This window comes from Lissotriton vulgaris, chromosome 8 (genome assembly GCF_964263255.1).
Source record: "Lissotriton vulgaris chromosome 8, aLisVul1.2, whole genome shotgun sequence".
Taxonomy (NCBI): domain Eukaryota; kingdom Metazoa; phylum Chordata; class Amphibia; order Caudata; family Salamandridae; genus Lissotriton; species Lissotriton vulgaris.
Window position 1 is genome coordinate 35,109,466 of NC_141696.1, and position 263,274 is coordinate 35,372,739.

The 263,274-nt window shown below is 44.2% G+C and overlaps 1 protein-coding gene across 1 annotated transcript; it reads left to right on the plus strand.

The window, feature by feature from the left end:
* The first annotated feature begins 46,018 nt into the window (after positions 1–46,018).
* LOC147693325 (TRPM8 channel-associated factor homolog) lies at positions 46,019–208,144 on the plus strand. Its single transcript, XM_086933671.1, has 8 exons — positions 46,019–46,302; positions 112,866–113,501; positions 139,476–140,416; positions 149,284–149,378; positions 150,678–150,891; positions 151,261–151,497; positions 157,090–157,427; positions 206,279–208,144. Exons 2-6 carry the CDS (start codon positions 112,885–112,887, stop codon positions 151,377–151,379), a joined length of 1,986 nt encoding a protein of 661 aa, XP_086789797.1. The 5' UTR covers positions 46,019–46,302; positions 112,866–112,884; the 3' UTR covers positions 151,380–151,497; positions 157,090–157,427; positions 206,279–208,144.
* Positions 208,145–263,274: the final 55,130 nt, after the last annotated feature.

Consider the following 263,274-nt stretch of genomic DNA (forward strand, 5'->3'; position numbering starts at 1 on the left):
AGATCTGGGACATATTATGCAACTTAGCCAATAACGTAGCCACTGAATTACATTTTACTTTTAAAACCAATGGACCTTACGTCTTATTTGGTTCTCCCAGGAGCTAAATAGTACATTGTGTTAAACAAATAATATCATCATATGGTAAATTAATCCTGTACAATACACATTTATATAAAAAATGATCAAAGGAAAAGGACATTCAAGTGACATTACCAGTCTCATTGTCCACACTGGGTGAAGCTGACACCCTGTCATGGGTGGAAAGAAGCTTGAAGGCAGGCAACTACATCTCTGAGATCATCATGTGGAGCCCTACTGATCTGAGCAGCACACAAGCATGACCACCCTGCGTGGTGAAACTGCGGTGTCCCAGCAGAAATGTAAGCTGACTGTGCAGGCTCCATGCTCCAGGTCAATCAGAGGCAGCAACAGCTTGTCTGATGACTTACAGGCAAGCACGGACAGCAGAGCAGGGGTGCAATTTTATATTACCAAGCTGAAAGAGCTTGGAAATGCTCCTCCCCTCTAGAGCCCAAAACCAACACATGACATGCCCTGGCAGACCTGATCAAGTACAGGCCATTCAAGCCCACGGCGGACCCGACAGACCTGAAAAACTACCGGCCCATCTCTCCCCTCCCTTTCGCTGGCAAAATCACTGAGATGTAATGTAATGTAGTCTTGTAAAGCGCACTGCTGCCCTGAGGCGTCGTGGCGCTGTAGACCACTGGGGAACCCGTACTGGCTATCCCTGTGAGATGGTCCCTACTGGGTATCTCCCAGGTGAAACCAGGCATCCCCGGCAAATGTGGGGGGCCGTTGTAGAGATGAGGCAAGCTAATGCCCAGAGTTGCCGAGTGTGATCTCTGGTTAGAGTAGGCGCCGAGGCGAGAATTATCGAGTCCGCTGACCCTGGTCCACAACCCTGCCGCGTCGGGAATTGAACCCTGGTCCCGGGCCGTTCTCTGCTTCCGGGTCTGCCGCCTCTAACGGTATACAACGTTCAGCACGCATTTTTTACCACGCACTACCATTACAACGCAGGCATTACCACGCATACCATTACAACGCATTGCGCTGGGGGGCGCTCTAGGATAGGGAATACGTTTAATTTTATATCCAACACCTTCCCTAGTGTCCACGGGGACTGGAGTTGGAATATAAAATTATACTTACCACTATCCAGCACCTCAAATCGCTATGCGTTGTAACGGTATTCGTTGTAAATACCGCGTTGTAAAGGTATGCGTGGTAATAGTATGCGTGCTAACGTCATACATCCGCCTCTAACCAGTGAGCCACACCACTCGTAAACACCCAGCTGACCACCTTCATCAAATAAAACTCCATCCTAGATGCCTGCCAGTCCGGGTTCCGCAGCAACCACAGCACTGAAACGGCCCTCCTCGCTGCCACTGATGACCTTTGCATGCTACTAGACCAGGGGCACACTACAGCCCTCATCCTACTTGACCTCTCAGCATCCTTCAACACCATCTCACATCGCACCCTCACAGCCAGACTACAGGATGCAGGGATACAAGGAACCGCCTTCACCAGGATCAGATCCTTTCTCCCCGGCAGGACCCAGAGGATTAGACTCACTCCTTTCCTCACCGCACCCACTCAGATTAACTGCGGAGGTCCCCAAAGATCATCGCTCAGTCCCATGCTCTTCATAATCTACATGGCCCCCCTCGCCGTCATCGTCAAGACAACATGGGCTCAGCATAGTATCTTATGCCGATGGCATCCAGCTCATTCTCTCCCTCATGAAGAACCCAGAAGGCACCAGACTCCATGTAGCCGCCTGGATGAAAAGCAGCTGCCTGAAGCTCAACTCGGATAAGACCGAGCTCCTCATCCTCAGACCCTCCACCTCCGCCTGGGATGACACTTGGGGGTCTCCGCATTCAGAGTCTGCCCACCCCTACAGACCACGCAGGGAACCTCAGCATCATACTCGACTCCTCCCTCACAATCACCCGCCAGATCAACATCATCACCTCCACCAGCTTCAACTGCCTTCAGATCCTCCGTAGGACCTTCAAATGGATACCCCCAGAATGCAGAAAAACCGTCACCCACGCACTCACAACCAACAGATTGGACTACGGCAACGCCCTCTGCACCTGAATCAACAGAACCCTCCTACACAGGCTACAGACTATCCAGGACGCCACAGCCAGACTCTTCCTCGAAACCCCACTGCACAAACACATGACCGAACACCTACACACCCTCCACTGGCTCCCCGTCGAGAAGAGAGTGACCTTCAAACTGCTCACTCATGCCTACAAAACCCTTTCCAAACATCTGACCCAAATACCTCAACGAGAGATTCTCCTTTGACGTACCCAAGAGAGACCTTCGCTCTGCAGACCTCGCCCTTGCAGAGACCCCCCACATCCACAGAACCAGAGCAGGAGGAAGAGCTTTCTCCTACGTCGCAGCTACAGTCTGGAACAAGCTCTCCCAGCGAACATCAGACGCTCCCCCACTCTCCACACCTTCAGTAGGAGCCTCAAGACCTGGCTCTTCGACTGAACAAGAGGCCCCCCCCCAGTGCCTTGAGACCCTCACGGGTGAGTAGTGCGCCATATATAAACCCCTGATTGATTGATTGATTGATTGATTGATTGATTGATTGATTGATTGATTTCCATTATCCCTGACTCTTTAATGGAAGTTTTGACAAGAAGGCAATGCTTATTCCAGGAGGTGGTGAAGGGTTTCTAATTTCAGGTAAAAATAAAGTTTGTTTGGAAGTTGGCAGTGGTCCATGGGATGCCTCCCAACCTTCAAACAATATTTCCAAAGAAAATAGTGGGTTTTTTTCTTAACCCCTTCGATGCTGGTGACGGAACCATTCCGTCATCAGTCACGGTTGGGCTGTGCTGATGACGGAATGGTTCCGTCACGACTACACCCATTATCATTGGGGCCCAGCACAGGAGGAAAATATCATCCGCAGTTAAGGTGTTAAATGCTGACCCATTTACTTTCAGAAAAACGGGATGCATTTAAAAAAAGCTACTTTATTTGAATGCACCTACTTCAGCAAGCCACCATCCCAGTGATGGCATTTAATTGGAGTACGTTGGAAATATCAACCTGTCTCATGAATAGTGACAAGGTAAGTTCACTTTTGACCAGGGCCGGACTGAGAACCAAAACCGGCCCTGGCAAAGTGCTCGGCCGGCCCCCTGGGGGTGCGACGAGCTCTTTGCCGGGGGGCGGTTTTCGGCCGTTTTTGTTACAGGGCCGAATTTGCAGCTATGCTGCAAAAACGGCCCTGTAACAAAAACGGCCCCCAGGGCCCAAAACCGGCGCCCACCCTTGCGGCGCACCGGGGGATTGCTCGGTGCCCGCAACAGCCAGTCCGGACCTGATTATAACCCACTCTGAATACCGATTTGGTGGACGAGTATAATAGGACATAGGTTGGTTTGGGAAATCAAAATAGATTTGCAAAACGTTGGTACACAAATGGTCACCACTTTCTGTGAATCTATTCTTTGTGCAGCTACCCTTGTATCCCAGGGAGAAGAAGATGTTGGTGCCCAGGAAGGACAGAACACTCAAAGTGAGAAGGTTTTCAGAAACCTGATCTATGTGGGTATGAGGTGAGCGGCGGTCACTAGGCAATTGGGTTTGAGAACGATGGGGCATATTTAAAACAAAGTGGCAGAGCGTGGCATTAGCCTCCTTGGCTTAACGTCACCCTCCACCACTCATGAAACGAAGGGCTGCACCATATTTACAACAAAATGATGCAGCCTTGCAGTTCCCCCTACGCTGGTGCTAATGTGTCTGCATTGAGAGAATATTGTTTATGTGCAGGAAGGTGTCCCTTCCTGCCTATAAACAATATTGAAATGTTTTTTTTTCACTTCTATTCATGCTGTCTAATGCAGCACACATAGAAGTTACAAAATGTAATTTTTTTAAAAGATTGTTAATGTTTCGGGGGAGTCACCTTCCTGCACATAAACAATCAATGGCCCTTTGCTGTTTCTATGTGGCTGCACAATGGTCTTAAATGTGGCGCTGCCTCCTGTTTACCCTGCCCTTGTAAAAATCAATGGGTGTTGTGGTGGAACACCCACTGCAACACCCTTTGCCCTCCCCTTTCATGCTAAGTACAGCGTGAAAGGGTGCCTTATTTACAAGGCAACGTTAAGCCATGTTAAGTGGCTTAATTCTGCCTTGCAAATAAGGCAAAGCACATATCGTCACATGAATGCCACTAAAGGATTGTTCCTGTGGTGATAGGGGCTTGTAAATATTCCCCGAAATGTTCATGTTAAAGTCTGTCAGGCTTGTTTAGTGTGAATACAAATGTTGTGGAAAAGCCAATTGGCTTCATCTGTAGATGCTGAAATCAAATGTTCTATATGTTTGGTAAACTCATGTGCATTTTGTTTTAAATAATTGAAATAATTCCCAAAGGCTCTAGGCATATTGTGGTGATTGTAAAATACCTGACAAAGCCAGTAGGCATGCCTTTTTTACTAGTGAAGATCTTTCATATTTCTATTAAGTGCACATACAGCAATGTTACTGTTACAGATTGCCACTATATACTTTTCAGTTCACTGGAACAGACTAGCTAGAAGAGGTTAGTTGCTCACTGTTTCCTTTTGGTAAATGATTTGCAATCTGGTTATTCTGCAAGGGCTCTTAAGGATGGGCTCCAATAGATTTTTCCACCTGCTGGCTTGTAAATATTTGCAATTATGTGCATAGTATTTAATTGTGTGTGTACTAAATTCCTTCTGTTTAAAGAAAAAGCACTGAATGCAGAATAATTTATTAGAGTTTTTTGTGAATTCTGTTCACCCTTGGACCTCAGAACTAAATTACGCACACATAACATGTCACTCTCCTTAAAAGTATTCCATTCGCTTAGCAATTTGCTTAGCAATGAGGAACAAAAGAAGTCATCCGTTTTTATTGTGAGAAGTTAGCCTGGCATATGATGTCCACTAGTTCTAGAGGGCACCTTGCACCACTCTAATTGACCCTTATTGATGATACTTGTAAAGTCAACCTTATAGAAAGCTATCCTAGTGGTAGCAGTGGAGAGCAGCCTTCAGGCTAAGCAAGTTGTTTTACCATTTAAAATCTCTTAAGTAAAGCACACCACACAAGGTATATATCAAATATATATGTATTTATTCTAAACACAAACCCTCTGGACTCTTTATGAGGTCAGAGGTAAAAGTACAATACAAGGAACTTAATTAGCATACGATAAGTTGCATAGTATACAATTTGCCCTGAGGGGGCCTCACAAACCATATACTAAAATAGCAGTATAGGAACCACGTGAGGAATAGAAAGCAGGCCTGGGGCCTGTGGAATCGCTGGGGCTGTCTAGAACCACTAAAGGATAGGGTGCAGGAGGCCAACAAGAGACGCATGCAGTGACTGAACACAGCCGCGGGTTACCATTGACTTTCTATGGTAAATGAACAAGTAACAATTTGAAAGATTAAGGGCACAAAGAGGTGAACTACGATGGAGCCTTTTTAGACTAGGACACTTGGAGAGTCTATACCCACGGGAGCACCGGAGTACTCGAGTTACCTCACCCATGGAAGCCGGGTGCATAGGTGTCTTTTCATGTCGGGTTTCATTGTCGATTCCAATGGAGAGCTGCGAAGAATGCTGCAGGCGACCAGATGAAAAGTGTCTGGGTGGATCCAAGGGTGGATCGGAGATCTGAAGAACCTGAAAGCAGAGGAGACAGAGTCTGGGCCACTTGCCAGTGACCAGGGCAACGATAGGAAGATGCCACCAGATGTCGGGTGATTTCAGGTGAAAAGGTGAAGCTTGTCTCTTCAGCTACGGGGACCAGGAGGTGTTGACGATGACCAGGAGCTAGATTCGAGCTGTCCCACAAAGGATCTAGTTGACTGCGGTGTTGGTATCTGGATTGGACCCAACAAGCCATGGCAAATGCAATCTACGCAAGATGTTGAGATTGGCTTCGGTGCAGACCAGCAAGGTCTGAGGAACTTCTCCTTTCTAGGGAAGTTGGAGCAAGCCTGGAGCAACTAGGAAAGCAAGTTAAATTCAAAGGAATGTCTTCAGGGGGCTCACTAGCCAATGGACTAGGTACCAGGAAGACGCGTCAAGCTGAAATGCAAAAGCGGGTTCCACGGGACACTGGTGGAGTGTGGGCCTCTGAGCTTCTGTGCAAATGGTGCTCGGGGCTGGGGCTTCAAACACCCCAATGCACAACTTCAGGATACCTCGAAAAGTAGGTGCAGTATGCACAATGCAGGATGTCCAGGAGTTCTGGCCCCACGTCTCTCATGTCCGCCACAGGTCTCAGCTTTGCTGAGAACGTAGAGCAGCGTCAGAAATGTCTGGAAGTCCATGTCCTGTGTCGCAAAATCTTCGGGATCCGGCGGGAGCCTCGACAATGCAGACCAGCTAAGATGCAGTAGGTGCCTGTTTCAACAGGGTGGTCACTCCTTAATCACAAGGGAGAGATCTTCCATCTTCCAGTCGATATGGAATGTTGACGGTCCAGGATATATGTTGCAGAATTTCGTCCAGGGTAAACTAAAATCCTAGGGACTGGGGTTCTGTCTTTATAGTAAAAATAGGGGATGGACTAACTCTAAGTCCCCACTTATGGGAGGGCCAGTGGTGGGGGTGGTTACCACCCTTCCCCTGTGTCCAGTCGTGAGCCAGAGCTGAGGCTGAGTGCCCCAGCAACTGGTTTGAACTGGGAAATGCATGGAGCACCTTGTGTGCCCTAGGCAGTGTCTGAAAAGCATTGACTGAATGCAACCCACCCTGCCCCAAAACACTAAAGCCTGTCTGGGGAGGTGCTGGAACCTCCCTGGACAGGAAACCTATTGTCCAGGCCTCCCCTACCAGAGTTTCGTCCAGCAGCAGGAGGGCAGACTCGTGTCTGTGGCAGCAGCATCCATTTTTTGATGCTGAGGCTCTGTTTAACTTTAACCGGGTTTACCAGTAACTACATGCCTTCTCCCTCCAAAAGGGTGAAATGCTACCCCCGACCCCAGCCACCACCAGAACTGGTGGCGGGGGTAGTATTCCAAAGTGGTTGACACCTTACATGACATGTTTTGATAAAGCCAAACCAAAGTTAGCATTAACTGTGGGAGTTATAGTGCACTTAAGAGTATATGGTATGGCTATATCATAGAACAGCTATAAGGAGATGGTTCCAAAAGCTGCAGAGGGGCTCAGCTCATGCTAGGGCACCCTCTCACATAAAGCCAAGCACTCTGCCTCCAGGATTGTTAAGGCCTGCCATAGGAGTGACTTATAGGTGCATATGTGTCCATAAATTTATATATAAACTAGCAACCCGTCCCGACGTTGTCCGGGTATGAATTGCTGCCGGTCAGTAGTATAATGTTTTGTAGGATTGCATTTTGATAGCATTTCTTATCTGTGACAGGCCTGTGAAACGCTCCGATTCACAGTGCACTGCTGATGCACTTAAGAGTGCGCGTTCAGTAGTGTGTGAACTCGAGTTTCCCTACTGTATTTTTCCTTGCAATATTATATAGCGCGAACTCGACAACATGGCATGAGCACAATTTACATTACAGAAGAACACATTAATTTGTGGTAGGCACGGGGAGACCAAGCGATTGGGAATCACAGGATGTTGAGCTGATGCCGAGATTCAAACGTAGCTCCCCAGCTCTAAAGTTTTCAATTCTAGAACTTGTAGCAGGAGGTGCGTCTAAAAGTGTATGTCGGTCCTGGCTATCAATGAGAGAGACCTGTGCATTTTCAAATCGGTGAGAAAAAATATGAATATGTTGCTGGAGATGTGGGCCGCCGTGCCACCAATGTACTTACCGGGGGAGGGTAAACACCCATTATACCGCAACTTTCTCTCCGCATACCATGACTCCGCATACTTTCATTATGAAAGTACCATGACTCCGCAATGCCATTATAACGCATGGCATTACATTTTATATGCTTTTACCACACATACATTTACAACGAAATTCGTTGTAAATGCATGAATGGTAAAAGCATGTATGTTTTTTAATGTTTGGATAAGGTAAGTATGGGTACAGGGGTATATGTTTTGGGGTACTGAGGTATATGTTTTGGGGTGCTTCGGTATTTTAAGGGTTCAGATATAGTTTTAGATTATAGGGTACAGGGGTAGTTTTAGGGTTTAGGGATAGGTATGGATTTTGGGGTACAGGGGTATTTTTAGGGTTCAGGGCTAGGTTTGGGTTTTGGGGTATAGGGTTTGTTTTAGGGTTCAGGGGTGGGTTTGGGTTTTGGGGTACAAGGGTATTTGAAGGGTTCTGGGATAGGTTTGGGTTTTGGGGTACAGGGGTATTTTAGGGTTCAGTGCTAGGTTTGGGTGTTGGGGTACAGCGGTATTTTAGGGCTCAGGGGCAGGTTTGGGTTTTGGTTTACAGGGTTATTTTTATGGTTCAGGGCTAGGTTTGGGTTTTGGGGTGCAGGGGTATTTTTAGGGTTCAGGGGTAGGTTTGGGTTTTGAGGTACAGGGGTATTTTAAGGGTTCAGGGCTAGGTTTGCGTTTTGGGGTACAGGGGTATTTTAGGGTTCAGGGGTAGGTTTGGGTGTTGGGGTACAGGGGTATTTTTAGGGTTCAGGGGTAGGTTTGGGTTTTGAGGTACAGGGGTATTTATAGGGTTCAGGGCTAGGTTTGGGTTTTGGGGTACAGGGGTATTTTAGGGTTCAGTGCTAGGTTTGGGTGTTGGGGTACAGCGGTATTTTAGGGCTCAGGGGCAGGTTTGGGTTTTGGTTTACAGGGTTATTTTTATGGTTCAGGGCTAGGTTTGGGTTTTGGGGTGCAGGGGTATTTTTAGGGTTCAGGGGTAGGTTTGGGTTTTGAGGTACAGGGGTATTTTAAGGGTTCAGGGCTAGGTTTGCGTTTTGGGGTACAGGGGTATTTTTAGGGTTCAGGGCTAGGTTTGGGTGTTGGGGTACAGGGGTATTTTTAGGGTTCAGGGGTAGGTTTGGGTTTTGAGGTACAGGGGTATTTATAGGGTTCAGGGCTAGGTTTGGGTTTTGGGGTACAGGGGTGTTTTTAGGGTTTAGGGATAGGTTTGGGTTTTGGGTTACAGGGTATATTTATAGGGTTAAGATTGGTTAGTGTTTAATGGTGTTGGGGTATTTTAAGGAGTACGGGTGGGTTATGATTATGTGGTGCAGGGGTATTTAAAGGGAGCAGGGTGGACACCCGAGCTGGAATGTACAAACCAGGGAAGAAAAAACAATGAAAGATTGGGCACAACGCTCGTTTTTTTCCGTAATCCCGCGCCCCGCACACGCCCACGCCCCCAGCACACTCCCACAGCACACGATATGAGACATGGCATGAAGGGCGGAACGTACCACACGCCCCCAGCGTTTGTCATGCCCCCAGCACACACCCATAGCACAACGCAAACACGCCCACAAGGGACTACTTTGCTGGCACGGTTCTTTTACCTTTTAAATTTATATGGTGAGCGTCTGCTGCATAGCCTATGTTCTTCGGCTGCAACTGCCCTTTCCAATGCTGTATTGGGTGTTGTGATTGGTGCTGTGGTTACTGAGATTACCCACCTCAAAGGGTTGGGCTCTCTCTTTATTATATTATATAGATAGATAGAGGTATACTATATCTAAATAAGGGGTGATTACACCACCTTACGCAGGCTGCAATTGCAGACCTGGGGTGTCAGTCCGGAGGTCCAACCAGGTGTGGCACAATACATACTGCAGCCCCTGGTAGGCCTTGGGTGCACCTATGCCCTAGGTACCTATGGTACAATATACAGGGACTCACAAGGGTGACCCAGTACCCAATCTGTTATGTACCTAAAGTACATGGTATCAATTTAGAGAGAGAACAGCTAGGCTGTGTGCCTGATTTGCAGGACCATAGTCATACTAAAGACGAAAAACCAGTGAAACACAGCAAAAAGTGGGGGTAACCATAGGAAGCTGACCCTACTCTCCTGCAGCTATCAATTAAGTTACTCATGTAATTCAGATTGTATTTCTCCACTTGTTCAAATTTTTATAAATCTTTGCAGCACTTCCATTCTTCATAGCCACATAGAGATGGACTACCCGGTGATGGAGAGAATATAAGTCCTTTGATGGGGAGATTGAGGGAACCTACTCAATATGTGTAGGTTTTCATTCTTTGTGAGTGGAGAAGTGTGGCTCACTAGTTAGAGGAGGCAGACCTGGAAGCAGAGATCAGCCCGGGACCAGGGTTCAAGTCCCGGCTCCGTGGGGTCTTGAGTCCTAAAATGTCCATGGACTTGACAATTCTCACTCCGGTGCCTTCTCGATTCACGGGTTCACACTCTGGGTAAATGCTTGCTTAATCTCCACAATGGCCCCTCGCGGCGGGATGCCTGGCTTTCACCTTGCGGATACCCTGCTGGGGTTATCTCACAGGGGAATACCAGGACGGGTTCCCTAAGCAAGCGCTTAGAAACCGCTTGGTGATTTGCGCTATATAAATTCCAGTACATTTACATTTGTGAGACAGGGGTTTGGCCATGTTCTGAAAACTCTCAAATCTGGTAAAGATTAATAGGTTTCAGAAAATTGACTACAATGCTGAAGTAGTTACCAGGTTTAGAACAGTCGGGGTAGGAGTCTGTGTGGGTAGACCAGCATTTTGTTCATGAATCGATAAGCCGTTTCGGGAAAGCGGTGAAAATTATGCTTAAATATGACAAGAACAATATTGGCACCTAAACAGAGATACAAGGGTAACCGTGACATATCAACATTTGGATGTGAATTCCAGTTGTTATGAGTAGCTGCCAGGGGCAACATAGCTAGCCAGAATTGCAAAATGCATGCAGCACTTGTGCAAGCAGACCATTATCTTCTGGTTTGCGGCATAAGTGATGAATTTATGAATTGAAAAAGCCATGTTGAAAGGTTGTGAGGTGGTTCATTCTGTAACTCACGGACCAAGAGAAGGACCTACTCATATGGCCTGTGCATAAGACACAGTGGCAACATTCTTGCATACTGAACACAATTGTTGTGATGCATCATGCTACTCCATAGCATGCTGCAAGAAGTAGGTCGTTGGGCACTTTCTGTGTCATGCAGCCAATGAGAAAATGGCAGACCTAAACATGCCTGCGTTCAATGTCGTGGTGTGTCTAATCCTAGAGGATGAATGCAATGCTGCAGTGGCATTGCATTTGTGTTGTGAGGGAAGGGGTCTTCTGCTTGACTTTGTTAGTCAAATCCCCCTTCATGTTGTAGTAGTGGGAGGCAGGCGCAACAACTATTGCTCCACTTTGTATTGCAATAAATAGGACAATCTGGGGTTCGGATGGGCTGGCGCAAATACCAGTGCCATGCGGCCATGATAGGTTGACTTTCCTGGCTTCAGCAAGATGGTGTATCTCACCCTCAATGCTGATTTAGATGTTGCAATGGTTGTTGTAGTCATGTTGTTTGGGGAAAGGGGCTCCTGGTAAACCCCTCACCCACCTCAATCAGTGATCCCTCAATGTTGGTTCATGAACCAGTATTTATATGACATAGCATGAACAGTCATTCTGACTCTGTGAGATAGGATTCAATATAAATATGATTTTCTTCAAGTATATGTTGACACAGTACTTCACTTTTGCCAGAACATCCATTCATCATTGCTCTCCACCCTCATTGATAAGCATCTATTTCCATCCTTCCTCCGCACAGTGCCTGGACCCAACTTTCAGAACTCAGCCCTGGCACAACTCATGGGGCACTTTAACTGGCCTTGGCTGGGTATGATCATCTCTGAATCTGAAACAGGCTTCAAGGGAGGACAGGACATGAAGATAAAGATTGAAGAGAATGGAGACTGGGTAACCTTTATGGAGATGATTCAGTCAGTCAAAATATCTTTATTCGGTTCAAAGAACCATAAAATAAACAGAGCATAAAATATTCAAGCAAATCCAGAATAAAATGCAATCATAATTATGAATTGCAAGTTTGTGCAAGATTACATTAGTACGTAAATACAGTGCAGGTTTAACTATCAATCCATACAGTTCGTAAGGGAGCGCGTTCTCAAAAAGACCATTGCAATATTATACTAGATCATAGGGAAAATCATTTGTGCAAATATGCAAACTCCGGACTAAAGCGCAAGTGCCATCTAATTACAAGAAATACAGTTCAAGAAGTAAAATGCAGTTACTTTAGTTACAATATTTTCCACAAGGATTTAAAATTACTAAAAAAGAGTTATATATAAAAATGTAAATACTGTGAACCTTAAAAAAAGTACAATTTAAAAGGTGCGATCTTAGGGCCACATGCATCATTGTAAGCTTTTGCGATTCCTTATTTGCGATTTTTAGGGAATCGCAAATAAGGAATCGCAAAATGGGATGCATGATTTTATTCGCATAATATTAGCGATTCGGTAAAAATCGCAATTTTTACCGAATCGCAAATATTATGCGAATTCCTAATTGCGATTTCGCAAATCCCATTGATTCCTATGGGCCAAAAGGCCCATAGGAGTCAATGGAAAGGCATTTACAAATTGCGAATTTGAAAATGCGATTCGCAATTTGTTAATGCATTCCAAGGGTGCAGAGGGGGGTCCTAAGGACCCCCCCGCTGCACCCCTGAAATGTATTTTAAAGTGCATGTTTCACACACACATGTCCTAAGGACATGTGTGTCTGTAACATGAAAGTTTAAAAAATGCATTTTTGAGCATTTTCATAACTTTTTGCAAATTACCACGAGGTTCAACCTCGTGGTAATTTGCTCCCCCTAATTGCTAATTCGCAGTTTGAAAAACAATCATGCATTGCTTTTAAGGAATCGCAAATTTGCGATTCCTTAAAAGCAATCGCATTTTTGGAAATCGCTAAAAATAGCGAATTTCACAAAAATGTATGATGCATCCCAAAAACTTATTTAGGAATCACAAACGGCCGAATTTACAGATTCGCACCGTTTGCACTTCCTAAATAGGTTGATGCATGTGGCCACAAATGTTTTCAGATGTCTTAAGACAAAGATCCTAGTTAAAATTTCAAACCATTTTTCATTTTAATGTTGTTGGCAGCCAATAGGAATCTCGAGACTCCAAACACGACAAGCTGGTTATTATCGGTTTTCAGAATATGCAACATTTCCATATACCTTCTTACACCTAGCTTTCTTCCCAACGGAGCAATCCATTTCTGTCTAGCTTTCATGTAAATAGGACAGAATAAAAGGACATGGGCTATACTTTTGCTTGTTGACAGCTGGCACATTATGCACTTGTTATCTTCCTCTTCATTGCTGGCAAGTCCCCATCTGGCCGTAAAAGATCTAACTAAAAGTGTCCCGCACCTTAGTTTTAAATACAATATTTTTGCCAGTTGAGGTTCTATTTGGTCAAGTAAAACCTTAAAACAGGGAATGGGTTTAACCCTCAGGTAGGCATTAGTTAATGTGCCAGCGCTACTGTTCGATGCAATTTTTAGGACAGCATGGTTCCAAAAGATCCTCTTAAGTTCTTTTTTTGAGCTAAGGGTCAAGTTCTCAGGGTGGAACCAAAACTCGCTGAGCCCTAGATCTGTTAGCCACCTACGCACATTAGCCAACCAAGGGAAGGATATATGTGTATCTAGTGCGATTAGTTCTTTCAGTCCCATTCTATAAATAAAAAGGTCTTCAGTGGCCCATAACCTGATCCAGTATAGTAAGGACATCAAAACTGCTCTGTCCTCTATACGTTTTAATCCTAGATCATATGTGAAAGGAATCATCAGGGTGTTTTGGGGCAGGGGGATCAGTGCTTGTAGGATCCTGTTTTCTCCCGTGACGAGTGTAATTATTTGCTCTCCACCCCACAATTCGGACCCATAAAGGATGGCAGTCTGAGCCTTTGATGTATATACCTCCAATGCCGGAGTAGTAGATTTAGAATAAGTGGCATGGAGTTTTTTCAATTTCGGCGCCGAGTTCTGCGTTAAGACAGTTCCTGATTTCTTAATATGAGGACGCCATGAAAGCTTAGAGTCTAGGGTCACACCTAGGTAGACAAAGTTGTGGACCCGCTCTATTTCTGCACCGTTGAGTGTGATATTGCTTTTAAAACTTTTGTGGGGCCTGATGCACATGTACTTAGTTTTTAAAGGATTTATTTCCAGACCCTTTTCTGTGCAGTACATATCCAACTTATTGAGGAGATTCTGGAGACCCCTAGGAGTCTGCGAAAGCAAGATAGTATCATCAACAAAGGTGAGGGCGCACACATGGGAGTCACCTGGTTTAGGCGAATCATGTTTTGAATTCAATAAGGCGTCTAGCATGCCATTAATATAAAGGAGGAAGAGGGTTGACGCCAGGACACATCCCTGGCGCACACCTCTCCTCACCGGGATCTCCTCAGTTAGTTCTCCACCTGCACCCCATCGAACTTTTACGTAATTATTTTCGTGGAGTCTTATCAATTCCACCAGGATATTATTGGGGCACCTTGTTTTAACAAATTTTCCCAAAGCAAATCTCTTGGAACGAGGTCAAATGCGGCCTTGAAATCGATGAAGGCCACATACAAGCTACCCGATCTTATTTTGGTATATTTCCATGCAATGGTTAACAATCTGAAGACCTGGTCTATAGTACTAATTCTTTTTCTGAACCCGGCCTGGTGAGGGGACAGTATATCACTCTCTGTTAACCAATCATTTAACCTTTCCAGGAGGTGCTTGGCATATATTTTCTGGGTGATATCTAACAGGCTAATCGGCCTGTAATTGGCGGGATTGTCTCTACACCCCTTCCTGTGTATAGGGACAATCATGAAACAGGGATGGGTTGACCACTACTTATCGCATTACACAGTAGATTCATATACGGTACCCATACTTCTAGATCATGTTTAAAAAGGTCCCCCGGAACATTGTCGGGCCCTGGGGCTTTCGATGCCTTAATTGATTCTATTGCCTGCCTGGTTTCTGAGATGGAAAAGGATATTGGAGCAATGTCATTAGACTTTATCAGTTCTCTAATTGAACTTGTGTTCTGGCTGGATGTCAGTTCCTCTGGTGCATATAGCTGTGCAAAATGAATAAACCAAGTAGAGAGAGCCAGGTGATAGTCCTGGGCAGGCTTGCTAAATTTAGTACCATTTGCGATAATCCGGAAAAATAATGAATGGTCTCTCGCCCTTGCTGCATCTAGCAAATCTTCCCATCCTGCATCCTCCCAGCGTTTACGCTGTATCTTTAAAGTCTGGTTATAGCTGTTCCTTGCTTTCCGAATTAAAACTGGTTCTTTGGAGCGCAGAGTTCTAATTAAAGCTTTTTTAGCAGTTCTACACGCTTCATTAAACCAGGGGTTAACTATTTTAAACTTGTTCTTGGGGCAAGGTTTCCCTGTTGCTGCTCTAATAAGCAATGGTTCCATTTTTACCACTAACATGGAGTGGATTTGAGTAATTAAAATAGGATTTGTAGCCTCTTGAGAAAAAAAAGGATAAAAGATCACTAAAAAATTTATAAATGGCAGTCAACGGTTCGATTTTCCCTAGGATTGTTGGCCATCTTAGGGCCCTCTTATTATTACACAGCATAGGCTGTGGAACCTGCACTCCTGCAGAATCCTGAAGTTGGAAATATTTAGCTTGTAACGTTAAACAAAGGGGGAAGTGATCACTTTCACTCCTTTCCTCCACTCTAAAATCAATTACTTATCCCCAGTATATAGCACTTATCATAATATATTCTATTGGTAAGGACGCTTGGCCCCTTGTGAAGGTATTTACTCGCTCAATATCAGATGAGCACCTGCCATTGCATGCCCGCAGACCTTTTTCTATAGTAAAATTATAAATCTGAAGAGCTGAAGCGGTGCACCTTGCAAGTTTGTCAATATTTAACTGTGGTATCCCTAGTGCTTGGTCTTCTTCCTCAGTAACGGATGGCATACCCCGCAGGGGTTTGTAGCAACAATTAAAGTCTTCTCCAATGAGGATAGGACCATTATTAATAATAGAGTCCATGATCCCAACTAGCTGAATGATTAGCGGAGTTTCCTTCACAGGATCACGTGGTCTTATATATATATTGAGGAGTAAAAAAGTAGATTTATTTGCGAATCTTAAGAGTAATCCCTGGATGTCATCTGAACCTGTCCGTACTTCCTCTATCTCAGCATCTAGTTGGTCCCTAATCCAAATTGAAAGACCACCAGAGGGTCTACCTTTGTTGCGATGTGTTGCTGCAATGCTAAATGTTTGATACCCCACTTTGAATACCGGTTCCAAGGCCCACGTCTCCTGAAAGAGGCATATATCAAATGTATCCGTGTAAAGTTGCCAATCTGGTTCCACTCATTTTTTAGCTAGGCCAGCTATATTCCAAGACGGAATATTAGGGTTGCTTGTTATAGGGGCACTATCACTTACTGGAATCTGCTCACTTTCCATAGTAGCGTTAAGGTTAACAGGAGGAACGGGAATCCCTCCTCCTGTAGGATCCTCGCTGCTGCGCACTGAGAGGTCGCTCCCCTAGTCTCTCCTGAGAGACCTGGTATCGTTTGCTGCCTGCATTGGAAATTGCTTTCTTCGTGTGTTGCCTGCACTGTTATTGTTTATACTGTAGCGCTTCGCCTCGCGCCCACGTGTTGATTTGAAATTGCTTTCTTCGTGTGTTGCCTGCACTGTTATTGTTTATACTGTAGCGCTTCGCCTCGCGCCCACGTGTTGCCTGCCTCTATTACTGCTAGCGCTTTGCATCGCCTCCACTTCCTTGACTTGTTATTAATACTCAGAGCGAGTTTACCCCCGGCGCTGTGCTCTGCCCTCCCCTCCGCTGCCATTTTGTTTATGTTGTTGTCCTCGTCAGCCCGCCCCGCCTCCCAGCTGAGACGCCCTCGCCCCTCCCCCTCCACTATCCATATATGACAGTAGCTCCCGCGCGCAGCGTCCACGCGCAGCGTTCGCGCCCAATTCGCGCCGAAGGTGCGCCAAAGGTAAGCCCGTCTACGCCCGTCCGTGCCTGGACCGCGCCCAGCGCCCGACCCCCTGGCCCCCGTCCCTCCCAGCCCCCCCGCATTACCTACGATGCCACCACCCTCCTAGCCCTTAACCCCAGTCGAGCCCCCAACTGCGTCCAAGCCGCCCCTGGACACACCCATGGACCTTTCTCCTGCTTCTCCTGCAACTTCAGCGGCACCGACAACATCTCCGCTACGACCACACCACAGATTCCCGACCCCAACCACCTACAATGCATCCTTCTCAACACCCGATCGGTCCACAGGCACGCCATTGACCTTTGGAATCTACTAGACACCATCTCTCCAGACGTCGCCTTCCTAACAGAAACATGGATGAATGCTTCCTCCGCATCAGACATCACCATTGCCATCCCTGAAGACTATAAGATCACTCGCAAAGACCGTACCAGTCACACAGGAGGAGGAATCGCTATCGTCCATAAGAAATCTATCCGCATCTCAACCAGCTCTGACGCCAACCTCGCTAACTCCGAACACCTTCACTTCCAGATCCACATCGACCCCAAAACCACACTCAGAGGCACCCTCCTCTACAGACCACCAGGGCCCCGCGCAAAATTCAGTGAAGACATCACGGACTTCATCACCCCACACGCGCTCCCCTCCAAAGACTACATCCTTCTGGGAGACCTCAACTTTCACCTTGAAAAGATCAACGACCGCAACACCGCCACCCTCGTGGACAACCTCGCCAACCTCGGACTTAAACAACTAGTCACTTCCCCCACCCACATCGCAGGCCACACACTCGACCCCATCTTCACATCCAGCAATCATGTCTCCTTCAGCCACACCACGGACCTCCTCTGGACTGACCACAGCTGCGTTCACTTCACCTACAACAAACCAAAACCCAGCATCCACCTCCAACCTACCCTGCAAAGAAACTGGAACAAAATCACCACGGACCAAATCTCCGCATCGCTCCTTCGAAACACCCCAGCCCCCTCTTCTAACGCTAACGAAGCCGCCGCCAACCTCACCCTATGGTTATCCAACACCGCCGACACCTTAGCACCACTGAAAAAACGCCAAAGCAAACCTGGCAGCAAGAAGGCCTCATGGTTCAACGATGATCTCAAGAAGTCCAAGAAACTCTGCCGCTCCCTTGAAAAGGCCTGGAAAAAAGACCCAACCACTAGCACCAAGGACGCCTTCAAAAACGCCACCCGCACTCACCACCAACTAATCCGAAAAGCCAAGAAAACAGCATTCAAGGATCGACTTGACAACAACGCCCACAACAGCAAGGAACTTTTCAACATCGTCAAGGAATTTTCCAACCCCTCGGCCAACTCCAACGACATCACCCCCTCTCAAACCCTCTGCGACTCCCTAGCCTCATTTTTCCACAACAAGATTGCTGACATCCACAACAGCTTTGACAACCAACCCGGAAACCAACCCACCATACCATTTGCTGATCATCTTCCCCCCGTGAACACCCTTAACGACTGGAACCCAATCTCCACTGAGGACACCATTCGCCTGATGAACTCCATTCACTCAGGATCCCCCACAGACCCATGTCCTCACCACATCTTCAACAAAGCAGACTCCGTCATAGCACCGCACCTCCGAGACGTCATCAACTACTCCTTCAACTCCGCCACCTTCCCGGAAAACTGGAAACACGCTGAACTCACCGCCCTTCTGAAAAAACCCACAGCGGACCCCACCGAACTCAAAAATTACCGCCCCATCTCGCTTCTTCCATTCCCGGCCAAAGTCATCGAGAAAGCTGTCAACAACCAGCTCGCCGCCTTCCTCGAAGCCAACAAATCCCTTGACCCCTCACAATCTGGCTTCCGAGCAAAACACAGCACTGAGACCGCCCTCATCGCAGCAACAGACGACATTCGAACTCTACTGGACAATGGGGACACAGTCGCCCTCATCCTCCTCGACCTCTCTGCAGCATTCGACACAGTCTGCCACAGCACCCTTTTACAACGCCTCAATAACATCGGAATCCAAGGCAAAGCACTTGAATGGATCACCTCGTTCCTCACCGGAAGAACCCAGAGAGTCCGCCTTCCACCATTCAAGTCCGAGGCCTCTGAAGTCATCTGCGGCGTACCACAAGGATCCTCACTCAGTCCCACCCTCTTCAACGTATACATGAGCCCCCTCGCGGCCATCGCACGCCAACACAACCTCAACATCATCTCTTACGCGGATGACACTCAACTGATCCTTTCTCTCACCAATGACCCCAGCACCGCCAAAACCAACCTACACGAAGGAATGAAAGAAGTTGCCGAACGGATGAAACAAAGCCGTCTGAAACTGAACTCAGACAAAACAGAAGTCCTCATCTTAGGTACATCCCCCTCTGCATGGGACGACTCCTGGTGGCCGGAAGCCCTCGGAAAAGCACCCATCCCGACAGACCACGCACGGAACCTAGGCGTCATCCTGGATTCTTCACTCTCAATGAACAGACAGGTCAGCGCCGTATCCTCTTCCTGCTTCAACATTCTTCGCATGCTCAGAAAAACATTTCGCTGGATCCCCTCCGAAACAAGGAAAACAGTCACCCATGCTCTGGTCACGAGCCGACTGGACTACGGAAACACCCTCTACGCAGGTGCTACCGCAAAACTCCAGAAGAAACTCCAACGAATCCAAAACGCCTCAGCCAGGCTTATATTAGACATCCCACGCAACGAACACATCTCTGGTCACCTTAAAGACCTCCACTGGCTACCCGTCAATAAGAGGATCACTTTCCGACTGCTTACCCACGCACACAAATCACTCTACGACATCGGACCAGAATGCCTCAACTCACGACTGTCCTTCTACACCCCCTCCCGCCAACTACGTTCCTCCAGCCAAGCCCTCGCCACTGTACCTCGCATCAACAAGACCACCATGGGAGGCAAATCCTTTTCTTACCTAGCTGCTAGAACATGGAACTCACTCCCCGCTTACCTTCGCCTTACCCAGAACCACCTAGCATTCAGAAAGCAACTTAAAACATGGATATTTGACAAGTAACCCTCCTCCCCTTCCTAAGCGCCTTGAAACCCTCTGGGTATGTAGTGCGCTATATAAATTCTATGACTTGACTTGACTAGAAGATTTCCCCAGCGGGTGTTATTCCCGCTAAGGACCTCGAGTGATCGCACTGCTACCAGTAGTTTAGCAATGCTGGACTAGGAGGCTCACTTAGTCAATCCACTAGTCCAAGATCACTTTTGGAGAGGATTCACTTGCTTCATCCCAAGGAAAAGGTCCTCCATTTGGTCCAGATGACCAAGAATCATTCAGCTCCAGTGATTATTGTTCAGAGTGAAGACGAGAACGTCAATCTCTTTCGAGAAACTCTTCATCAGTTGATTGTTACCAGCAAAATTTGGGTTTTCTCTGCTAGCTTTTTGATTGCTTCAAGGCTCTTTGGAAAGCAGGTCTGGAGAATCCTGAATGAAACGCTAAGGCTTGCACCTTACGCTGGCAGCATGCCAAGGTTTGAAGAGTGTCTGCGCCCCCTACATCCATCTACCTCTGAAGATGATATATTCTTTAAAGCCTTTGGAGTCAGGCCTTCCGCTGCAGATAGTCACTGACAAATAACACCAAAACAATGTCTACAGAGGCACTGGGAGAAGATGCTGTGCTGTGCTCTGGTGAAGAGGCACTGGATAAGCAGACAGTATCTCTATTTGAACTTAATGATCTCAGTTTTACATACCATGCTTATGCGGCAGTTAATGTTTTAGCTCATGCTTCATATTATCTGTTCTCTTGTACGCATGGGCAAGGACCCTTTGTGAACAGGAAATGTGCTGACATCAATTACATTCTACCCTGGCAGGTAAGAAGAAGCAATATTACATAAATGTTTTAAGAAAGGATGACACATGCTACATTGACATGTATTATCATTATTGCCTCAGACTGAAAATGAGATTAAAGGAAAAAAAATTGATACACTTAGTGAAAGAATTGTTTGATGATAATATAAAGCATTCTGACTTTTTGAGGTCTATTTGGACCTTTACAGAAGAAGACAGGGAAGTCTATCCAACACTGTTTTACCACCGACTTCCCATCCATCAATGACAAAACCTGAGTGGAGGCAGAGGTGCAACAAATGTGATACACAAAATTACCAATACCCTGCATGTTACAATCTAGTGACAGTACTTGAAATCTCAGTCTAAAAACTTGATAGAAGTCCCAAGATCTGTCACTCTGAAAGGCTCAGGCTTCCTCCACCACATGAAAAGGGCACTCAATGGCCAATGGAAGGGTAAAAGTGTTCACATCACTCCCATTCTGGAGCACTCCAGAACATGACGAGCTGAAAAATAAAATGTACAAAGCTCCTGTGGAAGAGAGTCATTACCTTGAGATTTGGGGAAAGACATTTTCCCATGCTTGTTTCAGCTATTTATGGTGATTTGGCGTAGGGCAGCGAAACACGTCACCTTGGAGGGAGAGGTGTGGCAAAGCGGCTAGAGCATCTGACTCCGGAGCACGGGGCTCACATTTTGATCGCCCGCAACAGCTCATCTCAGAACCATGTGACTCTGGGCAATAGCTCACTTAATCTCCCTAACAGCCTCCAGCACCTTGAAACCTTGATATGTTTGTGTTTTACAGATTTGGGTTATTATTATTGGCTTGCTGCACTGCCCTCCGCTAAAGTAAAATGGCAGTAATGCACAGTATTTATTCAATATTGTGCATTCCTGTCCTTTCCCCCTGCTATGGCATTGTTTCGGCAGCCTAGCACCAATGCAGGCACCCTTGCACCATTCTAATAAGGGTGACTGTGTAGGCAGCAAGATTGTGTTTGTGCAGGAAGGAGATGATTCCTGCACAAAAACACTCCAGAAGGGCATTTTACTCTTTTTATGTGTGCTGCAAAATGCAAAAAGAGGAAAAAACGAATAAAAATATAGATATTTCTCCTCATTACGTCTCAACTCAGATGATGTGAATGTGTATGTGTCGTGTAAAGTGCACTGCTGCCCTGAGGCGTCGTGGCGCTGTAGACCGCTGGGAACCCGTTCTGGCTATCCCTGTGAGATGGTCCCTACTGGGTATCTCCAAGGTGAAACAAGGCATCCCCGGCGAATGTGGGGGGCCGTTGTAGAGATGAGGCAAGCTAATGCCCAGAGTTGCCGAGTGTGATCCCTGGTTAGAGTAGGCACCGAGGCGAGAATTATCAGGTTCGCTGACCCTGGTCCACGACCCTGCCACGTCAGGAATTGAACTCTGGTCGCGGGCCGTTCTCTGCTTCCGGGTCTGCCGCCTCTAACCAGTGAGCCACACCACTCCACACCAGTGAGCCACACCACTCTACTATGATGTAAGATTTTGATGCATTCCCAGGTTTACAAGTCCCTTTAAATCTGAGAATGTGTCAAAAACTATGGGAGTTGCTTGGGAACACCCACCCAACGACCATGGAAAGCCTCCCTTGTGCAGAGTGAGACAACTCCGTGATTTGCGCTGCTTTGACTTATTTGAGATTTATGAGGCCACGCAAAGCCATGCAGGGTGGCTTTGTGTGGCTTCATAAATCTGACTCAGAGCCTTGCATCATGCATGTACCACTTTGTGTGGTGCAAACATGTCGATGGGCTCTCATAAATTTGCCTCCTAGTTTCTGCCATGCCTTGCAAGGTAGACACATGCAGGGAAATTGAGTGTTGGTAACAGCAACCTTGGTAGGGTGGGGAAACCATCACTGTAATCCAGCAGTCATTTGGCAGATGTGCCAATAAGTCAGTGGGTGCCAACAAGCTGCCCTGGCTTATGGGGACCATCCTAGGATGCTTGTTTTCAGTCCAGGGACAATCTGGCCTGGCAGTTCGGTCTGAAATGTCCCCATTAGGCACAGGCTCAAGACTGATTTGCATATGGCTGGTTCCAAACTGGGGTGGCGTAGTGGGCAAAAGAATGAAGGATTTAACCCAGATATTCCGTCCATCATTTGTTTGCTGTAACTCTTTTTGGCCTAAGTGGATGGGTATGCCCAGACGTGGGCCCCTTGCTCATTGTGCCACTGGATGCAAGCTAGCCTGGCTGAAGAAGGGTGACATACCCTGAAACCGCTCCCAGTATGCTTGTTTCCGGTCCAGGGAGGACCTGGCCTAGCAGATCGGTCTGGACTGTTCCCATGCTGCAGTGAGGGAAACGGCTTCAGCTCCTCATCGCTTGTTTTGCCATCCAGCGCCGTGAGGGAAACAGCTGTAGTCCCGGTCCACGGACTACACTACCCAGCAGCCCCGGGGAGGTCGTAGTCCTGTGACGCTCCCAACACGCCCGGAGGCGCCATAAGACTTCTGAGTGTCGAGCGCTCCTGGGGGTCACTTACCGGAGCTTGCAGAGCGACGTTAGGGAAACGGCTTCAGCTACTCATCGCTTATTTTGCCTTCCAGTGCCGTGAGGGAAACGGCTGTAGTCCCGGTCCACAGACTACACTACCCAGCAGCCCCGGGGAGGTCGCAGTACTGTGACGCTCCCAACGCGCCCGGAGGCGCCATAAGACTTCTGAACGCCTTCTGTCCCGCGGGACGCGCGCGGGCGGCGCCGTGCTAAGCCCAGGCAAAGGGCGGGCCGTATGTGGTCGTCCGGGGCAGGACGAGGCTGGGCTGGGCCACATCCCTTGTCTGCTACATTGTTAAGCCAGTAAGCTAAGTGACATTGCCATTTATTTTATCCGATGATATTTTAAACATTTAAACTTGGCCTTCCCGCATTGATTAATCCATTAATTTACGTGAAAGTAGTGCGTATCCTATGAGTTGAGATTGAGGGTCGAGGGTCAGCTACCAGCATTTATAATATTTATTATGTCCAAACAAACATCTACAATGGATAACTACCTTGTCAAAGTAGTAAATTAAATCAACAATGAACGGAGAAAATCGTTGGGTCGGGGGGGACCACCGGATTTACCCCTCACATCGCCCATTGCTAATATTATACTGCCCCCGAACATTAATTGCGACCTTGAAGATGTGCTGGTGGAAGCTCAAGAAACATCTGTAGTCATCCAGGATCCTCTGGATGTACTTCACGATACACCAGTACAGCCTACCCCGGCTAAGAGCAGTGAGGGCGTGCAGGAAAGCGCAACCCAAGCGTGGGGGAAATCATAACAAAAAACGAACTGAACATACGCCGAGGAATACTGTCAGTAACTCGGAGACCCTGACCCAGGCTGAGACTAGTGCTGTTACTCTGAATACCGAGCAATTTGATTTATTAGTTAATATCATTAATGTTAAGCTTGAATCTATTGTTAAACCCTTAGTGGATAAAATCGATGTAATGGCAGCAGAAGTATCTAGGCTAGGTAGTCTCTTGGATGCCAACACTGCCCACATTGTTAAGGTTAGTGAGGTCATAAGTCATAAGCCTAAAGAGAGGGGTGTACCAGTTAGTAACGCTGTACCAAAGTTGCACGTTGGAAAGACGGTCCCAAATCAAGTAGTTTTACCTGACCCCCAGCTACAGGCCAGTCAGGAAAAACCGGTAACTGCGGCACACGAAAGTATGAAAGGAGTGTTAGCACCAATGAAAAGCAGTTCTATCAATCTTCCACCTGACTGTGCCCCTTATGTAGTTGTCCTTTCTAATGTACCGCCTGTGGATTCTAATCTGTCCCAATCGTATCAGGAAACACACAACTCACTCAAAAATAAAACCGTCTCATGGCTGCACAGACAATGCGGGTTTCCTACCAATTACTCTGACCAAATATTAACTACACGTAGAGTAAATTGGATAGGTAACTCAAGAAAATCTTGCAGGGGCGATTGTGTTATTGTCAACTTCAAACAAACCCAGCATGTTGCAACTGTCTTGCTTAGAGCAGCTTCTTTAACCCCAGACGAAAAAATTGTGCGTGTACATTCCCTGGGCTATTTTTATAACCATCTTATTAAGGCGCCCCAGTTTTCTGATAGAGGTCGACCTTTTAATCCCTTAATCTCCAACCATTACCCGACCTTTGAGGTCCCAACACAGAATAGATACCAACCCTTGTGTTCTCTGGACATGAACGATTGACATCCAAAGGTCAGCAGGCAGAATAAGAGTTTTACTCGGCAAGTTAGAGGTAACAAACTGAATGGGTCTGGTGTAGATCCAGAGCCAATCCTGAATGGTGTTCCAGTAATGACCAATGATAAAAGCCCTGAACTTGCTTCTGTTGTTGAGAGGATGGTTGAGATCAGTTACCCACATGTATTGAGTATGAAAATGTTGGACTAGCTGGGGGGGGGGTCGCAAAAGTTCTGAACTCGTTCATGTTGTTGAGAGAACGGCAGAAGATCAGCCATCCACATGTATTGGGAGTATAAATGTTGGTGAAGTTGAGGAGGGTCCTCATATGGCGGCTGTCACCTGTATTAATGCCCAAGGCCAATCCAAAAGTAGTCTAGCAGGGGGAATTTCTATTGTTTCCTGGAATATAGCTGGTTGGGCATCTAAAGGAAAGATTTTGGGATGGGAGGATCTGATTAGGTCATACGACATTTTATGTTTCCAGGAAACATGGTGCACCACTAAACCTAGCCTCAATGGTTTTGTTTGCTATAGCCTAGAAGCTTCAGAGTCTAGACATGGTAGAGCAAAAGGTAGTTTGCTTTTTTTGTTATCTGTGGATTTATTGCTGACAGTTGTTAAATATATAACAGTAGGAACCCATTCACAAATTCTTTGGGTACAACAAAAGGAAGGCCCGGAGGTGCTTTTAATAAACTTTTATAATAACATCTTTGACAACACACGGCACATTGTTATCAAGGAATTAGAAAGTGCGCTTGTGAAGTTTGTAACAGAAGCAAAATGTATTTTAAACTACATATGGTTAGGTGATTTTAATTCCCCGATTTGCCCATTGTCGCTTTCTAGGGCTTGTGGGGTGCAAATCAATAGCAATTACTACACATTACATTTCCCTGACAATGCCTATGGCGAGGCAATAAACAATATTATGTCCACTTACGACTTAGAAGTACTGCAGCCTGCTAAAGGTGTTGGTGGCCAAACTATCCCTACCTATATTGGGAGGCAAACTAATTCTTATATTGACCATGTTATGGTTTCATCAAACACTGTATCAAGTTGACTTCTGTAATCGAGGATTCGACTCTCAGTGATCATAATCGTATTGTAATAAGAACCGAGATCTGGAATTGTGTTAGGCAGCGGGTGCCCAGAACCTTATGTAATGTTGAGCCTTGTAGGCCAAACAGGATCAGGTTAAGGTGGAGGGGGGAAAAATAGGCAACAGTAATGACAACCATCATATCAAAATCCTTGGCGGATATTGATGGCTTATTGACATTAGGCGGCGCCTCGGTTTCCATTGTTAACAACTTTATTAATATTAATAAAATAAGCGATGACTTATTTACCGGAAAAAGGAAAGGCAAGGCTGCCTGCGAAAAGGGTTGGTTTGACCATGCCTGTACAGCCCTTCTTTCGCAACTGAAACAGTCTCTAGTACTTAGACCTAGGGATAAGAACCAAGTAAAAAACCTGAGATATGAATACAAAATGGCACAATCTAGAAGGAAGCGGGAGCTTCAGCAAGAAGCATGGGGATAACCTGTCGCAGGCGGCTGAGACCTCTGATAGCCGCTTGTTTTGGTCCACGGTCAACTCCCCATTCCTTAAGGATGACAAAGTTCCTCAACTTGCATCGAATGTTAGTAGTGAGGCCTGGGTTTCTCACTTTTCAGCTATATTCCAAGCTACAGGCCCCACTGATGAGGAACATATATGCTGGCCTATAATCCCTTTAGACATTTCTTTGGGTGAGGTCGAGCATAGTATCAAGAATAGTAAGGGGGGTAAGGCCCAAGGACCTGACGGAGTACCCATTGATGTATATAAGACCGTCCCACTGCTGTGGGGACCTATACTTACCCTGGTATTAAATGCTGCAGTCACAACCCTGATTCCACCTACATGGGGGGATTCCATCATTGTCCCTATCTATAAGAAGGGTGACAAGTCAGCAGCATGTAATTACTATCCTATTAGCCTGCTCGACTCGTCGATGAAAATCATGAGTAGAGTGTTGCTGTATAGGCTGGAAGAGTGGGCGGATGAATGTGAGATTCTTGCAAGCTCTCAATATGGCTTCAGGAAAGGCCGAGGAACACTGGATCAATGCCTGAATTTAGAACTACTTATCGGCAAGTATACCAAGGCTAAGCCTGGTATTTTATATCTTTGCTTTGCCGATTTAAGCAGCGCATTTGATCTGGTAGACCACTTGATACTATGGCCAGTCCTGCTGGAACTAGGCGCACCAGAGGCTATTATTTTTTTCTTAGCCAGACTTTATGATAAGATGCAAACATGTGTGCGCTTCGGGGCAAGTGGGGAATGGACCCCAAATTTCAGCGTTAAGCGCGGAATAAGACAGGGTTGTGTCCTTGCCCCTCTGTTGTTTACCCTTTTTATTAATGCTGTTGATTCAGTTTTAAAAACAGTCAAAGCCGATGCACCACAGGTTGATGGGTCAGGTCTGCCAGTTCTGCTTTATGCAGATGATGCTGTGCTCTTGTCCCGGACCCCCATAGGACTTCAGCGCCTGATGAATCGGTTTTCTGACTTTATTAAAGAAAGGAGGCTGGTAATCAACAAGAGTAAAACTCACACCATGATCTGTGGTGGTAGTAGTAAAAAAAGCCATGCTTTTTTTATTGATGGGGTAAAAGTACAGCACGTGGAAAAATGTTGTTATCTGGGTGTTACTTTTAAGCATGATGGTAGTTGGTCTCAGGACCTAGTAAATGTTAGGTCCAAGATGGTAAAAAGTGCCTTTGGTATATTTAAATTCGCCTCTAAGATCGGCAACAGACGAATCAGGGACATGATGCAAATCTATAAGGCAAGGAGTGTCTCTATTGCATTATATGGGGCGGGGCTGTGGGGCTACACTAATGTAGGCTCCATGCAGAGGGAAGAAAATACCTTCATCAAAAAACTGCTATGCCTACCTACATCAGCCTCAACTGATTTGATCCATAGGGAAGTGGGGAGTGCCCACTTAAGTGACCTCATTTTACTAAGGCCTTTAATGATCTGGCGAGCAATTTGGCACAAGGAAGAGACAGCCTTTAACCAGTGTGTTATCAGGGATTGTGTCGACCTGGATAATTATACCAAGATACCCTGGCTTAAATATATTGTCGACAGTTTCCAGGTTATCTATGGACTTAATATATTGGTCGACCCATGTTCCGCCGGAAACTTTTCCAAGCAGGACATGAAAAATATCTTTATGACGTACAGAGCCCAAAAACGTCTAGTTGTTAATGGTCGCCTTACTTCAGTTAATCTTTACAATAAATACATCAAAAGTGAAGGCTTCCAGCTGTATCTGAGCCTTGTAACAAGACCAGCCCATAGGTTTGTTTTAACTAGACTTAGATTTGGAATGGCTCACTGTAAAGTATGACTCTTCCAAGTAAAGTGAAGTAAGGGTTTAATAAAGAAACACAGGAGCAAGGTAAGACGCAGCCTACACAGGACTTAATTCCCAGCAACTGTCCTGCTGGCTCTGTAAAGGAATACAATCTACAATAGAATCCTATTGAATAAAAACATTCTACTATCTGACAAGAAATAGATTTAAAGAAACATGACACATCTTCCTCTGTAAAAAAACAAAAAACAAAATAAGAATTAACACACAAAATCATTTAACCATTTAGGTTTGACAGAAATACGTTTCTTAAGAATATCTACATTGCTATTTACAACATTACTATTTATAAAATCATAATTAGTCAGCTTATCATTGCAAACAGAAGTGGCATCACAAACAGGATCATGCAAAACGTCATTGTCAGAAGAACCAGACCCAAAGGTAGCCTCTCTAGAAGATTGAACAGAATCCGTAGAAGATTGAACAGAATCTGCAAACTCAGGAGACTGAACCACTTCTGAAACACCACTAGATGAGCCAGTGGCACATTCTGAAACAATAATGCCACCATGATCCTCTTTTTGAAGAGTATGGAACTCATCAGAACCAGAAGGCAACAAAGAGGAAGACACAACAGGAACATTTCTATCCTCATTCTTGCCCCTGAAAATGGCTATTCTACGGAGATTCCATACCTTACCATCACTTAAAAGGACTGCATTGCGTAAAACTTTCTTAACTAACAAGGGTTTAGAAAATTGTGATTCACCTTTTCTTACTTTCCAGGGTTTTTTGACTTTAACCCACATACCAACTTTGACATCAACTAAACCATCACCAAATTTTTTATCAAAATGACATTTGTATTGAAGATGTTTCTCCAGAATTTTATTTTTAACATCATTCATATTGATGTCAACACAAGATTGCTTATGTAACCAATCAGGATTGCACTTAGTTCTAGCAATACGGCCTCTCATAATCTCAAAAGGAGACATTTGTAACGCATCATGAATATTAATTCTGTAAGACCAAACTGCCTTAAACACATGTGCTTCCCAATCTTCACCTTGGACACCAGCAATTTGGATGGCATTTTTTAGTACTTAGTTAAATCTTTCACAAAGTCCGTTTCCACTGGGATTGTACAAGGAAGTGGTTCTATGAATTATGCCAGTTCTATCAAAATAAGATTTTGCTACTTTAGACATAAATTGTACGCCATTGTCACTAATGATTTGAACTGGAAGACCTTCCTCAATGAAAACCTTATCCAAAAATTCCAAAACACTAACAGAGTGAACCTTATCCACAATGGTAATGTTAGGCCATCTTGAAAAAACATCAATGATAGAGATTATATATTTATGAAAATCACCCAAAGGCCCCATGATGTCGATCGCAACAGTATGCCACGGACCATCAGGAATGATAGGCTCACACATGTCAGGTCTCAGAGTATTAAGTACCTTATCAGAATTGGCAAAGGTGATACAATCACGAACAATTTTTTCAGCAGCTAAATCAGCACCAGGCCACCAGTACCATCTTTTAACATTCTGTTTGGTTTTAACTATACCACAATGGTCCTTATGACATAATTGAAGAATGGAATTTCTCAAAAAAGTAGGAGGAACAGCCCTATCACCACGAAAAATAGTGCCCTCCACAACAGTTAACTCATTCCTGACTTCCCGAAAATGTTTAATTTCCGAAGTTAAACTGTTTTTATTTGGCCAACCATGACAAAGATAGGAAATGATCGAAAGCAGCATATTTTCCTTTAAATATTCCTCACACCATTTCTCTTTATCTATGCAAAAATGATTTTCATCATGAACTAACGCCACTTGCAAAAAATCCCACTCATTTACATCATACTCTTGTAAATCAGACGGCATACGTGATAAAAAATCCGCAAGAACATTGCTTTTACCAGGAACATATTCAATTTTACCTAAAAAGTCTTGAAGGCGCATAGACATCCTTGTTATCCTGGCAGTAGCATTGTAAAGACCATCAGTGGAAAGAAGCTTGGTCAATGGTTTATGATCTGACCTGACAATACATTCCTTACCCCAAATGAAACTGCGAAAATGTTCTAAAACCCACACCACAGCTAATGTTTCTTTTTCAATTACAGAAAACTTACTCTCAGGAGTAGAAAGAGCTCTAGAAGCGAATGCCACAATGTTCTCTTTTCCCTCGATATTGATTTGAGAGAGAACTCCCCCCAAACCTTTGTTACTAGCATCAACTGTAACTACAGACTTCAATTCTGGATCAAAAGGGCTTAAAACAGGAGCATGCATAATCTCTAATTTGATGTTGTTGAACTCCTCTTCACATATTGCCGACCACACAAATTTCACATTGCTTTTGAGTAATTGCCTGATATTAAAAACTTTACTTGAAAAACCTTTAATGAACTTGGCATAGAACTCTACCATGCCTAAGAATGATCGAATTTCATCTTTATTCGTAGGAGGAGGAGCGTCTTTTATGGCATCTACCAGTTTGGGTTTAGTGGAAACACCATCCGAACATAATACATGGCCTAAATATGTAACTGATTTGACACCAAACTTACATTTGGAATGTTCAATGGTTAAACCTTTATTCTCAAGAATATTTAAAACCTCTTCCAAAACAGTATTATGCTCAATTTTGTCCTTTCCAAATATAAGGATATCATCCTGGAAAAATCTAACGTTGGAATGCTTGCCAAATAATTGATGCATAATACGTTGAAAGATGGCAGCGGCCAAAGCCAACCCAAATGGCATCCTCCTAAACTGATAACACCCCATAGGTGTGATAAAGGCGGTGAACTGTTTACTATCCTCATTTAACAAAATTTGGTGGTAAGCTGAGGATAAGTCAACAGTTGAAAATATAGTTGCACCTTTCACCGAAAACAACATTTCTGAAATTTTCGGTAAAGGGAATTTGTCAACAACTATATTGTCATTTTAATGACGAAGGTCAATGCAAAGACGCATTTTTCCATTGGCACGTCTGGCAATGACGAAAGGCGAAATCCATTCTGAGGATTCAATAGGTTCAATTATGTCGTTGTTCACAAGCTTGTCTAATTCTTTTCCAACTTCCTCACGAATTAAAATTGGAGTATTCCTAGCTCTAAATGTTTTAGGAATGGCATCGTTTTTTAACACAATGCGATTTGAAAAACCCTTAAAGGAACAAATTTTACCACTGAATACATTAGGAAATTTAGTTAGCATATGATTATCAATTTACACACCTTCATTAACAATGAGAACAGGTTCAGGACTGTTAGGATTCAACGTAATGTCTAAATCCCCTTGGTCGTGCCAGCCTAGAACAGAAGGTCCACGCTTGGCTATGTATAGTTTACCAAGAGACTCTCTTCCTTTAAATCTAAACTTCAAAGGTCTAAACCCTAACACGTCAATTTTACCACCTGAAAATCCTTCAGGAGAAATATCGGATTGGTAAAGGGTGTTTCCTAAATACCGCACAAAATCTGTGTTTCATACCTTCTCATTAATAATGGTATATGAAGAACCAGAATCTGCGTAAATGTTGATAGGAACTCCACCAATCAACATGTTACAAATAGATTTTTTCCTAATTTGTTTATTGAAAGAGTCATTGATGTTAAAAATAAATACTTTTTCTAACGGTTTAGGTTCACATTTCTCTTCCATAGAGCAGTGCATAACTTTCTTTACAATACACTCTTCATCCTCAGAAGAGGAATCGCAAATAACTTTCACTTTTTTGTTCTTAGATCTATTACAAGCTCTAGAATAATGACCTATTAAACCACAATTGGAATATTTTTCTTTTAAAGCAGGACATGACTTGTTGTTGGCTAAATGCGAGTCACTGCCACAGCGAAAACACCTAAGTTGCTCATTCTTCTTGGTATCTTGAGATTTGATCTTATTTTGAAATTTCTGTTTAAAATTGGGTTTATTCTGCACCTTAGAAATAGTTTGGTCTGTAATATTTTTTTCAGAAACAGTTTTGTCATTAACTTTAATAGCCCTAGCACTTTCACCAGATAACTCAGCTTTCCTGACAATCGCTAGAACATCTTTAAGGTCAGAATCCCCATTAATCCATAACCTATCTTGAATAGCAGGATCAGAAGCATGCATAACAACCTGATCCCTAATGAACTGTTCTTGAAGGTGATCAACCTTGCAATCTTTAGCCATTTTTTTGAGTTCAGAAACATAAACATCAATTGTTTCACCAGAAAGTTGTTTTCTGCGAAAAAACTTATACCTGGTAATACCAATGCAAACCTTTGGGGAGAAAGGATTGTCAAAATCTTTCAAAATATCAGTGAATACATTAGAATCACCACCCCCAACACTCTTACTCATTTCATCATAAATCTTAAGTCCACAAGCACCTACAGAATGAAGAAATCATTTATTTTTCCTCTCAGGTTTCATTTTTTCATCTTCGTCGATAGTTTCAATAAAGTTAAGAAAATAAGCTTTCCATTGTAACCACTTCATACATGGATCTGAACCTGTAGGCCAAAAAGCTTGAGGAGATTGAATGGTAAAATTCTATGAAGACATGGTCAATTATTTAGTAAATAACAATAAAAGAAAATCTTACTAAAACACTTGAGTCAGAGTCTTCTTTTCCAAAGTAGAAATATTAAAGAAAATAGCCTTTTCTCTTTTTAAAAAAAAAAATATTTGAATTATCCTTCACCAAGATAAATAAAACGCTGTTGAATTATATAAATGAAAATGTAAAATGTGAAGCCAAACTATGAAGTTGCTAGTAGCCAGCGCGAAGCAACGGAGAATAAGCTTTCCGTGTTGTTTTCCGTTGTTATGGAAACTTAAAATGGCTGCAGACGTCCAACGTCATCACGAAGTATCACATGACTAGGTTGAATGCAGCGTCAGCATCACAGATACGTGGAAGAAAAACAGTGTTCAGGCGGAGGAGTAGAATCTTGCGCAGAGATGTCACTAAATGAATGTCTTCACAGCCTTGTCAGCACAGAATCCCTCGCGCAAGCTTTTCAACAGGTGACTAAAGATTTAAAAGATGCGCGGCAATATATGAAGTACAAGTTTCTGTGCAGTATGATGAAAATAGATAGGCATCAAAATTACTCAGAAGGCATTCAAACGATAGTTTAAAAATCAGCGAAGGCTATAATAAATCAAGAACGAAAACGGAGTTGAATTACTAAAATATATAGTCACAGCTCAGTACGATTCCAGGAAATAAGAATAGCCTTTTCTAAGTCAAAATTCTAAGTGAAGTACTCACGAAAGACTTCAATAAGTCAGAAAAGTAGGAATCTTGAAGTCTTGAATCCACTGAAGGAAATGTGAAGAAGTAAATCCAATTAAAATTGAAAGAAGTAAATTCAGTTCAAAAATCAGTTCAGGGATTCCTAGTGTTTCTTCTCCAAACGCGTCGCCATTGTAAAGTATGACTCTTCCAAGTAAAGTGAAGTAAGGGTTTAATAAAGAAACACAGGAGCAAGGTAGGACGCAGCCTACACAGGACTTAATTCCCAGCAACTGTCCTGCTGGCTCTGTAAAGGAATACAATCTACAATAGAATCCTATTGAATAAAAACATTCTACTATCTGACAAGAAATAGATTTAAAGAAACATGACACTCACGTTTTGGTGGCTTTCCCTCAACCAAAGAAGCAGCCAGCTGGACCCTGCCAATGTGATGGTCTTGCGAAACAAAGCACACTGCACTTTATGTTAATATGCAACCTTTATCTGAATGTTAGGGTTGCTTATTTGAAACCAATGTTTATAAAGTACGGTATTTATATTGTGGACGATGCCATGAAGTTCATTTTTTACATGAATTCTCCGGACATATGTTTTTTATACCGCTACATTTTTATGTAATTCAATTCAGCTTAGGAAAAGCATGATATTTTAAACTTTCATCTGTTTTATACCTGTATTTATAACTGTATTACATTTTGCTGTGCTTTTATGGTCATTATGTATTATGTACCGAATAAAGCTTCATGAAATGAAAATGAAATGACTTGCTTATGAATATCATTTATAACATGAAAATGTTATACTCATGTCATTTGTAAACGTTTGATCAAAATTGCATGATTATTGTGCTATGAGTTTGTTTTAAATAATCTTGATCACACACAAAAGTTGTTAGAAACCTAGGGGTCTTGAAGTAGTGCGCTTTGCGAACAGTGTGCATGTGGTTGCACACAGGGTTTTGTAATTTAGACTTTGGAAAATTACCATTCCACAACAATGTTGTACATGATAGTTGCTGGAATATCATTGTCATTAAGTGAAAGTAAATTCCATACTTGCGTTATGTGTGTCTGTAAAGCGCACTATCACCCGCAAAAGTACCCTGCCATTGAGCTGGGGTGCGTGCCAGCCCTGCCTACGGTAGGTTGGTGAATTGAAAAGCCAGGTCTGAGTGATTCTGAGAGAAACGCCTTAATGGTTTAAACTGCAATTAAGGTCCCAAACCATTATTCAAAAATGAAACTTAAAAAATGGTGGAATATGATTCACAAAGGATAAGGCTAATCCATGGGAAATCTACCTCTTTAGGAACCGTTTTGGGGCCTGCCTGCAGTGTTCCATTGGCCTACTTTATACTCTCCCCAATGTCTTCCCAAATTGGAAAAAAAAATGTAAGCAGTAGTGGTCTCTCTAATGCACTCATGCAGCTTTTAAAAAACGTGTATCCTGTTTGGAAATGCACATACAGGAATATAGATTTGCTGTCCCGTGCAGGTATCCATCCCCAGATAGGCAGCGGGTCATAAGGAGTCGCAAACAGTAGCACATCTCATTAATAGTCATTAGGGAGCTCATTTTGCAAACTCTTGCAAATAGACAATTTGTGATGTGTCCTATTAATGGGACACCTTCAGGCCCCAAACCTGAGGCACAGCATTTTTGTTCAAATTGCGTTTGCAGCAAGTGTTCTTGGGAGAGGTTCGGATGGCCCCGCACTAACATGTGCTACCCCATATATATGTTGTCTAATAATGCATAGGTCCCATTAGGAATTGCATTCCCATTTGCAAATCATCAAGCCTTAAGTTTGGATCTTTATGGTATTCCAGTGATGCCAAAAATGGCAGTATGATTTAAAAATCACATAGGGGATTATTTATGAGAGCCCTGCATCACTTTTGCACCATGTAAAGTGGCACATGCACGATGCAGGGTTCTCAATCCGAGTTATAAAGCCACGCAAAGTCACCCTGCGTGGCTTTGAGCAGCCTCATAGATCTTGAGTAAGGAAACATAGAACAAATCAGTGCATCGCCTTACTCTGCACCCGGGAGTTGTTTCATTGGCATTGCAGTGGGTTTCCCATTCAACACCCATGGATTGCGATACTGTCCTCCAATTACAAAATCATGTACACCGGGGGAAGCGCCAAATCTGTACGCCTGTCGAAATGAGACGCAACGAGGATAAATGCTTCTTAGTATTGTTTTTATGGAGGAAGGTGTCCCTTCCAGCACAAAAACAATTCTGCATGCAACGGAGGCCATGGTACAAGAGTGCCTATGTTGGCATTAGGATGCCGAAACCATGTCAGCGCAGGGAGAATGGACAGAAATGCACCATATTGCATAAATGCATTGAATTCCTGCCCGTTCTCTTTTGCGTGGGGCAGCGCAGGGTGCCTTGCTGCGCTGTCCTACACCAAAGTCCCATAAATGAAGGCCATAGTTTTGAGGGAGATGGAAAGATCCCCGACTAGAGGCAATAGAACCAGGACTGATATTGAATGGTTGTTGCTATCTTGCTAACACGTTTGCATTCAAGCAAAGGTTTACCAAAAAAGCTGATTGTCTTTTTATGCAGACTTATTCATGTATCCTTTTGACATTTTCAATTTAAAGGATTCTAATAATCCAGTCTTGGTCAAAATGTGTTGGTTGTCCAAAATTACAAGAAATTCTCCTGACTTGAGAATAATACCATGTAACTATATATGCGGCAATGTACTGACGTCCAGCAGTGACTCCTGTGTTGGAGAGACGAAGTCGCCCATTATGAGTTGCTTGTAATTTTTTAGGTGGTATTATCACACTCATATCCTACTGCACAGGAGATCGAAGTTAATCCCCTAAAGGTCCATTTGGATGTGGGAATTACACAGAGATATCAGTGTTACCACACCAATTTCAACATGTGAACCTGCAATGCTGGGCCTTGTGTCCTGGGACAGATTCCTCTGGGCTTGACCAGGAGATCAACCAACCTGAAATCTTGACCTGAAATCAATTACTTGAAATCAGTGACCTGAAATCAATGACCGGAAGTCAAGGACCTGAAATCAAAGAGCTGAAATCAATGCAGAGTTGCTGCACACAACACTGTACCAGAGTCTTAGTACAGTTTTCAGTGAAAACCCATGCGCTCCTTTTTTTCCTGTATATTAACGTTGTGCTGCATTCTGTTTCATTAAAGATAATGTTATCTTCTTGCCTATGATCTAAGGATTGTGTCTTCTGCCTGAGTTGAGGTTTGCAGCAAGGATTTGACTTTTATCTATGCATATGCCTTTTCCAACTCCTGATTGATTATACGGAAAAAAAATCATCATTGTAACTTTGGGCCTCATTACGATGTTGGTCGGAAAGCCTCTGACTGAAAGTCGGCTTCCCCTAAACATTGTTGAAACCCATCCGTCTGACTCGGTCAGAAGCGATTCTGACTGACCGAATAATGCTTGCAGTAGGAAGCGGGACCGTCCGGTCATTCAGAATCGGTTACGACCGGCATTTGGAGAATTTGAGTTGGTCGTACAGCTCAACGGGCAGCGTTTCCGATCGACCGATTACAATGTTGGATTCTGACAGCCTTTCCAAGTCGGACTGTCCGGCACAATAATGCTGTCAGAAACTGACTTTGGGGCCCCCTGGCAGGTCCCCCTTCATCCTGAGGTCTCCGGTTGGGGTCCGTGGGGGTTCCCAAGGAACCCACCAGTAAAACCATGGACAGTGTGGCAGACATACTGGGGTGCCCGCGACAGGGTGCACGTTTTCTGCAGGCAGCCGTTTCACCTTAGGAGCCTGTGTTGTCGGTCAGAACACAGGCTCCAATTGAAGACAATGGGAGTCCTTCCGAACCGTGTTCGGAAGCATCATAATGGGTCGGGCGGAAACGCCGACCGTGAGTCGGTCGGTACCGATTCCAAGTCAGTTTTGGGAGGAGGATCCTCGGGCCGACATCGTAATGAGACCCTTTTTCGTAATCCATGTATGAAGAGGTGTCACTTTACTAAGAAACTTTGGATGTCATGGGAACAAAGCGCATTTGTGTCAGGAGTACTCTGTCTCTTATTACTTTGAGACACCTTTGACCCTGATGACATCTCAGGAGTTACCTCATTAAAATGAGTGCAATATTATGAGGGCTGATGGTATTTTTTTAACATTTCCATCTATATTAATCTATCTTATTGGTATTTATCCATATTTACTTTGTGTTTTGAGAATAAATGTAGTTGTAAAATGGTACATTTACACATTTATTTAACCAATGAACATGCATTCCTTATATGATGGCTGTCACGCTTTAGCAAATCAAGCACCCAAATATATCAAAACATTACATCCACAGGCAATGTTCCCTCTAATTTTTTTCTTCTGTGTGCGGCAGTATAAGGTCTCTGTGCGCTGCAGCCTAGGCTATGTGCGCAGAGAACCCAACCGCATGTGTGGGTGCAGCGACAAATATCAGTGGACACATCACTCAAACATTTGCTTAATAATGTGAAAAACCAGTGTATTTCTACACATACAGCACCAGATGAAGGGTCTTAAGGCAGGTTTGCAACATACAACAAACATAAAAAGAATACAGTATTCAAAAGCATATTCTCCATTAAAAGTCTTTTAATGTAACAATGTGTCCCTTACTATCACTTTTGTCAAATGTGAATGCTGCATCCCTGAGAGGTCTGTGTCATTCAAGATTGCACCACAATGGAATCTGTGAAAACGCATTGTTGTGTCCTATCCTTTGCCAAGCACAGAACATTCCTTAAATGTGTTTTATCTACTGCTGCATTTCTTGCGTGCCTTTCGCAGACCTGCCAAGTACCACGCCTCAGGCTTAGACTAGCGCATTTTAGTGTGGTGGTCTGCATAACCACACTAAAATGCATTAATCACACATTTGTCGCGCCTTGACAACACCTGCATAATGTGAGGGAGAAGCTGGAACGGCAGCTGCAAAGTGCACGTCATGTGCACTATTGAAGTAGATAATGGTGCTTTATTCAAGCTGCCAGTTTGTGGTCTCATTATGCAATATACTTTTGATCATCGCGGACATTCTTCTGCTCCCAACACTTCTAGACCAGTATGCATAATCGAGAACAATGAAACAAATGGTAGCCATATCTAACCACCACCATACTTCTGTCTTTTTTCTACATCGCACGGAAAACATACTGACTGTTGGATTGCAGAAAATGCCGCTTAAATTAGGCGCTGGGGTGACATTTACAAACAAAGGAAGTGTTGCCTTAGAGAAGTAAGATGGTTGCTATGTGGCAGCGAGGTTGAGACCTTTATCTCTTTCTGCTCTGGATGTGTGGGCAGCCGGGCCTGGCTGCGGGCCCAGAGGACACCGGCATCTGTCTGAAAGGGTCGTTAGTGCCCTGGTAGTGATGCATCACTGTAAGCATCATGCAGCTGATGAAGAGAGTTTTAGAAATGCTATGCGTTTTCACTCGTGAAATTAAACTTCCATAATGAATTAATTATAATAATGAGTTTTTGCATGTTTTGTATTAATTCAACCTAGTTTAAAAATGCATTCATAAACATGAGGGACTAACATTATGTGCTCTTTGTTGCTTTTGCGTGTACATTGAAAAATAATAAATTAATTTTGTCTCTGTTTTGTCAGTATTAATTGCGGCTGTTTAAATAATGGCATGTGCTTATTTTTAAATGTGCTTACGTCTATGTTGTGTCTTGTGGCTTGTGTGTAAGGTCTTTATGTTTGTTGTTTACTCTGTGCTGAAAGCTAGGTAACATAAACTAATGGGTTAACATTAGTAAAGATGGTGGGTAACAGAAATACTTTCATTACTCAAATTAAATAATGTTTTGTGTTTCCTTGCATACTAGTCTTCGAAAAAGGGGCCTGGGGCCTAGCTTTAAGATGGATGGTTTGGAAGTCCTGTCATGATGAGCTGAGCACAGCAAAGAATAAAAAGTTTGTCGTTCATTATCTTCAGTAAACAAATATGAGGAACTGTGCAGGATGTGCTCCACGCTGTATTATTTCCAAGGACAGGACATGGCGGAAAAGCCAAAGCTGAGGAAGCAACGAACTGTTATTCAATAAATTGTTGTGATGACCTCGGAAGCTGATGTCGCTTGTAGTCAAAGAACAAAGACATTATAGAAGAGCATGATTTTGGAATGTAGAGGCAATGACTTCATGTAGACTGACGGCTGTCGGCCAATTGGATTGCAGAATGACACTTTGGAAGTATTCTTTTAGCTAGTTTTAGATAGAGAAAAGGTATAAAAACGTGGCCCTTGGGAGGAGCTTGCTGGCTCGTTCCTGGATCCTGAGAGCGAGAGATGCTGTCAGACTTTTGACTCACGTAAGTAAGAATGAACTTATGCTTTTCCTTTTAGGTTCCTAATAAGTTTAGACAGGGAAATAGGGTTTAGGGAATGAGATTTCTTAGCTTTAATACTACATATGCTGATTTGATTTGAACTGACAGACTAATGTGCCTTTACTTAATAAAATAATGCTTAATAAATGCTAATAAAGATTTGATTTCTGAAAAGCTCTTTTCTTGATAAAGTTAATAAAATAGATTTTGAAATGACCAGCTGGTCTTGGTTATTTTGAGTCTGGTTACCAATAGTTAATCTATTGCCTAGGTGACTTAATTAAAAGTGCATTTCGATAAAATGAAATTGATAAACTGCAGTTGTATATAAATGTAAATTGTTTTATGAATAGATTCGATTAATTAGGTCACATGACTCAGTTGGCCAATTCATGTCTCAGTCGTTTATGGGCCTTTTAAAGAGTTTATGTTTAATGGTGAGTATCAATGGTGTAGGGTTGAGTTTATGATACAGAATTTCTTTAGGCCCGCTGGATCAATTCCCTGGTAGCAGAGTTTGGCTACTATGGTAACTGACATGTTACATGGTAATTACATAGGATACATGTTTAACACATGTTAAGTTTGTTTAGTTGTTATATGTAGTTGAAAGGTTTTTTCCAGCAGTGTGAAAATTCCTACTTAAGTTGCCAGCAGAGTAATGTGGCAGGTTTTTCCAAAAAATTTTCATGTGGACAGAAATGGAGAAGGTTCATTCGAAATTGGCAAACACCTGAACAGATACAAGAGAGAAAGTTTCTCTGAGATCATGGGTGACATTTTTGGTGCAATAATTCCTATGGTGGGAATAACCCTAAATGCAATCAAAATTAGATAGGTCTCCACAATTGTTGACAGATTGTCCACAGATACAGCAAGTGGTTTTCAATAAGTTAATACTCAACTTGTCGCCCTGAGAAGCACGGTTATGCAGAACCGCCTAGCATTAGACATTTTGCTAGCAAAAGAAGGAGGAGTCTGTGGGATTTTACATGTCCAGCATTGCTGTACTTATATCCCAGATAAGAGCCAGAATATAGAGATGCTTATTAGAAATATCACTGAATTTCACTCAGAAATAGAACCTATGGAAAGCGAAATAATTTTTTCAGAACGTTTGAGCAAAAGATTTACAGCAATTGGAAAATGGTTTGAAGAAATTGGCAATTCAATCACTGGCAAAGTGCTTTATCCTGTAATAATCATAGTTATAGTGACACTTTTGTTAAAAATCAGTTGCATGATTTACAAGAGAAAGAAGCATGTGAGGGAAAAGAGAAGGATTTATAAACTTAGAAAGGCACAGGAGAAGGAGATTGAAATGGAAGAGTTTCGTAGAGCTCAATATGAGAGTTGTAGACAGACTGCTGAGACAGGGGTTTAGATTTACTAACACAGAGAGTGTTCAAAATGTGATGTCTACAAAGTTAAATTTTGGTAAAATTTTTGGGTATTGTTTGGTGATTTTGAAATCACCAGATCAGGGAGTTGATGAAGCGAGTTTTAGAAATACTATGCGTTTTCACTCGTGGAATTAAACTTCCATAATGAATTAATTATATTATTAAGTTTTTGCATGTTTTGTATTAATTCAACCTAGTTTAAAAATGCATTCATAAACACGAGGGACTAACATTATGTGCTCTTTGTTGCTTTTGCGTGTACGTTGAAAAATAATAATTAATTTTGTCTCTGTTTTGACAGTATTAATTGCGGCTGTTTAAATAATGGCATATGCTTATTTTTAAATGTGCTTACGTCTATGACGTGTCTTGTGGCTTGTGTGTAAGGTCTTTATGTTTGCTGTTTACTCTGTGCTAAAAGCTAGGTAACATAAACTAATGGGTTAACATTAGTAAAGGGGGTGGGTAACAGAAAGACTTTCATTACTCGAAATAATTAATGTTTTGTGTTTCCTTGCATACAAGTGCTTTGAAAAAGAGGCTTGAGGCCTAGCTTTAAGATGGATATTTTGGAAGTCCTGTCATGATGAGCCGAGCACAGCAAAGAATAAAACGTTTGTCGTTCATTATCGTCAGTAAACAAATATGAGGAACTGTGCAGGATGTGCTCCACGCTGTATTATTTCCAAGGACAGGACATGGCGGAAAAGCCAAAGCTGAGGAAGCAACGAACTGTTATTCAATAAATTGTTGCGATGACCTCGGAAGCTGATGTCGCTTGTAGTCAAAGAACAAAGACATTATAGAAGAGCACGATTTTGGAATGTAGAGGCAATGACTTCATGTGGACTGACGGCTGTCAGCCAATTGGATTGCAGAATGACACTTTGGAAGTATTCTTTTAGCTAGTTTTAGATGGAGAAAAGGTATAAAAATTTGGCCCTTGGGAGGAGCTCGCTGGCTCGTTCCTGGATCCTGAGAGCGAGAGATGCTGTTGGACTTTTGACTCACGTAAGAAAGAATGAACTTATGCTTTTCCTTTTAGGTTCCTAATAAGTTTAGACAGGGAAATAGGGTTTAGGGATTTCTTAGCTTTAATACTACATATGCTGATTTGATTTGAACTGACAGACTAATGTGCCTTTACCTAATAAAATAATGCTTAATAAATGCTAATAAAGATTTAATTTCTGAAAAGCTCTTTTCTTGATAAAGTTAATAAAATAGATTTTGAAATGACCAGCTGGTCTTGGTTATTTTGAGTCTGGTTGCCAATAGTTAATCCATTGCCTAGGTGACTTAATTAAAAGTGCATTTCGATAAAATGACATTGATAAACTGCAGTTGTATATAAATGTAAATAGTTTTATGAATAGATTCGATTAATTAGGTCACATGATTCAGTTGGCCAATTCATGTCTCAGTCGTTTATGGGCCTTTTAAAGAGTTTATGTTTAATGGTGAGTATCAATGGTGTAGGGTTGAGTTTATGATACAGAATTTCTTTAGGCCCGCTGGATCACAGCGAATACATGACAGGTAGCAGTGCAGTACAGGGAGACCCCTCTGCTGTGGGGGACATGGTGGCTTGTCGCCTGCGTGTGCTCAGTGAGTGAAGCGGACCGGGTCCACTGGGGCCTCCCCCGACCCAGCACTTGGTGTGAGTTAGAACGGAAGGACCCATCAAGCATTCCACTCACCTCCTGGGTGCAGTACCCCAAAACCACTTAGCTGTCTGCTCATTTCCAGCACCGCTGTTGCAGGCAATACTGCGCTGCGGAGCTCCACTTTGTTTGGGGACAGCCTGTGTTGCCCATTGTCTGGACCACCTGGGGAACTGACCGTCTTTGGAATGAGTGAGTAACTGATAGCCTCTTAGTGAGAGAGCAATAAGGAGTGTGGAGCTATTTCCCCACAGGAGGAAGAAGGGCACACAAGGAAGAAAGCAAGAAGGTAAGCACGGTGGAGGAAGAGTTTAAAGATAGGTGAAGCACAGGAGTGAGAAAGCAGCATGGAGCAGTTGGGATTGCAGAGAAAAGCATAAGAGGGGCAGAGAGCGCCATGGAGAGCAGGAGTGTTTTACAGAAAGCAAAAAGGAGCAGGAAAGCATGTGAGGGAAAGAGCGACACGGAGCGCAGGAGGTAATGCCTCAGCGACTCTGCTTCAAAATGGGCTTTTAAATTTTATTATAGATCTAGCACACCGCAGTAGTGCCGGTCCGGCTACCTCATACCTTGATTTTGCTCGCAACAAAGTGTCAGTCATAGTCATTGAAATGGCACTCATAAGACATTAAAATTAAGACAATGTTACACGTAGCAATCTGAACCCTTGGTAGCTACCCTACCATGTACCACGCATCAGGCGTTAGACTAATGCATTTCAGTGTAGTGGTCCGCATCACGGCACTGAAATGCATAGTCACACATTTATAAATCCTCCTCCGATGTCAAGCCCAGTGCCAGCTAGTACTGGCAGCGCGTGCTCAGCCCTGCTTGCACAGACTTGGGGGATGGCTCACCTAGCTTTGGGCTGGCTTTTAGGGCTACAATGTAACAACTTCATCCGTAGTGGGCTGGCATCGCATTCAGCTTGACTGACCTCACGTGACACAGCTACGGTGTACTGGCACCAGGGTCACCATCATGGCAGGGTGACAGCGAGCTGAGACTTAGAGCTACCCAGTGCAGTTTACGCTGGGACTCGGACTCAGTGCAGCCCCTAGGACACACAGGCAGCAGCCCCTCTCTGCTGACACAGACCAAAAGATGCATGCAATACCCATAATGAAGCACAATACCATCTGAGGTCAGCCCTGAAAGGCCAGGCCTGGCCTCTCTCCTGCAATAATCACCAAAGCAACACCAGTGACCCCTAGTCCCATCTCAATCCGGCCCGAATCCTGCTTGGCACAGGTGAGCTGAACACTGAACATGTGAATGTGGTTAAGATGGACTGTGAAGGAGCAGGTTGGTTCTGGTGGACATGAATGGAGTTCGTTCTAGTGGCTCTCTGGTCTTTGAATGCGCTGTGTGGGGCAGGTTTGTTCATATTGGGAATGGGGTTCTAGTGTACTCGGTAGAATCAGGCTGATTTTGCTCTCAAGATAGTGTCACTCAAAGCATTTGAAATGTCACTCATAATTGCACTCAGGGCACGAGTCAGGGGTACACGTGGGTGGATGGCGTCCACCCACTTTTTTCACAGGGTGAACACCGTCCACCCTGCCAAGAATTTGGCCCCCACTGAATAATGTGCTGAACTTGTCCTGGTGTAATTTCAAACACGGGGACACTTTCAGCAACACCTGCGACTTGTCTGCTTTCCATCTGCAACAAGCAACAGCGTGCAGGCGGGGCGGGGCTCTCTTATTTTGGACTCCTGCTGGGCCCATGACAAAGGCGTAATTTAAGGGGTCATCGGGCCTCCTTTTGTTGGAGTCTCTTGGCTGTGAGCAGGCAGGAGCCTCACACCTGATGCAAATGAAGCAGAGGGGAAACAAAGGCGCACACCTTGCGTGCTCTGCACACTTACTTAAGGGAGGCCGCTTTTCACTGCCATCAGTCCCTGGTTAGGAGGAATGCATGCACTGGAAGAATGCCAGATGTGTTGGTCTTTCCCAGTATTTGCACAGAGCAAATTGCATTTATATAGAGCTTACTTCCCCTGGGGCGGCGTTGAAATAATTTAAGTTCCACTATTCGTTCATGTATAGTCCTACTCAATCCACTGGCGAGGGTCGAGGTGCCTTACATCAAACCACAGGCACACACACTGCTGCGCAGGCAGCAAGCCCAACAGCACCACGCGTGCTTTCACATTATCGAATACATACCAGTGATTGTGAAAGCACACGTCGTGCTGTTAGGGTGACTGCGTGCCTTTTGTTAATAGAGTGCCGCAGTTTGTGTGCCTTTTTTAAAGTGTCCATGCCCATTGCAGCCCCCACTTGCTTACAGAGGGGGCTGCATTGAACATGAAAACGTTCAAAAAGGCACACAAACTGCCGCGCTCCATTAAGAAAAGGCAGGCAGAAGCCCAGCATGTCCAATTTGCAAATTGGGGGAGTTTTAAACATGTAAAGACACGCATTACAAGGGTTTTTATCATGTGCACGACTGCATACATGCGGCCTTCTGCAGTCAATGTTTCTTTAATTTCAGGGGAATCAACGGTAAATAAACATGGGCAATGTTTATTTACCGTTGATTCCCCTGAAATTAAAGACCATAAAACTGTCCCTCATACAGACAACAACAACAAAAACCGGACACGAGGGGGAGAGAGGGGGCTGGTTGTTGTCGTGAGCGCCCCCACATGCGGGTTCCTCGTCACTGGAATGTACATTTATATGTAAGAAGAGGCCGCGCAGGGGTCAGGGGCTGTCAAACAAGTTATTCTATTCTTTCGCCCAGTCTAACTTCCTCATTCTCCTTTCCTAGGAAAATATTTTCAGCCCAATTTAGGCGGACCGTGATGAAGCATGCAGCCCCCACCCCCATCCGCAGATAACATCTCGGTCTCCTCCTGTTAAAGCCTGCCTGCTCCACCCTGTCCACCACTGCACTCCCAGCAGCTGCCAGCCTGCACCCCGCACTGTTAACTCTGTAGCGCCTCTCCGCGCCGCGCAGCACTATCCGCAGCGCGCCCTCTTCACACTGCCAGCACTGCGCCCCTGTCCCTTCACTCTCCACACCCAAGAGCTGAGGCCGAGGAGGCGCAGACCGAGGGGCCCAGAGGAGGCCTGAAGCCCTGCCCGCCGCACCAGGCGCTGCTTCTGCACACGCACTGTGAGTGAACCTATGTCTAACCAGAAGGGACGCTTATTTCAGATCTGCAGAGCCTATTCCTGGCCTGTAAAAAGGGGGGGGGGGGGGGCGGGGGCTGAGTGACCTCCACGCTCCAGACTGTTCTGTGTGACCTGAGGCACGCGGGACAGGGGTGGGCCCCCTGCCAGGTGCATGGCACTGGTTCTGGCTTCTGTACACAACGTGACCTACAGTCTGTGCCAGGCGTGTGCACCCCTCCCAGTCTGTGCACTCTCCGCCCTGCAGGCACAAGGGGGGGTTCTGTGCCAGGACAGGTGCAGATATGGAAGGTGTGTGTGTGTGCCAACTGTGTGCTTCCCCAGTGTGCGCAGACACAAAGGGAAGGTGTGTGTGTGTGCCAGGTGCGTGACCCCCCCCCCCCAGTGAGTGCGGACACAGGGGAGGTATGTGTGTGCCAACTGTGTGCTTCCCCAGTGTGCGCAGACACAAAGGGAAGGTTTATGTGTGTGTGCCAGGCGCGTGACCCCCCCCCCCCAGTGAGTGCAGACATAGGGAAGGTGTGTGTGTGTGCCATGTGTATGCCACCAAGTATGTGCAGACACTGGGAAGGTGGATGTGGGCGTGCCAGGTGTGTGACCACCCCCAGTATGTGCAGACACAGGGAAGGCGTGTGTGTGCCAAGTGTGTGCCCCCAGTGTGTGCAGACACAGGGAAGGTGTGTGTGTGCCAAGTGTGTGCCCCCAGTGTGTGCAGACACAGGGAAGGTGTGTGTGAGTGCCAAGTGTGTGCTCCCCAGTGTGTGCAGACACAGGGAAGGTGTGTGTGTGTGTGCCAACTGTGTGCTCCCCCAGTGTGTGCAGACACAAAGGGAAGGTGTGTGTGTGCCATATGTGTGTGTGCCAGGTGTGTGACTCCCTTCCCAGTGTGTGCAGACAAAGGGAAGGTGTGTGTGTGTGCCAAGTGTGTGCTCCCCCAGTGTGTGCAGTCATAGGGAAGGTGTGTGTGTGTGCCAAGTGTATGCTCCCCCAGTATGTTCAGACACATAGGGAAGGTGTGTGTGTGTGCCATGTGTGTGCCACCAAGTGTGTGCAGACACTGGGATGGTGTGTGTGTGCGTGCCAGGTGTGTGACCCCCCCCCAGTGTGTACAGACACAGGGAAGGTGTGTGTGTGCCCCCAGTGTGTGCAGACACACGGAAGGTGTGTGTGAGTGCCACGTGTGTGCTCCCCCAGTGTATGCAGACACAGGGAAGGTGTGTATGTGCCAAGTGTGTGCTCCCCCAGTGTGTGCAGACACAGGGAAGGTGTGTGTGTGTGCCAACTGGGTGCTCCCCCAGTGTGTGCAGACACAATGGGAAGGTTTGTGTGTGCCAGGTGTGTGATCCCCCAGTGTGTGCAGACACAGGGAAGGTGTGTATGTGCCAAGTGTGTCACCCCAGTGTGTGCAGACACGAGGAAGGTGTGTATGTGCCAAGTGTGTGCTCCCCAGTGTGTGCAGACACAGGGAAGGTGTGTGTGTGTGTGCCAAGTGTGTGCTCCCCCAGTGTGTGCAGACACAGGGAAGGTGTGTGTGTGTGTGCTCCCCCAGTGTGTGCAGACACATAGGAGAGTTGTGTGTGTGCCATATGGGTGCCACTAAGTGTGTGCATACACTGGGAAGGTGTGTGTGTGTGCCAGGTGTGTGACCCCCCCCCAGTGTGTGCAGACACGGGGAAGGTGTGTGTGTTCCAAGGGTGTGCTCCACCACGGTGTGCAGACACAAAGGGAAGGTATGTGTGTGCCACCATGTGTGTGCAGACACTGGGAAGGTGTGTGTGTGTGTTTGTGTGTGCCAGGTGTGTGACCCCCCAGTGTGTGCAGACACAGGGAAGGTGTGGGTGTGCCAAGTGTGTGCCCACAATGTGTGCAGACACAGGGATGGTGTGTATGTGCCAAGTGTGTGCTCCCCCAGTGTGTGAAGACACAGGGAAGGTGTGTGTGTGCATGTGTTTGTGTGTGTGCGTGTGTGTGTGTGTGCCAAGTGTGTGCTACCCCAGTGTGTGCAGTCCCTGCGAAGGAGTGTATGTGTGCCAAGTGTGTGCCCCCAGTATGTGCAGACATCGGAAAATGTGTATGTGTGGCAGGAGTGTGCCCCCCAGTGTGTGCAGACATAGGGAACGTGTATGTGTGCCAGGTGTGTGCCCCCTCCTACTGCATGCAGACACAGGGAATGTGTGCCAGGTGTCTGACCCCCCCAGATTGTGCAGACACTGTGTGTGTGCCAGGTGTGTGACCCCCAATGTGTGCAGACATAGGGAAAGTATGTGTGTGCCAGGTGTGTGACCCCCCTCCCCCAGTGTGTACAGACATAGGGAGGGGATTTATGTGCCAGGTGTGTTCCCTTTCCTCTAGTGTGGTCAGACACAGAGAGGGGAGTTCTGTGCCAGGTATGTGCCTCCCCTCCCAATGTGTGCAGACATAGGGAACATGAGTGTGTTTCAGCTGTGTGAACCTCCAGTATGTGCAGATGCAGGGAGAGGATTTCTGTGCCAACCATTTTGGTAACCCCCCCTTATGCCTACAGACACGGGGGGTTATCTGTGCCACATGTGTGACCTCCCAATGTATGGAGGCATAGAGAGGGAATTTGTGTGCTAGGTGCCACCCTGCTCCTACTGTATGGAGACTCAGGAATGGCATTTGTGTGCCAGGAGAGTGGCCCTGTGTGTGGAGACACGCAGTGTTTATGCCAGATGGGTGACCATCCAGGTGTGTGCAGGTACAGAGAGAGTATGTGTGTGTGTGTGAAGTATGTGACCCCACTCAGTGCGTCCAGGCACAGGGAGGGGGTTTCTGTGTCAGTTGTTTGACCACCCTGTGTGTGAAGACACAGAGAGCTGTGTGTGGCAAATTGTATGGTAATTGCATTTATATAGTGTTTACTAGCCCTGATGAGGCATTAAAGTGCTTTTTCTGTGAAACCAAAAAAGGATTAGTGGTAAATTAATCTAGGGAAATAATAAATTATTTGAGCGGTGGATATGTTAGTCTGTTATTTGGATTGCAAAGGATAGTGGAGGGATGGAAGAAGGAAGGGATTACATTTATATAGCACTTGCTACCCCTGATGAGGTTTTTGGGCACTTTTGGGCGGGTAGCACGCTACTCTGGAACCCAAAAAAGATTAGTGTTGAATTAGTTTAGGGAGATATGAAATTAATTTGATTTCAGCGGTGGACATGTTAGTCTGTTATTTGGATTGAAAAGGAATAATAGAGTGATAAAAGAGGGAAGGGTCTATTTTTTGGGGGAGTTCACAGCAGTAAGAGTGGGTTTGGATTGAGTAAAGGGAAGGTGGAGGGAAAAAGTAAGAGGGAAGGGTTTAGAAAGGCTTGTTTTGTAGATCTGAATAGTAAAAGAGGTATGAGATGATGCAAGGGGGCTAATGGAGGGAAGAGTCTAGAAAGGGGTTGTTAGACCTGACATCTTTTGGCGTGATTACCCTTATCTTTTTGCCTCGGCCTCCTGTATTTTTGATGCTGTGCTGGATTCGTTTTTGCTGGTTTAGATGCTTTGGACACTCTGCCACTGCTGATCAGTGCCAGAGTGTAAGTGCTCCCTATGTAAATTGTTATCATGATTGGATATCCATGTTTGGCATATTTGTATCACCACGAAGTCCCTAGTAAAGTGCACAGGGTGTGCCAGGGCCGGTGATGACGAATGCTACTAGTGGGCCTGCAGCACTGATTGTGCCACCCACAGGAGTAGCCCTAAAATGGTGTCTCGGGCCTGCCACTGCAGCGCCTACGGGCAGTTTAGAACTGCCATGTCCTCCTGGTCGGCGTCCCCGCTGACCAGGCCGAACCCTTCCCTTTTCGTGCACATCAGTCACCCCTATGGAAGGCCCAAGGTACCCCCCTGGGCAGGGTGCCGTGTATGTGAAAGGTAGAGCATGTACTAGTGCAGGTGACATGCTCTGGTAGTGAATTACAGCCATTTTCGTTTTTCACTATTGTAAGGCTATCTTGCTCCATAGGTTAACATGGGGGATGCCGGCTACAGTGGTTACGGCATTTCTTCCCATAGGAGCAAGATGGGACATAAGTATTTAGTATCCCTGAACTCAGAATTTAATAACGCATCTTTTAGGAAAGGTGGTTTTTAGATCCTGTGTTTGAGGACAGCACTTTTAGAAAGTTGCTGTTCTCTTGTCTGACCCTTCTGCGTGCCTGGAAAGGTTTGTGTATTGACTGTCTGGTTTGTGAGTGACAGGGGCTGGGGAATACCCCCAGAGGCTGGATGAGTCAGCACTAGGCTGAGTGGAGCGATTGCTACCTGAGTGGTGGGAGGAGTTAGCACCTGGGCTGAATAGGGCTGTGCCTGCCTGCCACAATGCTGGCTCCACCTCCTGCTGGGCGGCGGAGGACTCTGCCCCTCACTCTGAAAGGAAAGATGCAGCCAGCACGTCAAGGTGCTCAGGATCCACCCAGAACTGGTTCAGACCGGGCTCAGGGCCCACATGCACTGAGAGAACAAAGACTTTAGGGGTATAAGTACAGGACCCCTGACAACAGAAAATTAGATCATCCTGGAAATCAAGAAGGAACCTCTGCCAAGGAGAAAGCTGTCGTGAAGAAGGAAGACTGTCCTGCTGTTGCTCTGCTGGACTGACCTGCTGTTGCTTTGCTGCCAAGGAGAGGGGAAGGACTTTGCTGTGAGCTGTGTCCCCTGTCTTGTAAGGAATCTCCAAGGGCCTGAGAAGAGCTGGCTCCCTGTTTCCGAAGTCCCAGGAACAAAAGGACTTCACCCCCCAGTCTCCCCGAACTCTGCTGAGAGAGTTCTGTCCTTCGTAGAGTGCTTGATCCAGTTGTGGGGCCTCTAGAAGTGGAACCTGAGCTGGGAAGCTTGAGACTAAGCTGAGAAACTTGTGAAGCTGAAAAGTGTCGCATCGCTCGCTGGTGGAGCGCAACCCCGACAGTGCGAGAAGTCCCCGCCGCTACGAGGGTCGAGATCGGCGCAGCACCTGACATCGCTGCCGAGACCGTCGCACCCTTCGTTTGCGAGACGCACCAGGCCGGTGCAGGGGAATCGAACATCGCTGCGAGTGTCGTCGCAGAGCCTGTCGCTGGGTGAGATCACCGCACCGCTTGCTTGCGGACCGCATCACGTCGCTGCGAACATCGTCGCAGAAAACATCACATCGAGGAGCTGCGAGAGAGAGGGTCACCGCTGGACTGCGCATCGTCGCCCCGGAGATCATCGCAGCCCCTACGAGATCAGCGCATCGTGCCTTTGTGAGAACAGACTTCCCACGGAACCTACGCACCGGAATCTACGCAAGCTGCCTTCCTCCCCTTACAGACCGGATTCGTCGCCGCACGCCCGCTGCTGCAGCGGGGCTGTCGCATCGCCTCCCCAGGGTCTCAGGAGTAACGCATCGCTTGTTTCCACCGCACCAGCTTCCTGCTTGTGGAACTTTGTTGCATCTAAAAGGTACTGTGAGTCAACGTGGCGCAACTGTGAACTTTTCACGCATCTGTGGAACTTTGATTACAACCTGAAGAACTCATTTGAAACCGTAACCTTGCATTGTGTATGTTGGATTTCTGCCGTTTTGGTCTTGTGTAGTTTAGAATAAATATCTTTATTTTCCTAAACTGTTGTAGAATCAGTTTGTGGTGTTTTCACTGTGTTACTGTGAGTGTTGGTACAAATACTTAACGCATTGCCTCTGGTTAGCCTAGACTGCTCCGGCCAAGCTACCTTGAGGGCGAGCAGGGGTTATCTGAGAGGGTTATCTCCTTGTCCTGACTAGAAGCAAGGGTCCCTATTTGGACAGTGGTACCTACCTCTGCCAAATAGAGACCCCCAGTTCTAACAGGGGTATTTTGGGGATCATAGTAGTGGTATGAGGTTTGGGATGAATGAGATAATGGAGGTAGAGGATATATTGAGAGATGTATAGGGTGAGGAATAGGGAAGTGCATTGGAAAGAGTAGTCGAATGAGGTTTGAGATGAGTCAGAGAGTGGATGTAGAGGATTTATTGCAAGTGATATAGGGTGGTGCATCTGATATGCTGAATTAGAAGCAATGTAATAAATATAAGGATTACATAAGTACATGGGCCGTATAGAGATATAGAAATGGTAATATATGTAGATTAAAGTTGCATTTAATAAATCCGGATTTTCCAGTGTTTCTGTACTTAAAATGATTTTTTATTTTTATTTTTTGTAATTTAACAGTAAAAGAATTGTAGATAGTTATGATAAAAGATTTACTTATTTATGCAGTTACTTATAAACATGATGAACATGATACAGTGTTACTAATGTAATATCAACATTTGTTCAGCAGAACTAACAAATATCTACATCTTTAAAGGCATAATTATTATAGACGTTTATTCAAAGCAGTACACATATGTAGGTACACATCTATAGTCCAAATAAATGCTTATGTACGGAGGGATATTCTGTATATTTATGTTTGAGTGTAGTGGTTATGTGGGGAAGAGCCAACTCATAAGTAGTCTTCTGAAGATAAGGTGGTCTTCTGTTGTTCTTATATTTGGGGGTAAAGAGTTTCGTCGTTTGGCTGCTTGAACAGAGAAGGATATGCCACCCATGTTTTTGTTTTTATATGGTTGGATTTTGAGGCGAGGTGCCACTTAAGAGCGAAGGTTCCGTTGTTAAGTATATTTTTTGAAACTGTTTGATCAGTGCTGATAATGACTTCATGTAGATTTTGAAAAGCATGGGTGAGATGATAGAGCCTTGAGTGACCCCTGCTTTTGTGAAGTACGGTTTAGAAGAGAAATGGGGGATCAGGATGATATTAGTTCTGTTGTGAAGGTAGGATGTGATCCAGTCTAGAGCAGTCCTCTCTATGCTGACTTTATAGAGTCTATGTGTCAAGAGTGTCATGGTCCAAGAGAAGTAGTACAGCATCCCTGTTGCGTAAAAATGTGTATTTCAGGTCATTCCAGATGGCATCAAGGGCAGATTCTGTGCCTCTTCCTGGACGGAATCCCATTTGGAAATCTGGAAGTATGGCATTATCTTCAAGGAATTATGACATCTGGGCAAATGCTGCTTGTTCTATCAGTTTGCCCAGGAAAGGTCCATTTTTAGTGGAACTGTAGTTGCCGGGGTTCAGGGGGTCCAGGTTTGTTTGCTTTAGTAAACGGCATATGTATGCCTTTGTTAGTTCGTCTGGAAATATTCTCATAGTTAAGGAATTGTTGATGAGGCAGCGGAGGTTATTAGAAGAATTTTCTTGAAGGTTTGCGGGGGACACGGGCCAGAAGGGCTGCCGACAGGCGTGATTGCTTTGACCAGGTCCATAAATTCATTTTGTGAAATATTTTGGAAGGAATGAAAAGGCTGAGTTCGAATATTCGTGGATTGTTGTTTTGGAAAAAGGTTGGTGCTGGTGGTTTGTCTTTCTTTTAAATATTAGTCCAATGTGTCTGCCTTGGCTGTGTAATGATTTGTCAGTTTGTCTGTGAACTCCTGAGTAATGGGGGTGAGCTTCTTCTAGGCAAATTAGTTTACAAAATTCAGTGAGAATTCTTTATTTGCACATTTAGCATTTTGAATTCTGTCTGACATAGTATCTTTTAAAATCTCTTTTGATACATGACTTGTATAATCTGTTAGGTTACTGTCGGTGAAGTTTGTCTTGATTGGTGTTTGTTTTGAGCCAGGCACGTTGCAGCTTTCAAATGTGTTGTTTTATCCCTTTTAGCTCTATATTTCTCCAAGGTACCCGTTTTCTTTTATTATTAAGTGGTTGGGTGCCAGGCGTGAGGTTTGAAGGCGTGGTAGGACTCGTAAGCATGAGGTGTTGGGTAGAGTGTAAAAATATGTGCACATGCTTACTACCTGCTATCAAAGAGTGACATCTGTCTAACTGGGTGGATCCTCTAAGGCTGTGTCTTCAAACATTTTAATGCCGTACCCCTTTAGTGGAAAAAAATAATATTCGGGGCTTCCCAAAGTGTCATATAGATATTCCAGATCTAGAGGTTCATCCCCTCTGGTAATAGGATAATTTTATGTCATGCTGGCAGTTTACGGACTCTGGGTCTCAGCGCTACAACAAAATCATTGCCCCGACACACAAGAAACACTGAAGGGGCCTCAGTGATTCCTGTAGCATTGTGCCAGCCCAGGTACCCTCCGGTAACCATGTCACAAATGGAGAGTGGTTGTACACATCTGTACACATCTTTATTCCGCTGCTTGTAAGTCAGAACTCAACATTCCAAGCAAGCTTCAACTCATCTCGCCAACGCATACATCACAGGCCTACGGTGTACCGTGGGAACCAAAAGAGTTCCAGCCTTCCTATTTTAAAAAAAAATACAGTACCCACTCCACAATCCCTGTAGAAGTATCTCATGACTGTTGTCTAAGCAACAGAGGTACAATATAGACTTCTGGTGGAATTTTGGTGGTAAGTGTTAGCTTCATATGAATGGATGAGTGGATGAAAGGTTGATCTGATGGATGGATGGAGACTGGGCGGATGTCTTGATGGGTGCTCCAATGGATGGACAGATGGATGAGACAGACAATGAGATGCAGCAAGCAATCTAAGATGCTGTACAAAAATATAGCATGGGAAAGTACTACTGAAAAGGTAGGAAGATTCAGATATATTTGTCAGAGAGAGAAATACAGACAGACGGATCAGAGAAAAAACTGAAGGGGTTAGAGATATCCAGATAGAGATAAGGAGGAGAAGGAGAGGAAATAAGAGCCCAACAGAGAGGTAAACAAAGAGGGGACAATGTTAACTTGGAAGAGAGAAAGAGCAGATAAGAGACAGGGAAGAGAGTGAGGAATAGAGGCACACTGCACAGCAGGGACACAAGGTCTCCCAGCCCCCGCTGTGCATCGGGGGAGGAAGGTGGAGTTTGGTGATTCCCATCCTTTGGGGCCTCTCAATCATTTCTGCCTTTTTAAAGCTAATGTGAAAAAGATTAAAGACGGCTGCCGATGGTAAGTACTCCATGATCAGAAAGCAACTGCGCTGGAACCATTTCTATTGTGCAGTGACAAAAAAAATGTGTTACTTTCGTTTTTTAAGAAACATAGGTTATATTTTTGGGGAAAACATATTTTTATTGTATTTCTGAACTTTTAGAGGTTGCTGATTGTCCTTGTTCTGTTTTGTGAAGTGTTACAAGAAGCACCCAATGAGACATCTTCAATCTCAGTAGATCTATGTCTGCACAATGCACCACTGGTGTACAGTGGACGGGGCGTGGCAGGCAGCTTACTCTCCTGAGATGAGGCTGGATTGGCCCAGAACTAGGGGCGGGCAGTAAACTCCACTATGTTGACGAAGTTTGTGGAGTTTTGCCGTAAACTGCAGCGTGACAGAGTTTTTCTCATGCGTAGCTTGCCAATATTAAGTTGCGAATGCGAGCAAGAAAAACAAGCACTAGACCTTCTCCCAGCAAGATTTCTCAACGTGGGCCATTGTAGGAGAGTAGGGTCTGCTATCCTATGGTCACCCCAATTTTTGCTTTTTGCTTCACTGGTTTTCGACTTACTGAGGCTGTGGGCCTGCTAATCAGACCCCCAGCCTGCTGTTCTCTCTCTAAATTTATAATACATGTGCTATAGGTACATACCACAATTGGAAATGGACTCCTTGTCAGCCCCTGTACCATGCACTATAGGTGCTCAGGGCATAGGTGCCACCAAGGCCTACCAGGGGCTGAAGCATAGCTTTTGCCACCCCTGGCTGGTTCTTAAATTGACACAACTGGCTGATCACTCAGCTGGGGCAAGTAGGTGTAATCACCCCTTGCTTAGATATAGTATACCTATATCTAAACCTATATCTGGACACATATATAGCCTGTGAGCCACTCCTATGGAAGGCCTCATCAATCCTGGAGGCAGAGTGCGTGGTTTTATGTGAGATGGAGCTCTGGCATGAGCTGAGCCTGTCTGCAGCTGTCGGGAACAACTCCCTAAGCTGATCCGGGATAATGCCATACCATATACTCTTAAGCGCCTTATAATCCTCGCGGTTATATAGCAACTTTGGTTTGGCTTTATCAAAACATGTCGTGTAAGGTGTCATACGAATTGGAATACTACCCCCTCGCCAGTTCTGGCGACGGGGGTAGCATTCCACCCTTCTAGAGGGATAAGACATGTTACTTTACTGAAACGCGGTTGATTTAAAATGAGCCTCAGATCCACAAAATGGATGCCCCTGCCACAGACACGGGTCTGGCCTCCTGCTGCTGACCGAAACTCAGCATATGGTGGCCTGGACAAAGGGTTTCCTGTCGCAGGGCGGTGTCAAACCACCCCAGACAGGAGATAGTGGATTGTAGTAGGGAGGTTTCAAAGAAACCAGACACTGCCTGGGGAGCACAAGGCTGCCCCTTGCATAATCCGGCCAAACCGGTTCTGGGGCCTCCCAGCCCCTGTCCCAGCACGGCCAGGATCAAAGGAGAGGGGTGTAACCACCCCCTTCCTGGGTCCCACCCATAGGAGGGGACCTAGCAGGATGTCCAACCCCCCAGATTCGAATAAGAGGGGGAGCAGTGCCAATGCAACTCAGATCATCCTGAAGAAACATAAGAAACGAATTCTGGACCCTTCGACTTTCTACACGACGTGAGAAGACTGAAGAATCTCCCTTGTGGTCAAGGAGTGACCACCCTGTGCAAACAGGTACCATCCAGCCCTCGACCCTTGCTTTGTTGCAGTCCCCGCCGGGACTCAAGCGACAAAGATCGACGAGATCAAGCTTGCCTGCCTTCTCCCTGCCCGATCCACAGTCCCTGCAGAGCTGAGACCCGTGGAGGCGACCGGAAGCGTGGGGCACGCCATCTTGAAAAGGCCACGAGACGCTGACCGTGCAGTCCACGAGTGATCCTCGAAGCTGTACACCGGGGTTTGAGAAGCCCCAGCCCCGAGCTCCACTTGCACCAAAGCTCACCCCTCCACACTCGACGAGTGCTGCGTGGGGCCCTTCTGCTTGTGTTGGCTCGACGCGTTGGCCCGGCCACTTGCCAGCTGGCTTGTGGCCCCTGTGCCGATGAAAACTGAAATACGACTTGCTTTTCTGGTTGCTCCAGATCTGCACCAGCTCCTGTGAAAAGGAGCCCCCACTCTGACCTTCCTGGTTCGAGTGATAAGCAATCTCCCGGTTCCGCGTGGATTGCTTTTGCCAAGTGCTGTTTGCTGCAATCTTGAAGCCGATGGTGCTGACGGCGAGAGCCTACGTGGGACAGATCGTGACCTGCTCCTGGACGTCGCAGATGCCCCAGAGCCCACGTGACAGCGGAGAGAAGCCTATCAACAACCACCTGATTGCCCCCGACATTGCCTGGTTCCGTCCTGGTTCCACCCTGGTCACTGCTGAGTGACCCAGACTCTGTCCCCTCTGCTTTCAGGTACTTTTCTACTTCGATCCACCCTTGGATCGCACCGGACACTTCTGCTTCACATCGCCTGCAGCTGCAACAGCTTCAAGCATCAAGAGCCTGCGTGTCAGAACCCGACGCCACTTCGACCCTGTGCACCCACGGCCTGTGGGTGAGGTAACATTGCAACGCCGGTGTTCCCACACTGGTACACACCTCTAGGGTCTGTGTCTAAAGTTTTGTTCCTCTAGGTTCAGCGGAAGTATCTTTTAATTCACTTTATCTAACTTTTACGCACCATTGACTTTGCATTGGTGCGAGCTGCACTTTCCGTGCTGCACCCGTCTCCTGTGGGCTACTCCCGACTTCAGCATTGCTAGTCCTGACTGCTCCCAGCGAATCTCTAGGCCCTAGGCCTAACCATTGTTCGATAAGTGTTCCTTATACCACTTTTTTAGTATATGGTCTGAGTGGCCACCCGCCCTCATCCATAATTGTGCAACTTTATATGTTTTACTGTGCTTTTGATTTAACGCTTGTGCCCCTTTCCTCATAAAGAGTACTGGGGAGTAATTTAGAAATAAATACATATATTTTTACAATATATACTTGTGTGGTGTCCTTTCATTTGATTACAGGATTGTATGTGGTAAAACAGCTCGCTTAACACGACCTCTTAAGTTAAGCCTTTAAGGCTGCTTAGTCCATGCTACCACTAGGATAGCTTGTCTAACAAGGTTGACTTACAACCTGACATCTTTGGGGTTTGTTTGGACTGATACCCAGTGGTTCTAGAATTGGAAACACTACATATCAGGCCAACTTCTCACAGCCATCGAGGCAGGTCGCAACTGCTCACGCTGAGAAAGTTGTTGCTCACCTTGCAAAAACTGCCACTCAAGTATAAAAGGAACTCGGTTGGTAGAAAGAAGCAGCGCCCTATGGCACTCTGCCTTTCCCACTGATTTTTCAGTGTGGAACAAGCTCCTGATGCTAAAAATCAGAGCAAACAGCACAACAGACCAGAATTTCACAGCTCATTGAACTCCAAGAAACTTGCAGAGTTTTTAGGCAATTCCGCACAATTCCACAGAGTAAAGCTCTATGAATTCCGCTAACCCCTACCCAGGACATCTTATAAAACTCCTAAACTGTTGGCATAGGAGCAGGGGATACAGTGGCCTGAAAACTTAGCATGAGAGCAGGGCACACTGTTGCCTGGGCTCCTTCTTTCATGCAGCCTCAAACTGCCTGAAAGTGAGAACAGAAGACACTCAAATTCAACCCCTCCAAAGCATGTCTATCAAGCCTAGGCATGGAAAGTAAGTTCTTGTGCTTAGCAGTATCCCTAGTTCAATAATGTGGGCAAGGAAGGTGCATGGTGGCTGGAAGAGAACTTTCCAATACATGCTGGTAAACTAGGAGAGGCAACAAGGACATGGGGGCCTGTGACAATAACAGCTGATTGGCAGTGGAGTCATCACTCTAATGCGCATGCATCAGTGTTAATGATGAGGCAACAGGCAAACTCAAACAGTGTTCCCTGGGAGGAAGTGGTATCCAGAGAGATCCTCACCCCATACCTGTATGCCAGGAACCACAGGTGCACTCACTGCCATAATGCATGCATGTCCCTCTCAAATGGAAGGGGAAGAGCAAGGGGCCATCAAAGTGCAAAAGGGGCTCCATACAAATGAACACAAGTGCGTGCCGGGCAGGCCCCAGGGGAAAAGTGTGAAGGGCCTCAGGGACCCCACATGCAAATGGGAACATATTGGGCAAGAGCCCAAGGACCCCAAGGAACGTTTTGTTGACACCAGAGTCCAGGATTGAGGAACACAGTGTAGAATATAAAAAGCATAACTAGACTAGTGGAGCTTTTGAACATCCGTCTGTAGTAGGAGGCCATCTGGAGAAGGTAGCTGGGCCATGTAGGGATAGGGAGACATGGCATGTTAGTACGGCGCGGGGGAGGGCAGGCACCTTAAGTAGGGAGTGCACCCAATTTAGGTCTGGGATAACAATGAGGAGGGACAGGCCTAATAGAGTGTTTCTTCCAGTGAGTTAGAAACAGCTGAACAGCACAGTCCAGCAGATACTGCAGGTGCAGACAGAACTTCAGGTGCAGCCGATATTGTAAGTGCAGCTGATACTGTAGGTACTGCAGGTGCAGCCGATCCTGCCGTTGGAGCTAAACCAGCAGGTGCAGCTGATACTGCAAGTGCAGCAGATACTGCAGGTGCAACCAATAGAGAAGGTGCAGCCAATAGAGCAGGTGCAGCCAATAGAGCAGGTGTACCTGATACAGCAGGTACAGCTGATGTTGCAGTTGCAGAGGATGGAGCAGGTGGGCCAATATTGCAAGTACGGCAGATACTGCAAGTGTAGCAGATACTGCAGGTACAGTTGATGCAGCTAATACAGTAGGTAAAGCTGATACAGACTAACTTGTCCACTTCTCAAATTTCATATTTCATTATACTAATTTACTACTAATCCTTTATAGGTTCCAGAGTAGAGTGCTACTCCATGAAAAACGGTACAAAAGGGGGTGGTAATGGACGGAGCATCTGAACCAATCAAACACTCACACCAAGTGAAAAGACCTGGGTTTATTCCATCACCCTTCTTTAGCCCACTCTGCGCCCTCCGTCCATCACCACCCCCTTTTGTACCGCTTTTGGCCGCCATAAGTGTGGCAGGGTATGCTCAGACGTGAGTCCCTTGCTCACTTTGCCTCTGGATTCAAGCAAGCCGGGCTGAAGACGGCTGGAATGCCAGAAACCGGTTCTCAGAAGCTTGTTTCCAGTCCAGGGAAGACATGGCTTGGCAGTTCGGGCTGGACTGATCCCATGAGTCACAGGGTCAGACTGATTTGCATATAGCCATGTCTGAACTGGGGTGGCAGAGTGGGCTAAAGAACGGTGATGGATCAAACCCAGATCTTTTGACTGGGTATGAGTGTTTGATTGGTTCAGATGCTCCGTCCATCACCACCCCCTTTTGTACCGCTTTTGGCCGCCATAAGTGTGGCAGGGTATGCTCAGCTGTGAGTCCCTTGCTCACTTTGCCACTGGATTCAAGCAAGCTGGGCTGAAGACGGCTGGAATGCCAGAAACCGGTCCTCGGAAGCTTGTTTCCGGTCCAGGGAAGACATGGCTTGGCAGTTCGGGCTGGACTGTTCCCATGAGGCACAGGGTCAGACTGATTTGCATATAGCAATGTCTGAACTGGGGTGGCAGAGTGGGCTAAAGAACGGTGATGGATTAAACCCAGATCTTTTGACTGGGTGTGAGTGTTTGATTGATTCAGATGCTCCGTCCATCACCACCCCCTTTTGAACCGCTTTTGGCCGCCAAAAGTGTGGCTGGGTATGCTCAGACGTGAGTCCCTTGCTCACTTTGCCACTGGATTCAAGCAAGCCGGGCTGAATACGGCTGGAATGCCAGAAACCGGTCCTCGGAAGCTTGTTTCCGGTCCAGGGAAGACATGGCTTGGCAGTTCGGGTTGGACTGTTCCCATGAGGCACAGGGTCAGACTGATTTGCATATAGCCATGTCTGAACTGGGGTGGTAGAGTGGCTAAAGAACTGTGATGGATTAAACCCAGATCTTTTGACTGGGTGTGAGTGTTTGATTGATTCAGATGCTCCGTCCATCACCACCCCCTTTTGTACCACTCCATGAAAAAAGCACTTCAACACCTCATCAGGGGTAGCAAGCACTATACAAATGCAAACCTTTTTTCCCTCTTCTATCCCTCCGCTATCCTTCTCAATCCAAATAACTGACTAATATCCACCACTCAAATTACTTTCACATTTCACTATATTAATTCACCACTAATCCTTTATGGCTTCCGGTGTAGCGTGCTACTAGCCAAAAAATCACTTCAACACCCCATCAGGGGTAACAAGCCCTATATAAATGCAAATCTTTTTCCCTCTTCTACCCCTCTGCTACCCTTTTCAATCCAAATAACTGACTAATATCCACCACTCAAATTACTTTCATATTTCACTATACTAATTCACCATTAATCCTTTATGGGCTCCGGAGTAGCGTGCTACTCGCCGAAAAAAGCGCTTCAACACTCTATCAGGGGTAACTAGCGCTCTATAAATGCAAACCTTTTCCCTCTTCTTTCCCTCCGCTGTTGTGAAGTTCCTATATACCCTACAGAGGATCTGGTGTTTGGATAACATATTTATTTTTATTTATTTATTTATAGAGCGTGACATTCATCCATTAGGATATCTCGGCGCTGGATAGCGGAACTCGTGGTAGAGGTGGTATACGGGTATTGTTTGGCTGTCCATTATTAAGCCTCGGGGAACAGATGAGTTTTGAGTTTTTTTCTGAATGATATGTAGTCGTCTGTGAGACGAAGCTCTTGTGGCAATTCGTTCCAATGCTTAACGACCAGATATGAGAAGGTACGACCTCCTGCCTTTACTTTCTTTATATGTTTTGTCCTGGCCTGCGCTTGATGGCGAGACCTTAAGCACCTTGTTGGAGCATAAAATTCAATTTTGTTCCGTAGGATTAAAGGCCCACTATGGTGGAGGGCCTTGTGTGCACCGCTGAGCAGCTTAAATCTTGCTCTTTGGGGCATAGGTAACCAATGGAGCTGTTTCATGCACGCAGACTCTGAGCTGAGCCTGCTTTTGTTGCACACCAGCTTGGCAGCAGCATTTTGTACCACCTGCAAGCGGATGAAGAGATAATCTGCCATACCTACAAACAAAACATAAACTATGGGATTGGTGGCAGACTAGTTGCGTGCACCCCCACCGGATATGTAAGCCTGTCTGTATAAGCTAGCTGACAGTGCCACTATAATCTCCTCTCACCAAGGAGAGAATAGATTTTGGCAACCTCCGAACATGACAACCCTGATCCCTCAGAATTGTGGAAACAATATAATATCTTTCGCTCAGTCACTCGTGCTCACTTAGTTAGTCTCAGATATACACAGAATAAAAATACTGGGCGTTTGTGAAATAAGAATTTATTGAACAGCTGTTATTCTAGTGTAGAATAGATGAGCTGTACAACCATTAGACAGTAGCAGAGATATATAATTTGCAGTACTACGAAAGTAAAGGGATGGTACAGTTCTACTACCATTTTACAGTAATCATCAATATATACAAGTACATGAAATACATGATAACTAGTGCATACTCCTACGATGTCTCCCTAACTAGATGTACCTAAATGTACCTAGCATCTGTGTAGGTGTTGTGCCAAGAGTCCCTCTAGGATCTAGTCAACCACATTACCTGAGAATGAGAGAATATGGGACCCCGTCCAGGTCTCAAGTTTCACACTCGGCGAGGAATGTTAGACCACTGCGAGCTCAATCAATCAATCAATCAATCAACGACACTTCTAAAGCGCGCTACATACCCGTAGGGTCTCAAGGCGCTGGGGAGGGGGGGTGCCGCTACTGCTCGAACAGCCAGGTCTTCAGCTTCTTCCTGAAGGAGAGGTGGTCTTGGGTCAGGCGTAGGTCGGACGGGAGGGAGTTCCAGGTCTTGGCGGCCAGGTAGGAGAAGGACCTTCCTCCTGTAGTCGCTCTTCGGATGCGGGGGACGGCGGCGAGGGCGTGGTTGGCTGATCGGAGGTGGCGTTTGGGAGCGTAGAAGTTGACTCGGCTGTTGAGGTAGCTCGGGCCTTGGTCGTGTAGCGCTTTGTGTGCGTGGGTGAGGAGGCGGAAGGTGATTCTCTTGTTGATGGGGAGCCAGTGAAGGTCTCTCAGATGCCCGGAGATGTGGCTGGATCGTGGGATGTCGAGGATGAGTCTGGCTGAGGCGTTTTGGATCCGCTGGAGTCTCTTCTGGAGCTTGGCGGTGGTCCCGGCGTAGAGGGCGTTGCCGTAGTCCAGTCGGCTGGTGACGAGGGCCTGGGTGACGGTCTTCCTGGTCTCTGTGGGGATCCACCAGAAGATCTTCCGTAGCATGCGTAGGATGTTGAAGCACGCCGAGGAGACGCTGTTGACTTGCCTGGTCATGGAGAGGGAGGAGTCCAGGATGAAGCCCAGGTTTCGTGCATGGTCTGTCGGTTTGGGTGCGGTGCCCAGGGTGGGAGGCCACCAGGAGTCGTCCCAGGCGGAGGGTGAAGAGCCCAGGATGAGGACCTCCGTCTTGTCCGAGTTCAGTTTCAGGCGGCTGGTCGTCATCCACTCGGCTACCTCTTTCATCCCTTCGTGCAGGTTGGCTCTGGCGGCGGCGGGGTTGTTGGTCAGGGAGAGGATCAGCTGGGTGTCGTCGGCGTAGGAGATGATGCTGAGGTGGTGTTTGCGTACGATGGCCGCGAGAGGTCTGCATGCAGGAACCTCAGCGTCAGTGTGTCAGCTTGGAAGTCTTGGTCTCTGTTTTTTTCAGCAAGATGTGATGTATATATACCCATAGGTCTCCCCAGGGGTCCTACCTTGCTGTGTTTCTGTGTCGGCCTAAAGTGTGACGTTGGGCCTGAACTTTGATAGATAGTATACAGAAGATGTCAGTCCTGCTGTGCTTCCATGAAACCTCATGCATAATGTATGAGATTCAAACTAAGGAAAAACCCGCATTCTGAATGCGGTGTTGTATTTAGGTAATAGGTCAGTCCCTAAGAAATGTTATGTATGTAATGTAGGGAAGAATATTGGTGAAAGATTACAATGTTACCTGCGCTCATATAGGGTACCCAAATGGAATATAACACCGCTATCCTTCTGAATCCAAATAACTGACTAACCTATCCACGACTCAAATTACTTTCACATTTCACTATGCTAATTCCACACTATCCCTTTATGGGTTGCTACTCGACGAAAAATAACTTTAACGCCTCTTCAGGGGTAGTAAGCGCTATATAAATGCAATTACAATACAGTTCTATAGAGTGGACACAGGCAGATTTCCAGAGTAGGGTCACAAATTTAGGGCAAGAACCAGAGGTTTGGCAGGAATGAGCAAACCGAATGACAGCCAAGGGACACAATGGAGTAGGGGACTGAAGATATACAAGAACTGAATTAGTCGCATCTGAAGTGAGTTAGAGGACAAAGAGGAGTTGGCATTTTCAAGGAACACAGGCAAGAGAGACACAAGGAATGTGTTGTCTGCCATGTTGGTGCCTCAGAGGGCAAAGGAGAGTAGTGTTGTAGCGAGGGCCAAGGGTCAAAATGGCAGTGAGTAAGGTTTAGTTAAATAAGTGTGTAGGAGACTGGCTTAGTATTTGGTGCACACTTATTTAAGTGATGCACCTTGCACTAATCCAGGCAACCCTTATAGTGATTTAAGTGGTCATTGATAACCATAGAAAGCTCTCAGAGCGGTAGCTGTAGAGAGCAGCCATCAGGCTTATCTTGAAGGAGTGCTAAGCAGCTTGTTTTACCAGTTTAATCTGCAGTGTAAGTTAAATGAAAGAGAACCACACAGTGTTTATATAAAAATACTTATATTTATTCCATAACACTCACTAACACAGTAGTATATCTCCTACCCGGAGATATCAACAAAATACACAATACACAAGAATACTTCAAATGCAATCAGGTAAGTAGCACAAAATACAGTGGTCTACAGGGGGAGGCCAAATCATATACTAAAGACATGAAATGCAAACTGCAAAGGAGAATGTGACTTGAACCAGAAGACCCAGAGGTTCTGGGAGCACAAGGAACCACCTAAGGTAAGTACCCAGGAGCCCCATGGAGCATGTGTGCAGAGTGGGGACACAGCCATGTGCCCAATGGAAGGCAATGGAGAAATTGTGTTGCAGTTTAGAAGAAGAAGGACCTTTCCCAGAATACCCCTCAGAATTGCCTTGGAGGATAGAAGGTGGGAGAGCCACCCAACACGTCGATACCCATGGAACCAGGTTACCTCCACCAGGGAAGCCAGGTGCATATGAGGGGTAGGGAAGAGACATTGGAAACCACCTTAGACAACAATAGAAGACTTCGAAGAAACTGCCTCTGGAGAAGTTCAGGAAGGAGTCAGGTGGGATATGACGGTGGACTATGGAAGTGAAGAGCCTGCAAGCAGAGGGAACAGAGTCTCTGCCACTCGGAGGCAACCAGGAGGCTTGAAGACAAAATGCCCACCGATGTCGGGAAGTTCTGGGTCGATGTGACTTTGTTGCTTCCCCTGTGAGGAATAGGCAATGCTAAGGAGGACCAGGAGAGGTGCACAAGCTGTCCCTAATTGGAAGTCATTGACTATGTGGGCTGTGTCAGGCGGGAGCACTAACAAGCCTTGGTAGCCGCAACTGCTGTGGAAGACGAAGAGGGAGCAATATTGCGACAAGCTATGTCCAAGGGACACACTAACAACAGGAGAGTCGGAGCAGGCCCGAGCAAACAGGGGAGCCTGCTGAAGCAGTAGAAAACCCTCAGGAGGACCCACAGGCCAAAGGCACAGGAGTCGCAGGAGAACCTCGAGCAGCTCACCAAAGATCAAGGCCCACGGTGCAGAGGATGCAGTTAGAATGCTGATCTTGGCAGAAAACATTATGGAGGCAGGAGCTTCTAGAAGCCCAAAGATCTCTGGAGTGCACAGCCAAAAATCCTTGGCAACGGCAAGTCAATGCAGTGCACAGGGGTTCGGTCCTAGCGGTTTCGACTTGGGATACTAGCCTCAAAATTGCAGACAGGAGAGGTCTGGCGTCGAGGAGTTGCAGAACCACCACCTGTGTTGCTGTGCCTTGGGTAGTTTGTAGGATGACAGTAGCAGCAGACTGGTCAGCTTCATTGCAGTCACTGCAGATGTAGGAGAGTGACACCTTCACTCCAAGGGAGATTTCTTTGGGTGTCCTTGATTCCCACATGTCTGTTGAAAGACCTGGTAGAAGCACAGACACAGATGACAAAGGGGACTTGAAGAACAGCGAGACCAGGAGTAGCAGGAGTCTTCTTTGGTGCAGTCTCGGTTCCAGTCGAAGTCCAACAAAGTCCGAGTGTGCAGACGGTTGAAGAGCAACGTAGTTACAGGGTTAAGTCTTGCCTACTACAAAATCTCAGTACTTACCCAAAGGGAATCCCTTCAGTACCCTTAGAACAGGGTTGGAACAACTCAGGGGTCACTCCCAGAGGAGGGGCTGGACAGAGGGGAGGATACTCCCATATCCTTTGTCAAATTTCACACTAGAGCGGGAGCCAAGAGCTCTCTGAACTAGCTCAAACCGGAGTATGCAAGGAGGGCACCAAATGTGCCCTTCGAAGCAGTCTAGTGTTGCTGGCAAGCATCCCCACCCCAATACACTAAGTCCTGTCTGGGAGGTGGTCACACCTCCCTGTGACAGGAAACCTATTGTTCTTCCTTCCCTCTTTAAGCTTGGCTCAGCAGCTGGAGGTCAGAATTTTGTCTGTGGTCGGCGGCAGCATTAGCTTGCTGGCAGAACCTGAAAGGCTGTCACTGGGAGTACAAGAGGTCCCCTAAGGCGGCCCCAGTACATGGAATCGTACTTCCAACACTGGAATCTGTGCTGGGGTATGATTCCAACATGTTTGATACCAAACATGAGCGTGTTTGTTGCAACCACTATATAGTTAGACATCTCATACTGATATCCACTATATATATTAAAATGGCTGAGTACACTTACAAAGCCTGGAGAATTGACTTTGGAGTTTGTAGGGGTGTCCTGCTCATGCTGGGGCACCCTCACACCTATACCCAATCTCCACGCCCTCAGGACTGAAGATTCTGCCATAGGGGTGACATCATTTTTAAGTGCAAGGAAACTTATATCTGTTGTGAGAGGTGCAAGCAATTTAAGTGGACTCCCATGGGTGGCATAATACACACTGCAGCCCATGGGAGACCCCTGGTGTACCTATGCCCTGGGTACCTTAGTACCATATGCGTGGGGCTTATAAAGGTACACCAGTAGCCAATTGTAGAGGTATCTAAATCTTTACCATGGTCGATTTCGGGGAGAAAACACAGTAGCTGGACTCCTGACTAGCAGGATCCTAGCAGAACTGGGCGTAACGATGTACTTTGAAAATAAACAGAAATCTGGCTATTTTTAAAGTTTTCCTGCAAAAATAAAATCTGCCATGTTGGTGCCTCAGAGAGAACTTACTCCACAGGTGAATATCACATTTAACATTAGGCATTCCTGTTTTTTTGCCACGAGTAATGCTAAAAGAAATTGGGTGGCAAATTGCTTCCTCCATTACAGTCTTCAGCCTCTAGGAACACAAATGCTAATGAAAGTGTGGCAAGGGATTGGGGGATTGGGGGTGGGCAGAATGAGGGCCACTTGTACAAACCAACTGAATAGAGATTACCAAATTGCAAATGGTCGTGAATCGCAATTTGGGAATCGCCAGTAGGTATGTATGAAAGTACATGCTCAATATTTAACAACTTGCTATTTATTCTGTTTGGTATTCAGGAAGTTGCATTTTGTGATTCCCTAAATTGGGAATGAGCTTGCAAATAGGGTTCCTCGCTTTTGGCATTGAGTGATGACATCAAAACCAGGAAGCAGTGCTCTGCTTAAAATTGGAGAGAACTGGCGTGGAGTGGTGCGGTTCCACCAGGCAACAACTTAACTTTACACTCCCATCACTCGAAATTTGAGTTGGGCTGATGGCCAAGGTGTATTATTGGACCATTTGCATGATGGGAGATATTAAAGAACAGAGACTGAATGTGCTAATGAATTTCAGTTAAGGCCACATGATTTTTATAGAACTACACAACTGTGACATTGGTCACGTCTTTTGGAAGTGAGTTTGGGAGAAAGCAGAGAACTGACCAAGATAGAAGATACTTTTCAGCAAGGAGAGAGGGCGTGGGCCATCACAAGATTGTACAGAGTCTTTAAACAAACCTATCCTCCCATAGGTGCAGAAGTGGTCAGAGAATATGGATTTAGAAATTCCTGAGAGCTCTTGGCAGAGAAGGGTTGCTATATTCTCTGTTTGTCTCATATATTAAAAAAACACATACAAGAATGCTTAGATAGTGCTTGACACCGACCTGCTTGAGTGCTATGTATGGTGTTTCAAACACTAGTCGGCGGGGGTGCGATGGGATGGATACATAAATCTATATGTGGTGGATGTGCAATAGTGTGCAAGGCTTTTACGTCTAATTATTGCAGATGGTGAAAGAGCTACCATGGACTCTGGTGGTTTTATTGGGGGAGGTAGATGACGAGGTGTTCTAACAGCTGTTGATAGCAAAAGGGAAGCTGATAGCTCTGTTATTGTTAGTGGCTAGATTGACAGTGGCCCACGAGTGGAAAGCCCCAACTTTCCAGTATTGGACCAGTGGTGAAATAGACCTGGACTTTTTACGCCATGGAAGGGTGACAGCCGACTTGCGTAACAGGGTGGACCCATGAGAACAGACTTGGAAACCTTTCCACAGACATAACAACCAGGCCCCTGGGCCCAGGAGATGCCCTCCCCAGCACTTGGCAGGGTTAGCCAATCCCAGTTAAGGGGCTTGCTTCACCTTGCCTGGACAAAACAAGATATTAGTAAATCTTGTAATAACATGACGAACACATGTTTGAAAAACCCAACTGCATCAATCATTTTGCCAGAGAGTGATTGAGAAGGAAACTCAGGCCCAGTTTCTCAGCGGTTTAGCGTCAGATTATCGTTACTTTTTAACGCAAACCCAATGCTAAACCTGCTTTGGCATTCACAAAACAACACAAATTTGTATTTGTGATGCTTTGTATGTAAAAGTATGTAAAAGTCAATGCAAAGCGTTGTGTTACATTGTTTGTACATGGGCATTCCCATGCAACCATCCATGCGTTTGACGCAAAACCGTATTTACTAACATCAGTAGATAGGGTTTAGCATCAAAAACTAAGGCAGGCGTAAAATGGAGAAATTTGACTTTGCATGCCTGCTGCACTATCAAGCACACATATAAAGAAGGAAAAGGTGTTTCACTTGTCTAGCCATAGCATTAGGAAAAGGGTATGAGGGAGCCACAGCTGTGTGAATATGGCACTCTCCTGCTCTCTTCCTGTGGCGCAACGCAGTGCCGCCTCTTTGGGGTCTGCGCTGCGTTGCCTGTCAGCTTTCAGAATCTGGGCCTCAGAGTTTTTAAGAGGCTCGCCTAGTACCATTATCAAAAAAGCATGACGTTTTCAATGTCCTCTCTGACCCCAACTGAAGCAGGAAGACTTACCCAGGGGAGCAAACTCCACCCTCCTCGTCCTGGGCCCCTCCCTTTCCTTCCATCTCCCTGTCCATGTTGCACTCGTCTATCCCTACCTCAGACAGGGTCGGATTGGTAATTTGGGCACTTGGGAAATGGCCGAAGGGTCGGTAGCCGAGTTCCAGCTGTGGGCTTCTTTTTTTGGGCAGCCTGGGGGCTGTCTGTGCTGTTAGGATGCCGTCAGCGGCCCAGTGGGTGCCTGAGTGGCTTTTCGAGAGGCAGATGGCTGGAGGTATCACTCCCTTTCTCTCGCTGGGCAGGCCCCTTGATGTATGCTGATTGAGAGGAAGCAGGGGGCCTGAGAAGAAGTGGTCTCACTTGCATTTTATTTATTTTATTTTATTTTAAAGGTTTTCTATAGCGCTGGCTGGACCCAAGTGAATCAGCGCGCTTTACATGGGTTAAATGAGTAGGTAATACAATATAGCTAAAGTACAATGAGGTAGATGAACAATGAGGTAGAATTCAAAACCAATTAAAACAGTATATAACATCTCAGTTTACATGATCTAATTACACAAATTGCGATAGGCAACAGCAAATCACGAGAGGAGAGGCTAGCGTGAAAAAGGGGATGAAAGAGAGGAGGGAGGTAGGATGTAAGAATGATGTGAGGCTGTGGGGGGAGTGGGTAAGGAAGAACCCAGAGAGACATGCAGGGCATATAAGGGGTGCCCCTGAACAGTAGGCAACCGGGTTGGGATGAGAGCCTGGAGAAGGGGTTAAGGACCTCAATATTTGTCGAGAAGGTGGAGTTTGAGATCTTTTTGAAGCTGAAGTAGGAGGGGTTGCAACAAAGTTCTTTAGGGAGTGCAATCCAGATGGTTGGCGCATTTCCGTAGAAGGAGCGTGATTGTGTGGATTTCTTGTTAAACAGAGGAGGGACCAGAACGAGAGTGTTAGAGCTCCTCGGTGCTCGCGAGCAGCTTGCTTGGTGGAGTTTATCAGAGAGGTACAGCGGGAGAGTTGATGTAGGGTTTTGTGCGTAATGCGAGCGGTCTTGTAGGTAGATCTGTCTTCAATGGGAAGCCAATTGAGGGCTTTAAGGGCAGGGGAGATGTGATCGAAGCATTTGAGGTCAGTAATGAGTCTGGCAGCAAGGTTAAGAAGAGATTTGAGTGGGGCTAAGTGGATTTTCGGTGTTCCCCGAGAGAATAGCGTTACCATAGTCGATTTTTGACAGGACCAGGGATTGGACAACTGATTTAAAGTCATCAGCAGGGATGAAGGGTTATATTTTCTTGAGGTGGGGGAGAGTGAAGAAAGCGCTTTTGGATGAATTTTTTTGTGTGGGAGTAAGGAGTAAGGTTCTTGTCAATGTTAATTTCGAGAGATTTAACTGAACTGGATATGGTGAGAGAGCAGTTGAGAGCTGTAAGGTCCGAGATCCAGGCTTGGATGGCATTCATGTGTGGCTCAGCAGTGTGAACTAATCTGCGCATTTTTTATTTATTTAGGTGAAATTAGTAAAACATTCCCCACCCCCTTTCTTTTCATAGAACTTTGCTGAAGCAGTGGTTTGTGGAAAGGCAATACGCAAATGCGGGCCACTTTTTTTTGGTGTGCCCGGGCCTATTTTTGATCCCAATCCAACCCTGACCTTAGACCACTGGCTGAAACAATTGCATTTGCAATGACTTAGTTTAGATTCAATAGATTTTTTTCTTTCATTTTTGAACAGCTGCAGCGTGATTCATTACAGAATCCATTGGAGGCAAGGTTTTGTTTACCCAACCCACAAATATTATACTTAACTGTTCCTGCACCTCATGGCAAACCCTGCAAGAAAACAGCAGTCACATTAGTAACACATGACGCTGTTGGGACCTGGTCTTCTGTGCGCGGTCACAGAGGCCGCATCATGGCCCCTTCAGTCCCCCAAAGTCACTCTCCACCCACTGACATAAAACAAGAACAGTTACTATCCAGTCACCCCCCCCCCCCTCCCAAACAATAAACTAACATATAAAAGCCAAACTAACAGTGAAAACAAATCAAGAGCACATCTGTTGCTAAAGGAGGAAGCGAGCCAGACATGGTCGGCCATGACACTCCCTGTGACCTCGAGCCGCGTGACGTCACCGCCGCCTCCTCTCACGCGCTCTCTCGCGCTGGCCGTGCCCTGCTGACGCCGCAGAAGTGCTTCATAGCAGATACAAGACATTTAAATATGATCAAAGTTGTCCTGCGTATATTCAAACCTCGATTGCATGGGTCTTTTTGCGGAACTCGATTTTAAGAAGCACCATCGTGCCTCAGTTGTGCTCTACTTCAGTCATTGTTTATTACTCCGAGATTTCCAATAGTAATTATTGCCAGGCCTTCATGTTCTACTAACGAACATACATAGAGCCACAGGGGCAGGTTATTTGGGACCCAGAGCAGTGTGCACCCAGTGACGTATAAATAGGCCCGCCCTGCCTGAACACCACCGAGGCACAGACACGAGCCCTTATCACCGGAGCAGGGGCCGCAATCTGCAGAGAGCAGGGGCTCTGGGGGGCTGCGGTCCAACCGCGCCCTCATACACAGACACGGCATCTAAAAACAAGCACTGCCAAAGGCAACCGTGGCGGCGCTTCACAGCGATAAAAACATGCACGTGGAGGTGAGCAGTGTGCACAATCACAGACATGCCAACCCTCCCGATTCAGGTGTGAGACTACCGATTTCAGGGCTAGTCTCCCGCCTCCCGATTCCTGCAAGCAAAAACTCGATTCCTCGGGGGTTTCAGCTGACAGGGCTTGGTATTGTGTAAGGTGGTAATTCTTCCAGCAATATTCTGAGTGGCCATGCAGGGGCTCTAGAAGGGGTGAAAAACCATCAAAGCGTCATTAACAAGGCAATGGTCTTTTAAAGACCTGTGAAGTACTCAGGGCGACGGTGTGTGTGCCCTGTTGCAGGAGGGGGGGGAAGTGGGGGGGGGGGGGGGGTGGGGGGGGGGGGAATGCACTGCCAGCAACGTGCCAGGCCAGGCAGTGTTCAACACTTGCATCACCCTTTCTCTGCCTGCTATTGCGCTCCATGGTTCGGAAAGGTAAGAAAAAGAACATGCATTTGCTTTTGCAATGTCCGATCCTGCAGCAGCCACTTCCAAAGCCCACACATGACAATAACCCGATTCAAGGCCCCATTCACCCGATTTTTAAAAAAAAATCTCCCACTTTGCTCTTCTGAAATGTTGGCATGTATGCAATCATAAAGTAAATATTGGAATGAGAAGTCAAAAAAAGTAAACACAAGGCAGGGATGGTCACTCATGACATGGAAAACAAGGGCTGAGAAAATACCAAAGGAGAGGATGAGACTGAGTGGGTCTGCGCTTTGGGCTGCCTGCTGCAGGTTGTACAAACCATGCCAAACACTGGGGCATATTACCAAGGGCCATTATAATTTCATCGCCCTATTATCAAGCTGTCGCTAACACCAGTTAGCGACGACTTGTAGGTGATAGCCGGCATTTAGGGGCCCACTTTGCATGTCTGCGATAATTATCGCTAATGACATGCAAAGTGGGCGTGCCAAGATGTTAGCGACTGAAAACAATCGCTAACATCGCTAACATCGCTATCTCCGATTACCAACTTTTGGAAATATTCGCGCTAAGCGCGAATATCTCCAAAAGTTAACGCTTGCCCTGGGCAGTTCTTAGCCATGTTATCCAATGAGAGGTGGATAACATGGCTAAGAGCATTAGCTCAGTAATGCATGAATATCGCTGACTTTACAGCGATATTCACGCATTTTGGCCCGTTTTTATCGCTTAGGAGATAAACCTTGATAATAGCAAGGCTCCTAAGCGATAAAAATCGGCGAAGCACGGCGAAAATATTATTGCCGCTAACCAAGCATAGCGATAATTATCGCTTATGCTTGGTAATATGCCCCACTGTTTCTGCCAGCCACCAGCAGATCCCAACCAATCACACCCCACTATTGGATCCTACTCACATTTTAGATGCAACACACATGTAGTTGTATCTTCTGCATACATTTGAAAAGCGCTCTAATGTCAGATTATTTCTTCTAAGGACAAACTCACAGGTTACACAATGGGAATAGAGAACAGGTCCATCTTTATCCCGTTCCCAAAGCACTGTTGCCCACCCTAATAAATCGTGCACGGCCTGTTAGTTGGGACGACATCTGAGTCAAGAGGCACTTTTTGAGTATCAGGCACGTAAAATGTGTGGGTAATCAATCCGCTCTAAAGCAAAAATACTTCTCTAGTAGTAAACAGAAGTTCATGAAAGTTGACTGACATATCAACATGTAATATATATTAGTAGCTGCAGAGAAAACGGCAAAAGTGAAGCGGCCATCACAGCCTACCAGATGTAATGTGTTAAATAACGCCACGTGAGGAAAATCAGCCCAAACTACTACCGATGCCCGGGCTGCTGGCGCAAGGCGCCTCTTAGTTCCCATCTTGAATAGTTACCAAACAAAGAGACGGGCGCTGGAAACAGGGACACAAGAACAGAGGGGCATATTATCAAGGGGGTTTATCTCCGCTTTTTTGGCTTTAAAAGCCAAGAAAGCGGAGATAAAATTATCTCCCTATTACCTAGCTGCCGCTAACACCAGTTAGCGACAGCTAGTAGGAGATAGCGACCATCTTGGGCCCCACTTTGCATGTCAGTGATATTTATCACTAATGAGATGCAAAGTGGGCGTGCCAAGATGTTAGAGACTGAAAACAGTCGCTAACATCGCTATCTCCTATTACCAACTTTTGGAGACATTCGCGCTAAGCGGGAATATCTCCAAAAGCTAACACCTGCCCTGAGCAGTTCTTAGCCATGTTATCCAATGGGAGGTGGATAACATGGCTAAGAGTATTAGCTCGCTAATGCATGAATATCGCTGACTTTTCAGCGATATTCATGCTTTGCGGCAATTTTTACCGCATTTGCGTTAAACCTTGGTAATACCAAGGTTTATTTGCGGTAAAAATCGCCGCAGCGCTGCGGTAAATTTTTGTCTCTAACCAAGCAATAGCGATAATTATCGCTATTGCTTGGTAATATGCCCCAGAGTTTTATTACTCATGAGGAGAGCCTGTCATTTCAGACATGAAACACGGTGTCTTCGGGAGGTGCTCTAACAAGTTCTCTGAGACTGCGTCTTTTATACACAAGTTGATGATGCATAAACATTCCTTATTACAATAAAGACATTGTGAAGCAAGGAAAAGACATCCCCAGTCCCCCCCCCCCGTTCCGGTTTATTCCAACACGTGGCTACAGTAGGGGTCCTCATCCGCCATACAATAGGAGGGGACTTCAATGCAGCAGAGTGTTCCGCTGATTCCTTTGGAATGTGTGCGCCTGGACGGATCTCAGGGGGTGGGGAGGTCATGATCAATAGTAGCTCCTTTGAAGAGTGGCGAGTGCATACAGTAGCGGGCAATAAACTGTATCCTCAGGCTAAGGGATGACCAGCGGTCCGTGCAGACAGTCGGGCTCAGTGGAAGGGGTCATCAAAGGAGGGGTATTCAAGAAAGGAAGGGAGGTGTTGGTCAGGCGCGGGGTGTGATTCCCAGGGGCAGTGGCGCACAGAAGGAGAAGTCTTATGACCCGTGCAGGAGAGAGCGGGGGGGGCAGCCAGAGTGCGCGGAGGAGGGGTGCCGGGAGTTTAACAAATGGGCAGAGAGGCCATGGTGTCTAAAATGGTTGTTTGTGTTTGTGCGTGCATGGGTCTATGCTGGCGAGATGATGTGGTCAAGGCTTCACGATATTCATTCTGCTTACAGTGAGGGTATGATGGAAGCAAATGAACGCCGCTTATGTGCATTAACATTGTCATTTTCCACACACGTACACAGTGACTGGCCCAGGGCACGTGCGCCCGGCTCCTTTTATTAACCGGGTCACCTGACTGGTGACGCCTGTGATGGGTGGGTGAATAGTGTAGGTTACAAGCAGGTGGAACACTAGAACTTGTCCAGCCGGACACTACACCAGCGGCCTAGTTATGCATTTGCTCCAAGACCCAGGGATTTAAGGGGCCCACGGCACCCTAAGTGAGGCTGCCTGCCCCTACTCAAGGAGGGTTGTATGACGAACTATCGAGCGCAATCGCATCGCGGCACTTTAAATCGCGGCCACGACATCGCATCGGCCGTTACACCGGCCATTATGTCGTTGCAAGCATTTGCACCGCAAATACGGCAATTTCATTGGATCGCGTGTCACATCAGCGATTTAACATCGCGCGACATGACAACGCGATGTGTGAGCCTCCAGTTCAAAAAAAGTTTCGGACAATGGGTTTGTGGGGGGGAGTTTCATACATAATAATCGGTTAACCATTGTCTCTCCAAAATTAGTACAATAATTTCAGAATCCTTTGATAAATCGGACGGTGAGCTAATAAGTAACTGGTTTGTCATAGCTTCATTTTGTAATGCCTCTTGAAATGTGCGATATAGCCTTTGTAGAATTCTTATTGACTCTACTTTGTTGCACAAAAAACAAAACCCTGCAATATATGTAAACCACTACCGATGTGTGCCAGCTATGGAGTTATAAGCTGGCCATGTGGAAACATCGAGGCCTGAAGCTTGGAGAACAATTTCCATAAGCATATTTTAGGAGAACCTAGTTCTATGCTTGATATGCTTGAAAGTTTCTTCTTCGACCGAAGTTGTGGGCTAAACGTTGGTAAGAATGTTAGCACAAATGCGGTCTTGCATTGAATTATGTTGCTGAACCTCAAAGGAAGTATTCACGAAGATTGGTGACTTGGATTGCTTTCTGACAGAGGTGTAGTGTATGAATTGTTGGAGCTCGGTCTGCATGAACTATGGTTGAATACCAGTACTTATTCTTGTACATAAAAAATGGCATCGGAAACAGTGCCATTCGGTTAAATAGGTACACCAATATATGCATTTGAAAACGGAGTGAAAGTGCCCAGATTTGCTTAACTGCTTGTAAATTTTAAACTTTTGCACTCTTCTACGAAGGCCCCGTGAGTAAGTCGGAAGTGCTACACATAAATGTGATGCTCGAACTTTCACAGACCATTCTTTTTTCATTTATTTGACCGTCGCCTACATGAAATCTGGAAATAGTATCAATTCAATGTTAATGTGATTGTAGCTGCCAAAAAGATAAATGGATTAGTCACATCCATGCACCCATCCATCCATGCATCCATCCATACACCCATCCATGCATCCATCCATCCACCCATACACCCATCCATGCACCCATCCATACACCCATCCATGCACCCACCCATCCATGCACATCCATGCATCGATCCATCCATGCATCCATCCATCTATGGATCCATCCATACACCCATACACCCATCCGTGCATCCATCCATGCATCCATTATTACACATCCATCCGCCATGCATTCACCCTGTGTCTTATTAATATTTACATCTGCGCCATTATAACATATCTTGTAATATCACTGTAAGTACATAAAAAGTAAATAAAGCACTGGCGACTTGATAGGAGGCTCTAACCCTGGTTAACAGCACTAAAGTCGGCATAGCTAGCAGTCAGCCCGCACGGCCTGCTTCCGTTAACACACCTGTTTCTTCTTAATATTGTCCTTCACGACTATTCACTTCCTTCTAAACACATTAAATGATCATTTATTGTGTGCATTACTTGCAACACAAAAATTCAATGTCATGTAAATGTGACTAATCCATTTATCTTTTTGGCAGCTATTACAATCCTACATTGAGCGCAGACCCCTCGCCTCCAGCCCCCCTGAAGGTCAGCGCTGCTCGTGGCGACCCTGCAGGAGACAAGAACCAAATACAGGCAAAAACAAATGTCTTTCATGCCACGAGCCTTACTATATGTTAGTGAGAGGTCTCCGAGGGTTCACAGCACCGATGCTATGTATGCAATGAGGCGGCACGGGCACTTCTGATCGGGCCAGGTGTATTTAATGGCAGCGCCAGCACTTCTTATACGGGTGCCTGCACTTGTAATGAGATTGCACTGTTACTACCAAGTACTTCCAATGGAGAGCACCGACGCCTCTCATAAATAATGCAGCACTTTAAAAGAGCAGTGTCAGTATTTCTCATCTGTGTTCCTGCACTTCTAATGAGATTGCACTGTTACTACCAAGTACTTCCAATGGACAGCACCGACGCCTCTCATAAATAATGCAGCACTTTAAAAGAGCAGTGTCAGTATTTCTCATCTGTGTTCCTGCACTTCTAATGAGATTGCACTGTTACTACCAAGCACTTCCAATGGACAGCACTGACCCCTTTCATAAATAATGCAGCACTTTAAAAGAGCAGTGTCAGTATTTCTCATCTGTGTTCCTGCACTTCTAATGAGATTGCACTGTTACTACCAAGTACTTCCAATGGACAGCACTGACGCCTTTCATAAATAATGCAGCACTTTAAAAGAGCAGTGTCAGTATTTCTCATCTGTGTTCCTGCACTTGTAATGAGATTGCACTGTTACTACCAAGTACTTCCAATGGACAGCACTGACGCCTTTCATAAATAATGCAGCACTTTAAAAGAGCAGTGTCAGTATTTCTCATCTGTGTTCCTGCACTTGTAATGAGATTGCACTGTTACTACCAAGTACTTCCAATGGACAGCACTGACGCCTTTCATAAATAATGCAGCACTTTAAAAGAGCAGTGTCAGTATTTCTCATCTGTGTTCCTGCACTTGTAATGAGATTGCACTGTTACTACCAAGTACTTCCAATGGACAGCACTGACGCCTTTCATAAATAATGCAGCACTTTAAAAGAGCAGTGTCAGTATTTCTCATCTGTGTGCCTGTACTTGTAATGAGATTGCACTGTTACTACCAAGTACTTCCAATGGAGAGCACCGACGCCTCTCATAAATAATGCAGCACTTTAAAAGAGCAGTGTCAGTATTTCTCATCTGTGTTCCTGCACTTCTAATGAGATTGCACTTTTACTACCAAGTACTTCCAATGGACAGCACCGACGCCTCTCATAAATAATGCAGCACTTTAAAAGAGCAGTGTCAGTATTTCTCATCTGTGTTCCTGCACTTGTAATGAGATTGCACTGTTACTACCAAGTACTTCCAATGGACAGCACTGACGCCTTTCATAAATAATGCAGCACTTTAAAAGAGCAGTGTCAGTATTTCTCATCTGTGTGCCTGTACTTGTAATGAGATTGCACTGTTACTACCAAGTACTTCCAATGGAGAGCACCGACGCCTCTCATAAATAATGCAGCACTGTAAAAGAGCAGTGTCAGTATTTCTCATCTGTGTTCCTGCACTTCTAATGAGATTGCACTGTTACTACCAAGTACTTCCAATGGACAGCACCGACGCCTCTCATAAATAATGCAGCACTTTAAAAGAGCAGTGTCAGTATTTCTCATCTGTGTTCCTGCACTTGTAATGAGATTGCACTGTTACTACCAAGCACTTCCAATGGACAGCACTGACCCCTTTCATAAATAATGCAGCACTTTAAAAGAGCAGTGTCAGTATTTCTCATCTGTGTTCCTGCACTTGTAATGAGATTGCACTGTTACTACCAAGTACTTCCAATGGACAGCACTGACGCCTTTCATAAATAATGCAGCACTTTCAAAGAGCAGTGTCAGTATTTCTCATCTGTGTTCCTGCACTTGTAATGAGATTGCACTGTTACTACCAAGCACTTCCAATGGACAGCACTGACGCCTTTCATAAATAATGCAGCACTTTAAAAGAGCAGTGTCAGTATTTCTCATCTGTGTTCCTGCACTTGTAATGAGATTGCACTGTTACTACCAAGCACTTCCAATGGACAGCACTGACGCCTTTCATAAATAATGCAGCACTTTAAAAGAGCAGTGTCAGTATTTCTCATCTGTGTGCCTGTACTTGTAATGAGATTGCACTGTTACTACCAAGTACTTCCAATGGAGAGCACCGACGCCTCTCATAAATAATGCAGCACTTTAAAAGAGCAGTGTCAGTATTTCTCATCTGTGTTCCTGCACTTCTAATGAGATTGCACTGTTACTACCACGCACTTCCAATGGACAGCACGGACCCCTTTCATAAATAATGCAGCACTTTAAAAGAGCAGTGTCAGTATTTCTCATCTGTGTTCCTGCACTTCTAATGAGATTGCACTGTTACTACCAAGCACTTCCAATGGACAGCACTGACCCCTTTCATAAATAATGCAGCACTTTAAAAGAGCAGTGTCAGTATTTCTCATCTGTGTTCCTGCACTTCTAATGAGATTGCACTGTTACTACCAAGTACTTCCAATGGACAGCACTGACGCCTTTCATAAATAATGCAGCACTTTAAAAGAGCAGTGTCAGTATTTCTCATCTGTGTTCCTGCACTTCTAATGAGATTGCACTGTTACTACCAAGCACTTCCAATGGACAGCACTGACCCCTTTCATAAATAATGCAGCACTTTAAAAGAGCAGTGTCAGTATTTCTCATCTGTGTTCCTGCACTTGTAATGAGATTGCACTGTTACTACCAAGCACTTCCAATGGACAGCACTGACCCCTTTCATAAATAATGCAGCACTTTAAAAGAGCAGTGTCAGTATTTCTCATCTGTGTTCCTGCACTTGTAATGAGATTGCACTGTTACTACCAAGTACTTCCAATGGACAGCACTGACGCCTTTCATAAATAATGCAGCACTTTAAAAGAGCAGTGTCAGTATTTCTCATCTGTGTTCCTGCACTTCTAATGAGATTGCACTGTTACTACCAAGTACTTCCAATGGACAGCACTGACGCCTTTCATAAATAATGCAGCACTTTAAAAGAGCAGTGTCAGTATTTCTCATCTGTGTTCCTGCACTTGTAATGAGATTGCACTGTTACTACCAAGCACTTCCAATGGACAGCACTGACCCCTTTCATAAATAATGCAGCACTTTAAAAGAGCAGTGTCAGTATTTCTCATCTGTGTTCCTGCACTTGTAATGAGATTGCACTGTTACTACCAAGTACTTCCAATGGACAGCACTGACGCCTTTCATAAATAAGGCAGCACTTTAAAAGAGCAGTGTCAGTATTTCTCATCTGTGTTCCTGCACTTGTAATGAGATTGCACTGTTACTACCAAGCACTTCCAATGGACAGCACTGACGCCTTTCATAAATAATGCAGCACTTTAAAAGAGCAGTGTCAGTATTTCTCATCTGTGTGCCTGTACTTGTAATGAGATTGCACTGTTACTACCAAGTACTTCCAATGGACAGCACCGACGCCTCTCATAAATAATGCAGCACTTTAAAAGAGCAGTGTCAGTATTTCTCATCTGTGTTCCTGCACTTCTAATGAGATTGCACTGTTACTACCAAGCACTTCCAATGGACAGCACTGACCCCTTTCATAAATAATGCAGCACTTTAAAAGAGCAGTGTCAGTATTTCTCATCTGTGTTCCTGCACTTCTAATGAGATTGCACTGTTACTACCAAGTACTTCCAATGGACAGCACTGACGCCTTTCATAAATAATGCAGCACTTTAAAAGAGCAGTGTCAGTATTTCTCATCTGTGTTCCTGCACTTCTAATGAGATTGCACTGTTACTACCAAGCACTTCCAATGGACAGCACTGACCCCTTTCATAAATAATGCAGCACTTTAAAAGAGCAGTGTCAGTATTTCTCATCTGTGTTCCTGCACTTCTAATGAGATTGCACTGTTACTACCAAGCACTTCCAATGGACAGCACTGACGCCTTTCATAAATAATGCAGCACTTTAAAAGAGCAGTGTCAGAATTTCTCATCTTTGTTCCTGCACTTCTAATGAGATTGCACTGTTACTACCAAGCACTTCCAATGGACAGCACTGACCCCTTTCATAAATAATGCAGCACTTTAAAAGAGCAGTGTCAGTATTTCTCATCTGTGTTCCTGCACTTCTAATGAGATTGCACTGTTACTACCAAGTACTTCCAATGGAGAGCACCGACGCCTCTCATAACTAATGTAGCACTTCCATTGAGCAGCGCCAGCACTTCCCATATGGGTTTCCATACGTCTAATGAGACAGCACTGTTACTACCCAGTACCTTTAAAGGACAGCACAGACGCCTTTCAGAACTAATGTAGCACCCATGTACCCACCCTTACACCCATCCATGCATCCATCCACCCACCCATACACCCATACACCAATCCATGTATCCACCCATCCATCCACCCATACACACCCATCCATGTATCCATCCACCCATCCATCCACCCATACACCAATCCATGTATCCACCCATCCATGCATCCTTCCATACACCCATCCATCCATGCATCCATCCATACACACCCATCCATGCATCCATCCACCCATCCATCCACCCATACACCAATCCATGTATCCACCCATCCATGCATCCTTCCATACACCCATACACCCATGCATCCATCCACCCACCATACACCAATCCATGTATCTGCCCATCCATGCATCCTTCCATACACCCATCCATGCATCCACCCAGTAATACAGCCCTGCATCGCAGCCATCCCTAATACAAATTCCTGCATCCATCCCAAATACATTACTAAAAATGTAATTGAATAAAAATTTAATTTAAAACTGCCCATTTAATGCATCCCTAATAAAAATTACCGCATCCATCCCAAATACATTATTAAAAATGTAATGTAATAAGAATGTAATTTAATTTCTCGGAGTATAGAACCATTGTTGACCACACCTAAGTCGGCACACGAACCCGCTAGGCCACATTCTCTCACTGTCATCGATGCGGCCATTCTAAGCAAAATGATCTTTTATTTCGTCCGCAGTTTTCCAAAGATCTTTTTTATAAAGTTCATTTCATTTTCCGTTGTTCATTTAAGCTATATTTGTTATTCCTGATGGTCATTTCATTTCCGATTAATTCAGTTTTTAGCTCATTAATCAAATCCATTATTCAAATCCATTATTACTACTCCGTTTTAGTAAATTTTTCGTGTCTGCGCAGTACGCAGTAATGGCATTTTAACATCGCATGCGTTGTAATTGCATGCGATGTTAATGCCTTCGGTCCGTTGTAGCATGCGCAGTAAAATGCTGCGATGCCAACGACAATGCGATGTAAACGTCGCGGTGCAATAGCACCGCGATGTATTCCCATCGATGTCATTGGTGTTTCCCCTCAAGGAGTGCTGGATTCCTTGCTTGTATTGGGGTTCATAGCTCCATTGCCGCCAAGGGCATGTTGTGTTTTAGGAAAGAATCCTCCACGTCATCCAGCCTTTAATTCCCTTGCTGAGGGGGAGAAGGAGAGAGAGCAGAAGGCCTCAGAGTGCTTTCTGTAATGAAGGAAGTGGCGCGGTGCGTCCATTGGGGCGTAGGGGCGTAGCCCCACTAAGCCCCATGGACCCACCGCGTCGCCACTAAACCACAAACACATTTTTTAAAAAATTGCGCTACCTGCCGGCCGGGAGCCGGGAGACACCCGACTTTCCCGGAGTGCGCAGGGGGGGCCTGATGGGCCTGCTAAAGCTGTGCATGTCGACTTTTGGGCACAAACTTGCCCGCGCATGCAGCAGATTGTTTCCCCCCTGATTTTCCCTTTAGAGAGAGGACATGGGGGCGGGCGGCAGCCCCCGGGGTTGTACAGGGCGACTGGGCGAGCAGTTATGGTGCCCCCCCAGCCAATCCTGGGTGGGGGGGCACCATACAACGCCATGATTGGCTGGTCAATACCTAGCCCAGGTACATACAGTCAAGTCCCGAAGGAACCGCTCGGCCAGGGAGACCCGGCGTTCACACCAGCTCCGGTATGATCAGAGTGCTTTCTGTCATGAAGGAACATTGTTTACTAAACAGGTTCACTGTAGTTGTGTAGTGTACACGGAAAGTGAAATCCGACCTTGAGAAATATTGATGCCAAGTGATTTTTATTTATTAAATTATGCCGCAGTAGCAATCGCCAGTTAGGCAGCACAGGTTTGCTCATGAAATGTGGTGAAAGAAAAGTAAATACCTGATTAACTCATTAAAGAAACACTATAGGAAGTAACGTCGTTATGCACGCGCTTGGAATGGCGGTTTTTGGCGCGCTGCTACAAATGAGTGTAGCTTTGTTGGCAATCTAACTGCTAATGACTCGTTTTGCTGCCCTTATTTAGACTCGTTTTGCAGGCCCTTCTGCCCACATTTACACTCGTTTTGCTGCACTTCTGCAATATTTGTGTTTGTCAGTGTTACATGCAATGTTTATTCCCCACGATCCCCACCCCTTTATGAATGATGGATGCAAGATGGATGCAGGATGGATGAGTGGATGGATGGGTGGATGCATGAATGAATGATGGATGCAGGATGGATGGGTGGATGGATGGATGGGTGGATGCATGAATGAATGAATGATGGATGGATGCAGGATGGATGGGTGGATGGGTGAATGCATGAATGAATGATGTATGCAGGATGGATGGGTGGGTGGATGCAAGAATGAAAGATGGATGCAGGATGGATGGATGGGTAGGTGGATGCATGAATGAATGATGAATGCAGGATGGATGCAGGATGGATGGGTGGGTGGATGGATGGGTGGATGCATGAATGAATGATGGATGCAGGATGGATGGATGGGTGGATGCATGAATGGATGCAGGATGGATGGGTGGATGCATGAATTAATGATGGATGCAGGATGGATGGGTGGGTGGATGCATGAATGAATGATGGATGCAGGATGGATGGGTGGATGCATGAATGAATGATGTATGGATGCAGGATGGGTGAGTGGATGCATGAATGATGTATGGATGGATGCAAGGTAGTTCCGGCTCGCTTGCTGCGCTCGCTCGCTGCGGTGCAATATGCAAATTAGTTTACGCCTCACCACTTTCAAATGTCACTAGCCGCCCCTGTTAGACATTTCGGAGGTGGAGAGAAAACAAGGGCACATCTACCATTAATTCAGACGCAGATCAGGTGACACCCAAAGTTGGATCAATAAAATAAAACAAGGTGCCAATAGCTCACCATCGGACCAGGCCCGGGTCAGTTGCACCGATATGAGGAGGGCAGAAAGAAGTCCGGAGTTGCTAAAGTTTCCTTGGAGGAGCAGCTCAGTGGGCTGGTTCCTTGCAGCTAGGGCGACCAACTGGCATGGGTGCAAATTCAGGACGGTGAGTGTAAAAATCCAGGACAAAACTTCAGGACAGGAGGTCAAAATTCAAGACAGAACTTCGGGACAAAGGTAAGTTTTACAGACACATCAGAGGACGTTGCGCAATGGTAAATAATTAAGCCCATCCATATCCAAACATATTCAACCATTTGCAAACCTATCCATCAAGTATACTTCCATCCATCATTTCACTCATCCATCCCTCCATCCACCCTTTCACTCATCGATCCATTATCCATCTATCCACCCATTCATCCTATCCATCGGTACACTCATCAATCCACTCTTCCACCCACCCATCCATTCACTCATCCATCCAGCCTTTTAGCCTTTCACCCATCTTTTCACTTACTCATGCATCCACCCAGTCACTCATCCTCCCACCCATTCACCCTTACAGTCATCCATGTAGCCTCCCTGTCTCTCTCCATCGACCCTTTCACTTAGCCATCCTTCCTTTCAGCCATCTATCTACTAATCTATTGACCCTATCACTCATCTATCCTTTCTCTCATCCAGCCACCATTTCACTCCTTTACTCATCTATCCATCCTTTTGTACTTTTACCCTCCCTTTCACTCACTCATCCATCCATCCACCCTTTCACTTATCAACTCATCCATCATTTCACTCATCCATCCACTCATTCTCTCGCCCATCATCCACCCTTTCACTCATCCATCCATCCTTTCACTCATTCATCCAACCTTTTACCCATCTATCTATCCTTCCGCCCATACATCCATCTATTTACATTTTCTCTTATCCATCCATCCTTCCACTCACTCACTTATCCATCCATCCTATCTCTCATTATCCATACCTTCACCCTTTCATTCATCCATTCACCCTTTCACTAATCTATCCACCCATCCCTGCACTTACTCACTCACCCACCTTTTCATATTAATTATGAGCTGCGCCTTTGTCTGCAGAGTTGCAGACAGAAGAGGCCCATCAAGAATTTCCCCTTTGCTGTAGTTCCTAAAGCAAGGGTTGGGGTCGGGGTAGGGTTCACTCTGCCCCTGTACATAGGCAATCTGAAAAAGTGAAAGTCATGTGTCATACATGATGCACTGTGCCAGGCCATGAGGTGACTGTCACATGGTGTTGTTTCCAGAACTTTAAGCAGGGTGAAAAAACTAGGGGTTCTCTCCAAAAGGGCGTTCAATGTAATTAAGGGGCGTGGCTTGAAACACCTAAGCTAAAAATCTGTGCTTAGTATAGTGTGCCGCCTGACTGGTATTTTTCCTCTGCAGCCGGCTCTGCAGTGTTCGTGTCACGACACCGCTCCTCGCCTGGAAACCAGACCGGAACCGACAACAGTACTGTCAGTGACCAATGAAGTGCAAGTACAGGTGGAGGGGGCTCGGAGGTCTGGGGGCATCTGCCCTGGAGAATGAAGTCTATCATCATGCAAGATAACGAGGGCAGATATTCTGAAAATGAGGAAATAAAACTAACAAGTGACTACCAACACCGCCAATGATCTGGAAAGTAACACCTGTGTTCCTAGATGCAATAACAGGCAGACAGTGAGGAAGTGGCTGAGCCCAAGAAGGTATGGAGGGCGGGGCCAGCGGGAATATGGAAAAAATAACAAGCATTTGTAATGCAATAGGTCTTGCATTTACGAGAGTTTCGTAAATTCGAAACCTATTGCATTACAAAAGCTTGTTTATAAAAAAAAGCCCATGTGGCGCTTTAACGGCGGCCATGCTCCTTTTCTTAGACGAGCTATGTCTAAAAAAGGGGCACAGCCGCCATTAAAGTGAAAGCGTTGTATGGGGCTCGTTTACAAAAAAAGCACATGTTTGTCAAATTGAGGAACAAATGTGGTTTTTGGTTAAAGCACCCCATGTCGTGCTTTCCCTTTAGTGGCGGCTGCGCCTCTTTTCTTAGATTCGGGCCATTTAAGGAAAGGGGCACAGCCACCATTAAAGTGTAAGTGCAGTATTTAAGATGGCAGTCTCTGTGCTGCATCCTTTTCTGAAGCCTGATTTCCTAAAACACATACCAGCAGGCACATATGAAAGGTTGGGTAAAGAATACATCAAGACATCCTGTGAATTAAGTAAACACATAGATGTTGGAGTTGGTGACGTGAAGTGTTTCTCAGCGGGAAAAACTGTGAAAACTCACTAAGCGGTTCTCTACTTTATCAGGGTATTAATTTAAATGGGGCCTGCGATGGTTCCTCTAACAATTTATCCTGCCACCTGCAAGATTCACCAGCTGCGGTGATTAATCCAATTTTTGGACAACTTTCAAATGAAAGTTACCTCATCACAGCTGGTGTGGCATGTTGCCAGTATACCATATCTAGTAACTGTGCCAGCCAGGGTCACTTGCTGTATGCAAGTATTGTTTCCTAAAACCAAGACAGACAGGGAGTCGCCTTTATGGCCTTCACTGAACATCTCTTCTATACGAATTGATACTTGATACTTTAAGCAGAATGAAAGCTATTCTTATGCAAAAACTGTGCTACTGACCTCGACCAAAGAGACCTATGATCTGTGAGTCGCAAGGACTTCTGCCGAGGTACATCATGCCCTCTTAACTACAAATTGCCCTATACATTTCGCAGAAATGTTAAGTCGTATCTTAAACATGTCTGATACGAGTGGTATTATACATGTATTTAAGACCTTATTTTCTGGACTGTTAGCACCTTTTGAAGCAGTCCTAAGCATATTTCCAAACTTCGTGCACTCTGTGTTTGGCAGGGTGTTCCTTGGACTCGCTGTAGGGATACTATTTTTGCTCCTACTGCTGCGATATGGCAAGCCAATTCACTAGCGACGCTCAGTTCTCCATGGAGACAACTCTAGTGGCGATGAAGTGTCGTGAGCGCATCGTCCACATTTTGGGACTACCTCGTCTACGAGAATTAAATACCACATGGTTTCTGTCATTCAGACCAATTTGGCAAGATTGCATTTTACCTGTTCTACGCTGCCTGCTATGCGGAGAAGAATGCGTGTTAGACACATGTCTCACACTCCCATCAGTCATGCCAATGGATGTTGATACTTTGCTTGAACCAGTAACGGCCCATGCACGGTGTTGTCCCCAGTGGCTACCAATACTGATGACGGCATTCATTGAGATCTCACAGACGCAAAATGCTGATGCTGAGGTACGAGATGAAACAGGCGCGCAGGTACCATCCAGTATGAACAGTACAAACATTGCTAATGCGACCAATGCTGACGGCGATGCTTCACATCTATATGCAGTCAATCTTCTAAACAAGGTAATCCAACTTTCACCTACAATGGTAGCCGATTTATTTTCAACAGACATAGAAGATTTCATTTTTTCTCCAAGCCCTAACACTAACTTTTGATTTTGTCACACAGTGTGCTGAGAGACTTTGAATCTGACCTTCATTTTTTCAAAACAAGTGACTAACTTTAGAACTATTCGTATAATTAAATTTTTTTTCCCCAAATTTTTATTTTTCATTTTTGGCACAAGTAATCTGCTTAAAGTAGAACTATTCATAAAGAGCAAGAATTCTTTGAATACTCTCAGAGACAATATTTGACTCTTGTCCACAAACAGTTTTATGTAAATCTGACATGAAATGGCATCAGCCTTTTTTTCTTCTGTATTTACAAGCCATTTCATAAATGTATATTTTCATGATTTATTCAGTTAGCATTCAAATGTCAACATATATGCTGAGAATGAAACATTGCTTTGAATGCGTACAGCACCAGTGCTTTTTGTGTACAACCAGTACCAATTCATTATTATGTATTTTGGGTGGGTTTTTAAACACTTGTTGTGTAGATATATTTTAGATACCTTTCAACATGTTTAGGACTTAGTATTCAGTAAAAGTCGTACATAAGAAAGTGGAGTGAGTGTTGTGTGCGCTATTAGATTCTGATTCAATTTCCCATTCATGCCCTTATATAGGTACCATTTGCATTGCCCTTATATAGGCAAAGAAATCCAGCCCTTATTTAGGCATAGCCCATGCTACCCAAATACAGGCATGGCTACTTCCATCCGTTTGTCTACGTCACAACGATTTCTTGGAAAACCAGACTCTTAAGCCGTTAGGGACTTCCCCTTGCTTGAATATTGATTTCTCCAAGAACTCAGTTATTTTACATGAACAACTATTCCTTAGGGGTTCATTCATGACGTTCATATGCCCGACTGTACGTCAAAGCTGGCATTCCTAAACACCTTCAAGGTATAAATATACCTTCACTTGCTTTGGCAAAGCACAGTGTAGTTCGGTGCAGTTCGATCACCTACTTGCCCGACGCAGCACGCTACAGCACGTGCCGAAGGAAGCCAACTCTCCAGCTGACACACTGACAAGAAGCTGTCCTGCTCTGCCGAGAATCCAGCTTCAGTGTTTCTGACTCCCCTTGCGGGGTGTTGGGAAATCGAGTCCGTGAAAGAGATACCAACCTCTCTCATTCTAAGGTATGGAACTGGTTAGAACCTAGAGAAACTTTTGGCAATTCTTGGCAAAACTAAACATATGCTAAAAGATAATACTTACTTCTTCCCTCTTACTAGATCTAGGTTAGGTACATTGGGGTAGGCGTATTTTAGAAGCACCAATTGAGTATTCTAGCCTGTGTTATTTATGTATGTATTGTTATATGTCAGAGCAACCAGACAATGCTATTACAGTATTATTTTATATTACTGTTTACACTGCCCGCATTATACTTTGAATTCTGTGTAACGATTGTAGCAGTTCACCTTTCTTGCATGAGAAAGAAGACTGTTCACTAAACCCTTTTTATTGAAACGCCCATCTCTCTATTTCTGTGCAAAACTCTGTAGAAACAAAGCATGCACGATTGACTAAGTGAAATAGTTATCTATTGTTTCCACGACTCGGAAGATATTTGTTCCAGACCTAGGGAAACTAAGTTGTCATGTTTATGCGGTTGTCAGAAATGAATCCCTTCTTGTTTATTCGAGAAAGTTTCTAGTGACCACTGAGTTAGTCGGCACACTTAATTAAGTTTAATGTACTCGATAGAGACATACTGACCTGAGTCCTATGTAAAATCTATAGTGTATATTATTCCAATGCGCAGAGCCTATTGGGACTATAGAAACTACACTACAATAGTTGGAGCTTCACAGTCCAGAATTATCTGGCTTTTGGGTTGTAAGGTTTGCACTTGGCCTCCACCTGCAAGGTAGCCCAAGTATACAGCCTTTCCCTTCCCTTTCTGGCACTTAGATGCCTTGATAGTTAGGCCTCCAGATTTCAGCACAAGTGTCGGTCCTCAGCTACCACGGTTTGTGTGCCGGCGGCCACCGGAGACTTGAGCCTCTTGCCCAAAGGGAGGTTCTTGGCAATTTGGTGACAGCTGAAAGGTGTTCATGAGTTCTTGGAGGCCATGCAGGATCTCTGGAAGGACAGCAGGTCCAGTTGTTGAATCGGTTGCAAGTGGCGGGGTTCTTGCCGAGTTGTGTCTGTAGCGGTTCCGTTCCTGGTCTGGCAGCGGTCTTCTTCTGTCTTTGGTCTGAAGTACAAGATTCAGGAGAGCCCTTAGTTACAACATTCAAGGGTGTTACTGAGGCCGGGGTTGTAGCTAATAACTACTGTCCCCTAGGTGTTGTGTGTCGATTTAGATTCCATATGAATTTCCCGATACATGCCCTTATATAAGTAAAATTCACATTGCCCTTATTTCGCCATAGAAATGCAGCCCTTATTTAGACATTGCTCATGCTAACTAAATACAGGCATGGCTACTTACATCCGTTCATCTACGTCACAACGATTTCTTGGAAACCCAGACTCTTAAGCCTGTAGGACTTCCCCTTGCTTGAATGTTGATTTCTCCAAGAACTCATTTCTAATTCATGAACATCTATTCCTTAGGGGTTCATTCATTACGTCTTATGCCCAAATTTTACGTCAATGCTGGCATTCCTAAACACCTTCAAGGTATAAATATACCTTCACTTGCTATGGCAAACCACAGTGTGGTTCGGCTACCTATTTACAAGACACGGCTCGCCACAGCAAGTCCCGAAGGAAGTCAAGTCCCCAACAGACGCACTGACCAGACGCTGTCATCCTCCTCGCCGAGAATCCAGCTCCAGTGTTTCTGACTCCCCTTGCGAGGTGTTAGAGATCGAGTCCTGGAAAGGGATACCAACCTCTCTCATTCTAAGGTATGGAGCTGATTAGAACCTAGAGAAACTTTTGGCAAACTCTTGGCATAACTAAACCAGACTAAGACAGCACCTGCTTTTTCCCTCGTACTACACTTAGGTTAGGTACACTGTTGTAGTATTATTTCAGAAGCACCAGATGAGTATTTTAGCCTGTGTTATGTATGTATGTATTTTAATTAATATATGTCATACCTACAAGACATGCTATTACGGTATTATTTAATCTTACAGCTAACGCTGTACATTTTATACTTCACATTCTGTCTTTTGATTGTAGCAGGTCATGTCTCTTGCCTGAGAAATAAGACTTTTCAATAAACCCTTTTATTGAATCGCCCGTCCCACTATTTCTATGCAACTCTGTAGAAACGAAGCATGCACGATTGACTGAGTGAAACGGTTATCTATTGTTTCCAGGACTCTGAAGATATTGTTCCGAATATAAAGGGAAACAAAGTTGTCATGTTTATGCGGTTGTCAGAAACTAATCCCTTCTTGTTTATTCAAGAAAGTTTCTAGTTACAACTGAGTTAGCTGGCACACACACAATTCAGTTTAATGTACTCGATAGAGACATACTGACCTCAATCCTATGTCAAATCTATAGTGTATAGTATTCCAATGCGCAGAGTCTATCAGGGATATAGGAACTCCACTACATAGGGTGACTACACCCTTTGGGTGCCCCCTCCCTTTGTGGAGGGGCACAATCCTGATCCTATTGGGCCTAGTTCTCCAATTTAAGATGGGGAATATCTAAGTGAGTGGTTCACCTCAGCTCCTTGCAAACCTAGGGGTGTGCCAGGCTGAGGTGGACACTCTTACTCTGCATACTAATTTTCCCAACTGTCCTGTCACCAAAAGTGCAGCCCTACAGGGGAGTGGGCATCTCCACTAGTTGGAGCTGCCCAAATCAGCACATCACAAGGATAAAGCCTGTGAGGCTTACTGCCGAGTTTTGTTGTTCCTGCCAGGGGAAGGTATGAAACACCTCCACCCAGAGCAGACTGCTCCAGACCCCGAGAGAACAAAGGCTCTCACCCATGAGGTCAGAAATCTGTCTGATGGTGGCTGGGTGGCGGGGACCATTCAGCCAATACACTAAAAGTTGATTGTTTTTTCATGGGGCATCTCTAAGATGCCCTCTGAGTATATTTTATAATACATCCAACACTGGCATCAGTGAGGGTTTATTATGCTGAGGAGTTTGGTACCACACTTCCCAATCTTCAGTAAAGCCATCATGGAGCTGTGGAGTTTCTAATGACAAGCCCCCCAGCCCTTGTACTCAAAATGGTTTCACTGCTCTCAGAATGTCTGTGAATAGCACAGACACTGTGAGGGCATATTGGTCATGCAGCTATGCCCTCACTTGTGGAATGGTACACCCTGCCTAAGGGCTGTCAGACATGCTATAGGGGTAACTTACCCATCTCACAGGCAGTGTTGGAGGGCAAAACTCTGACACTATTGTAATCAAACCCGCTGATAAAGGAGGAGGGGTAGTCGTGCAAGACAGATCAGCTTACCACACTGAATGTCTCAGACTGCTTGCGGACCATAAGAATTATCGGAGACTACCAGATGACCCAACAGAAGACCTAAAAAGCGAGATTAAATCACTTGTGGAGTACAGAGAAGCTAAAGGATACATATCGAAACAGGAGGCGGATTTCTTATGTAAAAGTGAGGGGAGGGTACCCTACTTTTACACACTCCCGAAAATGCACAAAAACAAAATACCCCCTCCCGGTAGACCTATAGTGTCCGGTTTGGGTTCCCTACTAGAACCTTTTTCACGTTTCTGTGACGTGTTCTTTAAGGCTCTGGTACAAAAAACCAGCACTTACCTACAGGACACTAAAAGCCTGTTGCAACTCTTGGACCAACTCACCGTGGATAATGACACCATCCTGGTGAGTTTTGATATCGAGAGCTTGTACACCAGTATCCCCCAGGATGCCACACTGGAGGTACTTAGGAAGGCCCTTGATAAGGAGGAATGGACATCGAGAACTCCCAGACAATTTATTCTGGAGTGTGCCAGATTGGCTCTCAAAAGAAACTACTTTGAGTATGAGGATAAGATATTCCTGCAAACCGGGGGTACTTCCATGGGCAGTACATTTGCCCTGAGTGTGGCGGGCCTGTATGTCCATGACTTTGAGGAGAAGTACATCCTCAGCAATACCAACCCCTACGGCTCTAACATTTTGTTATGGAGAAGGTACATCGACGATGTGCTGACCATATGGAAGGGTACAGAAGAGACCTTAGCATCCTTCTTCAACTGGATTAATACATGTGACGACCACCTGAAGTTCACTTATGAGAAGGATCTGAACACTTTGGTCTTCCTAGATCTGACAATAACAAAAGAGAACGGGAAGCTGTCAACGGTTACTCACTACAAACCCACCGCTAAAAACAACTTACTCCGGTTTGAAAGTTTTCACCCAAGACCACTGCGTGAAAACCTGCCCTACGGACAATATCTACGTATCCACAGAAACTGTAGCGAACTTGACGACTACAAGAAACAGGCCCACGATCTCACCCAGAAATTGCGGAATCGGGGATATCCTGAGAAAATTCTGTACAAAAGTAAAAAACGAGCACAAAACCAGCCCAGAGCAGCTCTACTGGAGAACCCAACCAAAACAATGGATGAGACCCCCTTGACCTGTGTCACCACGTACAACACCATTTCCAATGAGGTAACCAGAATAATAGGGAAACATTGGACCATACTTAATACAGGGAACCTGAAATGGGATTAACCCTTGTTTTCGTACAGAAGGGCATGGAGCATCAGAGACGCAGTAGTCAACACCAGACCAAGGAATGAGACGCCTGAGAAAGAAACGATACTCAACATATGGGGTTTACCGAAAGTAACAGGCCAATATAAATGTGGTAATTGCAGTGTGTGCCCCTTCACCTACAATACCAAGACTCTACAGTTGGAACCTAACAAAACATGGACAATTAGAGGGCAAACCAACTGTAACAGCGAGAACGTTGTTTACAGACAAACGTGTCCCTGTAACCTACATTATGTAGGAATGACTAGCAGAAAGGTCAAAATATGCATTGGAGAGCACAGGAGCACCATTAGGTGCAAAAAAGCCAACACAAGGCTCACCGAACATTATTTGTCGGTTGGGCATACACCTGATGATTTACAATGGACCGTTATCGAGCAGGTCAAACCAGGAACCAATTTGAATCAACGCCTGTTCGAGAAGGAACAAAGGTGGGTGCACAGGATTTCTACTCACAAGACTGGTTTGAACGACAATATCCCGTGGAACACAGTGATGGGGTAAATACTTTTTCCTGTACACTTTATATCTAAGCAGAGTGCGCTCTTCTAACCTGCTGGCCCATCTGCGCTATACCAACCAAGGAGATGGCCTATACCTGATATATCCAGCTGAGTTGGGGTGATTTCAGGTCTGATTACTAACGATTGACGTCCCTTGTAAATACCTGATATTCCTTATCCCGTTCTGTCAACCGACCCCTATACCCGATTTGTTTTCATTCAGAGGAGGGGGCCCTTGCACCAACATGCAAGGCTTTTTCTAAACAAATGTTTCCTCCGAACATTGGAGCGTGGTTGTCATGGTAACTATACCGCTCCGCGTCACGCTCCAGTCACCACGTGATCAGGAGAGAAAGTTGTTTCCTCCCCTTTAGCGCACCCCGATTGGTTCATCGACGGTCACGAGTCGCGCCACGCCCAACCAGGAAATACCGATCGGTTTACTTTACTGGCACACGAATACAGCCGGTCACTCCACGGGGCATCTCGAGCAGTAACCAAGTAGGTTTACCGCGAGACAAACAGAAGCCGCAAGTAAGTGTAAAAACGCTGACCTTCGTACAATGGCGGCATTCCCCGCACTGTACTCCCGCATTATTTCCATTTCTGTCTCACACGGGCAGAACTCTGCTCATTATTTGCCCTTGTCTCTGAACATATCTAGGTGACGGACACTTGCCGTCTTGGAAGTTCAGATGCCCATGAAGCGGTAGTTACCGCCTCAAGTGTAAGCATTATATATTTTTGACGCTATTTCTTAAACCACGAGGACATTGCTAGTCCTACATGCTAACCTACTTGCGGTTTGAATGTTTAGCCGCCCACCTGGGGTATCAATGATTACTATACCATAGCGCTCCACCACGCAGGACGATAGCGATCACTCTCCCTCACACTTGTTTCCCCTTGCAACAAACCCAGTCGCCCTGCCAGACCGACACCTCACCACGGCGCTGGGGTTTTATTTACCCAAGCACGTTCCGGTAATTAACACTGGAGCACTGTTTGATCGGATTAGATGGACCCTACCACTAGTACCATATATGAGCATGGGTATTCCATAGAAGTGACCTTTCACAGGTGACTACGACCAGCACATTATATGTTAAGTGTACATCCTTGTTTTGTCCACCCTAGTACGTGATCCCAACCCTGTTCCCCATTTTTCTTACAGGTTTTTCTCCTGAATGAGGAAAAGACACACCCTTTTACACTTGACCACAATTTTTCGGTGTTCCAATTGAACGAGGGCAGGTCGCACCTTAGCGTGGGCAGACCACCCAGTTCAATCACCACGGTCCTGACGAAAACCAAAGAATCTTTTCAATGGTTGAAACATGTAGACCTTATTATTTTTCCTTGTAACACTCACATAGCACACTACGCTATTTTTAACGCATTACACGTTTTGAGACACCAAAGCCTAAGTAATTAGGCACGGGTGCCACACTGTTTTTATAGGGGTCCAAGCACTCAAGAATAAAGTCTTGAAGTGAGTAGTTTTGGCCCTTTTTAACACACTTGTCACTGTAATCTTTATGCACATATAAAAGAAAAAGAAACCCGCTCCACTGTAATCAGGTGTCACAGCACACCCCCTGGGCACTCGGCCTATAGGGTGGGACCCCGATGATGAAGCATGTCACCAACTAGGTTGGTGAGTGAGAGGTCTTCTAGTAGGACATGCACTGTCCGGTAACAGGTTGGGGCATACTGTGCTGTCCTGAGCTTTAAGCTCTAGAAGCAGAGAATTTTCTCTCTTCTTTTTTTCCCAGGGGGTACTCCTCCATTGTTGTTACACAGGAATGTTTGCCATGTTGACTCTCCAACTTGGTCTTCACCAAAACATGCACCCTGTGGTGATAGTGTATGGGTGTTAAGATAAGGAAGTCTCTGATGGTGGCACAATACATGCTGCAGCCTTCAGAGACCTTCTCTGGTCACAAGACCCTTGGTACCAGAGTTACCTTTTGCAAGAGACTTACATGTGGCCCAGAGGTATGCCAAGTGTGAAGAAAAACGTACACTTCTAGTAAAGAACATTGGCCCTGGGTGCCTGATTTGCAGAGAAACAGGGTACGCTCACTCAAGTTGGCATCGGGTATCAGGCAATACTTTAGGGGATAGCCATGGAAAAAGGGGCACTTTCCTACACAACCTTCCCCAAACGAAAAAGGATGAGACTAACCTTTCCAAGGAGAGTGTTCATTGTCTAAGTGGAAGAACCTGGAATGTCCATTTGAATTGGCATGGACAACCCCATGTGTGTTCCACTGTAAAGTCCATTCCTTGTCACGAGTAGGCCATCCTTAATGAATTTACGTTTTTTACCTTTCATTTACATTAGCCATCTGGGAGCTCTGTGGGTGGTCAGTTTGGATTAGGAAGTGAGTCCCAAACAGGTAGGGTCTCAGCTTCTTCAGGGACCAAACCACAGTAATGGCCTCCCTCTCAATGGCACTCCAATGCTGCTCCCTGGGGAGTGCCGCCTGCTTTTGAAAGCAACAGGTTGGTCTTGGACATCATCATTGGTCTGGGATATGAGGTAATATAAATTTTATGGTCATGTTGTGTTCCCTAGCGAGTACCCCACCGGCTCCATGTACGAGTTAAAAGTGCATGTAACTTCCCTCCTGTACCAGCTATGAAGACGCAAATACATTTGCGTCCAACGTTAACTTGTCCTCTTTCAGACCCACCATGAATGGGTTTGATGGTCCGTTCCTAAGTATGCTATGCCAACGTCTTTTTGAAGTGTACTCCTACGTTTTTCAGCCTGGCTGAAAGTAGGCCCTGAATCTCTGCCACCGAGCCTCTTTTCTGGCTTCTGACTGCGAGGGCCTCTGCCCAAGCAGCCCCCGTACCCGTGAACTCTGACTTACTTCTAGCGCGGCCCTCCGTGCTCAGCTCAGCCTGCTGCCTGCCAAGATTGACTATAACCTTCGAGTTATCTGTTTTCCTCCCCGAAGATACATTCCAGCCTACTAGCTTCAGTAAACATCCTTCCTCAGCTACAGGGCTAAAGGGCCGACCTGTCTTTATGCAAGTAATTCATAGCCTCTGTTGCCATGCTTCCATGGAAGGCCCCATGCCCCCACGCTTCTCATACAGACACTCAGGCGCTTATACACGCACTCACAGCAAGTATAGAATAGCTTCTGCTCTAGAGACCTTTCTGCCCAGATAGCTTAGTTCCTAAACATCAGATATCAGATATGATAGAAGCACAAGTTGATCTGACATGCCAGACTTCTGTCTCTTTCCGTCAGTGTAAATGTCAAGTCCCCTGCACCCCGTCTATCACACGTCATGCAGCTGCGCGCGCATCCAAGCTTCCGGTTTCCGCTGACATTGCAACATTCTGTTAGCACCACCCCTTGGTGCCACCCACTTGCGTCACCTATCAGTGACGTTTTCTAGCACACACCCTAGTTCACGCCTAGTTTACGCCTCTTGATGATGTACTAGCACCACGTGTATACTGTTATCTTGTCTTCTCTCAGCTGTTACGCCTCTTGCATTGAACATTATGATGTAAATCAAGTATATAAGCTATGTATTGTCAATAAACGACGGCGCGCTCATCTATCCCTTCTGACATCCTGTGTGGTGGTCAGAACATGATATCCTGATTCCTTTATGAGGAATAAAACCCTTAGAAACTCTTACACCACGGACTCTGTTTTCCTTCTTTCCGATTGAGTTATTATTGATTAAGTACTTACCTGCATAGAAATTAAGAGAGTAAATTAATTATTTACATCAGATATGACCACCCCTATACTTAGCTAAGAGGCATGAGCCTGTACAATGATCTGCCTGGAGTAGTACGGAGCCTTGAGAATAGGGGCTGAGCATATTACCTCTTTCAGAGTGTCAAAATCCCTTTGACAGCTAACTGCCCAGTTCACTTTCTTTGGCATCTTCTTGGAGGTACTTTCTGTGAGGGGGTCACAATGGACCAATATCCCTTCACAAACCTCCAGTAATACCCAGTAAAGCCAAGGAATGCCCTGACTTGAGTCTGGGTTGTTGGAGCTTCCCAGTCCAGAATTATCTGTCTTTTGGGTTGGAAGGGTTGCACTTGGCCTCCACCTACCAAGGTAGCCCAAGTATGCAACCGTTCCATGCCCTATCTGGCATTTGGATGCCATGATAGTTAGGCCTCCAGATTTCAGGGCCTGTAAAACCTTCCTCAGGTAGAGCAGGCGATCCTGCGAGTAGGAGCTAAAGACAACAATATCATATAGATATGCTGCACTAAAGGTCTCTAACCCAGCAAGGACTTGATTCACCAACCCTTGGAAGGTGGCATGGGCATTCTTTAAACAAAATGGCATAACAGTAAACTGATAATGCCAATCAGATTTGGTGAATGCTGTTTTTTCTTTGGTTCCTGGGGTCATGCCAATCTGCTAGTACCCTGCAGTGAAGTCAAAGGTGCTGAGAAATTGGGCTACTTCTAGATTGCCTATCAGCTCATCAGCTCTAAGTATGGGGTGAGCATCTGTCTTAGTGGCAGCATTGAGTCCACTATGGTCCAAACAAAACCTCATCTCTCTTTTTCTACCCTAGGGGTAAGGTTTGGGGACTAAGACGCCAGGCTGGCCCAGGGACTTTCAAAGGGATCAATAACGACTAACTCCAGCATCTTGCTTACTTCAGTTTTGATGCTCTCCTTAATTTGGTCACACTGCCAATAGATCTTTGTTTTGGCAGGCAAGCTATCCGCAGTGTCCACATCATGGGTACACCAGTGTATCTGTCCGGGGGTTACGTAGAAGAGCCCAGCAAACTGTAGTAAATGCCTACAATCAGCCTGTTGTTTGAGAGTGAGGATGCTTGAGTACATAACTCCATCAACTGTCCAATCTTTTGGACTGTAAGAGAGGGGGTCAAGGAGAGGTTCAATCTCTGTCTTCTGATACTCATCAGTGACCAACTGCATGGACACCTCAGCCTTGTCACAATAAAGTTTTAGGCGGTTTACATGATTCACCCTATTGAGGTGCCTGCTAGTGCCCAGATCTACCAAGTAGGTGCCCTCACTTTTCTGTCCAAAGATATGGTAAGGACCACTCCATCTATCCTAGAGAGCCCTTGGTGCCACAGACTTCAAAACCCACACCTTTTGCCCTGGTTGGAATTTCACCAGCGCAGCTTTTTGGTCATACCACAGCTTCTGGAACTGTTGACTGGCGTCAAGATTTTTGGATGCTTTTTCCATGTACTCCGCCATCGTGGAGCAGAGGCCTAACACATAGTCTGCTACATTTTGCTTAGGTACGTGGAGAGGCTTCTCCCCACCTTCTTTTACTAGAGCATGTGGTCCCGTCAAAGGATGCCCAAACAGAAGTTCAAAGGCGATAACCCTACTCTCTTCTGTGGCACTTTTCGGTAAGTGAGAGGACAACTCATCTCCGTTTGCATTTTTCAGGGAGCCTCATGATCATGCCTTTCAATGGCTTATTGAATCTCTCAACAAGGTCACTGGTTTGTGTGTGGTAAGGAGTAGTGAATTTGTAGTGCAATCCACACTCTTCTAACATTTGTTTCAGGTATGCAGACATGAAGTTGTTACCTATGTCTGGCACCACCTCCTTAGGGTACCCTACCCTGGTAAATACACTAAGGAGGGCTTTGGCTACTGCAGGGGTGGTAGTAGACCTAAGGGGAATTGCCTAAGGATACCTGTTAGCATGATACTATCAGTATGTATTGATTTCATGATGCTGTGGGAGGTTCTAGTGGACCCACTATGTCCACACCAACCCTTTCAAAGGGAACCTCAAGTACTGGTAGTGGAATTAAAGGGGCAGGTGGGTGGCCACCTGTTTTGCCACTGGCCTGAGAGGTGACACAGGAATTGACCAACTCCTTTACTTTCTGGGACGTTTGAGGCCAATAGAAATGGCTGACAATCCTTTCCCACGTCTTGTTCTGGCCCAGATATCCGGCTAGGGGGATGTCATTGACCAATGCGAGTAGAAACTTTCTGTACAGCTGAGGCACTACCACTCTCCTAGTGGTACCAGGTTTAGGGTCTCTGGCCTCCAGTTGGTCCGGTGGGAGTCACCGACATCTCCCTTTTCCTTGGCAGCAGCTTGCTGTCGCAGGCCTTGAAGAGTTGGACAGACCTGCTGTCCAAGGCACAGTTGCTCCCCAGAGGGTCCCCTTAGGCGCAGGAGTTCAACCTGGAAAAGCCCAAGTCACATGGGCTCAGTTACCTCTTCTGGCGACAAGTCATCTCCCAGACCAGAGGGGTCCTGAGCTTTTTCTGGTTAAAAGCTGGTGCCCCAGTCATCCTGCCTTTCCTCTTGGAAGGTTGGGGCATCCTTTCAGGTCCCAACACTTCTTTATTACCCTGTGCTCAGGTTTGTGCTCTTGTCTTCACACACACTATCTCAGTTATTTGCAGCATGGCTGCATGGTTTTTTCACTCTACCCACTCAGCCCATGATGAGATCTCCAGGTCATTTCCAAGCAGGCAGGCAGCGAGAAGCTTTGGAGAGACCACTACCTGCTGCAGGCCAGAACCCCCCCCCCTCCAGTCTAATGTCACCATAGCCATGGAATGGGCTGTAGTGACTGTCAGCGTTGGTGACTGGATAGGTTTTTCCAGTCATATATTGTCCTTGCAAAACCAGTGTATTCCTCTCCTTAGTGACACTGGCAGCTGTATCCCTCAGGGCTTCTATCCTAGTCCCATTCAGCAAGGGGTACTGCAAGTACTTTTTCAAGTTATGGTCAGACAGCTAATATGGCTAACTCTCCCTCCCCTTCAGAAACTATAACAGCTTCAGTATGGACCCTGATTTGCTCTGGGCACACTGCTGATCCCAGCTGGAGATTTGCCACACAAGTGCTAACTGGCGGTGGACTAGGGGCATCCTTGTTGGGACAGACAGAATCTCCAGTTTTGTGTCCAACCGTCTTACAGGTTCAACACCAGGCCTTCAAAGGATCAATATCTTTACCCTTATTCCCACCAGTGGGCTGGGAAGACTTCTGGGACCCACTCTCCTGAACAAGTTTTTTGGGGCCCTTAGAAGACTTGTTTTTACCTTGGGGGGATCACCCCCTTTATCTTGTAGAGATTTTATAACCCCTTTCTTTTGGTCACCCCAGTGGATGTTTTGGTCATCCTAGTCTTGACCCAGTGGTCTGCCTTCTTTCCCAGTACTTGGGGAAACATTGTACCTAGGGCCCCAAGATTCTGATGCAAAATGTTATTTGTGCAATTACTTAAAATATGTTCTTTCATCAACAGATTATAAAGCTCAACATAGTCACGCATCTCACTTCCAGTTAACAAACTAGCTAGTGTTTTTACTGAGCAGTCTATGAAGTCAACCCAGGACTGGCTCTGGGTTTTGTGAGCCCCCCGGAATCTAATCTGCTACTCATCAGTTGTGAGTTCAAAGCCCTTAATCAGGTTACTCTTTATGATGTCATAGGACTCAACATCTGCAACATGAAGGGTCAGAGAACAGTCCCAAAATAAGGCTCTCAAGTGAAGCTTCCTCACCTGCCTCATCCCAAAGGCCCTCTCAAAGGCTGTGAACCCTTTGCTGATGACATCACCTCCCTCATATTTGGGGACAATACCTTTTAGGGTTATAAGGACTTTCCTTTTTCCTAGGTTTTAAGGTGCTGCCACCATTGATGGGAGCTATCCCCAACTCTGCCCGTTCTTTTGTCTAGAGCCAGGTGTCTGGACTCTAGGTCTTGTCTTTTGGTCCACCTTGATAGAAGGATATCCTCTTCATTGGGGCTGTCCTCATCACTACCTGACCCACCTGTATAGTGTCTATGTGCTGGGAGTACTACCCATGGAGCCAGGGGCTCAGGGACCTTGCTCTCCCTATTTAGTGAGCAGGTTGGGGTTGTCCTGCCTATCACTAATATCCTTTTCTGAGTGGGGATCTCCCCTCTCAGAAGGGTGGTCCCTTGCATATTCCACCAAGAACTCCTGGTGCTTGACCTTGGAGACACGGGACCCTTTGTAAATATTTTCAAGTCTACACAGGGACCTTAGCTCACTCATCTTATGCTGGAGATAGGGGGTAAGGTCGAGCTCCTCAACCCTGTCTGGTGTATCAGTCATTATTTCACAAATAGCGGAGAGCTTTTTATAAGAGGTTTAAAAACATCTAAAGTATGTTTTCCCCTCACTAGAGTAAGATGTTATTTAATAGAAATGCTAAAGGGGCTTAGCTAAGGTCCTAACAGACTTTTAAAAATTGAAAATTAATTGTCAATTCAAAGATCAGAATCTAAACACAATTGTAGGAGTTTTGTTGTGTGATCAGGTGTTGGCTGAGTAGTCCAACAAATGCAAAGCGGTAAACCCCCCGCTGATCCCCGCTGATCCACCAATGTAAGATGTCGGCTCTGTATACACTATACCTATAGCATGTACAGAGTCCAGCGCGAGTCCAAAGGTATGGCAGAGGTTGATGTAGATAATACCTTACTCTCAATTTAATGGTAGCTGGCCTGAGCAGTTAGGCTTATCAGAGGGTAGTGTGAATGCATTTGGTGTATATACTCATACAAGGCAGAAACACACACTCAATGACTAACACCAGTCTAATGGTTGTAAAAAAATATTACCTTAGTTTACTTTTATTTCTATGAACCATGTTGAACTCAGTTGCCAGTAAGTACTATTCATTTGGAATACTCTCAGATTAGTGACAATGGGTTTGTAAAGTATCAATCAATAATTTACATGTGCAAGAAACGCTTTATAGCCTTGTATATAATTTCGGGCTCGTCAATCAGAAACAGTAACACTGGGTATTTGAAACAGGTAGTCAGTTAGAAGGCAATGCAATCCTAAGGAAGGAAGAGCATTCTTATGCATCAGCAGATAAGTACCCAACTTACTTTTCCAGTCGCCAGGGTTTTAGACTGGCCATGGGCAAGGGTCAGTTTAGCCTCTTCGAGGCTCATGAAGAGCTGAGCTCGTCATGAGCCACGGCGCTCCGGTGCTCAATGACGAGCTCAGCTCGTCATGAGCCGTGGAACACTTGCATGTGGGGACAATTCCCCTGCTGTGCTGAGCGTTCCACGGGAACGGGTGTGGCCGTGACGAGCTGAGCTCGTCATGAGCACAGGAGCGCCATGCCTCATGACGACCTCAGCTCGTCATGAGCATGGGGCGCTGTGCGCGCCCCTCTCCCCCCAGCAAAGCGGGGGATTAACCCCTGCAGCGAAGGGGTTAAGGGAGGGTCTGCACCACCAGCGGCACAGTGCAGGGTTGGCGAGTTCAGGTCTAGTCAATGGAGACTGGGGGCACCTGAAGAGGTATGGGGTTCATTATCTACGCCAAGCGGTCAATACTGGCAATGATGGTTGCTCTCGGTGGTCAATGTTGCGATTTAAAATCAAAGATGTCTCCATCAGGAAAGGTTATGTTTTTATCACTCTTGTTTCAATGAAACCCAATTCTCTATAAAACCTGCACATGCATCTACCATAGTCGTGGTACATAATCTGGTTTGTTGTCTCTTGAGGTTGGGCCTTATTCTGTTCTAATTCTTCAGCTCCCACTTTAATTAAGAATCTCACTCTCATATCCAAGGAAAATGTTCAGGTAGTCTTCAACCACGCATGTGCGCACATACAGAATTATTCAAACACCATTTGTTTTACTTTTGATTGACCAATCTAATATGGCAGGCACCACTTACATTAGTCAATAAAATAAAATTCATGTATGCTAAATCTCTTTCATGGAGGTCTGGCAGAACTTTGTTGTCTGGCCCTCCCCCCCAAAAACATTACTTTTTATAAAAGTACCACAGGGTGGGGGTCTATTAGAGAAGCGGGTGGAGGTGAGGGAGCCACGGAGAGCAGGTGGGGGGATACATTAAAATGAAGCCAGTTCAGGAAAAGAAATGTGTGGGAGACAGCAAAACAGAGCACTGGGGTGAGTGAGGAAAGAAGCATATGGGGGAGCAAACACGAAGCTCATGGGGAAGCAAGAAAAAGAGAGAGCTGGAAACACCCATGCACTCTCGTGAACGGCTTAACCGAAAAAAAGTTGTTTTTCAAAAGCGAGCAGTGGAAGGCATGTGAACAGTATGGTAAAGAGGTCATACTTCAGTGGGGAGACCAACACAAGACGGACAAAAAAACACAATGAATAAGCAGCAAGGAAATTCGAGTTAAAATAAAGCCAGCCGATGGTAAGCAGTGGGTGGGCTCTAAGTCTCAGTAAGTTCTTCGTAAGCTCACAACAGGTCTTTTGTAAGCAGACGGTGTGCACTGTATGGTCGACCTAAAAGCTTACATTCAGTCACTCACATGGGGGGTCATGAGTGGTCCTTTTGTCTACAGTCTGTTTCCCACCCCCTACGGCCATAAAGTAAAAGATGTCCGTGGTGGCATCAATTCAATTCAATTCAATTCAATTCAATACATTTATATAGCACGCTACATACCCAGAGGGTCTCAAGGCGCTTGGAGAAGGGTGGGGGATTACTTGTTGAATATCCAGGTTTTAAGTTGCTTTCTGAATGCTAGGTGGTTCTGAGTGAGGCAAAGGTGAATGGGAAGTGAGTTCCAAGTTTTAGCCGCCAGGTAGGAGAAGGATCTTCCTCCCATGGTGGTTTTGTTGATACGAGGTACAGCAGCAAGGGCTTGTTCGGAGGAGCGTAGCTGGCGGGGGGGGGGAGGGGTGTAGAAGGAAAGTCGTGTGTTGAGGCATTCGGGTCCAAGTTCGTAAAGTGCTTTGTGTGCGTGGGTTAGGAGGCGGAATGTTATCCTCTTATTGACGGGGAGCCAGTGGAGGTTTTTCAGGTGATCAGAAATGTGGTCGTTACGCGGGATGTCTAGTATGAGTCTGGCTGATGCATTCTGGATGCGTTGGAGTTTTTTCTGAAGTTTTGCGGTGGTACCGGCGTATAGGGTGTTTCCGTAGTCCAGGCGGCTTGTAACCAGTGCGTGGGTGACCGTTTTTCTAGTTTCAGTGGGGATCCAGCGAAATGTTTTTTTGAGCATGCGAAGAATGTTGAAGCAAGATGAAGAAATGGCGTTGACTTGTCTGGTCATCGAGAGTGAGGAGTCCAGAATGACGCCCAGGTTCCGTGCGTGGTCTGTCGGGATGGGTGCTTTTCCAAGGGACTCTGGCCACCAAGAGTCGTCCCAGGCAGAGGGGGAGGTACCTAAGATAAGGACTTCTGTTTTGCCGGAATTCAGTTTCAGACGGCTGTGCTTCATCCACTCGGCTACTTCTTTCATTCCTTCATGTAGGTTGGTTTTGGCGGTGTTAGGGTCTTTGGTGAGTGAGAGGATAAGTTGAGTGTCATCAGCGTAGGAGATGATGTTGAGGTTGTGTTGGCGTGCGATGGTCGCGAGGGGGCTCATGTATACGTTGGAGAGGGTAGGACTGAGTGAGGATACTTGTGGCACGCCGCAAAAGACTTCAGTGGCCTCTGACTTGAATGGTGGGAGGCGGACTCTCTGGGTTCTTCCGGCAAGGAACGAGGTGATCCATTCCAGTGCTTTTCCCTGGATTCCGATATTTCTGAGGCGTTGTATCAGGGTGCTATGACAGACTGTGTCGAAGGCTGCGGAGAGGTCGAGGAGCATGAGGGCGACTGTGTCTCCATTGTCCAGTAGAGAATGAATGTTGTCTGTTGCTGCGATGAGTGCGGTCTCAGTGCTGTGTTTGGCTCGGAAGCCGGACTGTGAGGAGTCGAGGGATTTGTTAGTTTCGAGGAAGGCGGCGAGTTGGTTGTTGACAGCTTTCTCAATGACTTTGGCCGGGAATGGAAGGAGCGAGACGGGGCGGTAGTTTTTGAGTTTGGTGGGGTCAGCTGTGGGTTTTTTCAGAAGGGCGCTGAGTTCAGCGTGTTTCCAGCTTTCCGGGAAGGTGGCGGAGATGAGGGAGCAGTGGATGACATCTCGGAGGTGTGGTGCTATGATGGAATCTGCTTTGTTGAAGATGTGGTGAGGGCATGGGTCTGTGGGGGATCCTGAGTGGATGGAGTTCATCAGGCGGATTGTGTCCTCAGTGGATATTGGGTTCCATTCATTAAGGATGTTCAAGGGGGGTGAAGGTACGGCAGAAGGTTGGGTGGGTTGGTCTCCGGGTTGGTTGTCGAAGCTGTTGTGGATGTCTGCAATTTTGTCGTGGAAGAACGAAGCTAGGGAGTCGCAGAGGGTTTGAGAGGGAGTGATGTCGTTGGAGTTGGCAGTGGGGTTGGTAAACTCTTTGACGATGTTGAATAATTCCTTGCTGTTGTGGGCCTTGTTGTCTAGTCTGTCTTTGAATGTGGCTTTCTTGGCAGTCCGGATCAGTTGGTGGTGTAAGCGGGTGGCGTTTTTGAAGGCGTCCCTGGTGCTGGTGTTTGGGTCTTTTTTCCAGGCCTTCTCAAGGGAGCGACAGAATTTCTTGGATTTCTTAAGATTATCGTTGAACCAGGGGGCGTTTTTGTTGCCTACTTTGATTTGACGTTTTTTCAGGGGTGCTAGGTTGTCGGCGCTGTTGGTTAGCCATTGAGTGAGGTTAATGGCTGCTTGGTTGGGGTTCGAAGAGTGGGCAGGGGGGTTTTGAAGAAGCGATGAGGAGATCTGGTCGATGGTGATTTTGTTCCAGTTTCTTCGTAGAGTAGGGTGAGGATGGTTGTGGGTTGTGGTCTTATTGTAGATAAAGTGGACACAGCTGTGGTCCGTCCAATGGAGAGCTGTGGTGTGACTGAAGGAGACATGTTTGCTGGAGGTGAAGGATAGGGTCGAGTGTGTGACCTGCGTGGTGAGTGGGGGTATTAACAAGTTGTTTGAGTCCGAGAATGGCTAGATTGTCCAGTAGGGCGGTGGTGTTGCTGTCGTTGCTTTTTTCCAGGTGAAAATTGAGGTGTCCCAATAGAATGTAGTCCTCGGAGGGGAGGGCGTGTGGGGTGATAAAGTCAGTGATGTCTTCACTGAATTGTGCACGGGGTCCTGGTGGCCTGTAGAGGAGGGTGCCTCTGAGTGTGGTCTTGGGGTCGGTGTGGATCTGGAAGTGAAGGTGTTCGGCGCTAGCGATGTTGACGTCTGAGCTGGTTGAGATGCGGATGGAATTCTTGTGGACGATAACGATGCCTCCTCCTGTTTGCTTGTTGCGGTCTTTTCGGATGATCTTGTAGCCTTCTGGGATGGCAATGGTGATGTCTGGGGCTGAGGAGGCGTTCATCCATGTTTCAGTTAGGAAGGCGACGTCCGGAGAGATGGTGTCTAGTAGATTCCAGAGGTCGATGGCGTGTCTGTGGACCGAGCGGGTGTTGAGCAGGATGCATTTTAGGTGGTTGGTGTCTGGTCTCTGTTTGGTGTTGGTGTATGAGGAGTTGGTCTTGGTGCCGTCAAACTTGCAGGAGTTGCATGTGAAGGGTCCATGGGTGTGTCCAGGGGCGGCTTGGGGGCAGTTGGGGAGTCGGCCGGGGTTAAGGGCTAGGAGGGTGGAGGCGGCATAAGTGATGCGGGTGGGGTGAGTGGGACGGGGGCCAGGGAGTCTGGCGCTGGGCGCGGTCCAGGCGCAGACGGTCTTACCTTTGGCACACCTTCGGCGCGGCCGTAGCGCGTGGACGCTGCGCGTTGAGACATCTTTTTTAAATGGACAGTGGAGGGGGCGAAGCGTGGGAGGGGCAGCTGGGAGGCGGGGAGTCAGGTGGAGTGACGGTGCGGGAGGACGGTACTACAAACAAAATGGCGGCAACAGTAAACAAACAAATTTTGCAAGGCAGGACGATGTTAGGTACCAGCTGTAAATATAGTGGAACGTTAATGGGGAGGATAAAGCGCTACGAGGTAAGGCAGTACTTGGGGGAAGTTCACTAAGCTATGTAATTGTGCAGCCCGTAGGTCGAGGCTAGACTAATTTAGCAATGATAAAGTGTACTCGGTGATCAGTGAAAAAAGAAAAACACCAAGCTCTACAAAGCCCAGCAGTGTGAAGGGCTTCTCTCTGATCTGAGAGGCCATAGTGCATCAATATTTTGGAACCGAAATTTCATTCACAAATTATCAATGCATTCCATTGCATATCATTAAGTCAAAGGGGAATTCACCAATCGAGCCCATTCTGTCTATCAAATCACTAGAGGTGCAAACTGTACTTTGTAGCAATGTGCGAAATACATTTAATTTGCTTTTGTGAAATTATGCAAAAGTACAGGCAAACTGCACAAAATGAAGTAAAATGCACATCCGTCTTGCCTTTTTAGCGCTTATGACCTTTATGTCAATTGTTGCCATGAAGATACATTTAAATGAGAGCGCCACGAAGGAAAGCTGTTGTTCCTGTGAGTTCACTGTAAGTCTTTACTGCGAACGGTGCAGAATTATGCTAAATTACGTAATCCTGGGAAAAATCCCCCAAATTATGTGAATTAAGTTGTGGTAATTTTACATTTTACCAGGGTAGTACTTTTTGAGTCAGAAAGATATTGTCGAATATGACAAAGCATGGGCACAAGTAGTCAGGCTCTTGAAGTGTATACCTACGCTATTGTTTATTGAGGAAAACAAAGCAGCCAAAGAACAAAAATGGAAGCAAAGGAAAAAGTCCAAGTCCAAAGTAGTCTCTCGGATTTACTAGAGCGTTGAGGGGGCTCCCTTCTCCTTCAGGAAGTTTCAGTCCTCGCACGTTGTGGTCAAACAAACAACAAAGGAAAACAAGCAGTGGCATAGCCAATAGATCTCGACTTTGGGACCCTGTAGGTTTTTAGTTATGTGTTTCAGAGATATAGTATTCGGAACTTCCAGTGTGCGTGACAACAATAGCCTTATTTTAAATAGAACAGGTAAATCTTTTGGTTAAAGTAGTCATCCTTATAGACAGTCAAGAAGGCTCAACCCCGGTAATGGCTTCAAACTTGAAGCCGTTACCGGGGTTGAGCCGATATGTTGCAAATAAACAAGCGAATTCGGATGCCATAAGAATAGGCTGCGTACATCGGCAACATTCAAAATTATCCTTCTTGACTGTCTATAAGGTTGAATACTTTAACCAAAAGATTGACCTGTTCTATTTAATATAAGGCTATTATTGTCACGCGCACTGGAAGTTCCGAATACTATATCTCTGAAACACATCTGACATAATCTCCATATTTTTCGCCCTGAAGAAGTCCTCTGGACGAAACGCGTTGGCTACGCTTTGTATGAAGATTTTGAATGAAAGAAAAAGAACATTTTAAGTCCTACTGAACTGATCTCTTAAATCATTATTTTTTGATTGTTACTGTGTACTGTATGGGAGTGCTGAACCACTGTGTTCTATTGTAAAGCCTTTTGGGCATTACCCTTGGGAGTCTAGGGGTATGTGACTTCAGGTTCTTGGCACCCAGAATTCTTTGAAAACAACTAGACCACAATGTATTGGATAAAGTGCAGTCATTCTGTGCCCTACACCCCAGTTGCTTTAGAGTTGTACGTTTTTAGTTATGCTTTACATTATCGTGGGTGGATTAGTAGATATGGTGCAGAGAAAACAATATTTGTCCCTGCGTTGAGCCATCTTCTGAGAGGCGTAGCAATTTCATGCAATCCCAGGTTTATGAAGGTTTCTAGATGTGGGATTGCATGAAATCCATGGGGATACATGGGAATGCCCATGTTCAACCCATGGAACGCCTCCCAGAATGAAATGTAACTCTAGCAGCACAAGCCGATGTATTGCATTACTTTTATTTCACAAAGCCACGCGAGGCGATGCAAATCACCCATTGCGCGGCTTTGTAAATATTTACTAGAATTTAACATCATGGATGCACCACAAAAGTAATGTAAAATATTCGTAAATCTGGCCCAATGTGTGTTAGATTGCTGAGCTGGTATTCCGCCCAGGAGGGAGCGCCGGTTTGAGCCCTGGTCCTTTGCTCAGATCAGGTTCATTGGTGCTGCTGGTGACAATGGAAGGCTCATGTTTCTACACCTCTTTCTGAAGCAGTTGGTATGGGTATCACGTGGTGATATTACAAAGTTTAGCTGAGAAGTATAGGAGGGTGTGGATGTCCTGGAAGTGTGCTTCAAATCACCAGTTCTCTCAAATGTTGAAATCCAGTTGTTCTGGAGCCTGTTGTGTGGTTCTGCAGAGATCTCCTCTCACCCTCATTCTATTTAACATTTATTCAACCACTCTCTGAGCTGATTAGATCTTTCGGAGGTGGAGCATTTTCCCATGCGGATGACAAAAAGCTCAGCCTCATGTTGGACAGACAGACTTTGCATTAAAGCTACCACTCTAAGAAAGTGGCAGTTCCAGTCCACTTGCTGGCAACAGACCACTTGTTGGATTGCAGGGAGGGGAACTACTTTGGTTCCTTGTCACCTAAGTCAACTCTAAATGTTAAAAATGTAAACATGTGCCATATGCAGTTGACTAATCCAAAAAGTGACAGGCACCCTTGAGCCAATCTCTAAAGGGGGTTGACCCAAACAAAGCGACAGCTTAAGTGTGCTGAATCAGAGCCCTCTCTATATTCTCCATTGTATTTTGTGTGTTGTGCTGACTTGAGGCCTTGTGGAGAGCTAAAGTTGTCTTTTTTTTGTTTAAAAGCTTTATTTCGAATAATAGGTATTACAAAGAAGAAACCAATGATACAAATTATTGCAATACAAGATAAAAGCATATCATATGAGAGGTTAGTATAAAGAAGAAAAGAAAGCTATTTTACATTTTAAGGGAATAAGGGGGTGGGAGGTAAAAGGAGGGAAAAAGAGGGAGGAAAGGAAGGTAAGCGTTCCAAAACTGATAAATTGAGAAACTGCATCTTACATTGGAATAAGAAAGATAAAACTAATCAAAAAACAGTAAGCCAAAAAACAGTAAAAAGTAAGGAATAAAGAAAATAAACAGTCAAGGAGGTTAAAAATTTTCAGCGTTTAAACGAGAATTATCTGTTAATACTAAATGATCTAAATAAGTAGTATTAGGCAACTAAAAGAGATCTCTATTGACCAATGGTTTACAGGAGGAGGCAAAAGCAATATCAAGTCGGTGCGTATGACAAAGGCTGTTCCACCAGGGTTGAATGGAGAGTTTCGTAAGTGTTTTCCAATTGAGAGTGATGTGTTAGAAAGCTAAAGCAAGCAAAAGGTTAAAGAGACCAAATTTATGAGGGAGAAGGTCTAAGGAATCAGAGAGACTTCCAGAGAAAAGTATGGGAATGGAATAGGGAATGGAAATATTAAATAGACAAGATATATAGGACCAAACATTCTCCCAAAAATTGGGGACCAAGGGGCAAAGGGAAAGAAGGTGAAGAAGATCGGCATAAGAGGAGCCACAGGTCCAACAGTTTGTATTAGTGGAGTGAGAAAATGTATCGATGGAGGTGGGAGTAAGATAAAGCTTATGATAGAGAAAGAACATAGCTTTTTGTCTTTAGTCAGATGGAGAGACCGAAAACCTTTTATGGCCAGTGCTGAGATAACTCTATGAGGTCACCCTTGCTCTTATTAATTCTTGTCATTGATTGGTTCATTAAATCAGTCATTCATTCATTGGTGCCAAAGATGTGTACTGCCCGCTTTGTTTATGCATAATAACATGTGCACACATTTATTTCGGTATTCCACAACATCCATGGCTTAATTTAACATTCTGAATGCTCGTTATCAGCTGTTTGTTCTGAGAAATGGAAAGAAGAAGGCCCTTTTGTCATTCATTTTGTGTTGTGTGGTATATTTGGTTTTCTCATAGCATACACTGTTTTCAGAAGTATTTTGTGAATGTTTCAAAGCAGGAATTGCAGGTGCTGCAGGAGCACCTTTGGTCTGGCAGTCCCTCATAGCCATTTCTGGGCTGCATGTCTCTAAACTGAGGTCTCCTGAACTCAGGGCATGTGCAGTGAAAGACTCCGATCCTCCTCTCAGGTGAGCAGACCATAGCAAACTGCCTGCAGACTGAGCCGGTACTCATCGAAGGCAAGAGCCTTGGGTCTTTGCCGTACCAGCACATGTATCACCCCTGGGATCTTCCTAAAGTGGAACCCCTTCCCCTGCCCTGCCAGTGGCAGCTGGTGGACCATTAGCAGGAGATTGATGAATTGAAAACATCTGGGCTACAGAGAAGGAGACCTGCTGGGGATACACTACCAAACATGTATGGTACTTAGGTTGTTGTGAGTTAGAGCAAGGTGGGAAATATCCAGTGTGAGAGACAGAATACTCAAGAAACAAACAATCCTAAATATCTCTTACAGCTGAAGATGGTGTTATTAATTTAACTGCAGAGGTACCCCAGAAACAGAGGTTGTTAATGGTCCCTCAGAAGGTACACATTTGCTTTTAGAAAAGGGAGAGGAATATATTCAAACCTATTTCTTCTATACCTAGTGTGTTCAGCCAAAGAACTACACATTTACCATTAAATCTGTTTTTTGCTTATATATTTTCAGGAATAAGAACCACTTTGAAATGACCCTCAGAGACTCTTACGAAGCCTTGACTCAAGGTATTGAAACCTTGGACTTTACAGGAAGTTCTATTCCATGTGACCTGCTCCTGATTGGGGATAAAGCCTTCCCTGTGATGGTGAGCGACTCAGGCCAAGTTCTCATCGCAGCATCTTACTACGGGAAGGGTCGGATCGTGGCCATCGCTCATGAGTCCTACTTCCTTAGCCAAAAGTTCTCACAGTTCCTCTTCAATGCTGTCCAATGGCTGAAACCCTCAGCAGATGCTCTGGTTGGTGTCCAGTCTAACTTTGACTCCCTGGTGAAGACCTTTTCTGATCATGGCATCAAGGTGCAGTCCAGTGGAGGGTTTCTGGAATCCTTTGGCGTGTATTGCATGGACGCCTATAATGCCACTCAGAAGAAAGAGCTTATTGCATTTGTGAAGAACGGAGGTGGTCTCCTCATCGCAGGTCAAGCCTGGAATTGGGCCTACAAACACAGTACCGAAAACGTCTGTTTTGAATATCCTGGAAACCAAGTGATCAATATGTCCGGCATCTATTTCACATCCAACTATGGCGAGAGGGGAGTTTTCTCAATCTCAAAAGAAGTCCCGATTTGCCCATTGCTTGTCCGGTGAGTGAAAACAAGGTCAAACATGAACTGTGGTGATTAAAACTGAATTAGTGATACAGTTCCACTTTTCTACATACATGGGGTACCAACTCAGCACGTAGAAGGGACACCCAAAACACATCTCTTCCAAATACTGAATCATAATCCATTTCTACACATATTTTAGCGAATTGGAAAACATATTGCATAAGAAAAAAGGTTTTTCCATTTAAAAACTCTGATTTGATGATTGGAAGGATTTGCAAATGCTAAAACCCTTTGTACATTTGTACAAAAAAAAAAATACAGACACTCTGTATAGGCTGAGAAATCTTGGTACACTTGACTTCTGAATAATTGAAATGGCGTCGGTATGTGTGACAGTGCATTAAAGTGTTGAAGTGCTACTGATAGAGGTGGAGAAGTGGCAGTGCATGGATATCATTTAGTGATCAGCAAGGCCCACAGCTGCAGCCCCTGGCTTTCCCCTTTGTGACCCCTGGGCTTCAGAGGTGGCAAAATCAGTGCTGAGGAACATAGTGGCAAGTTACACTTAGGCCCATTTTGTTTCACTAATAGTGAATAATAGTATATTATTCACTATTAATGTAATACAAAATGTCGCACCAGGATCTGCAACCATGCCTGCACTGGCAGCTGAGGTAAGTAAAGGAAACCCTATGTTGTGTGTATTCTTTTGGTTCACAGTGTGTTTCTGTGAGAGAGACAATGTCATATGGGTGAGCGTGTGTATCTGAGTGAGCATGTAGGAGTGAAAGTAAGTGAGAGTCACTGACAGTAAGTGAGAATGAGTGAGGCTGGCCGTCAGAAAGTTGGCATGAGTGAGTAACAATGAGTGAGTGAGAGTAAGAGTGACTTCGAGCGAGCTGGAGTGGGTGATTGAGAATGAATAAGAATGAACATGAGGGAGTGTTGGAGGGTGATTGACAATGAATAAATGTGAGGGACAAGTGAGTGAATGGAACTGAGTGAGAATAAGTGCAAATAATTTGGAATGAGTAAGAGTTTGGGCGCTGGAGAAACTCAGTAAGTGATAATAATAGTGTGCGTGAATGCAAGTGACTGAAAGTGAATGGATGAGTGAGTGTGATTATGGGACAGAAAGTAAGATGAGCACATGTGAGCGTGAATAAGTAAATGATTGAGTTAGTAAGAATGAGCAAGATTGATTGAATGAGAAAGAATGAGTGGGTGATAGTGTGTGAGTGTAAGAGAGAATGAAGAGGTGCATGTGAGTGAGTCAGAGTAAGACGAGCGTGAATGAGCAAGAAGGGGAGAGATAGTTTGTGAGTGCAAGAGTGAGAATGAATGAATGCAAGTGAGTGCGATTGATTGTAAGTGAGAATTATCTGGTGCTATGCTTGGGAGTCTACCCTTGGCCCTGGTATACAAAAGGCAATTATTGGCTTATAGAGGCTCACATGGCTAAATACTAGGACTGGCACAATTCAGGCAGTTCTTTGCATGAAAGGCACCTGAATTAATGAATGAATAAATGTGACAAGCTTGAAAAGCTCATCAGTGGCTCCAACCGGAGCGTCCCGTCGCTGAGTTGATATAAGTAGGCAAGGACCCAAGTCTCCTACCAGAGCTGCAGGGTCTCTAAAAGGGAACGAGAAGCCTGACTTACACTCCTTTGAAAAGGTGAGTCTTCAGAAGAGCCCTGAAAGCGGACTCTGAGGAACTTATGGAAATGAATTCCACAGAGTAGGAGCCAGAAATGAGAAGACTCTGCCACCAGCTTTCACTTTATGCACTTTATGAATGCATAAAATGGTTTTGCTCACCGGCCAAATCCCTTTATGCAGCCAATGTTGTGCTTTCAGACCCTGCCAAATCAAATTCCGCTTAGGAATATTCAGTGCAAGTCAAGCAGCCGCATTCTGAACCCATTGTATTCTATTGGTCAGCTCCTGCGGTGCCCCAAGGAAAAGGAGATTGTTATAATTAGTTATAATTAGTGCATGGACAATGTCTTTTTTTTTTCTTTCCTGTGACAAAATGCTGGAACTGGCATACTGGAGGGAGTTCGTTTTTGGGATAATTGGCACCCATGGTAAATTAGGGGTACTGGCATAAATTGGGTAAATCTTGGTATAGCAGCACCTGTGGATAAATGCTGGTGCTGAGATACTTGAGTAAAAATTGATAGCACATTTGAGGTAATTCTTCCTCATAAGGGAGTACAAGCATGGCATATGAGTGAACCATGACAAAATGGTGGCCATTACATACTAGAGGTAATGTTTGACATAAGGATCACGCATGGTATATGCAAGGCATTAATAGCAAAATTCAAGCAAGAGCATATTGAATGAATTTTCAGCATATTATTAATATTATGATTTTTAAAAAAGTTTATATAGCGCCTGAATCACCCCTGAAGAGGCGCTCGTGGACAGACGTGGGAGTACTGGCACTATGAGAAGCGTCTAGAACAAAACATTTTTTAAGGACTTTCTGAAGTGAAGATTGTCCGGACACTGCCTCAGTGTAATAGGGAGCAAGTTCCAGTGCTGGAGACCGAGATATGAGAACGCTTACCTCCCTGTCCTTGACTTATTAATCCGGGAAATTTTGAGGAGGGATTTGGAGCTAGATCGAAGGTCTCTAAGGGGAGTATATTGGTTAAATTTCTCTGCGAGGTATGCTGGGCCATTGCCAAACAACACCTTAAGATTGATCCAGCAAACTTTGAGTTTTATTACTTTGCGCACCGGAAGCCAATGAAGCTGCTGCAGCAACCATATCGAAGGTGATCTGTAAGGGGCGTTCAATACCAGCTGTGACGCTGTATTTTGGACTACCTGTAAGCGGTCTAACGAGGCCTTGTTAGCTGAGACCAGTAGAGCATTACAGTAGTCAAGTCGACTTAAAACTAGCATCTGAATGAGAGTCTTCTGTGTGTCGTCTGGAAGGAAAGGAAATACTTGTCTCAGCAGACTCAGCTCTTGAAAACAGGCGCTCCCCATGTGGGCCTCCTGCTCCTTCATGTTCAGGCTCTGCTCAATGCAAACCCCTAGATTTTTTACTGATGTCTTTGGGACGGGAGAGACACCCTGCTCCCCTGGCCACCACTCTGGTGTCCACAGAAATGCGGCCTCTCCGAAGAGCATAATCTCAGTCTTCCTGGCATTTAATTGTAGAAAGTTGTTACACATTCACTGAGATATTGCTAGCATGCCGGAAGAGAAGGTGGTCTGCGCCGTCACGGAGTATTTGTCAAAAGAGAAGGTAAGCTGGGTATCATCCGCATATAATATTGGCATGAACACATATGTCCTCAGGAGATCGGCCAAGGGAGCAACATAGATATTAAATAGGGTGGGCTTAGACAAGAGCCCTGAGGTACTCCCTTGGTCAACGTCTTAGTCGTGGATCTATAGGTACCAGTTTAACTGTCTGGGAACGATCAGAGAGCAAACTACACATCCACCCTTTATCTCGGATTCCTCTAGTCTCCTGATCAAAATCTGGTGATCAACCTTGTTGAATGCCACAGAGAGATGTAACAACACCAGTAGAGTGGATTGCCCTCTATCTAGTGCTAGCCTGATGTTGTCCGTGCTATGTTTAGGCCTAAAGCCTGATTGCGACACATCCAGGCTGCCTGACGCTTCGACATGAGCTGACACATGTTTAATAATATGCTTTTCTTAGATTTTGCTCAGGAGCGGTAGGAGGGATACTGGTCGCAAAATTCGAGAGATCGTTCATAGAGGCCTTGGTGTTTTTGTGGAGTGGGATGACCTGTGCTATCTTCCATTCTGGTGGTAAGTGACCTTCCGTTAACAACGCGTTCAGTAGGGAGCAAATAGGAGCAGACAGTTGTTTAGCGAGACAGGCGGAGCATAATGTGCATTAATTACAAATTGCCGAGCCTAGCACAATGGTGGCATTTTTTGATGCAAGAGGGAAAACAGAATATTTTGAAAAAACATTTGGATCACCTATTGGCGATTGTCCGGTTGAATTAGCCTGACATATCATAAATGGACTTTGAGTCCCCTTTCAGAGCCTATAGACCTTTAGCAAATGTGTGTGAAAATTGTGCTTCAAAATGCAGTTTGACCCTATTCTTTCAAAATTTTCTCAAGGCGAAAACCCCCATGTGACTTCGCTCATTCGCTACAATTCAGAGCAAGTCGTATGCCCCAGCACTTTCAAAGATCACGCCAGGTCTCTATTGTAGGTGGTGTCTAAAATAGACATTTGTTTCACATCAATATTGTCATCAATATGGTGTCCTCTGGGTTAAGGTAATGTGACATCAATCCCTGGAGATTTGGGGTTATATTTCATAAGACATCAGTTCCTATGATGTCATTTGAATACCTGAATTAGAAAGGCTTTGAACATTGTAGCCGTTCCTGAAAATAAAGAATGACAAATGGAACACCCCATCAGCCCTTTGGTTTGAAACTGAGTTTGCGACTTCTAAAATATGCTGCAAAGCGTACGACCGGTAATGGGGGAAGGCATATTTGGAGGAGGCTAAGAATATATATTAGAACATTGGAATGTTGGAATCTTCATTTAAAACAATCGGCTTCGGCTAAGGCCTTTAACGCTGCAGCGGGTCTTTAATAGCTGGAATGCCTGCTACGTCGGGCTTTAACGCTATATTAGTGAAAATAAAATACTTCTAAGAGACGTTGTAGGTTTGCAGAAAGACAACTTTTAACTGAGAGGATTTTAGTAGCTGACGTTTTTCAAATTGTGAAAGATCTCTGTCTCCCCTCCTTTACATAAGAAGGCATGAATGGTTCAGAGAAAGTGGGTGAATCCTTGTCAACCTCCTTTTACGAACAGATAAATAATATCAACCTTAAACTTGGGGACACGAAGAAGCAGATGAAGAAGACCTTCTCCCTGATACAGAGGTCCACATTATCAAGCTTTTAACATTTGAAGACTGAACTGGGGAAAGCCTCTATTTCAGCCACTGGACCCTTATCCAGCCTCTTGCTTACATATTGTTGAAGATGTTTTGCTCCAGTGATAAGGAGCTTATGTAAAGCTTCCCTGAAAACTGCAATATATCCTCAGAAATGGAAGGATGCTCAAATCCATCCAATACTAATGAAACCCTGTAGAGCCTCAGCATTTGAGCAATTGATGGCCCATTTCATGACTTCCCTTCTCAGTGAAAACTCTAAAAAAGGAAGTTGATAAACAACTTCGACTGTATATTAATCACATCCTGGATCGGGCGCAAACAGGTTTCCGTCCCACGCATAGGTGCTGCCCTGTTAACAGTACTTGATGCTCTAGGAATGCTCTTGGATGAGGGCTACTGTGCTGCTTTGGTGCTATTGGATCTCAGCGCTGCCTTCGATACAGAATCTCATACTATCTTGATACACAGACTACGGACATTGGACATTCAGAGTGGAAGCACTGTACCTGCTTGCCTTCTTCTATCGAACCAAACCCAGACAATGAATATGTAATCTTTTCAATTCACTCCACACAGACCTGTAAGATCAGCCAATGATTTCTTTCTTAAGCAGTGGCGGCTCCTCTGCTAAGGCGGGGGAGGGTCGCCCCACTGCTCTGTGGGCAGTTGAAAAAGGAAAAATAAAATGATAATTACGAATGATATTATTATGTTATTTTTCGGTCGTGGCTCAGCTGGTTAGGGGCAGGTTCAGGAGCTGTGCAGGCCCGATGACAATGTACCGTGATCCAGGTCGCCACAGCGAGATGCGGGGTGCAGATGAGTGAATCGTTGACGTTGAGCCTGCAGTCGATGGGATGCGTTGAACTTCCCCACACAGTGCTGGCAATGCATCACTTCCAAAGACGAAGCACCAAGATGCGTTAGTTCTAAAGTGTGATGTGCAGGGGTAGTTTCTTGCTTAGGGTGGGTGGGCTTTTCTCCCGCTTCAATTTCTGCCTCAATTGCTACCTCATATTTCTTTTTACAAATGTTTAATTCATTAGCCCTTCAAAGAGTGTGACCCTCGCTCTGCTCAAGGGTCAGGCAAAACCAGGCACTTTCAGTAGGCACTTGTGCTAGAGCACATGTAACAGCCTTCGCAGAATTTATAGGGCGTACCTGATTTCAGCCCTGGCCCGCTGGCCTACAACACTGGAAAACACTGCCCCGATGACGCACTGCAGCCCCGCTGACAGAAAACAGCCAGGGCACTTTAAGCATAGGCCCTGGGTTTCCAAGGCTCTTTGTCAATCAGTGAGGGTCCACTGTGGACCAGCGCACCCCACCCATTTCCAAACTCGTCACAGCGTGGGGTGGGAAGAAGGCTCCATGGCCCCAGCCCATTCTGGGAGGAGCTGGGAAAGGTTTGCTGTGCACATGAGGCTGTCTGTCCACAATGTGATCTGCAGGACACCTGCCTCATGATAAAAGCAAGCAGCAGACATGATTGGATCAGCACTTATTATCCCTGGCAAGAGTAGTCATTTGGGGTTATGGATGGAGGGGCCTAGAGGGAGCAGGGTTTTAATGGTCTGTATGATTCAGGTGCTAAGCACCGGTAAAAAAAAGGCCCTTAAATTGTGCCCCTACCCATATTTCTTATCATCCACTTGGCCATCCATACAAATGTTAAATATCCTGCATGCTCTAGTTATCTTGTTTCTGAGCAATTCGATGGCCAAACTTATTTTTCAGCAGATTAGAAAACTAGTTTCATCAATGTAAAGTATGGATTAATTGAATTTGGAATTAATCACAGGGCTGCTAGGCTCAGCATTTGCAGCCTACGTTCAATCGCAGTGGATCTTTCTCTACCAGGACATGCAAACTTAAAAGTACATGTCCAACCCTTTACTTACGCATCACTCTGCCCTGTGATCTACATAGGGCCAACCTGAGAGGTGCCATGTGTAATAAAAGAGGAGTTTAAGTGTGGTTTGAAAGGCTACTTGTGTGGGTGGCACAATCATCGCTGCATGTCAGGGTTCTCCCTAATGCAAGGTCTGCAGGGGTCCTGAAGTTACGAAAACGAAACTGGAGCCAAATCACTTCCTGGTCCGAAGCATGGAATTTACGAAATTCCAAGATGGCGGTCGGAACAAGGAAGTTAGCAGTCTAGTGTTTAGAGTGCTTTTAGAGCGGAGTTCCGGTGGGGCGCGCGCTCTGTCAAAACTGCGCACTTCACCGCGTTTCCTGACGAAGACGGTTGAGGAATCTAGCTAGTCATAGAAATCACCCAAGTTCTTAGTTTCCGAGTTATAGTGTCTGGGGTTGAAGTAACAGAAATTAGTGCCCCCTTTACCAACGAGCTTCACGTCGTGAAGCCGGAGAATCGTCTGACTGAAAGCCGACGTTTGTGAGTCTTCGCTGCTGTAGTCGCTAGCAGAGAGTCAGCAGTAAGCTTGAGAGCCTACCCGACTGAACCACGTGTCGCTGAGCCAGCTGAGAATCGACGCGTCGGAAGGAGCCAGAACTTAAGGAGATAAGTCACAAAAGAAATAACACTGTACAGTACCGTGTAGGAATTATTTGAGACTGAGCAATGAGAGTAATATTGTTATAGAGTGCACTCTAGTTAAAAGGTCAACGCGAACTTTAAAATCTACAAGAGACAAGTTATATTTAGTGACTGCATATTGAATCCGAGAGTTGTCACGAATTGAGACGCTTCTCTGAAGAATTTCATCAGCAGGAAAGATTTAGAAGTACCTTCAGGGAATTCGAAAAGGAACAAGATTCTCCACCACACGTGATGATGAACTGACACTCATCTGGGGAGAAAGGTTCCAAATATAAGGTTAAGGAGTCGCTATTAGTGGTAGGTTAAACTCCAAGTTCTTAAATGGGGGATCGCAAGGGAATTAGATAGAGAATTAATAAAAGTATAATTTTCTTTCAGTGAGTCGAAATACTAATAGGCAGCTCTGGTTAAGAAATACTATCTGAGGAAAGAAGAGAAGCAGGTCTCACCGTTCCTTGGGTATGTCATCAGGTTAATGTGAGATAAGAAAGTGTAGGGTCTAAGAAAGGATTTCACGGTATCTTGTTTATGCTTAGTATTCACAGGCATCTTGTTGGGCAGAATAAAAGCCTGAAGAGGATATCGCTAGAATACCGAGGAACCAGGACCAGTCTCTTCTGTGCTTTATTTTCTTATGGTTATTTTCTCCACTTTTCCCCTTCCCTTTTTCTGATTGCTTGGAGTTACGATTACACTCTGACTCCGATCGATTGGAGAGAGGGAGTCGGAAAGCTAGCATCATCTGTTCCTGTGCAAGTCGACAAGAGAGAGATTCGTGGACTCTGACAGAGTGAAGTGCCCACGTTGTAAATTTGCACCCGAACAGAATGGTTGAAGGGGTTAATTTGCAGACCTTAGGGGCGGTATTAGATTCCATACAAAAAGAATTAGTGGCGGTTAGGCAAGAGAATCAGGGTTTGAGGCAAGAGGTGATAAATGCTAGGAAAGAGACGGCAGAGTTAGCACAAAGAATTAGTCAACCACTTTCAGAACATAGAGAAACCCCCTCCACGTCCGCAACGGAAACAAATAGGCTAACTACACAGGTTATACATTCATTGTCCCCAGTCATTCCCTTGGCAGCACCAGAGAGGTTTAGTGGAGACCCACAGAAGGCGCAAGTATTCATCTCTCAATGTACCTTACATTTCATGTGTCGTCCTTCTGTCTTCCCCGATGCACAATCCAAAGTGGCCTTCGTTTTATCCTATCTGAGTGGAGACGCTGCCGCGTGGTCGATGCCCATCGTTTCTCGAGACGACCCTCTTCTACAGAACTATGACGAATTTAAGAAGGAATTTTTGCGTATATTTGATCGAAGGCGAATTTCCCAGGCGGTTGATAATGAGCTTCTGGAATTGAAACAAGGAAACAGGGACTTGGTGGCGTACCTAGCCCAATTTAATAAATTGGTAATGGAAACTGACTGGCCAGAAAATAAGAGAACGGCCATTTTTTATCGAGGTCTCCGAGACGAACTCAAAGATGGACTGGCGCAAATTCCTAACCGACCAACAGAGATATCGGCCCTCGTAGATTTGGTTCTTGAGTTAGATTTCCGGCAAGGAGAAAGACGAGGTGAGAGAAGACGAGAATTTCGAAGCACAGTGCCTCGATTTGATAGAGCCAAGCCAGAAGTTGGAAAGGTTGTAGAAGGAACCAATGGTCAAGAACCAATGCAAATAGGAACGATAAGAGGTCCACTTACTAACGAAGAAAAAGAGAAGAGACGAGCCAATAATCAGTGTATGTATTGCGGTTCGAGCGGCCATTTTGTGAGGAATTGTCCAAAGAAGCCAAAGGGAACATACAGGCCGAAGGAAAACTAGCTGCACCACCTGTAGAAGGAGTTGTACAGGTGGATGCGAGTCAAAATTCAACTCCACAAGAACACCAACTGGCCAATACCTTGCAATCGTCGTCCCCTCATCTAGTGTTATCAATGACGATAAAGTTCCGTCAAGAAGTTCGAGAGAGAGTGATGGTAATGGTGGATTCTGGGGCGACTGGAAATTTTTGTGACCAACGATTTGCAACCAAGATCGGTTTGAGAGCAATCTTAAAGGATAAAAGTGAACCAGTTAGAGCCATCGATGGGACAAACCTATCTTCAGGACCCATAGTCAGTCACACAGAAACGGTGCAGTTAATCAGAGAAGATGGACATCAAGAAGAAATCCAGTTTAACCTAATAGACGCACCTCAGTTCCAGTTAATCTTAGGACTTCCTTGGCTTACAGAGCATAATCCAACTGTAGATTGGGCAGCAAGAACTATAGAGATGTCTTCGGACTATTGCAAGAATTATTGTTTCGGAAACCAGAAGAAAAAAGACCAAGAAAATCCAGCTCTGGCACTGTGTTCCGCGAATGCAGTTGTGTGTGTAATCAACACCCAGTCCATTCCATCGCAATATCAAGATTTTGAAGATGTATTTGATGAGCAAGAAGCTGAGCAATTACCACCTCATCGGGTTTATGACTGCAAGATAGATCTTGAACCAGGAGCAAATATGCCATGTAGCAGGGTCTATGCCTTAACGGAAAAGGAGCATGAACATTTAAAAGAATACATACGCAAGTACTTGGCTAACGGGTTTATTAGACCTTCTCAATCTCCAGTATCCTCGCCCCTGTTTTTTGTACCGAAGAAGGAAGAGGGCGAGTTGCGAACTTGCATAGACTACCGCGCAATCAATCGGATCACTAAGAAGAATAGGTATCCACTCCCCCTCATCTCAGTTTTATTGGATCAGGTGAAAGGGGCCCAAGTATTTACTAAACTGGATTTGAGAGGTGCCTATCATCTCATTCGAGTAAGAGCTGGTGACGAGTGGAAGACCGCTTTTAGGACTCGGTTTGGGTTATTTGAATACCAAGTAATGCCCTATGGTCTATGCAACGCCCCAGCAGCATTTCAGCACTTTATCAATGATGTCCTTAGTGAATTCATAGACCAATGTGCTATCGTGTATATAGACGATATTTTGATCTACTCTGCAAACACCCAGGAACATCAAGGTCAAGTGAGAAGAATTTTACAAAAATTGAGAGAGAACAAATTGTTTGTTAAGTTGGAGAAATGTGCCTTTGATGTCACTGAGGTAGAGTTCTTGGGATTCGTGATCTCACCAGCCGGTATACACATGGATAAAAGGAAGATTCAAGCAGTCTTGGAGTGGAAGTCTCCGACCAGTGTGAAAGAAGTACAAGCCTTCATTGGCTTCGCAAACTTTTATCGAAGATTTATCAGTGAATTTTCTCGACGAATCCTTCCTCTCACAAGGTTATTGAAAAAAGGTGTGCAGTTTCAGTGGACCAAGGAGGCGGAGTCAGCATTCAAGAGTCTGAAGGAAGAATTTACATCAGCTCCAATTCTTCTCCATGCGGGTCCATCCGAGCCATTTTATGTGGAAACGGACGCCTCAGATCTGGCGGTAGGAGGAGTACTTTCTCAGAGAAATAAGAAGACGGGCCAATTACATCCGGTGGCTTATAGGTCTAGGAAATTGTCACCTGCTGAAGTCAATTATACGATCACAGAAAAAGAGCTGCTGGCAATCAAGGACGCCTTCAAGGAATGGAGGCATTATTTGATGGGAGCTCATCATGTTGTTACGGTGTTCACGGATCATCGGAATCTGAAGTTCCTAAAGTCTGCTCGGACCCTAACCCCAAGGCAACTTCGTTGGTCGTTATATTTCGCTGATTATGATTTTGTCATCACATTCAGACCAGGGGCCCAGAACGGCAAAGCGGATGCCTTGTCGCGGATGGGAACAGGAGAAGAAAAGAACCAAATTAAGACACAGGCGATCATCCCTGATTCCAAGATCATAGGTGTTGTAGAAACTCTGAGTGTGAAGGATCAAATAACTCGCGCCTTGTCTCCAGAGGACATGTTAGAATGGAGTCAGCAGGAAGATGGCAGAGAGATATTGGATGGTCTACCTTACCACTCGGGAGCCTTGTATTTACCAACATCCGAATTGCAGAATCAGGTCATGAAGGAATGTCACGATCATTTACTGGCTGGACATAAGGGAGAGTTGAAGACTACGGATTTGGTGAAAAGAAGTTACTGGTGGCCACACATGAGTAAAGACATTGAGTTATACGTGAAGACTTGTGAAATATGTGCACAGGGGAAGTCAGAACGACAGGCGCCTAAAGGTTTGTTGCAGCCTTTACCCACTCCACCTTCTCCTTGGCACACAATCACTTTAGATTTAATTACAGAACTTCCTTCCTGTCAGGGTTACAACACCATCTTAGTAGTGGTAGATGCATACACCAAGATGACGCACTTAGTAGCTATGAAAGGAATTCCAACGGCCAAACAGCTCGCTACTCATTTTAGTGAGCAGGTGGTGCGGTTACATGGCATTCCTAAAATTGTCATTTCAGATCGTGGCACCCAGTTTGTCTCTCACTTCTGGAGAGTTTTCATGAAGGCTCTTGGAACTGAGACACGATTCTCCACAAGTTTCCATCCGGAAACAGATGGACAGACAGAACGGGTGAATCAAGAAGTGGAACAGTATTTGAGATTATTTACCTTAAAACAGGGTGGGGAATGGTTGGACTACTTGTGGGCAGCAGAATTCGCTCATAACAATGCCATAAATGTGTCCACGGGTTATTCACCGTTCTATTTGAACTACGGAAAACACCCGAATTTCTCCATGCAAGATATTTCACTTCCGGTACCAGCAGTTCAGGACTTGGTAACTCATCTGTGTCAGGTACATGAGTCTGCATCAACAAATTTAGAACAGGCCAAGAATAGGTATAAAGGGTATGCTGACAGAAAAAGGAGAGATTCCCCACAGTTGGAAATTGGAAGTGAGGTCTGGCTAAATACTAAGCACTTGCGATTAAAAGGGAATAGAAAGTTCCAGCCAAGATTCATTGGTCCTTATCCTATTGCAGAACAGATTAACCCAGTCACCTACAGATTAACCCTACCCACGAAACTCAAGATACACCCAGTCTTCCATGTTTCGTTATTAAAAAAGGTAGCTCAGGGTTTGAGACAAGAGAGAGCTCCACCACCGATTCAGTTGGAAACGGGTGTGGAGTTCGAGGTAAAAGAAATTCTTGACTCCAAAATAGTGAGGGGAAAACTGTACTATTTGGTGGACTGGAAGGGCTATGGGCCAGAGGAGCGGTCTTGGGAGTTGGAGTCTGATGTCCATGCACCTAGATTAGTGAGACTTTTTCACCTGAGATATCCAACCAAGCCCAGATTGGGAGGACCTTCCTTGGTGGGGGGTACTGTCAGGGTTCTCCCTAATGCAAGGTCTGCAGGGGTCCTGAAGTTACGAAAACGAAACTGGAGCCAAATCACTTCCTGGTCCGAAGCATGGAATTTACGAAATTCCAAGATGGCGGTCGGAACAAGGAAGTTAGCAGTCTAGTGTTTAGAGTGCTTTTAGAGCGGAGTTCCGGTGGGGCGCGCGCTCTGTCAAAACTGCGCACTTCACCGCGTTTCCTGACGAAGACGGTTGAGGAATCTAGCTAGTCATAGAAATCACCCAAGTTCTTAGTTTCCGAGTTATAGTGTCTGGGGTTGAAGTAACAGAAATTAGTGCCCCCTTTACCAACGAGCTTCACGTCGTGAAGCCGGAGAATCGTCTGACTGAAAGCCGACGTTTGTGAGTCTTCGCTGCTGTAGTCGCTAGCAGAGAGTCAGCAGTAAGCTTGAGAGCCTACCCGACTGAACCACGTGTCGCTGAGCCAGCTGAGAATCGACGCGTCGGAAGGAGCCAGAACTTAAGGAGATAAGTCACAAAAGAAATAACACTGTACAGTACCGTGTAGGAATTATTTGAGACTGAGCAATGAGAGTAATATTGTTATAGAGTGCACTCTAGTTAAAAGGTCAACGCGAACTTTAAAATCTACAAGAGACAAGTTATATTTAGTGACTGCATATTGAATCCGAGAGTTGTCACGAATTGAGACGCTTCTCTGAAGAATTTCATCAGCAGGAAAGATTTAGAAGTACCTTCAGGGAATTCGAAAAGGAACAAGATTCTCCACCACACGTGATGATGAACTGACACTCATCTGGGGAGAAAGGTTCCAAATATAAGGTTAAGGAGTCGCTATTAGTGGTAGGTTAAACTCCAAGTTCTTAAATGGGGGATCGCAAGGGAATTAGATAGAGAATTAATAAAAGTATAATTTTCTTTCAGTGAGTCGAAATACTAATAGGCAGCTCTGGTTAAGAAATACTATCTGAGGAAAGAAGAGAAGCAGGTCTCACCGTTCCTTGGGTATGTCATCAGGTTAATGTGAGATAAGAAAGTGTAGGGTCTAAGAAAGGATTTCACGGTATCTTGTTTATGCTTAGTATTCACAGGCATCTTGTTGGGCAGAATAAAAGCCTGAAGAGGATATCGCTAGAATACCGAGGAACCAGGACCAGTCTCTTCTGTGCTTTATTTTCTTATGGTTATTTTCTCCACTTTTCCCCTTCCCTTTTTCTGATTGCTTGGAGTTACGATTACACTCTGACTCCGATCGATTGGAGAGAGGGAGTCGGAAAGCTAGCATCATCTGTTCCTGTGCAAGTCGACAAGAGAGAGATTCGTGGACTCTGACACTGCAGGCCCACTAGTAGCATTTAATGCAACAGTTGATGTTGTTGCACCAAGGATATTGTGCTGGATAACTAAACACTTATAAGGTCCCAAAGGCGAGACCTTATCGCTATGCCAATCGTTGTTCTGTATGGCAAGGTGAGCATTTCAACCCTCTCACTTGGGATCAGAAGGGAGACCAAGAAACACAAAGCATAGTTTCCTACCCAGTGTTTTAGAGAAGCAGTCAGACCCTGTTCAGTAGAGGACTGAGCACAGGGCACACAGGCCTACTGGGACCCAATTATGGTGGCTGGAGCTGTTTGCCTCTGCAGTCCATCCTACCATGGTGCAGCAAAGTGGGCCAAGTACACCCTTCTGCCCTAGACACATAGCTTAGATCAGTAGAGTGAAAAGTACAGGCTCAGAACTCAAACAACAGACATGTGAACTTAACGTAATGTCTACTGCTGTTCTTTGTGAAACAAAATAGTTAATACCAGAAAAACTGAGACACTACACACAGTAACTAGGGGTTCAGGTGCAGGGTTCAACTAAATAAAACTATGGAGCTCTGTCCAACTCCTATAATCCCCACACCAAGTACAGTGCTCTAAAATAACTGCTACAGTTCTTAGTTTACTACTGTGTTTGAGCCCAATTGCTGTTGCTTTTGCCCCACGCTTCCATGTCAGGGGCCCGATTCATAGAACTAACTTAAGCCAAAATCCTAAACTTACTACTTTTGGTATTCACAGAAGGCATTTAGTAGTGTTAAATTAGGATGTTGTCTTAAGTTAAGATTTTGTCTTAAGTTAGGATTTTGTCCTAAATTAGAACACAATTCTAATTTAAGACAAAATCCTAATTTAGGACAAAAAATAATAATTTAAGACAAAATCCTAACTTAATACAAAATCCTAATTTAGGACAAAATCCTAATTTAAGACAAAATCCTAATTTAAGACTACTAAATGCCTTCTGTGAATACTAAAAGTAGTAGGTAAGACTACTAAATACCTTCTGTGAATACTAAAAGTAGTAAGTTTAGGATTTCGTCTTAAGTTAGTTATGTGAATCGGGCCCACATTCCTTAAACTCCAGGAATGCAGGCAATCCATTTCTGATGTCTGAGCAATCAATACTCCATCATCTCTTGCGTCATAGAAAGTGAGTGCAATCCAAAATGGGTACTGGGATACTCGCCGTCATTTCCACACACACTTAACAGGCACAAAGGATGGCAGTTGAAAGGTCCTGGTGTAAGTGGAACTTTACACAAGTAAGACCAGTTCAGTAGCCACTACACTCCATATTAAATATGTACAAATGCCAGTAAGCTGCCACCACCACTTTAGATCAACAACCCAGGAAATGAACAGTAGTCCCATTTCAAGAAAGAAGTCCCGCTTGGTGCCCACCTCCAGGTCACTGAACAAGTAACAGAGTCATCATGGATAGGCCTATGCATCAGCATGCACATTTGATTAGCGCGTAAGCAGTCCCCCGGAAGTCAGGATACCAGTTCATGAAGAGTGATGCCACCCAAGGCATGAGCATGCATGAGTTTACCATGCAGGGGAAATTGCTGTTACAAAAGAAGGCCAGCAACAGAGCAGTCATCTCCCTCCCAAGTGTAAGAAAGAATCATGGTGACAAAAGTAGAGAGCCTCCTTCTTTGTGCATGTAGGAGGACCACTTATTCATAGTGTTTAGGCCCCTCCCAAAAAAGGTTTGAAGTTCACTTCTAAGTATCAATAAAAGTCCACTAACTGCAAGCATTGTGTCCCATACTCAGTGAAATATTAAAGCTCGGTAGCAGAAGGCATTTCACCCCTCTTGAGTCCCAGGGAAGCAAGGTAACACGAAGTACTGAGCCTCTGCAAAGTGTTAGAGACAATGGACGTAAAATTAAGACTTTCATTCAAAATTCGACCTACAAGTTACTCAAAAGAATTAGTTGCTTGCACACACAACGCAGCAGCAGAATATCAGATTTGTAAATCAAAAACCCTACCCAGATGTTGGTAGTCACTAGATAGGATGTCCCCTGTAAGGGACCCCTGCAAATGAAAACACTAAACTTCACTTCTAAGGAACTGGCTAAAACACAAAAACAAGTCTTGCAAACTACACAACTGAAATACTTTTTAAGTTGCATTTGCAGCTTGTCCAGAAAATTAGAAGCGATAAAGGGGAAGGAAAAAGGCGACCAGCAGGGTGTTATATCTTCATTACAGTTTGATACCATCCATGGAATGTGGGTACCGCAGTATGGGCCCGATTCACAGAACTAACATAAGAAAAAATCTAGGCTTTTGTCTTAAGTTTGTCTTAAGACAGACTTAAGACAGACTTAAGACAAAATCCTAACTTAAGTCTGTCTTAGGTCTGTCTTAAGTCTGTCTTAAGACAAACTTAAGACAAAATCCTAACTTCTGTGTATACCAAAAGTCGTAAGTTTAGGATTTTGTTTTAAGTTAGTTCTGTGAATCGGGCCCTATATATTCTGTGTTGGAATGCTGGCGTGAGTTAAGCGAGCTGAGGTGGATAAGAATTAAGCATGCTTGAGAAAACTAATAAAAAAAAAAACAGGTGCAGTTTATATGAAATGAACTCACCTAAACTGAGTTTGATAAAATGAATAACATTTGTGAAGCAAAAGTATTGCATGGATTTGATGCAACTTTAAAAGAGCGTCATCTACACAGAGGAGAGGTATTCAGCGATGAAGAAAGCAACTCTAGGTCTTTGGAACACTGGAGGCAATTTGTTTTTGGGAATATGAAGTATTAATAAGGTGCGATTACAAACTGGTGGTAAAACTTGACAACCCATGGGTTGATGAATGTCACTTATAGAACCACCCGTTTATGAGATTAGTTGACTATAATCACACAATATAGTATGCAGCTGTGTTAAAATAAGGTGGTTGATTGCATTAGCATACTTGGTTGAAATCCCTATAGATACCTGGGGTGCCGCTCACGGTCTGTTTGCTGTTGGGAGGAACGACGAGGGATCTGTGCGCTTTTCAAGCGCTTGTGACTCTGTGTGGGACTTTTGGAAGGGGAAAGGACAGAGGCTGCACCACACGCCGAGGGACTGCGAGGTCCAGCAGTCTCTCTGCTCCCCAGCTGCTGCCTCTTCCCTCGGCGTTCCCGCCCCCCACGCCTACAGTGCTTAAATCCCGCTCCCAATCCCGCGACCCGGGACACAGCCCGGGGCGAAGCCCGGGCAAAGGGCGGGCCCTCAAAGGCCGGATAAGGACGGGACGGGCCACCCCCCTTTTGGCTGACAGAATAAAGGTATATTAGCTAGAAGGTAAAGACCCCCTCTAATTGTTCCGTTTCCATATTTGTGGATTCTTGCATACTCCACGGCCCGATAGCCCATTCCCACCATGACCTCCAAGGGGGACCATACAACCTGTGAAGCTGGCAGTTGGCAAACGTATACTTTGCTAGATGAGTTAAACCTTCTATGCAAAACCAAATATGTTACACTGGAAACTCCACCGATGATCAAAAGTGCTAGTACACCTTCAGAAATGCATACTATCTTAGATCCCCTCATGTTATCAAACAAACCCCGCAGCCCGAACACACAAAGTACCGAATTCCCTCATGTCCCATCTGCGAAAAGGAAACACAACGATGTTAACCAAGGTGGAAATAACCCCATAACCCAAAAACGGTGCCGTACCCCATCCTCTGCTACTTCCCAAACGATCCCACTGATTGCTGAGTTTCCCGAAGCCATAACACCTCCTCCCCTTTTGCACATACTACCCCTCATCGAACAAATGGTTAGCGCTATGATAGCCCCACTGTTAGAAAAAATTACCATGTTAGGGGATAGGCTTTCTGGGATAGAAAAAACCATTAAGTCAAACTCGCTGGTTGATAAATGCAGTGACGCATCTAATCGCCCTAAGACACCTCCTACCCACTTAGGTTTAAAACCACCTGTGCAGGAAAAAATCCGTCAAATACAACTTGCTGGCCCTAGCGCTCCAGGGCAAAAAACAGTTAAATACCCCGCAAAAGTTTCTCTTCCCCACCCGACCGCATCTAGAGTAGGTCTAAATAAAGTTAATTTTATCCATTTACCCCCGGAAGCGGCCCCATACGTCTGCATCCTTGCGGGTGTACCTGCCCTTCCATCTGGTAAAATTGAGAGACAACACGACTTACTTAATAAAACCAAATTCTGGCTGTCAAAAAATAGGCCATTGCCCCGTAATCTATACGGAGCAATAAGGAGCGTTAGAAGCGTGGGTTGGTTGGGCTCTCTTCCCAAAGATGTTGCTGCGGACCTGGTACTTGTGCGATTTAGAGATCGAAATATTGTCCCTTACTTGAAAACTTGGCCGCCTCAAGTAAGAGACGGCCCAATATCATTATGGGATCTACATGATTTCTACCCCATAAATCCGTGTTTCCCTCCCTGAATATCTGGACATGTAATTATGACTATGAACTCGAACGATTATTCATGAACTCTTCTGATACTGCCTTAATCCGGGACTGGAAAATAAATTTTATGTCTGGGACCCTATTTTTTTGTACCTTGGTCTCTTAAAAATGTATTTTAATATTTGGATTGTAAATTGCATTTATTGTGAACTTTTATGGTTTTTTTATTTTCAAAAACCGAATAAAGTATTTGATTGATATAGATACCTGGGAAGAATTTAATGTTGTATGGATAGGACCGGAAGGTGGAGAGCATTCACCGAGTAAGAATGGCATACTGTATGTGACACTGAGGAGGGCTTGAAAGATTTTAAGCAATGGGTAAAGAATGGTTGGCCTGTACAAGTATAATTAAATAAACAGTTATATAGTTTTTGGAGGAGTACAGAATGAATATTCAATTGTTTTTTAAGGTGGTTTCTCTAAAATGTTCGAGAAATAGGATTATGAGCGTCTTCTGGGCATTGCCAAAATCAAGAAGAGAGTGAAGGAAGGGTTATTGGTGGCCACCAGGGCCGGACTGGGAACCACAACCGGCCATGGCAAAGTTCTCGGCCGCCCCCCCCCCCTCCACTTGGAGGTGCCAACAAGCTCTTTGCCAGGCCGGTTTTCGGGCGATTTTGGTACTGGGCCGATTTTGCAGCAATGGCCATGTAAAAATATGGTCCCCAGTGGCCCAAAACCGGCCCCCACCTGTGCCGCGCACCGGGGTATTGCCCGGTGCCCGCTATGGCCAGTCCAGAATGGATGTCGAGATAGAAAGTGTTGCAAGATAACGTCTTGAATGAAATAGTGTGGATAAGTCAAAGAACACCCTTAAACCTCCTTTATTTCCTATTCCCAGCCCTAACATGGCATTGGAAGTAAATGTTATGGATATTATGGGACCAGCGGTAAGTGAAGATGTAATATGCGTGCACATTATTGCTGACAGGGATTAATTTTCTAATTGTCCGGAAATAATGTGTGTGGACCGTGCTGATGCTTCAGGTGTGGTTAGATGTAAGAATAGTATTTTTCCAAGAGAGGGCTTACCCTTAAGTTTAGTTTCTTAAGTTTAAGTTTATTTAATTTAGTTCTCACCTGAGAACAACAAATATTTTAAAAAAATAAAATTACAATTAAAATAATAGAAATATCATTCTAGTAGGAGAGGGCTTAACTAAAAAAAAATAAGGACAATGGTGTTCAGTTTGAAGTAGAAGTGGTACAACAATTTTACCAGTTGGTATAAAACAACTTACTTCAGTTTATCACCCAGAGGGAAAGAGCAAAGTGGAGTGATTTAATAGTGTAATTAAGGGCATTTTAAAAACTAACAAGGTGTAGGAAAAATAACTGGGATACAGAAAAATTGTATGTAGAGGATCACTCCTACTGTTAAGTGACCTACCCAGTCACCTACCAAGTCGGTCTTTAGACAGTCTTCCTCTCGTCTCTACGGTTGCCTCTTCCCTTATCCTCACGTTCTCACCTCCCCTACCCCCACTTCTTTTCTCTCTCCTTCCTCACCTCTCCTAATGTATTGCTGATTGTTTGATGTATCGAGTAATTGTAGATCTTTTTATGGTATTCTGTTAAACCACATTGTTGCACTTCCTTTCATCCCTCCTGTCTTCTCCTCACGCATCCTCCCCTATTTATGTCTCTCCTTCTCCCCTCTCTCCTTGTATTGAGACTGAACTTCTCTGTCTAATACCCGACGGAGCTACCTAGTTTTAGTTATAGGTGAGATGGGCCGTGGATCCCCTCCTTGGTCTTCACCTACCCAGTCGATCTTTAGACAGACTTCTCTTCATCTCTCCCTACTGTCTCTTCCCTTATCCTCCCTTTCTCACCACCCCTGCCCCTCCACTACTTTTCTCTCTCCTTTCTCTCCTCTCCGAAGCGTATTGCCTATTTTTTTGGATTTATTGTGTAATTGTTTAACTGTTTCTGTTACATTGTTGATTCACATGTAAAGCCACTGATACCTCCGGGTCTTGCCAGCGCTATATAAAACTCTTTAAATAAATCAATAAATAAATATAGCCCATTTACCATTATGAGAGGGAGTGTTGCGTTTTCTGACAATAATCAGAGTTGATTTCTGGGTCAGTGCTGAAAGTTGTAAACTCATGGTTACTAGAATGGCTGAAGGAGCGCGAGAGATCTATAAACATGTTTATGACAAAAGGTATGAATTACAAGGGAACCTATTTGGAGCCTGGAAAGAAGGAGCGTGTGAAAAAAAAAACTAGTAAGAACTCGGAAGAGTAAGTGTGCGTTTTCGGCAACAGTAGAAGTAAGGACATTTTTCCTTAATTCAGCTAACTTCGTCAATGGGCGTGTATAGTACAAGTAGAACTTCAAGATGTAGGATGGTGTCAGGTGGTATTGAGAGGAATGGAAATTGAAGAAAACAAAAAGAAATGTTGTTATAACTGGCTGGATGAAGATGAATTTCGAGATGATAAAGGAGGATGCGGCAGAATGGATGAGTGTGAAGATAGGATGGTTGAGGAGCCTGTGCAGGAATGATGAATTCCAAAGCAAATGTGGATGCAAAATTAAACGACCTGGGGCATATTAGCAAGGGTGTGCGATAAATATCGCAAATTGCGCTTAGCGCATATTTTTGTATCGCTGTCTATTGCTGGATCTTCTCGCGGAGATAGCGCATTATTACCAATGTTCTTTTCCAATGTGATAAAAGATCCAGCGATAGCGGTGAAATCCACCAAAAACACAAGTAAAACAGCGATAAAAATGTTATCACTAGCGTAAACCTTGCTAATCGGCGGGGGTGGATTCAGCCTTAGAACCCACCTCCTATTGAGTATAATGGCTAAGTCAGGTTTTTAGCAGGTGTAAAAATTCCTGCGATAACCCCGGTTAGCGCAACTTTTTATATCGCTCACCGGGCCCAGGGCCTCAATTCTAATATGCGTTAGGTCTGTTAGCGGCTGTTTTCGTTTCTTTTAGTCGGGTACGCCTACTTTGCATGTCATTAGCGATAAATATCGCTGACATGCAAAGCGGCCCACAAAACGGTTGCTTTCGCCAGAAAGCTGTAGCAAACAGCTGTTAACGACAGCTTCCTAATAGGGAGATTAAAATATTGCTGCCTTAGCGGCAAAACGTGCTGCTAAAGCGATGATATGGCCCTTGCTTATATGCCCATCTAGTTATCTGAATTATCTTGTACCTTATGTTATTAAAATCTATTTCTTCAACACTAGTGAATTATTTTATGTGTTAGTATTCTCATTTAGTCTCAATTGTTATTGGCCTCGTTTTTTTAACGTGCTCCTTGGTATTGATGCGCAAACACTTCAGAAAGAAAGAGTAGTGATCCCTTTATCCTACTGGAACAGGATCTGCAACGGGCTGCCAGGAGAGACGTGCTGCACAAACGGAAATAGGCTGAGCAAATAACCTGGAAAGCGCGATGCCCGGCTGCTGAAAGTGCGTGTTTACAGAGCATGGATGTGTGACTTGTCCACCGAGGAAGGGATGCAGTCCCATATTAAAGAATAACAGTGGATTGCAGTCCAGATGAGGGGCCTAGAGCCAGGCTTTGGGTCCAGAAATATATCATGTCCCCGCCTCTCGAGATCGCCCCCTTGGCTCATTGACCCTTAGCGTGTTCACGCCTGGAAAGTTACATAAAGTGGACTATGGAGTCCAGCCTGGGCAGCTGCTATCCCTGCTGGGGTGCGATGAGGCTGACTTCCAGCCGAGGGTAGCATGAGAGTCACGGCTGTTATGGAGGAAGTGGGGAGGCTGGTGAAGTTTGCAGGCAGGGTCGAGTCACGGGTCTCCCAGTGCCCGGTGATGTTACTGTATCCACCTGTGTGAGCGGAGGAGACGGGAGAGGACTCTGTCCAGGGGAAAAGATCACAGGGGCACAGAGTGACAAGGAGCTGTGAACAAGCTTCCCTTCAAGTCTCCCCCAAAAAAGAAATCCATGCACAAAAAACAGACACAAAACAAATGCAAGAACCCCATGAAAAGGGCCCGATAGCCAAAGGTGTGCCCAAGAGGGAGAGAGGAGGGAGGTAACACACGCTTAACAAATAGCAAGAGGCAGATTACAAAAAAATAACTGAAGAACGAATCGGAAAATGGATGCGGAGCCTCCCTAACTATACTGTATACTGCATCTCTTGAGGAGACAGCGCATGCGCTGCCTAGGCCTAGACCTAATGACTTATTGGTTTATGACCATTTACCCTCAATCACACAACATGGTTTGCCTTTCACTGAATTACATGGTCATTATGTTTCATGCAATATGTGCGTGTGCCATCAATTAATACCACTCATCAGCTATGTTTTGCTGTTTTTTATTTCTATTTTTAAAAGAAAGCTTTCAATTGGATGTAGTTACAAGCACTTGAGAGGGCTTGGAATATTGTAGAGAATACATATCTGGAGATGTGCTGGCTTATTTATCATTGACTAAAATATGTTAAAGAAATGAGAATCAACACAAGAATACAATGTTCTGCATCCATTGTGGATATTTTGCCCACACTCAAGCCTGTAGATCTACCAGTTTACTTGCTCCTGTCTGGATGTTTTACGTGGTTGCTCCCCCATAAGCAACCTACTGAACATCTGTCCATTAGCCGTGGAGCTTCCCAAAAATAGTAACAAAAATGACAAATGGTAGCACTGCAAAAATCATCCAGTCCTAACCTTTGACCCATATATATTGCAAAGATAGAATCTTCCACTTCGCTCTTGTTGGGGATCTTTATAGCAGCAACTTTGGCCCCCGGACTTTTGCCTTTGAGAAACCTTCCTCCAAAGGTAGGCATGGTTTCTTCCATCAAAATCTCTTCATGTGAATTCTGCCACTCAGATGGCCTCATTTACAATATTTTGGCATAAGGTAGCACCTCAATCCTTCCTGCTGCTCTGCCCTACAGCAAAAGAAAAGGACAGGAATGTGCATATTTATCAGACATTTTGCAGTCCTGTCCTCTTTCTCTGTGCAGGCACTCAATTGGATGCCTTGCACCAATGCAGGCACCCCTGGCCCATCCTTCAAGGGTGTCTGTGTTGTAGGGATGATTATTTTTTACAGGAAGGGGCACCTTTCTGCACAAAAACAATCAATGAAGGCGATTTCCTCATTCAATGTGTGCTGCAAAATGCAGCACACATACAAAGAGGAATAAATATGTAGAAATAATGTTGTTGCGCCTCTGCTACGCCTCTCCTGGGAGTCATAGGCTTTTGACGCATTCCTAGGTTTACAACTTTAAATCTGGGAATATGTCAAATGCCATGGGTGTTACATGGGAACACCCACTGTAACACCCATCACACACCTACCCATTGTATTTTGAGGCAACGCAACACAGCAACTTGTGCTGCTTATCCCCACTCCATATCTACAAGGCCATGAAAAGCCACATAGGGTGGCTTTATGTGGCCTTATAGATATGGCTACGCCCTGTGTGCAGCCTGAATGTCAGAAAAAGTGATGTACTGGCAGCTTACAGGGCTTGTAAATGAGCCCCAGAGTCTCGCACAAAGAGGCTAAGAACGAGTTCTAAACCATCAGATTTGAGACCTAAAATAAGAAACCTTGTTCCAAGTTAAAGCTTGTGTGATAAGTGCAGTTTCAGTTCAGTTCAGTTCAGGCCCTTTGCCGCCTGCCCTCAATGGTGGGCAACATCACCCTCTGCAGGGGAGGCTGTGTGCCATGTTACCACCTGCGCTCAGTGGCAGACAGCTTGACTGTAGCAGAGGCAGGCTCTGAGCCACCTGCACCTAATGGCAGAAATTGTGAGTCTTGAAAAGTAGGACATGTGCTACCTATGCCCAAAGGCAGTTATTGTGGCACTATACAGGTGAGGCCCTGTGCCACCCCAGACCGGTGGCAGACAGTGTCGCCTTACAAACAGCAGTCACTGTGCTACCTCTCATAAATGTCAACCTTTTCTGGACGATAAATGGTGACATCAGGCATAACCTAGAAGAGGTGAACAAACTCTTGTTTACACTTGTAATGGTTGGTGGCTTTATGGGCAGGATGGAAGAACAGGAACTGGCTGCTAGTGTTCACATGCAGAGTGTGTGAATGGAAGGAAACATGGAAGTGTGTGTCTGAAGACTTTCATAAGCACTATTGCCACACTGCTTCTGGCTAAGCTCATAGAGGGTCTTGGTCTCTTGGGTAAATGGAACAGCTGAGCACTCACAGAAGGGACAGTGGGGCATATTTACAAGGGCAGAGTGCCACAGAACACATAGAAAGAACACAACGCCATGAATGATTGTTTATGTGCAGAAAGGTGTCCCTGCTCATAAACAATCATTAAATAATGATGATTTGCTGCTTCTATGTGGGCAGCACACATAGAAATAAAACAAATGCCATTATGGATTGTTTATGTGCAAGAAGGAAGACCTAGCCTAGGAATTCTGAAAGTTTTAGAAATGTGTTCATAAATAAAACTTTGACTTCTTTCTTGAAAGATGTAGTTGAAGGCCTCATTCGCATTTCAGGGTGGAGGGAGTTCCAAATTCTTGGGGCGATGCCAGAGAAAACTCTTTTGTACATTTTCTTCCTGGAGAATCTCTGTGGTATCAGCAGAAAGGTGATGGAGCTTCTAGAGGATCTTGAGCCTCCAGAAAGTTCAAGCCTCTTGGCGAGATAGCTTGGGGTATAGAAGTGCAGAGCTTTGTGAGTCATGCATGCCATTTTCAGCTGAATTCCTGCTTCTTAGGGGAGTCAGTTAAGGGATTTGAGATCCGGAGAGATGTGATTGTTCCTTTGTCATCCTGTAATGAGTGTTGCAGCAGAGTTAAGGGAGACCCTTAATGGGGCTGTTGTGGATCTGGGCAGGCCAGAGAGGGTTGCACTTCCATAAAACTACTTGTAATCTGGTGGGAGGGCAGCAGCGAGTAGTGGCGGTGCAGGTGGGTGGTGGTGGCATGTCACCCGCCCCTTCAACACCAAAACTCATTAACAGGCCCTTAATGTGTATTTTGTTTTTATATGTTTATTACACTTGCATTTTTAATACTGGTTTATTTGTTTTAGGGGAGTAGGTTGGGAAGAAAACAATTATATAAGAGAGTGCACACTCTCAGATTGCCTTGTTTTTACCCTTATTACTTGTTGTCCCTTAGTGCATGCCCTCAGATGATTGTTTTGTGGTGTATCCCAGTGCTCTCCCTCAAATGATTGCCATGTAGTTTTCCCTCAGTGCATCTCAGATGATTTTTCAGTTGTATTCCCTTAGTACTTGTTGTTTTCCCTTAGTGCACTCTCTAAAGTGATTGTCTTGTTTTCTCTTAGTGGTTGTTGTTTTCCCTTAGTGCACTCTCTAAAGTGATTGTCTGGTTTTCTCTTAGTGGTTGTTGTTTGTCCTTGCTGCACAATCTCAGATGTTTGTCATGTTGTTTTCATCAGTGCGCAATGTCAGATGATTGTCTTGTTTTCCAGACATGGGATTGACTTCATACAAGATTTAAGAAGCCTTCTAGCTGGAGTTACAGATTTGAACATTAAAAATGAAGGACTGCCTTCCCAGCTCCTGGTCCATGGGATACTGGCCTTCCCTGTTGGACTTGATGATTCTCATCAGTCATATCTGGCTGCTGCATACTATGGCAAAGGGCGAGTTGTTGTTGCAACACAAGAGCGCCAACTGAACACACCTTACCTTAAAACATTTTTACTCAATGCTATCTCCTGGCTGGATGCAGGGAGGCAGGGGGAAATTGGCATTGACAACAGCTTGAAGGGACTCAATGATCTTCTCAATGAGAACAAGGTGGCAAGTGGAATTTCTGACCTGATCCCAAGTCTTAGTGTCTACTGCTGCCAGTCATACACTGATGATGAGGCACAGAAAATCCAGGAGTTTGTGGCTGAAGGTGGGGGCCTGCTCATTGGAGGCCAGGCCTGGTGGTGGGCCTCGCAGCATCCAGGCCAATATGCTGTAGCAGACTATCCAGGCAATACAATTCTGAATACATTTGGCATCTGCATCCTGGGCAAATCCTTGAAGGCTGATACTTACAAACCTATGAAGCCTGAAGATGTGACACAGGTCTACCACTTTCGTAGAGCTCTTTCCAGGTTCCTGCAAGGTAACAGTGAAAAGAAGGATACAAAGCCATCTCCAGTACTTTGGCTCCAAAAACTGGGGCAGGATTGTGCTCAGTTTTTGAAGCTGTCGGCAGAAGGTTCTGCAGCGGTCTTCTCTATTCACCAAATGTTGAAGGATCTTCTGCGTCGCACTGGGATTCCAACAGTGAGTAAAGACAAGCCGATTCAAAACAACTCAAATGAGTCGATTCTGATCCATCTGGCGACATCTCTTTATGATCGATACCCCGATTATTCCGATGTCATCCTAACCATCGATGCAAAGAACCAAGGTATGGGCAAATTTGTTGTTCATTGTCATATAACTGGCTTACTATTCTAGTGTAACAAGACGGTTGTTTAGGATCTTACATTTATAGGAAGCTAGATAATTAAACTCACATACTGGACATGGGGACTTTGTTGGAGCTTGGCGGATGTGAATAAACAGCCAAAAACTGGTGGTGTATTTTTCCTCTCATCTGCCTTATTTAACCCCTTCGTTGCTGATGACGAGCTCAGCTCTTCATCAGCCACGGTGGTCGTGTGCGGATGACGAGCTGAGCTCGTCATCTAACGCGGCTTTTTAAAAATTGCCGCACACAGCGGGAAAAGCCGCCGCAGCGATGCGGTTAAAGTTTGTTGGAATTGAGGTTGGACCTCTGTGCGCCACCTTTGCCACGTACCAACACCTCCGTTGATGGTATAACATGTGTCTTTTGAAGAATGGACAGAATTACAGTACAATATCTGTCACTGTCACCATGCAGATAATACTCCACACTGGTAATGAAGGGGAAAAATACAAATAACCCTTCTTTCCATCCTCGCACTCCAACAATAACACAGGCAAAATGTCCCTTCAGCTGCAAAATGTAGAAATGTATTTTGAAAATGCTGTCAACCAAATGGCTGTTGGAATTCAGATTTAAAGGAAGCTCACAGTAAAGTAGTTTTTCGTATTTATCTTTTATAAGTTAAAGTAAAATTCACCTATAAAAACATGTACATTTTTTCTGCCAATAGTTTTCACTGTGCAGGAGTAACATGATGTACTTATAAATGTTTTAGATACTCGTATTATTCTTTAAAGAAAGTAAAGTCGAAGTAATTGTAAGAAGACAGATGAGACACCATCAGTCAAACTCTAAATTCAGCCCTAAATGTTTTAATGGAAACACAAACAAATTATTATATGTATAATACCCATACATTCGGAATGTAAGAAATATGATAAATAAAATATGTGAGGAATGTAGTTTATTATATGGTGTGATTGTGTATCCTCTCCGTTTAACTAACTCACAAATCCATCTTGGGTCTAGTCAGGTTTATTTGTAAAATGTTTGCTCAACCCTGGGTAGCTGTGGCTTTGAGCAGTCAGGCTTTAACAAAGGAACATGTTCAAAGCATTTAGAAGTACCAAAATAATTGAATGAGAAAGAAACATGGCACAAAAGAAATTAATTAAACATCAATTAAAAAAATTATAGCTTATCTTAATTAGTTTGTTATACACCAAAATCAACAAAATCCACCAGACGGTTCCGGAAGTATAAATATTTAAGCATTTTCACTCACATTGCAAACAAGCATTGGCAATTAGAGCAATTAGTGGTTACTATGAGAAATTTTGTAAACTTCTATAAAGTTACTGTAGGGTACTCCGGCTCACTTTGGGCCACCTACTCCAGCAGGGAGCTAGTCACAAAGGTTAATAAGGCTTGGTGGAAGAGGCACCTTGCAGTCAAAGCAGTCTCCAATCCAGTTCCAGACTGAATGGTCAAACTGCCGTAGACCTCAATGGAGTGGTCCTGATGCAAGAGATACAGGATTCTGAAGATGCTACAGGATGCTGAGGATGCTGATCCCATGATGGAGCCTTCCTGGGGCGACTCCTCGATCACTGTGGGGAGACTTTGACTACAGTGACCAACATCCCTCAACTCAACACAAACTATTCAAAAACGGATCACTGACATAATATAGAATGACAAAATATAGACTTACCAAAATATAGTCACCAAAATATAGAATGCCAAAATATCGAATTCCTATCTACAAACAGGTAATTACAAAAATATTGAATCCAAAATATAGTCTGTAAAAAATATAGACAGTCAAAATATCGATTTTTTTTTAAATGTCTTAAAAGTAATTTAAAATTAATGAAATAATAAATATAATTACCTAAAACATACTTAAAAATACTCAAATAACCTTAAAATTAAGATATAATTAATTTAAGTTATTAATAAAAAATGTACAATATTTTACCGTAGGATAGCAAGAGGGTAACATTTAATATTACCACTCCAGTGAGTGCAACAGTAGGGAAAGCGTTGGATAGCGTAGGGGTAAAAATACTATTCCCACTCCAGTGAGTGCAACAGTAGGGAAAGCGTTGGATAGCGTAGGGGTAAAAATACTATTCCCACTCCAGAGAGTGCAACAGTAGGGAAAGCGTTGGATAGCGTAGGGGTAAAATTTACTATTCCCACTCAAGAGAGTGCAACAGTAGGGAAAGCGTTGGATAGCGTAGGGGTAAAAAATTACTATTCCCACTCCAGTGAGTGCAACAGTAGGAAAAGCGTTGGATAGCATAAGGGTAAAATTTACTATTCCCACTCCAGAGAGTGCAACAGTAGGGAAAGGGTTGGATAGCAGGAGGGTAAAAAATACTATTCCCACTCCAGTGAGTGCAACAGTAGGGAAAGCGTTGGATAGCGTAGGGGTAAAAAATACTATTCCCACTCCAGAAAGTGCAACAGTAGGGAATGTGTTGGATAGCGTAGGGGTAAAAATTAATATTCCCACTCCAGAGAGTGCAACAGTAGGGAAAGCGTTGGATAGCGTAGGGGTAAAAAATACTATTCCCACTCCAGAGAGTGCAACAGTAGGGAAAGCGTTGGATAGCATAACGGTAAAAATTACTATTCCCACTCCAGAGAGTGCAACAGTAGGGAAAGCGTTGGATAGCGTAGGGGTAAAAAATACTATTCCCACTCCAGAGAGTGCAACAGTAGGGAAAGCGTTGGATATTCGAAGGGTAAAAATTACTATTTCCACTCCAGAGAGTACAACAGTAGGGAAAGCATTGGATAGCGTAGGGGTAAAAATTACTATTCCCACTCCAGAGAGTGCAACAGTAGGGAAAGCGTTGGATAGCGTAGGGGTAAAAAATACTATTCCCACTCCAGAGAGTGCAGCAGTAGGGAAAGCGTTGGATAGCGGGAGTGTGAAAATGACTATTCCCACTTCAGATAGTGCAACATTAGGTAAAGCTTTGGATAGCGTAGGGGTAAAAATTACTATTCCCATTACAGAGAGTGCAACAGTAGGGAAAGCGTTGGATAGCGTAGGGGTAAAAAATACTATTCCCACTCCAGAGAGTGCAACAGTAGGGAAAGCGTTGGATAGCGGGACGGTGAAAATTACTATTCCCACTCCAGTGAGTTTAACAGTAGGGAAAGCAATGATTTAATATATTATTAAAAATAAATTAAATATCAATCCCAATAAAACATTAATTGAAATTAATAACCAATTTAATATTATGTAATAATTAATTAGAAATACAACTACATATTAGTTATTAAAAATCAATAATACAAATTAATACCAATTAAAAATAAACAGTAAATTAATTATCAATACACAAAAAGTATTTTTAACATGTAATTAATTACAATTACATTACTTCCCACCCTATTCCCCTATAAACCCACATCCCACTACAGAAAATACATTAATACAATTATCATAATTATCAAATATTTAATTAATACAAAATATTTACCAATTAATACAAATTAATTGCCAATTAATAGAAATGAATTACCAATTAAAAATTAATTAACAATAAATTTAAAATCAATACCAATGAATGAAAAAAATTATTTACTTAATTACAATTAAATTACTTCCCACCCTATTCCCCTATAAACCCACAACCCGCTACAGAAAATACATTTCGAAAATTAACATAATTAACAATTAATCAATTAATACAAATTAATTGGCAATTAATAAAAATTAATTACCAATTAAAAAATAACAGTAAATTCAAAATGAATACCAATAAATAAATACAAATATTTAATTAATTACAATTAAATTACTTCCCACCCTATTCCCCTATAAACCCGCAACCCGCTACAGAACTAAAAAGCAAAATTTAATTAAAAATGAATAATAATTGCTAAAAATTAATATTTAATTGAATATAATTAAATTACTTCCCACCCTATTCCCCTATAAACCCACAACCCGCTACAGAAATAAATTACGCAAAAATTAAATAACATAAAATTCATTACTTAAAATACATTAAACATACATTACAAAAATTAATTTACACTTTTCACACATATACTAACATACAAAACACTTTAAAAAAATTGATATTATTAAAAAATCGATATATTTAATGCCTATATTGTATACTTCGATATTTTGACTTCTATATTTTGAAAATCGATATTACTTACCTTAAATTCGATATTTTTAACCACTATATTGTGTCCATTCGATATTTTGTCCATTCTATATTTTTACTTCGATATTATGTCCATTCTATATTTTGGAATCGATATTATGACTGTTTACCTTCAAAAACATATTGGATCATAATACTAGCTGAAGTTAATCGACCAACCAAATATATCTTGTTTATAGTAACAGCTATGTTTCCAGTCCTGACATTTAACCACACATTGCCATTTGGTCCCCATATATGATGTGGCAATTCAATTGCAACGTTTTATCTCATTGAATAATTTGCAGCAACCCAGTGGGTATATAAACATAATTACAGGACAAATACATGTATCCTAATCTTTACCAGTTATTTAGAAGCATCATCTGTCACCCAAGTGGGTTCACTTTGCCTATTGTAGAGTGCCAAAGTCCTGGGTGCAACAATGTTATTTACCCATTGGAAACAAAGATCATGAACATGATAACATTTATTTCCAGTGCAATATTGCATGTCCTCTAGAAACTAGACAGTACTAATACTCAGTGGTCTGTGAGTGGGGTGCAGAAGCCTGAGTGGGGCTGTGAGGTGTGTGTATGAATATCGGAGTGGGTGTGTGATTGGGTGTATGAATGACTGACTGGGTCAGTGATTGGGTGCATGAATGTGAATGGGTTTGTGATTGGGTGGGTCAGTGTCAGAGTGGGTCTGTGAGTGAGTGGGAGGGTCTATGGCAGGGTCTGTGAGTCATTGTGTGAATCTCTGAGGTGGTCTGTGAGTTTGTGCATCAGTGATAACAGTATTGTCTGTGAGGTGTTTTGTGTGTTTGGGAGGTATGTGCAGTGATATATTATTGTTTTTCATTATTTTTTCTTAATTTTTATTTTGGGAGTAGCACAACTGTCGCAACCCGTCACAGAGGCGTTGCGATTCCTGTGTGATTTTGATGCAGCTGAATCACGTATATGGGGACTTTTAAGGTTTAGTTTAAGATATGAGGAATAGTAAGAAACTAATAAAATTTGAATATTGTGAAAGAAAAAACATTTTAAAGAGTGTTTTAGTACCTTTTATGGTGTTGCACACAGTGCCAGCTCATGTGTATTTTATTTATAAAAAGATTTAATACTAAAGTATTAAATACTTCAAAATACTTACATGGACATCTTTCAAGTTTTATTTAAAGTAAGAGGTTTCCGAATACAACACGGAAACCAGTGAAATCAAAGTCAAAATACATCTTAAAGTTCATTTTTAAATATTTTGAGGATATGTGATGGAGCGCAAAGTAAGCGCAAAGGCATTGCACAACCCATGTCACTCAGAAACAAATGGATTTAATTGGTTAAAAAGCATTGCATACATATATTACAGTGAGCCATACCTATCTCTTCTATATTTCTGAGCCTGTGGAGGTCTTTTACAGAGCTGTTGCCCAGGTCCCAATTTTGGATTTATTTTGGTTTTAATTTAAGAGAGAAAATGGTGTCTGCTCCATACCACCACCTGAGGGCAACCAGAGCAGTTCTTCAAATGAAGAGAAGCCAACAACTACAATGATTAGTATTGTGTGTGAATTGTTTACAATCGCTACTGATGAAAAAAAAGTAAATGTTCGTAAGGTGACTTGTACACTATGCAACAAAGTCCTGTCTCGTGGGTCCGATTGCAAATACGCTTGCCAAACCATGGGCATGTTGAAGCATCTACGAACCATCCATTCAACACGGTTATCAAGAGCGATAATGGAAAAAAAAGAAGAGGGATAGCCCAACAGTGTCTTTGGATGATGATCAGCCTAGTACATTACAGGTGTGACTCTTGCTAGCCCTGTTCCATCCTGGGTCCCAGTATTAGCAGCAGCAGTTGGATAATTTTGCTTAAGATGCTGCACTATTCTCACAATGGGAGAACAGCCCGTCCCTACACTTGTGTGTATGTATGGCTAAGTGAATGGGTACATGAGTGCCTAAATAGGTAGGTGAGAGGGTGTGTGAGTGGTTGCATAGGTGAGTGAGTGACTGTGAATAATGCAATGGAAGAGTGACTGTGTGAGTGGCTCTATAAGTGAGTGAGTGACTGTATCAGTTATTGACTGGCTGCACCAGTCCCAATATGAATGAGTGAGTGAAAAGGTGCATGAGTGTGTACATGGGTGAGGGAGTGGTTCTTAAGTACCTATATGGGCTACTGAATTGGTGTCAGTGGTTTATGTGTAAGTGTGTGAATAGCTGTATGGGTGAGTGAGTGGCTGTGTGAGTGGGTGTATGTGTGAGTATGTTAAAGCGTGAATGGTATATGGATGAGTGAGATGTATATTAAGGACTTTATAGGGGAGTGAGGAGGTGTTCAGGGTTGTATCGATGTGTAAATGGTAAGATGGTGTGTTCCCGGTTGTATGAGTGAGTGACAAATTGCATGAGTAAGTGTATGGATAAAGAATAGATGCATGTGTGAGTACCTACATGGTTGAGTTAGTGTCACAGACCAGAGGTCATAAAAGTGGCAATGAATTGCATGGGAGTTTCATAGGATCTCTACCTGGTGATAGGAACTGTCAGGAAGTTATATCTATTGTTTAGTTTACATGAACACACTCTGCATTGCTATATCATAGAAATATGTCTGTAACTGTATACCTATGTTGATACATCTAAACATATATCACTCCAAGCCCTGTTGTAAAAGAAAAATAATACAAATATCAGTTAGATTCTGTTTTACAAAATTCAAGAAACATAATATTATACATTACTCAAGCTGCAACGGTATATCACAATATATTAAACATATAATTTCCCATTTTACTTTTCCCAGCTTTCATATTCTTACTCCATAAACAATGTAATATCTGAAGCTTTATCATTGAACAGTGGAAAAAAAACCAATTGTATGGATTGTAGAAAAAAAACTATCTACTCAGTACACCTTTGTAAATAAGTGACTCTATGCATAGCACTTAATATAATTTGTTAAACTGTTGTTTTTCCCACACTAACTACAGTAATGTAGAGAAATGTATTTTCAAACTGTTTCCTTTATTAATATACCTAGTGCTCAACTACTCATAAAAGTAATCCAAACTTGAGTTCTGAAAGTCCTTTTCAAAATATGAACCCATTTGGGTTCACATATTATTTCCTTTTTTCATCATTAGGGTGACATCATGAAGCATTGTCATCTTGAAGTTTAATGTCTTGTCCTATTTATTCACTGGTCATAAGGTTAGAATTTGTCTTAAAGTCTTGTGCTTTGTAAGTATTCTGAAATTAACCAAGTATCGCTGATTGAGAAATGTTTTTGCTGTCTTCCTGGTGAGGCAGATACTCCCTCTAACAGCAGAGGAATGTGATCCATGTTCATGTTACTTTTTGGTTCTGACGTTCTGGAGTTTTGATATTAAATCTGCACAGGCTCCTTAGCTGAGGATTGCAAGGGCCATCTGGTCTCAGGCATTCCGCAGCCAGGTTGGTGCGGTCTGGAAAGGTATCATGTGCTTCTTAGTTTCTGTGCCAGTCTTTCGGGTCTGTCACATACCTTCTTCTCTGCTATGAAATGTCTGCCTCTGGGGATGCTGTCACCATGTCAAACTTGAATAACGCTGTCCATACTGAGGCTGTTGTTCCACATACAGTCTATAGTGTGCTACATCCAAAAACATAGAGCACATGGTTGAAGGCTTGCAGTGTGAGACCTCTGCAAACAAAATTACAGATTGTTAGCACAAGAAAATAAGGAACAAGATAGCACATGACAGTTGCACCAGGGAGTTCAGCTGGTACAGCCACAAATGCCCAGAATGGCCACCATGATGCCACTGCGGCCCTCAAAGTTGGAGGGGACTCCATCATGTCATGGATACCCACAGTCTCCCACCAATTACCATCATTGTGCCAGAGGCAACATAATACAAGGAATTGACACAGTGCATCAGCCCACTCACGCGTGCATGCACCCATGCAACAGGATGTATACCAATCCTCAGATCTTTGCAAGATTTTTTACTCTTGCTACATTTTCCATGCATTATTCGAATTCCACTCCTCCTGCTCCTGGTTCCTAGATCTTACCACATTACAAAACATGGCTGTTGTTTTACCGCAAAGAGTATGTAAATGTAAATGTAAATGTATAGGCATTTATATAGCGCACTACTTACCCGTTGGGTCCCAAGGCGCTTCGACCGCTGCAAAACCCTTCCTGGCTTCCCTGAGAGATGGTCCCTTAATGGGTATCTCCAGGGTGAGACCAGGCATCCCCGGCGGTCTGGTGGGGCCGTTAGTGAAGATGAGGCAAGCTAATGCCCAGAGTTGCCGAGTGTGATCGCTGATCAGAGTGGGCACCGAGGCGAGAGAATTATCGAGTCTGCTGACCCTGGTCCAGAAACCAGCCGCGCCGGTAATCGAACCCTGGTCCCGGGCCGTCCTCTGCTCTCGGGTCTGCCGCCTCTAACCAGTGAGCCACACTACTTCCCTAATACAGCCAGTAACAGTACAGTTTGCACATGTTGTTCACATCTCCATCAGTAATCCACACACAAGGGTTGCCCACTCTTCTATACTGGACCTGGGTGTGAGCAACATTTCATCCTGATGCACAAAAGCTGAATATACAATCTTCAATATGTGTGTGGTATTATAAATTGTATTGCAGTGTTTTTTAACCATGTGTCAATTCTTGCAGGATCCACAGCTTGGAGAAGCACAGGCCTTTACCTCCACCCTCTGCAGAATGCAACCATTGTATTCCCACCAGCTGCAATCGGAGCAGACCTGCAGGTAAGACACTAATTATGATAGAAATAAATGTCCTTAAAGTTTTATCTGTTCAATTATGTCTATCAAGAATATATTCTGCCATTAATGGGGCCAAGACAAATGATGGACACAGAGGAGTTTGGTGACCAGCCACAACACTACAGTGAACATACTGCATTGAGAACAAAGCCCAAGATTCAAATTACTGCATGAAGATCAACAGAGCTACCATAAGGTGTGCCCTGCTTGGTGTACCCCACTCAAGTCCATTCGTATGCAAAAAGGCATACACCATTCCAATAATTAACTGAACTTCCTTGCTAAAGAGGTTCCTCCAAGCTATTACAATATGTGTGTGGTCTGCAGTACCCCCATTTATGTAAATTCATACACACAGGAAGCAACAGCCCATTTCTATAAAATATTGAAGCCTCCTCGCCAAAGATACACTTCCACACTTCTAGAGTGTGCTGTTTTCTGTACTCACAATCAATCACTTCATACACAATAGATGCACAATCTATTTCCACACAATGACTGAACCTCCTCACCAAAGATGTGCCTCCATGCTACTGTAGTGTGTGTGGTTTTCTGTATCACCATTTTTGTCAGTTTATGCACATGGAAGCAATCCCCAACTGCCACTTATTAGCAAAACCTCCTCATTAATGCTTTGCTTCCACGTTACTGTAATGTGTGTCTGGTCTGCTGTACCCCACTCATGTCAGTTCATACACAGGAAGCATGCCCATTCCCATACAATAGCTCAACCTAGTTACCAATGAGGTCGATTACCACTTATAAAGTATGTATACCCCCACTCATGTGAGTTCATACACAAGGGAGGCACACCCCATTCCCATATTATGACTCATCCTCCTCGTTAAAGATGTGCTTCCAAGCTATTATAGCTTGCATGTGGTCTGCTGTTACTCCGCACATATCAATCCATGTACTGGGGAAGTACATCCCATTTCTACCTGTAACCTCCTCACCAAAGAAGAGTTTCCACATTTCTAGAATGTGTGTGTGGTCTGATGTACCCCCAATCAGGTCAGTTCATATACAGGGGAAGAATGCCTTGTTCCACAAAATAATGGGTTCTTTATCTCCCAAGATACTATTTCTTGCTGGACCCCTGCTCATGTTGATTGATGACATTTTAACCACTTGATATTGCTGAACAATGACAGCGCTTCTTTGTAGAGGCCAACGATTCAACAATAATCTACGTGGTCCGCTGTTTCTCACTTGTGTTAATTTGGTGTAAATGGTAACCATTCCCCATCCCGCTTCCTGACTATACCTCCTCACCTCTAGGTCCAGATTGGATGCCATTCGGATGACCTAAGTGATGCGGAGGAGTTGCGTCGCCCACCAGTGGTCATCAAGCTTTACCAGGTTAAGAGTGAGAAGATGACCATCTCCAGCCTGTGGGGCGGCCTCATCTATATCCTGGTGCCAGCCGGATGCCAGCTTGGATTTGTGCAAGTCACCATACAAGGGGCAGTCCGTGCACCCTTCTATAAACATGGTGGGTAGACTGTGCTATTAGAATTAAAGGGTGGTTGAATAAAATACAAGGTTTTTCTTCTCACCCCATTATTGAATAATCAATTTAGTTGGTCATGATTACTTTCTAAGTGTTCGGAAATATATGGAAAGGGATGTTCTGCATGTAAATGAATCAAGTTAAAAATCTGAAGTTTGTCTTAGTGTGTTTTTTCTTTACATAAGATCATTACGTATTTGGCCATGTGATTGTTCTGTTCTGATTGAAAATTCTTCCCACAAGCAAATCCTGCCACTCGGGAGTATTTGTGTTATATCAATTTATATAAAATGCCTGGTGTTTATGTTCAATCTAGGTTTACAAGTCACATAATCTTTAATTCTGCTGCAGGAGAAACCACTGAGTCAGCCTGGCTGGACACTGTCCGGCACTATCCTGCCCCTTGGGCAGAGTTTGCCACTGAGAACATCATCCTCACCGTCCCTGCGGAGAACGCCCGCCTGGTGTAGAGACCTGGTGCCCTGATGTCCACATGGGATCGCATCATGGCAGCTATTGCAGAGCTTGCTGCCATCCCATCCTTTTTGAGGCCAGAGAGAATTGTTGCAGATGTCCAAATATCAGCTGGTAAGAACTGCACCTTGGCATTCACTGGCAGGCAGTGCCAAAGGTAGGCCAAGGTTGTCCCACACAGGAGGGCCAGTATAGTGTCTATGCACAGTGCTCTGATTCAAAGTTGACTTGGTAAATAATTATTAGAAGAGCAGCTTTAACAGATTCATCAGATTTAAGTTGAAAAATGATTGGCAATAAAAAATAAGGTGTAATTTCTGCTCACAAGAGCAGGTATTCTTCAAGCTCACAAGGTCAGGCATTCATTCCAGTTCACAAGATCAGGCATTAATTCCTCCTCAAGAGAGTAGGGGGGATCACAAGTTTGAAATATTTTCAAAAGTCATTTAATTTAACAAATGAACAATTCTCTAAATGATAGAATACAGTAATATCTATAATTATCTTGTCAACTATCATTAGGGACATAAATATTAGTATTTGAACTTGTAGCTTGGACTAGCTATTCACACAGATCCTGTCCTTCCTACTGCACCCAAGTCTCTCAGTTGCATATACACCATCCACTCTATGTAACATTTTCCAAAATGTAATAATCATTCTACTATCAATTAAGATTTAGCTCCTTTTCAAATATGCGCCAAGACTTTAATGTGCTTGGGTAGTGGCCACAGAAGGACATAATTTGTCCAAATGTCTGGTGAAGCCTCTTTCGCAAAACCAGCTTCCTCAATTTCAGGAAGACATTAAGTGGGGAGAGGATTTAGCCTAATGGCTAGGGCGGTCGATCTCAAAGCTGGGGAACCAGGTTCAAGTCTCGACAATGACGCTCAACTTCATGTGATTCTGGCCCAATCACTTAAAGTCCCCGTGCCTAACAAAAATGAATGTGTCCATGTGTAACGCGACAGGTACTCATATAAAGCTCTCTGATGCCTGATACCTTTGTGTCAAGTTCGCACTATATCAAAAAGTGAATTATGTCTTTCCTACACACAGCTTTACAGATTTGCTTCTGAGGCTGAAGATTGATGATCCTAATTGAACAGTGTTTCTGGGACAGACAAATCAATGATGTTCTTTCTTGAGGTTTCAAGAGCTCACTCAAAGGTCTAAGCTGTAATGCAATCAGACGCATTTTTTGAAACTTTGTTCATAAGGGCATCAGACTGACACATCTTCTTGATGTGTGAAAATGCCAGGCTCATACAGTCCTTTGTCCCATATTGGGAACTAAGGGCCAGATGTAGGTAATTCCTATTTACCGACTCTTAAATAGCAAATTTTACCGTTTCGGTATTTAAGAGTCGGTAAATAGGAAGGGGGGAGATGTAGGTAATTCTAATTTTAGAATTACCGAATCAGTAGAATTCGGTATTAACCGATTCGGTAAATACCAAATCGGTATTGCCCATTGATTCCTATGGGCTATGAAGCCCATAGGAATCAATGGGCAATACCGATTCGGTATTTACCGAATCGGTAAATACCGAATCCTGCAAGGGTGCATGGGGTGCCACTTTGACACCCTCTAGCACCCCAAATACAGGCTTGTGTGCCATGTGGCACACATATTTGTGGAATTTGTGGGGGTATTTCTAGAGCGCAACGTTCGCTCCGGAGGGAGCATCTTGGCGCTGAGGATCCAGAGTGAACCAGTCCAGGAGGATTAGATGGAGGCTTTGGAGTAATCGTCCGGGAGATTGAAAATCCATGTCTTTAGAAGCTTTCTAAAAGGTTTTTCCTGGGTTTGTTGTCTGAGGGTTTTGGGCAGTTTATTCCAAGCTTTAGTGGCCAGGAAGCTGAGGGTCTTCTCACCCTTCGTTTTCAGATTGTATTTAGGGGGAAGGATGAGGTTGTCGTGGGTCGAAGGAAGGTGTCGACTGGGCGTATAGTGGGGAAAGCGCCTGGTGAGGTATTTAGGGCCTGTTTTGTTGTAGGCACGAAAGGCTATGATCAGGATTTTGAAGAAAATCCTTTTGTGAAGGGGAAGCCAGTGAAGTGAACGAAGCGCTGCAGTGATAGAGGATCTGCGGGGCAGGCCCAGGACAAGACGTGCAGCTGTGTGTAGTACGCTCTGCAGTTTTAGGATGGTACTCTTTTTGAGTCCTGCGAGCAGGCCGTTGCAATAGTCCAGGCGTGAGATTATGAGTGCTACTGTCACCGTTTTTCTGGCGTCAATAGGGAGAAAGTCGAAGAACTTTCTGAGGGATCTGATCGTTCCAAAGCATTTGCCTGCGACGGTTCTGGCATGCTGATCAAAAGAGAGTTCGGAGTCAAAGATTACGCCGAGATTCCTGGCCGATGACACTGTCTGAGGGGGGGCAACAGAATTATCCGGCCACCAGAGTGCTGGACAGAAGGAGATATTTGTACCGATCGGGAGGATCTCCGTTTTACTCGAGTTACATTTCAAGTGGCTGTTGTCCATCCATCGGAATACTTCAGTCAGGCAGTGTTTCAGGTTGAGTTCTGCTTTGGTAGATAGTTCGTCTAGTGGCACAATGAGTTGTGTGTCATCGGCATACGAAGTGACAGGTATGCCGAATGATTCAATCAGATTTAGGAGAGGAATGAGGTAAATGTTAAAAAGTAGAGGGCTCAGGATGGATCCTTGCGGGACACCTGAGGAAACCAGTTTGTCTTTGGAGTGGAAGGGGCCCAGAGCGATAGTTTGAGATCGGTCGGAGATAAAAGACTTTATCCAGGATAGGGCGGAATCAGAGATGCCAATGTCCCTAAGTCTACTGATGAGGATGGTGTGGGAAATGGTATCAAACGCCGCCGTTAGGTCAAGAAGGATTAGAATGGAGTTTTTCCTCTGATCTTGTAGGGTTTTTATGGTGTCAGACAGTTCGATAAGAGCGGTTTCTGTCGAGTGCTTGGGGCGGAATCCAGATTGTTGGGATGAAGAAGGTTGTTATCATCCAGGTAGCGTTTCAGCTCACTGCGGACTAGTTGTTCCGTAATTTTTCCCAAGGCCGGGAGTAGCGAAATTGGGCGGAGGTTGGTTAGATCAGTCGGGGGTTTATTTGCCTTCTTCATAAGGGGTTTGACAATTCTTTTTTTCCAACGGCTGGGTACTGAGCCTGAGCTAAGCGAGGAGTTGATTAGATTGTTGATGGTCGGGTTAACTTCGTCGATTAATTGGTGAAGTATTTTGGGGGGACAAGGATCAGACGGGGCGCCCGATTTGCAGGCCAGGATGGCTTTTCTGGACTGCTCTAGAGTGACAGGGGAGAAGCTACTTAGAGTGCAGCCTTGGGGAACCGGTGGAGGGGGCACAGGGGGAGTGGCAGGGGGGGGGAAGTTGATTTGGATAGAGGCAATGTTGTCCTCGAAATAGTCAGAGATTTGGTCGCAAAATTTCTGAGAAGGGGGAATTTCAGGCAGAAGTGCCTTGGGCTGCGTAAATGATTTAACTATCGCGAACAGCGCCTTTTGTTTTTGGCCTGCGTTTTTAATGGCGTTGACGTAGTAGTTTTTTTTAGCCAGTTTGATTTCCGAAAGGTAGTTTTTCCTTGTGGCGATATAGGAAGTACGATTTATGGCCTCGTATGTCTTTCGCCATTTTCTTTCTGCCTTTTTACATAGCAGATGAGCATTTGCTAGTTCAGGTGTGAACCAGGGGGCATTGGTTTTGGTTTTACCCCGGGAGGTGCGGGGGCGTGGGGGCGGGATTCTGGATTTCATTTCTTGAGTGATCCAGTTGTGAAAAAGATCGGCGTCGGTATCGACGTTGCCAGAAAAGATGGGAGTTTGAGTTTGCATTGAGGGTTTAAGAGTGATGTTATCCTGGACCTTTTTCCAATTGATGTGATTGTCGGGGTGAGAAGCGGCTTTGTCGCGGTTGGGCAGATTTTTGCTCAGAATGTGGAATGGGATTAGGGAGTGATCAGACCAGATCTGAGGCAAAGGGGGTAGTGTGATCAATGAGGGAGAGTTTGTGCAGACTCCATCGAGGGTGTGACCCAGGGAGTGGGTGGGTGAAGTGACAAGTTGCTTAAAATTGAACATGTCAAGGGTTTGTACGAAATTGATGGTTTGTACATCTGTTTTCGATTCTAGATGGAGGTTAAAATCACCTAGGAGGGTGAAGAATGGGTATCTGAGTGAGAGTTGTCCTAAGGAATCGTACAGGGAGTCGAGGAACTCAGAGGCATTGCCGGGTGGGCGGTATATCAGTCCGCCTGAGAACGAAGTATGTTCGTTCAATTTAATAGAGAAGCCTAGTCCTTCTGTCTTTTTTAAAGGCTCTAGACTAAAGGTGTGGCAAGGGAGGGTGTCTTTAAGGATGATTGCGACACCTCCGCCTCGGCCCTTGGCTCTATCTTCCCTGAAGAGTGAATAGCCCTGGGGTAGGGCAACAGCAATGTCAGGGTTACTATCTGCTGTTAGCCATGTCTCAGTTATCATGAGGCAATCGAGATCGGACTCCAAGATAAGGTCGTGCATATCTTGGTTGTGCTTGCACATGGATCGTGCATTGATCAGACCACCTTTGAAGGAGGGCTGAGGGGCCTGAGGTATATCGGCCGATGGGACGGCTGAGTGGAGGCCAGTGGACCAGTGGCAGAGTTTGCAGCTAACTGGGCCTGACAACGCGGCTGGGTCAAGTATACATGGACAATGCTTAGTGACCTGTAGTTGAAGGAGGTCGCTGGGTTGGTAGGAGATGTGGGAGGAAGAATGGGCAGAGCTTCCTGCGCCTGTCGCGGTCTTGTCGCGGACGGGCGCAGACGGGCTTGCCTTAGGCGCTCCCGCTGCGCTCATCCGCTGCGCGTCCTGTACATGCACATTTGTAGGAAACAGAGGGGGGTGTGGCCTCAGAAAGGGGCGGAGTCAGCATGCACGCCGGTGGTGATGGTGGCGGCAGGCTAGGAAAGAGCTAGGAAGGGCGCGAAGCAGCTATTAAGGGCATGTCTGTGTGTCACATGTCACAGGTGTACATGCACAGATGTGCATGTACACCTGAATTCGGGATTTTACCACCAAATTGCATTGGGTGGTAAAATACCGAATCCTGAAGGCCTGTAGCACTGCCAACAGTGCTACCTACATCTGGGTTTTATCGAATCGGTAATTTTACCGATTCGGTAAATTTACCGAATCTGTAAAATGATGCCCCTACATCCCAATCACCAAATACCGGTCGGTAACGGCCGAATTCAGCCGTTACCGAACAGTATTTGGGCTCCTACATCTAGCCCTAAGTTTTAGGGCTGAATCTTGCCAAAGTAGGGCTTTCTCTAGAAGGCTATCACTGATTTCAGTTAGGGTGCTGCAGTGATACAGCTTAGTGGTCAGAGCATTGTGTGGATTGTTTTGATGTCAACATCGTGGGAAACGTTTAGCATGTTTCTGATCTGTGTCAGGTCATGCACCCTTATCTTGCGTGTGTTCAATTACAGCTAAAAGGCCAAGGAGCTTACACTGAGTCCAACAATCCAAAGCATGCCTTACACTATTGAAGCAGGAGAAAGTGGTGGGCAAGTGATGGTCTGTGACTTCTGACAGCAAAGTCTGGGCTCTCTGCAAACTCTAGGGAAACGACAGCAAACTCAGATTATTGTATAAGCTCAAAAATGTGTTTGCATGTGTCTACTGCGGGTTCTTGTAATTGGTTCCCCTGTCTTCTCATTGCAGGCTGGTTGCACTCTGGCTATCCTGTTATGTGTCATTTGCAATCAGTAAAAGACCTCATAGACCTGGAGCACATTAAAAGTGTTGGTACATGGGGTCCCCTCCATGAATTGGGGCACAATCAGCAATGCTGGGGCTGGAACATCTCACCTAATACTACAGAGGCCACCTGCAACCTCTGGTCTGTCTACGTAAGCGAAAAGGTGTTGGGGATCACACGAAGCAAAGCTCATGAGTCCGTTCAGCCAGAAGTCAGAACGGAAGCCATCAAGAACTACATCAGGAATGGTGCCAAGCTGGAGGACTGGACTGTCTGGACGGCTCTGGAGACATATCTGCAGGTAAGCTTTGGGGTAATAAGAGGCATACTGTGTGACTGTGATCTGTTTGCATGTCTGTTAAGGGCAGAATTAACATACATTTATATAATCAAGTCTCTAGAACAATCTTCTTGGTAAACGTATGCATTCAGAATATTCAACAAACTGCCACCTCAATCACAGTTCCCCATTTACAAAATGGCTACTTTCACTTGTTCTGCACAAGTAGGACCTTCAATCTTAAAAACATAACACAGTGCTCCCCCTCAGAAACTGAACAGATTACTCAGGCAATGAACTGAAGAAGGAACTTATTCAGCACTTTGTGAGAAGACAGAGATAGTATAGAATGACCCAATTCTTTCAGGTAAGCATTGTGAAAAGCTTCTTTGAGAATAATATTCAGGTATCTGAGTGAATATATCAGATAATATGAAGGTTCCATCTTTTAAATGGGTAGACTTTCCCCAAGTTCTATCTTTACTGTCTTTTGCAATTTTAAGCCCATAACAAGCAAGTAAACTGCTGTCCTATTCGGAGCCTCAAACATCTTATCCAGGTACTGCACAGCCAACAGAGTAACAGTTCACTTCTCTGTGCTTGAACTGGAGATAGAAACTATTCTAAACATGTCTTAACAACAAGCCATGGTCCTTGATGTTCTACAACATGCTGTAATAACTGTTGCATTGAAGAAAACATTGGCCAACGCAATGGATCCACCAATTTACAGACCTGCCTTTAACCCCCGCCCCCTTTACTAGTAGGAGAATGGAAGGAAACATTTCATGGCAAATGCTGGAATCCCTAGAATCCAGCATAGCAAGACAGGTAGTTTATGCTCATACAAGAAAGAGGGAAGGAAACTATTTATCTACTATCCTTTCTAGATGCGGGTCACTAAGAAATTTGTTGTTGGGAACTATGACTGTGCTTCTGGCTAAGCATGGGCGGAAAATCCGTTCCGCTCACGGATTTTGCGGATTTTCGGTAAATTCGCAATCCGCGAGATTTGCGAATTTCCCGCAAAATTCACGAGGGGAACGGATTGGGTCAAAAGTTCAAGCTGACTTTTCTAACTCTTTTAGAATGGCGCCGGCAAGCTGCCAGAGCCATTCTAAAATAGTTACAAAAGTCAGCTTCAACAGGAAGCTCTAAAAGAGAAAGTAAAGCAGGTGCTGCTCAAATTCAGTTACACAATCATTAATCACCCCAAACCTGGGGTGATTAATGATTGTGTAACCTAATTTGACCTTCAACTCGAGCACCTGCTTTACTTTATCTATTAGTGCTTCCTGTTGAAGCTATTTGCAGCTATTTTAGAATGACGCTGGCAGCTTGCCGGCGCCATTCTAAGTGGGGCTGAGGGCAGAAGGGCACAAAAGTGGGACAGAGGGCAGAAGGGGACAAAAAATGAGTGGGGCAGAGGGCAGAAGGGCACAGAAACGAGTGGTACAGAGGGCAGATGGGCATAAAAAGCGAGAGGGTGGCAGTGATTAACCAGGCAAAAAAAACCCCCGCGAAAACGCAAAGCACCTCGCGATCACCTGCGAACACGCAAAGTGCCCCGCGAACAACCGCGAACTCGCAAAAATAAAAAAATCCGCAAATTCCCGCGAATTCACGAATTATTGCGGATTGCGAATTCTCGAATCCGCAAATTCGCTGATTGCAAATTCGCAAAATTCGCCCATGCTTACTTCTGGCCCATTCCTATTCGTTGGCAGTACTTTGTTGATTTGGGTGACGCAGATGAACCCTTTGATTGCAAGCCTTCTCTGACATACCTATGCGCTTCAGAATAGACTGTCACTTCCTGCCATAATGGAACCCTAGTCTCATGTCCAAATCAGTTCCGTCAGCTCCTATTTGTGTAGGAAGTGGTGGTAAGACATCCAATCCTCCTATAGATGCAGCCTCTAGTGGAAACTCAGAGATTACATAGGAATTGTTACTGACGGAATCACATCTATCACAACCTTCTTGGGTTATGTCTTTGAGGATAAAGCATACACAGCCACTGAAGACAGGTCATTAAGAGCAGATCTGGCATCCTTCTAAATGAGAGTGGATTCTGTTGACAGAAGAAGACCACCTGGACCAATGTCACAACGACGGGACCTAGACCTAGAACAATGGCTTCTACATGGAGAAGCTGTTGCTTTAGAAGGCAAAAGAAGGTGGAACAACATTTGAATTGGAGGGCCTTAAGGAAGAGAACATATTTTCATTCTTAGCCATGTCTAACCCAGCACTTACACCATTCACCCTAACCTTTTTATTCACATCAGAGGAGGAAAATGCATTGATGCACTATGAGCAAGAGGGAAAAAATGTTTGTATATTGGCAGCCTGGCTGAACCAGAGGGAGGGCATTCTGCCATACTTGGTATACTTTATAGTATTCTTTTTTACACAGCCATTTGACATAACAGACGTTTGCATCTTAACTACATCCCTCAAGATGAATTAACGTTCTTATTAAAGGTACCCCTCCCTTTCTTGTCTAAGAAGGGAAGAACCATGCTGGAAGGAGAAATGACTTTAAAAAGAAATTGAATTGGTGATTTCAGATGCTCCCTACAGTAAAGCGTCGGGTGATGAGGGACTTCCTGGTAAATTTTATAGACTTGATAGGTCCTAAAAAGCACTTTCTGCGCATGTGCGGCCGTTTTTAACTGTGGGCGGGTTCATGACGGCCCCCAGCCGTCATCAGCACACGAGCACCGTGATGCATGACAGCTGGGGGCCGTCATCAGCATGGAAGGGGTTAAAAAAGCACCGTAAATTCTCATATATAAAACTGTCAGAGACCCATTACTATTCTCCAGCTACAGGTCCCTAAATTAAAAAATAGCAAGCAGAATGTATTGGGAAAACTTGCTAGTCTTTCTACTCTGAATCAGACAGAGGAGGCGCTAGAGAGAGGGCAACACAAGAGAGAGTGTTTCCGCAGAGGAGCAGAGGAGCAGGCGAGAGGCGAGAGGCGGAGAGTGGCGGAGAGCGGCGGCGGCGGTGAACAGCGGAGGTGAGAGGTGAGAGGAGGCGACGTTCCTTTTGCCGAACCGTGGCTGGAGCTGAGTGCAAGCTGCCACGAGCCACCCCCAAACTGCTCGTACATCGCCCCCAAGCCGCGGCGCGATCTGAGTCTCGGAGCATCGCGGCTCCGCTGTAGTAAAAGCCGCCGAACTCTAAGCCATCAAGCCTCGGTGCAAACGGCATCTCGGGGCACCGCGGCTCCGCTGAAGTAAGTGCCGCAAAAGCCGCCGAGCATTCAGCTGCCGCCAGCTGGGGAGGAGACGCGAGAGCTGTGACAAGGCTCACGGTCAGTGCAAGCAGTCGGAGCTGACGGAGCAGACAGAGCCGGCGCGGCGCGGTAGAACCAGCGCAAGGTACGGCAGCGGCAGAGGGGAAACGATAGCGGCAGAGGGCTTTAAACAGCAGGAAAGCCCCCCAAGCCCCTTGAGTCTAAATGGGGTTATAAAAGGCACGGCATCAATAAAGAACTTTTCCAGGACACCAAGGAAAACCAGAAAGCCCTCTGAGCCCCTTTTGAGACTAAGAGGGGGGTTTTGTAAAAGCTGAAACAGCGGATTGGCACCAGACAAGCGGCTCTAGACCTATCTTTGAGAAAACGTACTTCTCAGAAAAAATCAAAGTAAAAGCGTCTCCCAAGAGGCTCAAGGCGCTGAGGACACTAAGCCGGGGGAGCCCCGGGCAACCTTGCAGCCGCTATATCACCAACTCATTCACTTGACTTGAAGACTGAAGCTCGAGGAAGGACCTGACCTCCCCCAATCAACAAGGCGGAACAGCAAAGTATAATCTTGAGTCACAAGCTGGTTTTTGTGAGTAAGGAGCTGGTTTTTCTGAGTAAGGGGCGGAAAGGAGGCGGAGGTGTCACGCAGGATCCCGAAACTTATAGCACCAACAAGGAGAAACCCTGAGAAACCTCGAGAGATCAGAGAGCCGAGACAAAGACAGAGTCAGCACAAGAGGCAGAGGCAAAGTGCCAGAAGCCGAGTGACACCCCCTGGACTCAATCAAGAAACAAGTAAGGAGTGGCAAAGGAACAGGGTTCAAGGGTCCAAGGGTCTAAGGGGACAGAAGAATTGAGAGGGGTGGCAGTAATCACTGGCACTTGTATTGGTACTAGCCCAGTCAATTGAGTCTTGGCACCAGAGCAAAGGGGCTGGAGAGTGATACCTATGGGAAAGGTATATTTTGACGGACTAATAAGACTTAACAAGTCACAAAGGCGGGTTGAGTAAGCGGAATCAGCCATTCAAACTGAGTCCATTTGCAGTAACATAGAAACAAATTCTTACGCTCCTTACCAAAAAGCTATTTTTCCAACCATCCAATCCCCGTTCACACTCCCAAGGTTATTCCCCCGACGGCAGCTGTTGCGCAGGCGGCAGACGGGCTTGGGGATTCCAGGGAAAGACAACATAGGAGAGGAGCAGGAAAAGGCAAAATTCCGGAAAATTTGTCAAACATGCGGTCAGGAAAAATTCGACAAACTCGAATACAGAAAGCAAAAAGAAGGTTGACAGTAAAAGAGAAGAAAGATGAAGGGAATAAAAGTAATACAGAAGAGTCAACCAGGAATAAACATTCTGACCAGGCACCCACACACATGGCGGAACCATTTAAGTTCGGAGGCGAAATGTTGAAACACAATTTTCATTTCTTAAAAGAGCAAGGGGCAACAACACAATGCAATGGCGCAAAATTTCAAAAAAGCCCTAAAAATCCAATTGGCTCGATGTCATCACGCAAAAAACGTAAGATAAGAAATGACTCGGAAATAAGTATAAGTCCTAACCTCAAAGAAAAGTCGACAATAAAAAATTGGCTGATAAAAACCTTGGCACAAGTTCATGCACCTCAAAACCAAACAAAGCCAACACCCAACAAAACATCAGATGAGGCTAACGAAAATAGCCCAGCCTCCGTAAATCAGAGCAATCTAGGAACCCAAATAAATCTGCAGAAAAGCGCACAAAAGATCGAGTGGTCTAAATCATTCTCGATCTTCGATGAAACGGAATTGCGTAGAATGCTCGAAGAAAATACACACAAGGAGGCCGACCCAACGCAACTGAGCCTAGAAAATTTGAGAAAATTGGAATACCTGGATAACATTGGCGAAAGAAAAGCGAAGGGTCAAGAATGGAAGATAACAACCGCTCCAATAATCCTTACATCAAGCCCAATAAGACAACCGGCAGATAAGAGCCAAGACTCTACCATAATGAAGAGCACAACAAAAGAAGAACACCCTATAACTATCTCTTCTTTAGAAAGTTTAAATAGATCAACAGGGGTACACCCACAACAAAAGGAAGGAAAATCCACACTTTGGGGGGATGTGCTCCTAAAAAGTTTACAACAAGCAATTAACGCGCTGAACTTTCAATCCAACAAACTCGACGTGCAGGTAGATTTGATGAATTTAATCGCATCTCACATAGCGGGAATACATTTGAAATTGGAAAAAATTTCGTCATACATCATAAAAGAAAAGGAGGAAGATAAAAAATGGAAAGAGAAACTAATAGATCAAAACTGCGTTTGTAAGGACATAATAGACAAATTAGCAACCTTACCAGACATCTTGAAAGAAATATTAGCAGTAACACGTGGGAAAATCAGCAAAGGTGAAAATCCAAACACAGAGGAAGATAAAAACGGAAACCGAAACCGAATAAGTCACAACATCGAGGAAGAAATTTTTTTAAATGATACAGATGAAAATGAACAAATAAAGGGAGGTCTGGGAGAAAACAAAACAATGGGTTCATCGGGCACATCAGAACCTCTAACAAAAAGACAGCGGAAACGGGCAAGGAAGGCAAGGAAGGCAAGAAAAAACGCTATTAAAAGTAAGCAGGCAAAACAATTCTTCGCCATCTTCAAACAGAAGACAAAAGAGGCCAGAATAAACCCAATTACAGACACTCCAATTACAGACACCCCAACCAAAGAAGACGGAAACAAAGAAACAAACACAGACGAAGTAGAGGAACAAACAAAACCTCCAGTCAGAACCAACATAATAACAAACACACAAGGAAAACCAAAAGACGAGGAACGGTTAATCACAAACAAAGCTAATGAAAACAGCAAAACGCTAAAATCAAATTATATAGAGGTGTCAGAACAACAAAAAACAAAGGAAAATAATTCAAAAAGAGAATGTGAAACATGGGACAACAAAGGATTAATTCAGCATACTGAAGGAAATTCACCATACACCAAGGAAAAAAAGGAAAAAGAGCAAAACCATTAAACAAAAGTTAATCAAGCAAGGAAATCAAATATTGGCCTGATCATCACAGCAGGAAATAACGGAAGAACATGCAGAGACCAGGAAGCTGAGTCAAACAATAATACAAGCCAAAACGAAGGAAACTTCCAAACAGGTCAAGACAAAATACACCTCCTACAACAAGCATGCACAGTAGATGCCATTAGTCCGGACTTAACAACTATGGCCGGCCAAAATGACAACATAACCCACATTCGATTTGATGCAATAGAGGGAAAAAGGAGAATTTACCAAACCGGAAACCCTAAAACAGCAAGAAGGGAAACAGAATGCAAATTACTGTTCAAGCCGGAATTCCAAACAAAAGGAAATTCAGACACGCTGAACAGGGGAAATATCCTTCGGTTATGCGAAGAGATACCAATACTGAGGGGGATAACAACAAGTGACCTGAAAGCAGTAGAATTTATCCAGGGAAACACAGATATGGGCTCGGAAATAAGTAGTACCACCTGGGCATCTAAAGAAATAGCAGAACTCATATTCTCAACTAGGACACATTTCACAGAATGGGGAATAACCTTAGAACGTCTGACCCCAATAAAATATCCATTCCCCTTATTAATCAACAAAATTACCCAACCTAACAACGTAAAGGGAAAAACCCAAACAATCCTGAAAGGAGCAAGAAATAAATCTATTTTGGAACAAGACCTGAGTAGTTCCAACACAAAGCAACCAAACCAGGGTCAGAAGGAATACAATGACTGGACCTGGTTGACACAGGCGCTAAACTCCCATTGATCCTGATGCATGCAAATTGATACAAAATAATCGAAAACAAAATGCCGATTTATCCCCAATACCAGAAACAAAAATAAGGATTTGCTCGTGGAACGTACATGGTTTCAAAGAAATGTCCCAAGACAGAGAAACAACAGATTACCTGAGTAAATTCGAAATAATTCTACTCCAGGAAACCTGGAATGTAACCGCAAGGCAAATCATGGGATACGAGGAACATCACATAATAGCAGAAAAATTTGCAAAGTATGGACACCCAAGGGGAGGTCTGTCAATCTTCATTACCAACAATGTTGACTGGAAAACAGAACTGCTCGACTCAGGAGAGAATTGGATACAAGTGATCAAAGTAGAGCCGAAAGCAAACAAAAAGAACCCTGGATGGAGTTTACTTATTATAAATCTATACATTCATCCAGAAAAGACGACCAAAATTGAAAAAGCTCAAACTTTGATAAATTTGATAAAATCTTTACACAGAACTTACCAATCGCACAAGATATTCATTTCCGGTGACTTCAATTGCAATCTGATAAAAACAAATAACAAAAAGAATAAAATCCATAATATCTGGAGTGATCTGGAAACATTAGGTCTAACAATCCTAAATGGAAAAATGGAGGGAGACATACCTGCCAAAACCACTTTCTCCAGCGGGAAAAAGAACTCCATAATTGATTTCACCCTAACAAGCATTGAACTAAAAAAGATCATAGAATATTTTGGTATCCAAACTCGACCTGAGAGCGACCACTTCCCACAAGAGACAATAATGAGGTTAAACACTGAAGAGAAAACAAAATTAGAATTCCTTTCCGCAATTCCGGAAATATACAAACTGAAAAAACTTAAAAGCAAGGGCCCAGTAAAAAAGGAAATAATGGACGCAGTGTTAGAATACGAAAGTTGTTCTACGGGCATGGAAAACCAATCACCTATAGCAAATTGGGAAAATCTACATAAATTTGAGCTAGGAAAATTTGCAATAAATATACCGGTAATTGATGCTCACAAAGCATACAAAGAGCCATGGTATAACACCAAACTAAGAGATAAGAAAAGGGAAATTGTGAGAAAATTAAGAATAAGGGCAGCAGAAAGAAGGTCAGGAAACGAGGTAGATAATAACGACATACAAAAATCGAGGAAAGAATATAAAGAGGACTGTAGAAAAGCTAAAAAAGCTTACACAGAAGAAATCTGGGTGGACCTTCTAAGAACAAGTAAACTTCCAAATAGCGGAGAATTTTGGAAGATAATAAATAAACTCTCAAAAGTAGTTGGTGAACAAGCCAATATAGGAATAAGTGAAACAACATGGGCCGCTTATATTAACAATCTGTACAACATCCAGAGCTACCCAATCAACATAGAAACAATCAAAAACCGAAAAGATCTAGAACAAAAAGATACAGTTCCCGGACAATGGAAGAACGTCCAGCAGGAAAGCGCTGCCCAAGAGGAACATGCACAGTTGACAACAATTAAACACCTAACCGCACTAATAAGGAAAATGAAAGCGGAAGGAGCAGCTGGCCCAAATGGAATGCCGAACGCCCTATTCAAATATGACACCGACTTCTGGGCAAAATACCTGACTCCACTATTTAATTATATTCACAAAGAAAAAAAGATCCCACCGTCGAGGCAAGGAAACATCTTCCATCCAATTCATAAAAGTGGATGTAGAATGGAACCCGGGAATTACAGACTAATAGCTTTAATTGACGTGGAGGCAAAGCTTTTCTCATCCTGTATATTGTCCCTACTTCAACTTTGGATAAAAGACAATAATATAATACCTAAATTCCAAACCGGTTTCAGGGAAGGTATGGGCTGCTTAACCAACCTGTCAGCACTGTCGTTATTAATCGAAGGAGCAGGGAAAAGAAAGACTGGACTAATAGCCTGCTACATAGACCTGAAAGCCGCCTTCGACCGAGTCCCCAGAAAACGCCTATGGAAAAAACTGGATCTTTGGGGTCTACCGCCGGCATTAATGGAAACATTAATGGCACTATATAGCGGAACATGGGCAAAAATAAAACTGGGAGACGGAAGAAGAATATCTGCAAAATTAAAAATAACTAATGGCCTCAAACAGGGCTGCGTGCTCTCCCCAAGCCTTTTTAATATATACCTGGCCGACCTAAAAGACCATCTACAGAATGCAAACGGACATCCGCCAAAATTAGCCAATGAAAGTATTCAGTTTCTCCAATATGCCGACGACATAGTAGTCTTAAGTCAAACGCCAATAGGCCTACAAAGAATAATATCAGAATTAACAGATTATTTTGAGAGAGAAGGCCTAGAATTAAACATCAAAAAAACAAAAGTGGTGAGACTAGCGGGCAATTGTAGAAGATCTTTTAAATGGTACACAAAAGGCAGACAAATCGAGGAAACAACTGCTTACAAATATCTGGGAGTTACAATAAGCAAAAACATGTCACTTTCAGACCAAAAAAGAATCATCATCGCTAAAGCACAATCATTGAGCTTCGCGTATAAAGTCCTCCAAGACAAACTGCAATGTCCATCATACGATCACCTGTTAAAGGTAATGGCAGCCCAAGTCTTACCATCACTCTCATACGGACTGGAAATATGGCATGGATAAGAAGCAGCCATTTTAAACACTCTCCAGACAAAAATATACAAATCTGTGTTCCATCTATACAAAGGATCAGCCCCGGCCCAAATTAGACTGGAATTTGGTTTACAAAATCAAATATACCAACGGAAAGCTGCTCTAGTAAAATGGTGCTGGAAACTAAGATCGGCGGAAATGGGCTCTTTAAACAACTTATGTTGGCAAGAAATTAAAAAACAATATGACCGACATGAAGCCAACTCATGGGGCAATGATCTACGAGCATCACTAGAAACCCTCAAAATAGAGGAGATCTGGAAGAAACCACTGGAAGAATCATCTTTCAAAAAGATTTGCAAACTAAATGCAAAAGCTTTATCTTTTATAGAAGATTAAAAGATTTTGGCCAAGCGGCGCCATGCATGGACCGTTTTAAATTCTTACAAACAATTAAAACCTCAAGCCTACCTCATAGCGCACTTCCGGCTATCTTTAAAAACAAAATTCATGGCCCTCAGAATGGGAGACCACTGCTCCAAAGACTTGATTCCATCATGGAAAGTCACGCATCATGGACGAAGTTGTAGGTTATGTGACTACCACAGTGAGACCTTGTGTCACCTCCTGTGCACATGTGAATCTTCCATAGAAAAAAGGAAGAATTTACTGAAACCTATTTTTAAGATGCAACAGATCCATACCCGCAGGCAAGCTGTGACCAGCTGGATGGGAGCAGGTTCAAACATTCTAATATGCCGCGGGGTAAAATTTATGAACTCTGTAGAGAATTTGCTCCAAAAAATAGAAACAGACCACAGATAAGGCATGGGAGGAAGTATTTAATTAATTAATGCAAAAACATATTTTAACTAAATGAACTTTTAACCTGCCGTTATTTTAATAGAATTTTGTACATGTATGCTTTATGGTTGTGATAAACCAAATAAAGTAAATTTTTGACTGACTGACTGTATTGGGAAAACTTGTTACAAACCAACTGAGGAAGACCCATCAGCCCACATTGAATGTGCATGTTTTCTTTTTGACTCCTTGTATAATACCACTGGAATGAGGCACGGTTATCCTCTAGTCTCTATGCTATTCTTGCTGGCACTCAAATCGGTGGCAACCATTAGACACAATATGAGCTTGCAGTGAGAAAATAGTGAATACAGCAGCAGGATTCTCTAAACCTTTACTTTATGCAGATGATATTTTACTTGCCCCTGGGGAACTCTGGGTCATCACCACTTTCCCTGATTTCTGAATTTTTCCTATTTTCTGGATATAAAATAAATTGGAATAAGAGCGATTTCCAGCTCTTTTCCAGGGGTACAATGAGAGTGACTGCAGATGGTAAGGGCTTTTGTTGCTTACTATCAAAGCTAAAATACTCCTAGTGTATAAGGGTATAGAAGGAATTGTGACTGACAACAGAAAACTCTCATAATTCAAATGGAGAAGGACTATGTCAAGTTGTCCTCACTCCAATTATCCCTGCAGGATTGAGTACAAGTAATTAAGATTGTAGAGGCAGCAAAGCATACATATCTGTTGAGCATGCAACCTATCACCTACCCAAAATGATTACTTCCACTGATTAACAAGGCAATTAGAGTGTTTGTACGGGGCAGGATGCCCAGACTCGAACTCTCCACGTTGCATCCTGCGACCACATCCAGTGACCTCCAATTACCTGACTTTTGTGAATATCATCTAATACACCAACTAGCAAAATTTTTTGATTATCATAATCGGTTGTATGTCGGAACCACACAGGCGTTAATCTTGCGGTCTGAACAGCACATGCATTACAACTCTGTGCAACAGTAGGGAAAGTATTGGACTTAAAGTCCAACATCAATCCTTATGGTATGGCAAGTCGTTGTATTGACTTGTGTGGTAAAGGAATGCATTGTAAAGATGCATTTGTGGTTTGGACCGCAATGTTAATGCTCAGCGTGGTTCGAGCAGCGGTGTAAAGGCTGCTTCCTGTCATAATCCTTTGATGTGTGGCAGAAATGGAACTGAAATATGTTTAATACTCCCCAGGATATGGCTCACTATGTAATGATGATTGTACTGGTGATTTCAACTTACCCTGAACAGCCAAGGGCAGTGGCTAACAGGAAATAAAAAATATGTAAAAATGTATATGTTGGTGCACCACTGTGAACCAATGCTGCTATAATGTAGGAAAGTGCCTCTTTTTACCTGGTTGCCTCCCACTTTTTGCCTGATGTTGATGTTCTTTGAATGAGTGTGCCCTGGGTTCCTGCCAACCAGGTACCCAGGGCCTATGTTATTTCCCTAAAACTGTAATGTGTCCCCCTGAGTGGCACCTCCCAGGCCACATGACAGTTTCTTGTTTAAGGTACCCTATGGACAAAGGGCCCTTTGACCAAAGAAGGCCTCTAAGGGCTGCAGCACTTATTGTGCCACCCTTGGAGGTCCTGGACCTAAACGCATATACATTGGCATTGCAGGCTGTGTTTTGGTGCAGAGAAAAGTGAAGAGTAATCATGAAACACATCCCTATGTGCCATGCCTACAACCCACTGCCTATGGCTTAGGGCAGCCTCCCCTCTAGCTGCTTGCACCATGCCATTGATGAGGGTACAAGAGCATTAGCCATGTACCCCTACAGTGATAACGTCTATTCTTAGACATTATAAGTGAAGTAAAGCCATAAAGAGTATATGGTCTGGGAGTTTGGCATTACAAACTCCACAGCACCATAATGGCTTTAATGAAACCAGGCTAAAACAACCTAACTCTAGTGTCCTGGCTCACTGGCTGCTCGACAGCTGCCACCCCAGACATGTATCTGGACCCTTGTTCGAGAGCTTCCCGCTCTAGGGGTCTGAAAACAAAGCACATCCTGGGCAGAGGTGCCAAGCCTCCTCCCCCAAGATGGGCAGGGTCCACGAAGGGGAACCTTCAAAGGCTTTCCGGCTTTGTGAACTGACCCAGCCATTTGCTGCTCACAGCAACTGGCCTCCACCTGTTTTGCCCCCCACTTTGGGAGGGAGAATCAGTGGGAAAACCAAGATAGGAGGAGAGGTGTACCCACGTTTGCAAAGCCCACCCCCCTCAGGTGTGGGAAACAAGGTGAAGCACAGCTCTCAGTCCCCGCCATCTTGAAGATGGAGGACCGAGCCAACCAGAGAGAGGCATATGCCACCCCCCTCCCACTTGAGGGTGGTTTAATAGTCGGTGAACCCACCCCAAGGAAAGGACCCATTGGTCCTAACCTGTACCTGACTGCTTGTCTGATGAGGCAACTCCAAAACTTGCCTCATCAGACAAGCAGAGAGAAGAAGAATCAAAGAGCCTTGCTGAAGGAAGAAGAGGAGGACACAAACAGACTTGACCCCTGCCCTACTAGCCTGTCCCAACCTCGACCTGTTCCAGCGGAATCCCAGCGTGTCCTGCAGCCAGCAGCCCCCCAGAACACAAAGGACCTGCCTTGCTTTCACTGAGAAGACTTTGTCTTCCGTGAGCACCGGATTTGCTCACCAACGGAAACTGGCTCCGGCCAAATCCACAAGTATGCATCACTCAGCATCCGACGCCCATGGCCAAAGTTCGAGTAGCCCAACACCACAAGGAGGTCTCCCCGGTGATCCTGTCCTGGGATCTAGTGGTCCCTGACCTACCTCAAGTCTCCCAATGACACCTGCAGCCCCTTTCTGGAGGATCCTCCTGACCATGACCGGAGCCGTTAAGGAAAACCAACGCCAGAAGATAGCCCTGCACCTAAAGCCCCACAGCCTTGGGTGTCCCAACCAACGGTGTCCCCGCATCCCATGGCATTCCAACTTACCTTTCTAACTGGTTGTCGTCTTCAAGAGATCCTCATACCCAAGCCTGCATTGCTTGTTGAAACCGGAGAATCCCCTTTGAAAACAACAGGGCACCCAACACCAAAACAGCACCCTGCACCCCGCTGCCCCTGTGCCGCTGTGGGTGCACTTTGGGTGCTAACTTTAACCCCCCCTTGTCCTGAGCTTAACTCCAGGAGCTTTGCTCCATCAGAAGAAGAATGGAGGCAACACCAAATATGAAGTAGACCTGGACCACGTTGTATCAAAAATATATTTTCTTTTATTGGTTCATTTTTAAGACAGCCAACGCGTTTCGCTCCCCAACCATGGGAGCTTCGTCAGGGCAAAGATGTTAGTAGATCTTGAATCGACGAAATGACGTAGATGAGACAGTTTGACCAATACAATAATATGAATGCCGATATCAAAAATTCCGATATCGGTCGACCGAATCCGTCATGGGGACACTGCAGTAACAGTAAACTTGGAGCATTTGTGGCAGCAGCTTATTAAGGTCTGCGCACGTGCCTGACTTTGGACGCTAAATTTACTTTATTATTTGGAAATACTACCATCTTGGTTAAATCGTGTCATTTACCCTAAAGGCCCCTGACGTGTGTATAACATCTGGATATCGGAATTTTTGATATCGGCATTCATATTATTGTATTGGTCAAACTGTCTCATCTACGTCATTTCGTCGATTCAAGATCTACTAACATCTTTGCCCTGACGAAGCTCCCATGGTTGGGGAGCGAAACGCGTTGGCTGTCTTAAAAATGAACCAATAAAAGAAAATATATTTTTGATACAACGTGGTCCTGGTCTACTTCATATTTGGTGCTGCCTCCATTCTTCTTCTGAAGCATTCATCTGGAATTCCAGTGGGACCAAACCGCAGCAGGTCCTGGAGGTTTTCAGCACAACCAAAATTAGACATTTGAGGGATTGGAATAAAGAGGTGCTGGTTGTTAGATCCGCTGTGGAACTCTTTTTCTTTAGCTTTGCTCCATCAACCTTGTGGACTGCTCCTGAACAGCCACCAACTGGAGGTCCCCTATCCCCGTAGGATAACATTGGGCCTCAGCACTCTGCACCCGGCCACCCTAGTGCTCTTTGAGGGCATCCTTGACCATGGGGGAACCCATGTTCTAACCCCAGAAACCCAACTCCCAAAACCAAGTATTTATCTGTAAACCAATACCTTAATTTCCTCCGATAGGTTTGCATTGACTGACTTTCTATGAAAATAGTTCTAAGCGTGGAGTTGGAAATTCTATGAAAAGTCATACAAGTGAGTGTGTTTTATAACACATTGCATTACTTACATTTATCCAGAAAATGTCACAGTGGTATCTAGGCATACCACACTGAGTAAGAAAAGTAATCTGAAAAGTAATCCAACAAACATCTCTCAAAGTAATTTTAAAGTAACTGTATAGTATTTGCAACTATTTATGAACATTTGACTTACCTGTAACCATACCAATTGCATTCAACTGCATTATGTCTTGCAAAGTACTATTACACTTACCTGTGTCAGGCCTCGCTTGGTACTAGAAATAAAATACAACTAAATACTAATTTTATACAAAACAAATTGGTCAGAATTAATTCTTTGAGAGTGTGACATCTGTTGTTGCCTGAATGTGTACAATAAATGCTTAACACAGCCCTCTGATGAAGCCTTACTGCTTGCCCAAACTACCACAAATAGAGAGTAAAGTATTATATACTTTAACCTCCGTAAACCTTTGGGGATCCACTGGACTCTACTTTGGTATAGTATATACAGAGCCAGCTTACTACGCATAAATATAGGAGATGCTTCTCCATATTGAGCTGTTTGGCCATCTGTTTGGATACAAATATTTGAGATGCTGATACACCAAAGTCCTTTAGTGCTTTGCAATCCTCTTCCACTTCCAGATTCCCCTATATTGACAGGCGGGGTTGTTGGGTTTATGAAGCATGCTGCTTTTCCTATGTTCTCTCTACCATGAGCTTGTGACATCAGACTTTATTGGCTAGCACTGCTGGTGGTGAAGCATGTGGAAGAGGAGTGGAGGACTGGGCACCGCTATTAGAGGTACCTGACAGAGCATTGAGGGAGGATCTCCTCCAATTCACCCATTTTAAAGTGTTAACACTACTAGTACTGGAGTTCCTATGGAAAATACAAAGCCAGACTGTATGACATTGGATTCATGGTTGAGAACGGTAAGAACTCAACTCAAAAGTAATTCATCCTTGTGAAGGTAAACTGACAAAATCATAAATAGACCTAAGCTCAACCCCTAGAACCTATGGCACAGAGCAGACAGGTTTAACTTAGAGGTGTTGCAGGGATTCTGCTTAGAAACAGAAATATAACAGAACCATGGATCGTCAGTATGTTGAAAGTTAGTCATCATACTGCATCAGTACTGATGGGCACACATCCAGAATAGCTCATTTTGCCGCATTTGCCCTCTTAACCATTCCAGAGGAACAAGTAACTTGGCACCTCAGAAAACACACTCGAGGCCCGCTCAGGGATCACAGTACCAGGTCATCACCTTTTCTTGTCTCAATAATACGTATCCAGTAAAGAGGCATGAGGAAATGCTTAAAATTGTTATGTACAGTGCCCTCTGTTGCAATAGCTGTGCTGCAATTAATAGACATATGGAAGTAAAGAAAGAGAAAAGTTCAATAAGCAAATTATACACAATGAAAATCCCTGTTGTACTGAAAAACCTACCATCACTATAGAAATACTATTATATATATCAGACTTCGGGGCTTAGCGGGGACTCCATACCTTTTGTACATAGGTAGTTGTGCTACAACTCAGTCCGCAGAGATTTTCCTCATCACAGGAGCTTTTCTGTATGAGAATTGTCCTCTCTGTTCTCAAAACACAAAATGCAGTAGGCCTATAGGGTGGTCGAGGTAGTGACGTAACAGCAGACTAAATAATACTAAATAATATACAATGTAAGCGAACTCGAAGCAGCGCTAATAAACATAAAACATTTAAAATTTGAAACAGTAGCCAATTTGAAAAATAGGATAACAATTGAGAAAAAAGTGTCAAATTGATGGAGTATCGGTGGTATCTATGAAGTCATTCGCAAATTCAAAGGCTACCGAATACAGAACAGATTCAGACTCTGCAGACGATGATTGCTTTACAGCCCAGTCTACGAGATCCAGAGAACAAACGGGATCCTCACTCTCAGCCGATGCTGAGAAAGTTGCTGGGTAACTTGCATCCGTGTTAGGAGAACCAGAATTTTGTGATCCATTTACTGATGCACACATCTGCCCCTATAGCTTGTGTAATGGAGAAGCTGTATGCCCAAGGGACGGTTCTGAACATGGGCTGTTAAGGGAATCATCAGCATGATATGTACATAGGAGCCAGTGTCTGCAAAGCCAAGCAAATGTCTAGTGCTCAGTTGAATGGGAACACAGGTTCCACGCAGATAAACCTTACTGGTCGGAATGACAATGACCAATCAGGATCTAATTCCTGAAGTAGTAATATTCTGAAGAGCCAGAGCATGCGCTCATGGCACAGCTAGAGCAATCGTATTGTACTTGGGCTTTGAAATGGAACATTCATTGCAGAGGAGCAAACATTGAACCAAAGTGCCACAAATGAGGCACAATAGCAGCGGGAATCCATCTAACACATGGGAAAAGAGAGAATGAATAAAAGCTGGTTTTACTTAAAAGAGTGTTTGGAATGAGCCAAATAAGCCAGAGCCCATTTAAAAAAAATAAATGTGCAAGACCAGCAGTATTCAACGCATTAAATTACAATGCATCAGTTCACCAAAATGTGTTGGGAGGTTGGTGTGTAACAAGAATTGTATCTCAGTGGATGTCCTTACCACCTACAATTCAAAAGACTCACAAGCAGATGTGAGAGTGATTTTCTTTAGAAATAATAGTACGTTGAGTCTGCTTAGCTTGTTAAAATCTGCCTTCAAAGTTGGAATGGAAGTCCACATTGAGCTATCAATAGCTCCATGCGTAGGTGGGAACACGACTTTGTTGCAACAGGTGATGAGCAGGGAAGCCTGCAAAATATAGGGTATTTCTGCTTACATTCCACAGCAGTCTTGGTCACTATGCATTAAATAGCTAACATTTGAAAGGACTGTGAAAAGGGGTATGGCCTGGTCGGGTATTTCATTTAGAAAACAGGCCAATTTTGTACCGAAGCATTACATGCACCATATTTACAAACAAGTGAATGTCCGACAGAGGAGTCAGATTCCTCTCCAGTATGGAAGACCTCCTTATTAGCACATTCACAATGATAAGAGAACGGAAATAACAATAACCTGTATGTAACTGCCTCATAAAGGTTCATATCTACCAACTGCCAAATGTTTCATGCAGGCTGGGAATTCAGATGTTGAGCTGGGTAATGATATTACCCTGTGTAATAACCTGGTAGCTGAGTGTGTTTCAGCCACTGAAAAATGGGAGCTGTTCTAACTTCTTTAAATGCAACATTATATAGATGGCATCTTTCTTTACCATGAGTTGTTGTTTACATGTGAAATAGAAAGGTAAGAAGAGGTTACTGGCATTCAGACAGCGCCATGGTATGTGCCCATTTTTAAGGGTCTGTAATAGCCAGCTAACTTGCATGACAGATCTGAATTAATTTTGCCCGTGATACAAAATTGACATATCACTTTGCATAATATCCATAACAGATGGCCCCATTTATTCAGATTATAAATTTGAGAAGTCAGCATATTCATACTATAATCAACAACAGAAAACACTTTATCCAAATTATCTTGCTAAATTTGTCTTAACCATTTGTGATATTTTCCAAATGTAATTATACGTAGCATGAATAAATCTTTTAGCATGTGAAGGTATCGGGCCTAATAAAACAAATCTGACAAATCTATGTCCTCAGACAGGAGAGTTGTTTCACTGTAGTGTGGAATGGTCCAACCATTGCTGTACAATTTCCCCAACGAATAGGTGGTATCAACACCTGAATGTTGTGAGTGGGTATATCGTAGCTCGGGTCTGCTTGCCTTAAACCCTAATGTAGAGTTAAGAAAATTAGCTTGGGAACCATTGGTGTCTATTGGCCAAATACCCACCAGTGAGGATCTGAAAGTATGGAGTCAAATGTACCATTCTGCAACATACTATTGAATTGGTCTTTGGTGTATTCTGTAAGATTTTACCAATTGTGAAAGTCGGCAATAGAGGTAATAATTTAAGCGTTCATTTTCTTTTATCTTAGCCAGTCCCAGACATGTAGTATGTTGGATGTTGTCATTCAGGAAGATCATTTGTGTCACAATTCGACATGCTCTAAACAAGATATCTGTCCCCTGATCCTGTCAAAAATTAGTATCCCAAAATGATATCATTTCAATAGTATCTTTCCAATAATCATATCCTTTAATGGCTAGTTCTGTGTGAAACAAAGTTGCATATAAGTAGCTTGTATTTGTTTGATGGTGTAGGAGGTAATTTAAAATATTATAACGTTAGGGCTGATGTATCATATCCTGAAATGTTTTTAATTTTCATTATAAGTTTGAGAACTCCCTTGAGAGGGAGTCAGACAATGTTGCCATTGTGTATAATTGAAAATGGGGTGTTGGACATTGGCACAGTGTAAGAAATGATGGCATAATGGTGATAACAGAAAATGTCCCCATAATTAGCAGAATTTAATTGAAAATCTTCATATTCGAAAAACAGTATAATGCTCCAGCTCTGGGAGCATGGAGTTCACAGTTTCAACATCCCAATCATATGAATGTAACTCAGGCACAATAACATCACCCATAGAAACCTCAAACGCATATGGTATCTGCAGGATCTCTGTAGGACCGAATATATAGAAAGGAACTTTATCCCCACAGTCCCATCCGGTACTGAAATGGATGAAATGATCACAAGCGACAAGTCTATTTTTAACTTATGTGAAGAAGAGTGGGGGGCCAACCCCACATCGGCCAGTTCTGTAACAGAGTGTTCTGGATGATAATGGCCATGAATCCGCAGGAAAAAGACTGCCACAAAGCCAATCCAGAGAAATAGTAAAACCAAGGAAAGGGCTATCCAAACATATATCCAAGGTGGAACTAGATAAGTGTGCTACAACCATGAAATTAAAACACAGATCTGTAAAGGAGGCGTGTGAAAAGCAGAGGAACTGTCTGAAGAAAAGTCATTTTGATCGATGTGATACCTAGAAGCAATTAGCTGAAAAACTGGTGGCTCCAGTAATGAGAGAGAATTTGAAAAATCCAAAAGAGGTGGGTTCACTGAAGGTTGATCAATACAAACAACATCAATTATAGATGAGGCAGAAGTAACATCAAAACTCACTTCAGATGTGTTGCTGGTTGAGGATGCAGATAATAACTGTAGTACATTCTCTGCACCCCCCTGTTGGGGAGGAACTACTTCGGTAGCTTACCAGCTGCAGAGGAATTTCCTGCATGGTAGGGAGAGGACTTAGGGAACTACCAAGGACTCCTCGTGGCTTACTATTAAAAATCAGCTACATGGTGTAGTTTGACATGATCGATAGAGACAAAACTTTTGTCTTTGGACCCTCAAGGCAGTGCAAAGATAACAGTTCTTGTACCTTGGATGCCAAGGACTGGCACCAGTACATTGGTATGATGGGCTGAACACCTTTTTTTTGTCAAATTGCTTTTATTGAGTTTAAAAGGTATCACTACAGTGCATTATATTGTCAATGATTCGTTAAGCCAACTGCTATGATATGCTGATGACAGTTTAAGACTATTAAAAGATTGGCGCAATATAAACAAATCATGTATAACAATTGAGACAACATAACATTTTTTCAGTGTTGTGAGTCGTAGATTCAGAAAGTACCCCTTCGTTTTAAATAAAACATCCAAATATCAACAGTTACAGATACATTCAATTTAGAAAATAAAACTTCAACAAACCATGCAAACAGGGTTAAAAAAATGTGACAAGAATCCCAGGAGATGGGAGTGTTCCCCAAGGAGATGGGAGTGACAATCGAGGGGTATCTCCTCTTCCCCTATGGGAAGGGAGCAGCTGGGACTGAGCTAAATATGGAAGAGATGAAGCGCTCCTATTCAGATTTGGCAGGAGAAGAGGGAAAGCCACCTCAAGAGGAACTGCACCAAAGGGTCCCAAATATAGTCAAATCCCTTTCTTGTCTCAGCCAGTATATCTGCCATGTGTTCCATAGCGAGGGCTCGCCAGAGTCAGGAGTGCCATTGGAAAATAGATGGTGATTTGGGTTTCTTTAATGCTACGGCCATTTTGGCCACCACTAGACAGAGCCATAAAAAAGAGCGATCTCCCAATGGCTGTTTTTTCATTGAGAGGTCTCAGAGACCCTCCAACTCCTTTTTTACTGCAAACCTCTCACAAATGGGATCCTCAATTTTTGGAATCCAGCTGGAGGTTTCCGGTTTCTCCAAATTTCTTGCAGAGGTAGATGTCTTCAAATGTTCAATGGAATTGGTGCCACAGAAATTTTGTAGATCTTGTTAGACAGCACAACAGTTATCTCCGTCAAAGGGCATGCCAGCCACCACAACGTCTGAACCGTCAAGGTCTGGAACATACATCTTGATGCCAAAAAGTACTTCGTTTGCCGTCTGCCGACACAGAGATCTCCTAGGGAGGTTATTTACAGCTTGTTGTACCCGATATAGGTGATGGATCCAACTACGACCAGTGCCTAATACTCTAGCAGTTAAGGACTACTTTAAGTCGTGGTTCACTCTTTCCAGAACAGAATTGCCCTCTGGTCTTTATGGAGCAGAATAACGCTTGTGTACACCAGGGATTCCATAGTATCCTGTTACGCTTTCAACACAAAAGCCAGTCCCTAGTTCGAGTGGAGTGTATCACACGCATATGTCCTGATAATGGTTTGCAGGTCTTTAATAACGGTTTGAGTGTCATCTGAGCACTGTGGAGAAACCCAGAGGAACAAGGAGTATGAATCAACTACAACTAGGATACATTTAAACACTGTGTCTGAAACAAGGGGACCAGAGTGGTCTAAATAAATGCACTCAAAAGGATCATTAGAAATTAACAGGTGTGTCTGCAGTGGGTGAGCCACAGTGGAAGATTTAATTTGTCAACAAATGTCACAGCATAGAACACATTTTCCAGCTTGTTGATACAATCTCACACACCAATATCATTGCTGTAACAACAAAATAGTAGCCGCCACACCTGCATGTGCAGAAGTGACACCCTCATGCGCAGCTATCACTTATGCTAGTCTGCGGTCTTGGTTGGGCATCAAGCGATTACGACGGCTAGGAATTGTCATGGAAGGAAGAATGTTCACTTGAGTGTCAATCAATCAATCAGGAGGTTTGTAAAGCGCAGCTACTCATCCAAAGGGTCTCAAGTGTTAGGTGTACTTGGATGGAAATCCCTTAGGTAAGGGAGTGCCGTCTTTGTTTTCATTAAGGGAAGCCAATATTTCTGATCCTATTTTCATCTTAAAATGAGTAATTGCAGAAACAGTAGCAGTCATGGCTACAGATTTGGCTGCCTCATCAGCAAGAGAATTTTGTAAAACATGAATTCTCACACACGGATGACTCAATGTATGAGTAACATGAACCCGTGGCAACCAATCCTTGAGGTCTGCCACCTTTAGCTGAAGCATCTTATACTTGATGTTATTGCCTTTGGAATTTTTAAATTCATTCATTCTCTAATTATGTTAATTATTATTAAAGGATTGTACACCAATACAAATCACACACTATAAGCGTGAGAAATTCAGGATCCTTATGTTCAAGTGCAAGAGGTAAATCCTTCAGTTTGGCTAATTGTACAGTGCAATCTCCCAGGGACTGTATGTGAGTTTTTTGTGGTTGGAATATCCCATACAACATGACACCAACAACAGTGGCACATGCCGCTGAATAATGTTGTTTAGAACCTATTGCAGGTTGGCCTGAACTGTCAGTTTAAATAAGATATTATGTGTCAAGCAATAAGAGAGAAGTGAGCATGGAATATACATGCTCATATTGCAAAAATCCTTGTGTCTATAAAGAAGGGTTGAAGGTGAAGTCCACATCAACAGGTGATGAGGATGTTGCTCATTGTATCCATCTAGGATTGAGGGCCTTTGTGTTAGGAATGCTGGCTTTTCTGACAGCCTCTAAGGCCAGAACAGGATGAACAACAATAATGTGTTTCCCTTGTGCAAGTGGCCTTTCTTAAAGAACCACAATCTGCAAAGGAGTCAGTATTTTTCCAGTGGAAGTAAAATGCATTTGAACAGAAGAATCTCTATGCAATGTATATGCAATCTGCACAGTCTCACCTTCATTAAAGGTGATATGGGTAAAACCAATGGAACCTGGTATAATCCGGATCACCAGGTTTGTTGTATTTACACACGTATGTTAGTAAGGTGTAGCAAGCAAATCAGATTGTAATGATCTGAGTGTATCTGTGTGTTCTGATGTCCAGTCCAGGTCTGTTCTTATAGCCCATGGCCAGAAGTGATAATCGATGCTGGAAATGAAGGGCTGAAAATGCGGTCCGATATCTGCTCTCATCAGAGAGATTTTGATTAAAAAAGCCATTGGAAATGTCCACGGTTGTTTTATATTTTTTACATACTATATTGTTAATAAATGCAATAATACGTCTGTTTTGTAATGCAAGAGTGTGTGTATGACTATTTAAATGTCTCTAGTTTAAAAATATATGACAGGAATCATCCAGTTTCAGAACAGAAAAAAGAGGATTGTTCCTCTGAGAGAAACAGGGTTTATTTACTCCCTCCTATTTGAGGAGTTTTCCTCTAACAGGTGCTTTAGCATTCCGTTTAATTGGGTACTGTGGTTGCACTTGAGGGCTGGACCGAATAGGGGTACCATGTTAAGGAGAATCCTTGTCCCAGCAGACATGATTGCAGTGAAGTGCAGGGGCTAGTGCAAAACCATGTTCTTCGGCATAAGCACGTTTTCCTGAGTCAGGGCCAAAAGCATAAAAGGAGGGTATTATTATACCTTGTGGGGAGGCTTATACAAACTGTGGGAGCCAATCGACCTTCGCTATAAGAAAGTCATAACACAAAGATAAATTCACCCAGAATGCAGCTTTGATGGTGCATTGTATGTCACCTTCAATTTGAATGTCAAGAATATGGAATATATCTGGAGGGGCATCGTGTTTGTCTGGGATTTCAGCTGTAATAATGAAATCAGCAGCTTTTGCTACCATAAACTCTTGGAGGTTCTGGCGCACTATGGTGACTTTAGGAGCGCTTACAAGTAGAACCACCACTCAACGCCTTTTCAGGATGAGGGTTCTTAGGATCTGCAGCATATTTAGTGGTTATAGCCTCAACTTTCTTTTTTTGAAAAGGGGCTTTATATTGAGAAGGTTTTTCCTCCTTGTTAATCCTCGTGTCAGACGAATGCCGTGTCTCCTTTTTTTGTCGCACATACCTACTCTTCTTGTCCGCGTTCAGATCATCCTCCTCTGTCATACTGCTTGTCTGATGACTCCCGAAAGGAGTGAGGAGAATGTGTATCAGGAATAACCCTGGGCGTAGTTCGCGTAGTAGCGCTATGCGTAGCTACGCAAAGTGCACTTCGCACTACGCGAGCTATGCGTAGCTACATGAACTGCATAGTGCACTGTGCAAAATGCTGTTCACACTGATTGCAAAGTGCTGGATGCTTGTCCGCACTGTTTAATCAGTGCAAACCGCATCTTGACAGTGCAAGCGGTTGTTTTCTGCCGCTCGAGTAGATTTCTACTCGAGCAGCAGCTTTCTCAACGCAGACTGGTAGTTTTTCATTGCGAGTGGTCGCGAGAATACGCACCACTCGCAATGAGAAACCTGACCTCCCCACGTTGAGAATCTCGCTAGGAGGTTTATTTTTCATGCTCGCAATCGGCAACTTGATGTTGCTGATTGCGAATGGGGAAAAAGTCTCCCGGGGATGTCATTTAGGTCGCTCGCGGTCGCCAACTTGACGTTGAGGACGGCAAGCAAGCAAAAAATGACCGCTATGATACTCGTGTTTGCACTGTGCTACGTGCAATTCGCGTAGTGCGAAGTAGCGCAAACTTCACAAACTACACAAGCGTAGCGTAGTACTTCGCCCAGGGTTAATCAGGAATCTGATACCTGTCTGGAGTCTTGGCTTTAATGTGATCATGAAAATCAGAGTACATCTCAGAGGACTCCGGCGGCAAAAATCCTCCACGAAGTTTACCCTTAGGTGTTTGCTTAGATATGTCCCATGGTTTCTTCACAGAATCATGGGCTTGTTTGGATTCCTTGTCAGTGCTATGTTTGCCAAGAGCTGGTTTAGTAGGTCAGGTTTCCAAATGATTGCGTCCTAAGGATGTAGTCATGTCAGCAATAATTATAGGCACTCATGTGCACAATCGGCTACCACAACCACTGTGTGTTGCTGGCATGTATACCAGACAAACCGCTTCACCTTTATTGTTCGACAGAGTAATTGCAGACACTATGGGAAAATTACTCATCAGTTTCTTGCCCAAATCTAGGGTAGCAGCTGCCCCGTGTTTGTTCTGTATTTGTTTTAAAATGTCTGGTGAGACGGACATTGAGGGAGTGCCGTGACTGATTGTATAGACCGCTGCAAATACTGTCCCCCAGGTGTTACAGTCTTCAATAGTAGGAATCATCCCATGGAGTAAGCACATAGTCAATATTTGTCTTGTGGTCCTGTAAGGGGAAACACAGATTCAAGTTGGCCAACTTTTGGGTGATCCGGGGGTGCTAGGTGGCGCTTGACCAAGATGGCCGAGCCCGAGTGAGGCTCCTACCTGGCCGAGCTCAAATTATCCTTCAGTGCTATCCTGACCAACCTCTGCTCGCTGTGCCCAACGGAATCGGCAGCACGGTGCAGCAAGGTATTCTAGAGATATCTTAATCGCCCCTCTCCTGTCCGTGTTGCACAACATACAGGTGACATTAGCTGACCGCGACCTCCTGCCCGACCTCGCGGGAACCTCAAGTGCTGGAGCGCCGGCTGGGCGAGGCCGGGGATTTGGGGCCTGAAGCTGCCCTGGAGTGGAGGGGCCTGTTCCTGAATACGGAAACATAGTCCACCAGCGGTGGAGGCGAGGAGGAGTGCCCCCGCTGTTCCTGTGCCTGATCGCATGAATCCCTGCTGCGCGTACAGACTGGGATGGGGACATTGGTGCGCTGCTGTTGGACGAACAGTGGGAGGTCAGCTGCACACAAACAAATGCAGTTACAGGCAACTCTAGGTTACGACTGGTACATTTCAAATTCCTACACCGCTTATACTATACCCCTGCTAAGATGTATAGGTTCCGCCTCAGAGATAATGATTGTCGTAACCGCTGTGTGAGGGAAGGAGCGGATTTTTTCCACCTGGCATGGACCGGCCCCAGAGTTGCCCAATACTGGACGGAGGTTCTTGTGGGCCTGTCAGATATGTTGGGGGGTGGAGATAACGCAGTGCCCACTGGTGATGCTGTTAGGCCTCACGCACAGCACTACGACCATACACAAAAAGTTTCTGGCACTGAGCCTACTCCTGGCCAAGCACCAGGTGGCATGCAGATGGGGTGGGGGACGCGCCCCCAAATTCAAGTCGTGGATATTGACCATGACCACGTGGCAAGACCAATTACACACATATGCAGAGCTACTACCACCTAAGTCGCTCCAAAAAGATGTTTGGGGGCCACTTACATCCTACCTTCTAAGACAACAAGGGGACGAGGTGGAAAGATCAGGGGAGACTGGGGACACACCAGCCCGGAACACTCATGCTGTTCACTAACTGTGTACGGCTATGCTTTCACGCACATTGTTGCAGATTGAGACAGGCCCACGCGGACTGACTATGCCGGAAGTTTCACCTTACACACTGGAGTGACTGGGGCTAGATAGAAGGGATAACCAAGCTGGGAGGAGGCACAGATGCACCACAGTGGTGCAGACCTGGCAAGCTCCGTGTAACACAAGTCCTGCATATTGTAACACCTGTTGCAATGTTATTATCTGAACTGATGATGTTGCCATAGGGTGCCTTGGTATGATGCACGCATTATTATGTGAGGGGAGGTGGGGAAGTTATTACTTAAACTTGGTTTTGTTAATTTTGCAAACGATCAACAGCATGTACGGGAAGATGCCTTTTCGCCTACGTGATTATCTGTCACGGTATTGGACGTACTTATTGCACTGATGTACCGTACCTTTTTTCCATAATAAAGGTTTTGAAGAAAAAAAAAACTTTTGGGTGATACAAAATGGAATTTCCCCACGATTAGTGGGCATTTTTCCCATAACTGAATTACCAATGAAAGGGTTTATTGTAATCACTGCAGGCAACTGAGCTTGACCTAGCAGGCGGACCCTTGCTGATTGTTGCAGCTAAGATAAGCATCAGTGTCTGAGCCAAATTAAGGTTCGCTATATTATGATAGGACTTATATCTGGCTAATGCCAGCCAGGTCACACCATCATTACTGAAGGGACCCATGCATACAGGGGCAGTTACACATGGGAGGGAACCAAGTATTGTGTTCCCACTAAATTAACGGTTTCTCCATGAGCTGGTCTGGTCTTGTGAGAAGCTGGCTTGCTATATGGTGCACACTTATGTAATTGTCAATGGTGTTGCATTGCAGGTTGGACAAAGATTTAAAGAGCATCCATCAGAGAATGTTTTAGTGAATGGTGTTGAGATTAAGATGAAATTTGGTTCATATTCCCATCTCACGATAATCTCAAAGTTCACCAGTGAAAATAGTTATGAGCATAATATTCTTTACAAAGAATTTATATAAACTCAGGAGTATATGAGGGTTTACCTATCAAAATGTAAGGGCATTTTGAAGCATGTTTGAAGACAAAAACTAGATTTTCTTTAAAAAATGTTTATGTTTCATATAAAGGCAACAACCATTTTGGCTGAATACATCAGGGGGAGCTGGGACCCAAACACTATACCTCCAATTCAGGTTAATGAGATGGTATCAAATAAGCATTGTTTTGAATTTGAGTTTAAAGAGTTATTAATGAAAGACGTGGGTGGTTGAAAGGTTACATACACAAGATTAAATTGAAGAATCTTGCTGTTCCTGTGTTGGCTAAAGTAAGGCAGTTGCCATTAAGGGTACAGGAGCTGGTGAGATAAGAGCTGGTCAGGTTGTGTTGTTGGATGTTATTAAATCGGCAGAGGCAATTAAGTGGTTGGCTCCAATAGTGGTAGCTTGTAAGGTCACTGCCCAAATCCATCTATGCATTTATCTTCAGGCACTGAATATTTTATTTATTAATTAATTTTATTTAAAGAGTTTTATATAGCGCTGGATAGACCCGGAGGTATCAGAGCGCTTTACATGAGAATCAACAATGTAACAGAAAAAGTTCAACAATTAAAGTAGTGGAGGTGGCAGGGGAGGTGAGAAATAAAGGATAAGGGAAGAGACAATAGGGAGAGACAAAAAGAAGTCTGTCTAAAGACTGACTAAAGACCGACTGGGTAGGTTAGGATCCAGGAGGGAATCCACAGCCCATCTCACCTACAACTAAACCAGGAAGCTCCATCGGGCATCAGACAAAAATGTTCTGTCTCACTACTTTGAGAGAGGGGAGAAGGAGAGACATAAATAGAGGGAGGATGCAGGAGGAGATGACAGGAGGGACGAACGGAAGTGCAACAATGTGATTTAACAGTGTAACAGAAAAAGATCAACAATTACAACATTACATCAGACAATCAGCAATACATTAGGAGAGGAGAGAAAGGAGAGAGAAAGGAAGTGGGGGGTAGGTGAGGTGAGAACGTGAGGATAGGGGAAGAGACAACCGTAGAGACAAGTGGAAGCCTGTCTAAAGACCGACTGGGTAGGTGACAACCAAGAATGGGAATCCACGGTCCATCTCCCCTATAGCTAAACCAGGTAGCTCCATCGGGCATCAGACAAAGTAGTTCGGTATCAAGTGTCGAGGGAAGAGGATCGCATAAAAACAGGATGGGAGGGAGATACAGCAGAAAGACGAAGGAAAGTCTGTCCAGAGACCGGCTGAGTAGGTGACGGTCGAGGGGGAAATACCAAAACCCATCTCCTCTATAGCTATCATGTAGCTCTACCGGGCTTTGGTCAAATAGCTAGGTCTCAATGAGAAACATTAAATAACATGGAGGGCAAAATAAATGGAGGGGAGAGATAAGGGAACAGGGAAGGTGAGAAAGGGAGGATATGAGAAGAGACAACAAGGAAAGACAAAATTAAATCTGTCTAAAGGCTGACTGGGTAGGTGACGACCAAGGAGGGAATCTATGGCCCATCTCCCCTATAGCTAAACCAGGTAACTCCATCGGGCATCAGACAAAAAAGTTCAGTCTCAATACATTGAGAGGGGGGAGAAGTAGAGATATAAATAGAGGGGGGAAGCTGGAAGAGATGACAGGGGAGACAAAATGAAGTCTGGCTCAAGACCGACTGGGTAGGTGACGTCCAAGGAGGGAATCCCCGACCTGTCTCCCCTATAGCTAAACCAGGTAGCTCCATTGGGCATCAGACAAAATAGCTAGCTCTCAAATGACGCAAGAAATTCACAGGTAAACAGGGTGGGGACTGGGGTAGGGACAGGTGTGGGCAAAGATTAGTATCAGAAAAGAGGAGAGGAATAGAGCAGGGAGGGGAAGGGGGTAGTTAGTTCGGTAAAAAGTTCCCATGGATCTGCTGCGAGGCATTCAAAAAGCAGGTCCGTCAGCTTGTAGTTTGGCGGTGATCAGGTCAGACAGCTTGTCAGGTCCGATCTCCATTGGTCAATGGAGGATTTAATGTCCTGACAGAGCTCGGTGCGTGGTTCAGATTTAAAGTCTTTAAGCATGGTCATTGGCTCCGTCTTCGTGAGAGCCATGGCTGCCCCGCCCGCGTCTTCCCTTAGTGTCGGGCGCTTGTCGAGTGTTGAAAAGAAATCCGATACCTTGCTGGTCGTCTTGCCCGTCCCCTTCTTTGGCGGCATAGGGATGAGGCCTCACAACTATTCGCCTCTCTGACTAATGTGTTTCTCAACACTCTGAGTGTAGCCTCAACTGATACCCAGGGGAAGGCGCGAGAGAGGCCCACCCTGCTTTCAGGCCCTTCTTCAGACCAGTCTGGGCCCTCCACAGGTGTTGGTGGTCAGTATCGGGCGCCGCCATAAGCGCCATGCTAGGCTGCGTGCTCTATGTAGGAAAAAGGTATCTCAGGTATTAAGAAGGATGCGTGCAGTAACCGGCCCAGTGCTAAGGGAGGTGAGGTCTTCAGGTGGTATAGGGGCGCCTCTTTACGGATGGTGATACCATGAGTCAGGGAGGCTGATGGAAAAGGGGCCGTCAATCAGGAGCCCCGTGCCGGCGTATCCTTGATTGTGCACCCCGAGAAACCACGTGTGCTGGCCAGATCACATAGGGGAAAGGTTTCATCCCTCGGTCCAGAGCATTCCTGACGATAAACTCATGGTGGGCCCAGAGGGTAGCGCATCGCTAGAGTGGTTGTGATTGACAAGTTTCTGTTACCCAACATGGAAGAGATGATCTCCCCTCGATGCAAGGGTGAGTTTTGTTCTAAGAAAATAGCCCTAAATGCTGGGAAAAGATTGGGGAAAACTCCTACACCAAGAGCACATTTAGTGAGTGCACGTGTACGCTCGCCCTCGCTAATCATGCTAGGCTCTATTTAGGGGACATTTTTCCTCTAAGAAACAGTACTAAATTTGCTCTTCTCTGTGATTCTGTGTATTCATGCAAAATTCTTGCAAAATTCTTAGGTAATTCCACTTGATTATGCTGCACGGCATTACACAATTTTCTCTTGCCCCTAGTCTCTTCTCATTATATTACATATACAATATTAATATTTCTTTTTGAGAGAATTTTATACTTAAAGTCAGAAGCATAATACAAGTATCTTAATTATGTTTGTGTCATCTCACCCTGATTGAACAATTGTTGCTCTTACGTACCAGATCAAACATTGGTGGCGCCATGCTGCAGGTATTATGCTCAGAAACCGAACTATGCTGAGCCTTAGACCATTTGTATGTAGGAGCTTAGGGCCATATGTAGGTAATTGCTAAATACCGAAATCTTATTACCGAATTTTACCGATTCGGTATTAAGAATTCGGTATTCGTGTTGTAGGTAAATAATCAGCAAAAAATACTGAATCGTTAATATTCCTTTTTACTGATTCGGTAATACCGATTAGGTAATAAAGAATACCTACCCATTCATTTCTATGGGCTTGGAGGGCCATAGGAATGAATGTGAAGACATTCATTATTACTGATTCGGTACTACCGAATCGGTAATACCGGGAGGTATTTCAAGGGTGCCAGGGTGTCCAAAGGACACCCTGTTGCACCCCTGAAATGTGCATGTGTGCACATGTGGCGCACATACATGCCCTAAGGGCATGGATGTGTGCCACATGGCACTTTTAAAAAAGCAAACATTTGCTTTTTTAAAGGAATTTGGGCCCAGATGTAGGTAAATCTGATTTACCGACTCTAGAATACCAAATTTTACCGATTCGGTATTCTAGATTCGGTAAAGCAGATGTAGGTAAAAATTCGGTAATTTTTACCGAATCTGTATGATTCGGTTATTACCGAATCGGTATTTACCGATTCGGTAATTGCCATTGATTCCTATGGGCCTGTAGGCCCCATAGGAATCAATGTCAATTACCGAATCGGTAAATACCGATTCGGTAAAATTACCGATTTTGCAAGGGTGACAGGGTGTCACTTTGACACCCTGTTGCAGCCCTGATTTTGACTTGTGTGCCATGAGACACACATACATGCCCTTAGGGCATGTCTGTGTGCCACATGGCACAGGTGTACATGCACAGATGTGCATGTACACAGGTATTCGTTATTTACCATGCAATAGAATTACATGGTAAATAACGAATCGGTAAGGGCCTGTGGCACTGTTTTCTTTGCCACCTACATATTGATTTACCGATTCAGTAAATTTACAGAATCAGTATTTTACCGATTCAGTAACTTTACCGATTTGGTAAATATACAGATTCTGTACATTTTAAGGCCCCTACATCTCCATTTGTAAATACCGGTCGGTAACGGCCGAAATCGGCCGTTACCGACCGGTATTTGCCGACCTACATCTGGCCCTAGGTAATTAACACCAATTTGAAGTTGGTGGTAATTAACGAATTCCTAAGGCCCAAAAGCACTCTCAAAAGTGCTTCCTACATTGCATTCAACGAATCGGTATTACTGATTCCTTAAATGCAAGGCCAATTAGGAATCAGTATTAAGGAATCAGTATTTACCGATTCCTTAATACCGAATCCTTCCCTACATCGCGCATGCCTATATACCGGTCAGTAATGGTGTAATTTACAGAATTTCACTGTTACCGACCGGTATTTGGGCCACCTACATATGGCCCTTAGTTACCATACCAAATCAGTACCTATGAGCCCAAATCCAGACAAGTTCCTAGCGCCTTACTTGCCCTCCTAACTTTCTAGAGGAACAAGTAATGTCCCAGAACACAGCACTCTAGACCCTCTCAGGGATTGTGATACAAGGACATCTTCTTTTACTCTCCCACTGAATCATATCCACAATAAACAGAAAGGAGGCACAAGGAATATCTTACAATTTTAGTTATTGTGCCCCATATTGAAATGGTAGTGCTGCAATTAGTAGAATTATGCAAGTAAAAAATGTGATAAGTCCAATAGCAAACTATACATAATAAAAAGCCTTATCATAAATGTAAATGTAGTATACTTGTAAAGCGCACAGCTGCCCCAGCAACGGGGCGTCCCGGCGCTGTATAACGCTGTGGAACCCTTCCTGGCTCTCCCTGTGAGATGCCCCTCCTGGGCACCCCCCAAGGTGAAGCCAGGCATCCCAGTGTTGTTGGGGCCTTTGTGGAGATTGAGCAAGCTATTGCCCACAGTTGCAGCGTGGGACCCATGATTAGAGTAGGCGCTGAGACAAGAATTATCGAGTCCGCAGACATTGAGCCCAAGACCCTGCCGCGTCGGGACTTGAACCCTGGTCCCGGGCCTGATCTCTGCTTCAGAGTCTGCCGCTCTAACCAGTGAGCCACATTTCTCCTCATAATGAAAGACAGTTCTGCCTAGGCCAACCCTCACTGTAGAAATACTATTAGATATATTAGAAATCTCTAGGCTTAGCCACGAACCCCATACCTGTTGTACATAGGTAGCTGTATTACATCTCAGTCTGTGGAAATCTTCCTTGTCACAGGACCTTTGATCAACGAGAATGTCGCAAAACGACAAGTCCTGTGTTATATGACAACAGTAGTTTGTTCACAACAGCACCTGGCCTTGTCCATTACAGCTAGGCATCAGTGTCCGACCACCAAGAAAACAGAGTACAGTGTTTTTCGACCTTTTGTGAGAAATATTCCGTCTGGGACTCAAGGAAGAACAAATAACAATGTATGTGCATCCCAATTCCATCTAAACGTGCAGCACAAAAGTAAGTGTGTTCTTTTGTACGTGTGCAAAGGAGAATCAGCCTATTCCTTACAGTTAGGCTAACATAAGGGAGAACATGCGGTGGGCCTGGAGGAAATACATGAGAGAGGCAAAGTATTTATGCAGTATCAAAACAGTAACAAAGTCAAAACACAGCACAAAAAAAATCCCACACCAACTTAAAAGAATGTAGCTGAGGAGGGCTCAACAAGGAACGAAACCTTCTCTGCCAGATCCTGCTGAACTAAATTTGGTGCTATGGAGAAGAATGTAGCGAGTGCAGCTGTAATATTTGGCCCCGAGGCAATGTACCTTCATCTGATAGGCTTAGCAGGATGGCCCTTACCCCACTGACGGTTCCCGGGAAAAAAGTTAGCAAAACGTTTCCAAGTCCCAGGTTTTAGGGTTAGGCAAGGAGGAGCACACTTTGACCACAACAAAGGGTTCAGAACCTTGGGAACCGCACTTGGGGGGGGGGGGGGGTCAAGACTTACTCCACCAGAAACCAACAGCGAGATCCAGGGTAGGTCCAGTTGGAGCTGGTCAGCTGGGAATTCCTGAAGCTTATTGTGTCGGTAAATAAACAGGAAACCTTCCTTATGACCCTTGGAGTTACTTCTTGGAACCTGAGTACAAAGGAAGTAGGTGATGTCGTCTCAGAAGTCTTACATATCTTCTGAATCTTCCTCTAGTCCAACAGTGTTCTGAGGAGGATACTGTGGATGCTACATTTATGCCCAGTGCTAGACTTTGGGTTGGGGAAACTCCTGGCTTCTCCTTAACCAATGGGGTAAAAGTTATTCTGTAATACTGTAGGGCCCCTGGACACACAAAGATATTGTTCATATTACAACCCCAGATTTAGATCAAGTAGCTCTAGAATTATGCAATGTCCAGATAAGGGTCGATGGCAGAGATGTTCATACATATTAGCTCTCTCTGTACATGGTTATCCTTCAGCCCTAAGATTCATACCTCTTTCCATAATATTCTCGCTTCCCCCTCTCCAGATTTTCTTTAACCTTCCTCATTTTACTCTTCTGTAGTATGCTGATGGGTCTGTTATATTTTTCATGACAATCAATGTGCTTGACTGAAAGACCTGATATTTTCTTTGATGCTTTTGAAAACAAAACTAATTGGAGACCATGGCTGTATCATATGTGTAGGAGGTTAGCATACTTGCTTAACATGCCCTCACCTGGAAATGAACAGATCACATCCTCTGGCCAGACATGGCCAGAGGCTATAAAATAAATGGGCATAGACCGCACGTGGTCTTACTGTCGCACTGCACTACTGAGTACATGTGTGTGTTGTGGGCTGTAAGAGTGGGGTAGGCCATGGGGCCCTCACTGCCATCAAGGTACCCAGAACAATATGTGCTGTGTCCTTTTCCAGATGTTTCAATACATTGTACTGCATGCTCGATTAATCATATGCAGAATTGATTCAAAATTTTAAAAAACTGTTAGATTAGGATGATGTGGTTCAAAGGGCTCTCAACATCCTCAGAGCAGGCCCGATTCACAAAAGTAAGCTTGCACTTTTGTGTACGTTTACTACTTCCTGGTTCTCACAAAGGAACATTTTGACCAAAAGTCCAACTTTACTACTTTTCGGTATTCACAAAGATAATTTACTACTAGCAAAGTTGGACATTTTTGCAGCAGGGTGGCTTTCCATGAGTGGTGCATGGGATTTTTCGCACATCTACCCATGGATTTTGATGCAAAACCTTGTCTATAAAAGCTTGTAGACATGGATTGGCGCCAAAATGGTGCAGCTGCCTGAGTCTGGCGTAACAGGGAGAGATATTTATTTCTCCTGGTTATTTCCTCTTTGCATTTGTTCTGTATCCTGCAGCATGAGAGGGTGGATTATTATGTGCTGTGGTTGTAAGGACTCACCATATAATAATGTTACAATTCTGTGTCCGGTTCAGTTAGCGTACTTTTAATTTAAACACTGTTCAACCATTTCAAAGCTTGGCACAGAGCAGTCAGGCTTAACTTAAAGGAAAGTGTAAACCATTTAGAAGTACCAAACCATCAATAAAAGGAGCGTATGAGACAATAAGAATCCACTTCTGATTCATAGGAAAAAAGTATAATGTATTTATTTCTCCAAATGGAGACCAAAATGTCATGAATTGGATTTACAAAACGGGAGGTATGATTTTTACAAGGTTTCAAAAATTGGCAATCACTCACTGTGGTTCACTGTAACGTCTTGAAATGAGCCTAGCACTTAAGGTCTCAAACTACAATAAACAGCAAATGAACTGGTTGGGGGCCAGTGACAGATTGGGGACCAGTCACAGGGTCCACACAGATCTGCGAAAAGAGGTACAATAAAGAACAAATAGCTCCTGCCAGCGTTCTAGGCTCCTTGCCAGCCGGGGAGGGCAGCAAATCGGATCCGGGCAGGGATGCTGGAAGGCGTATCCCCTTAGCAGCGTGTGCTGGCGGTAGCCTTAGGTCCTTCCTCCAAACCGTTATCTCTTTTATGCGAGGCTACTGTAGAGTTTCTGTAGATGGGGAGAGAGTTCTCACAAGTGTCACCCTGGGGTCCTTGAACTTCAAGGGTCGCGTCCGGCATTAGGACTATCCCTCATCGAATGCTTCAGATGGGTACAGCAATGGTTTGGTCACCACTGAGCAGCTGGGCGACGGGTGATGCACTCTGGTTGGACTCTTGTGGTTGTTGAAGGCTTGCTTGGAGGGTGGACCAGAGGAGACACTGGTTACTGTTATGGGTTGAGAGGATTCACTGCTGGAGATAGTGACAGTGCACTGTTCTCCCACTTCCCACCTTTGGACTAATTTAGTCAATGCCAGCCTGGATTCTGTGTACTGGCTTCATGCAGGGTACATTAATTACTGAGAGGACATTTGCTCTTTGTCGATTAACCACGGTGACACCACTTGGTTGCAATCACAACTGAGTGAGTACATTTTATCTATCACATTTTGGGTGTCACTGGAACTCTTACGCATCCTGGGTCCTTCATCCAATCATGGCCTCATGACTATACTTTAATCAGTGCCTCTGTTGTCTCAATGTCCTGAAGAGAACTCATCATTTCTAAAGAGTTTAAAATATTGCTCACAACAAAGCACTCTACCACTGGCTTAACATAATTTGCCATTTTCATTGATTCACATATGTGGGCATTTATAAACACACAATGACAAATTTTCTCTGTACATAAAACTGTCACCTGTTCATTTACTTTTATGTGTTTTTTCACATTTGGACACAGCACGCATTTGTTACTTTGCCTGCTTTTTAGGTCTCGCTAGAGTCAGCGCATGCGTTGCTCTTGCGAGACATTTAGTTGCTGCTTCAAAAAGCGCTAACTTGCCGGCCACCAGCTTGCTAAAATGCGCACAAGTGCGAGTGACGTGCACAGCACTTTTCTTGCGAGACATTTATTTGCTGCTTCAAAAAGTGCTACCTTGCCGGCCACCAGCTTGCTAGAACACGCATAAGCGCGCGCGTCGTGCACAGCACTTTTTCCAATCACGTGCACGCGTATGCACATCTCGCGTTTTTTTTCTTATTATTTCATTTCGCGGCCGCGCGGCGCTATTTTTACGACTGCGCAGCCAATGCTTGTTTTTTTTAAAGGCTCCAGGATCATTGAATTCTTCATATCCCAGGGCAGCTATTACAGCTGCAACCATTCCAACCAATCCATGTGTGACTCGCAGGCTGGCACCAGCATGAGCCAATCGGAGAATTAATAAGTTGGGCTAATCAGCCTGCACCCCCTCCCTCACCCCACTCAGGAGGCGCTACTGACTGCTTGTGAAAACCAGAAATGGCTAACCGTGAAAAATTCACATGTGCTCAACCGTCACTTCATCTCACCTTTCATTAACTGGTGGGTGTCATAATGTCTATTGTGCATTTGTGCATATTAACACCTTGCCAGCTAAATGTCTAGTGACAGTCTGGAGGTATATGCTGTATGCATTAGTCAACATTGCAATACAATACTATGTAGACTCTTGTTCCTCTATAATTTTATGCTCCGTTTAAAATGTACTGTTAAAGTAAAAACACTGTGAAATTAGCTTCTCATGTGACAATCAGCAGTAGATAGCGTGTTGAGTACTAAACATTTAACTGGTAGAATTCCAAGTTGCCTCGTTCCATTTCCAAGAAGTGAGCAACCCAATATAGCCTTGAGGGCTCGGGCAAAAGAATTGGTAGGGTAGAGGTACCTTCAAGGGATTTTACTTGCAGTATTTGTTACACTAGATTGTAAATTCAATTTTAGACCCAAATGAATGATGGTCTATAGACGAACTAAACAATCGTGATTATTCATTCAAATTAAAAACAGTCACAGTATGTGATCAAATCAGAAAAGGCAAAAGAAACGGGTGTATGTAGAAAAAAATGAATTTTATACGTATTATTTGTCAAATTAGGGTACTGAAAAGTATATCAACAATGTTACAAGAAGTACATATTAAAGAAATAAAACAACTTCATTGTAGTAATTGTGTGCGCTTTTCTTCTTTGTTGTAGTAAATACAGTAGATTGAAAAGAGAAAGCGTAGGTCGACGTTTCGGTCTCTATAAATTGATTGCCGAGACCATCTTCAGGACAAAAACGAAGATATACAGGATATACCTAAAAATAGCATAGAATATCAATTTCTGTTTATTCTATCTTCTATATAGTCATAGACAGCTGTACATTATTTACATTTATTCAATATCATATCACCCGAAACTCACCATCTTAAAAAAGTGTTTTTTGTAAAACAAACAAGATAACGCCCGATTTCAACATTTCCAAAATTATTACACCATGGAAATCAAATGGCCTGATGTGCAACAATACATCATTATGTGCAATAACTAATTTCAGATGTAATGTCCTTTTAGATCTGTGAATAGATATCAAATCAATTACCATGATCTCTATTCCTGTAAATCAAGAGAAGATGTGATTCAAATAGTCACAATTATATAACGTATTAATACCTTTACAATGTTTCGCAGTCTGTCAATCGTGTGTCCAACTGATGAAGAAAGTTCCCAGTTGGTCCTATAATGGTAGTGCAAAAAAGAGTGAACCATTAATCTAAAGGTATTAACATAACGCTACTCCCAAAATGAATCAACGGCACTTAGTTCAGTGCTTATCTCTAGCCAAAGTTTAAACACTAAATGGGGATATATCGATCCCAAATATCATGACAGCATTACTATCATTGCTTAGTTTCATAGATAGTAATGTATTATTTAATGACCTTAAAGTGAACTTGAAGCAGTGTTGATTAATGTAGGGCTGACTGTCTTCAAACGATATCACAATGGGCAAGATTCTAATGGATAAAAATTTTCAATTAGACCTATTTTATAATATGGTTAAAATATCGGCTTTATTTATTAACCATCCCTTATTGTTGGTGGAATTATCTATATTCACTGAAGGCATTATGAGTAGCATCAATAAATAACCATATACTTGGAAAGTCAGAGAGCTCTTGAGTGATACTATCAGAGTAAATGACATTTAGCCCACCGTACGAATTACAATAATTAATGATTTGCGATCTTGCATCGCAATGCCTCTAGTGTTTGAAGGAGACAGAGCGGGTGAAATTAAATCAATAAATGAAATTCAGAAAGTCGAATCACCTAAAGTTTTTAGGGGAGCATCTCGTCGTATTAATCATTACTATTCACAGTAATATGCACCAAATGGGAAATATATATAGAAGTGTCAAATTATGATTGAAAACCTGGGTGTCCAGGTTTGAAATTTTATCTTAACACTCACTAAGCAACTAGTGTAGACCCCACAAGGTAGTTAAACTAGAGACGCGGATGATTCAGCTTGTTGTAATGAAATGTTCATCGTATTTAATTTTAATAGGAAAATATTCTTGGATTACGATCAAAAGGGTGCATTTAGTGTTTTAAAAGCAAACATAAAAGAAATCACCTGAATTCGTGAGCGCGAAGACGTCACGTTTAGCTTGAGTATTGTCAATGATCTCTGTGCCTGATAAACAATATATTACCTACTGGCGGTCGCCAGTAGGTATATATAGTTAGGATTTTTTCTCTATGGAACTTTTGAAAATTCTATGTCTAATAACTTTGGCGTTTGTGGACGGAATCGGCTGAAATTTTCAGGAAAATGGCACATTTTGTTTCTGAGCAGCCCCTGATAATTTAGGGGGGTTCCGTCAAGGGGGGGCCGAGAAAAAAGGGGGGTCCCAAAACGCATTTTTCCCATTCATTTTTCCATAGGGCGTTTGGCCTCACTTTTAGCTCGAATGGCTGAATGGATTTGCACGAAACTTGGCAAAATTGTAGGGACTGTTAGCCCGATGTGCCTTTGCTGGGTCTCAATATATGTGCTCCAGTGGATTTTGAGAAATTAATGTTTAAAAAAACAGATATATCTGTGACAGCGTCCCGGATAGCGCACCGGTTCGCGTACTTTTCGCGTAACGGAGCTTTGCGAAGCGAAGCTGATTGGCTCTCCGGTGTCTGTCAACATTCTAAACAGTCCGGAGCGGCCGCCATCTTGTCTCTTGGTAGGATCGAGAGACAAGAGGAGGCCAAAACGAAGGGGGAAATGAAGGAAAGAGGGCAAGGTAGACCCCTTCTGACCCCCTAGGATTGATGAGGGGGATATTAAAGTGCCCCGCGGGGCCAAAAAAACCCAAAAAATTGCATTTTTTTGTCGTAGAGGCGCAAATCGGTACGTGAACCGGGCAGCTAACCGGGCAGCTAACCGGCAGCGTAACGGGAGTCTGAGGAGAAGCTGATTGGCTGTCAACATTGTAAACAGTCCGGAGCGGCCGCCATCTTGTCTCTCGCTAGGATCGAGAGACAAGAGGTGGAGAAAAACGAAGGGGGAAATGAAGGAAAGGGGGCAAGGTAGACCCCTCCTGACCCCCTAGGATTGATGAGGGGGATATTAAAGTGCCCCGCAGGGCAAAAGGAAAAAAGAAAAAAAAATTGCGATTTTTCGCGGTAGAGGCGCTTCCCGGTACGCCAACCGGGCAGCTAAACGGTAGCGTAACGGGAGTCCGACATCTTGTGTTTTTGGAGCGTCCAGTTTGCGTACCGGGTAGCGTTCCGGTAAGCGTAACAAGGGGAAAACCAAGAGAAACAGTAAAATTAAATTTAAAGGAATAGATTTCCACCAAACTTGGCAAAATTGTAGGGACTGTTTGTTTGATGTGCCTTTGCAAGGCCTTAAGATATGTGCATGTGTGGATTTTGTCTAATTAAGGTTAAAAAAAATATATATATATCTGTAAGCGTGCTCTGGCGCGCTTACGTTACGGGTTTTGTTTGCGCTGCAGGGACGATACGTCACGTTTATGTGACGTGTCATGAGGCGTCTCACGTGGCTACGTGATACGTCACGTAATAAAGAATATATTTTACAGCTATAGATATTAGCTTTTAAAAAACCAATGAAATTCACTGAAAAAACCATAGGTTATAGACCATATATAGTTAGGAATTTGCATTTACAAAACCTTGAAAATTCATTGAAAAAACCATTGGTTATAGACCATATATAGTTAGGGATTAGCATTTTCAAAACCTTAATTTACTCGCACAAAACCATAGAAATTTGCATATATAGTTAGTTGCAATAACTATATATCGCGCACCCGCAATCCACTGCTGATGATGTCACATATTACATCATTCATGACATGGTCAGTGACATCACTGATGACATCACTGATGACATCTCAAATGACATCACTGATGACATCTCAAATGACATCACTGATGACATCACTGATGACATCACTGATGAAATCACTGATAACATCTCATTTGACATTACTGATCACATCACTGATGATATCATTCATGTGATAATACGATGAACCTCTTCAGACTCTAATATAACCTTAGATACAATCAGTGTAAACAGACACTCACAGACTGTCACTCATCCATGGAGTTACTCACACACCTAGTCAGTCATGCAAAGAATCAATCACACCTCCATTTCCTCAACTATACAGTTATACACACCTTACTTAATCAAACATATACTAACACATATTTACTCTCTTATACAATCACTGATACAAGTTCACAATGATCCATACAGCCACTCACACATTCACTGGCTCTTATGCACAGTTATTTATATATGTCAACTCTTACATGTACTGTGTTTTACATATGTACTTACTTTGACATGTAGCACTGAGAAATCCAATCACTCACCAATACACTCATGCAGACAGTCAACCGCCCATACAGCTGTTTCCACATGCACTTTTGAACCCATACATCTAGTGAATCAACTGCTCACACATCTATGCACAGAGTCACACACCTCCTAGCCACCCCCACACACACACTCACTCTCCCATACAAATACTTGGGCAACCAATCAATAACCCATATAGTTACTCATATAGCTACTGATCAACACATGCAGCAGTTTACAGAACAACAGATATAATGATGCACAAATTAAGACAGTTTAGTCACTAACCCATGCACTCAGTGAGACACATTTAATCATTCTCTCATACAGTCAGTCATGCACCTACTAAATCCTTCATCCAGACACTTATACATCCACTCATTCTTCAATATGTAAGACATATTTTAACTTTACAGAAACATACAGTCACTGGATGTTGTCATCAGTGATGTCATCAGTGATGTCATTTGAGATGTCATCAGTGATGTCATTTGAGATGTCATCAGTGATGTCATCAGTGATGTCACTGACCATGTCATGAATGATGTAATATGTGACATCATCAGCAGTGGATTGCGGGTGCGCGATATATAGTTATTGCAACTAACTATATATGCGAATTTTTATGGTTTTGTGCGAGTAAATTAAGGTTTTGAAAATGCTAATCCCTAACTATATATGGTCTATAACCAATGTTTTTTTCAGTGAATATATATATATATATGTATAAGTCCAATTTGAGTGAAACGTCCACTTTTACTGCGCATTACTTAAAAAGCGCTAAACAACGCGTTATGGACCTACCTTCCTAAGTCAAGTACTTCCAATCGTGACCTCTGCCGACCCCTATGTAGCAAGCAGTCGCGGTCGTTTCCGACCTCCGTTTATATTAATATTTAGAGCGCAAAAGAGGACTGGGACGCTTTGCGGTGGCCATATTGAGTATGAAAAGCGACGACTGTGTGTAATGAGAAATGTGTCGGCCATATTTTATTAATATACGGCAAATACAACAGCGTTGGTGCAGCATCAGCCATAGTTAACTAAAGTATAGTTTAATAGACGAAAAATACATTCGTTGAAGACACAGTCCTTAGAGTGCAAACAACAAGATTGTTGTGTGATGCACATTACTGGCCAAAACATTGAACAAGGTTAACGATTTATCTAGTTCTAGTCTCTGTATTAAAAGGTTTTTTTGGGAAAAAGTGTTGTTTTAGACTTATTAACGCAAAGACTTGGCAATTAAATTAAGACAAGGGTCTTATAAACCCAGAGCACATTTGATTACTTAGGGAGCAGCACCATTGAATGAAAAATGGAAAGAAGTCAAAAAATGTCCACTCTATATGGATCACTCCAAGTTTAGTCACAATTGGATGTGTTTTTCAGCTTTGCATAACATTAAGTATGAATGGTTACCTATATACAATGATATAACAACAATGTATAAAAACTGTCTAAACATCACAATTATAGATCTTTTAGCTCAGAAACGAAATTAACAAACATGTCTGACAGACTTATGTCCGATAGCCATTAGAATTACTTATACATCGAGTCTTGTAGGGAATTGAATTCTCATAGACACAGTACATTGTACATTTGATCCATTTATCTAGCAATCATGGTTGAGTCTATATTACTTAATCAAATTCACATAAGCATTTAGAAACTTATATCAGATAACAATTATATTAAATGAATTGAAATGTATTAAAAAAGAGATACGGTTAATGGGTCTTGGAGTCATTGAAGCAAATACAATCTCACATATACAGTATATTTTGTATATAAAAGCATAGATGTAACAATCAAGCGTAATAAGGTTTAGTCTAGCTAATTAGCCTATCTTTTATGCTTATATGCACATCCTGAAGTAATGGTTGAGCAACCATATAGAGCCATTGGATGGTTACAGGCATGCTAAAGCGTGCCATTCCTTTGCGCTGTTCAGGCCCCTTTCAATGGTGTCTGCAATACAGATTAGTTTTCCTTCCCTCATTGTTAGAATTCTGTCCACACTATTTTGTCTTTTAGTTGGTTTAATGACATCGATCACCCACCAAATCATCTGGTTACAAGTATGGCCTAAACGATGAAAGTGTTCAACAAGTGGAGCGTTTTCTTTTTTACATCTAATGCGTGATTGGTGTTGCAAAATGCGTTTTTTCACAGCCTGAATAGTTTTGCCAATATAATGCAGATTGCATGGGCATTTTATGCAGTAAACCTTATTGGTGGTATTACAGTTGGAAAATGACTTAAGAGTAAAGTTAGCATCATTAATTCTGCAAGTCTTAACTGTTTCAGTCGTGTTACATGCAAGACATGTCTTGCATTTGAAATGGCCTATTATAGGAACCAATTGCCTCATGTTATCAACTGTATTTTTTTCAGTCTTTTTGGTCCCTCATTTGAATGCAAACATGGGTTTTTGTGTGAACTCTGGTATCCCCTTGGAAGGTTCCATTGCTTAAGTACAATTTTTTTAATTTCATTGGTATGAGTACCAAAAGTGGAAACATATATCAAATTATCTTTCTTGGAGCGATCTTTTACCATTAGAAGGGCATCATGGTTATTGTACCACGCCCGCTTCATGGACCTTTTAAGCAACTTAGCAGGATAGCCTCTCGCCTTCAACTTATCCTTTAATTTTTTTACCTTCACAGAAATAGTCATCTTTAAAGGTACAATTTCTGCGTAAACGCAGAAATTGACCAAAAGGAAGCCCGTCTTTAAGGGCTTGAGGATGGTGACTGTGGTAATTTAATAAAGTATTTATGGAGGTTGGCTTGGTGTACAATGTTGTGTATAGATGGTTTGATGCATCATTTTTTATGGTAATATGTAGAAAGTTAATTTCATTGGTGTTATGCTCCAGAGTGAATTTAAGATGTCGACTCCTGGCATTTAACCAGACATGGAAATCTTGTAACTTGGTGTCTGTTCCATGCCAGACGATGAAGACATCGTCTATATATTGCAACCATTTTCGGAAAATGGGTTGGATATATTGAAAATGTGTTGGTTTTCGAAACAAGACACATAAATATTTACAATATCTGGGGCATAAATGGCACCCATAGCAACTCCTTTGAGTTGTTGATAAAATGTCTTCTCAAAAAGAAAGAAATTTTCGCAGAGGGAAATACGCACACATTCAACAATAAACTCAGTGGGGACCTCATGAGGTCCTGGTCTACTTTCCAGTAGTTCAGTGAGAATTGATAACACTTCCTCTTGAGGAATGTTTATGTAAAGACTTTCTATATCCATAGAAACAAGAAATTCATTTACTGGGTCAAATTCATACTTCTCAATCACATTTATAACTGCCATAGTGTCTTTTATATAAGAGGGTTGATGTATGGCAAAAGGTCGAATAAAGTAATCTGAGTATTGTGCTAAGGGTTTTAGAATCGAATTACAGCCAGAGACTATCGGCCGTCCGTGGGGATTTGCTAGATCTTTATGCACCTTCGGGAGCATGTAGATGGCGGCAGCCATTGGGGTTTTGTTAATCAGAAAGGCTGCCTCTTTTTCATTTAACCATCCTCCCTCTAGACCTGACTTGCTGAGAGCTACAATTTCTTTAGTTAGTCTACTGGTGGGATTAATCAACAGTTCTTTATAGTGTGTGGGTACTGATAGTTGTTTTAGCATCTCTGTTGTAATTATCACGTTCCCATAAGACAATACCACCCCCTTTGTCAGCAGGCTTTATCAAAGTATTCTCCAAAGATTGAAGATTTTGTAAAGTCGCTTGTTGATTACGAGGAAAGTTGGATTTATATTGAATTTTCTTTTTAAAGGGATTCTCGATCTCAATCATGGTTGCATGTTCGAAAGAGATTACCTCTTTTCTGACCATTGAATTCGTGGGGTAGAAAGTCGAAGGATTTCGCAATCCCGTAATTCCATCATTGATTTTAGTGGTGTTCTCAGAGAAACATTTTTTTAGTCTCACTGTTCGGAAACATTTATATAATTCAAGTTCTGTCTGGAACAAATCATTTCTATACGTGGGAACAAAACTGAGTCCGGCTGACAACACTTGAATTTCATGTTCTGAGAGAATATGGGTCGATAAATTAAAGATTGGAATGGTTTGATCTGGTATTACCACTTGTAGTACTGATTGCGCGTTTTGCGGAATCCTGGGGTGTATTGGTTCCGATACCATCCTCTCCTGGAGGATTGTGGTCTGCGAGGTTGACTGTTGCCCCTGCGGTCCTGGCCTAAAAAAACTTGACGAGAGGTTGAGGGTTGTTGTTCGTATTGTCGATAGCTTGTCTCTTCAGATTTTTCACTTCCTGATTCAGAATTAGTATCAGAGAAATTGGTTCTCTTTCGTGATTGTGAATTTGAACCTTGTGGAGCGTAAAAATCTTTGTTAAGATAGGGATAAGTTCTTTCCTTATTATAACGTCTGATGTCACTCTGCAACTTTTCTGTTTTTTTATGTGAATTGAATTCTTCGAATTCTTTAATTGTTTGTTGCACCTTATCCAAAAGAAATATACTGTTTGTAATATTTGAATCTCCTATGATTTTCTTCTCTAATGATTCTATTTCTTTAGTCAGAATTTTAATTTGTTTGAGAGACGTCTCTATACTGACCACCATCCAGGTGCGCGAGCACCTGTTGGCTGAGAAGCTAAAGCCAATCTTGAAGTCTTTGTCGTCTGTGAATATTATAGGAATGTTTCGTATTTGCAAGCCAGTCGGAATGATGTTAGCATTTAAACAGTCTGTTAGAAACTTGGCATGAAGTTCTGTGCGCACTAATTTATTTTTTAACCTTTCAAGTTGATTTAGATCTGTTTCACAAAAGGTTGTGTTACTGGGGCTTTATTGCCTAGGAGTGAAGGGCCTCCAGCGATTTTAAGTATGTACTCATCAGAGTACGACAATGTCTCTGCCTCAGACATATATAGAATATATAGTTCGAACAACCACTTTTTACAGTGGCCCACAACAGACTACTGTCTACTGACTGACTTTTGCCTTTTCTGATTTGATCACATACTGTGACTGTTTTTAATTTGAATGAATAATCACAATTTGGGTCTAAAATTGAATTTACAAACTAGTGTAACAAATACTCCAAGTAAAATCCCTTGAAGGTACCTCTATCGTTCCATTTCCGGCATATTCAGCCAAACTAGTCTGGGATAGCAAGCCAGAACAAAGGCCCCGCCCTCCAGTCAATCCGAAACATTTGACGCAACTCAGTGTGTGGACTGTCACATGCAGAGTAAGCACACTCCTGTAATGAACATGGCAATGGGCTCCCCCTTTCTGCTGCCTATTCCGTGGGTTATGTGGTGAAAGGTGAGATGATGCTCTGGGCACAAGACATGCGTTGTGCGAGGCAGTGAGGTCAGTTTGTATTATACTCCTCATTCACTCCATCTGCCACTTAGTAGAATCTTAGCTCAGGCGCATCCTCGTCTTTAGATGTTCACATGTAGCTTTACTAAATACTAGCACTCTGCCTTTCTTATTGTGGAAAATTATGCTTATTTGCAGTTTTGCATCAACCTTTTATTCTTGGGGAGCTCTGACAAAATATTTTGTTCTTTGTAAGTTCATATACCGGAAATGATCAACCTCGCAAGCGAGAAAGGCTGAGTTGGCCAAACTAGGAATGAGACACTCTGGCTGTGGTGAAAAGTTATACCCTGCTAGCATGAGAAGAAATAACCACATATACAACTGAGCGCTGAAATCTACATGGTAAATGGAACAAGCATTGGCATAGCCAATAGGTCTCTCTTTTGGGACCTTATAAGTGTTTAGCCATGCAACAGTTGATGTTGTTGCACCAAGGATATTGTGCTGCATAAGTAAACACTTATAAGGTCCAAAGGTGAGACATATTTGCTATGCCAATGCTTGTTGTATCTTGTATGTGACATTTGTTCATTTTTATGTGATCTACAAATTACAACATTACACATGCAGTTACTATACTTTTCAGGTTTAATTAAAAGACCATGAGGCTAGAGTGCATTAGTGGTTTTACTATGTTAATTGTATGCTGAGAATAGATTTATTTGCCTAACTACAAAGATTGTATAAATGAGTTCCAGGTGAACCATTGTTTTGAGTATATACTGAATGCCCACAATGGATAATCCTGTCATATATCGTATACTATTACACACCAAGTGACATCAGGGGCACCTCTTGAGTTTAGGACTCCGTCTCCCAGGATGCACTGCAGCGTCCAGTGATAGTCACATCTGTATTGGTCAGCTGGACTCTCAGTGGTGCAGGCTTTTCAGCTTTGATGTCACTGATGCTTAACCTGGGGCAGCCAACTAGCTCTTGAAGTCACTTCTCACATCTTTGGCACAAGGAATGGCATTTCCAGTCTTTGGGTCATCATCCCCGAGTCTGTCTTTGATGCAGTCTGTCTTTGCGTGGTTCTGGGGATCAGCTTGCCAGTCTTTCTGCTCTCTTCCCCAGTCCTGAAGTACTCTCTCCTGACGATCCAGCAGTGCCCCCTTTATGCCAACTTGAACCTTGTGGGTGAAGACAATGCCCTCACCAATGGGGAAAGGGTTCCCATGTGTAACCCTACATGCCCTAACATCATTTCCTGTGGGCAAGTGTACTTAGGTACCCCAAAGTGCCCTATATGTGCCCTAATTAAAGTGGCAACATTACTCCCATCTAGGTCATTTCACTGGGCGCATCCCCAAAGGGGGGAGGGGGAGAGACTCATGAAAATGGGCCCTCCTCCAGAAAAACAGATTTCTCAACCTGTTTTTCCTGGCCTGGAGGAATGCCAGTCAAGAGCAACAAGAGGGAGCCGTGGCAGAAGTGAGGATCCTGCAGGGCACAGGCTTCTTCTGCTCAGGGTGAGGAAACACCCCCTCCTACACAAATCCTTTGTTGTAGTGTTCTGGGGGCATCTGCTCTTTTGCTTTAGCTGGCTCTTCGCACTGTGTTGTGTCTTCTTTTTTTTCTTCTTTTGTCTATCCCTGGCGCCGGGAAACCCACTGCGGGTAGCTGTTGCGCATTATAAGTTCAAATAAATAAAATTAAAAAATCCACACCTACACTATAGAAGGACAGATAGTCATCTCAGGAGACAACTACCACTCTTGTCTGTAATACTAGGAATCACTTTCTAAAAGATTCAAACTTTTCTTTAAATATAGCTCTGTTGCCTATCAGGAAAACGGACTGCATTTAATAAAAACATTTAAAAAGTGTTCCCATACATGGTAGTCTGCTGACCCGAGCAGGCCATGACCTCGCTCATGAATACTGATGAGGCAGGTTCTAGATGAAAATAAAGAGGCTGGGTATCTTCATCTGGAGCAGCTGTAGGGCCACATCAGCAAATACTCTCCTATGTAGAAGTTCACTTCTCATCTGTATGTTACATGTAAATCCTTTGTTACTTTTTACACCTTTATACGTGTCAAATTGACGATTGCTCTTGCACCTCCCAACTCCATATGGTGTTCTTTTGCTTTTTAGAATTATGCTCTATAATTACTCCCAACACACAACACTGAGTGCTGATTTAGGGGCATCACATTCATGCCTTGTACTTTTCTTGTCTTCCAGCTGCAGGAAGGCTTTGGTTGGGCTCCCTTCATCCAGCTCTTCTCTGACTACCAGAAAATGACTGACATCAAAAATGAAAACCCCTACAAGATGAACCTCTGGGCAGAATTGTTCTCCAAACAAGTGAAGAAAAATGTGGTGCCGTTCTTCAAGATGTGGGGCTGGCCGATGAATGACAGTACCACCCAAAAAGTGTCTTCGCTGCCGGAGTGGGTGGAGAACCCAATGAAGAAATTTGTGTGAAGGAAGCGAATATGGAGACGCATGGTCCGACCCCGGAGTGCTCAGCATATTCTAACTAATCGCTTTAAGATATGAACATGGTTTTTAATGCAACTTTTCCGAAGTTTGGATCATGATCCCATTGATTGCATATATTCTGATTATGTGGATATGTAAGGTTGCTATATCTGTATTGTGAAGTAAGTTCTATATCAGTGGTGCAAGAGACAGGAATGTCTAAGTAAATAGTGTATGTGTACTATGTTTGCAACCAGGTCTTCAAAGTGTGGTGGCTGAGGCACCAATGTTGGTCAATACACAAGCTTTATATGCACAGTGCTAGATCAGTGTAAGTGCACACTCACTCACAGCTTTTGCGCTTAGAGCCAGCATGATGAGCAAGCTTCTCAATTAATGCATTATACCTGGGAGTCTCAATGAACACGAGAAGCATTTGTGCTCACTGGTTTCCTTCAGGACCCAAGAGACATCTCAATGGATCGAGAACCAAGCCTCCAGGTTTCCCATTAACATTAACCTCCACTGAAAGCATGTATTACTAGTGCAAGACTCACTGTGAGACACAGAGCAACCTGGCAGCAGAATATTTGTTTATGCCCAGTATTTAATGCCACAACTCCCCTCCCCCCCCTCTTACTCAGGGAAAAAAGAATGACAGTTGAGTATCAAATCTTCTGCGATAATCTCATGGGCATTCCCTTTGGGAAAGAGGCTACAGGAGACATTTCTAGTATCTTCAAGTACATCACCAAATAGGTGGTCATGGTTCCCCCTAGTGCTACTCCCATGTTTAAGTGGACTAGGAAGCGAATAGTGTATAGTGGGAACATATATACATAGAGGTGCTGTTCTTCCTAATATTGCTCGTGCTGTGAAATGTACTAGGCAGCATGTAACCTATAGTGGGTGCAGACATGTATACATGTGTATTTACTTCCTGTGTTACTTATCTCACAAAGTGTACTAAGCAGCAGGTAGTATATAATATGTGTAGCCATACCTACAGATGTTATCCCCTTGAAGTGGTCTAGACTGCATGTAGTTTATGTTCTTCCTTGTAGGATTGCTCACATGTTGATGTGGTGTAGGCAGTTGGTTGTGTAGTACAACAGTACATACATTATTAAAGGGGTGCCATGTGATTTCTATATTTTTCTGATGTTTTGCCTATAGTTGAATCTATTCTTTCTGTGTGATGAACTGAATATATTTAAAGTTTTATAACTATGTGTATCCCAGGGTTTTCCTTTTTAACTGCTCGTATATTGTTAATGGGGTGTGTAATATTGCTAAATTCATGTTGCTAGGTCTAGAGGGAGATCCCTTATGGATGAGGCGTAAGACACTCACCTGGATGGAGGTATCTTCTTTAGTTCTTTTGGTCCCATAGGTGCAGGTTCTATACTCTGTCAGAGCTTCATCCTCCCTACAGCAGCCCCCTTTCCCGGCTTCCACCCAGCAGACATTCAGCATCACTCAATCTCATCATCATTCACTATCACTATTTCAGACACCAGCTTGCTTGCACAGGGAACAGGGCTACACAAGATGTTAGAGATGTTTTATGCATGCTATATGGATCTTAACATACAAAATAAAGAATTCATTGATTGATTTTTAAGGGTCATGGCTTGTACCTTTCTTGAGCTACATCCTATTTCAGCCAGTGATACAAGTGTCCTCCTCTGTGGTTATTCCAAACCTTTTGATGTATTTTTCCCATTGTAACACCTAGCTGGATATAACAAATGAAGCATCTGATTAACAAATACATTGAGCCCTGAGAGTAACGTAAGTCTTTCTCCAGGTAACCTTGAGACTACTCTGCACAGAGTCCTGGCAGCCTATCATCAGTGCAGTCTCTAATTATCCACACTGGAGCTGGTGTATAAGAAGTAAGTCATTGGTCTGAGCCCCTTTCCCTCTTGGCCAGCCTGGAGTTTTGGCAGCATATTTACAAGAGAAAAGCGGAGTGCAACTTAAAGCCAAAATTGATAACATCGTGCTCCACAGTGATTAAAAAACAGGGATGCTCCGTATTTACAAGAATACTGTGCACCCCAGTGTTTCTCCTAGTGCAGGTGCACTCACCAGAGTGCAAGCATGCCTGCGTTGCAGGGACTGATTTTTCATGTACATGCACATAAACAATCAGTAATGGCGATTTATACATTCTAAGTGTGCTGCTTTATGCAACACACATAAAAGGTGAAACTCGTCATTTTTTAAATGATTGTTTATGTGCAGGAAGGGACACCTTCCTGTACGTGAACAATCACTAGTGGCGTTTTGCTGTTTTTATGTGTGCTGAAGGATGCTAAGCACACAGAAACAGCAAATAGAGGAGAAAATAATAGTTAAGACCAGGTTTTCGCTGTTTTTTTTTGTGGGTGCTACTTCCTATTTGTGCCCCCCTTGTAAATAGGAGACAGCATCAAAATCAATGGGTGTTGCGACGGAGCGCCCACCGCAGCTCCTTTCAGTGTTAAGCTACGTAAATAAGGCGAAAGGCCTAGCGTCACCAGAACATCACAAAGACTTACTTGCTGTGATGCCTTGCTTCAAAGACTAGTAAACGAGGCCTCTTGTCTATATTAGATAGTTTTATATGTTTGGATGCTCCCAGTCCCACTGAAAGTCGAGGCACTCATGGGTGGGTGCGGTTTGCGGTAGTGGGTGCCTGCAAAAACACAGCGCTCGGCTTCCAAGAATCCCCCTCAGAAGAACCGCACTCGTAGACCCAAGTTTGATGCTCACACCATCATTATTTTATTTTCAGAGCCAACAGACGCGTTTCAGCATCAAGCCTCAGTCAGTGTTAGTCACGCTTCGCAGGTTAGCCTGGGTATTAATGCAATCGCACATTGGCTAAACATAGTAGATGGACTAAAGACATTGCAACTAAGTATCGCGCCATCTTTGAACATGTTTACATACTATTCTTTTCAGAAAATGTTGAAGTCGTTAATTTGTGCAAAGGCATAACCTGCTCAGCGTAATGTGTTGTGAAGTTAAGAAACCTCTTTTAACTTGTTTGGAGATAGTAAAGAAGTGTGCTACCACATGAAGTCAGCTGGTGAACAGACAAAATATCGACTCCAAAATATCGACTGGACATAATATCGAGTTTTAAATATAGACTGGACAAAATATCGACTGGACATAATATCGACTACAAAAATATCGTTTTTCAGGTAAGTGAAGTAATATCGACTGTTTAAAATATAGATAGCAAAAATATCGAATTTTTAATAATATATAATATTTTATAGTGTATTTTTATGTAATAATATGTGTGAAAAGCGTGTATTAATGTAATAAAATATTTTATTAAATGGAATTTGTTTTTTTAATAATTGCGTTATGTAATTCTGTAGCGGGTTGTGGGTTTATAGGGGAATAGGGTGGGAAGTAATTTAATAATAATTAATTAATTAATATATGTTTGTAAATATTTATAATTAATAATTAATTGATAATTAATAATAATTAGTTAATTAATTAATATAATTGTGTACATATTTTGAATTAGTAATTAATTGGTAATTGATTAATTGTAATTAGTTAATTACATTAATTAGAGTACATTTTAATATATATAATTTTGTGTTATTGTTAAGTAATTAATTGGGAAAAATAATATTAATTAATAAAATAATTACAGCTAATGTGCTAATATATTTACTTTATGGTTATTGTTAATTAATAATTAATTGGTAATTAAATAATATTGATAAATTTTGGGTAAAGGAGTATTTTTAGGGTTCAGGGTCAGTTTTTAGTTTTTGGGTAAAGGGGCATTTTTAGGGTTCAGGGTCAGTTTTCAGTTTTTGGGTAAAGGGGCATTTTTAGGGTTCACGGTCAGTTTTCAGTTTTTTGGTAAAGGAGTATTTTTAGGGTTCAGGGTCAGTTTTTAGTTTTTGGGTAAAGGGGCATTTTTAGGGTTCAGGGTCAGTTTTCAGTTTTTGGGTAAAGGGGCATTTTTAGGGTTCAGGGTCAGTTTTCAGTTTTTTGGGTAAAGGGGCATTTTTAGGGTTCAAGGTCAGTTTTCAGTTTTTGGGTAAAGGGGCATTTTTAGGGTTCAGGGTCAGTTTTCAGTTTTTGGGTAAAGGGGCATTTTTAGGGTTCAGGGTCAGTTTTCAGTTTTTGGGTAAAGGGGCATTTTTAGGGTTCAGGGTCAGTTTTTAGTTTTTGGGTAAAGGGGTATTTTTAGGGTTCAGGGTCAGTTTTGGGTTTTTGGGTAAAGGGGTATATTTTAGGGTTCAGGGTCAACAAATAAGATTGTAATTTTTTTTATTATTTTCATTTATTATTTAATTATTATAATTTAATTTAAGTATTTTTAAGTATATTTTAGTCATTAAAATTTAATATTAATTTAATTTAACACTGTTTTTAATAAAGTCGATATTTTTTACATCTATATTATTGTTAACGATATTTTGTACTCGATATTTTTGTACTTACCTGTTTGTAGATAGAAAGTCGATATTTTGTCTGTCGATATTTTGTCAACGATATTTTTGCAGGTCGATATTTTGGCAGTCTATATTATTTCAGTGATCCAAGTCAGCTGGCAATCCATTAACCTCACTGGATTATTTAAAATCAAGGAAAATCACATTAAGAGTCGCTATCCTGACCACTCCCTCTAGGTGGCATATCTGGAAACCTAGGGCCCGATTCACAGAACTAACTTAAGACAAAATCCAAAATTTACTACCATTTTGGTATCCACAGAAAGCACTTACTCATTTTGGTATTCACAGAAGGCACTTACTCATGTCGGAATTCACAGAAGGCATTTAGGAGTCCTAAAGTTAGGACTGCTAACTTTACTACTCCTAAACTGAGAAAAATCCTAACTTTAAAACATTCAGTATTCACAGAAGGCATTTCGGAGTCCTAAAGTTAGGAATTCTAACTTCTGTGAATAACGAAATGAGTAAGTGCCTTCTGTGAATGCCAACATTGTGGTTCACACGGTATACATATTATCTGTAGCTCTCCTATCGTATCCAATTCCAATTTCCTTTATAAACATCCCAATTTCCATTATAAACATCCCTTTTTGACATTAACATTGTATTTCAGTAACAATTCACATTTTATGCATATCAATGAGAATATTCCATTATTTCCGGATCAACATATTGTATAAGTAAAGTTATGTTAACCCCTCACATGCTCATGATGAGCTGAGCTCGTCATGAGCCACGGTTCCCATGTGCTCATTACGAGCTCAGCTCGTCCTGACAGTAAGAACGCTGACACGCGGGGCTAATTCCCCTGCTGTGCTGGGCGTTCTGAGCTCGTCATGACCATGGGGCGCTGTGCGTGCCCCCAGCACAGCCGGGGAATCTGCCCCGCAGTGAAGGGGTTAACAATCTGAGGACGATTGATTAGCAGTTTAAGTGGTGCCCTTTTTTGTGTGTTGAATAGTGGTTTGCTAAGAGGGTGACCAGTGTTGCATGCGGCTGAATGTGTGGGAGCGAGTGAAGGGGTGATGACATGGGTGAGTGTAATTGCATCTGCTCTGTGTGTTTGGTATTGTAACAGAGTGCTGTATGTGAATGATGGTGAGCGAATGGTGAAAACTGTTAAGGGTTATGTTATCAGTTTGTTGTGATAAGTGTCTAATTTTAAAGGTTGCTGAGTGGTGTTGTACGAGACCAAGTAGTGTGGTGAGTTAATGACTGGCAGAAGGGGTGACTATACAGTGAATGAGTGATTAATGTGAGTTATGCAATTTGTGCTTTAAGAGGATAGGAATGTGTGTGGCTGAGCAGGTGCATGCAGCTGAGTGAGTGTGTCTGGTGTGAATAGCTTGGGGTGGTACATACACTTACCTGTGCTTTGCAGTCACTCGTAAATAAATGTAAAACAAACAAGGGAGGAAGCAAGGCAGGAGGAAAGGGCGGGCGGAAAAGGCGGACGAGATCCAATAAAATAGTTTGGAAAGGAGCTGCGTGAAGGGGTTTGGGGCTAAAGGCAGGAGAGTTTTTAATCCATTTAATTACATCCAGCAGAGCCAGTATGCGTGCGGTGTAAGGTAAGTAAAACTGAGTGGTGGGGGGAGGACATGGGACTAGGAGAGCACAACGAAAAGAGCCTGTCAGGGAAAGACGACGGAGAGACCGGGTGCGAGGTGAAATACGGATCAAGAGATCTAGAAAGAGGAATTTCTATCGACAAAACAGACATGACGGACAAAGGGGAGGTGATGAAGGAAGACAGTAGGAAATGGCCAGTGGGAGTGACACGCGCAGCGCGAAAGTGAAACTAACATGAAGCTGACAAGGGGGGAGAGGCGGAGTGAGGCGAGACCTAAAAAACGCGAGTGGTGACGCGAGTTGTGCGTACGCGCGCGACGGTGAAAAGTGCTGTGCACGTCACACACGCGTGTGTACGTTCTAGCAAGCTGGTCGACTGCAGGCCTGTGGTGGGAAGCACTTTTGAAACCTGCTTAGTAAATTTTTCGCTGACAGCGCATGTGCGCTGGCTCAGCGAGACCTAAAAAGCGAATTCACAACAGTCAAAACAGAACGTGTAGCAAATCCCAAAGACCAAATACTGCATTAAATCAGAAAGGGAAAGACAATGATAGTAGAGTAGAGGAAGTGGGCACCTACCCAATCTTTCACTTGAAGACAACTCCAAAGGAGTCCCCCACACAGACTCCACAAGAAGATCAGCATATAAATACCCCTGGAACCACCTTTGCACAAACAAGCACCAATCTGATGCCTCATACAAAGGTGCAAGAAAAGGAGAATCAAAACCAATGTATATATGGGTTCAGCCAATGTCCATCTCACTGGTTGTTGCCATTAACGCCTAGGGCAGTGCCCCAGCGCAACTAAGTTCTCCCTGTACTGGGGACCAAAACCAGCAGTCAGTGGAGATGTGGGTAAATGATCATCAACCAATAACAATAATAAGGATGGTGGAACAAGAGCATCAAACCACCCCAACAAACAAAGGAGCACGCCTGACAGTGATAGGTGAGAACCAATAAGGACCCATATTTCACCTACCACCCGCCATAACTGACGAAGAGAATGGACATCGACACACTCCAACACCAGCAACACTGACCTTTACCCTAGAATGCAACTTGAGAGGAGTTTAGGATATTTAGAAAAAGCAAAACTATTATCCTCTGATGAAGCTAATGATCTGCTTCAGGACACTCAATCTGGCTTCCATGTGGGATACAGCACAGAGAAAGCCTTTTTGGAAGTGTCAGAGACTGCCAGAGAAACTGTGGATGGTGGCGTCTCCTCCATGGTGGTGATGCTAGACCTGCTGACAGCATTCGACATGGTAGCACATTCCACATTGTTTAATAGCTTAAGCCTTCTTGGCTTTCAGGGCACCGTACTGTTCTGGATGCAGTCTGTTCCGGAAGATCACTCTTAGAGGGTTTTTCTTCACCCGTTCTCATCTTCAGCCAAAGCACTGGTCTGTGGTGAGCCGCAGGGCTCTGCCCTCAGCCTGGCGCTCTTGTAGGCCATCCTTATGGAGCCTGGGAAGTGAAGGTTGTTTCTTCCGCGGATTGGATGGACACCAACTTTTCCTTAATGAACGCAGACAATTCTGAGGTGCTCTTTTTCAGCGAATGCTATAAAATGCAAAGTCTTGGGGGCATATTATCAAGAAACAGCGCTAAGATTATCGCCGCAGGAAAATGCCGCTAAAGCGGCGATAATGGGCTTGATAATATGCCCTTGTGAATTCCCATCGAAGCACCAGGTTCTGGTGTGAACCTGGCCTTCTATTGGAATTCTCTACGGCATATTATCAAGCCTATTATCGCAGCTTTAGCAGCAGTTTCCTGCCGCTAAAGCGGTGATAATCTTCCCTCCGTTCTTGATAATATGCCCCTTGTTTTTTTGACAAATGGCCCAAAACCTCAAGCTAACTTGGAACCTGGATCCTTTAACCATAACCATTGCTGGTAAATATTATTACCGTGGCATGTTGCTGTCGGACACAGGCAAACCCTTCCATCAGGCAAAGGGCCTTGAGGGAAAAGCAACCAAAACATTGCTTGCCCTAACCAAACTTTATCACAAACTACAGTGCCCAACAGCTGATGGGATTCGAATAGTAACGTGTGCCAAACTATTACATACTATAAGGTAAGGACACCTTGCATTCCCTGAAATGCTCACAGACACACTATGGCATTGTCACTCAGCTGCTTACATGAAAATGTTTGGGCTCCCTAAAACAACAAGACACACATTGACACAATTGGAATTTGGACAGGTGAAGATGGACTTTGACTGCAAAAAGAATGTAGTTAAATTTGACCATCGAGTGATCCAAGCAGATGCAGACTCCATGGAAGGGGCCCTGCGGGTGATTTTTCAGGACGCTAAGCGGGAATAGGTGAGGTATTTCAAAAGTGATTCAATCACATTAAATTTGGATACAGAATGCAATGGCTCCACGAATCCCATTGCCAGTCATACTTGAGAGCGGCCATTGGTAGACAAGTCCTGAGGAATTTATTGTTGACTGGACTCCTGACACTGCCTACATGGGAATACAGGGCTCACTTGAAAACAAAACCTCCAGGGCACAGGCAGTGCAGGCTGTGCCCTTACACCCTGAAATCTGTAGAACACTTAGGGGCAGATTATCCACTTTTTCACATAGCACAGTCAGTGCAGCAGCCACAAATGCTGCCCTGTGCTGCATGATTAGGAGAGAAGAGGAGAAAGCCACATTTACTGAAATATGGCACTCTCCTCCCCTCTCCCTAGCGCCGGTGCTGAAATCAGCTGTTGTGCACCTTGGAGACACCTTTGCGGGATGGTGCAAGGGTGTCTCTGTGAGTCTAGCATAGGTTTGTACTAGAAGGGTAGCCTTCCAGAACAAACAAACGTGCAGAGACTGACTTAAACCATTTTCGCTCTTTGTATGTGTGCTGTACAGTGCAGCAGATATACAAAGGGTTCATATTTACAAGCCCCTATTGCCACCAGAATGTCACTTTTTTCACATTGTGGTGACGACAACAGATGCGATGATGCACGGTTTGTTATCACATCTGTCTGCAGGTGAGTGCCCAGAGACTTAGGCATCAATCACTGGCTGATAAATACTGCTCTTTGCAAAAGTTATCATTATCCAAAAGATCATTATTAAAAAGAAACCTTGGAACACCACATGCACTCCTGGGAGAGGTGGCATCCCCATGGCTCTGATTTGATTTCACTGCTATAAATTGCCAGGCACTCTCAGTCTTCTGTTCCATAGCAAATGTGAATGCTGCATGACAAGGACAAGCCATAGATGCAGTCACACAATAACACCAAGCCTCTGTCTAGAAGACATTACAGCATGGCCCAGCAATCTGCAATGTCTGCATGTTGGCTTCAATACATGGCTTCTTTCTGCTTCTAAAGCTTTGAAACATCCTCTTTCTGAAAGGAAAGCCCCCGCAGAGCAGTCTGGCAGTCTCCCGCCCATCCATGGGGGTCTTCATCTTCATCCTTCTTCACCCACTCACTGCCCTTGGTGACGGTGGATTGCAGCCCGCGTGTAGACTTCCGGCGTGGAAGCAGCAATCCTACTCCAAGGAAGGAGACATCCTCCTCGGTGGAGATTTTGTAATCCACTCTCAATTCACTTCAACCCAGCCCACATTTGCAGAAGAACCACAGCCAATATCCTGTGAAGGGTAAGAGGAACTTCAGGTTGTGAATGGGCCACTTGGCACAGTGGAATGGGAGTTATAATACCGTACACGACAGCATGGAAGACTTGGTCAGGAGTTCCAAACATTTGAGTTATTGTAGAGGCTACTGCTGACAGCACACATAACTAATGTGCACACTGGTGATACTCAATTTACAGCATGACATGAAATTAGGATTTCTGAAGCACACTACTACCCGCTGGTGTCTAGGCGCTAGCATGTATGATGTTATGTCTGCTTTTGTGTACTACGGCTATTAGTTACTAAATTAACACCTTTGGTGCTCATGAAGAGCTCAGCTCGTCATAACGGCCGTGGCTCACACGCGCAGAGGCTCTCCCACGCCGGGATAGCACAGAGCCACAGTGCAGCTTGACAAGCCGAACTCGTCACAAACACCGCGGTGCGTGGCCCCTCTCCCCTCCGCAATGCGGGGGAATTAGCCCCGCGTCGAAGGGGCTAACTTACATACAAAATGTTGCAGACTGAAATATCTTAGAAAAGAAAGGGCCTCTAGATTATTGTTGTCTTTCTGGTTTGAGTGCAATTCATGGCTCACTTTCTAGACTGCACTTTGAGGCTCTTGGTCCTCATTTCAATTATTTACCATAAATGTGAGTGCCTCGAATGACTTTAACTTCTTTACTAAGCACTTCAGATATCACTAGGCCTCATCAGTGCCCTTAGAGTAAGAACTGAACAAAGAGAATGACTCTGTCCTGAATTGTCAGTATCTAGGACCATCTCTTCTGTTGAAAGAGGCAGCTGTTTGAGTGACGTCTCGTCTCTGGCCTAGAAACAGCTTCAGCAATCTTACCAGCCTCAAGTATTCACAAAAACATCAATCAGTGAAAATACACAGATAGAAAGACTTTGTGCCAATCCTTTTTATCCATTGATCTGTTTAACTGTCATTCACATTTTACCTCTGCTTGTGATATGGCATCCTGGGGCAATGGGCCAGCCCACTTCAGCCATTGGATCTTGGACTGTGAGTGACAGCATTTCCCAGATCCCATGTGCATAATCTGCATAATCCCTGAAGCTCACTTCAGTGCTGAGGCTGAAGGTCCAACATTATACTTTGGTCATTTGTTTCGTTCAATGATTTATCAATTGTATTAATTTTAGTTATCACTGTGTACTTAGATGTTGTTTTAGGTTATAGTAATTCAAATCTAGAAGAACATTTTCTTTGAGCCCGCAAAAATCAGATTCTGCGGTGATGTGCTTTTAAACCTAAACAGGTTTCTATACCTGCTGTTGGAACACCAGCATGCTACAAGGCACCTACATTAACATTATCTGGCACTTTTTAATTGTTTACATTTTTTAATGCAAGCATACGGCCACCAGGTGTAGGTGGGAGCTTGCTTTCATTTGTTTCTACTTTTAATTGTTGCGTCATATGTTTGTGATAAAAAACATAAACATGTAACCATTGCACTGGCTTGCCAAAGCGTGACGCATTGGCTTTACCAGTGCTTGTTTTCGGACGGTTCTATCTTCATGGGGAGATGTGTGAGTTCCCTGCTACTGAGAAGTACATTCTTGAGTTCTGCTTTACCAGGCAGCTGTGTGTTGGGGATCCCCTGGGATATAGGAGCGTGTACCCCCGACCCTTTCACGAGCTCATTTTGACTATCCCCTCCTTGTACTGCCGCACAAGACAGCACCATCTATCAGATGCAAAGGAGAGTCTTGAGCACACATGACTGAAGGCTCGAACGATGACTCCTCTGCAGAGGGGGTTTACACGAGCAGATGGGTACAATGTCCCCCCAGTCACCAAATATGTTCAGAATGTGAGGATTGTCCTCCTAAAGAAGATCTCCGGGTGGAATTCTGCATTGTAACTGCAGTGCCAAGCACCCACAATCCAGCAGGAGACCTTGGTGCATGCAGACTACCAGTGGGTCCCCTGCATGCATGAAGAGGCATTTACCAGTTTGTCCACTCCATACATGTCAGGTCTGAACGGAAAGAATCCGAGGCTTCTCAGGAGTGGCAAGATGCCAATAATGGACCCACCTCCAGACACCACTGGGTTCCTGCATGAAATTAACACAGGGCCACTGAGATGCCAGGTGAGGGCAAGGGACTGCTGGGAAGGGGCTCTGAAATTACAAATGTAAGAATAATGAACATATTATGAATAGATCTCCAATTTAATAATCATCTACAATGGATGTGTTTGTAGCAGCACTTGTACTCAACAGATGTCTTGAAAGTCATTCCTTCCAAAAGGAAAATAGTCTTTCCAGAAATAAGGTGCTTATATTTATCTATATATATATATTTGGCTAAGGTAGAGAGAGGAAAGCCTTGATATGATAGTGCATTTTCCACAATGTTCCTCCCAGAAAGAAAAACTACACATAGCTGGAGACCTTTCTCGCTATGATATGTCTTGTGATAACTTCTCACAATTGCGCTTTCTTCAGCATCCTTGAAACTCTAAACAACTCTGCTTTTCGTCTTCGCGTGGCGCTTCATTAAAAAGGATGTAGTTCCCCTGGATTGCACTTCTGTCAGCGCTAGGTAAGCAACATCCATGATATTTCGATCTGAGGTCATATGTGCCAGGCGAGACTGGATTGCTCACGAAGATTACTTTGGGTAAATAATACATTCTTACACTGTCCTGGAGCTGTAGAATAAGGGTGTCTTATTGTTCTTGAAAGAGTTAATTGTTTGTTGCAAAGTGCTATCAATCAATTGAAACTGAAAGCAAGTAACAGAGTTCACTGAAGAACAGGATTAATCCACATACTTCCGGCCTCCTGGTAGACACAGTGGGGCAGATTTACAAGCCCCTTGTGTCACGTTTGTGTCCCTTTTCCATGTTAAAAGTGACGCAAAAGTGACGCAAGAGGCTTGTAAATCTGCCCCAGTGAATCTTATTTGATCTCAGAAGAGTTCATCTTGGAAGAAAAAGGGGCATATTATCAAGGGGGTTTATCTCCGCTTTTTTGGCTTTAAAAGCCAAGAAAGCGGAGATAAAATTATCTCCCTATTACCTAGCTGTCGCTAACACCAGTTAGCGACAGCTAGTAGGAGATAGCGACCATCTTGGGCCCGCTTTGCATGTCAGTGATATTTATCACTAATGACATGCAAACTGGGCGTGCCAAGATGTTAGCGACTGGAAACAGTCGCTAACATCGCTATCTCCTATTACCAACTTTTGGAGATATTCGCGCTAAGCGCGAATATCTCCCAAAGCTAACACCTGCCCTGAGCAGTTCTTAGCCATGTTATCCAATGGGAGGTGGATAACATAAGAGCATTAGCTCGGTAATGCATGAATATCGCTGACTTTTCAGCGATATTCATGCATTGCGGCCTTTTTTTATCGCATTTGCGATAAACCTTGGTAATACCAAGGTTTATTTGCGAAAAAAATCGCCGCCGGTCAGCGGTAATTTTTTGTCTCTAACCAAGCAATAGCGATAATTATCGCTATTGCTTGGTAATATGCCCCAAAGTCTTTTAACTTTTGGAACTAAAGGTAGAAACTAGTTGAATGCACTTTCCTCTGGTTTCTTGACAACAACGAGAGCCTTCTGATCTCAAAGACTTTTGAAATTGAAATGCAGATACACAGCTGCATCCCTGCTGTACTTAAACAGGAGACTGAAACACACACTTCAAAGATGAAACATTGATTTTCCAGAAAGGAGCATGCTTCCAAATACAGAGGCCACATTCACTCAGAAGATGAATGAGTGATTAGACTCCACAAGGATTCGGATGATTGATGTCTAACAAACTTTCCTTCCAAGGTTCCACAAACAAGACATTTGGAAAACACCGGGAGAGCCCTCTTTCTCTCCATCCATCAAAGGATTTTATTTCAATCGTAAACATTTATACTCATAGCTTTGTAAATTAAAAGTTTTTTTCTTGTTAATTAGCTTTGTCCATGAGGATACACATGAACAATCATCTCATTCCAGATCATGACAATATATGTGTTTTTTACCATCAACAAAGGTTCAATGTGTGAGTAATCCGGTCAAATCATAAATTCCTTTCAATCAAAACGTAAATCGACTTCAGCTTGGAGATACAAATACAAACTGAAGAAAGTCAAGCCACTTCGCTTTGGTCCATAGATTTTTATGCACTTTGGTTAGATTATGGATAGGAGAACTTCAACAGAGAATCTACTCAAGACCCAAGACTGATGTTTATGAAATTTCAGTCACCCCTATAATAAGACCCCTTCACAGTAGATGAACCATAAACTTCAGCCTCAAATAACACATCTGAAGAAGAAGCTTTCAGCAAAAAGTGAATTGTAAATGTGAATTAAAGCATCAATACAAACACACTGCTGCTATTCATAAAAGATCTGACAGGTTCATTTTATGGTTTATTTCCTATCCTTTTGCTTCTCTTCTTCCGGCTGCTGCCCAGCCTTTCCTGCATGTCATTTACCTGGTAGAAGAGATATCATATGCAGGTAAGAGCAACACATTGATGGTTTCATGAGCTTTCCACAATAGGAGGCATGATGGCCATGAGCGATGAACCATCACTGCCCTCGCTGAGTCCAACGCTGCGCAGATTCCTCAACGCGGAATCTACAGCTTTGGAAATCTGTACAAAGCTTGAAGGCCATGCAGTCAAGGTGGACACTCCTGTTCCAAAGTATCATCACTTAGTCAAAGTTCATCTGGAGGTGGTGAATGAAAAAGATAACAAATGTTGAGGATCTAGTATATTGAAAGAGTCTGGTTTGATTATACCACCCAAAATGTATAGTGGTGCTAAGTCAAAGAACAACTTTCTTTTATGAATGTATTAATATTTGCCCCGCGTGGACTCAACGTCTTGGGCGTCTCACCACCTATACTATAATCTATTGCAGGAGTAGAGCCGGTTTCTTCTCATCCTACCCCACCTGAAAATGCTTTTGTCTAGTGTTCAATATTCATTCATGTGCACACATACAACAACACACTTCATCACACAATACATCAGAACTAGGCCTGGGCAGTGAACTCCACTTGGTTTGCGAAGCTTGCAGAGTTTTCTCACTCCACAGAGCTCGCGGAGTTCGGAAAAATTCCCCTCCATGTAGTGGAGCGGAGTATTTCCACTGCTCGCCAACAGTAAGTTGACAAGCGCGAGCAAGGAAAATCCAATGCTAGACTGCATCTCAGTGATATTTCTCATTGCAGGCGGACACGGATGGTTGCTACTGCTTGTGTTGAGAAACCTTCAGTTCGCTTTGAGGAAGCTGCCGCTCAGGTAGAAATTCTACTCAATCGACAAAAAAGAAGCACCCTCTTGAGCTGTGTGTGATGCCATTCATGCTGATTTTACAGTACAGGGCAAACACCCAGGACTAAAAATCATCATGACCAGTGCGAGGTAATGCACTCCGCAGCTCACGGAACCCTGTGTGGCATGGTGGTGTTTTTCGTCATGCGGCGGGGTTCCACACTCAGTGAACTGCCCAGGCCTTTTCAGAACACAGTAATAGCCAACTTCTGGTCTCAGAAGCAAACTTCCCCTCCAGTCACTCGTCGCCTGTATCTTAGGCCATGATTGCACATAGCCATCCTCTGCTCTTACATTTAAGTCCTTAACCCCTTCGCTGCTGGCCCGTTTCCGCCGCTGTGCGGTAAACAAACAAACAGGGCGGGGCCGTGACGAACCCCAACCGTCATCAGCACACAAGCACCGCGGAGCGTGACGGCTGGGGTTCGTCACCAGCATGCAAAGGGTTAATCCAAATTGGCTGGACACACAGGAGCATTTCAAAAGAGGTGACAAATATCATCTATTATGAGGTCTGTATCTTGTACAACATGGATAATTTGGCAGTGGCGATATGATAAAGCCATTAACTATCCGTGTCCTGCTTTGGCACATTTGGCAATGCCGGTTGTGCAGGCTCATTGAAGAACTACCCTATTACGTATAGTGACTCTTAACAAAACATCAGTGATCTGCAGTGAGGGGGGACGGCGATCCAATTGTCTACAAACAACACCCAAAAATAGTGTGTTTGAACAGCTCTCCTGTGTGAAGACTACTAAATTAGCAGACCCTGCTAGGAATTTCCAGACACTGTTTGGAGACCTAAGGAGCATCGCATTGTCAGCGTGTGGATAGCGAAATACAGCAATTACGAACGCTGAGTAGGTGGCTAAATGCTAATCAGCATAAAGTTTACCCCAACTTTAGAGGCCACAGAACACGACATTAAAGTGCATACCATTATTCTATGTTTAAACAAACAGCACAGGGTATAACTACATTTGCCACATGATCATAGTGGTAGGACTGTGCGTGACCTTAATGATGGCATCTGGAATTCATTCGGACCATGGTTCCCCCCCCCCCTCCTCAAATCTGAAAATCTCTGAGTACTCCTGATCTCCATCCTGACAGCGGAGTCCGAGCACTATGTCCGATGCCCGGTGGAGCTGCACTGTTCAGCTATTGAGGAGATCGGCTTTGGTTCAATCCCTGACCGTCACCTACCCAGCTGGACTTTGGGCACAGTTTCTCTCCCCGTCTCGCCCCCCCATCGTACTTCTGTAACTCTGCTTTCTCCTTGTCTCCTATCTATCTATCTGTTCCCATTTAGCACTCTTTCTTTGTCTTACTTCCTTTGCTCCTATCCCCTCTCACCTGAATCTTTCCCCTTGCCCGCTACACTGCCTAGCCCCCTGTCCTTTTGTGCCCTTTGACTAAGCACTCCTTCTCCCCTTGTTGGGGAAAGATCCATGATGTGTACGCTGGAGTCTCAGCGTACCCGCTGTGTGCTTTTAACCCTTCCTTCGTTTTGTATTTGTGTTAGCTATTTCTTTCACTTACCCCTGTTTTTAACTTGGCTGCTTGCAGCTCGCACCCCTGTCCCTCTACTGCATTTAAAAAGCGCACCTCTGTGCCTACAAAGCACCACCACTTTGGTGGGTCCTGGGATTCCTTTTTGGGCGCCATCTTTGTTTGGGGCTTGGTATTCGGCGGCGGCCGCCATCTTTGAGCGGACTCGCGCGCCAAGGGCTCACTGGAGAGCCTATTTAAAGTCGCTCCCTACGCGCAGCGGGACGCGCAGGTGGACGCCTTCGCTTAGCCTGAGTCGTGCCGGAGTCCTGCCCGTCTGCGCCCGTCAGCGTCCCGGAGGCGGCAGGGCAGCGTAGGACTCTGGTCTGACGCGGGCGAGGATGATCCATTATACCTCGGCGACGCTCCGCGCCATGCGTACTACATCTAACCAGTGTCGCTCAGTCTTTCCTGGTCGACACAAGGGTAAACGACGCTGCCCGGCCTGCGGTTGGTCGCCCACTGGGGCGCTGCGTAGCGCCCTTAGGACAACTGAGGTGCATGCGAAACATCTCTTTCTGCTACTTAACACAAGGTCGGTAGGAAGACATGCCCAGCACATCTATGATCTTTTGGTCAGGGACAATCCTCTTTGTCTACTCCTGACCGAAACTTGGTTGGGAGAGGCGTCCAATCCGGATATCTTCACTGCGATCCCTCCTACCTATAACATTTTTCGCCAAGACAGAGTTAAGGGCAGGGGGGGCGGAGTCGCTGTGGTGGTGAGGAAGAACATCTCTTGCTCAGTTCTTCCCGTGAACTCCATTGAGGGCTCTGAATCCCTTGGTTTTACGCTAAGACTGTCTCCAGGCCAAGCACTCAAGGGTCTGTTGGTCTACAGGCCTCCTGGTCCAGTGGGCTCCTTCTGGGAGGACCTAAAGACAGCCATTTCGGAGCTGGCGCTGTCTGCACAGCATTGTTTGCTGGCAGGCGATTTCAATTTTCATCTTGATGTCACGGACGACCCGGATGGGGCTAAATTGCTGGATATTACATCTCCGCTTGGCCTGGCACCGTTTGTGTCGGGGCCTACGCATGAGAAAGGGCACACCCTTGATCAAGTGTTCTCCTCTGTCCCAATTGTTGACATTGAAACGTGGCCTGTGCTCTGGTCGGATCATAGGCTGATTGGGTTTTCTGTGTTGGAGAATGGGCGGTCGGACACCTGCGCCCCCACGGTGCCCAGATCGGCCTCGAGAGCTTTACACAGAGTGACGCCTGCTATGTTGGAGCAGGCGCTCACGGAACATCCCTGTCCTCTCTCGGGGGATCCGGAAAGAGACACGGAGGCCCTGCAGCGATGGCTGTCTGAGAGGTTAGATGATCTTGCCCCTAGGGCAACCCCCCGGTCCACGGCGATACGGCAATCTGCGCCATGGTTTACAGAGGCGCTACGCATGGCTCACAGCCAATGTAAGGTCGCTGAGCGGGCCTGGCGCGTTCAATACGATGGGGAGGCTAAACTCGTCTATCGGTCGGTGGTGAAGGCCTATCACCGTGATATTCTTGATGCCAAGCGGGAATACCTTGCCAGGAGGATTGAGGCATCGGCGAACTCCTGTAAGGAGATCTTCACGATTGTGAAGGAGTTCACGTCTCCCACTTCTTATTCACCCCCGCCTGTATCACCTGATGCGTGGGCGCGTGATCTTGCCACCTTTTTCACCGACAAGATTAAGGCAATTCAGGCCTCCTTCTCGGAGAGCGCGGTGGAGGGTTGCTGTGATCTCGGGGCAGGACTTGGAACATCGGCCTTGCCTATGGCTATCCTGGAGGACTTTCCACCTGTCTCCAGTGACATGTCCCGGACTCTGTTAGCCAGTCTTAAATCTGGCTCCCCACTTGACCCCTGCCCAGCCAAATTTTTGGCTGGGATGGCGGCAGTGGTGAATCCCCTGGTCAACCCGATCCTCAATGCCTCCTTGAGGGAGGGGAGTGTCCCACGCACCTGGAAAAGGGCAATGGTGATCCCCCTCCTGAAAAAGCCTGGTCTTGATGCCGAGGTCTTGGCCAATTATAGGCCAATTTCACTTCTCCCGGCTTTGGCAAAGATCACTGAGAAACATGTTCATGGCGTCTTGTCGAACTTCCTAGAGTCCAACAATCTGCTCCATCCATCCCAATCCGGTTTCCGTCCGAATTTCAGTACGGAAACGGCGTTGGTGGAGGTCTCTGAGATCATCAGGGAGACCTTGGATGTGGGTGGCAAGGCCATGCTAGTCATGTTGGACCTGTCGGCGGCTTTCGACACCGTCCCCCATGAGGCGCTTCTCGCCAGGCTCTACGACATCGGCCTAAGGGGGACGGTGCTCAGATGGTTTACATCTTTTCTGGAGGGCCGCCGCCAGACGGTCTGGGTTTCCCAGAGCTCCGCTGAGATGCCGCCATTGGGAGTTGGGGTTCCACAGGGTTCTGTGTTGAGCCCGACATTGTTCAACATCTTTATGTCCCCCCTGGCGGGTGCGGTTGAGGCTTACGGAGCCCAGATCGTGTCCTACGCCGATGACACGCAACTCCTCTTCACTTGTGGAAAAGATCAGACATTTGATGGGGAGAGAATTCGGGACTGCCTGGACAGGGTCTTCGGCTGGTTCCAGCGGAATAGTCTGAAGGCCAACTCCAGTAAGTCGGAGGTTCTATTCTTCGGCTGTGCTTTCGATCCCGAGTGGCGGCAGTGGTGGCCGGCCGCCATGTGTCCTCCGGCACAATCCTCCTTGGTTGCCAAGAACTTGGGTGTTAAGCTTGATAACAAACTCTCTCTGAGAGCGCACGTCCTTGGCCTGTCCGGCACCTGTTTCGTCATCCTCAGAATGCTCCGCAAGTTCCTTCCTTTATTGTCTGCGGAGCACAGACGGATCACGGTGCAGGCGCTTATCGGGTCTAGGCTAGACTATGCCAATGCCCTTTTCTTAGGCCTTCCGGATTATTTGGTTCAGCGTTTGCAGGTGGCACAGAACTCTGCAGCCCGGGCAATCTTTGGTCTGCATAGACGAGCACGGGCTTCTGGGCTGCTGCAGATGCTTCATTGGCTACCGATCCGGAAGCGGATTGTTTTCAAATCCCTGACGCTGGTGCACAAGGCTCTGTTTGGCTCAGGCGCAGGATATTTGAAGAAAAGATTGGCTTTCTATCGCCCTGCTCGCTCATTGCGTTGGGAATCCCTTTTCACTGCTGTGGTTCCACGCGTGAGGAAGGCCCGCATTGGGGGGCGCTCTTTCAGCCTCAAGGCCTCCCAGCTGTGGAACTCGCTTCCACTGGCACTCCGTAGCACTTCCAATTTGCTTCAATTCAGGAAGAATTTGAAGACTTGGCTTTTTAATCATTCTGTTTAGGTGGGCTTTTTTTTTTCTTTCTCTTTTGGGTTCTGTTTTTCTTGTTATGTTGATTATACACTGTAGCTGCCTGTGGAAAGCGCCGGGACACTCTTTTAGAGTAGCCGAGCGCTATAAAAATGCACTTTAACATAACATAACATAACATAACAGAGTCCACAGCTCCTAGGGAGCCACTCACAGTTGAGGTATGATATGGAACCCCTTGCCCAAGCACTCCCTCTCCCCTTTTTGGGGAAGGATCCAGTATTGTAGCCCTTGGAGTCTCAGAGACCTCTCTGAGCGAGTACACTGCATATAGGGAGCCTCTCGCAACAGAGATGGGGAAGTGATACCACTTCCCCTGGGATCACAGCTTACCGGACTTTGGACGCAGTTCTGGCTCATCTACCGGTTTGTGTCCCCGTCCACCTCTCCCTCCTCTTTCCATGCTGTGTCTCTCACCCTCCCCTCCTCTTTCCCTCCTCCATTCTCTGTCTTCTTCCCCTTTTCTTATCCTCCCGAATCTCTCCCCTTGCCTGCTTTTTCCCTTACGTATACGTATATATGTCCTTTTTGTTTGTCTCAACCTTACTTGTCACAATGTTGCCAGGCTCTCATAACTAACCTTTGTAACAATGTAACCTGCAATTATGGTTTGATACTCATGTAAAGCGCTCTGATACCTCCGGGTCTAGCCGCGCTATATAAAACCTTTAAATAAAATTAATTAACTATCCGTGTCCTGCTTTGGCACACTCAGTAATGGATCTAACCCTAGATTACCCTCACACAACAGTTGTAAGGCCCAATCGTTTTTGTAGATCCCTCTTTAAATTTGGCTTTTTCTCCACCCCAAAGGAGTTGCCAATGGCTAAGGTAATGAGTCATTTGTTGCTGTAAAAGATTGAGTAGCTTCACAAATTCCTTTGGTACATGCGTTAAATGTACAATATACATTCTTGTGCATGAAAACAACAACACATTCCTTTAAACAACACTAGATCAGGATACAGTTGCAATCAACTCTGTTCTCAGGTCCAAGCTGCCCCTACCATCACCCGCTAGCCTATTGTTGCCTTTGTTACCCTTTGCAGTACTCTACTGCCTTTGGCTAGGTTCACATTATACAAATAGCACATACATATATCTTGGAAGGTAGACGGTAGTCTGCAGTAGGACAATCCATTGAATAGGTGCTTCTAGACCGAGAGACTGTGAGTTGGAGAGAAAGTTATTATCACAGGTGTATGTAGGATCTGATATATGAGTGATAATAGAGCTGTAGATGCTTTGGATGACTGGGTTAGTTTGTGTAGACCTCATGTCTGGTTACTGGATAGGCAACTTGCAGACTGTAAGGTGGTGGGTGCGCACTAGAGGGCAACTAAATGTGGTTTGATGATTGGGTGGGTATACCTTCCTTGTGCTGTATTATTGTTTACCAGAAAAATCCAAAAGCATTGATTCAAACCTAAATGTGGTTTGAATGGTGAGGTTTAAGAGAGAATAAAGAGTACACAGCCCATTTACCAAGGTGTTGCATTATTAAGTCTTACTCACAACATGCCTGTTGGATAATGATGGAGCTGTGATGTGGATGGAAATGATTGGCCAGGATTTGCATATGTTAAACCCTTGGAATCTCACTGTAGCATGTGCTAACTGAGGGCCATCAAAAGTTGGGTTACCATTGGACAGAAATAATGGACAAGAGAGTTGAAGAAATTGTGGAAACTAGGAGGAAAAAGTATATACCACTGCCTCTGACTGATGTCTTTAGACTGACGGGTGAAGCAAGTGACCAGCCAATGTGCAAGTTAGTCAACATGCAAATAAGCAGAATTATGGACACAAAGGGACCTGCCTCTGAATAGAGAGCATAGTATGCAGAGTGCAAAGCACATGCATATAACTACATTATGGCTGAGATACCCGCCACCCCCTCTCAACACAATCCCCAAAGGAAGGGAAACCGGAAACAGTTCTGAAGTTTTTTGGATGAGGGAGGGAGTGACCCTCCCGGCCGTATTTATTAAAATATAAAACAAAATTAAAACATAAATCAACAGTTTCATATTAATGTACAATTTCATTACCACAGTGCGATGTTTGGCTAACCTTAACAGATTCTCTAATACAGAGGTTCTCCTAGCCGAACTCACATCCTACAAAACATTTACTTGAAATTTTGAAATTGTACATCCTAACGTTTAAGGGCCAACGGCAAGGTTGTAACCGGTGTCAAGATCCCTAAACCAGAAATACCCCCCCCACTTGTGAGGGGCGACAGCACAGAGGCGTACCTCAAGTGCAACTACCAATTTCCCTTGACTTGACGGGGGCCCAAATAAAATCGACGCCACTTAAAGGTCGTTCGAGGACTCGTGTGAGGTATCTAGAAGGTAGCGTAGACCCCCCCCCAAACCCCACACAACTTACCACATCTGCCGTCGCAGACGTCCTGGCCCCGGGAAATTCCACAGGAGGGGACTGTAACCCCTCCTATCCAGGAAGGGGCCTTGACCGCCTTTCCTTTTCTTTCGGCGACCCATCCTTAGAAGGGACCGCCTCCCCGTTGAGGGGCCAATGGCCACCTCCCCCGAGCGCTCCCATCCGTGTTGGGTGACGCCCATTCATAGGGATCTTCCAATTAGTGCTCACCGATCATGACCTTACCGCCCGACCAAAATAAATACGACAATGCTAACTAAATGACTAAACTAAAAAGACAGTAGCAACTACAGCTTTATTAAAAGCATGCTTACCAATGAACACTAGAGCATTATTTCTTTATTTGCGACACAGAACACAAATCGACCATTCTTTATTACATACTCAAAATCATCACGATAATACCACAACCTGTAAACGAAAATCAAAGTTATCCATCAACTTTATTCAAAACCACTTGCTGTCCTCAGGGGCTGGTGGGTGGGTCAAAATTGCCTCTTCGTTCCGTCTCGAGCTCACGTGCAGCGAGGAGGTGCAGCTTCAGAGCACAGGAACAAGAGGATGTCTCCTGGTCTTGCGTCTCCTTTTATCCGTCTTCAGGGCGGGCGGAAACCCGCCCCTGCCTGCCCCAAGGGCGTGGCCAGCTGCGTCAGTGTCTAGGCCAGCCCACTCTAGGGCGGGAAAAAGCGCGCCCCGGCTACGCCGCTTCGGGCATACCAGCCGAGACTCGCCTCCCGCCCAAGATGGCTTCCCGGGGGGATCGTGGTACTCTGCCATAAGTTCGGGGGGACCGAGTGGTCGCCCCTTTCCATATGGCTGAGATACCCGCCACCCCCTCTCAACACAATCCCCAAAGGAAGGGAAACCGGAAACAGTTCTGAAGTTTTTTGGATGAGGGAGGGAGTGACCCTCCCGGCCGTATTTATTAAAATATAAAACAAAATTAAAACATAAATCAACAGTTTCATATTAATGTACAATTTCATTACCACAGTGCGATGTTTGGCTAACCTTAACAGATTCTCTAATACAGAGGTTCTCCTAGCCGAACTCACATCCTACAAAACATTTACTTGAAATTTTGAAATTGTACATCCTAACGTTTAAGGGCCAACGGCAAGGTCGTAACCGGTGTCAAGATCCCTAAACCAGAAATACCCCCCCCACTTGTGAGGGGCGACAGCACAGAGGCGTACCTCAAGTGCAACTACCAATTTCCCTTGACTTGACGGGGGCCCAAATAAAATCGACGCCACTTAAAGGTCGTTCGAGGACTCGTGTGAGGTATCTAGAAGGTAGCGTAGACCCCCCCCCAAACCCCACACAACTTACCACATCTGCCGTCGCAGACGTCCTGGCCCCGGGAAATTCCACAGGAGGGGACTGTAACCCCTCCTATCCAGGAAGGGGCCTTGACCGCCTTTCCTTTTCTTTCGGCGACCCATCCTTAGAAGGGACCGCCTCCCCGTTGAGGGGCCAATGGCCACCTCCCCCGAGCGCTCCCATCCGTGTTGGGTGACGCCCATTCATAGGGATCTTCCAATTAGTGCTCACCGATCATGACCTTACCGCCCGACCAAAATAAATACGACAATGCTAACTAAATGACTAAACTAAAAAGACAGTAGCAACTACAGCTTTATTAAAAGCATGCTTACCAATGAACACTAGAGCATTATTTCTTTATTTGCGAAACAGAACACAAATCGACCATTCTTTATTACATACTCAAAATCATCACGATAATACCACAACCTGTAAACGAAAATCAAAGTTATCCATCAACTTTATTCAAAACCACTTGCTGTCCTCAGGGGCTGGTGGGTGGGTCAAAATTGCCTCTTCGTTCCGTCTCGAGCTCACGTGCAGCGAGGAGGTGCAGCTTCAGAGCACAGGAACAAGAGGATGTCTCCTGGTCTTGCGTCTCCTTTTATCCGTCTTCAGGGCGGGCGGAAACCCGCCCCTGCCTGCCCCAAGGGCGTGGCCAGCTGCGTCAGTGTCTAGGCCAGCCCACTCTAGGGCGGGAAAAAGCGCGCCCCGGCTACGCCGCTTCGGGCATACCAGCCGAGACTCGCCTCCCGCCCAAGATGGCTTCCCGGGGGGATCGTGGTACTCTGCCATAAGTTCGGGGGGACCGAGTGGTCGCCCCTTTCCATATGGCTGAGATACCCGCCACCCCCTCTCAACACAATCCCCAAAGGAAGGGAAACCGGAAACAGTTCTGAAGTTTTTTGGATGAGGGAGGGAGTGACCCTCCCGGCCGTATTTATTAAAATATAAAACAAAATTAAAACATAAATCAACAGTTTCATATTAATGTACAATTTCATTACCACAGTGCGATGTTTGGCTAACCTTAACAGATTCTCTAATACAGAGGTTCTCCTAGCCGAACTCACATCCTACAAAACATTTACTTGAAATTTTGAAATTGTACATCCTAACGTTTAAGGGCCAACGGCAAGGTCGTAACCGGTGTCAAGATCCCTAAACCAGAAATACCCCCCCCACTTGTGAGGGGCGACAGCACAGAGGCGTACCTCAAGTGCAACTACCAATTTCCCTTGACTTGACGGGGGCCCAAATAAAATCGACGCCACTTAAAGGTCGTTCGAGGACTCGTGTGAGGTATCTAGAAGGTAGCGTAGACCCCCCCCAAACCCCACACAACTTACCACATCTGCCGTCGCAGACGTCCTGGCCCCGGGAAATTCCACAGGAGGGGACTGTAACCCCTCCTATCCAGGAAGGGGCCTTGACCGCCTTTCCTTTTCTTTCGGCGACCCATCCTTAGAAGGGACCGCCTCCCCGTTGAGGGGCCAATGGCCACCTCCCCCGAGCGCTCCCATCCATGTTGGGTGACGCCCATTCATAGGGATCTTCCAATTAGTGCTCACCGATCATGACCTTACCGCCACAGGCCGGATAGTTGACCGGCTATCCGGACCCCCCACAAAACTCCTACCTAGAGGTCATGTTATAACGTTTTTAGCCATGCTAAGAAGTCTCCTATGAGTAATTCATTCCCCACCCGAGACAAATGCACACCATCCCCTAAATACATACTGTCATCATGAATACACCCATGCGGAATAGAATGCAATGTCTTAGAACGGAACAACCTACTCACTTTGTTATTAAGCTTTCTCACAGAACGATTCAAAGCAGGACCAGAAAAAGCCCCCCGCCACACCTTTCGTGGGATCATATGGGACCACGCAATTGCGCACCCTGGAACTCTCCTCGCTAACCAACTTACAGTGGAAAGCATCGCCTCAAGGAGAAGTCGTCTACCAGTGGTGACCAAATCATTGCCCCCGAGATGTACTATGACTACAGACGGCGGTGACCTCGTCCGCCCTAACAAACCCTCGAAGAATGATTGAAACTGGTCAATACAGAGACCGCCCTTTCCGTAGAAGGACACACTGTACCCGTATTCCCCAGCTACGCGAATCATGTCACCTGCTTCGAATACGTCCGCGGCACGCCTCACGTATGAGTGGCCCACGACCCACACCTCCTTTTTCACAGCCGGTGATGTCTGACCGCTGGCCCGGTGTTGGGTCGACTGCATAGTCCGCCCCGCCTCGTAGGCTTGCGCAACTGAAAACCAAACAAAAACAAGAAGCATGAGTACATCATTACAGCTTCACAACATGTGCAACCGCACATACCTTTTATAACAATCGGAGGACCAACGCCGCACTCGTTTCACTTGTTCCACATTAAGACCCCTGGCTGTAGCCTCTGTAGCAGCCCCTATCCGAAAGGAATGGGTCCCAAACTCGCCCGGGTTCAAGCCCGCAGCGGCAATTGACATCGCAAGCACCCGCTGAAACTGAAATTTTGTCAGTGGGGTGGCGTCCGCGTGTCTCAACAAAGTCCCCCCCCATGATGCCACCCTTCGTGCTAGGTATTCTTCTAAACACTTTACCGGACACATGGAGGACCCAGGAATCCTGCGTAAGATTATGCAGTCACCCATTCCACCTTGATCGGTCTTGGACCTGACAAATGAGACAGACATTGTCTCTCCTCTGATCTGGACATGCTCCTGGCACAAACCCCCTGTCACGTCCCGTTTGTTCTTTGCCACTAGTTCGCTTACCCGCATCGCCCCATGGAATGCCAGCGTAAAAGCGGCTCGGAACAACCCTGTCTCAAACTGAGATGAACATGTGACAGGGAGTGTGGATAACAACTGGGCCAACCTATCCAAACCTATCGGGCGCCTCTCATCTACCCTGCGACCCTCAAGGCGTTGCCACCCACGTAGCGCTTTCTGTACAACGAAAGACGCTGTCGGGTCCTGGATACCATGTGCCCTGGCCACAAAGGAAATGGCAGCACGATGCCTCTGAGCCGTAGCCACCGATTTCCCGGCTACATGTAAAGACATCAGAAAATTCACCACCCATTCCTCGTGGCCCCAAAGCCCCTCTCTATCAGTCCCCAAAAAGGCTAAATAGGACCGGAACGCCCCTTCATATGCCTTCCTCGTCCTTGGTGCTAAACTCTCTCCCACGAGGTGACGAAGTTCGGGGCACCGAGAGACCAGAGAGCTTCGGGAAAGGGTGCCGGCTCCGGGTCCGCTGTGGGAAGGAAACCCGAGAAAGCCTGCATATGAAAACGAGACAGTGCATCAGCCGCCTGGTTCATTACCCCCGGGACATGTTTTGCTCTGAAAATCACATTCAGTTGCATACACAGTAAAACAATTTCTTTGAGCAGTCTCAAAATCCATTTGCATCGCGCTGCCTGGCTATTGATACACTCGACCACGGTCATATTGTCAGACCAAAATACCACAGAGTGATCTTTGAACCCTTCGGGCCAAGTTCTCAGGGCCACCAAAATGGGGAAAAGTTCCAGGAAAGCAATGTTACTTGTCAGTCCATTGTCATGCCACCATGCCGGCCACTTTTGTGCCGACCACCTTGTGCCGAAGATGGCACCAAAACCTATGCTCTCCGCCGAATCTGTCCATAGGCCCAGCTCTTCCGAGGACACGGCCGGCTTGTTCCATACGACTCGACCATTGAAATCCGCCAGAAATGCCAACCAAATGCGCATGTCCTGGCGGACCTCAGCCGATAGCCTCGTGCGATAATGGCCCTCCTTCAGGCCGACCATGGCCTGGGCAATCGAACGGGAAAAGGGGCGGGCCATTGGCATAACCCTCAGGGCAAAATTCAACTGTCCAACTAACTGCTGTAATTGATGCAGCGTAACCTTAGATCCACTTATACACATTTGCAGGGCTGCCCTGAACTTTAACACTTTGTCAGCTGGTAAACGAAAACAACCTTCTCTGGAGTCTAACTCGATTCCCAGAAACTCGAGGCAAGTCGAAGGACCCACCGTCTTACCTGGTGCCAATGGCACACCAAACTGCTTCATTAATACACAAAATTCGGCCAAGGCCTGGCCACACTCAAGATCCCCGGCTGCCCCCAGGAACAAAAAATCATCGAGGTAATGCATTACATGTTGGAAACCCGTCTTCTTTGTGAAGACCCATTGTAGAAAACTACTAAATTTCTCGAAATAGGCACAAGATATAGAGCACCCCATCGGCATACACCTATCCACGTAATAATGACCTTGAAACATGAAACCCAGGAGACGCTGATCGTCTGGATGTACCGGGAGCAACCGGAACGCTGACTCAATATCTGATTTTGCCATCAGCGCCCCGGGCCCCAGGCGATTCAAAATGGCAACGGCCTCATCGAAGGATGCGTACCGCACCGAACACACTTCCGGGTCTATCGCTTCGTTTACAGAAAGACCACGTGGGGCTGATAAATTATGTATCAGTCGGAACTCACCCGGGTCCTTCTTGGGGACCACTCCTAAAGGAGAACAAACAAAGTTATGCACAGGGGGTACACTAAACGGGCCGGCGACCCGACCTCGAGTAACCTCCTTCCGGATCTTATCCTGTACCACGGTTGTATGCTGCAGGACCGAAAGTTGATTTTTACATTCCTCCACACCCTGAAAGTCCCCTACTGGGATGCGGAAACCATAAGAAAAACCGTTCCGCAACACCCCAGCAGAAGTACGATCCGGGTATTCACTGAGCCAGGGAATCATTGCCAAGGTATCAATCGGGGTAGGTAAAGGCGCCCCTCGGACTATGTTAGACCTGTTTGGCGCCTCCTCTACCCCCGTTATCACCCGTTTTGGCTCTGCACGTGGACTCAGGATGGGACGACCCGCACCCACTACATTCATGTCTAAATTTGCACGATCCCTGGGGCCTAGTACATTTTCCCCTGTTGAAATTCCAACAAAACCCCCTCTTCCCTGTATTGCTGGCAGGCTTCGAGTGATCGTCGGTACCCGCACCTGATCGAAAGGGCGTCCCCGCATACTGGCGGGAGGATTCGCCAACATTACTCCCCACTAATGGCATTTTCAACATACCAGTCTCCTTCATTTTATCCCATGACAAAGAATCATAACAATCCCAAGTTAAACTTTTATCATGCTCTTTAGCCTTTCTAAAAAGATTATCGTAGCAGAACCAATGGTTACCCTGGTGTGATGTCGAGTACCCCATGATTCGCGACTGATAAGTCGGCAACTCGGCAAGCAACTCGGGCCTTCGTTCCCCCAAGATCGACGTAAAAACCCCCCATGCCTTGCCCCAATTGCCAATGCTTTCATTTACTTTAAAGGCGGCCATTTTTGCGCGCCAAACACTCGGATGCATGAGGTCTTTCTGGGTCTTAACATGCTCCACCTCATAGTGATCAGTAAGCAAGGAGAAGATGTTCACATATTCCCCTGCCCAAATCTTCTCTTTAATAGCCAAAGGCACATGTTGACCCAACTTTTCTCTACGAGAGGGTGCTGACTCGTCCCTCGCAATCGGCAATGGCCGCTTACCTGCACCGGACGCTGCTTCTGCGGTCGTCATCGCCCCTTGTGGTTTGTCTACTACTGCAGCCGGCGCGGACGCCTTGGCTGCCACCCGTTTCTCACGCAGTTGCTTCACCAGTGCCTGCGCGTCGTCAGCCGTGGCGCCCTCACTACCTTCGCCCAACCACGCTGCTAGTTGTGCTGCCAGCTCGGGCGGCATATCTTCCTTGGACACAGGGGTGACCACAACGGGAATCGGATTCCCCTCCACCGGTACCGGGGTTGGCGCTTCGCGTGGGGTACAGGGAACCGGGACGTCTCCCCCAGCTGCTCCCCTCCTTGGTCTCTTGGCCCTTCCTCCTGGAGCTGCTCCGACCGAGGGACGTTCCGGCCCCCCTTCCCCCTCTCTCTCCGCCACCCGTTTCTTCAGCTCGGTCATCTCCTTCATGAGGACCCGAAGCATCTGCTCAGTCGACATTCTCTTCCCGCCTTTCATGGGCATTTCTCCGACAGAGTATCTGTAAGACAAAAGAAAGATTACTACGCTCAAAATTGCCTCTTCGTTCCGTCTCGAGCTCACGTGCAGCGAGGAGGTGCAGCTTCAGAGCACAGGAACAAGAGGATGTCTCCTGGTCTTGCGTCTCCTTTTATCCGTCTTCAGGGCGGGCGGAAACCCGCCCCTGCCTGCCCCAAGGGCGTGGCCAGCTGCGTCAGTGTCTAGGCCAGCCCACTCTAGGGCGGGAAAAAGCGCGCCCCGGCTACGCCGCTTCGGGCATACCAGCCGAGACTCGCCTCCCGCCCAAGATGGCTTCCCGGGGGGATCGTGGTACTCTGCCATAAGTTCGGGGGGACCGAGTGGTCGCCCCTTTCCATAAGGGCTGGCAAGTTTGCTATACATGCTGTAATTGCTGCACCAGTTACACCAGATAATCACAGGGGGTCCCCTTAAAGATAAAAGCCCAGGGCTGCAAATTGCATAGTCAATCTGTTGTCCCCCATCAGATTTTTTTCCTACACTTCTTGCATGAGCAGTAGGAGACAGTTAGTTGCAGCAAGTAACTGGTGGAAACCAAATGTGTAGCGTGTGGCTGATGGGGGCGTTCTAGATCGTGATCATGTCAATCCTCGGCAAATCGACACAGGTAGGGAAGCAGAGTATGCCACGATGATTGCAGGCATGTCAGGTACAGAAAGTAGGATCAAGGAGCAGTGAATTATTAAATCTCCATCTGCCAGAGTGAGGAGATAAGGGAATGAGGTCAATATCAACGAGTACAGGGGCATGATCAGAGATCAAAATTGAACCAATATCAGAATGGATAGCATGTTGGGTTAAAGATTTACTAAGGAAGAGGTAATCAGTACATGATTGAGGGGGAATAAAAACTATATTCTCTAAGATCAGGGTTACAAAGTCTACAAATATCCACTACTGCATTGTGTTGAATGGTTTTGGTGAATTGGGAGTGCATCCTAGAAGGTGAAAACTTAACTTTGGAGTGACGGTCAAGGATAGGATCAAACATCTGATTGCAATCGCCACCAAAAATAATATAATCATCAGTTAGGGTGGAGAATTTGTCAGATATAGAGGGCTAAAATAACTTATCAACACCAGTGGGGGCATAAACGTTAAAAAACACAATTGGTATCTTATCAATAAGCAATTTAACAATTAACGAACGACCCTGAGAATCACATTCCTGAGAAACTACAGAGAAATTTACCTTTTTGTGAAATAAAATCAAAACCCCACCCTTTTTATTGTCAGTGGGAGAAAAGAAAACATGCCCCACCCAACAACGTTTAACTTTTAAGGCTTCAGCCTCTGAAAGGTGAGATTCTTGGATAAAGGCCACATCAGATTTAAGTCTAGCAAGATGTGACAGTACTCGTTTCCTCTAAATTGGGTTGTTTAAACCCTTAACATTCCAGGTAGTAACACGGAACGAAACACAACGAGAATATATATAGAACAAAAACAAGCTTACTGAGTCAGTAAAAAGAGGGAAATAAAAAAGGATCTCATAGCTGAAAGGACAGGGGATGAGGATGATAGATAAGGGGAGAAGGAAGGAAAAAAAGAGGAGAGGAAAAGCATTGGTGAAGAAAAAGAAGAATAGAAAGGGATGAAGAACATAAAGACAGTAAAAGTCCAAAACAGACGACTGAAAAACATACTTACAGGACAAACGCGAAATAGGGAATGACGGCGCCAGAGACAGCGATGACAACAGCGAGAAAGCAACCGCATCCTGACCTCCGCCTTCACAGTGACAAAAAGAAAAACAGTATAAGAGGATAACAAAGGAAACAGTAGAATGAATTGCTCGGGAATGAACCTATATGAAGGGGGATAAAAACAAAGGTTGGTAAAAAAAAAGGATAAAACAATAGGAAGAGGATGAAGTACAACATTGAGACAAGGATCACAGGACTAAGACCAATCTGGTATAGTTAAGTCCGATCAGGTTGCTCTGGAGGTGTCCATAGCACTCGCTCTATGTCGACAAAGGAATTCTTGCAGCGCAGCAGGATCCTCAAAAGTAGTGGTCTTCTCCTTATAAGTGACCTTGAAAAGGCATGGCTGGAGGAGGCCATATCTAGCATTGAGGGCTCTCAGTTGTGGACACATATCAAGGAAACGCTTCCGACGATCAGCTGTGACCCTAGCAACATCCTGCGACAGGTAGAGACGATGGCCTTCCCATACAATTTGTTTTTTGACCTTGGCGGTGGAAAGTACTTGTAGAAGGTCTGTATATTGTAGAAACAACATGATGACGCCACGTGGTTTAGAGGACACTCTAGGGCCCAAACGATGTGCTCGTTGTATATTAATGGAAGATAAGGCAGGAGCGTCTAGTATTTTCGGAAGGAAGGATTGGAAGAAAGAAGTAGGGTTAGACCCCTCCGAAAGTTCAGGAAGACCGTAAAGGCGAAGGTGGTTCCTCTGGTTCCTATTTTCCAAATCCTCTGTCTGTCTTTTAAGATGAAGAATCTCAGCTTCCATGGATGGAATCCGGGAACAAGAACTTTGTACAGATTCTGTTGACTGTTCGAGAAGTAAAACTCGAGAATCCAGGGTGGTCCATTTATCTTGCATGCTTTGTAACGTTTGAGATGTCGTTTCCATAAAAGGTCTGAGGGCTCGCAACTCTTCTAGGATGAGATCCAGGGAAGAAGGAGAAGGAGTGTTATCCGGGGATGGAGGATCTTTTTTGAGGCGTTTAGAAGAAGCCAAAGTGGTCGGACGTTTGCTGCCATTGTGAGATTTAGAGATAGCCCCCAGGTGAGAATCAGGTTTAGACATCGTTCCTTCCTCCATATCCAGTAAAGGAGAGTCAGAGTCTGAGTTGGTAGGACCCTTGATCGTGGTAGATAGTTTCAAATTGCGGAGCTTCCCCATGTATGGGCAACAGAAAGCTGAGAACGAAAGAAGCGTTGGCCGCCCAAAGTCAAAAATGTTGAAAGGAGTCAGTTAAGCATGAGGCTCACAAGCAAGACGAGGCAGAAAACCAGAGCCCAACCAGTAAACCAGGAGATAATAGAGAAATAAAAAAAAAGAGAAGTTATTGTATACGGGTTCCTCCACGATGTCTGGGAGAGGCAGAGATAAGGCATAACATCATAGCAGGTAGTTTGAGGGAACACAAACATCACAGAAAATAAAATAAAATGGCTGGGCTGGAATATTCAAGCAATGCCGAAAAGAAAGCTGCCAGAGATACACTGTGGATCTGTAATTAGAGGGAGAAGCAGGAAATCCACCTCAAAGTCGAAGGAGCAGGTAGGTGCCTCATAGAGTGAAAACAGAACAGCTGCTGGGCGCTGAGAGCCATAAAACGAAGCAAGGAATTGTCCAGTACGAGAAACAGTACCAGGACTATAGGGCCCACCTCATCTCGAAACCAAAAAGGACTACAAAATTGCAATGGGGAAAGCTCTCTGTCATGAAGGCAGGTAGTGCATTATTGCGGAACAGAAAATGGCGGCAGGAATGCCATAACCTGACCGCGACCCGCAAATATCCAGAAAATGTCCATATAGAGAAAATTGTCAAAGATAAGGGGCTCACCTGGTCTTAAAATGAGAAATGAACCAGACCGGTAAAGCAGGGGACAGTCCAAATGGGCAGGGACACACAGCGCGTGAGATGGGATCCGCCGCTTCAGGTCACGAAATGGCGGCCGGAGCCACGAAGAGCGAAGTTCCTCTTAACGAGCCCTGGAAACGCGGAGGAGGTGAGAAACAAAGGTATCGCTGGATTCACCTCATGTTGCGTTGAAAACGGGAGTATTTCCTGATCGAAATACTTCCCACTGAAGTGCCAAAAGGTCGCAGGAACGGAGGTCGCCGCGGGAGCTCCGCTATCACCCCGCCATCTTGGCTGGTGCCTAAACCACGCCCCAAGATAGCTCTTTTTAAGATAATGATCTTAATGCTGTTTTTATATGTTATGCTCAATTTTTCCCACCTATTCCCCAAACAATGGTCCACATGGAGATAATCCAGAGTGTGCTCCTTTATTTGTGCCTGACGGGTACCGTGCATAGCCTTTGGAAATGTGTGCAGTGTACCTTTGATGGGGCTTAACAGAAGCAGATTGGAATTTGCATTATTGGGCTTCTTAGCTGCTGGTCCTCAATGACAGGCTTCATGGAGCTGGAGCGACCCAGCCTCCAAAGTTGAACGTAAGTCTATGGGCTGAGACACCATGGTAGATAGGCTTTATGGTACACCAGTGCCCCGTGGCCTCCTGGTCTCACCAGAATTGTGCTACTGGTATGGAGTACGGTACTGTGCGGGACCGGATGGGCGAGCAGGTTCACGCTGCAGACTCCCCTTTGGAGGGGTCACTGATTGGTACAAGGAACTAACTTGTTTGGGTTTGGGCCCTGGGACCTTATAGGCATCTCCAGACAAGGGGATGTTTGGCAGGGAGCACATGTGCGCTTCTTTCAGGACCCACAGTCGGACTTCAACTTACATCGGTCCCAATTTTGTAAGTTCCTGCAACTTTGTCATGCCCTAGATTCCCACCTCCCGAGTTTCGACCCATGGAAGCCAAATTCATTATGGGTCCCCAGGGACATGGTGGTATTTTTTGTGTTTACTGCTCCCTCGTCAATAAATCACCAGACTTATTCACCCCTTTGAGGGTTTTACTGGAAGTCATGATTGACCCCTTGGAAGATGGCGAATGGAGGTAGGCTCTCATAGTACGCAGAGTTGGCGAGATTATTTAGGTTCTGCCTGATTCCGTTGAATTTCTTTCATAGTACCTACCTGACACTGCTGAAGCTTTTGAAGGTAGGCTGATGCCTGTCATCCACATGTTCCCAGCGTAGTGCGGAAATAGACGACTTCTTGTGGTCTGGGTTTGCCCGGTAATCAGGAGAGACTGGACCACCATCTTTCAACCATTGGCCTGAGTGCTAAGTCAGCCTATTGACTTATCTCACTGCATGGCTCTCCTTGGCTTGATGTAAAATCATGGGGGCAACAAGAATGACTGCATGCTTGTGGGTTCGGGGACCATGGTGCCAAGAGAGACATAGCCCAATTAATAGCCCAATTATGGAACTCGGAAACCCTAACCGTGGTGGAAACTGGCGCAAATCTATGGATTAGTGCACAAAATTGGAAGAACCAGTGTATGCTGCGCGAGGATGCCCATAAAAATACAAAAAGACTTTGAGAAAATGGTGGGAATATTATGGGTTACAAAGTACTGAATGTTACCTGCATATGTGATTGTCGGTCTACATTTGTCACAGCTCATTTACAATGTATGGATTTTGATTTGTTTGGTTTACTTCATGAAATCAATAAAAATGTGTTTTTTTTAATGATAATAATAATATTTCTATTTAATAACATTATTTTAAATATACATTACATTTAATATAACGACAAAATAAAAAAATTACAATAAAAAACTGTGTAATCAAATAAAAAAACATGATTTCAAAATATATATATGAAATAAAGCATGATTACATTTGAATATATATTTATGACATATAACCATTTATGATCACACACATAAATATATAAATTATATTTAAAATGCGGATCATTTTATAATAATTAAAAGCATATATTTTATTAATAATGAAACAATTTTATTAAATCAGCATTTTATAAATATCAATATTATTATCATTTTGTAACATACATTTACATAAATACACATTTATTGCGTGTTTAAAATAAAAAAGATTTCTAAGAACATATTTAGAAATAGAATCGAATATTAAAATATGAAATGTAATATATAATCATTGTATAGCCCCATTAATAGAAAAGATTATCATTTTAATTGTAAAAAGTTATTATTCAAACAAAATATTATATTAAACAATGGATTTCAATATTTAAATTCACACATTATACTTTTTAACATTTTTTGAATTGTCTTTCATTGAACAAATTACTTACCCATAAATGTAGATTTATTTTTTAAATAGCAGAGAAAAAGCTACATAAAATATATTTTAATTAGAAAAATTGGATTTTGATAATAACTCATCATTTTAAACTAAAACAAAATGTACAAAAATGAGAAAAAAAGCATATTTATAAAAAATAACAATCTCCCGATCCTTACCACCTAAAACCCAACATCCTGATACTATAGCATTAGATATACATTAATTACACACATTAATACATTATTTTTAAATTGTAATTTAAGACAAATAACTAAAATAATTTAAAAAACATACTAACACAAAAATTAACATACAACTAAAATAAAGCACATTACATAAAATAATTATAAAACAAGCCATTACACCAATTATAAGTACAACAATATTCTCTCTAACAATATTTTTTTCAACAGTACTACACTCTTAAAATGATATTCTTACCTTTGATATTCCTAACAACTATATTTATGTCATCCCAATATTCTTGACACTTTATTTCTGTATCACAATATTTTGTATTTAATACTTTGTCCAAATACCACAGTAGTGGGGTGTCCCCATATGTGTTCCCAAACAATCTCCTCTCCCAGTTGTCTTCCGTGGTAGCCCAATGGGGAACAATTTGGATCTTTGTGCATAAATATAAACTTCTGTGTCAGATAGTCCCAGCCACCCTCTATTTGATCATGCTGTAGTGTGGGCAGAGCTACTCTGCTGCACTTTCTCACCCACATCAAGGAAATCAACGTAGGATTCAGCATCTGGAAAGTGGAAGGGGGGCACAGGGAATTTTGCATGGGGTTTGAACAGCATGGGAGCTGCACGATTTTTGCATTGGCTATTCCTCTCATGATAGACAACAGTAATGCATTCCAGAAGCTTATGCATCTCCACATTTCCTCCAATATACGTCCTCTGTCTGCTGCTGTCCCTACATATTTAGATAGGTATTAGAAGTTGTATGTTTCCCACAAGAGTCCCAAATCTGGCAGCTGCCCAAACAGAAACGTTGATTGCGTATCAAGAGAGAGGGAGAGGACCAGAAAGCTAGTCCTAATCCCCGGGGTTTATATGTGGTTTAATCAAAAGGAGAGTAGCTCATGCATTACAAAATTGACAAAAGGACTCTAGTATGTTTCATCAGGGGGTAGGTTTTTTGGAAAGGGAAAGTGCACACCGGGTTTAGTGTATTGTTAATCTGAGAGTAATTTAGACATGTGTTTAACAATAAATCATTCTTCACTCAAGTAATTAAAGTTGATGGCATTTATTTTGTGTTATTTTTAGAATATTATCACTTCCTATTTTTTTCCGTTTTTATTTTTTTTTAACTTATTATATTTTTGCTCATATATATACTTTTTTTGTTTCCCAAAGACATTGTCATGTACAAAACATTAAGAAATTATCACATAAATAATCGCTATTTTTAAAATAACCACATAATCATTGTAAGAAACTTAATGCAAACGCAGAATTAATTCCTTCAACGCGTTTCGGACGTCGCCTTCCTCAGGAAATCTGCCTTGTTCTTTACTATAGTTAACGTGGCTAAAAAATGATGAAAAAATACTTTAGTATCTCTCTTATATACAGTTTTATATAACACATGTCTAATTGCTTACTTCATTCTATTCTAACTTTACACATTGTTGTATATATGTCTGTTACAGTTAGGCAAACTCCTAAGTTCGGTGAGGGCCATCTAAAGCTAAGTGCTGTCATATTTACACTTATCTACATGCTTATATTTACAAATTCTGTACATTTGTTTCATTCATACTATACATTATGTACATTTGTCTCTAATTCACATTTTCTGACTCATGTGATCTTACACCATATAGGTTATTGCTTGCAGATGGTAGCTACTCTACTGAGCTTCAAAATTCACATGGCTAATGTCACCAATGGGGACTTTCAAATTGTAGGATTTTCAGAATAGGGTGAACTGAATTTTCCAGGGAGATTTAAGTTGTTGTTGGCTAGACGAGCATGTTATTACCTTAAATATAAGAGTACACAGCTTCTACTAGATATGTTTAATTCTGTTCCGAGGCCGAGGTCCCAGATCCGTGTGTCTAGACAGAATGGAGAATATCTTTTAATTTATCGTTCTGAGTGGAAGTTGTTATTAGTTTTTGTTCCGATAAAAAGATTACCTTGTCTAGTGCTTATATTGTGCTGTATATCTCCGTCTAACAGTCTCGTTTGTTGCACAGCAGGGTCGCTTCCTGTATGTTTGCTGGGTTCAGCGGGGATGGTTTATATAGTCTACTGTGTAAGACACAAAGTTATGGCTATTTAATTTAAATATTGCTCATATCCTCGTAATATATATTTCATGAGCCGGATATGTTTGATTTACCTTTAACGTGCCTGTCAACTCCACCACAACTGCTGCCTCATTCTCTTTCATGGATCTGCATTTCGGCTATAGATAATTTTGTACCTATGATGGGAGACAAGGGGACACTTGCGGTATCTATTTCTATTGTTGGTAGGCTGTGGAGCTCGTACATAATTCAACGTAGCGCTTACCTAGAACTGGTCTAAGACTTCTTCTGTGCGTTACCGCGTAGTCAGCTCTGATGATTAACTACTCGGGTGTTCGGACCCTAGGATGCTGTGCGCTGGGTGATCTCCTTTAGATAGCGTAAAGAAGGGAAATTATTCTTTTAGTAGACTAGTATTTGCATGGGGGTAGATAGAAAAACTTCCGTCCGCGCCTCTGTCTAAAGGGATGAGCGTGACATACCTGATGTGTACGGGTGCCGTCCTCGATGTAATCCGATTGTCGATCTAGCAGTTGTCGTTCTGATGGGGCGTTTAAAAAGCAAGCTTTTTCACGCCATGGGTCAGAGAGTAGAGCGTAATCTCGCGAGATTACAGGTTAGTGTGGGCTTGTACTTCCTGTTTAGTTATTACGTGTGTGTTAGTGGCTCCGCCATCTTATCCTAGTTCCTGTGGTGCGTGGACTGTTCTAAATCTAATGATCTATTCGACCTAAAGTATGTAAAAATTGTTTTAGGCTTGTAAGGACATAGAGGCAGACGTTTATTGAAAGTAGGGTGTAATTTAGTGGCGGATAATTTTGGAATCTATTCCCATTCATATTGTTATATGGAAATTAAATCTGAAAACAATCTGTTACTCGCTGAGTTCAACTGCTGCCATCTGCATGCAATGTTAACATATAAAATATTATATACATCGACTAATAGGTAATGTATGATGTTATAGATCTAAATATAATTAAGGCACAAACTATAAACAAATACTACTAGCTCCCTATCTCCTTGCCACAACTTGTTATAACCTCTCAAACAATTCACACTTATTATATGATAGCTTGATCCCATGGGATTTCAGCATTGAGTCCATTGGTGGCTGTCCCCAAGACATATATCCAATATACTTCCCTCATTTTACGTATTTTCTCTTGATCATATCCTACCCTTGGGTGGATTTTCTCTAAGATGTACCATGTTATATCCTCTGGTGTGTGTCCTTCTTCCAAAAAATGGCTAACCATAGGGGCTGTCTCTTTTCTCGTTCTTATGGCTGTCCGATGCTCAGTCAATCTGACATTGAAAGCTCTTCCTGTTTGTCCTACGTAGCCTTTGCCACACGGGCAGATGATAAGGTAGACTACATTGGTGCTTCTACAATTATTAAGATCTTTCGGTTCAATTGTTTGTTTATTGAAGGTCAAACTTGTACCCTCTATGGCTGAAGCGCAGGATTTGCAGGTAGAGCATTTGTAGTTACCTACTACAGGTCTTAGGTTTGTGAGTGATTGTTGTCTGGGTTCACTTATGGTTGCCATTCTAGATCTTACTATGTGGTCTTTTAATGTCTTGTTTCTTTTATACGCAAAAATGGGCCTGGGTAGTCTGTCTTGTTTGGCGATATTTACATTTAGTATGTGCCAATTGGCACTTACTGTTTGTCTAATCCTTTCGTTGATGCTGGAGTGTTTAGTGACAAATACTAACTGGGGGCTGTGTTTCTCTGCTTTGGGTTGTAACAATACTTGTCTGTCAAAGAAGCGTGCTCTCTTAAATGAGTCTCTTATTAGCTTTTTAGGATACCCTCTGGACAGGAATTTTTCTTTCATAGATATGGCTCTGGTGTCATAGTCCTGTATTTGAGTACAGTTGCGCCTTAACCGTAGGAATTCCCCAAATGGCACGCTATTCTTTTGGATTGTAGGATGAAAACTATCATAGTGAAGCAACGTGTTTTTTGAGGTGGGCTTAACAAACAGGTCTACTATTAGTGCCTGGTCTTGATGTTTTATCTCCATATCTAAGTAGGTTTCTCTTTCCCTACTGGCGTGGCATGTGAATCTGATATTATCATCACATAAATTTATCCATTGCAGATATTCCTCTAACATGTCTTCATTGTCAAGCCAGATGAAGAACACGTCGTCTATATATCTAGCCCAGTTACATACAGACTCAAAAAAAGGTGTTACTTCATTAAAAACAAATTGTGCCTCAAAATGGGCCATATAAATGTTGGCAATTGTTGGGGCACAAGAAGCCCCCATGCTGACTCCTTGTTGTTGTTTGAATAGCTTACCATTGAATTCGAACACATTATCATTAAGTACAATGTTCAGGCATTCTAATATGAAGACACTCGGGCACTGTATTTGGTACTTCTGTATGAACCAATGTGTGGCTGTCAATGCTCCTGCTATGGGTATGTTACTATATAAGGCTACAATGTCCATTGTAACCAGAATGTTAGCCGTGTCACAAAATGGTACGTGTTCCACAAGGTTAATGATTTGTTTAGTATCTTTCACATGTCCTGGGATGTTTGCTACATGCGGGCACAAAATGGTATCTATATATTTAGCCAGGGGTTCGGTTACCGAGCCTATCGTTGTTACAATCGGTCTTAGAGGTGGGTCTCGTATATCTTTGTGCACCTTGGGGATACCATAGATGCTAGCTAGTCTTGGTTTTTCTACATTTAAGTATTGACATTCTTTGTCACATATTTCCCCATTCCTCAGAGCCTGTTGAGTCACTCTTTTGATTTTTTTCTTGGTCTCACCTGTAGGATCTCTAGTGATAGGTGCATAGTATTGTTGGTCGCTTAACATTTCCTCCATTTTAGCTATATATCATGGTGTTTCATAGACAACAATTCCTCCCCCTTTGTCACATGCTTTCACTGTGATATTTGGGTCTTTTTTGATCATATTCATTGCTTCATATTGGGGTTTGGTAAGATTAAATTTTGGTCTAGGGGCATAGTTGGCGATGTCTGTGAACTTTTCATTCATAATCTGCTCAAAGATTGCTACCTGGGGAGGCACTTGCTCCAAGGTTGGGGTGAAGATGGACTTGGGTTTAAGACCTGATAAATTAGATGGTTCTAGGTCTAGGCCTTTGTTTAAGAAAAAGAATTTTAATCTTATTTTTCTCAGAAATGTTTGTAGGTCTCTAAATAAATCGAATTTATTTAGTCCTGAATGTGGGGCAAATGAAAGACCTTTAGAGAGTACTGCGATGGTATTGGGGAGAAGAGTTTGAGATGTAAGACTAAAGATGGGTAATTGATCTAGTTTCTCCAATACCTGTTGTTCCTCGTTTCCAGGTATTGGTCGTACTCCATCTCTTGATGTGCTGGGTACTGGTACTCTTGTGGTGGGGGATTCTGAAATGTCTGACGATATTGTGGTCTCCAGTTCGAGCGTCTTGGTGGGCGCTGTCCTAAAAAAGGTCGTCTGCTTTGGAATCTGGAGTTAGATCTACCCCTTTGATATCCTCCATCATATGAGGCTCCATCGCTATCTGTGCCTGAGGACTCCGAAAATGTGTTCACTCTTTTACCATATCTGTTTTGTCTGTAGCCCCAATTATCTGCCCTGTTATCTTTGTTGGAGTAAAAGTCATCCGATAGATAAGGATACACTGTTTCTTTCTTGAAGAACTTTATGTCTTTCTGTAGCTTCTCTGTTTTTCTTTTTATAAGATAATCCGTGTATGAATTTAGATCTTTTTCTATGTCGTCTAAGGTCTTTTTGACGTCCTCCACTATCCCTGATTTTTTAATTTTATCCTCAAGTTCAGCTGTTTCTTGTGCCAATTCCTGTAGCATTCCTTTGGATGTTTCCACTATCAACATCATGTAGTCCCTGGAGCACCTGTTCGATATCATGGACCAGCGCTCCAGGAACTCCCTGATGTGTGTGAATAAGCCTGGGATATTTCGTATCCTGAGTCCTTGTGGTATGACCCCAGCCTTAAGATATTGGAGCATGAAATGCCCATGCTGTTCTATACGTTTTAGTTTTTTCCTTAGTCCCAATAGGGTGTTTACATCTTTATTCTTATCTTGACCTGTTGTCGTAGCTTCCCCAAAAGAGACTGAACTTCCCACCATATTAGCGTATTGTTCATCTGTAAATCCAAAAGCTGGTAGCTTAGCCATCTGAGCTTTGTTTATGTTACTAGTCTCTATTAACTAGTCTAGGGAGTGTATTATTCTGTAGTACTGATGTCCATGCACAGCACCTGTGCTTGAGGCCCACGCTCTCCTTAGGAATTTGCTCAATCACTTTAATTAAATTAGACAAACGTTTGTCATCTCTGATGTGTATCTCGTGAACCCCTCACGGACCTGCCGCGAGTATATCTTTTTTGGAAAAAATGGGGCCCCTGCCTAATAGGATGAACCCTGGCAAGGTAAATTAGTTTTTTGGAAAGGGAAAGTGCACACCGGGTTTAGTGTATTGTTAATCTGAGAGTAATTTAGACATGTGTTTAACAATAAATCATTCTTCACTCAAGTAATTAAAGTTGATGGCATTTATTTTGTGTTATTTTTAGAATATTATCACTTCCTATTTTTTTCCGTTTTTTTTTTTTAACTTATTATATTTTTGCTCATGTATATACTTTTTTTGTTTACCAAAGACATTGTCATGTACAAAACATTAAGAAATTATCACATAAATAATCGCTATTTTTAAAATAACCACATAATCATTGTAAGAAACTTAATGCAAACGCAGAATTAATTCCTTCAACGCGTTTCGGCCGTCGCCTTCCTCAGGAAATCTGCCTTGTTCTTTACTATAGTTAACGTGGCTAAAAAATGATGAAAAAATACTTTAGTATCAGGGGGTAGGAACATCTGGAACATCTGGTAAGAGGGCTTCATGAGCACACTTACCAGGTGTTCCTAGCCCCTGATGAAACATACTAGAGTCCTTTTGTCAATTTTGTAATGCTTGAGCTAGTCTCCTTTTGATTAAACCACAAACAGAAACGTTGCCAATATGCCGACCCGGGACAGTATGCTCTTTTGTCTGTTGACCCTGAGCCCCGCTATTGTTCCTAAGGATTCCATGCGTGACATACGTTGGGGGATCGATTCCCTGGGTCTTTTCAGGTAAAATAATGTATCATCTGAATATAGGGAGACCAAGTGTGTTGTCTTTCCCAATCTAAGTCCACAGCTCTCCAGTTCCCCTCTGAGTCTAATTATTATAGGCTCCAGTGCCAAACCAAAGAGAGGGCATCCCTGTCTGGTCCCCACTGCATGCCCCAGTTCTCCGAGACCATCTAGCCACTTTTCATCCTACTCTGGGGTCTGTGTAAAGTAAACACACCCAACTGCAAAAGACAGGAATGTACTCCCTTAAACAGTAGGACCACCAGCAGGTACTTCTAGTGGAAAGTGTTGAATGCCCTTTCTAGGTCCACTGGCACCAGTACAAGTTCATTAACATTGTTCCTAACTCAGTGTGACAAATGAGTAAGCCTGCAAATGTTCATCATAGTACTCTGCCCCTGTATAAATATATATTGATCTGCATGTACCAATCTGCCCACTTCCTCATACAGTCTATTTGCCAGGGTTTTAAAATCTGAGTTGAGCATCCTTAACTGTTGGTTTGAGGAGGGGTCTATGAGTCAAACCTCACTGGGGGACCATACGCATTATTCCCTCTCTAATGCTTTGTGGGAGCAACCCAAGTTCTCTACCCTTCCGGAAGACCAGACTTAGCTTGTCGCTCAGCTATGTACCAAGTAAAATTCCACCAGGAATCAATCATCTCCCAGTGTCGTCCCTGCTGGCATTACACGGACAGTCTCTTGTTGTTTCTATGATGAAATTTCATCATCTAGCACTTGCCTTTCCAGTGCAGAGGTTGTCAGAGCTCCACCTCTCTATGATGAGTACCATTTCTGTGGACTGCCTGGGGCTGTATACACAGTGTTTGTTAAATTGCCTGTTGTGTCGTCATTGAGCCGTCAGACCGTATCAGGGCAAGGATCAGAGGATTTTCCCATTACTTCTTTAATAACCAGGCTAGCCCCTTACTGGAGTTGTTGCCCTGCCTGTGTAGCCCCTGTTGGTATGCTTGCAGTGTTAGCCCAGCTAGTCAATCACATGTGTCACTCAATCCCCTCTTCACATCCAATAATTCATTTCTGCCCTCTAGGATCAGGGTAGTCTGTTGTTGCATATGTACTGTTCTATTCTCCAAGGGGCACATGCATCAACCTATTTAGGAAGTGCAAACGGTGCGAATCGGTAAATTCGGCCGTTTGCACTTCCTAAATATGTGTTTGGGATGCATCAAGCATTTTTGAGTAATTCGGTATTTTTACCGAATTCCAAAAATGCGATTGCTTTTAAGGAATTGCAAATTTGCAATTCCTTAAAAGCTATGCATCATTTAAAAAAAAATTGCGATTATTCAAATTGGAAGTGCAAATTACCACGAGGTTCAACCTCGTGGTAATTTGCGAAATTGTTTAAAAATGCTTAAAAATGCATTTTTTCAACTGTCCAGTTACAGACACACATGTCCTTAGGACATGTGTGTGTGAAACATGCACTTTCAAATGCATTTCAGGGGTGCAGGGGGGGGTCCTTTGGACCCCCCCCTGCACCCATGAAATTTTCTAAGTGCCACTCGCAATTTGCTACTGCCTTCCAATTGACTACATTGATTCCTATGGGCCTCTAGGCCCATAGGAATCAATGTAATGCCATTCCTTAATTGCACTTCGCAATTAAGGAATCGCAATTTCCGAAAATTAAGAAATCCTAAAAACTTTTAGGATTTCTTGATGCATAGCATTTTGCATTTCCTAAATAGCGATTCCTTAATTTTCGCTATTTAAGAAATGCAAAATCCTAGATTGATGCATGTGGGGGCAAGTGTTTTAGGTTGTGCTACAGTCATTTATTAACTCCATATACTGTCCCTATGCACTCCCCAGCTGGAATGATTGACTTATGCACATTACTTGGTAAAATGCTATGGTCAATGGTTTGATTAGATATACTTATTTTGACAATCACATTATTGATATCTAGTCCCTGAAACTCAATGAGAATTAAGTTATTAAATGACATTATGTTTTCCCTAACACAAGAAAATATACACTTTTCATGCAGCTTCTTCATTCGATATTACCGGGAAATATTGGCCATGGTTTTTGCTATTGAAAAAATCAACCAATCCCCAGACATATTGCGGAATGTTACTTTGGGATTCCAGATATTTGATTCCTGCATGTCTGAGAACAGAGCCATCCAAGGCATTCTGAGTCTGCTTTCTGGAAGGAAAAGAACTATTCCCGGATACCGGAGTCTGAACCAATCTCTGTTGGCTGGAATCATTGGGGAGACCATGTCAGCCTTAACTCTTCCAATTGCAAGAATCTTGGGGATATTTCACTACCCACAGGTAGGAAAATAGTAGAAATATTTCAAAACCAGTATCTGCAATGCAAAGATCATGCATAGTTTTCTAAGGTTCTACAGTTGTTAGGAGTGTTTGTGAATAACCTCAATGTTAAGACTTTCATTCCAATAGTTAACCCTCTTAGAAAAACTCTTGTTTTCACCCCTTTACCACATTTATTAGTGTCAACAAAATCTGCTATCTTGGCTTCAACAGTAGTAGGTAGAATCTGCAGTCAGATAACTCCTCAAATTTGTAATATGACCATAAATTCTAGTATTAAAGTTGTTGGTCATGCTTACAAGAATAAAAGGTTTTGTACTTAGGGTCTTCTGTGTTTAGCCAAATTCCTGATTCACAAAGGTAACTTTACACTTTTGAGGAAGTTTAGTGTAAGCGTAGGTTCAACTTTTGGAAGAAATTTACACTTTGATTTTGAAAACTGCCAAATGTACTCAATGTACACAAAAGTCAAAATTACTCAAATGTTTACGTTACCTTTGTGAATAAGGCCCATAGTCTTTACCCCAGGATTCATTACATTTGTTTTTACTAGAATATGTGGATAACTGGATAAAATAAACCCTATATCCACAGACAGTAATTACCCCTTTTGTGACATGTGTCAAATGTTATTGTATTCATTAAGAACCATAACAATATATATAGTGCAATCACAGTAATTAAATTCATCTGAGATAGTTACACCAAAACCCACTCTTTGAATCATTTTCTAAATTATGTAAGTCCCTCTGGTTCCCACAACCTTACAGTGTGTATGCAGATGCTCTTGGTTTATAAAGGGTCTCCTCCAGTTTCACACACCAGTTCCAAAAACAGATCCAGAGTGTTAATGACGAGGGGTCTATAGACTCTGGGGTGACATCACCCCAGAGTCATTTTAAGGTTTGATGAAAGTGGGCATCTGTCCAGGGCCCCGCCTTTCAAAGGGCCCCCTCATGGAAGGATTGGGACATTAAAAAGATCCTCTCCCGTCACTTTCTCTGTCTCAACAACTCTCCCTCTCTCTGGCTGCTTCTGACTCTGTCTCTCTCTGGTGATCCTTACCGCACCACTCTCTGCTTTTCTACTCACCTCTCTTTCTCTACTTCCTCTATTTCTTGTCCTTTCATTTCACGCTCTCCCTGCTTTGCGTATCCCCCTTTACCTCTCTCTCTACTTCTACCTCCATCTAACTCACTCTTACCTCCATATGCCTACCTTGCCTCTCTTTCTACCTTTACCTCTTCAAAAGGACAAGGCACCCTGCTGGGTGCATGCTCCTCAGTACTTGCTTGATCTGTACATTCAATGTGCTTCTTACTTGGGGTCCCGTGGTTGGGCACTCGCCAGATTATGAGTGTTTCTCATAGGCTTTTTTTACGTTCCCACGGCGGTACCCTGAAATAGCCCACGCAATGGGACCATTAAAAATAGTTTCTGCTTTGCATGGACTATAAAACCCATGCCGTGCAGGAACTGGGGTGCATGAACAAATGTTTTGCCCACTGCATGCACCTCATGGCATAGGGCCCCTTTACTTTCCTCTCTACCACAGTTTTCATGGAGGAAGAACTGCCATAAAAACCATGGAGGGGAGGAAACTCGGAATATGCTTGTCGGGACCCCAGTGGTCCCACCAAGTATATTGCTGCCTTCTGACTGCCGCAACACAACCTTGGTTTCCTGTTGGCTGCAGCAGGGCAATGGCGGTCCGATTGCCCTAATTGTAATAAGGTGGTCAGAAGACTGCCACCGACACGCCACCACGAATCTGGCGGGCTGTTGATCGCCAGATTCGTAATCAGGTCCTTGGTGGTATGAGATACAGAGAGGGATAGGCATGACACAGTAAGTGGGCTACACTGTAAGAAAGGGTTTAGCCACAAAAGAGCACGCGGGTGGAAGTGCCTGATATTGTTTGGCACTACAATGGCTAGAATATTTTGAAAGTGGGTAAAATGATTATGAACAGTGGCTCACAAATTCGGTCTTGATCAAGGCCCCAAAAGATGGTCCTCTATTCCCCTTTGTCCCCAACAGGCCCACAAGAACTTTGGGCCTGATTTAGATCCCATAGGATATTTTTGGATTTATTATTCAGAGGACAGGATATTCATAATCAGAGACAGAATAACTTGCCTGCCACTATCTAAATCGGACCCTTTGGCTTCCAGTGGCTTATCTTCTGGCGAGTCAGTCAGAGATGGCTGGTGGCAGGCGAGGGCAATGTCTCAGCTGCAGATTTTGATTAACTTGTTTAATTACCTCCCAGGGACGGCTCATGCTATCACCCACTTAAGGGGATAGCTGTTTGCTTTTGCTCGGCGGGACCTGCAACAGCTCCTGCCAAGCAAATGCAAACAATCTGATTCCAGCTGTCAAGTGGGAAGGTGCAGTCAAACTGCTCCTGCCCACTGAGAGATGAGGTTTCATCTCTTTCCCTGACCGCAGACATGCGAGCATATAAAGCGATGAAAGTATTGCTCTCACGCGCAGGAAGCTGCGCTCCCCAACATGCACCCTGGGTGTCCTGGCTGGGACCAGGGCACCCAGGGAGACTGACATGCGAGCATATAAAGCGATGAAAGTATTGCTCTCACGCGCAGGAAGCTGCGCTCCCCAACATGCACCCTGGGTGTCCTGGCTGGGACCAGGGCACCCAGGGAGACTGCCGGGCCCTAGGAAATGGGGTTCCCGGTTTCGGAATCAGACCGAGAAGGGGGAACATGTTGCCCTGTCTCCTATCAAATTATGGCCGGGCCCCAGGGAATGGGGTCCCAGGGTCCTAAATCCGCTCAGGGAGGAGGGCACGTGGCTCCCGTCCTCAGGGCCGGACTGGGAACCAAAACCGGCCCAGGCAAAGTGCTCGGCCGGCCCCACCTCCCCACCTCCCAACGGGAGGGGGGGCAGCCGCGCTCTCTGCCAGGGCCGGTTTTCGGCCGATTTTGTTACAGGGCCGTTTTTGCAGCATAGCTGCAAAAACAGCCCTGTAACAAAAACGGCCCCCAGGGGCACAAACTGGCCCCCCACTCGTGCGGCCCACCGGGGGATTGCCCGGTGCCCGCAACAGCCAGTCCGGGCCTGCCCGTCCTTGTTGTCATAAGTAGTATTCAAAGATCTTTCCCCTTTTTCCACGTTATTGGACAGCTTAACAAAAGTCCCCCAAGCATATTTGCAGCCGATTTTGGTGATGCGTTACTGATTCCGAAAATACAAAAACATCTCCATCAACAACGTACTTAGTTCATTTAGTTAAGTGAAAGTATCCCTGTTTGGCCGAGACTCACCTCTTTGTTTCCTTGACAAGGATTGATGTTATCACAGATTTGTGGATGAAGATGCTCAAGAAACATTCACATTGCCGAAATTACATGAACCCAAGGTCTCTAGAAACATTAACCTGTGGTCCTGTATGCAGACATTTTTTCAATGAGGTAGCACTTACTAATTAACCAGATTAAAGTACTCCAGTTGGGTAGATGTTTTCTGAAAAACTGGGGACTCTTTGGGGAAAAAGAGGTTCCAGCCTGGCCCTGGTGCACATTTCACAGAAAATAAACCTCAACAGGAAGCACTTACAAATATAAACACAGCAGGTACCCCAGTTGAAGCTCAACTTCAGTGAAGCACACATTCACCCACTTGATTAAAATGTACTAAAAACATAAGATGCAATAAGGATTGCACAGCCAGCCCGCCACAGGGGCATGCTGGTGTACTATGGTCACGAGCCTTTGCCCTCTCATAAAAGCACAGAACATGCCACACAGTACCTGCCCTAAATGGGAAAAGAAGGGAACTCTCCCACAGAGAATGCTCCAGAGTAAGGTAAAATGCCAGTTCTCCTGTAGCAAACAAGGTAAAATAATAAAGGATGGAGTGCTTACTAAAAGCCTACTCTATTCTATGGGAGAAACAGAACTCTTCAAGGCAGGACTTTACTAGCTACTTACCATGCTTACTTATAGTGGTAGTGTTCTCTGTGATTGACCTGTTAGAGCACAACTGCTGGATGTACCTGGGAGCAAAGATCAAGTCAATAACAGATGCCCACCCCCTTTCCCCATAGGGGGATTTGCTTTGCACTTCACCTTGAAAAACAATTGATTATGTCTACAAGGTTGTGGTAGACTATACATGTCCTCGGATTCTTCCCTCTAGTGTCCTATGGTACTGCTTATGTTTATGAGCCCAAAAAGACAAACTCTTTTGGCAAATCCCTGAGTTTAGCATTAAAATCCCAACATAACCAAAATCAAGGTTGAAGTGTGGTACCAGACCTCAGACAGATCATCATGAAACAGAACAAATCCTCAACTAAAGGGCAAAAGGAGTTAGTGAAATCAATAATATAGTAATTTACCAGATAAAAATAGAAAGAACCCTGGCTATCCTTGATAGCAGGGCCTCATATGCAGGGCTGACTGCGCCAATAAATGATGCTTCTGCCCTAAGATTTAATTTGACCCATATCGGGAGTTTGCCCCTATCTCTCCTGTGAGAAGAGGCTATAGCAGAGCAGGAGTAACAGGACAATCCCCTGCAGGAGATTGATGTGATACCCCAGGTTTCCTGCATGACAACAAAATAAAAATGTATCAATAAAAGTTAGCCAATCTGAGTTAAAGATCTTATATTTTAACCCTGCCACATTCCAGTTTACAAGTGAGAAAGAATAGCCAGACCTTGCCACCACTGAGTCAAACGCCTTCTCCATGATTACAGCCCCCCTAGGTTAATCGGTAAACGCGCTATTTGGGGGAGGTTGTGCAGAATCCTCAATACTTCCCTCACATGTTGCCAGGAACTAAGAGTTCTGGGGGTGTACGCGTACCAATTGTAAATTATAGAAAGAACAGAGAGGAACAGGGACTATAGAACTCGCAGAAATTGAGCAACTTGGGTTCCTGCGCAGTATAGCCCATTGCACAGATGGGGATCTAAAATTATTGATACCATAATCCCCTTGAGAAGTAATAGAGCTTGGTCCAATCCAGCCAATCCTTCAGGTGAACAGGAATTCAACAGAAAGACCAAAGGAAAAATCCCTCTATCGTGCTAACCAATCAGCTCCCCATATGACTTTTCACAATGAATCCATGGGGGGGGGGGGGGGGCACCAGTCAAGACCACAATATAAGGACACACATCTGGGGAAAGATTTATAATGGACAGAACAAGATTAGATGCATTGTCCGCAGAACCTCCCACCATGTTTAGATAATGGGGTGCAGAGGATAAACTGGGTGAGGACGCCTCTAGGCTCCCCTTCCAGCATTAAATATTGCTCATTAGAGGATTTTTCTTGTTTAGTTGGTGCAATACAACTGAAAGTATTTACCCTTGAGGGGTTGTGCCGAGGCACAGATTGTTGTGCCAAAAAGGACCTAAACTGGGTTTCAATAGCTCCCAAGCAGGCTAGAATTGGAGAGAGCTTAGTCTGAATCAAAACCTTAAATTTAGTGCTGCAATCATCTATAGATAGTTCTTTCCAACCAGAGACAAGTAAAGGTGTAGACAAGCCTATCTCTTGAAGACTCCAGGAACAGAGCTTCAGAATTCCCTCATGCAGGTGATGATGTATCATCTGCTTGAAAGTTTGTCTGATTGTCTGCATCAGAAATTCCACACCGGTGGGTCCTCTGGAGTTTTTTCCCCTTTGGGAATCACCTTATGCCCTCCAGTGTGGGAATGAGCAGCCTTTCCCACCTGTGAAAAACCACTGTTAGAGCAGGTAGCTGGGGGGCTAGACAGAATGGCCTGAGATGCTTCCTCCATGGACGCTGGGTTGTTACACAAACTTAAGACCAGTCTTCCCTCTGTAAAATGTATTTCCATGCTTAAAACCTCCACTGCCCTCTCCAACATCTGAACAATGAACGTGCACTTCTTCGGGGGGCAAGGGGGCAGACAAGGTGCCAGATGCTTTTGTCTTCACCATAGTAAATAGCCATACAATACTTATAGGTAGAGAGGGACTGCTTGGTTCTCCCTCATTAGACAGAAAGGACATTGGCATGAATAAAAAAGAAAAGATATAATGTCAGCCAAGTGGGTTTTTCCTTCAAAATAGGAAACACAAATGTGGTTTATGCTTCAAGATTTTGGCATCTAACGTCGCTGGGAGCATGCACTCTTAAAAGTACTTGTAAAGCCCAGTCCCGCTACACGGGTTAACTTTAAAAGCAGAAACTTACAGCCTGATTCATGAAAGGTAATTGCGCTCGCAAAGGGCCAGATTCTCAGAATCTGGCCCTTTGCGAGTGCAATTTTTGCATTTGGGATTCATCATCCCAAATGCAAAATTAGCTATTTAAGAACTCGCAAATTTGCGAGGAATAGCAGTTAAGGAATCTCTATTAGAGATTCCTTCAATGCTATTCTTGAAACATTTAAAAATTGCAAATTCGCAATTTTGGGCCGCTATTTACCGCGAGGTCAAACCTCGTGGTAAATAGTGAAAACATGGAAAAATGTTTTTAAATGCATTTTTCTAAGTTGCATGTTACACACACACATGTCTTTTGGACATGTGTGTGTGTAACATCTGTGTAATTTCACATTTCAGGGGTGTTACCCTGCACCCTTGCAATCTCATTTGCGATTAGCTAATTGCTAATCGCAAATAGGGAATGACTCCCCATGCATCCCTATGGGCCTTTAGGGAGTTATTCCTTATTTGCGATTAGCAATTAGCTAATCGCAAATAAGGAATCTGTAGGAATTGCAAAAAATATTGCGAATCCTACATGAATCCCGTTTTGCAAGTCTGGAATAGCGATTCCTTATGAATCGCTATTTCAGACTCGCAAAACTTCACAATGATGAATCTGGCCGTTAGTCACCCACAATGATGGCGGCACAAAGGCAGGCTGAAGTGTGGACAAATAAAATACTGCCTAAGGGGGGCCCTCACTCGCCCCTTAATCCTAGGCCTTAAGCTGGGAGAATGAGGAGGCAAAGGCCACTCCAAGGATGTCCAATAGGAAAGCATGGGTGGGGATAGGTTGAAAATATACCTGAGAATGTTGTGGGTCTTTCTGGGAGAACCACTGTCTAACCACAGAGTCAAGGGGGGTGGCCCTACCCTGTCTCTTCCTGGCGCTGATGGGTGCAGGATGGACATATCCTTGGGCCAGGCTTTGCCCGGGTGCGTCCTGTGCCGCGGGATTACAGGGACACTGTCTCCAGGCGCAGTGAGGTGTAGGGTATGGCATCCCCTCAGCACGGCGTAGACCGTAGGGATCCATGTACCCCCTTGCCAAATCCAAAATGTCTCAATTGTTTTGTAGTTAATTATTTGATGCTTACTATCCATATCCTCCGGTGGTAATATGCTAAAGTGATACGCCATCTCTTCACATTTTGCTATTTTCTCATTGATTCACCAGGTCGCTTTATTTATGATAGAGGCCTGTGAGATTATTCCTTCAGCATTCTCTTGGATTTTACAAATCAACTCTTTCTGTTTCTTTCACTTTTTATGATCATGTTTACCTTTGTCAAAGGTGCACACCTGGTTTTGCATTTTGATTCAATCTTTTCTTTATTGGGGTGTGGAATAACATGAGATGTTAGGATTTCAATCATGTTGGTGTTAAGGTGAGAAGTAGCATAAGGCTTTGTGACTTTTTTTGACGAAGAATTGTTTCCTATTTCCACCTTTATCAGATTTTTCCACCTGGTCGATTGCATAAAATCTTAGTTGCTCCCTCTTACATTGATGTTCTTTCTCCATATGCTTGGTCACAGCATTACTTCTGTCTTTGTTGGTTGTTACTCTGATGTGTTCCAAAATGTGTTTTCTAATTTCACATGCTGTGCTCCCAACACATTAAATTGCATGGACATTCTATCACATATATTCCAAATGTATTCTTGCATCTTGTTTAAAACTCATTTTATGTTCATTGCCTGTGAGAAATTCCTGCATGTTTATGGCAATTTTTCAAGCTTTTCATTATTTATTTTTCCAAAAGCCACGGTGAATCATCCATTTCTCTTTCTTGAGGCAAAAGTGGCGGTGTACCAATTTACCATTTAAGTTACATGCTCTGAATGTTTTACATGGATGGCTTCCTATACATTAACAATTCCTGGGTCCAATGTAATAGTCCTCATTAATTTAAAGTAAATATTTTAGTTTAGAACTAATACAATAAAAAACGTTATATCCAATAAAACTGTTTAACATCACATATTTAATTGTTATTTGTGTATGAGTGTTTTCTATCTATCTATCTATCTATCTATCTATCTATCTATCTATCTATCTATCTATCTATCTATCTATCTATCTATCTATCTATCTATCTATCTATCTATCTATCTATCTATCTATCTATCTATCTATCTATCTGTCTGTCTGTCTGTCTATCTATCTATCTATCTATCTATCTATCTATCTATCTATCTATCTATCTATCTATCTATCTATCTCTCTATCTAGCTCTCTATCTTTCTATCTATCGCTCTCTCTATCTATCTATCTATCTATCTATCTATCTATCTATCTATCTATCTATCTATCTATCTATCTATCTATCTATCTATCTGTCTGTCTGTCTGTCTATCGATCTGTCTAACAGTCTATCTGTATATATTAATTGAGGTAAACACAAGGAGATGACAGGCGGAGTGCTGAAACATTTCAGACACTCACCCCCTGTCACAGATCTGGGTTGAATCCATCATTGTTCTTTCGCTCACTTCGCCACCTCAGTTCAGGCCCAGCTATATGCAAATCAGTCTTGACCCTGTGCCTCATGGAAACAGTTCACCCAAACTGCCAAGCCAGCTCTTCCCAAAATTGGAAACAAGCATCCTTGGACTGGTTTCGTGGTAACACCCCTCATCAGCCAGGTTAGCTGGATTCCTGTGGCAAAGTGAGCAAGGGACCCACGTCTGGGCGTACCACGCCAACTTAGGGAGTAGAACGCAAACATAATGAGATGATGGACGGATGCTGAAACTTTTCAGATGCTCACCCCCAGTCACAGATCTGGGTTGAATCCATCATCATTCTTTAGCTCACTTTGCCACCTCAGTTCAGAACCTTCTTTATGCAAATCAGTCTTGACCCTGTACCTGATGGGAACAGTCCAGCCCGAACTGCCAAGCAAGGTCTTCCCTGAACCGGAAACAAGTTTCCTGGGACCGGTTTCGAGGTAACACCCCTCATCAGCCAGGCTAGCTTGAATCCAGTTGCAAAGTGAGCAAGGGACCCACGTCTGGGAATACCCCCCCCCCACCAACCCCCCCCTCCAAATTAGGGCACACAAAGCAAACACAAGGAGATGATGGACGGAGTTCTGAAACTTTTCACACTGGGGTTGAGTGTCCGCTCCGTCCATCATCTCCTTTTGTCTGCTTTGTTTGCCCTAAGTTATCAGGGTATGCCCAGCCGTGGGTCCCTTGCTCACTTTGCCACTGGATCCAAGTTATCCTGGCTGATGAGGGCTGTTAGCCCGAAACCGGTCCCATGATGCTTTTTTCTGGTCCAGGGAAGACATGGCTTTCCAGTTCGGGCTTGACTGGTCCCATGAGGCAAAGGGTCAAGACTGATTTGCATATAGCTGTGTCTGAACTGGGGTGGCGAAGTGAGATAAAGAACAATAATGGATTTAACCCAGATCTCTGACTGGGGGTGAGTGTTTTCAAAAGTTTTGAGAGCTCCGCCCATCATCTCCTTGTGTTTGCTATCTTAATTGAGGTCCCTGCCTGCATTATTTGTTAGTGATCTATTTGTGGTGCTACATTTAGTCTGGGCTGGAGTACTTTTATAACTGTTTTTCATATTGGGATGTGGATATTCTAGAAGTGTAGTTTGTGAATCGCAGTCCCTCCAATGTTTACATCCAAATCATATTCTTATGTGCGCGGTAATCTCTGCCAGATTGTTGGAGATCTATGCATAGAAAAGACAGGAGAGGCAGAAATGGAGGTCTCCAGACATAGGTCTATGAATAGCATTTTGCAGTGCATAAGTAGTATTACCATAGTACTATTTCACATATTACAAAATATAATTGGTGAGAAGGCCTCCTCCTGCATCTACACTCAAAAATGGTGAATGGCGAAGCAGTGTAGGCTTACACTTAGGTGCAGAGGTAGAATTACACATGACATGTTACTGAAATTTCAGAAGTGCAGCAAATATTCGAAGGTGTCTTGGCACCAGCTTAACAGGCATTGAGTACTCAGCTGGAGGGAAGCTAAGGTCTAGGAAGAGTTAAAAAGCCAGGCCTTCAGCAGTTTCTGAAAGGCAAGTAACTCAAGTGCATTCCAGGATTTCAAGGTACACAATAACAACCTCTTTCCGCCCCCAAGCTGCCCGCTTGCATCTGGGAACCACTAGAAGTTAGCATGAGTGGAGCTTAAGGTCCTGCCTGGCGTTTACCATCTGAATCTGTGTTGTGGAAATTCAGGGACAGAGCCCTGAAGAGCTTTGTGAACAATACAAAGCAATTTGAAAATGATCCTCTGCCTGACCGGAAACCAATGTAATTTCCGAATTGACTTTGATAATGAATGGTATGTTGGGATCTTTAGAAGAAGTCTAGCTGTAGCGTTGAGCAAGAGTTTCAGTTTGTTTAGGATGTGTTGGTGGACATTGAGATAAAGACTATTGCACTAATCAAGATTCGCCAAAGCTAAAGACGTGATCAGAGTTTTCTGGTGATGAACTGGAATGTAGGGAGGTATATTTCTGAGCTTTCTTTACATAAGGATGAAGAAGTCACTGCATTGACTTGGTCAGTGAAGCACAGTTTATGATCAATAAGGACTCTGACATTGGAAGCATTTCTGGCAGGTGTTGGTAAGGAGCCCATGTCCTGAGTCCCTAAACATGTATTTACATTTGTGAATAGGGCCTATTGAGATCGTCTCTGCTCTGTTGAAGGGTTTATTGAGGCCGACCCACAACATTAATTTTTTAACGGCCTGTGCATGTTGTGGTCTGAGTAGGGAACAGCACTGGGTTCATAAGGGGGGCATAGGGAGAACAGCTTCCAGCTACATTGATACAGTCTGCCCCTGAATACCAATCCCACAATACTGGTGGGACAGAACACCAAGGACAAAATATTGGAAAACATGTATTGACAGACAAGTCTAGATTTTCTATACCTAACTCTACATACTTGCACCTACTGGTGCGTATATGTTCATGGTGCATAGATGTGGCGTATGGGGTAGAAAATCTATACTTCCCTTCATTTTTATATTTTGTCCCTCAATATTCTGTCCTCTATATTCTTGTAGCACAATAGTGCTGGTGTAGTACAATTCAGTAGTACAATCAGACAAAGCAACCCACAAGTCTGTGCATGTATGGGGGGGCCCTGTGTCTGTATTCACATACACTGCAGACATGTGCACTCCTA

Bases quoted from the DNA above. Each gene is read 5' to 3' on its own strand.
- LOC147693325 (XM_086933671.1), top strand. From the start codon at position 112,885: ATGACCCTCAGAGACTCTTACGAAGCCTTGACTCAAGGTATTGAAACC. The intron at 140,417-149,283 runs GTATGGGCAAAT...CAATTCTTGCAG, and splicing joins CATCGATGCAAAGAACCAAG to GATCCACAGCTTGGAGAAGC. The intron at 149,379-150,677 runs GTAAGACACTAA...CCTCACCTCTAG, and splicing joins CAATCGGAGCAGACCTGCAG to GTCCAGATTGGATGCCATTC.